The sequence below is a fragment of the Aquarana catesbeiana genome, linkage group LG03 (assembly GCF_042186555.1).
Source record: "Aquarana catesbeiana isolate 2022-GZ linkage group LG03, ASM4218655v1, whole genome shotgun sequence".
Taxonomy (NCBI): domain Eukaryota; kingdom Metazoa; phylum Chordata; class Amphibia; order Anura; family Ranidae; genus Aquarana; species Aquarana catesbeiana.
Genome location: NC_133326.1, coordinates 179,754,601 through 180,004,970, shown reverse-complemented (window position 1 = coordinate 180,004,970; position 250,370 = coordinate 179,754,601). Strand labels below are relative to the sequence as shown.

General features: G+C 40.3%; 1 protein-coding gene across 3 annotated transcripts; it reads right to left on the bottom strand.

The window, feature by feature from the left end:
• Positions 1 to 6,783: 6,783 nt before the first annotated feature.
• HGF (hepatocyte growth factor) lies at positions 6,784 to 198,978 on the bottom strand. 3 transcript variants are annotated; one of them, XM_073619566.1, is made up of 18 exons: positions 198,428 to 198,978; positions 155,471 to 155,636; positions 144,675 to 144,787; positions 142,809 to 142,923; positions 132,707 to 132,849; positions 127,742 to 127,862; positions 86,526 to 86,644; positions 83,382 to 83,547; positions 60,890 to 61,017; positions 51,987 to 52,089; positions 49,599 to 49,732; positions 43,636 to 43,674; positions 43,094 to 43,187; positions 41,424 to 41,498; positions 38,314 to 38,457; positions 28,662 to 28,768; positions 15,850 to 15,995; positions 6,784 to 14,545 (listed from the first exon to the last, which is right to left on the bottom strand). In XM_073619566.1, the coding sequence occupies exons 1-18, from the start codon at positions 198,612 to 198,614 to the stop codon at positions 14,378 to 14,380; spliced, it is 2,268 nt and encodes a 755-aa protein (XP_073475667.1). In that variant the 5' UTR covers positions 198,615 to 198,978; the 3' UTR covers positions 6,784 to 14,377. The 3 variants fall into 3 exon arrangements, with proteins under 3 accessions (XP_073475667.1, XP_073475666.1, XP_073475668.1); XM_073619565.1 differs by having other exon boundaries at positions 6,785 to 14,548; positions 198,428 to 198,976; XM_073619567.1 differs by having other exon boundaries at positions 6,785 to 14,548; positions 132,707 to 132,834; positions 198,428 to 198,976.
• Between the last annotated feature and the right edge of the window lie 51,392 nt (positions 198,979 to 250,370).

The following is a 250,370-nucleotide window of genomic DNA, read 5'->3' as shown; positions in this document are numbered from 1 at the left end:
CACTGCGTGAAACTTTGTTTATATATACAGGGTTTCCTTTAAGAGCCGCCAGAGGGTGCACGCTGCATGGCGAGGGACCCGATGCGTGTGGCCGGTGGTCACCGTCGGTCATGTGCGATCGTGTGCACGAGCGCCAGCACAGGGATTTGTGTGTGTGAACACACAAATCCCTGTGCTGTCAGAGGAGAGAAGTCATGTCATTTGTTCCTAGTAAATAGGAACAGCGAAATTTCTCCTCTCCTACTCAGTCATATCCCCATACAGTTAGAACACAGTGAGGGAACACACATTTAACCCCTTGATTGCCCCCTAGTGTTAACCCCTTCCCTACCAGTGTCATCTACAGAGTAATCAGTGCATTTTTATAGCACTGATCACTGTATAAATGTCGATGGTCCCAAAAATGTGTCAAAAGTGTCCGATCTGTCTGCTGCAATGTCAAAATACTGCTAAAAATCACAGATCACCGCCATTACTAGTAAAAACAAATTTCAAAAAACGTGATAAAAATGCCATAAATCTTTCCCATAGTTTGTAGATGCTATAACTTTTGCGCAAACCAATCAATATACGCTTATTGCGATTTTTTTTTTTTTTTTTTTTACTAAAAATATGTAGAAGAATATATATTGGCCTAAACTGATGAAGAAATTTGTTTTTTAGCAAAAAGTAAAAAATATTGTTTTTTTTTTCAAAATTGTTACTCTTTTTTTTTTTTTTTGCGTATATCACAAAAAATAAAAAACGCAAAGGTAATCAAATAGCACCAAAAAAAACTCTATTTGTGGGGGAAAAAAAGAACACAAATTTTGTTTGGGCATAACATTGCATGACCGCACAATTACCAGTTAAACAACGCAGTGCCAAATTGTTAAAAGTGCTCTGGTCAGGAAGGAGGTAAAACCTTTCCAGGGCTGAAGTGGTTAAGGCACTATAATCCAAGATGGCTGTGCTTCCACATCTGAAGTGACATCTGATATACTGGAAGTATCTCCAGGGTTTAGTGGCATAGGCATCTTGGTTGTAGGCTTAGATCCTGGCCCTGACAGACAGAGGTACAGGCATGGGTTCACAGAAAAAGAAACACAAGGAGCACAGAGGCAATACAATACATTTTCTATTGAAATGTCACAAAATAAAGTTTCAGTCAAGTCAATGCATTGCAATTCTTTGACATGTGGTGACATGGTGAAATGCGTCTTGCTGTATAAAAATGCAGACATGTGCACAGGACTAGAGTGAACAGGGCACAAAGAAAATAATTTGTTTTATTTTTTAACATTAAGGATTAGTATTATACTGTATAACAGGAATTTATAGTGTTTAGTAAAATCTGACCAAATTGTATTCAAATGAATTTACTAAAATTCTTTGAAAATAAATATACTGTCTTTTTTTTCTATGGGGACATAATTGGACATCTGGAGCTTTTTTCTTTTTTTTTAAGATAACCTTGAAATTCCTGTGAATAGTAAATATCTCAAACATCTATCTTCTGTAATTTACATGTTAGGACAAGGTTTAGGTTTTGCTATGGAAATTCAATTCTGTTGTAATATTAAAAGCATGCATACCAAAGAAATTAGCATTTAGGCAGTGTGACATGTTGGGACATCCTTGTTTATAAAAATATATTCTTTTTCATTTCAATATGAACATAAGTAAAAACAAATTCTTGCATAATAATACTTTATGTTGTATTCTTTTAGCCAACAGATGGACCTTGACTCATCTTTGCAATTGTCCTTCAGATACTACTTAAGCCCCATACACACGATCCGAATATCGGACGAATGATCGTCCGTTTTTGTTTGCCTGCTAATCTCACATCGAATCTGATGAGTTTACTAAAGTCCCGAAAATTCCCGTACGACAGAATAAAAATTCGGAAACTATGTCATGTGTTGCAATGCATTTGTATTGCATTTTCGAACGATAGCTGTAACGATTAAACGAAAATCGTACGATCGGGCATCGTACGGAAAAAATTTCCGTGCATGTCCGATAGAATAATATCGGATGAACTGTCCTGATCGGCTCTCGAAAGCTCTGTACTAACGATCCGATTATCGTACGATCGTTTCGAATGCGGCATTTTTCGTACGATTTTCGGATCGTGTGTACGGGGCATTAGCAGTCTGTTGTAAATAAACAGTACATCAAGCAGCAATAAGAAAATAGCATCCAAACTTTCTTCTTAAATTAACTTCATAATGTAAAACGTACCTGGCACAGTGCATACAGAGTAAGCTATATGATTAGCACAATAAATATAGACTGAAATAAAAGGCAGACTTTATCTCAAAATGTTTTAAGATACAGCTAAGTGAAGGAACAATAAAAATGTATGTATTTGATTTTAAAAAGCAGCAACACAATAGTAATTAAAGTGGTTGTAAAGGCTAAAGGTTGTTTACCTAATGAATTCTCAGCATTAAGGTAAAAAACCTTAAAAGTTGAGCTCCCTCTAGCCCCCCCTAAATACTTACCCGAGCCTCATCTCGATCCAGCACTGTGCCCGAGAGCAGCAGCGCTGCTCTCTCTCTCTCTTCATGGGACTCAGACAGCAGCAGGAGCCATTGACTCCTACTGCTGTCAATTAAATCCTGTGAGGTGGGGGCGGGGCCGCACTGTGCCATGTGTGTTAATAGACGCACACAGCCTGGCTAGGTATTGAGCCTGCATGAGTGCCCCCATAGCAAGTGGCTTGCTATGAGGGCACTCAGAAGGGAGGAAGAGCTGAGAGCACTGACAGGGGACCCCAGAAGAGGAGATTCAGGGCAAGTGGCTTGCTATGAGGGCACTCAGAAGGGAGGAAGAGCTGAGAGCACTGACAGGGGACCCCAGAAGAGGAGATTCAGGAGATTCCCCAGAAGAGGAGACCCCAGAAGAGGAGATTCAGGGCCTCTCTCTGCAAAACCACTGTACAGAGCAGGTAAATAAAACCTTTTCATTATTAAAAAAAAAAAAAGAACCTTTACAATCACTTTAGGTACCTTTATAAGAAGTAAGAACTTTTTTACAATAAGACTCTCATGTTTGCCTGAGACATGACAGTTAAAATCTACTACTGGGTAATACTTCTGAAGATGTCGCTGTTTGATGATAAAACGTGTTAATCGGTTCTTCCTGTGTGTTACTTCTGATCCACAGGTGGAATGCATGCCATGCTATGGGCTGCATGCATCTTTTTGATTATAATAGCGGACCGTTTTGGATGATATCTAATGGAAGTTGTATCAACTTTTAATCACTTTTAATAACTCTACCAAGAGATTTTATATTATGAGAGGCTCCCTCTCTGTTTTTATTTTTATCATACTGCCTGTCCATTAATCTCATTGGAACAATATTGGGACCATATTGAGAAGGAGAAAGGATCTGTGCCAGGAAGCCACCATGAAGATTGGGATAGGTCTCCCAAATGACCTACAAGCGTTAATGACTTTGCTTACTGTAAAGTAAGGAACTCACTGAAATCTGGTGTGTGTGGTTTGTGTTATGCCCCGTACACACGGTCGGACTTTGTTCGGACATTCCGACAACAAAATCCTAGGATTTTTTCCGACGGATGTTGGCTCAAACTTGTCTTGTATACACACGGTCACACAAAGTTGTCGGAAAATCCGATCGTTCTGAACGCAGTGGCGTAAAACACGTACGTCGGAACTATAAATGGGGCAGTGGCCAATAGCTTTCATCTCTTTATTTATTCTGAGCATGCGTGGCACTTTGTCCGTCGGGTTTGTGTACACACGATCGGAATTTCCGACAACGGATTTTGGTGTCGGAAAATTTTATATCCTGCTCTCAAACTTTGTGTGTCGGAAAATCTGATGGAAAATGTGTGATGGAGCCTACACACGGACGCAATTTCCGACAACAAGGTCCTATCACACATTTTCCGTCGGAAAATCCGACCGTGTGTACGGGGCATTACTCAGCATGAGGTGGAATATTGACTATAGGGGGCGCCCTGGGAACCTGGCACTCAAGCACTCAAGATTTCACATTTATAAAGACATTTGCACTAGTTTACTTTAATGGGGTTGTAAAGGAAGAAGGCTTTTTTAATCTTAATGCATTCTATGCATTAAGATAAAAAGCCTTCTGTGTTCAGCCCCCCTAACACTTGCCTGAGGTACCTCTCTGTCCAGAGATGTCCACAAGTGTCTCAGCCATCTGATATTCTCCTCCTGATTGGCTGAGACATAGCAGATTGGCTCCCACTGCTGTCAATCAAAGTCAGCTAGCCAACCAGGGGAGAGAGGGGACAGGCCCAGGCCGGGGCTCTGTGTCTGAATGGACACAGGGAGCTGTGACTTAGCTTGAGTGCCCCCATAGCAAGCTGCTTGCTGTGGGGGCACTGAACAGGAGGGAGGGGACAGGAGCACCGAAGAGGTACCCGAAAAGAGGAGGATTCAGACTGTTCTGTGTAAATCCATTGCAACAGAGCAGATAAGTATAACATGTTTGTTATTTTTATAGGAAAAAAACGAGACTTTACAATCACTTTAATGATTTTCTCATAATTATGTATATTCACTTTTTATATTTGCAATTTTTATATTAGCCTTTTAAAGTTTGGCATTTTTGATAACACATTATGGTACACTTTTGATTTACTGCACGTTTATGCAAGCACTGCCTAGGGATAACTCTATATGGGTAATACCTGCCATTTGCAATAGCCATTCTTATATATGATTTTCTGTGCTTTTAAAACATCTGTTTTCTTTGTTTGCTGCCAGTTCCAAGCTAAGAAACTCAGTTTTGGGCTGTAAAGAATTATATAATTAGAAGACTGCTAGGTAGAAAAGAATAAGCTTGCTGGTGAAAGTGTTTTTGTCATCATGGTACTGAAACAAATAGAACAAATTCATATAGATGTTTATGAACATTTCCTGCCCATAAGTTCATAATTCAATAGAAAACCATAATCACATGATATTGAGTCTCCAAATAGCCTTTGAGAGAATGCATGCTAAAGACCCATAATCAGGCTGACATGTTAATTCAAAACACTCTTCTAGAATACCAAAAGGGATCAGAGCATGAAAAAGAAGACCAGTGTTGCCAGAACTGGTTTAAGAGAATTAGAAGCTGTACAAAATGGATGTGCAGCAAAATGCAGAAGTGAAAAAAAAATCATGATTAAGTTCTCTATTACATTCTTCCATACTGCACATCAATGTAAGAATTTTTCAAGAATTTAATAGTATTGGCTATAAAGTCATGCTGACTAAATAAATTTAAATATACTACAATTATAATTTAAAAAAAAAATACAGATCATGAATCATTCTCTTCAAAGACCTCAGTGCTATGGTGTGAGACTGCATAAGCCTTGAACCTATGTATTAACATTATCAGAGTGTCAAGTCAAGAGAGCACAAAACACAATTAGTCTCCAGCATTGGGTAGAGCTGAAATTTTGATCCCTGTGTTCTGCTACTAATCTGTTGAGAACTCCATGTTTATGAAAAATTGTTTCAATATTAATTGTACACCCATAGATTGGATTATGGTAGCATTATGGTGTCCTCGTCTTAAAGCAGAGTCAATCATTTTTGTGTCTATTAAAAGTCAGCAGCTGCAAAAACTTTAGCTGCTGACTTTTAATAAACACACATTCACCTGTCCCATGATCCAATGATGTTCTCACCTGAGCCGTCCCTTCTCCCCCTCTTCTCTCCTTTGCACCGGTATGTCAATTGGGGGCACCCCGGCTGTGACAGCTTGCAGCTTTACAGACGAGTGCCCACTGCACATGTGCGAGCCTCCTCAATGGTCCAGCAGTCATCTGGGGAAAAGGTGCTTTTAGGTGGGGGGCAGCCAGGTATGGTTCGGGGGGGCACATGCTCACCCTCCCTTTCCTGACCTGTCAGGCTGCGTGCTTGGATAAGGGTCTGGTATGGATTTTTTGGGGGGGGGTGGGTTTTTTTCCTTCCTTTTTTTTTTTTTAATTAGCCGAGCTGGTAATTGCAACCACGAGTACATTTAAATGTGATTTGACTCAATTTTTTTCTTTAGAAATTTCATTTTTGCTGCAGCAGGTTCTTTACATGGTACAGATGCACCACTTTACAAGCAGATTAAAGGGAAACACCCCCCTAGGCACTATATTTGAAATAATTTTTCATGGATTGGGGTATGGATTGAGGGGACCCCACGCTGTTTTTTTTTTGTTTTGTTTTTTTTCTATTGCCGGCATTGTTTTGTTTACATTTCAACTCTCAGTAGGGAACAGATGATAAGTTTTCAATTGTTCCGAATTCTAATTGTTCTGAAAATTTGGAATTTTGTTAGAAAATGAATAAACAAAACTCATTTTAAAGAATTGCAACGAAATTCATTACTATTCATTCTTATTTCATTTGGAGATTCGAATACATCGGAATCTCAGAATAACCAAAAATTTGTCCGAATTTATATTTGGACGGAAACAAATTGCACATGTCTATTAGACAAAATTAGACTTTGCTTGAGTACTCAGCAACCTAGGTATCTCATACTTCAGCAGGTAGATAAGATAACTAACCATGTCATCTCTAATCGTGTGTCAACTCTGCCAAAAAAAATAACTTCAAGACAAATGTTCTAACTATAAAGTCAAGCAGGTTGTTTCAAGATCCACTCTTAAAAAAATGTGGAAACAGGAACTCCCGTTAATGTGCTTGGATTTAAGAAACTTGAAGTTTGGTTGGAAGTATCTGAAACACACATATTCAAAGATCAATGCATTCTAAACATAATAAACAGACTTTTATTTTTGTATTAAAGTAGTTTATTAGGATCAAGATTACAAAAATACAAATATAAAGAGTTTGTGCATCTTATTACATCATTTGTATTATATAAAACTCATAACATAAATTTTCATTCACAAAACCCCTTTATTTCATTTTCTAAGCCATTAATACGCCATCAACAATTTTTGTTTTTAAACATGAAAATATAACATCAATTTGCAAAATCATTGGTACTGTTGGTACTAGCTGGTTATATCCATTAAAAATATAATATGTTGTGTTGTCATCTCTTTTTAAGTTTGTTCTTAAGGAATAAGTAGGACATAAAATGTTCTACTAGTTTGTTATCAGGGAACTTCCTAAAAGTGTGTTCAAGAAAGAAGGTGTTGGAGCATTTGTGTGTATAAGGAATTCTTATGTTTGCAGGTTCAATGTAAACGCTGGGAAGTTCCCTATATTTTTTTCCTTTTTCTTACCCATTGCTGTCTGTCATTCAGCTTCTGGGGTTGATTTACTAAAGGAGAGAAGCCTTGCTTAGTAAAATCAATGTTAACTTAACTTAAAGTCCAGGTAACTTCAGTTAAAAAAAAAGGGAAGGCAAAGAGGACAACATCAATTTCTTGAATGTTGACAGCCTGGGTTGGGGATCTGAAGAGGAGTTTTACTATGCTGGCCTGGCCCTTCACGTTAGGACTATAAAAGAATGTATAATTGTACGTACAAGCTGCCTCATCACACACACATTATTAGTAGCATTGGACAAGGTACATTTACCATTACACTTAATAAAAACTTGTGTTTAAAGGCATCTTTTTTAAAATGAATGATGGAAATTAAATTACATTTAAGCTACTATAGGTTTATTTATACCATTCTAAATGATGCTAGATCTATTTTCTGTGTATGTATTGCAGTATAAGGAAGTGGATTGGGCTCTAAAAGTGTCTCTAAGATCCAGTAATGTAAATCTCAGTCACCTCTTGGAAAAAGGTCTTTTTTGAGTTTTATTTTTGCTGGATATATGATTTTTTTATGTTATTGATATGTGCTATAAATATTTTAGGAAAAAAGTTACCTTTTTTTAGACAGAAAATTGTCATGTATTAAAGGAAAAATTATGTATGTGTAGTTGGACAGTCCTGAAATCATACAAGAAAGTACAGAATTTTCAGAGGGCATTTTACATTTACATACAGCACATATAATACCAATAGATGGCCTTGTTTAAATTCATCTTTTTTTATATTTTGCCAGAAATATATACATTTTTACATATAGTATTTTACTACACATACAAAAGAGTACCAACTAGTAAATGACAAGCTCTTGCACAGCAAGAAGATTAAATATTTGTCTATATACATAATACTGTCATGAAACGTGAAAAGTAAATTTACTTTTAATGTAAAATAAGGTGAAAATATGTTGCATATGTTAAAAACAACTTATACATTACTGATGTTTACATTTCCTACGATGTGTATAGTACATTTATATGTCTGTGGCAGTTTAAAACATGTTTGTTTATATCTTAGTATCTTATGGTCTCAGTATTTTACCATGAGGTATATTTATTTGTTTCATTTTATGCTATATTTGGCTTGAATTATTGTGAACATAATTTAAAGAATTATGTTTTCTAGAAAGTGCCTAAAGGCTCAAACAATATTTATTAAAGTTCTGATTTAAAGAAATACTAATTTGTATCTGCATCTAAGAAAACTGGAACCTGCTGTGTTGAAGATTAATTTTTTGCAGAGCCATAAACTAAATTAACATACCATTTCCAAAACACAAAGCTATGCTCATTTTTTGGTGGGTACTTTGTGCATTTATGCTTTTAAGCTGAACTTCAGGCATATATATATATATATATATATATATATATATATATATATATATATATATATATATATAAATATGGGGTTGATTTACTAAAGGCAAATAGAGATGCTGAAGTGCGGTTGCTGCAAAGCTTAGTATATGAGGGGAAGTTTTGTTGACTCCCATCATCCAATCATAAGCAAGCAATCATGCTGTTTTTTTTGTTTTGTTTTTTTTCCTTGCAAGTGATTGGGTGTTATTTGCAAAGTGAAGCTTTTGCTAAGCTCTGGAGCAACTGTACGTTCAGAGTGCAACTGCACTTGCAATGCGCACAGTATATTTGCCTTTACTATATAACCCCAAAGTGTGCAGCTGAATGCATCTCTGTATTTATGAACATATCGGTAAATGTATTTAATTGCAAGCAGTGTAAGCACCTGAAGCAAAACAAATGGCTAATCAATTATAATGAATTTCTTATATGCTAGCAATGGACCTGCTGAGGAAAAAGCAGAGTGACAGAGGGATTAACTTATCAGTCTGCAGCTTCACCTTTCATTGTCAAGACTTGCAAGTGCTATTTAAAATGGAGCTAAACTTGCCACACAAAAATTGGCCAGGAGGTTTTTTTTTTTTTTTAATTGTAAAAGAGACAAAAGGCTTTTCTGTCAAAATCTCCTTTTACTTGTCTGCCACCAATTTTTATCTGTACCCTGATGCAGTGCATGTACAGTATTGCTTTCCCGGCCCATTCTCAGCATCTTTAAGATATCAAAAATGGAGACAGGCCTGGGTTAATGTCCCGCCTGCATGGTGCCTAATAGTCAAAACAAGAAGATGTTAGATCCAGAAGAAGAGGAGAAGGAGATGGCAATGACAGTGGGTAGCTTGCATCTCGCTGGAGGAAAACATACTCTGATATAAGTAGGTGTTCTATAATGTGAAAGACCGCTATGGCAAATGCATGCGCACATGCCTTCCAGAAAAGCTTCCAGAAAAGCGGCTGCCCTGGGTGCAGCAATGTACTGTACAGATGGGGACTCCATGTGGTGAGCTCATTCTGTTTACAAGGCTGATAGGAATAGTGACAATTGCATCAATACTCCTGTCAGCTCAGCACTGGGAGTGACAAAGAGAGCCGGGAGGAGGTGCAGGTTATGTTCCCCCTCCCCTTCCTCCTTAAGGCCAGTGCAGTAATCCTGTATTCAGAAGCTGGAGGTGGTGTCCACAGACATACAGGAACTGCACTGGAAGGAGGGAGGAGAGGGCCCACAACTCACACAGGTGAATGATAGAGGAGGCCAGGGGAGAAGGAGAGAGCTGGGAGGAGACAGGGCAGAGTTCTCCCAACCCCTTCAGCCCCTCCTTGCTAACAGTGCAGTGCTCCTGTATTGGTGTAAACACAGCTGCTGGCTACTGAATACAGGAGCACTGTCAGATTGTGACAGTGCTGGATTTTCTTATACACACCTCCACTCATATTTCTTCTGTCATCCACCCAAAACCCTGCAAAGTACCGATCTGACTGCAACCTTGCTGGTATGAACGACTTTGAATGCTGTCAGACACATTATATGAATGGGTTTGAAGGTAAACCAAGGAATTCAAATGAATGTGTAAATCTGAAGTAAGGAAAATGGTGACTCACCACTGTACTCATTTCACAGATCAGAACAATGAATGGATTTGCTACTAAACACAAGGAGACCAGCAGAGGCAAGAAACACAGCAGGAAGGTCCCAAAATATAACTGCGCACTTCCAGCTTTATGCAAAGCCTGACTGACAGATCTGGAGCTACACAATGATTTTGAAAAGTGGATGACTGTTGGGGGTAGAATCCCCTAAGCTTGCACATAAGGGAGTGGGGGAGGGCAGTTTGGCATCTTTGCCCTTGGTGCTGGATGACCTTGTCCTGGCGCTGCATCTAATATATATGTCTTTCATCTGTATATTTAGCAGTTTTACTGGAGCTCAGTATTAAATCTTTTAACGTGTTGCTCATTTAAATGATATACTGTATAATATATCTATTACCCCATTGTATATCAGAATTTTAATGGAATTGTAAGTTATTTCGAACCTCAAAGTTCATTGTTTTCTTATAAGTGTATGCACTCTTTACAAATACGACATATAAATAAATACATTTCTTAAAGCACATTAAAACAAGTTTCATTAGGTATATATGAACTGCAGACTAATAGCTGAAGTGTTTGAAATGATTTTATAATTGTGAAGTAATGAAATTTGATGAGAAGTAATTGAACCAAATCATTCATTTTGCACTGAAATAATTGAGGCCGATTACATTGATCACACATTATTGTGCACTAATGTATCTGCATAGGTGCACAGCTGTAACAATAATACTTAATGCACATATGTTCAGTATTAATTGTTCAATATATTTGATATATCATAATCATAATTAGGTAAGGTGGGAATGCAAATTACTTAATAGTATGCTTTTTAATATACTTGCCATTTCTAAAAAGAATAAAAAACAAGTGAACATTTCACACATATTACATATTAAAAATATAAAAGCCCTTTCACACCGGGCCGCCCATAGCATTGGCGGTAAAACACTGCTATCTTTAGCAGCGTTTTACCGTCAGATTCGCGGCGCATTTCGGCCGCTAGCGGGGCGCTTTTACCCCCTGCTAGCGGCCAAGAAAGGGTTAAAACCGCCCACAGTGAGCCGCAACAGCGGTGTTTTGCTAGCGGTATCCCAGCGCTGCCCCATTGATTTCAATGGACAGCAGCGGTGGAGGAGCGGTAAACACACCGCTCCTTTACTGCTCCAAAGAAGCTTCTGGCAGGACTTTTTTTCCCGTCCTGCCAGCGCAGCGCTCCGGTGTGAAAGCCCTCGGGCTTTCACACTGGAGACAATGCTGCAGCTGTTTGAGGGCGGATTTCAGGCACTATTTTTAACGCTATAGCGCCTGCAAAACGCACTCGGTGTGAAAGGAGTCTTACACTACTACTACTGAAACATAGTCCAGGGATAGGTAGATAATTGCTCATTTTACTTGATATGAATCCAACCTTGCTTTGTTTATTTATGTACCCAGTATCAATGAACTGACATGATCAGGTGTTTCCTGAGTTAACTGTGTGTAATCTGGTTAAGTTTCTAATCTCACCTATAAAAATCAGTTTGAGGGCTTTTTGCAATGAGGTGTGTGTGTGTGTGTGTGTGTGTGTGTGTTTTCATTTATTCCTTCATAGCATGCATGAAAAAATCAAAGATCCTTTGTAAGGGAATAATTGCTTAAGAAAACAAGAAACTAGTGTGGCACATTACACTCCTCCACCGGATGTGATAAAATACCACAAGGCACAATTGATGCATATTCCCAAATAGGATGAAATTAGGTCAAACAAGATTGAGATCTAGGATCCAAATGGATGAAAAAAATAACAATATATTTTATTAAACAAAACCAACTAAAAACAAGACATACACATACCTGTATCTAAATAACACTATGGGTAACTATATAAATCATGAACTGTATTAAAAAAATACTGCGCCGATATGAACAAGTGTACAAGTATACTGCACCAAGTGTGACACACATGACTTGTGTATTGTTGGTTTTTTCTAATAAAATATATTGTTATATTGGTTATACACTCATGTCCTATATCTCAGTCCTAGGTCCATGGTAAATGATTATTTGTAATTAATGTGTAATACGTCATGTAATATGTATGAAATGTAACATGTATGTAATAACATATACATATGTCTGACATTGCATTCGGACTGCAAAACAAAAACAGCTGTCAACTAATATACCAAAAAAATATATTTGTATATCTCCCCATAGCATTGGATCTGAACTGTACTATGGTTGCATGCTACAAGTATCTATATTTTGCTCAACCGCATTGTTCTTTGCTTTTGCAGGGATAAATGAGAACTGGTTGGCTGCTATGCACAGTACAAATTGTGGGCAGCACAGGCAATATCTTTCCTTTAGTTCTTAAATATGTGGCACTTATATATATGTATAACTTTGTTTGCACACATGCCTACATACGTTACACAAAAAAATCTACTGAGCAGAAAGAATGGCAGTTATTCCATTGATAACGTTTACTGTACAATGCAGTCTTTGCCATTATGAGTCTTTCACCAAATGAACATGTATTTGTATTACAACCAATTACCAAACAGAATATTAGTGATAGCATTAATGTATTAATTGCAAAAATACTGTCTTATTCAAACGCAAATGCAAAGAGTAATGGGGATGTTCAGAAGCAGCCAATGACAGCAACCAAAAAAGATTATCAACAAACCTGACATTTAATAATATTAAATCTGACTGGTTTCAAAAGGTTACTGCTAGTAATGAGCATACCACTGATTTGTTCCACCAGATAGACATTTTTTACCAGCCCAACTTGTGGTAAACTAGTAAAGGGGTTCTTTGGCCCTTTCATTTTCTCCAATCAGAATAATGAAGGACTTACTGATTATAATAATGATTTTAATTACAGATGGATGACATAGAGCAGGGGTAGGCAACCTCGGCCCTCCAGCTGTTTTGAAACTACAAGTCCCATGAGACATTGCAACAATACCCTAACACTCAAAGGCATGACTCCTAGTGGCAGAGACATGATGGGATTTGTAGTTTCACCACAGCTGGAGGGCCAATGTTGACTACCTCTGAGATAGAGGATTGCTGGATTGAATTCCCTGGCCCATGTTGCACCACTGTCTAATAAAATAATACAAATAAAAGTAATATCTAAAGCATATATAATGATATATATGATAGCACTTCCTTATCTGGGCAGGATACAGTATAGTGCTTCCTTATAAGGCTGTGATGTCAGTGATGTCACATGAACTGAAATTTGGCCATTCATTCTCTGTAGTAGTGAGGGGTTGGGAACTTTTATCCCATCAAAGTGCACACACATCCCATAAATGGTGCAGGAATGCAAACTTCTAATGGGTCTAAGAGATGTTTTTTTGCCAGTTCACTAACAAGTAGAATTATTTTCTGCCCAAAGTTGCCACGATTCAGTGGTAATTCTATTTTGTGAGCTCTGGTCCACTTATGCCATCCCTAGTTACTCTATTTTGCCTATAATTGCTACATTTTTTTACACATCTACTGATAAAAGCATGTGCATCCAGATCTGAATCAATAGTATATTCATTATTTGGAGGACTCTTATTAGTTGCCTTTGTAGGTTCTTGCTAAAAAGTGGCAAGTATAATCTCAAATTATGTAAACAAACAAAAGTTTTAAGCATTCATGTGCGATTTTCAAAATTGGCATATGCTGCATTTGTTCTGAAAGTGAACTTGGAGAATCATGTTGGATTGTGGTTCTGTTTGCATTTTCTTGATAAAATTAAAATAAAATAAAATAATAGCTAATATGTGATTTAAAGATATGTCTAACTTAACTTTAACTTGTAGTCATGTTTAGGGCGCTAGTTCAAGAGAATTAAATACAGGAATGGCAGCTACTGTAACAATTTGGCTCATTAAATAAAATGAACCCTTAGAGCAGCAAAAGTCTGTGTAAATACATGTTATCCCTATTGTTCATAGAAAAAGTTGTTCAAGTATACTCAGGAATTATGTCACCACATTTTCCACATATCACAGTTCATCCAACATCAACTCAACAACAAGAAATTTGACAATAAATTAAATGAAAAAAACAAACAAACAAAAAAAAAAACAAACAAAAAAAAAATAATTTGCAAACCTTGCTTATCAAGTCTAGGCAAAGAATTACTGTAATAGTTCTGATTCTGTTATAATTATGGAGTTCTATAGGTTAATATAATCTTGTGTATCCATTTTGCATAGTATGCCACTCTGACAAAAACAATCGGCCTGTTTTGAGAACCACATCCACGTCCAGGTATTATCACTCCTTGTACTAGATCTGTTCTGTTTTCCACACAAACAAGAGGGCCACCATAATCCTGCTAATTAAATACAGAGAAAAAATGGTTAGAAGTAGCAATGTAAACTTTGCTTTGCCAAATATATAGATGACTATGCAATATGATAACATAAACAGTGCAAAAAAGCACAGTGAACCTGACAGTTCTTCACTGTTCCAACTGGTCTAAATGAATGGATGGTAAAACAAAGTAATTAATTGGTGCTTTTTGCTGCATGTTATATATCATAATTGCTCTGCCAGACAGAATAATTGGTGTGTAATTTTATGTTCATGAAGTAGAACTTGGCTCCTTCAGTTGGCTGTTGGGCTGCCTATCCTAATAATATCCTAATAATAATAATAATAATAATCAGCAGACTTCAGCTACATAAGCATAAGGCTGGGTACACATGGGCCGAATATCAGCCAATTCAACAGAACCGACCCAACATTTGGACATTGTGTACAGCTGTCTTTTTGACAGAAGCCGATCTAAGGACCAGCTTTTATCAAAGGAACATGCTGGAAAACCAGCATCCGATCAGCGCTGGCAGCCAATCAGTGTGTTCTGGTGGGAGGGGGCAGGCCCCCTGTTAGAATACAAAAGGAACAGCAAGGAAGATCACTGCACTAACATTGTGTGTGTTAGTATAGTGATTGATCATTTGTTTTTGTTCAGCTTTGTGTGTATACTCATCAAGAAGCAGTACCTCTAATGTCGCGTACACACGATCGGAAATTCCACCAGCAAAAGTCTGATGTGAGCGTTTGGACGGAAATTCCGACCGTGTGAATTTCCGCCAGCAAAAGATTGAGAGCAGGTTCTCTTTTTTTCCGTCGGAAATTCCGATTGTCTGTGGCAATTCTGACGCGCAAAATTCCTACGCATGCTCGGAAACAATTCGACGCATGCTCGGAAGCATTGAACTTAATTTTCTTGGCTCGCCGTAGTGTTGTACATCACCGCATTCTTGATGGTCGAAAGTTCAGAGAACTTTTGTGTGACCGTGTGTATGCAAGCCAAGCTTGAGCGGGATTCCGTCGAAAAAAAACATCCAAGGTTTTTCCAATGAAAATTCCGGTTGTGTGTAGGCGGCATAAGACTAGCTAAACATCTAGTGTAAGAAATCCTAATAAGGACTAGGCTTGGAATTTAGGTGGAAATGTTCTGCTGTGAGATAGTTAACACACCATCTGTTCTTTGTGTATGAAAATACTACATTTATTTCCACTTTATAAAACAAAAACATCTGCCTATGGCAAATAACTGTTTTCTTTAGCATCTAAAAATGATCAAGTACATTTGATTATTCCAAGATAATAATAATTTCTTTGTCTTACCTCACAGGGTGCAACATTGGCAGTCTCGTTCATGGCACAAATTTCAGACTCATTGACAGTAATCCTCCCCTTGTGATACTCATTGCATTTCTCATTTCCTACAATAATCATTTTCCCATGCTGAAGATCACCGTCATAGTCGTTTGCTGGGAAATAAAATTTTATTAGTACATTCATTCTGAAAATAAAAATGTTTGCGATACAATTTCATAGTTCATTTTAATATTCGGTATTCATATTTAAATGTATACATTTTTCATCCAGAGAAAAGCAATTATTCACGCAAGTCAGTCTGTAATTAGTATGTTGTAAATAGATCATGTTGACTTGATTTCGAAGATTAATGTTAGATATCAGTTTAGCAAAATAATGCCATTACATCTATTATACATGGACAGACAAATTGCATTCCTGCTGAATTTACTATGTGCCTGTGATGCATGCAGAAGTAAGTAGCGGGCAACAAACTATATACAAGAAATATACTAACAAGTGTGGTTTACTATACAATATACTATATGTTTCAGCATCTCTAGTAAGCCATAGTATTGTCAAAAATGTGTTCATGGGTCTATTTAACCACTGTTTGCATTATTAAATGTGCATGCCATGGAATAAAAGAGCATGAAGTGCAAAAAATTCTTATTTGCAAAAGTCTCAGTGAACGCGGAGTGTGTGTGAAGAGGAAGAGTTACATAGTTACAAAGTAGGTGTGGTTGAAAAAAGACACAAGTCCATCAAGTCCAACCTATGTGTGTGATTTTATGTCAGTATTAGATTGTATATACCTGTATGTTGTGGTTGTTCAGATGTTTATCTAATAGTTTCTTGAAACTATCAATGCTCTCCGCTGAAATCACTACCCGTGGAAGAGAATTCTATATCCTTGCCGCTCTTACAGTAAAGAACCCTCTACACAGTTTAAGGTTAAGCCTCTTTTCTTCTAATTTGAGTGGCCACGTGTCTTATTAAACTCCCTTGCACAAAAAAGTTTCATCCCTATTGAGGGGTCACCAGTATGGTATTTGTAAATTGAAATCATATCCCCTCTCAAGCGTCTCTTCTCCAGAGAGAATAAGTTCAGTGCTCGTAACCTTTCTTCATAACTAATATCCTCCAGTTCCTTTATTAGTTTTGTTGCCCTTTTCTATACTCGCTCCATTTCCAGCACATCCTTCCTGAGGACTGGTGCCCAGAACTGGACAGCATACTCCAAGTGAGGCCGGAACAGAGTCCTGTAAAGTGGGAAAATTATTGCTTTATCTCTTGAGTTAATCCCCTGCATACCAATATTCTGTTTGCTTTGTTAGCAGCATGCCATTGCTGAACCTATCATCTACTATGACCCCCAGGACCTATTCCATGCTTGATTCCCCCAGTGGTTCTCCTCCCAGCAAGTAGATTGCATTAATATTTTTGCCACCCAAATGCATTATTTTAAATTTTTCCATATTAACCACTTAACAACCGGCCCATAGCCAAATGACGGCTACAGGGTGGTTGTTTAACTCTGGGAGGACGTCCAGGGACGTCCTCCCAGAATTCTGCTCTCGCGCGCCCCCTAGGGCGCGCACTCGAGAGCATCCGTGATCGCCGGGTCCACAGGACCCGGCGCATCACAGATCCCGGTAAATGGCCGCTGATCGCGGCCGTTTACCATGTGATCGCTCCGTCAAATGACGGAGCGATCACATGTAAACAAACCGGCGTCATCTGATGACGCCGGTTCCTCTCCTCCCCCTCTCCTCCCCTCCTGTGTACCGATCGGTACACAGTGACCGAAGAGGCGGATGGATGGATGGCTGCAGCGTTGTGGGCTGCATCTGTAGTGCCCACAGCGCTGCACAGAGACATCCAGCCATCCATCCATCCATGCTCAGCCATCCCTACTACTCTGCATGCCCTGCAATGCTGTGCAATACTCTGCAATTCCCTCTGCAATACCCCGCAATACTCTGCCATACCCTGGAATACCCCGCAATACTCTGCCATACCCTGCAATACCCCGCAATACTCTGCCATACCCTGCAATACCCCGCAATACTCTGCCATACCCCGCAATACTCTGCCATACCCTGCAATACCCCGCAATACTCTGCCATACCCCGCAATACTCTGCCATACCCCGCAATACCTCGCAATACTCTGCCATACCCTGCAATACCCCAAAATACTCTGCCATACCCCCCAATACTCTGCCATACCCTGGAATACCCCGCAATACTCTGCCATACCCCGCAATACTCTGCCATACCCTGGAATACCCCACAATACTCTGCCATACCCTGGAATACCCCACAATACTCTGCCATACCCTGGAATACCCCACAATACTCTGCCATACCCTGCAATACCCCGCAATACTCTGCCATACCCTGCAATACCCCGAAATACTCTGCCATACCCTGCAATACCCTGAAATACCCCGCAATACTCTGCCATACCCCGCAATACTCTGCCATACCCCGCAATACTCTGCCATACCCCGCAATACTTTGCCATACCCTGCGATACTCTGCCATACCCCGCAATACTCTGCCATACCCTGCAATACCCCGCAATACTCTGCCATACCCTGGAATACCCCGCAATACTCTGCCATACCCTGCAATACCCCGCAATACTCTGCCATACCCTGGAATACCCCGCAATACTCTGCCATACCCTGCAATACCCTGAAATATCCCGCAATACCCAGCCATACTCTGCAATACTCAGTGATACCCAGCCATACTCTGCCATACCCAGCCATGCTCTGCAATACCCCACAAAAATCTGCAATACTCTGCCATAACCCGCAATACTCTGCCATACCCAGCCATACTCTGCCATACCCAGCCATACTCTGCCATACCCAGCCATACTCTGCAATACTCGGTGATACCCAGCCATACTCTGCAATACCCAGCCATACTCTGCAATACTCGGTGATACCCAGCCATACTCTGCAATACTCGGTGATACCCAGCCATACTCTGCCATACCCAGTCATACTCGGCGATACTCTGCAATACCCAGCCATGCTCAGCCGTACCCAGCCTCTGTATGTGGCCAGGCTGTGGAAGTCTCACACATGTGGTATCGCCGTACTCAGGAATAGTAGGAGAATCTATTTTGGGGGGTCATTTTTGGTATATACATGCTATGTGTTGGAAATATTGTATAAATGGACAACTTTGTGTTAAAAAAAAAAAAAGCGTTTTAACCACTTCCCGCCTTCCGTCATACGACGTCCTTGACTTTGTGCGGGGATATCTGAATGATGGGTGCAGCTACAGGCATCATTCAGATATCATCTTTTTCAGCCGGCGATTCCCTACACCATAAGAATGATCGTAGCGGCTGTTACACTGCTTGATCGTTCTTACGGGAGGCGAGAGGGGACGCCCCCCCTCCTGCCGCCCTCCGGTGCTTCTACCGACTCACCGCTATGATCGAAGCCAGGATCTTTTTTTTTTTTTTTTTTTTATTTCAGGAACAGCCTAGAGGTGAGATGTGGGGTCTTATTGACCCCATATCTCACTGTAAAGAGGACCTGTCATGCCATATTCCTATTACAAGGGATGTTTACATTCCTTGTAATAGGAATAAAAGTGATCAAAACATTTTTTTTTTTTGGAAAAAAGTGTCAAACTAAAATAAATAAAGTAAAATGCACAAAAAAAAAAAATAAAAATTTTTTAAAGCGCCCCTGTCCCCGTGTGCTTGCATGCAGAAGCGAACGCATACGTAAGTCCCGCCCACATATGAAAACGGTGTTCAAATCACACATGTGAGGTATCGCTGCGATCGGTAGAGCGAGAGCAATAATTCTGGCCCTAGACCTCCTCTGTAACTCAAAATTTGTAACCAGTAAAAAATTTTAAAGCGTCGCCTATGGGGATTTTTAAGTGGTGAAGTTTGGCGCCCCTGTCCCCGTGTGCTTGCATGCAGAAGCGAACGCATACGTAAGTCCCGCCCACATATGAAAACGGTGTTCAAATCACACATGTGAGGTATCGCTGCGATCAGTAGAGCGAGAGCAATAATTTTGGCCCTAGACCTCCTCTGTAACTCAAAATTTGTAACCAGTAAAAAATTTTAAAGCGTCGCCTATGGGGATTTTTAAGTGGTGAAGTTTGGCGCCATTCCACAAGCGTGTGCAATTTTGAAAGGTGACATGTTAGGTATCTATTAACTCGGCGTAACTTCATCTTTCATATTATGCAAAAACATTGGGCTAACCTTACTGTTTTGTTTTTTTTTTAAAGCAAAAAACAGTTTTTTTTCCAAAAAAAACGCGTTCCAAAAATTGCTGCGCAAATATCGTGCGAGATAAAAAGTTGCAATGACCGCTATTGTATTCTCTAGGGTCTTTGCTAAAAAAACATATATAATGTTTTGGGGTTCTATGTAATTTTCTAGCAAATAAATGATGATTTTTACATGTAGGAGAGAAATGTCAGAATTGGCCTGGGTGCTCCAGAACGCCTGAAGGTGCTCCCCTGCATGTTGGGCCTCTGTATGTGGCCACGCTGTGTAAAAGTCTCACACATGTGGTATCGCCATACTCGGGAGTAATAGCAGAATGTGTTTTGGGGTGTAATTTGTGGTATGCATATGCTGTGTGTGAGAAATAACCTGCTAATATGACAATTTTGTGAAAAAAAAAAAGAAAAAAAAAAAACTTGATTTTGCAAAGAATTGTGGGAAAAAATGACAACTTCAAAAAACTCATCATGCATCTTTCTAAATACCTTGAAATGTCTTCTTTCCAAAAAGGGGTCATTTGGTGGGTATTTGTACTTTTCTGGCATGTTAGGGTCTCAAGAAATGAGATAGGCCGTCAGTACTTCAGGTGTGATCAATTTTCAGATATTGGTACCATAGCTTGTGGACGCTATAACTTTCACAAAGACCAAATAATATACACTAATTTGGGTTATTTTTACCAAAGATATGTAGCGGTATAAATTTTGGCCAAAATATATGAAGAAAAATTACTAACTTTCAAAATTTTATAACAGAAATGAAGAAAAATTTATTTTTTTACAGATTTTTCGGTCTTTTTTCTTTTATAGCGCAAAAAATAAAGAACCCAGCGGTGATTAAATACCACCAAAAGAAAGCTCTATTTGTGTGAAAAAAAGGACAAAAAATTCATATAGATACAGTATTGCATGACTGAGTAATTGTCATTCAAAATGTGAGAGCACCAAAAGCTGAAAATTGGTCTGGTTATTAAGGGGGTTTAAGTGCCCAGTGGTCAAGTGGTTAAACCTCATTTGCCATGTAGTTGCCCACCCCATTAATTTGTTCAGATCTACTTGCAAGGACCCCACTTTCCACCCCTGACCATACTCCCCATTTATCACTACCCTCTGAACTCGCCCTTGTAGCCAGTTTTCAATCCATGCACTTACCCAATGGTCCATGCCAACTGACCTTACTTTGTACAGTAAACGTTTATGGGGAACTGTGTCAAATGCTTTTGAAAAATCCAGATACATCACGTCTATGGGCCTTCCTTTATCTAGATGGCAGCTCACCTCCTCATAGAAGTTTAATAGATTGGTTTGGCAAGAACAATTCTTCATGAATCCATGCTGATTACTGCTAATGATACTGTTTTCATTACTAAAATCTTGTATATATTCCCTTATCATCCCCTCCAAGAGCTTGCATACTATTGATTTTAGGCTAACTGGTCTGTAATTCCCAGGGATGTATTTTGGCCCTTTTTTAAATATTGGTGCTACATTGGCTTTTTTCCAATCAGCTGGTACCATTCCAGTTAGTAGACTGTCAGTAAAAATTAGGAACGATAGTCTGGCAATTACGTGACTGAGTTCCCTAAGGGCCCTCAGGTGCAAGCCATTTGGTCCCAGTGACTTATTAATGTTAAGTTTTTCAAGTCTATTTCTCATTCTGTTCTCTGTTAGCCATGAGGGTGTTTCCTGTGATGTGTCATGAGGATAAACATTGCAGTTTTAGTTACTGAAGCCCCGCAATTCCCTCTTGATGACTGAGGAGAAGAATACATTCAATACCTTCACCATCTTACCATCCTTTGTAACCAGATTCCCTTCCTCATTCTTTATGGGGCCAATATGGTCTGTCCTCCCTCTTTTACTGTTTATATACCTAAATAATTTGTTGGGGTTTTTTTTGCTCTCCTCTGTTATGTGTCTTTCGTGTTCTATCTTAGCTGCTCTAATTGCACCCTTACATCTCTTGTTGCATTTTTTGTAAAGTCTGAATGCTGATGATGATCCCTCAGTCTTGTATTTTTTAAAGGCCTTCTCCTTTGCTTTTATATGCATTTTTACATTGGACTTAAGCCATCCAGGACTTCTGTTCGCTCTTTTAAATGTATTTCCCAATGGGATGCACTGGCTAATGCCCTTATTTAATATGCTCTTAAAGCAAACCCATCTCTCCTCTGTTTTCTTTGTTCCTAAGATTTTATCCCAATTAATATCTTCTAGCAAGGTTCGTAGTTTAGGGAAGTTGGCTCTTTTGAAATTCAGTCTTTATATAAGTCTTCATATTCCCCTTATGTTTCCTATTTGTATGATTTATGCTGAAGCTAATTGACATGTGATTACTGTTTCCTAAATTGCCCCTTATTTTCACATGCGTGATCAGGTCTGTTTTGTTGATAATCAGTAGGTCTAGTAATGCTTTGTTTTTAGATGGTGCGTCTGCCATCTGACCCATGAAATTGTCCTGCAAGACATTTAGGAACTGGTGAGCCTTATGCCCCGTACACATGGTCGGATTTTCCGATGGAAAATGTCCGATCGGAGTGTGTTGTCGGAAATTCCGACCGTGTGTGGGCTCCATCGGACATTTTCCATCGGATTTTCCGACACACAAAGTTTGATGCCCCGTACACACGGTCGGACTTTGTTCCGACATTTCGACAACAAAATCCTAGGATTTTTTCCGACGGATGTTGGCTCAAACTTGTCTTGCATACACACGGTCACACAAAGTTGTCGGAAAATCTGATCGTTCTAAACACGGTGACGTAAAACACGTACGTCGGGACTATAAATGGGGAAGTGGCCAATAGCTTTCATCTCTTTATTTATTCTGAGCATGAGTGGCACTTTGTCCGTCGGATTTGTGTACACACGATCGGAATTTCTGACAACGGATTTTGTTGTCGGAAAATTTTATAGCCTGCTCTCAAACTTTGTGTGTCGGAAAATCCAATGGAAAATGTCCGATGGAGCCAACACACTCCGATCGGACATTTTCCATCGGAAAATCCGACCGTGTGTACGGGGCATGAGAGCAGGCTATAAAATTTTCCGACAACAAAATCCGTTGTCGGAAAATCCGATCGTGTGTACACAAATCCGACGGACAAAGTGCCATGCATGCTCAGAATAAATAAAGAGATGAAAGCTATTGGCCACTGCCCCGTTTATAGTCCCGACGTACGTGTTTTATGTCACCGTGTTTAGAACGATCGGATTTTCCGACAACTTTGTGTGACTGAGTGTATGCAAGACAAGTTTGAGCCAACATCCGTCGGAAAAAATCCTAGGATTTTGTTGTCGGAATGTCCGAACAAAGTCCGACCGTGTGTACGGGGCATTAGACAAATGCGCAGTTCCTTCCGCCCAGTCTATGTCTGGATAATTAAAATGTGCCAAACCAGAGCAACCGGTAGACAGCATACAGTTAGGCGCTTCAGGTCTTTGTCACAGATTGCCCTCTCTGTCCTTCAAAGAACTGAGTCCCCTACCACCAGAATCTGTCTTTCCTTTTCCTTTGGCTCTCCTCCACTCTCACTGGACCCACCCGTCATAGTACCTACTAATTATTTAATGAGGATTGTGTATTATACCCTGTCCAAAATTAACTAACAACTAGCTTCCTGACACTAATACTCAACAATGCAGTCCGCATGAACTCGCAGCACCCGTGTACTCACAGTCTACGTGCACTCGCAGCACTCGTGTACTCACAGTCCACGTGCACTTGCAGCACTCGTGTACTCAGTCTACGTGCACTCGCAGCACTCGTGTACTCACAATCCAAGTGCACTCGCAGCACTTGTATACTCACAGAATAGGTTTGTGCATAAGCATATCTTTGTGTGCATGTGAAGAAGTTCAGCCACCATCTGTTGTATGAGATTCCATATGCTGGGGCTTCAAATGGAGATTGCATCAAATAAATACTTGCACTCTATTTTTTTTTTTTTGCTACAACTGTTTAGTGTACAAGGTTTGTTGACATGCCATTTAGCCTGGCAAGCATATTTGATTTCTTATTGATTCTGTTTGATTAGGTGTCTTTATTTTGATTTATTCATTTTAGGGCAGATGCTGATGTGGGTATGCAATTTAGACATACTATCCATATGTATATTTTATGACCATACACACTGAACATCAAAGTACAATGAGCTAGAGATTGGGGACTGCGATTACTATGTGTACTTACACATGCAAGACTTCAGTGTAGGTGTACTATACTTATTTATGTTCCTTTATTTTAGTAAATCAGGTTCAGTGTTTGGTTGAATAGATGAGATTATTATTATTATTATACAGGATTTATATAGTGCCAACAGTTTACGTAGCGCTTTACAACTTGAGGGTAGACAGTACAAATACAATACACTTTGATACAGTAGGAATTAGAGGGCCCTGCTCCTTAGAGCTTACAATCTAAGAATGTAATCTTAGACCCAACAGTCTACTATATTACAATATTTTTCCAATTTACTGTATATACACACAGAATATACATATGGTATGCTTAAGTATTTTTTTCTTTTTTCATAGTTGTTGTTTGTGGGCACTACTTACAAGAAAAGTAAGGCTTTTCCAAAAAACAAAAAACAAAAAAAAAACCAAAACAACATCCTCACCTAGGTAGATGCAGCATTGATCCAATGCTGCATCTGTCCCCACCACCTCTAAGACCATGAACTGAATGATCAAAGACCGCTGATCTTTCAGTTCTTGGTCTTCAGTGAGCAGAGAGATGATGACTGTGAGTCACTTGCTCTCTGCTCTGCCCCTCCAGCACTCACTGGAGCACCAGGTTTTGGAGGGGGTGGGAGGGACTGGTTCAGACTCTCAGCAGTGCACTAGGAGGATGAGTCAGCTGCTGCTTTGGCATCTGGGTGTATCCCAACAATACATTCTGGATCCCTCCAGGGCCTGGACCAGCTCAGAACTAAGTGCACTGCTGTGACCCACAGGAGAGGTAAGGCCAAAAGAGCATTGGTCCTACTTCTCCTTTAAGAAGAAATAAAACTGTGCTAATGAGGATTAAGCCCCACATAAACTGTCTGGGGAGCCTGAGGTTAGCCACAAACTAGAGATGATCATCAGTTTATCAAGGCAATAATGGTCAGATCAGGAAACAATATTACTGTATATCTGTGGGCTGCCCCTACTTGTGCATTCATGGATTTTCCAATTGATCATGATTGCTCCAAGATAAGGCTGGTGCTACAGTTGACAGCACAGTGTGAAAATATCCACTGCCAGCCATGTGCGGTTTATGTCATGATTGTTTAACAAATAAAATTGTGCATCGGTCACTCCTTCCAGCCACTGTCTCGTGTAAACGGTTTGCCTAAGTTTAGTATTACTGCAAGAAATTGCAATAAACCCCATAAGGCACTAGACATTTTTACATAGGTGTCTAAATTATGCTGAACAAAGAGCAGTCATTTTCAGTAGCCTAGCAAGAAGACCCAATAAAAAGTCCGCTTCACTTATGTTATTTATGTGGTGTCAAAAAAAGATTTTTGATTACCACACAGTTTTAGCTTTTGTGTTTTTTAGGTTCCACTATGGTATTCAAAGGTTGTGTAAACCCTATTAGTACAGAAATTCAGTGCTGTCCTTTGCCCTGTGCAGTCTGCAGTTTTATAGCTTATTAAATTAGAGGAAGCTCTGCTGACTTTCATCATCCGATCATGTGTAAGCAAACATGGTGTTTATATACACTGTATATATATATATATATATATACAGTATATATATATATATATATATATATATATATATATATATATATATATATATATATATATATGTTACTTGCATATGTTTGGGTATTCTTTCTTTTCAAAATTAAGCTTCACCTAATTTATTAAACTTTGAAGCAACTGAGATACAGTATTGCGTTGCAATATGCTCCCATGATAAATACACCTATTTTTATTTCTAGCAAGTGCTATAAACCCCCACAGAAAAAAAAACTCAAACTTCCTAATTACATTTAATATATAACTGTTCCCATTGTATTTCATAAAGATTCTTCCTCTAATAGAAAGAACCAGGTGATTCCTCCATTCCTAATGCTTCCCTTCTTCTGATGGCAATGATCTGCAGGCTCATAGAGCCACTGTAGTGATGTCATCATAGTTTGCATGCTCCCCATTTAACCTAATAAGTAAGTCATGTGTTGCTTGCTATACATGACTTACTTCCTAGGTCACGTGATAGATGTTAATTCAATCACTACAGCATGGCCAGAGAGGAGGTCAGAGCTAAACCACAGCGTGTTACATGTTATGTGAAGTCACCTTAGCTATTACATGCCCTCCCTTCCAGACCATTCAGAGCACAGTCAGCCAGGCATGTGCTCTGCTCCCTATAACAGATCAGATGCTTGAGTGACAGCACACTCCACTCTGGCCTGGAAGGGAGAGCATGTAATGGCTAAAGTGACGTCATGTGACATATTGGCTATAACATCTACATCATAGCAACACATATATGAGAATCATACATCGGATAGTGCAATTTCAAGTGTAACAATGTATCACCTTTGATGTATAACCTTTCCTAGCCTAATTTTTTCTCACTTTGTATATACCAGAGCTCATATTTTAATTATTTTTTTATATATGTTTTGTGTCTAACCATCCTTTGAAATAATAATAAAAAATCTGTGATTTTTTACAAAATATTTGACTCCTATTTGCTGCTAAAAAGCCCCGTGGGGAATTTTCCACTTTTTTCTTTTCAAAGATTGTGACATATTGACCAGTGGCGTTGTTAGGTGGGTGCGGGGAGTGCAGGCCGCACCCGGGTGACACCCTCCAGAGGGGTGACACCCGTAGGTAGCGGCACGCACCGCTAACACTGCCCGCTGCCCTGATCTGCTCCTCCGGACTTGCGCTGTGTCCCTCAGCGCAGCGGACTGAAGCCGCCTCCCCCTCCTCTCTGTTTATCCGCGCTGTTCTGAGGTCTGTAAACTTTATGTATGTGTGGGTGCAGGGGGTGTCTATGCTAATGGGGGCTCTGCACTGAGGGGGGGTGTCTATGCTAATGGGGGCTCTGCACTGAGGGGGGGTGTCTATGCTAATGGGGGCTCTGCACTGAGGGGGGGTGTCTATGCTAATGGGGGCTCTGCCCTGAGGGGGGATTCCATACTAATGGGGGCTCTGCACTGAGGGGGGGATTCTATACTGATGGGGGCTCTGCACTGAGGGGGGATTCTATACTAATGGGGGCTCTGCACTGAGGGGGGATTCTATACTAATGGGCAGGGGTCTACACTGAGAGGGGGATTCCATACTGATGGGGGTCAGCACTGAGGGGGGGAGTATGTACTGATGGGGGGGTCTGCACTGAGGTGGGAGGTTGATACTGATGGAGGGGGGTCTGCAGACTCTGCACTGAGGGAGGGTGTCTGAACTCATGGGGGGTCTGCAATAAGGGAGGGGAGTCTGTACTGAGGGAGGGGGTCAGTACTTAGTGGGGGGGTCTATACTGAGGAAAGGGGGTCTGCACTGAGCGGGGGTCTATATTAATGGAAGGGGGTCTGTACTGAGGGAGGGGGTCTATATTGATGGAGTAGGGTCTGTAGTTAGTGGGGGGGGGGGGTCTGTACTGAGGTAGTTGGTGGAGGAGGGGATGACACCAATTTTTTGGGCACCGGGTGACACCAACCCTAGTGACGCCACTGATATTGACTTAGCTCTGCCCCTGCCCTCGTTGTGCCACAGTGATAATGGAAACCTTAATCAAGTAACCCAAGGAGAATTATTTAAAAAAAGGTAGAAACACCATGATTTTTTAAACTATTTGCATATACTGTAGACCTGTGGCTGTGGCTGTGCCCTAGCTATGCAAGGGGGCAGATATCTGGGTTTAGGAACATTTCAATACAAAAATGAGCATATCCTATATCATGGGTGATCAACCTGTGGCCCTTTTCTTTTGTTATTTTTTTTCTTCATTTTTAATGTTGGTAATATATTCAGGTGATATGTGCAATGGCATTACAGCCAATAGATTTTACAGTTTTTTATATTTTCAAGTTGTACTTCTGTCTGTCAAAAAGCAATATATTTGTTATATTTGTTTGTTAAGAAACTTTGTTTTATTTATAAAGATGTTATATATCGCAAAAGCTAAATCTGTGTCTGCAGTGCATGTTCAAACCTTAATACCATAAATTATAACATGTTGTTAGATTTTTACTCCAGGAGTATATAAGTTTGGCAATTCTAAAGAAATGCTTAAATAATGAATTAAAACTAAATCCATTAGATTTTAGATGAAAAAAATGCACTGGAGATTTTAGTTTACTAAAATACGACTAAAACTAAAACAATTTAGATGAACAAAATAAAACTAAAATGGCATTTTAGTCAAAAGACTATAACTAAAACTAGATCAAAATTTGACATTGCTTGGTAGCGCATGAGCACTCATTGCAATTTCCCCATCTAGGGGTTAGGAAAACCTTATATATTTTATATGTGAATTCAACTTTAACTTGATTTTAAAGAACATTATATAATTGTTATTGTAATTCAGAACATAAATAAAGTATCATACTTCCTGTATGTCCCCATCCATACACAGCACATTCTGTTTTTTCTGGAATTGTGCATCCGTAATATGGCAGTTTGATCTGTGCTACATATTCATTAAGCACTGCAGATCTATTAAGGAAAAATATAAAGTGAATTACTCTTTTGTATATATGGATCAACAGTAAAATAACTGATCTGAGTAAATAGAAAAAAATACAATAGAAAAAATAATAATTTGACTTTATTAATTGCAAAAAACAAAGCATAGCATTACAGCTGTATCAATTCACGTATCAATCACACACCACAAAAAGGACATTAGGAATTAAAATAACCTAACATGTGTTCATATTCATTATTTATGCTTGAAAAAAGATGCTTGAAATACATTTTATAGGACAGTTCATTTCAACTGCTATTCACCTGCCTAGTCAGACTTCCTCAGACACCAATAGGGAAATTCTAATGGGGCAGAGATTGGCAGCTGGAGCTTAGCCATAAACACGACTGTAGATAGGGATGTCCAAAATCCACAAGTGTCCGCAGCACAGCAGCTAGCACCTAGCACCTAAAACACTTGCTTTGGATCTCTTAATGAACTGCACTGCAGCCACCACTTCTGACACCTGTTAGACCTCAGAAACATCATGGGGTTGATTTATTAAAACTGGAGAGTGCAAAATCTGGTGCAGCTTTGCAAAGAAACCAATCAGCTTCCAAGTTTTTTGTCAACGTTTACGTGAACAAGCTGAGGTTAGAAACTGATTGGTTACCATGCACAGCTGCATCAGAATTTGCATTCTCCAGTTTTAGTAAATGAACTGCAAAGTGTCAGTTCAGAGTTCATTCAGAATAGGGGAGGCTCGCCGTAGATCTTTCCTGACTCCAGACACATAACTGAGCTGCAGGAGTACTTCCCCTCACTCTGATTTGCCTGGTCAGATGAGTGGGTTTCATGGATGGAGGAGATCTGTATTTGGGGGAGATCTGTACTAGATGAGGCATATGTACTAGGAAGAGATATAAACTGGATAAGGAGATGTGTATCAAAAACAAACAAAATTTCCCTGCTCACTTACCAGCTACCCTGCAACAAAACAAAACTAGCCCAAACCAACAGTGCAACTAAACCCCTTGATTTTAACATGAAATATTAGAATGGGTTCATTTAGTTTTGTTGCAGGCTAGCTGGTAAGTGAGCTGGGAAATTGTGTTTGCTTTTGATGTGTGTTGCCCTTAGGCTTAACCACTTCAGCCCCTTGAGAATTTACCCCCTTCCTGACCAGAGCACTTTTTGCGATATGGCACTGGTCGCTTTAACTGACAATTGCGCGGTCGTGCGACGTTGCACCCAAACAAATTTAGACATCCTTTTTTTCCCCACAAATAGAGCTTTCTTTTGGTGGTATTTGATCACCTCTGCGGTTTTTAGTTTTCATAAACAAAAAAAGAGCGTCAACTTTGAAAAAAAAGCAATATTTTTTACTTTTTGCTATAATAAATATCCCCCAAAAATATATTAAAAAAAAATATTTCTCAGGCCGATATGTATTCTTCTACATATTTTTGGTAAAAAAAATTTGCAATAAGCGTATATTGATTGGTTTGCACAAAAGTTATAGCGTCTACAAAATAGGAGATAGATTTATGGCATTTTTATTATTTTTTTTTTATTAGTAATGGCGGCAATCTGCGATTTTTATTGTGACTGCGACATTGCGGCAAACACATTGGACACTTTTGACACTATTTTGGGACCAGTGACATTTATACAGCGATCAGTGCTATAAAAATGCACTGATTACTATGTAAATGACACTGGCAGGGAAGGGGTTAAACACTAGGGGTTAAGTGTATTTTGAAAAAAAAATGTTTTCAAAATAGCCAAAAATGAAAAACTCCTGTAAGCTAAATGCGAGTTACCAAGTTTAGCCATGTTTAGAAGTGTTTGGCACTTGAAATGCTTCTAAACTCAGCGTCTGAACTAATTTTTTTGCTTTCCAAAAAATGCCTCTAAACTCAACTGCCTAGAAACGACTATAAACAACCCTGTGTACATGTACTGATAAGATAACAGAGGAGAGTTCAGGAGCAGTTGAAAAAAATGCCCAACTGCTCCTAAACGTCCGTTTAGCAGCAGCAGTGTACATGAGGCCCATGTGTTCCTCGCTGCAAACGTTGGTTGTAGGTTTGGGTGGTTGACATTTGTTTGTAGTTTGTGAACTGGTGCGGGTAAACATAGGATACCTTCAGCTGCCATTGTGCCCTTATGTGTCCCGTGCATCCCTATACCTTTAAGGAGGGGTGGGCTCCCTCCAGGCACACCTGCCCTTAATCTATTAAACTGCTATATATATGCTCCAATTTGGGAGACTTTCAAAATTATAGTTAGGACTGCAATAAACTGGGGTGCCTTGAAATGGCCACTAAGGCTTACATATATGATTACAAATGTGTATGACTAAACTCCTTGTGTTTAACATAAATTGTTAGACAGGGCTAATTTTGTTTTGTTGCAGGCTAGCTGGTAGGTGAGCTGTGAAATTTAGTTTGTTTTTGATGTGTATTGCCCTTCCATGTGCCTCTTGCTGAAAAGGCTGGATGCCATTTGTTTGTAGTAGATTTGTACTAAAGGAGAGATCTGCACTAGGAAAATATATTTACTGGATCTTTACCTGTTGTATTCTGTTTTTCAACCTGTGCATTATGCTCCCCTGATTCTTGTGTGAGTGATTCAGACCCCTGTGCATTACCTACCCTACCCACTGCATCCTGTGTGTTATGTACTTCTATGCCCTGCGCTATATACACTATACTGTGAAGCTGATTTACTAAAACTGCAGAGTGCACAATCTGGTGCAGCTCTGCATAGAAATCAATCAGCTACTAGATTTTTTTTGTCAAAGCTTAATTGAACTAGCTGTTAGTTAGAAGCTACTTGGCTACCATGCACAACTGCACCAGACTTTGCATTGTTCAGTTTTAGTAAATCAACCACTGAGTATTTCATACTCCTGACCACTGCACTGTTTATGCTTGGCTGTATATGACATACCTCTGACCACTGCACTCTTTATATTTAGGTTGCACACACTGTTCCCTGCAAGCGTCGTGATGCATGGGGGGCAGAGCCCTGGGGCAAAATCAAAAAGTACAAAAAACAACACATACAGTACACTGTAATCTTACAGATTACATTACTGTATCAAATCATTTCACATCCCTTTTGTCCCTAGTGCTTTGTCCAGTGTCCTGCCTGCACTTTTGTATTATATATACTGTTCTTTCTGCCTGGAAACTTGAGATTGTCCATGGCAACCAAAAAGTGTCCCTTTACGTCAAAAGCGGTTTTAGACCAGTTAGAAAACAGCAATGGTAAATTAGAACACTTGCAGAATTGAGCGATAGAGAATTGTGGGGAAATTCTTTATTATTATTATATTATTATTATTTTTTTATCAATATTTATAGTTATTTATTATATTGGAATGTATGACTTTGTGTTTCAAACTTTATGATACCCGGAATGTCTACTAGACTCTTGTTTGGACAGATTTAAGTGTTTTATTACTAAGAATTACAGGCCTACAACATAAAACACCAAATTTCTATGCAAAACAACGTACCGCTTTGACATTCAAAAATCTGACATAATCATACCACCAGGGAGGCTACAGAGTGTACGATAAAGCAAGAGGGTGACCGTATTATTTGCAAGATTATGGTGTCTAGGGGGCAGGGAGTTAGATGCGCATCGGATAAAAGTTCAATGACCTTCTCTATAGTGGGAGAATTAACCTAGGTAAGCATTGAGTGTGCAGGTGGACATGGAATGTTGCAGATTTGCTGCAAATTGAAAAAGAGTCCTGCACATTTTTTGAGCACTGCGGTGCAGTTCAGATGCGACATCCAGGCTCATTGCCTTCTATGGTAATGCATCTTAATCGCACATCTGATCAGTTTTGAACATGAGTTTGATCCAGAAAAAAAAAACAGCATGGGAGTCCCTCCCAATCCATACCAGGCCCTTTAGGGACTATAAGGGAAACCCCATGCCGTCTTTTTTTAATTTTGGCATGGCGCTTTAAAATTCCCCTTAGTTCTGGTATGGATTTTGAGGTGAACCCCCACTTCAAAATTTTAAAAAATGGTGTGGATTTCCTCCAGAATCCATACCTGACCATTATCCGAGCATGAAGTCTGGTAGGCCAGGAGAGGGAGGATGAACAAGCACCCCCCAACCTGAATTATACCAGGCCAAATGCCGTCAACATGGGGGGGGTGCTTTAGGGCAGGAGGGCTCTCTTCCCTACAACCCTGGTCAGTGGTTGTGCAGGTTGTGGGCAGGGGGGGCTCCAGTTCCCAGTCCCCGCTTATGTGAATTAGTAGGGGTACATTGTACACTTACCTACTGGGCACTTACACCCCCTTCCTGCCCAAGCCATTTTTCAGCTTTCAGCACTGTCGCACTTTGAATGACAATTGAGCGGTCATGCTACACTGTACCCAAACAAATTTTTTATCATTTTCTTCACACAAATAGAGTTTTCTTTTGGTGGTATTTAATCACTGCTGGTTTTTTTATTTTTTACAAAAAGAAAAAGACCAAATATTTTTAAAAATGTTTTTTACTTTTTTCCTGTCAGTAAATTTTGTAATTTTTCACCTTCACTGATGTGCACTAATGAGGCGACACTGATGGGCAATGATAGGCTGAATTGGTGGACATTGATGAGGTGGCACTTATGGGCACTGATGAGGTGGCACTGATGAGGAAGCACTAATATATTGAACTTATGGGCACTGATAGGTGGCACTGATATGTGGCACTGATGAGTACTGATAGGTGGCACTGATGGGCACTGTTAGGTGGCACTGATGGGCACTAATAGGCGGCACTGATGGGCACTGATAGGCGGCATGGACAGGCGGTACTGATGGGCACTGATCAGCATTGATGAGTGGCACTGATAGGTGACACTGATGGACATTGATCGACAGCAGTGATGGGCATGAATGGGCAGCACTGATAGGCGGCACTGATTGCCAGCACTGATTGGCATCGCTAATGGGCACTGATTTGTGGCACTTGTAGGCACTGATTGCTGCCACTGGTGGGCACTGATTGCTGGCATTGGTGGGCAATGGTGGGCACTGTATGGTGATGCTGTATTGCTATACTGTAATCAGGGCACAGAAAGACCCACTCGTGCTGAAGGCTCCCGCTGTCTGCCTGATCCACTGCCTGGCAGTTCTTAAATAGCTAAGATATGGGGCTGCCTGGCGACATCACCTGGTGGCACTGCCCCTTGTGACATCATTGACTGGTGCATGCTGGGTCAGTGACAACACAAGGGGGCGGTGCCACCAGGTGACATCACCGGGTGGCCTCACCCCTTAACTATTTAACCACTTCCCGCCCGGCCGTCACTGAAGTGGTTCAGTTACCCTGCCTGACTGGGTGTCATATGACGTCCTACAGGATAACAGCCACCACGCACCCATGGGGGCGCGCATCGCGGTGATCGGTGGTGCGGTGTGGCAGTCTGACACACCGCCACACTAATCTTGGTAAAGAGCCTCCAACGGAGGCTCTTTACCACGTGATCAGCCGTGTCCAATCACGGCTGATCACGATGTCAACAGGAAAGGCCGTTGATTGGCTTTTCCTCACTCGCGTCTGACAGACATGAGTAGAGAAGAGCTGATCGGCGGCTCTCCTGATAGGGGGGGTCTGCGCTCATTGTTTATCAGTGCAGCCCCCCCTCGGATGCCCACACTAGACCACCAGGGAAGTCACCAGGACCACCAGGGAAGTGGGAAACATGTGGATGGCCAGGTATGTACCCCATGGCCATCCACATGTGCAAATTATGCCCAATCTGTGCCAATCAGTGCCCACAAATGGGCACTGACTGGCACCATTATATAACATGTAACATCAGTGATGCCCAGCAATGCCACCCATCAGTGTCATCAGTGCCACCAATCAGTGTCATCAGTGCCACCCATCAGTGCCCATCAGTGCCCATCATTGCCCATACATGTCACCTATCAGTGCCACTCATAAGTACCCATCAGTGCCACCCATAAGTACCCATCAGTGCCACCTACGAGTGCCCATCAGTGCCACCTATGAGTGCCCATCAGTGCCGCATACCAGTGCCCCCTTTCAGTGCCCATCAGTGCCACCTATCAGTGCCACCTATCAGTGCCCGTCAGTGCCACCTCATCAGTGCCACCTCATTAGTGCCTCTTCATCGGTGCCCATCAGTGCCGCCTTATCAGTGCCCATCAGTGCAGCCATATCAGTGCCCATTATTGAAGAAGAAAAATTTTTAACAGAAACAAAGAAAAACTTGTTTTTTTTTCAAAATTTTCGGTCTTTTTGTATTTGTTACGCAAAAAATAAAAACCGCAGAGGTGATCAAGTATCACCAAAAGAAAGCTCTATTTGTGGGAACAAAATGATAAAAATTTAGTTTGGGTACAGTGTTGTATGGCCACGCAATTGTCATTCAAATTGAGACAGCGCTGAAAGCTGAAAATTGGCTTGGGTAGGAAGGTGTCTAGGTGCCTGGTATTGAAGTGGTTAAGAACTGTCAGGTGGCAGAGGAGGCAGACAGTGGGAGCCTTCGGTGAGAATTGAATTTTTCTTTTTTTGGGTTGGTGGTGGCAGTGGGCGTCGTGTTTGATGATGGATCTACAATGTACCCCATAATTATTCACACCCTATGTGAATTATTATGGGGTGCATTGTACCCTGACTCTGATAGAAGAAGTTAGCTTATACGTTATATTTTTTTTCAAATAGCACAATGAATATGTGCTCTTTTTAAATACTGTATCTATTTGTGTGCAGCAGTATTTGAATAAAATTGAGTTTAACACAACAAGATGACTGAAGAAAGCACAGACTGACTTGTAAAGGTTCAAATAATAGCATCAGTAATAATCAAAGCACCTTGTCTCCATGTTGATGGGGACAAGAGCCTCTCCTCACAGCCTCTCCCCACAACCCTGGCCGGTGATTGTGGGGGTCTGTGGACAAGGGGCTTATCGGAATCTGGAAGCCCCCCTTAACAAGGGGGGCTCCAGATCCTGGCCCAACCGTATGTGAATTATTATGGGGTACATTGTACCCTGACTCATTCACCAAAAAAAGTGTCAAAAATAAATAAAAACTCTCAGAGACAGTTTTTGACAATTACCTTATTAAAAAAACAAAAACAATCTCTGAGAGTTTTTATTTATTTTTGACACTTTTTTTGGTGAATGAGTCAGGGTACAATGTACCCCATAATAATTCATATACGGTTGGGCCAGGATCTGGAGCCCCCCTTGTTAAGGGGAGCTTCCAGATTCCGATAAGCCCCTTGTCCACAGACCCCCACAATCACCGGCCAGGGTTGTGGGGAGAGGCTGTGAGGAGAGGCTCTTGTCCCCATCAACATGGAGACAAGGTGCTTTGATTATTACTGATGCTATTATTTGAACCTTTACAAGTCAGTCTGTGCTTTCTTCAGTCATCTCGTTGTGTTAAACTCAATTTTATTCAAATACTGCTGCACACAAATAGATACAGTATTTAAAAAGAGCACATATTCATTGTGCTATTTGAAAAAAAATATAACGTATAAGCTAACTTCTTCTATCTGAAGAACTATCATCATAATTGTTCTTGATCAATGTGTTATCAGTTTTCAGTTATCCTGTATAAAACAACATAATTAAAGAAATATATTTATCTTTGAAAACAGACACTCTTATGTTACTGTAGCTTGTAGGCTTTTTTTAAATCCATTGAGAATGTGCATTCATAATTATACATTGTTGTAAAGTATTCAATATATGATGTGAAATACCTAAAAATGTATAACACAAATACTTAAACAGACTCTAACAATTTGATTTTATAAAATTGCCTCTTCGTACATTTGTGTACTACTTTATAGCCTTTTTTAATGTTTGAGTAATATGCTTTCTATGGGTAAGTCACATTCTTAGCAGCCGATGAAACAGCATACAGTACTAATCATCACCATTAAGGTACATCGTGAGTGAGGTTACATTTGTACATTTAAGAACAGCAGCTCACTGGGATGTCTTTTATGAAAAACATATGTTCCCTACACCTAGACATAATATGGCTGCATTTTAATGATCTGTCTCCAAGCTGTAACACTTAAAGAAAATAAATTGACTCTGCAAATAGTCCAACGAGTTTCTAAGATCTGAGTTTATACAAAGTGGGAACTACCACTCACAAATGAGCAATGGATTTCACATTTAAAAACAACAATTTATATCTTTTAACAGGACTGTACAAGGTATAGCATTATTAATAACTTGCGGCGTCTGGCTAAATAGCTATAGTACCAACTTTAGCTTCCAAAGTAGTAGAAATAACTACAGACCACCTTTATCCTAGTGAGCATCTAATGATGAACTCTCTGCTATTGCTAGCTTAAAGCCCACATTAAGTAATTGTCCCCCTCAGTTGTTGTCCAGGTTGGTATGGTAATGCATGCATGAAAATGTGCATATGATGGTCTAAGCTCAGAGGAAGCCGGTTAAATGACACTGTAAATCATTCAGTGTAAAAGAGGACCAGATGCAAGAAAATGTCACAGAGAGAAGCACTGGAGTGTGAAGATGGTGAGTAGTATTTTTTTCTATTTACCAGGCACAGGATAAGCACACACAAACCTGGATTTTTTTTTTAAATATAAAATGAAAGATTACTACAGAAATGGCAGTTACATGAGGCCCACAAGGTCCACCAGAGGTGCACCATTGGGATGTCTTACACTGGGTGTAACAGGTGTGAGGCATGTAAGATATTTAATGAAGCTAGTTAGGTTATAGGTTAGCACTGCTGCAAAACAAACTAAGACAGCACAAATGTGAAAAACACTTTGAAAAACACTGACTCAACAAGTTTTTTACATATATATTTTTAAATTGTTACCATTTTATGCTTCTCCATTCTGTATACCAGGGGTGCCCAATCAGTGGCCCATGGAGCCCTCTGATATGGTCCGCAACCTCCTGCTCTGGGATGGTGGGTTGGCAAGCTCAGGTCGTGGGTTGCTGACCTGCCATCCCAGAGCATCAGTGTTGTAGATGGAGAAGGCGGTACAGGAAGCATGTGGCTGTGGAGGGAGCAGACCTGTATAAGTCAATGCTTCCCCCATACTGCCAGCTCCTGTCCCAGGTGGCTTGATACCAAATGCACTCCGCCTAGGACAGCAAAATTACTACAGCCAGCACACAGTGATTTTTACAGAAAGGGCAATTCCTGGAGATCAGAAAATGAAGGATCATTAAATGAAAGGTCAGTTTATGAAAATATTATATATATATATATATATATATCAAGGTTTCAAATTGATCTGCGGGCACAGCACAGTTTACCTGCAAGTTACCTGCACTGAGCCATAGACTGCTATTATTACCCGTGTGCACTGAATGTAGGAGTTTTGGTGCGCTTTCAGAAAGTGCATCACACCTGCAAGATATAATAGAAGTGTATGGCAAAGCGCAGCTAAAACGCAGGAAAGCCGCAGGTGCCCTGCTTTGTACCCACAATGCGGGTAAACCGCAGTACATCAGTGTGAAAGCAGTCTAGAAATAAAAGTGATAATTAATTATAAACATTTCCTATAACTCACCTGGAAAGTTTTAAAAGAACAAGGTTTGATCCCATTGGTCCATGAACTAGCTGTGAAATTCTGAAACTTTGTCTATGGTCCTGTGTTCTCCTGTAGATGTTTTGGACTCCCAGCCATGCTTCATATTCGTTGAGGTCAACATTTCTATAGAGAAATAAAATGTATTTATTTCTGTAATGATACTTTAGATCTGTGTTGCCCACTGGCAGCCAATAAGATTTCAGCTATTTTGTAATAATATAGACAACAATTGTAGAATATTTAGCTATATGAACATTACCTCATCATTATTTTCCTCCAGTAATAATGAAACTTATTTAATATAGTTATATAAAAAAGAAGAGGGTGCGAGGAATATATAGGCTTCATTTGGGAACTTCCTTATAGAACATTAGCTGGCTGCCTGTAATACTATTCAATTGGCTGCATTACCTTCACTGAGCTGGAGCAAGTACACAAATCTGGAGTTTTTATTTTAGAAGCTGCATACTTTTCTCAGTCTGTGACTTTGAAAGTATTGTAGCCAGAAAAAGCCAGGCAGCTAACATTTTCAGAAGTATCTCAAAATGTCAAAATCCACATTTCTTCAAGTAAAGGTTACAATACCACCCTGTAAATAATGCATTTCATAAATCCATTAAATGTAAACGATGCAGTTTAACTAGGACCTTACATTTAAACAAATTTGCCATTCTGAAGCTTTTATGATACTGCCCCATATGTAAAAAGTCCTCCATAAAAGCAAATGCATGTCTATATAGAGACAAACATCAAAAGGGGGCATTTAGCACACATTTGTACTTCTATGTTTGTCAAGGGTGGCCTCATGTCATGCTAATGAAAGTGTTACATGCAACATTCAAACCATTGTTAACATTGATCTATTCTACATGACTTCCTCTGCCCGCACCCATACTTCAAGAGAGAACTGTAGAAAACAGTAGTGTTGATTACCTACTTAAGGTAGAGACAATGGGAAGAGGGGAGACCAAAATGCACCACATGTCATATATAAGGTATACAAATTGAAAATATAGAACTGTGGGACTTTTCAGGTGCCAAAGAGAACATATACCTCACAATAAATTATAAAAAACAATTAGCTTTATTGTACAAAAATAACTGAAAAGTCCCACAGTTCTATTTAGAAGTTATTCACTTAATAAAGTAAATGTTCAAAAGTAAAGTGAATAATTGTTCATTGAGCTTAGTAAAAGCAGAGAAGCTGTGTTCGCTTCTATCAGCCAATCATGTCCTGTCAAAATTCTTGTTTTTTTAAAATATCTTCACACATAATTGGACATTCAAAGTAAACACACGTTTACCTTATTTACTGGTAATCACTTTGTGATGTAAAACATTTATGTTAATTCAGTAAATCAACTTCACTCTCCTAGTGAGGACAGTTTCTCTTTCCTGCATCTTGTATTCCTGCTTTGTTAAGCTCTGGATCATTTTCTGTTGCTGAATGTAATGCCTAAAGGGTAATTAGGATCCGGAAAACTGCCCATATGTATTGATATTGGCATCCATCACGCAGAACTTTTTCAGACGCTGTTTGGCTGATTTACTAAAGGATAATACAATTATCTAAATTACTACTAAATTACTAAAGGACAATAAAATGTGTGAACATTAACTTCAATTACCCAATCATGTGGAAAGAAAATCCTTGTTTACTTATTTTATCTGCACATGATTGGATAATTGAAGTAAAGTTAATATTCACACAATTTATTGTGTGAACATTCTCAATTCATTTAGTAAATCAGCCTTTGTGCTGAGAAATGCAGAAGCATTTAGATGTCCTTAAAGAGGAGTTCCAGTTTCCTGTAAAAAAAATTAAAAGTCAGCAGCTACAAATACTGTAGCTGCTAACTTTTAATATAAGGACACCTGCCCAGGGATCCAGCAATGTCAGCACCCCAGGCCGATGCGTCCATTGGCTTCAGGTGCAGGCGCTGGCATTGCAAAAAAGGGAAACCGGCAGTGAAGCCTTCAGGCTACACAGCTGGTTTCCTACTGTGCATGCATGAGTTGAGCTATGCTTTCTGAATGGTCCTGTCATCTTCTGCGACACACACAGGTCCCAGAAGGCAGCGGGGGGGGGCCTACATGACGCAGATCACTGTGCAGCGATCTTACCAGGAAGTGGGAGCAGGTACCTGTCAAAACCAGGTACCCGCTCCACCCCAAAAGGGCCAAATGTGGCAGTGGAGGGTGCAAACAAACGGAACTTCCCCTTTTGGGTGGAGCTCCACTTTAAGCACATTGTTGAATACAGGAGTGCAATTGAAAAGTAAACATACCACTCATCTTTCTAACACATTTGAAGTGTTTTGGGATTTTTTTGTGTAGTGGGGGCAATTACCTTTTTTTTTTTTTTTTTGACAGGTACCTTGCCTAGACAAGAATAATGTCCACTTGGGATGCCTCTTTCCCCCACCACCACGTGAGACATGTCATATGTCAAAGGAGGCTGCAGGAACAGTCTCACATTATTACTGTGGATGCAAAGTGGGGAGCTGGTTGTGAGACATCAGGAAGTCACAGGCAGCTCCCAAATCCAATATGGTGGCACAGTAGAACAGAAGCATAGACTGGACAGGAGATTGGTCTGCAGGGAGGACCGCGCTGGACTTCATAGGTTGGTAAGTGTTTGTTTCTTAAAAGCAGCTAAAGTAGTTGTAGCTACTGACTTTTAATTTTTAAACAAGGGTGAAGTTCCTCTTTAAAGCGGAGTTCCACCCAAAAGTGGAACTTCCGCTCATTTGTCTTTGACAGGTATCCTGTTCCCACTTCCGGGAGTCCGGGCCATGGCCCGTGACATCACCACAGCCCGTGACTCCCTCCTCCTCTCCCTATCGCCAGGCCAGTAGGAGAGAGGAGCGGGGCCTCACGTATGCACAGTAGTTTTCCCGGCATGAAGCCGCAATGGCGATGCCGTCATCACTGGACTCCAGGACAGGTAAGTGTCCTATTGTTAAAAGCCAGCAACTGCAGTATATGTAGCTGCTGGCTTTTAATTTTTTTTTTTTTTTTGGGCGGAACACTACTTTAATGGAAACAATATAATACAAGGATAAATAGTAATTTTGTAAAGCACTAACCTAGAAAGAAAACACTGACTTGCTGTTAAAACCCACTTCTCATTTAAAAGAGATCCTCCGCATTTATGTTGGTTCCTGCAAAACAAAATGAATGAGAAGATGAAAAAATAGAACGTTAAATATTAAACCATTTTTTTTACCAAAGAAGGGAGACGGCTTGCCTGCTCTAGAGTTTATATCTGACATGTAAAAATATGGGAGTGTAGGGGAGGTTATCATTTATGTGACATGTCATGGATGCTATCCAAGAATATAAATGTTATGTGAGCACAAAAGCATTTTGTTTCAATTCACCTCTGGCTAACATGAGATTTGTTACTCTTGCTCCAGTACTAGAATCCAAAAGGGCAGCAATTAAAGGAAAGGGGTTAGCTTTACACAGTTAATCCAAATCACACAGATGTTTAAAACTTCAGAGAGCCTGACTGGATAAATCCCAGACTAATTTACGGCTGATCTTTATTGCAAGGGAAAGACAGCAGGATAACATAAATGCTTGTTTGTTTTTTCTTGTTTTTTTTTTTTTCTTTTTTCTTTCTTTTTTTTTTTTGTTTCCTGTAGGTCTGTTTTTGACAGTGGATCAAACATCTGGTTAAACTAAGCAAATCTGATTCACTTATGCCCTGTTCTAATCTTTAATAGCTCAGAGCAAACTATGTATTAGTCAGTGGGCTCACTTGCCAAGATTCTGAAAACGCAGCCACTGCCTACAGATATAGCCAACGTTATTGCAACGACTGGTATATATTTGTTTAATATTCTCAGAGGAGGGCGAAGACTGCAAGAGCAGAAGCATGAGAAAGTGGGAGGCAAGCCTGCTATTTTACATGTCAGAACGTGCCACGAGTTGTTATAATAATGTTGGTTTATTCTAAAAAAGCAGTATGTACTTACATTGCTAAAAGTCACCAACAATGGATGTGTCGTATTTGAACAATGAGATTGCATACTGTGTGAAATTGTGTACACGTATTGTGATTAAAATATCACCTAGCAACACTTGTGCTTGAATAATTTAAATGCTCTTCATTCTTTATTCAAACTAATTTTGTTATTAAGAGTTATGCTTTTATTTAAAAAACATTTTAAAGGGGGTCATTCCATTCTAAAATAACATGGTTTTGTGTGGTCCCTGTGAGTGATCACTTAAAATCTCAGCCCTAACAATTCTCAGTTCACTTTGCCAGGAATATCATCCATGCAGAATGGATATCACAGCCCCATAGTTGCAGATTATCAGATCTAAGGGTCTATCTGAAACAAATTACATTTTCTTGCACTGCAGGGTGAATGCAAGAATAAGCCAGCTACATTGAGTTATATTACTCAAAAGCTGCAGATGTCTGAACTCTTTTTATGACATAGCAAAGATAATATGTTACCATCATCATGAAAAACTGAGCAGTATGTGTTTCTAAAGAATTAAAAAAAAAAACAAGAGGTATTTGTATGTCAATTAGTAGCTCCTTTGGATATACATTTTATATTGGAGATCATACGCCTCATAATGTCTGCATCAAAAAATATAACCCTCAGATACACGAGATGCTAAAAGCAGACATGCCCAAGACCATTGTTTGTTAATATAACTTATTTAATTTCTACAGCGAGTATCTATGCAAGTTAAAAGCTATTTTGAATGACCCTCCACTCTAAATATTGGAAATTACCTGTGTCTTAGACTAACTATCCATCCATCGTTGCCTTGTGCTGGACTTCCATTTACTACCCTTAGCTGTTTTGTTGAGGCACAAGATCCTGGATCTAAAATCAAAGAATATAACAAATAAAATGTGTTTTTTTTACAAAAAGATCCCCTAGTACGTATACATTTTAAATGCTATATACATATTAAAACACAATTATAGCCTTATTTTTTCAGATTAGGTGGAATCTATGTTGTTTAGGGAGATTATTCTATACGTTCAGTCCCTATGACTATAGGCAGACATTTCTAGTTGCTAGCACACAGACAGCAATGAAAACATTTCTAACCCTCTGATCATCTGAGCTTTGGAACTGTCTCCAATCCATCTAAATATGCAACTTCATCCCCAACAAAAGGTGAAGCCATTATTTTAAGTACATTACACATAGAAATATACAAATATGATTATAAAGTTCCAGCATATGCATGCATATTTTCTACAGGTTGTGCAGTTTTTGTGTGTGAAGAGAACAATGAAACCTATGGTAGATAAATAATACTTACTGTCCACATTTGTCATTGTTGGGGTGGTATCGCCTTCACCTAAAATAAAATTCACAGTTTTACATACTTCATAACAATTCTTTTAGACTTCATAAAACAAGTAAACTTCATGACACAATCAGTGGTGGCCCGTCCATAGGGGGCGCACGGGAAGTGTTTTGACATCCAGGCTATGTCAGTTAGTAAATCAGTGATGTGTGAGGAGATTGATGGGGTGAGCTGGGGGGGGCAGAGAAATAGATTTGGGTGTCATCAGTATATAAGTGGTAGTGGAAGCCATGGGAGGCTATCAGCTGACCCAAGGAGGACATGTAGATTGAAAATAGTAGAGGTCCAAGGACAGAACCTTGGGGGGACCCCAACGGTAAGAGGTGTTGAAGAGGAGGAAGTGGAGTTGTAAGTGACACTGAAGGTGCAATGAGATAGGTAAGATTCGAACCAACGGAGAGTGCAGCCATGGAGACCAAGCAAATTGAGTTTTTTGAGGAGGAGGGGGTGGTCAACTGTATCAAAGGCAGAGGAAAGGTCCAAGAGTAAGTGTACGGAACAATGACAATTGGTTTTGGCTGTTAGTAAGTCGTTTGTGAGTTTCAGGAGGGCAGTTTCTGTGGAGTGCTGTGGGCGAAATCCAGACTGAAGGGGATCAAGAAAGTTATTCTTAATGAGGTGGTTGCTCAGTCGGTTGTAGACTAAACGTTCAAGGAGTTTGGAGGCAAAAGGGAGTAAAGAGATGGGTCTTAGGTTGTTAAGATTGGTGGGGTCTAGTGAGGCCTTTTTTGGTATGGGAGTGACTAGTACATGTTTTAGAGGGTCGGGGAAGATGCCAAAAGAGAGTAAGAGGTTGAAGATATGAGTTAAGGAGTGTAGGATAGAGTCAGATGGTGACCGTAGTATTTGAGAAGGAACAGGGTCCTGGGGGCAGGAGGTTAGGTGGGCATTAGAATCTCATTTGTTTTTGAAAATAAAGAAAGACGAGAAAAAACATTTTTTTTTTTCTTTTTTCAATTTTCAAAACTTTGTGACAAAAAGTGAGGTCTGCAAAATACTCACTATACCTCTCATCAAATAGCTTGGGGTGTCTACTTTCCAAAATGGGGTCATTTGGGGGGTTTCTTGCGACCTGGGCATTCCATGGCCTCCGAAACTGTGATAGGCAGTGAAGAGTGAAATCAAAAATTTACGGCCTTAGAAAGCCTGAAGGCGGTGCTTGGTTTTCGGGGTCCCGTACGCGGCTAGGCTCCCAAAAAGTCTCACACATGTGGTATCCCCATACTCAGGAGAAGCAACAGAATGTATTTTGGGGCGTAATTTCACATATTCCCATGGCATGTTTGAGCAATATATCATTTAGTGACAACTTTGCGCAAAAAAAAATAAAAAAAATAAAAAATTGTCTCTTTCCCGCAACTTGTGTCACAATATAAAATATTCCATGGACTCGACATGCCTCTCAGCAAATAGCTTGGGGTGTCTACTTTCCAAAATGGGGTCATTTGGGGGGGTTTTGAACTGTCCTGGCATTTTATGCATAACATTTAGAAGCTTATGTCACACATCACCCACTCTTCTAACCACTTGAAGACAAAGCCCTTTCTGACACTTTTTGATTACATAAAAAAATAATTTTTTTTTGCAAGAAAATTACTTTGAACCCCCAAACATTATATTTTTTTTAAAGCAAATGCCCTACAGATTAAAATGGTGGGTGTTTCATTTTTTTTTTTCACACAGTATTTGCGCAGCGATTTTTCAAACGCATTTTTTGGGGAAAAAACACACTTTTTAAAATCTTAATGCACTAAAACACACTATATTGCCCGAATGTTTGATGAAATAAAAAAGATGATCTTAGGCCGAGTACATGGATACCAAACATGACATGCTTTAAAATTGCGCACAAACGTGCAGTGGCGACAAACTAAATACATTTTAAAAGCCTTTAAAAGCCTTTACAGGTTACCACTTTAGATTTACAGAGGAGGTCTACTGCTAAAATTACTGCCCTCGATCTGACATTCGCGGTGATACCTCACATGCATGGTGCAATTGCTGTTTACACTTGACGCCAGACCAACGCTTGCGTTCGCCTTAGCGCGAGAGCAGGGGGGACAGGGGTGCTTTTTTTTTTTTTTCTTTATTATTATTATTTTTTTTATCTTATTTTAAAACTGTTCCTTTCATTTTTTTTTTTTTAAATCATTTTTATTGTTATCTCAGGGAATGTAAATATCCCCTATCATAGCAATAGGTAGTGACAGGTACTCTTTTTTGAAAAAATTGGGGTCTATTAGACCCTAGATTTCTCCTCTGCCCTCAAAGCATCTGACCACACCAAGATCGGTGTGATAAAATGCTTTCCCAATTTCCCAATGGCGCTGTTTACATCCGGCGAAATCTAAGTCATAAAATGCTCATAGCTTCCGGTTTCTTAGGCCATAGAGATGATTGGAGCCACTCTGGTCTCTGATCAGCTCTATGGTCAGCTGGCTGAATCACTGGCTGCATTCTCAGGTTCCCTGTTGAGACAGGAGAGCCAGAGAAAAACACGGAAGACGTTGGGGGGGGCATTCCCTCCCACTACTTGTAAAAGCAGTCTAGAGGCTAATTAGCCGCTAGGATTGCTTTTACATGAAAGCCGACTGCTGGCTGAAAAGAATGATACCAAGATGATACCTAAACCTGCAGGCATCATTCTGGTATAACCACTCAAAGTCGTGAATGGCGTACCTGAAGACAAAAAAATGGTTAACAATAAAGCACAGTAAACGGTAAAGTATAAAAAATTGCAGACCTGAAAAGCAAACATGATAAAACATAATAACAATAAAACATTGCAGAATAGAATACAGTAAAAAAGAGCAGAACAATAGAGAGAATAGAGAGAGAGAGAACAATAAAACGACAACTATTATTTTTTATTTTATATTTTTGTGTTTTTTTTTTACACTTTTTTTTGTAACTAACTTTTATAACTGTAACCGTTTCCAGGTTCGGGTCTCTCAAAATGCGATGGCATCTTGGGAGACCCTGTGAAAGTGTGCCTAGTCTGTGCAATGCTGTACCCTACGCTAATACTCAACTAGTGAATGGTAGCGTTCAAAACATTCACCAATGCAAAGACCAGGATTGTCAGGACAGGAGAGACAATAATAGCGGGTGTCACGCCTATATCCGCGCTTGCTGCAGACACGACATCTTTTTTGGGGGGGTTCGTTGGGTAGGGGTACTCGGGAGGACATAAAGAAAATGCCTCTCATGCAGCCGACTGCATTTGGTTGGGGATGTGAATGGGGGAAGTACGGGCGCTGCAGAAGTGGTGGGTTCCCAATTAGGATTGGCGAATGCAGCAGGAAGGGCATTATGGGCACGACGGGCCTGTGTTTGTCTTTTTGGTGGCAGCGGGACACTACTTGTGCTTGCCACCTCACCAGCTTGAACTGCACTTATGGGACTCGCCACGTCACCAAGTGTTACTGCAGTGCAGGTTTGACTACGACCGGGGTGTACTAGGCCGCTGGTGCTTGCCAGTTCACCAAAACGCTACAAAAAAAACTGTTAGCGATCGCAGGGATCAGGTCTGACTCTGCGAACGCTGCAGTTATGTATCTGGGCTGATCCCGCTAACACTGCGTTTGTGGGAACCCTAAACTGCTGGGGACGCTAGTATAGATCTGATCGGATCAGATATTGATCCGTACAGATACTATACCACTAAGGGAGGCGTATGCTGCGTGCGTGGGTGTTAGCGGTACTGGCGCTAATCTGACGCTGCCTGGGGCGACGCATATCACCGCCGAGCGATCAGGGGGCTAAACCTTTATTCGGTAATAAACGGCGGGTGCCCTGACACTATAAAAAATAAACGAACTAACCAGCGTCACCCGTAAAGGTTATACGGTGATCAGTGGTGAAAGGGTTAACTAGGGGGCAATCAAGGTGTTAAAACATTTATTAGATAGTATATGGGGGTCCCTGACGCTATAAAACGCTGACGGCGAACCTGAATATTTACCTCCCTAACTAGCATCACCAGCGACACTAATACAGCGATCAGAAAAATGATCGCTTAGTGACACTGGTGACAGGGGGTGATCAAGGGGTTAAAACTTTATTAGGGGGGTTAGGGGGGTACCCTAGACCTAAAGGGGGCTACCACTCACTGCCCTAACACTGTAACTGTCACAAACTGACACCAATCAGTAATCAGAAAAAAAAAAAAATACTGCTTGGTGTCAGTTTGTGACAGGGGGGGTGGTTGGGGGGGGATCGGGGGGTGATCGGGGGGGTCGGGGGTGTTTTATGTGCCTGGCATGTTCTACTGTGTGTGTTTGTGTTTTGTGCACTTACATGTCTTCTCTCCTCGGCGCTGGAACGGAAACTGCCAAGCCGAGGAGAGATGACATCACATCCTCTGCCTGTGTGAAACTACACACAGGCAGGGGAGGATTCCGATTGGCTGGGAGCGATCGCGAGGGGGGGGGCCACGATCGGATGGTCTCCCCCTGGCCTCCCATGCTCCCAGTGAAATGCCGACCGCCGCTGGCACCGGGGGGGGGGTCCGATCGGACCCCCCGCCCGCGGGAGGCAGATCACGTACAGGTACGTGATTCTGCCTGCCCGTGCCATTCTGCCGACGTCTATCTGCGTTAGGCGGTCGGCAAGTGGTTAAACTTTTCAGTGTTTATACATGCTCATATTTATTTATTTTAGGTACTTATATAGCGCTGTCAATTTACACAGTGCTTTACATATACATTGAACATTCACATCAGTGCCCTCTAGGAGATTACAACCTAAGGTCCCTAACGCTCTTTCATACATACTAGGGCCAATTTAGACAGGATCCAATTAAGCTACCAGCATGTCTTTTAGAGTGTGGGAGGAAACTGGCATACCTGGAGGAAACCCACACAGGCACAGGGAGAACATGCAAACTCCAGGTAGATGGTGTTGTGGTTGGAATTTGAACCAGCGACCATTTTGCTGCTAGGTGAAAGTGCTAACCACTACACTACTGTGCTGCTCATATATGTTTTTCCAGTTGTAAAGTGTTGGCACATCATCTGTAAATACAGCAAAATGCTTTTTTGCTTTATGTGGAAACAATGTGATGCTTACATGGTGTTCTTTCACATAGCAACACCCTTTATCTGGAATTAATTTCATAAGCTTTTTAAACTCTCCTACCTCTTTTACTTTAATGTTTTATTCCACATTCTGTGAAACATACCAGTCTACTTCTACTGAGTGTTGTGAAAGCTTTTTTATTCAGAGTTTAGAGCTTATTGTGCCAAGTGAAACTATCTTCTACAGCCAACTAAGAGAGCCGCAGTTCCACCTTACTTTGTATTATATTGTTCCATTCATTCAGCATGTTCAGCTTGAGTATTACATTTATAGAAATGTTTTGCTGTAAAAAAAATACATTTTGTTGTATTTCTCTTATGAATTTATACTGTATTTATGGCTAAAGCCACCCAAATTTATAGGTCATTACTAGCTGTCCCCTGCCAGGTTTAAACCAATAGATAAGCATTTAAAGGTCAAAGACCACTGATTGCTCAGTTCTCAGTATTCAGTCTGCAGAGATCTCACTGGAGCACATGACTGTGGATGGCCAGGAGCAGCTGACTCAGTTTCCCAGAGGCTCGCTAAGAGGTTGTGCCAGCTGCCAGCGCAGGCATCTGAGTGGATCCTGATTGCAAAGAGCCTGGACTGGCTGAGTGACATCAGCAAACAGCAGACTTTAGCCCACTGTTGGCTGAAAATGGGTCACAGGAGTGCAAAACAAAGTGCACTCCTGTGATCCATAGAAGTAGGGCCAAAATTGTTTTAGCCATACTTTTTCTTTAAGGCATCTTTTGCCTGTTTATGCATCTCTGAAACTTTTAATCTCTAAAACACCCAATTGTTTTCCCTTAGCCAATGGATTGTTAGGAACAAAAGAATGAATAAAAGCTTACATCTAGAAATATGACAATAGTCCCAGGGTATTAGGGGATTATCTGTATAGCACCACGGTCCATGGGCATCGTTGTCTGGATTGCGACAGTAATTTTTTTCGAGCATGGATATATCTGGCTCCTTGAATGTATGCCTAAAATAAAAAGACATAAATCATTATTTTTTAATGTACTAGTCGTTTTTATTGTATAAGTCGTTCAGCATGATTATTACATAGTACATAGGTACATAGACACTAAAGCTTCGATCACATTATATTTTTTAAGTGAAAGCTTCTTTTCTGCAGAGTACCAATAGTATTGTGTGCTATATCATACATTTGTTGCCATGATTTTTTTTAAATTTCACCTTAGACTTAGCATGAGTGTTAGTGGTTGAGTTAGGGGCTAATTGTAGGGGTTTGAGGTTACAAGTTAGGTTTATGGGTTAGGTTGTGGTAAGGGTTTATTTTAGGGGTAAGTTAAAAAGGAGCTCCAGGCCCCCCCCCCAAAAAAAATTAAAAGTCAGCAGCTACAAAGATTGTATGTGATGGACCCCCGTACTCAAGAGGAGTATGTCCGCCATATAAGCTTCCCCTGTCCAGTACCAGCTTGATCCAAGATCCCTTAGCTCACCCATTCACTTGTCGAGACATCAGTGTAGGGTAGCACAAAACACAAGACTGTTTGTTCAAACACAGGCACAAAGAAATATACACTCAGGGGACAATTTCCCCTTCTTTGCATAATGACACAGGGTGAAGTAAACTACATTCAGTAACAAGAGACACACAGACAGCCTTTTAGAAAGGGTTGCATGAGAAATCTTGCCTCCCCTCTAGCAGCTAATCCACATGGACATATACATCCCATAATAGGTTTCTCCCAAGGCAGACAGAAACAATAGAACAACGAGATACAGCCACTTAACAATAAACACATAGCAACCCCTACCCCATCAATGGTCTATGAAACACTCCTACAATATTCTAGCAGTCTGAAAGGCGGAATTACTTACTTTCATATATTCTTTAAAGGATATTGTTCATGAATATTGTCCCAAGTGAAACAATCCCTTCATTCTTTCAACACAAACCACAAATATAGAACCCCGAATAACAGGGGTAAAAGGAAATGCTGAGTCTGGTGTGGTTGTACGGTGAGTCTGGTTAGGACAGACCCGACTGGGGTTCTCGGTCACCCTGTGCCCCTAATAGACACAGGATGACTTACACATAAGAGGGTCTGGGGGGCTGGAAAATGGGTCTCTAGAGCTCTCTAAGGTAAGCTGGGTTCCACGAGCCCCCCCCCCCATGCCCAAAGTGACTCCCATCACACTGTAGCTGCATACTTTTATTTTAGGGATCCAGCGATATCCTCACCCAAGCTTATTCTTCAATCGGTTTTGGTTGCAGGCACTGACACCGGTATCTTAAGTAAGGTAAACCGATAGTGAAACCTTTCAGCTTCACAGTCAGTTTTCTACTGCAGATGTGTGAGCCATGCTGTGCTCTGTGAATGGTCCTGCAGTCTTCTGGGACCTGTGATTTGTCCTAGAAGGCTTCAGGCTCAGATTTCTGTGGCACATCTGACCAGAAGTGGGATCAAGTACCTGGTTTTGACAGATATCCGCTCTCCTTCTACCCCCAAAAAGTGCCAAATGTGGCAGTGGAGGGGGAAGGATGCAAACAAGTGGAACTTCCCCTTTTGAGTGAAGTTCTGCTTTAAGGCATGGGGTTAAGTCTTTGTGAATACTAATTTTTGGGTGTGATTTTTTTTTTTTTTTTTAGTATGGTGCCTTTATAACACAAGTTGTATGTGCGAAAAATATTGTGAAATTTTAATACAAATTACACAATCTAACATAAATCCATATTGAAGCCCCAAAAAGATTACCTATCTCGCCATTTGAATTACTTTTTCTATGAGGATATTTCTGTGGCAATTCTTGAAGAAAGGGTTTAAACCCTATAGGACTGATTTACAAAAGGAGTAAAGACCGTTTCCTTAGGAAACTGATTACCTGCTTAGTTTATTAAATGAAATGAAGCTCTCCTGGCTTCAATCATCCCATCATTTGCAAGCATAAATGCAACTTTTTTTCATTTATTTTTATTGTCTTTGCATGTTATGGTATATTCTTTGCAAAGTGAATTTTCAACACATTCACTAAACTAAGTGAAAACTCCCATGCAAAATGAAAATTCACACTGTAAAGTGAACATACTCTACTCCTTTAGTAAATCAACCTGAATGCATAATAAAATAGGGCTATAGTGTACTTGACACTATAACTAAATGGATAGGTGGCCAAACCAAATTATGGCATTAGGTACTGCAGGTAATTTGTGGCTTCCAGAAAACATTAATATAATAGTGTTGTTTTAGTAATACGATCTCTGCACATACCTTCGTACATCGCCCATATTCTTCTCCCACATGGTACACTGCAGTCTGGATCGTGTTCTAGATATTGTGCCTCTATAGGTGATGCCATTGCCATAGTAACACTCTGAAAATGCCAAATACATTTATATTATAAGAAGGAAAAACAGAAGAAAGCTGGCTGACAAAACAAGTCATCCAAATGCAAACAGCAGAGAATGTGAGCAGCAGCTGCTCCAGTTGTTTTTTGCTTTACATAATAGAAGAGAAGAAAAGCTTTACAACTTAAACCAAACACGATTACGATTAGGAAAAAAAGACCAAAAAGCTGAATAAATATACAAGTGGATTAAAACTTTTTTTTTTTCATTAAAAGAAACCCAGCTGCATTATATGTATATATTTTTTCAGCATTGATCTTTTTTCTTGTATTCTTTATAATAAGTGGATAGAGTGCAAATATATTTTTAGCAAACTTCTTAGCAGTTACAGCAATGTATGCTAGAAAATATAGAAACACATAACAGTTTTAATCTATCTATCTAGTAAGTTGGTAACAATCAGTACTAAAGCTGCTCTCCGGGCAAACAACTAATTGCACAGATTAAAATAATATGGGAACTTTTCTATCTTGCAAATGATTTGGACCATGGCCAAACTTCATAGTAAATCCTCTATGTTTTCTGTACATTTGGAGTGTGTATACCAGGTTACACCCTGGGACACACCTGTGCAGGTGGCAGCTAAGCAGAGAAAAAACAGAACAGGGTATGAAGTCAACAGGCAATTTCACAAAAGGGGAACAGACCAAGGGTCAGGCTGGGCAGAGAACAAGCATAGTCAAAATACAAGCCAAAGTCAGTAACCAAAGAAACAGGAAGGAATTCAGAAGCATGGGAATTAACATGGACTGGAGCCTTGGGCTAGGAATGAAACTATTGCTCAGTAAACAGGTGTTGGTCTGAACAGAGCTAAATGGGGAGCTTTCTTGACACACTGGGGTTGATTTACTGAAGACAAATAGACTGTGCAGTTGTACTCTTCAAGTGCAGTTGCTCCAGAGCTTAGTAAATTAGATGGAGCTTCACTTTGCAAAGAATACCCAATTGTTTGCAAGGAAAAAAAAAAAAAAAAAAAACAGCATTATTGCTTGCACATGATTGGATGATCTTGTGTAAAAGGCTTTTTATGTATTTTTATGTAAGGAAATGTTGGGTATTGAAGCTTGGTGTTGTTTCATGAGTGTGCACAATTTTAAGCTTTGATATGTTTGGTATCTGTTTACTAGAAGCCACCTCATATTTTATTTTTACCAAAAAATTGGATACAATATTACATTTAAGTTCACTAAAATTAAATGTAATGTATTTTTTCTAAGAAAATAGGGGTTTGATAAGCCATTGCTCTAATATCATGTGACATAAAGAACTGCAACTATTCCCATTTTATTTTCTAGGGTCTCTACTTTCAGAAAATCAATAATGTTTGGGGTTTTAACTATTCTTTTTTAAAATGTGCATGTTAACACATGTGCAAAAAAAAAATTCTAAAACGGCTCTGGCAGCAAAATGGTTAAAGGGCCGACACCCTTCTTGTGATAACCAAATTGGCAATTTTTACCAGCAAGTGAATACAGTAAACATTAACACAGTAAATACAGGTTAGTGAATACAGAAGACAATTTATGGAATTCATAAAGTAGCATAGACACTCTTTAGAAGTGTTGGCGAATGCGACATACAGTATTCATGTATCTGTCAGAAACATGGGCATTCATCAGATAAAAATTATATGAATTTGTCACAATGATGTGCCAGAATAGCCAAAAATTATTACAACAACAATTTTCACAAATTATTTATCAACAGTTTCCTTAACTATGAAGTGGTGATATTTCTTAATGAATCTGGCATAGCCATAGCAATATATTTGAAATATGTCACAAAATAGGACTTTTTTTTATAATCTGCAGCACATGTCAGATTTTCTCTGAGTGTGTTGCACAGGTTACATGAAATCAGTGCTAAACTCCCTAACACAACAATACTACCAAAAATGTGTTGCAAAAGCTAAACTGAATCACCCTTAGAACTGATGTTGTGCCATTAAACAAATAACTACAGTGTGGGTAAAAGGAAGTGTTGTGATGACTCTGGTTATCATTACGGCTCTTTCCTGCAGGCTCTTAAGTCATGGATAATAACTGAAGTGAATGTACAAATACACATTGATGATTCCATCCCAGAAGATCACAAGAAGGATGGCTATAGTCTCACCTCTGCTTTCATCAACCTTCCTATTGACCATTAAGAACTCTTTGGTGCATGTTTAGATGAGTGCTGTCCATCCTTCTCTCAGTTGCTGATACTTTACCCTCTCTGCTCATTAATTCTGAACTTGTGTGCCATTGATCAATATTTCTTCACCTCTTCTGTCTTTTCATTCTACTAAACTGAGTTATGTTTTCATGTTGACACTTGTCTCTCAACAAAGAAATCCTCACATTCACTTGAAAAACACTTTTGTTAACCCAAACAACACACTCGTATATCTTGCTTTTCGGATTCACATTGACATGCTTCCAAGCATGGTCATTAATTTCTAGGATATGTGGATAGTACAATGGTCAAATTGTGCAACTAAGCTATTATTCATATCTACATGCTCTCCAACATTTATATAAAGAAATGTTACTGTGCCCTGAACTGATGCCCTGTACTGATGGGAGTAAGCAACACACTAAGTCGTATGTCAGTAAAACCTGAGTTATCCCAACTATTAGTATGTGCGGTATGCAGGGCTTTTTTCAGTGGGAACGCAGGGCAATGCAGTTCCGGCACCTCCAGCACTGAAGGTATGTGATTTCAAGGGGTGTGGGGTGTGCTGAAGGGTCTATTGATGCTGGCTGCTGGGGGAGCTATTGTTACTGGGGGGGGATCTGTTTTGTGTGAGGATTTATTGTTGCTGGTGGGGGATTTATAGTTGATGGAGGATATTATGTTGCTGGTAGGGCTCTACTGTTCAGAGAGAGGTCTATTGTTGCTGGCTGATGGAGGGTTTATTGATGCTGGCTGCTGGGAGATCTGTTGTTGCTGCTGGGGGTCTAATATTGCTGGGGTGGATCTTATGTTGTTGGGTGATCCATTGTTGCTGTGTTGGTGGTCTATTTTTGTGTGGGAGATCTATCGCTGCTGGGTTGGGGTCTATTGTTGTGTGGGGTCTATTGTTGCTGGGGTCGGATCTATTTTTGTTGTGAGGTTCTATTGTTGCTGTGGTGGGTTTCATTGTTGCTGGGGGAGTCTATTATTGTGCGGGGATCTATTGTCGCTGGGTTGTCTATTGTTGCTGGCTGCAGGGGATCTTTTTTACTGCTTTTCTAGTTATCATTAATAAGTTCCATACAAAATATTTAACATGACTAAATTATACTTGGTTCTGTATTTTCTAAAAGGTATGGTATTGGGAGGTGGGTAGGGGATGGAACCAAGGGATGGTGCTCAGAGGTGGGTAGGGTGGCGGAGACAAGGGGTGACCCAGAAGGGGGAATACCTGCACTTATTCTCTGTAAAAAAGCCCTGTTCATGGATCATTACTTTTTTACTATAAAGCGTATATGCAAGTTGGTATTCCCACTTACCATAGACATGAATTCCAGTTCCTTTTCTCCACATGTACAGTGTATCAGAGCAGTGCAAATCTAAAAAGACCACGTCCCTTTTTTCCATATAACATTACGGTATATATTAATTGTTTAGGGGCCTCCACATAATTGTTGTCATGATCTATGGCCCAAATGATCTCTCCTTTCATGTGCTTCAGAACACTGTGGAATTGTTGCTGGGTGCTGCCATCATGTTTATAACATCAGCGGCACCCAGTAGACAATAACCTTTGATCACCATAGGTGTGCGCAGCTTATTGCATTAGGGTGTGCACCCAAAAGCTCAAGCACACATACATGCATGTGTCTGTATATGTACTGACTACACTGTGCTTAGACCAGCTTAGCTTCTCCTGGTAGGCTGAAGTCCGTCCTACACTGCAGGTTGTGTTTACTCCTCCCACTCCCGCTCGCTCTAGCTGCCAGCACCTCCTGTTGTAAAGTCAAATAGGGCATGCTGGGGAAGGGGGCAGGTACAGTGTCATTCCTTTGAGTAAGGAGCTGCTTCCTTACTCAAAGGAATGACACTGTACCTGCCCCTGAAGAATGTCACTTGCCACGCTGCCTGCCACCAGATGAGGAGTGCCACTTGCCACGCTGCCTGCCACCAGATGAGGAATGCCACTTGCCACGCTGCCTGCCACAAGATGAGGAATGCCACTTGCCATGCTGCCTGCCACCAGATGAGGAATGCCACTTGCCATGCTGCCTGCCACCAGATGAGGAATGCCACCTGCCCCCTGCCTGCCACCAGATGAGGAATGCCACTTGCCATGCTGCCTGCCAACAGATGAGGAATGCCACTTGCCCCGTTGACTGCCACCAGATGAGGAATGCCACTTTTCACACTGCCTGCCACCAGATGAGGAATGCTACTTGCCATGTTGCCTGCCACCAGATGAGGAATGCCATTTGCCATGTCACTTGCCAGTGCCAGCAGATGTGGATTGTCACTGGTTCATTTAGCACAGCGGCAGGCCTCTGAGCAGTGGTCGTTCTTGAGTGAGGGCAGGAGAGCGGTGATGCAGGGCGGGCGGTGAGAGATGATGTCAAACTGACTCAATTATGTGGCCATGTTGGCAGAGCCCTGCATGGCCACATTGTTTTCAAATTGTGACAGTAGGTGCGGGAGAAGATCCCCTGCCCACTATCACAGAGCGGAGAGTGCTGGTGGCAGGAGGTGGGTCCCTAGAAGCATGTTATATTTTAAAGCCTAAATCTGGGTGCAATATGTAACATGCTCTTAAAGAACTGTGAACTTAGCCTTTAAACTAAAGATTAGGTTTTATATACCTGTGGCTTTGAATAGAGGAAGCACTGCCTTCCTTTTAAACACTCAGAATAGACCTTTGTATTAAAATTGTAAGTCATAAGACCTGACTACATGCAACCAATTGATAATGACATCCTCAAGATTAAAAACATTAACCTGCATTCAATACAGGATCAAAAAATGTTAAAGAAACCTATTATGAGATGAATACAGTGGCTTCTACTTCTTTCCTTCTTATAAAGCTAGTTACCTGGCTGTCCCTGGTTTCAGTACAATTAGACACTGACAGAATAATGCAGATCAGGAGTGTCAGAGTAAAGCCAGACCTTCCAAACCACGTACTTGTTTAGTGCCGTGACTTTGAAAGTGCTAAAGCCATTGGATCATCATGCCAGCCAGGGAAACCACATACAGTCGGGGCAAGAAAGTATTTAGTGAGCCACCAATTGTACAAGTTCTCCCACTTAAAAAGATGTGAGAGTCCTGTAATTGTCATCATAGGTATACCTCAACTATGAGAGACAAAATGTGGAAACAAATCCAGACAAAAACTAATGATCTACAATATACACGCGCATACCAAAAGTTCCCCACTGTATGCCCCCAGTGATTCGCTTTCAAAAAGCTAGATACACTAGCCACTGTGCCACCAGTAACAACAGCTTAGACATTCAGCACACAGCAAACATGCCTCCTAGATACACTGCTGGCATGCCAGCAAACATGCCTCCTAGATACACTAGCCACTGTGCCACCAGTAACAACAGCTTAGACATTCAGCACACAGCAAACATGCCTCCTACCTTACTGCAAACAAAGTTGCAATTAAAGTTGAAATCTAGAAAAACTGCTAAATGTACAGTTGAAATACATATGTTGAACAATTAAAGAAGAATTCCAGGTATGGAATTTTTTACCTGGTCCAGCTTGGATAAATATAAGTATGCATATACAATATACAGGTGCATCTCATAAAATTAGAATATCATCAAAAAGTTAATTTATTTCAGTAATTCAATTCAAAAAGTGAACCTCAGAATCTCCATAAAGCTGGTCAGCAGAGGGAAGCATAAAGTGCACTAGAATTTCCTGGTAGAGTGCTGTGCTGACTTTGGACTTGATAAAACAAAGTGGACCAACACCAGCAGATGACCTGGCTCCCCAAATCATCACTGACTGTGGAAACTTCACACTGGACCTCATGCAACTTGGATTCTGTGCCTCTCCACTCTTCCTCCAGATTCTGGGACCTTTATTTCCAAATTAAATGCAAAATTGTGTGTATAATGATCAGCTTTATGGAGATGCTGATTGCATTTTCAAAGTACCAATACCTGGTTTAATGATCATTGTATCTCTGTGCTTGATTGGCCAGCAAACTCGCCTGGTCTAAATCCCATAGAGAATCTGTGGGGTTTTGTCAAGAGGAAGATGAAAGACGCCAGACCCAACAATGCCGATGAGCTGAAGGCTGCTATCAAAGAAACCTGGCCTTCCATAACACCTCAGCAGTGCCACAGGCTGATCGCCTCCATGCCACGCTGCATTGATGCAGTAATTTATGCAAAAGGAGACCCGACCAAGTATTGAGTGCATACTATACTGTACATAGACATACTTTTCAATCATCCAACATTTCTGTATTAAAAATCCTTTTTTTATTGGTATTATGTAATATTCAAATTTTCTGAGACACTGAATTTTGGGTTTTCACTGGCTGTAAGCCATAATCATCACAATTAAAAGAAAGAAATGATTAAAATATATCACTCTGTCTGTAATGCATCTATATAAAAATTATGAGTTTCACTTTTTGAATTGAAGTACTGAAATATATTAACTTTTTGATAATATTCTAATTTTATGAGATGCACCTGTATATGGGATCTCTCTAGAAACTGGGAACCACTGTAGTAGACACTACTCCTCCAGTGAGCTCCACCTGTGCCGAGTGGCTTCCCTGCTACATTCTAAACACAGAAGGTCACCCAATCAGCATGGGGGCAATTCAGAGAATGCTTTGCATTTTCTCAAAGAATGCAAAGCATTCTCTGATTAAATGAATGATACCTTATCCAATCAGAGACCACTTTGCATTCATTGAGAAAATGTAAAGCATTCCCTAAATGGTCCCCATGCTGAGTAGCTAACCTCTCATGTTCAGATATAGCAAGGCAGTCACTCAGTTAGGAAGCTAGTGGAGATCATTTGAGTAGTTGTATCTACTACAATGATTTCTAACTTTAGGATCCCACAAGTTTGGTATACATAGTTACACTATGTAAAAAAAATACATACTTGGAATTATTCTTTAATCACATCTGTCCACTGGGCTAACCCAAGAAGTAGTACTACTAAACGAGGAAGCAGCAGAGTGACTTTCCTGATTATCAGGGTTTTATAGCATGTGGTAAAAGTAAATCATTTTGGTATGTAAAACAGTAAAAGTTTGTATTTTAACTATGATATTTGTGTTTAACCTGGATTTCCATGTTAACTCAGGAATGATCCACTATCATCATGAATTCAAAAACCTGCAAGCAACTCCAAAAAGCAGTTCAGGGCAGCATAGAAATAGGATTTCTTGAATTTGTGCAAACACAAATCACAGCAAACCCAGTAATAAACATAGGCAAACACAAACATTGCATTACAAATTCTTCCAAACTTCTTTGTAAACAGTTCAGCTGCAAAAACATACTGTATACCCAAAATACCCAAGCCTAATTGGTTTAAAAATATAAAATAGCATCTGGAGTTTTATGATTTGATACCAATTAGATAAAAATAATTATTTTCACTGGCTATCTGTGGGTGGAAAGTCTACCTTATCTTTTTAACACCACTTTTAAAAATATCTATTACTTGCAGTATATACAGTATCTGTACATGATATTCATTATTGTCACACAGCTCATTGTACCTGCAGATCTGTAGAAGCCCCAGATAGGGTTAATTTATATTACTTCTCTGCATTGTATGTTTACATTGTAAATGCCTTTACATAGTCAGACTCATCATAGCCACATAAATAACTCCTGCTATCACTTATACTACAATGACCCCTCTCACACTAATCACTTTTAGGCCTCCAGCTAGGATTAGTCATTGTGATCTTTACCAAAGGGTAGTTTTCTGCCTGTTTCATCCTTCTAAAATCTCTTTAATGTATGTATATATATATATATATATATATATATATATATATATATATATATATATCAGTCACTGTTACCAAGAATTCAATACCATTTTATTACACATGTTTAGTTAGTGAAAAGCCACTTTATTGTTACCTTGATCTACTTCCAGTATGAAAATGATTTACTATATATCATTCTGGCTGCTTGAATATTTCTTAACATACTTGTTTAAGGAGTGGCTGCTTTCACTTAACGTGACAGAGTCACTTAAAAAAGAAAATGCTGCTGATAGATGTAAAGTATCTATGTGCTTGCATACATCTGAGACAACCCGCTGTCCTACTAATGCTAGGCACAAATGTGGGGCCGTTCTGATCAGGCAAACCTTTGACACTTTCTGTTAGTATTGTAGCTTACCCATCCCTTCCTGCATCCTGTCTTTTTCTAATAGCCAGTTAGGTAGCACATCATAGAGATAGACCAAATAGAATACATAGGAGGATGGAGAAAGCCCATTTAGACACTACTAGAAAGTGTGAAACCTTTGCCAGATCAGAATGGCCTGGAATTTAGGCATTGTGGACAGACTGTAGACTGCTGGTTGTTCTTAATGTGTAGGTAGCTCTAGATGCATGCAATGTATACTTGTTAGGATATATTTATTCAGCATTTGAACAGTTGAAGATACACCTGATAGACTTAAGCCCCAACCAACTGAAATTCATATTTGACCACACATGCTTATGTTTACATTATACGGGGTACTATCATACATAAGATGGTGATATAAACCAATATGAACCATACATACAAGTAAAACATGTTAACAATGTATAATGTAATATGTTACCTTGATGAGTGGAAGTATCACATTTTGGTATCTGAGAGCAGTGACCAATTCTAATATTTGGATCTGTAGTGAAACACCACAGAGATTCAGACCCATCAGGATTTCTACAATAATTTTCCCTCAAGTCCCTGAAAAAAATTAAAGGCAAATACACTATTATATTTAAAATGTTTGAATAATTAAACAATAAACATGTATTATTTTAATATTGACATTTGGTTAAAACAGGCTATCAATAAAGATAAAGGTCTTGTTAAAGGTTTGAAATGGTAAATTTGACTTTAGGCCTGATTCACACCTATGCATTTTCAGTGCTTTTTGCATTTTGCTGATTTGCACTACAGAACGTGTTCCATAGGAAACCATGGTAAATGGACTGTGGTGCAAATCTGCAAAATGCAAAAAGCACTAAAAATGCATAAGTGTGAATCGGGCCTTAGAAGCAAAGAAGAGGATTCCACACTGAATTTTGGGATTTCAGGTAACATATAATAATTGTATCACAGAGCTCAAGTCAAGAATTGAATTCCCTGTGCATCAAGGTTGGAGGCTCCCTGGACACTCCCTGACTTGAACCTAACCATCATTAAACGGGGGACATGAGAGGGCCAGGAGGGTGCTAGAGAACACCAGGAAAAGTGGATGCAGCCCCTTTCAGATTTGCACATATAAAAAACAAACACCAGAGGGCGTCTCCATCTTGGTATAGCAATTTATTTTAAAAAGTATAAAAGACAATAAAAAAAGGAAATTGATAAAAGTTGATCAAGGCTTATTGTAGACCCATATAGACCTAGATTCTAGGGAGGTCTATATGGGTCTATGACAAGACTTGATCCCCTTTTATTTAGTAAGTGCATTTTTATTGTCTTTCATACTTTTTTTTAAATAAATAGCTACATCTAGATGGAGGCGCCCTCTTGTGTTTGTTTTTTGAAGTTAGAAGCTGATTGGTTACTATGCACAGCTGCACCTGATTCTGTGTGTACCAGTTTTAGTAAATCTCCCCCATATCGTCTGCAAAAGACATGTGTATTCATACTTGAATCTTGGTGTGCTTTCTGTATTTTTTAGATCTGTGTTGTAATCCAGTAAATTTTCCTCATTGCAGGAGCTGTAATAAAGACCAGTCATTGCTCCACATCACTATGTCAAACCACACCACTACGTGCTTGGCTCTGGTTAGAGTAGATAGCTCTTCAAGAAGGCTGCACCCACACTGTATTTGTTTTACACTCTAATAGTAATCCTGACACTAGTAGCTTTCTATATTTATATGAATTTGTCTACATTTGGTATTATAAGCATTCTTTTTTGACAGGCTAGTTGTCTATGTGAGATTTCAGAATGCAGGAAATAAAGCAATGAAACCTAAAAGGTTTATTATTAAGAATGGACATTTTCTTCTTCTTTTTTTATGAAAACAAAAAAAAAAAATGTTTTTTTTATTTTTTCCTATTTTTTATGATTCGGTGTTGTTTTTCCTGTTAGTGCAGAAATACCAGTATAATGCAACACACAATAATTCATTTTGTAACATGTGTTCCATATAGGAACAGTAGTGTAAAAAAACTCTTCGATCCTAATCTAAAAACACAAACGTCAGTGATCTAAATCTAAAAGTGGTTAATGATTTTTTATTTACTTTATTTTATAGTAGGGTTATTATTATTATTATTATACAAGATTTATATAGCGCCAACAGTTTAAGCAGCGCTTTACAATGTATAAGGGGGACAACACAATTACAGTACAATACAAAAGGTACAGGAGGGCCCTGCTCGTAGAGCTTACATTCTAAAGGGAGGGGGTGGTGGTACAAGAGGTAATAGCTGCAAAGAATGATTTGATGAGGATTAAATTTTTAGTTTTAATAAATGTAAGCCACACAAGATTGTATTGAGTGTGTGGTTTCATGGTGTCATTTGTTGCCTTGTATGCACAACCTATACAGTAGCAGAGTAAATCTTCACATTCTAATGTCAGAAGTTCCTCTTTGTACTTAAATATGATGCATGCCACATGGTACTGCACAGGTTAATGTATGACCTCTGTCTGTAGTCTAATAACTGACACTTCTTGTGAAGAAACTACATATTCCACAGTCCTGGATCTCTCAGTCTGATGCTCTGCAGGTGAAAGCTGCACAGCAATTAGATCTGACACAAGCAGGCAGATCAATGGAGGAAAGAGATGTGCTTTCCCCACATTAGCATTATTTGTGATGCAACACAGAGGTAATGGTTAGGCATGAATTGGATGCTGTTTGACCTGCAGAGAATAGGGACAAGCTAGGTGAATGAATACATGGACATAGGGGTATCGATCAGAAATGACACTGCAGCGCAACATTTAAGCCTATCACTGCAAGGATAGATAGAAAAACAACACAGGGAATATAACTACACTAATACCTCTTTAAAGTCAACAAAAATAGTAATAGTTTAAAAGGTACATGTCAGCTTGAACTAGGTAGTAAGCATTACATTCATACAATGAGCAGAATCAATCTGTTTGTGAATACATTATCTGTTTAGGAATAGCCATTGTTCACCAGACCTTTTTCAGCAATAATCTTGGAATGTCTTTGCTTGTATCATTGAAAATTACCATATATACTAGAGTATAAGCCAACTCGAATATAAGCCGAGGCACCTAATCTTACCACAAAAAACTGGGAAAACTTATTGACTCGAGTATAAGCCTAGGGTGGGAAATACAGCAGCTACTGGTAAACAATGCCCATCTGCAGCCTCACTGTGCCCATATGCAGCCCTCACTGTGCCCATTTGCAGCCTCACTGTGCCCATCTGCAACCTCACTGTGCCCATTTGCAGCCTCACTTTGCCCATCTGCAGCCTCACTGTGCCCATCTGTAGCCTCACTGTGCCCATCTGCAGCCTCACTGTGCCCACCTGTACCTTTGATTACAAACAGCGGGTTTCTCCCGCTGTGTTTTGTAACTGCAGTCTTCGGCGGCCATTCACTGTAACAAACCCCGCCTCCTCCTTGTCTGTGATAGACGGAACACTGATTCAGTTTCCCAGCATTGTATCAGTGTTCAGTGTTCCGTCTATCACAGACAAGGAGGAGGCGGGACTTTGTTACAGTGGACGGCCACCGAATAGTTAAGACTGCATGACACAGCGGGAGACCCTCACTCGAGTATAAGCCGAAGGGGGCTTTTTCAGCATAAAAAATATGCTGAAAAAGTCAGTTTATACTTGAGTATATACGGTAGATAGCTGTACTAAACCCATCAGCCACCAAAAAAATTCCAACTAGCCATGTAATCTGACTACAATACTTTACATAGTACTCAAATCCAAAGGTAAATTAGGGGTTAATCTTGATTTCACCAAAGGTGAAGTTTTGGATAGCAGTAGACAGCACTAGCAGCTCATTTATTGCCTGAAAATGTTCTTTAAGACACACATGGATCTTATTTAGAAATATTGTTATGAATGTGCCGTAATTAAGACTACAACTGATATAAAAGAACACATTAATATTATCGGGAACAGTGTTACATTTCATGTATGACTAACTGTTTTTTTGTTCCAAAGGCATATACTTTTTGCAAGATAAAGTTTATGCCGCAATTAAGTGCACATTATGTATTCAAAACTACTTATCCAAAACCACAATATCACACTATTCTACAACTGATGGGGAGATAAGGGATGTGTGAGATAAAACATAATTATGTCTGCATGTCAGTACCTATTCATCATTTTAATGATTACAAATATTCCAACAACTAGTTTTATTCTGAAATTAAGATTTCTAAAATAATTGCAGATTTTCGCTATGACAATTAAATAAACTATAGTAAAAATACTAAACATCATAAATATTTATGGAAATTTATATGCCAAAGTCTTAAAAGGATTATTTGAATTCTTTGTTTTATACACTAAGAATAAAAGACAAGTGAACCTTAAAGAGATTGTAAGGGTTCGTTTTTTTTTTTGTTTTTTGTTTTTTAATAACAAACATATCATACTTACCTCCACTGTGCAGCACGTTTTGCACAGAGTGGCCCCGAACCTCATCTTCTGGGGTCCCCAGGCAGGTCTTGCAGCTCCTCCCCACATCAGATAACCCCCTAGGAGAAGCGCTCTCCCACTGAATGTATGACTCGGCCCCGCCCCCCACATCATTGGATTTGATTGACAGTAGCGGGAGCCAATGGCTGCGCTGATATCAATCTATCCAATCAAGAGCCGAGAACCCCGGGCAGAGAGACAGCCCGTCCTCGCCAGGTCAAGTTCCAGGGCTCAGGTAAGTAAAACAAGGGGGCTGGGGGACCGGTCACTGCCTGGTGTTTTTTCACCTTAATGCATAGGATGCATTAAGGTGAAAAAAACGAAGGTTTATAACCCCTTTAAAGTGTATCTATACCCCAAAGTTTGTTTTTGTTTTGGACAGAATGGGGAAGAGTCAGAATCCCTGTCAGATTTTATTGCAAAAAATTACAACACTGAAACCCAGATAGATATACTGTAAAATACACAAATTGGTGTAGCTAGTATTCAATATATCATGAAGGTATTTTTTCCTGATTTTATATGGTTATCAGTCTCTTGTAATTCCCTATACAGTAGCACTCTGAGATGGAGGGGCAGGACTAGCAGTCAATCAGTTGTGCCATATGCAATTGTTCTTACAAGGAACATTCTGATAGGAGGAGAGAGCAGATTGAGATATTACCTCATCAGTCTGCTGCTACTCCTTCACTGTCCAATAAGTAGAGTGGAGGTGGAAGAGGACAACATTGTATCCCTTATACAGTCTACAAGCGTAATGCAGAAATTGGTGTCATCTGCCTGGATGTGCTGCAAATCTCAAAACTTGATAGACAGAAAATGAAATACATTGATAAGAAAAACAGATTCTTATATGCATCACATCTGTGTATACAGCTAGTAATAAATAGCCCCAATTTTTTTTAAAAAAAGATAATTTTTTCCTCAGTTTAGGCTAATATGTATTCTTCAACATACTTTTGGTAATAAAAATCACAAAAAGGGTATATTGATTGGTTTGCCAAAAGTTATAGCGTCTACAAAATAGGGGATAGATTTATGGCATTTTTATTATTATTATTATTTTTTACTAGTAATGGCAGCGATCTGCAATTTTTATCAAGATTGCGACATTATGGTGGACACATCGGACACTTTTGACACATTTTTGGGTCGATTGACAATTATACAGCGATCAGTGCTATAAAAATGCACTGATTACTGTGTAAATGTCACTGGCAGGGAAGGTGTTAACACTAGGGGGCGATCAAGGGGTTAACTGTGTTCCCTGGGTGTGTGTTCTAACTGTGGGGGATGGGACTGACTATAAGAGATGAGAGATCGTGGTTCCCAACTTGTAGGAACTCACAATCTCTCTCACCTCTCCTCACAGAACTGGGATGTGTGTGTTTACACACACACATTCCTGTTCTGCCTCTCGTGCCCGTGATCGCTCGTGGCCTGTGGTCATCGCGACCGCCGGTCATGAGCATCGGCACCCCCCGCTGTGCAGCGGGGACACGCGTGCCACCGGAGGCTGCCTGCTATCCCGCTTAAAGGGACCGATGTATAGCTACGACGGTTCACAGATCATGCCTACCTGCCGCAGTATAATGATGGCAGCAGGTCGGCAAGTGGTTAATGAGTAAATATTAGCCAAAAATGCTTTTCTTACCTTTTGTTCCTTGTACATCAATGTTTATAGCTCATGTGTGAAGGTAAAACTGCTGTCAGGAGACCATTAACTGGCTGAACTTAAAGCGGATCTCCACCCAAAAGGGGAAGCTCCACTTGTTTGCCTCCTCCTCCTCACTTCTGCCACATATGGCAGCCTTTGGGGGGGGGGGAGCAGGTACCTGGTTTTGACAGGTACCTGCTCCCACTTCTGGCTGATCTCGCCGTGGCAGAGTCACCCAGAAGTTCAGCCCCCCCTCCTCCTTCCCCCGCTGCCAGACCATTTGCAAAGCGCAGCGTGCATGCGCAGTAGGGAACCTGCTGTGAAGCCTCAAGGCTTCACTGCTGGTTTCCCACACAAGAAATGGCAGTGGCAGCACCCGAGAGATGATTGAAAAATCAGCTGGGGTGAAGACACCACTGGATTTGTGGACAGGTAAGTGTCATAATATGAAAAGTCAGCAGCTACAGTATTTGTAGCTGCTGACTTTTTTTTTTTTTTAAGGAGCCTGAAGCTCCTCTTTAAGTACCAATAAACAGTGGGCATCGCTGTATGATACCTGCAATTTCTACTTTTTATTTCAATTGTCTGTTCAGGGATGGACAGCAAGCATTTTCACAGCACATTCATGTTGTCAGGTTTAATAAGTTATAGACCGAAATCCTACCAGTGGGAAGTTTATTATCACTTGCTTTGTGGCTGTTACATCTGTATGAGCTGTGTAGAGCTAAAGAGAACTTATACTGTACTTTATTTATTGGGATATCTCTAAAGTTCAGAAATCATCTGAAGTGAGATTGTCTTCCAGAGGAACAGAAGGTTAAATCAAAGAAGTTATTATGTACTATTACAGAATTAGCTCATACCTATATATGTAATATATACTATGACTATAAACATGGGGATGCAGATATATCAAGAAACTATTTTTCATCTTGTAAATATTGCATTGCATATTTTTTCTTAATTTATATAATACTGCCACTAAAGCTGAAGTTTAAACTGGTTATTTTTCACCTTCCAGCTACCCCTGCCTTTCCCCATAAACATGCTAATGGCATTTCTAAATAAAATCTTTCTGTTTTCATTATATACATTCTTTTAGATGAAGTATTATCACCACTGGATTTCTGTTCTTCTCTATACAATACAGGTAGATCACGACTGGTGGGGGGAACCAGCAGAGTGCTATATGTATATATAGCTTCCTATATAGCTTCCTAAAAACTGGCTCTTGGCAGGAATTATAAAGATATTAAATGCCATCAAGGGTGGGAGTTGGTGTTCCCAGGCAGGCTACAATGGCATGCAGAATACCCTAGTTAATGTCCGCATGTTATGCTGAGCCCCCATGATTGATAGATCTGAAAAATGGGTGGTCCAGAGATAATCAGGCTGTGGGGGAAAGGGCTTGATGCTGGATGCTCAGCCAGGAAATAAGACAGACTCCATCTGACTTGCTGCAGCTTCCAATGTACACTGGGAGTAACTCAGTGTGTAGTAAAATCAGACTTTTTCAGTACAGGAGAAAAGCCTGTACAAGCATTCAGGACTGCAGGTAAGGCTGGAGTTCAGCTTTAAGGAATGTGTAGTGTGGTCCTACAGTCTGCAGATCTGACCTAAAGGGTAGGCTGTCCAGTTGTAATATGTAGTGAATGGCAAACATAAACATTGTTGATTTGCTAAGTTTATACATACGGTATATTATATTGTGAAAATATGCATCACATCATAACCCATGTTCACAGTCCTGTCTGTGGTTAACAAAGCAGTTGCAAAATAGATTACTAAATCACATACACATATTCTTTACAAAGGGATACATATTCTCATGCTTGATACCATACAAAGTGTTCAAACTGAGATTACAAGGTAAGTGTGCATCTGGGGAGGGAGCACATTGTGTGTGTTGTGGAGGGTTAAAAATGTTGTTTGAAAGTACACAAATCATGTAGGTTATTTTAGCTAACAGGTTACAAAATTAACAAAGAACCCTTCTTTGGAAAACTACTCAGAGAGTAAAAAAAAAAAAACACCACTGACTATTTTTTTATTTTACTTCTAGCCATAAAATTACCATGTACGTAATATGTGGTTTTGTTCCCCATGCAGTATTACTTAATATTGCACAATAAATGTAGCACTGGAAAAGGCATATTAAGCCCTGAAACTTTAGCTTAATAATAGAAACATCATAGGCTTTAATTCATAAAAAGAACTCAATGGTTAGTTCATTTGCCTTGAAGCACTGTGGTCCTTGGTTAGCATCCTAAGACAAAAATAGAATGGTGCACGAGAGGGTACCGAAACACACTTATAACACAACTAAAAGTCTATAAAGTCCAGGAAGTATACATATGCAGCATTAGTGGCAGCTCCCTTGAGAGTGAAGTAGTCTCTGGAAGAACAATGGGGAAAAAACAAGGTGCGTCAAAAACTAAGTGCAGCAGAAGATGCAATGCATGGTATATTTAATTAAAATCAGCCAAATGGCTACTCACACTAATATAAAGATTAATAGCCATATAACAGTATAATACTGTGGTCACTCAGCAGGTCCCCGGTGGATGTTGGTGTGTAGATGTTAACACGAGAGGAGAGGAACAACCGGCCGGACACCCGTCTTGTCGTCTCAGAACCAGCATGGAACACACTCGGAGTCGCATCAAAGGTGACGTCAGAACATGGAGATAATGTTTTAAAGCATCAACTTCTTTGTCAGATCTAAAGGGATTTTTAGATCTAAAGAAGAAGCGGATACTTTAAAGCATTATTTCCATGTTCTGACGTCACTTCCAATGCAACTCCAAGTGTGTTTCATGCTGGTTCCGAGACGACAAGACGGATGTCCGGCCGGTTGTTCCTCTCCTCTCGTGTTAACATCTACACACCACCATCCACCGGGGACCAGCTGATTGACCTCAGTATTATACTATTATATGCCTATTGATCTTTATATTACTGTGAATAGCCATTTGGCTGATTTTAATTAAATATACCATTCGTTGCATCTTCTGCCGCAGTTTGTGGCGCATCTTGTTTTTCTCCCCTTGTTTAGAATCCTTACCAAGACACTATCTGCATGGAGCTTGCATGTTCTCCTTGAGCTCTGGTTTCCTCCCCACACACTAAAGACAAGCTGGTAGGTTGGCTCCTGTCTAAACTGGTCATAGTTTGTTTGTGCATGTGAGGGCAGAGGTAAGTCGGTTATGATTGGGCATATAGTTGTGCCATATCCAGTGTTTACAAGAAATAAAACAAAATCCCCTGGTGGTGAACTTTTAAGGCACGGAGATAATAGAGAATATTCTAATATGAAAAAATATTTATTAGAGTATGAAAAATACAAAACATTTAATAAAAAACACATTTAAAGTGAACATTCCAGTGTTGTCATAGAATACATATAGCAAGCTAGTATTTTTTGTATCCAACGCATTTCGGAGTAAAATTGTGGTTCTCCTTCTTCAGGGGTAAAGTTTAGAGAAGAAAACCAGTATTATAGACTGGAATGACAGTTGTTGCCAATTAAAAACATGAAGGTACCAAGGATGGTTGTTTCCAAATTGCTTGAGCCAGAGAGTTCAACACAGAGGCATACTTCAAAAACAGAAGAATGCCTAGCCCATAAATGCTGGCCCAGCTCAGTCTTGGGCTGGATGCTGGTGCGAGTGGTCACAGGATTTCACCAGTTGTGGCGTCTGCAAACAGCCTCTTCTTTTTTACTATACAAATAACAACACTCCTCCGTGTATAGCCGAGCAACCTCCACGCACCATCTTGCAGGGTCTTTTCCTGTTTCTTGGCCCCAGTGGGTCCTCTGGTGTCCCCCTTTTGGGTCGGTGTTGTGTGGGCGTGGGGGAGCTGGACCAGCATTTATGGGCTAGGCATTCTTCTGTTTTTGAAGTATGTCTCTGTGTTGAAGGAGAACCACATGTTTACTCTGAAATGCATTGGATACAAGAAATACTAGCTTGCTATATGTATTCTATGAAAACACTGGAATGTTCACTTTAAATGTGTTTTTTATTAAATGTTTTGTATTTTTCATACTCTAATAAATATTTTTTCATATTAGAATATTCTCTATTATCTCTGTGCCTTAAAAGTCCACCACCAGGGGATTTTGTTTTATTACTCCTTGAGGGCAGGGACTGATGTGAATAAATAGTATATTCCAGTGTTTCTCAACTCCAGTCCTCAAGTCGTCCCAACAGGTCATGTTTTCAGGATTTCATTCACATGAAACGGCTGTGGTAATTACTAAGGCAGTGAAACTGATCAAATCACCTGTGCAAAATAATGGGAAGCCTGAAAACATGACCTGTTGGGGCGCATTGAGGACTGGAGTTGGGAAACACTGGTATATACACCACTGCACAAATTGATGGGACTATATTAATGCATACAGTAAATTAAATAGTTACATGGTTTTTCTTTCAAAGTGCTATTTTTTGGGAATCTATTTTTCACCTAATATTTACACAACTTTAACCTCAGATTTACATGCTTTTCTGATTAAATCTTATGTGAATATCTGTGAAACTTGGAAAAAATAGACCCCTTAAAGTACACCCACCATAAGGGAAGCAGGGTTTGTTTATATATGTATTCCAGGCTGCAGAAAATATCTTCAGATTTATCTCCAGTATTACATGGCTCTATTACTAAAGACTGTGTATTCCTATTCATACAATATGCACCACACAAAGCACAAGTGTTTTGGCACAGAATGATGAACTACGAATGCACATATTGGTGCACATTAGGCAAGAACAGCTGGTGCCCAACTTATTTTATCTGCTTCACTGCATTTGCCCTAGACAGAAATAAATATTCTCTGTAACAAAATGTTTCATATGAAATGTCTAATGTATGTGATCTACTGGCAATAAATACACAACATTATTTAGTTAAAATAATTAATACAATTCATAACACATTTATACAAAGCCATAAAAAATAACATTTATCATCCAGAGACATAGTAACAGTTTCTTTCTTTTAAACTATTGAAAGTGAATGCCCAGAGTGAGTAATTGCACAACACTTGCATGTTTTTTCTATACAAAACAACTGGTTGATAAAAAACAACTGCTAAATATAGGAAACTGTAAAGAATGTAAGGGAAATAAATAAAAAACGCCAATTGAAATCCACGGTAAATGGTTGTGCTTGCTCTGCTTATATACAGTAGAATTAAAGTGATATTTTTACATTTAAAATAAAAACAGATGTTATACAGTACTTACCTATTCTGTGGTCTCTTAACACTTCTTGTATTGCACATGGCAATGGTGTTGCACAGAGTGGTCTCTTGCCACCTCTTCTGGAGTCCATCTGCCAGCACTATCCACCCCTTCTTCTTACAATTGCCCCCTTAGCAAGCCATGTGCTGAGGGGCATCCATGTGGTCACACCTGGTCACACCCTGAAGCTGAGCTGTGTGTGCCTATAGATGCTGAGCCTAACCTCCTGCTCCCTCCTCACAGAATGTGACTGACAGCAGTGAGAGCCTATGGCTCTCACTGCTGCCTGTGTGTCCTGTGAGAAGAGGAAGAGAGGAGAGTTTGTTTTTTTTTTTACTCAAGGCCTAACTAAGCAAAAAGAAAACATCATAAAAAATGTCACTGTAAAAATATGAATGTAGCCTACCTTAAAAGTGGACAGTGTCAGTCAGTAAAGCAGTAGACAATGTCAGTAGGGCAATGGACAGTGTCAGTAGGGCAGTGGATGGTGTCAGTAAAGCAGTGGACATGTCAGTAGGGCAAAGGTTGGTGTCAATAGGGCAGTGGATGGTGTCAATTGTTTTTTATTTTTATTATTTTATTTTTTATTTTTACAATTTAATTTTGTATTATTTTTTACATTTTTTTAGCAACCCTGTTGAGGGACTTTGGTAAAATATCAAGAGTTTAAACTCACTTTTGGGAAAGGAGATTGAGGACACATTCCATAATCTCTATCTCTGCAGCAATGTTTACTATGTTTCAGTTACGAATGAACACAGTAAAGCCTAGTACACACGGGCCAAATGTTAGGCAATATTGTCCGGTTCAATAGAAACCGTCCGACATTCGTCCTGTGTGTATGGCAGCCAGTCCGACAGAAGGGTTATGTCTGCAAATGGTCTGTCGACCAGCTCCCGATCAGTACTCTCAGCCAATGGCTGAGAGCGGTGACCGGAGTGTTTTGGCAGGGGCCGTCACCCTGTCAGAACACAATAGCACAGCAGGGGAGATCGCTGTACCAACATCGTATTTTTAGTATAGTAGCTCTGACCTGAGAAAAAAAAAAAACTAGTAGTGTGTACTAGGCTTAAGTAACCGGTACTGATCACTCATTGTGTTCATTTAGAAAAGGAAGGGGCCAGTAAATTACATATTTACTGGCCTCTTTCTCTGCTCTTTATCCTGAAAAGATCACTCTGCAGAGGAGGGGTGGGGATCTTGCAACCCTGCAGGGAGAACAGGGGAGCACACAGGGTTGATCAGGCAGCAGAAGGAAGAGCAACTTGGACAGGAGGGGCAGCAGGGTGGCATTTACTGGAACTGTTCCCCTTTCTTCCTACAGCTAATGAAAGACAGTGGGAGGGAGAGGAGGAGGGGCAGCTTTCAGTGGCTGCAGGAGTAATAGGGACAGGTTCTGGACAGGAGCAAGAAAGGGACACGATCTACCCGTCACCTTCCCTGGATTGACGGGGAATTCGCGATCCACACGTTGCTGACCCCGCAGTTCAGGATACATAAATAAAACAAGTTTCTAAAGTTATACTTAGAATGGGAATCTGAGGGACATATAATAATACATATAAATATACAATATGTTTAGTTACAGTATAATATGTTTATGCATACAGATATACAGTGGGTGGAAGGCCAAGCAACCTCTGTAAAGTGTGGCCTTATTCTAATCTAGTAATATCAACGTTGGGACATGTGTAGCCAGAGATAAATAGAGAGTAAGCTTAGATGTGGAATAACCTAGCCTCCATAAAGGTTTAGCAACCTCTTAGAGATCCAGACACACATGAAACAGCTGGTGATATCTTGTTTATGATCTCACACTTTATAGTCTGATTCACACGTATGTGTTCCATTGAAGTAGGTTAATGAATGTTATGGTACTGAGCAGTACATTAACTCACATTTATTTTTAACTGATTGCCCATGCAACACAACAAATAAATAAACATGGTGGTATGTACATTGTGTTGCACTGTGGTATGCTGTGCTCTACTGTGCAATTCATTTACCAATGAATGGCAATACACTTATGCCTCGTACACACGATCGGATTGCTGGCCATCAAAACCGTGGAATTTTGTCTGAAGGGCGTTGGCTCAAACTCGTACATCGTTGCATACACACGGTCACACAAATGTTGGCCAACAATTATGAACGTAGTGACGTACAACGCGGTTTTTCAGCTCTTTAGCACCACCTTTTGGGCTTCTTCTAATTTCTTGTTAGTAGAAGTTTGGTGAGTGTTGATTCACGCTTTTCTTTTCGCGTTTTTCATTTATCGCTTTTCAGTTCGCGCTTTTCATTTCGTGCTTTTCAGTTTGTTTCTGAACAGCTGTTCATCAACCAGACATGTTGCGGAATTGGAGCAGATAATGTGTTATTTATTATTGGCCTTGGAGTTATTGATTTGACATTATTTCTTTGGTTGAATAATCATTTGATTTGGTATATTTTCTGTATTTTTGGATGCATAGAATGCACTTTTTGGTTAAATTCTATTGGCAGATATCATGTCTAATTTTATTTGTTTTCTTTTTTTAATGCACAATAAATAAATTGTGTAGAATAATACTTGGCTATATGTTTTACTGAAAATGACAGTTTGGGAGAAGGCAGTTACATTTAAAAAAATACAATGTAAAATTGACAAGGGACACCAACATAGTTATATCTTTGATCTTAAAAACTAGGGGATAATGGTGTTGTGGTAACTTGCCCAAATAAAAAAATAATAATAATAATATTATTCTTGATATCACTAGAAAAAAAAGCCTTTGAAAATGTGTTTGCAATAACTCCATCAGTATCACCAGCAAAGCAGCTTCATTATTATCCCATGAAAGAAGAAGAGAATGTGCGCTGCATTTGGAGATTTCATAATTTGCCACGTCACAAATGTTAATTCTCAATTTTAAACACTAGTTTACAAGACCGACCGCTTCTGCTTCCGAGCATGTGTGTTTGTACTTTGGACTTTTGTCCGACGGACTTGTTTACACACGCTTGGAAAATCCGACAACACACATTTGTCCGCGGAAAATTTGAGAACCTGCTAGCCAACATTTGTTGGCGGAAAGTTCGACAACAGTTGTCCGATGGAGCATACACACGGTCAGATTTACTGACAACAGCCTGTCTTTGAACATTTCCCATCGGAAAGTCTAATCGTGTACGGGCTATACACTTTGGCAGGTGCATTGGCACGCATTGTTGAAACATGCAGTTTGGTGTGATTTGCCTCATAGAACGGGAATGGGTCCTTTAACAATATCAAATGGGCCCTTTTATACCACTGCGATGTGGTAACACACACACAGTAGCCTCCCTGGTGGTATGATGTCAGATTTTTTAATCTCAAAGTGGTACATTGTTTTGCATAGAAATTTGGCATTTTATATTGTAGGCCTGTAATTCTTAGTAAAACCCCCCTAAATCTGTCCAAACAAGAGTCTAGTAGACACCCCGAGTATGATAAAGTTTGAAACACGAAATTATAATATAATATATAACTATAAATAATTATAAAAAATAATAATATAATAATAAAAAAATAATAATTTCCCCACGATTCACTATCACTCAATTCTGCAAGTGTTCTAATTTACTATCGCTGTTTTCTAGCTGGTCTACATAGTTACATAGTTACATAATAGGTGAGGTTGAAAAAAGACACAAGTCCATCAAGTTCAACCTATGTGTGTGATTATATGTCAGTATTACATTGTATATCCCTGTATGTGCTTACCTGAGACCACCGCCTGTGGAAGGGAATTCCACATCCTTGCTGCTCTTACAGTAAAGAACCCTCTAGGTAGTTTAAGGTTAAACCTCTTTTCTTTTAATTTCAATGAGTGGCCATGAGTCTTGTTAAACTCTCTTGTGCAAAAAAGTTTTATTCCTATTGTGGGGTCACCAGTACGGTATTTGTATATTGAAATCATATCCCCTCTCAAGCGTCTCTTCTCCAGAGAGAATAAGTTCAGTGCTCGCAACCTTTCCTCATACCTAATATCCTCCAGACCCTTTATTAGCTTTGTTGCCCTTCTTTGTACTTGCTCCATTTCCAGTACATCCTTCCTGAGGACTGGTGCCCAGAACTGGACAGCATACTCTAGGTGTGGCCGGACCAGAGTCTTGTAGAGTGGGAGAATTATCTTTTTATCTCTGGAGTTGATCCCCTTTTTAATGCATGCCAATATTCTGTTTGCTATGTTAGCAGCAGCTTGGCATTGCATGCCATTGCTGAGCCTATCATCCACTAGGACCCCAGGCCCTTTTCAATCCTAAATTCCCCCAGAGGTTCTTCCCCCAGTGTATAGATTGCATTCATATTTTCACCGCCCAAATGCAATATTTTAAATTTTTCTACATTGAACCTCATTTGCCATGTAGTTGCCCACCCCATTAATTTGTTCAGATCTTTTTGCAAGGTTTCCACATCCCGTGGAGAAGTTATTGCCCTGCTTAGCTTAGTAACGTCCACAAATACAGAGATTGAACTGTTTACCCCACCCTCCAGGTCATTTATGAACAAATTACACAGGATTGGTCCCAGCACAGAACCCAGGGGGACCCCACTACCCACCTCTGACCATTCTAATCACTCCCCATTTATCACCACCCTCTGAACTCGCCCTTGTAGCCAGTTTTCAATCCATGTACTCACACTTACTGTACAGTAAACGTTTATGGGGAACTGTGTCAAATGCTTTTGCAAAATCCAGATATACCACGTCTACGGCCTTCCTTTATCTAGCTGGCAACTCACCTCCTAATAGAAAGTCAGTAGATTGGTTTGGCAAGAACGATTCTTCATGAATCCATGCTGATTACTGCTAATGATACCATTCTCATTACTGAAATATTGTATATAGTCCCTTATCATCCTCTCCGAGATTTTATATACTATTGATGTTAGGCTAACTGGTCTGTAATTCCCAGGAATGTATTTTGGGCCCTTTTTAAATATTGGGCTTTTCTCCAATCAGCTGGTACCATTCCAGTCAGTAGACTGCCAGTAAAAATTAGGAACAATGGTCTGGCAATTACTTTACTGAGTTCCCTAAGTACCCTCAGGTGCAAGCCATCTGGTCCCAGTGATTTATTAATGTTAAGTTTCTCAAGTCTAATTTTAATTCTGTCCTCTATTAACCATGGAGGTGCTTCATGTGATGTGTCCTGAGGATAAACACTGCAGTTTTAGTTACTGAAGCCCCCAGATTTCCTTGTGAAGACTCAGGAGAAGAATACATTCAATACCTTCGATATCTCCCCATCCTTTGTAACCGGATGTCCTTCCTCATTCTTTATGGTCTGCCCTCCCTTTTTTACTGTTTACATACTTAAAGAATTTCTTGGGATTTTTTTTGCTCTCCTCCGCTATGTATTTTTCATGTTCTATCTTAGCCGTCCTTATTGCACCCTTACATTTCTTGTTTCATTCCTTATAAAGTCTGAATGCTGATGATGATCCCTCAACCTTGTATTTTTTGAAGGCCTTCTCCTTTGCTTTTATATGCATCTTTACATTGAAGTTAAGCCATCCCGGACTTTTGTTTGCTCTTTTACATTTATTATCCAATGGGATGCATTGGCTAATGCCCTTATTTAATATGCTCTTAAAGCAAACCCATCTCTCCTCCGTGTTCTTTGTTCCTAAAATTTTATCCCAAGTTATGCCTTCTATCGAGGTTCGTAGTTTAGGGAAGTTGGCTCTTTTGAAATTCAGTGTCTTTGTATTCCCCTTATGTTTCCTATTTGTGTGATTTATACTGAAGCCAATTGACCTGTGATTGCTGTTGCCTAAATTGCCCCGTATTTCCACATCCGTGATCAGGTCTGTATTGTTGGTAATCAGTAGATCCAGTAATGCTTTATTTCTAGTTGGTACGTCCACCATCTGACCCATAAAATTGTCCTGCAAGACATTTGGGAACTGGTGAGCTTTAGATGAATGTGCGGTTCCCTGCACCCAGTCTATGTCTGGATAATTAACCCTTTCGTGACTAAGCCCATTTCTGACATTTGGTGTTTACAAGTTAAAATCTGTATTTTTTGCCAGAAAATTACTTAGAACCACCAAACATTATGTATATTCTTTTAGCAGAGAATCTAGAGAATAAAATGGTGATTGTTGCAATATTTTATGTCACACGGTATTTGTGCAGCAGTCTTTTAAACGCAACTTTTTGGGGAAAAAGACACTTTCGTGAATTTAAAAGAAACGAAACAGTAAAGTTAGCCCAATTCTTTTGTATAATGTGAAAGATGATGTTACGCTGAGTACATAGATACCAAACATGTCACACTTTAAAATTGTGCACACTCGTGGAATGGCGACAAACTACGGTACCTAAAAATCTGCATAGGCGACCTTTAAAAAAAAATAACGGTTACCAGGTTAGAGTTACAGAGGAGGTCTAGTGCTAGAATTATTTCTCTCATTCTGATGATCACGGCGATACCTCACATGTGGGATTTGAACACCATTTACATATGCGGGCGCGACTTCTGTATGCATTTTCTTTGCTGCGCGGGGGCGGGGGGCGCTTTAAAAATTTTTTTTTTTTTTTATTTCATTTATTTTTATTTTTTTACATTGTTTTACATTGTGTTTTTTTTTTTTTTTTTTTTAATTTGATCACTTTTATTGCTGTCACAAGAAATATAAACATCCCTTGTGATAGTAATAGGTGGTGACAGGTACTCTTTATGGAGGGATCGGGGGTCTAAAAGACCCCCGATCCCTCCTTTGCACTTCAAAGCATTCAGATCACTGAAAACAGCAATTCTGAATACTGTATATTTTTTTAAAACTGGCGCCATTGGCAGCCGAGTAAACAGGAAGTGACGTAACATCACTTCCGTGTTTACAGAGAGGAGACTTGAACAAAGCCATTTCCAGCTTCGTGCCAGTCTGTCTCTAGCTGCTAGAAGTGGCGGATCGAAGATCGGGTCTCCCGGTGGGACGGGAGGCCCGGTAAGAGCGGCAGAAGGTGGTGGGAAGGGGGATGTCCCCTCCTGCTCCTCCGGGAAAACAACTGATCAGCTTTTAGCTGCATCGGTTGTTATCCCTGAATAGCCGATCGCCCACTCTAAAAAATGGTGCCAGGATGATACCTGCAGCTGTGAGCATCATCCTGGTATAACCCCCTAAAGCTAATACTGCATATCTGCGTACGCTCGGTGGGAACTGATTAAAATCCCCCATTATGATAACACTTCCCATCCTTGCTGCTAATCCAAATTGTGATAGGAGATCTGTCTCCACTTCCTCCCTCAGGTTAGGGGGCCTGTAGCATACTCCCAGTATTATTTTCCCCTTAGCTTGATCTCTTTGGAGCTCTACCCATAAGGATTCCACCTCCTCCCTATCTCCCTTAGTGATGTCATCTCTTACATTCACTTGTACATTATTCTTGATATATAGGCATACCCCTCCCCTTTTTTTACCCTCTCTATCCTTGCGATAAATGGTATACCCTTGAATGTTTGCCAGCCAATCATGAGAGCTGTTAAACCAGATCTCTGAAATTCCCACAAAATCCAAATCCTCCTCGTACAACAGTATCTGTAGTTCACCCATCTTGTCTGCCAGGCTCCTGGCATTGGTGAACATGCCACGTAGTTTAGACCGGTCGCATATTATCCTCTTATTGGGTGTTCCGAGATTGCAACTAGGACTTGCTACTATACTTACCTTGGGTTTATGTGCTTTGGTCAACCTACCACTAATGCCCCCAATACTACCCTCTGGAATATGTTCCGCGCTGACTATCTCTACCTCTGGACCCTCCCCCATCACCTAGTTTAAAACCCCCTCTAACTTTTTGGCCATCTTCATTCCCAGCAGATCTGTACCCTGCTCATTTAGGTGCAGTCCGTCCCTTCTATAGTACTGGTTATCGACTGAGAACCCAAACCCCTCCTTACTACACCAGCTCTTCAGCTACTTGTTTACTTCCCTAATCTCCCTCTGCCTTTCTGGTGTGGCTCGATGTACCGGTAGTATTCCTGAGAATACTACCTTGGAGGTCCTTTTTCTCAATTTAGCTCCTAAGTCCCTAAAATCATTCTTTAGGACACTCCATCTGCCTCTGACTTTGTCATTGGTGCCAACATGCACCATGACAGCTGGGTCTTCCCCAGCACCTCCCAATAATCTGTCCACCAGATCCGTGATGTGCTGAACCTAAGCGCCCGGTAGACAACATACTGTTCGGTGCTTCAGGTCTTTGTTACAGATTGGCCTCTCTGTCCTTCTAAGAATTGAGTCCCCTACCACCAAAATCTGTCTTTCCTTTCCCTTCGCTTCCCCCCACTCTCACTGGAGGAGTTCTTCCCCTGGCAGCTAGGAGAGTCCCTCAGCTCCAACAGTGCTGGTCCCCGACTGGTTTCACCAATGTCACTCAATGGAGCATACTTATTGGGATGCTCCAGCCCTGGATCAGCCTCCCTAGCACTTCCCCCTCTACCCTTCCTGACTGTCACCCATCTACTCTTTGCTAGTGCCTGCACCTCTTTGTCTCCACCCGCCTCTGTGCTGGCCCCTGCCGGCATCTGCCGTGTACGTTCCTGGCTCTCCTTTAGTATAGAGGGACTTCTCAGTGCTGACAGTTGCTTCCCCAGATTCAGAACCTGGGCTTCCAGGGAAACAGTGCGCTTACATTTTGCACAGCAGTATTCACCCTCGATCGGATGATCAAGGAACGCATACATGCTGCAAGATGTACAAAGAGTCACCTCTCCACACCCGCCGGGCATCGTACCTATTAAATTTAATGAGGATTGGGGATTATACTCTGTCCAAATTACCTAACAACTAGCTTCCTGACACTAATACGCAAGACAATACACAGGTACTCGCAGAACTACGTGCACTCGCAGAACTACGTGCACTCGCAGACCACTCGCAGAACTACGTGCACTTGCAGAACTACATGCACTTGCAGACTACTAGCAGAACTACGTGCCCTCGCAGACCACTCAGAGAACTACATGCACTCACAGAACTACGTGCACTCGCAGACCACTCGCAGAACTACGTGCACTCACAGAGCTACATGCACTCGCAGACCACTCGCAGAATTATGTGCACTCGCAGAACTATGTGCACTCGCAGACCACTCGCAGAACTACGTGCACTCACAGAACACTTGCAGAACTACGTGCACTCACAGACCACTCGCAGAACTACATGCACTCGCAGAACTACGTGCACTCGCAGACCACTCGCAGAACTACGTGCACTCGCAGAACTACGTGCATTCGCAGACCACTCGCAGAACTACGTGCACTCGCAGACCACTCGCAGAACTATGTGCACTTGCAGAACTACGTGCAGTCGCAGACCACTCGCAGAACTATGTGCACTAGCCGACCATTCGCAGAACTACGTGCACTCGCAGACCACTCGCAGAACTACGTGCACTCGCAGACCACTCACAGAACTACGTGCACTCGTAGAACTACGTGCACTCACAGAACACTCGCAGAACTACGTGCACTCGCAGAACTATGTGCACTCGCAGACCACTCGCAGAACTATGTGCACTCGCAGAACTACGTGTACTCGCAGACCACTCGCAGAACTACGTGCACTCGCAGAACTATGTGCACTCGCAGAAATACGTGCACTCGCAGACCACTCGCAGAACTACGTGCACTCACAGAACACTCGCAGAACTACGTGCACTCGCAGACCATTCGCAGAACTACGTGCACTCGCAGACCACCCGCAGAACTACGTGCACTCGCAGACCACTCGCAGAACTACGTGCACGCATAGAACTACGTGCACTCGCAGAACACTCGCAGAACTACATGCACTCACAGAACTACGTGCATTCGCAGACCACTCGCAGAACTACGTGTACCCGCAGAACTACGTGCAGTCGCAGAACACTTGCAGAACTACGTGCACTCGCAGACCATTCGCAGAACTACGTGCACTCGCAGACCACTCGCAGAACTACGTGCACTCGCAGACCACTCGCAGAACTACGTGCACTCATAGAACTACGTGCACTCGCAGAACACTCGCAGAACTACGTGCACTCTCAGAACTATGTGCACTCGCAGACCACTCACAGAACTACGTGCACTCGCAGACCTACGCTTTTGACGTAAAGGGACACTTTTTGGCTGCCATGGACAATCTCAAGTTTCCAGGCAGAAAGAACAGTATATATAATATAAAACTACATGCAGGGCACTGGAAAAGCACTAAGGACAAAGGGAGGTGAAATGATTTGATACAGTAATGTAATCTGTAAGATTACAGTGTACTGTATGTGTTTTTTGTACTTTTCAAATTTGCTGCGGGGCTCTGCCCCATGCGTTGTGGAGGGAACGGAGCCCGGCACACAGAGCATCGAGCGGAGGACACAGCCCGCAGACACAGCGGGAGGACATCACAGGATCCTGGTGACAAGGTAAGTAATCTGGACCAGGATCCTGAGATGCAATCCCAAGTGTGGCTTGGGGTTCCTGCTAATGGTAACCAAATGTAACCCCGAGCCACACTTGGGATTACTGCCAGGGAGGATAATATGATGCAATCTACTGCAATGCAATGCCATTCATTCTGAGGTGAACACAGCAACGTGCATCAATGCACTAATGTGCATTGTGATGTGCTATTCTGCCAAAAATAATGTGTGAATGATTTTGGTCCATTGTGGTGGGTAGGGCAGCCTGTTTAAATGAGAAGTGTCTACACATAGGCCTTAATAATTATCCTATGTTGTCTGTCCTTGCATTATTTTAAGGGAGAGGTTGTTTATACAGACAATGGCTATTGTTTTTTCTAACATTATATTGGGGCTATGTCATGTGGTAATGCTGGACACATATAGTGCTTTCTAGAATTCATATTTTTAGAAATCTTAAAGCTGAACTTCAAGCATATACAAAACACACAATTAATGCAGTTCTGTATAGACTAATAATTTCTTATATTTTATTATATCTAAAAGATTCAGTGACAGGACTGTGTGACAGGACTGTATAAATCTCAGAAATGGTTTGCCTGAGTTCAGTTCACTAACAGTTTTGCAAATCTTGCTCAAAAATCAAAGCTGAATTGAAGCCTATGGGGGGGGGGGGGGGTAATAAATTCTGACCATTTCTAGGGCTAATATAGGGATAAATAAAAACCACATTTTCTCATTGAAATGGGGGCTGGGTTATGCATTCCTATAAAGTATTGCCTCTTGCATCTCAATGTCAATCTCAACTTTGCAAATCCCTGGGGTTTGCCACAAACCCATGGTAGTGATGGCTTTGGGATACCAAAACCTCATTGCTGATGGACAGAAGTACAAATCCTTTGGCAGGTAAAACAACTCAAAAATATTTAGTATTTAGCTGTTTGCCTGGGGTTCAGTCATAGCTTGACAGAGATTCTTATTACACAGGAATACCTGTTGAAAATAATTTGTGCCCAGAAATGTTGAAATGTTTTATTGAAAATTCAAAAAAAGAAAACATATGATTCCACATACTGTATAGTACTTAATAATGACATAAAAAAGTTTTCTTACTTGCACTTGTAGTTTTCTGGAGTGACGTTATGCTGATGTGGAAACTGAGAATCCCATCTCTGACATTGGATTCCATTGTATGTTGTTGTGACAGTTCCACGATATCCATCTCCTTGGCCCTTAATGCAGTCTGTTGTAATATCAGTATTGTTGACAATGCTGTGTGCTAAGAACAACCAAAACATCAATAACAGAAAGATTACTACCTTTGTAAAATGTTAATATGAAGAGTAAGATAAATGCTTTCCCTTTATATTTTGTAATGTGATAATATGGCAGCAGAGTTATTAATATTTCCTGACCTCAGGGGTGGCAAAATCTGCATCAACAACTGCTGTAAGCCTAGGTTACACACAGGTCCCATGTATTTTTCAGAAATGAATCAATGGTGCCACTTATGTTAATGAACAGCAGTTCCCTTATCTAAGTTAGAAACATCTGGAGCATGAGCTCTCACTGTAATCAACGTTATGTTCTGATGTATTCAAATATTTTTTTTGGCATTCTCATTCCTTGAGATGCCAGACCACTGTATTTTACAACACGTAAGTGTATAATCAAAGATAGGCCAAATCTAATTTATTGAAAAGCACGTAAAGTGCTATTGTGTTTTGTAAAGGCCTAAAAAAGTAGATGATAATAAATATTTTGGATTTTGCTTTAGCGAACAAAATAATGAACGCTGGCTTGGCAAATTGAATTTTATTATAATGAACCTAGACTGCATTTTAATTTGTCTGCTTTGTTAATGACCAAATCTGAATAATTCGCATGTCTAGACAGGTTTTTGGAAACCTTAAAAGGCACAGTCATTATTTCTTTCAGACATTAGCAATTGGTTTTGACTCACCTTGCAATGTTGCTTATTGTTTGAACACTACATACTTCAAGAACATGAATGTGCCAAACTGGCTAGTATTATCAGATCTTCTTTCTATAGCCTACCCAATCAATAAAACAATGCATAATCACTGTACTTAGCATCTATTTTATTATTTGTTTGGGAACACAAACTATATCAACAATTGTTTATATGGTTTCTCTGTACTTACTCAAGACAATAACATGACTATGCTATAGAACATTTTTTCTTTGCTCCTTCTCAATATTACATTCCCAATATCTTGTATCAGGCACAATAAACCCTCTTTATACCTAAGAATTCAATATAATTTTGTTACTCCCAAACACAACAAATATTTGCAAATCAGAATCAATGCAGGATATATAAACATGCATAATAATTGAATATGTCAATGTAAGTAATTATTTTCTTAAAACTAAAATGGTGGTTTCCTAGTTTATGTCAAAAATGCCCAATCACAATAGCAATAGTTTTGGGAAAACTTATCTCCAGTGACTGCAAAGAATCAGGTAGTTAAGACTGGAAAATGCTATGCAAAATTTTACAGAGTCCAAAGGATGTCATTTGCTTTAATCTTGATGCTAACTATGCAACTACATGTAAATCAGACTTATGATGGCTAGTAAATTAAACATTAATAAACATTACAGCATTATGTCTTAAGTTTTTAAGAACAAAGATAAGCAAAAGCACATCTAAAGTGAGGGTAACCATTGATATCACATGATTGGTCCCCAGTTTAGACAATTTAACTAGATTGAGAGCAAGAGACAGTCTCATATCTATGGACAACAATAGAAGCTGAAGTGATATGTATATAATAAAACAATTGTTTCAGGCTGAGCCATACATAGCCAGTTCATATCTCGAATTGAGCCTGATTTACTAAAGAAGATGACAATATTCATTAAATAAATTGTGTGAATGTTCACCTCATTTAACCAATCCAATGTGTACATGAAATGAAAAAGCAGTTTGATTTTCATATATGATTGGATAATCATAATCTTAAACTGGATAATCGGAGTCTTCACATTTGTAGAGTGAAGATTCCCAACACCTTTAGTAACTGAACCTTAGTGTGTCCATAAAATAACTTCTCTCCTTCATTCCAAATTAAAACAGTATATAATTTACATTTCTAGAGTTTTTATCTTGTATACTGTAATAATTCTGAATCAAGGAAGAGTTTTTAGCACACACTGTGTGATCTGACCTTTGTTTCCTCAATAGAACAGAAACTGCTAGTTGCTAAATACTAAGCAAAAAAGATGGATTTGACAGACTTAAAGCTGAGCTCTGGGAATACTAAAAGCCCTCCTTGCTTTGGAACTATAACCACTCTGATAGGGTTGATTTCTCATTTGCTGCTAGAACAGTCCCTAAAGTCTCTTTTCCCCTGCACCCTTGTGGTCTAAGGTCCTCTGATGTCAGCATGACTGATGCAGAGCGAATAGCCCTGCACCAAAGCATGGGAAAGCACCATCTTCCTTGGGAGCAGAGGATCAGGTAAGTGAAGCAGCTTTTTCTTTCCCAATACAGAAACGAGTAGTCAAACCTTGCAGTGTGTGTGTGCAGGCCCATTTCAATAAAGGACTCTTAGTTTTCCTGTAGTTGAACTTTAAAAGTCTCTTGTTTAATCAAAGGTTTGTCAATGTTAAAAGTGTCTGATTGTACTACTTCCTACCTTAAACTTTCATGCACACTGGACCCAAACATACACGTCTATTACTGAATCTGCAGAAGGCTTCTCCTAAAGGTTAAATATACACAATGAACTCGAAAAACCATCTAGAACTCGTAATTCAATTTACTATGGACACTTGTGAAGGATTAAAATTCTTAAAACATACATGGACCCTAGCAGCCCTGAAATTCTCATCACATCCTCACTCAGACCACATAACAACAAGTGGTTAGTTGTCTCCCCACTGGATTGTTCATAAAAAATAGAATTTGTCTGAATCAGAAGACCACTCTTCCAATCATATGGCAGAGTGGTCAGAGCTGTGATCTTCAGGATTTACCCTGCCAATATTTCCAAGCATTATGAAAAGCTGCAAGATGATTGAAACCATTTGCACCCAGTCCCTGTTGCACATACTGTAAATGACAGCTATTATGCATTAGCAAGAAGGTTGTATCTAGAAAATTAATTAGCTGGTATGCTTGAAATGTAATAGTCAAAGCAAATGTTTTCAGCATTTAATTTATTTGCAGTTTGGCATGCTAATAAAGATAAAGTGAACATAGAAGGCATATATTTGGTTACCACTCACCACAGGGCTTAATTGCACAGAACTCCCAGGGGGTGAGAGGGTCAAGTGTGTGACACCATGGTCTGGCCTTGCCATCAGGGTTGCGGCAGTAATTATCATTTAGTCCCTTGTTAGGATATCTGGAAAATGCAGTTAGAGAAAAAAGAAAACATCATGTGTCATCCAAGCAGACTGACAGAGCAAGATCACCTTTCATTTTTAAAGCACCCAATTAGGTGTGGATTTCATGAGCACAGCATGGTATTTCAACTCATTAGGGAAGCTGATGATAACAGGAGGAAACCCCATCCTTTTAACTGGTAATGAGGTTTGTGATATTCTGCTTGTTTCTTGAGCATTTAAAGGCCTAAGGTTATTCATTTTTTCCATCATCTTGTTTCTTGTTAAAACAGGGTAGTCAAACTTATAGTATAAGTATCGACTTATAGCGCAAAGTTGCAAATTGTGCAACACAATAGAAGAAAGTTATTTTATAGTAATTATTTAATTTAGTAATGAAAGTATACACCACAGGTGCATTCACTAAAAAAATCATATGTTAATATTAATATTTTAAATAATATATTTCTGTAACTATTAAAGATCAAATTACAATAAGTGTTCATTTGCACCCAGTGCATTGCATACAGTTATAAAGGTTTAATTTGTGTTTAGTCAAAGTGTTTACTTGGTCATAGCAGGTTTATTTCTGCCCTGTCGAATGTGAATAAGGTGACAAGTGGAAAAATGAATTGCCTTTTATCACATTTTGACTTCTCAACATTGTCTGGTGTTATTGATCCCAAACATTTTTCAGTGTCCAAAATTTTTGGGCTGTAGACAACTTCATCTTCTAAGAATCCAAAATATATACTTACCAAATTTAAATGTTTTATTTTCTTTCTGTTCCACCCTTCTCTCCTCCCAGCTACATTAATCATTAGCAAAGCTTGCATACAATTTCAACTCAAACTTCTCAGTTATATATATGTATATAATTAATATATAATCATATATACACTGTATACACATACAGTAAAAGCAAAGCAAGTCTGTAGAAACACACAATCCAAAATAAATGTCTTGGTGCTCCTCACAAAATAAATAATGTAGCAACATGTATTGTGGGCACTCAAAGGCCTGTCACAGGTGAACAAGACGTATGATATAGCTATGTTGTACCAACATATCAGCAAGTCAGAGCCCACCTTTAACAAGCAGAATACACAATGGTCTAAAAATGGTCACCATGGGCCCAACCCCTAACCAAAAGTCCCCACTCAAAACAAATGATTCGACAGAGGTTGCAACACTCAATAAGTATTTATTTTAATTCAGAAAATACTCCTACAAAGAACAAGAGTTTTGGGGAAAGCCAGAGGAAGGACCAGAAGTGTTGCCATTTCATTATGTCCGGATTTATATATATATTGCACACTGGTTTGGTTTGTATAATTCCCATAAAGTACACTCATTGAGTTAGTGTGTTGTTTCCAAGTTTAATTCTCCTGGTGTTTTAGCCCACTCCTAGAACACATTCCCTAGAATTCATAAAGACTGGGGCAGACAGATTTTGAAACAAAAAATGTGTCTCACATATGTTCTAGAAGTGGTGCAGCATAGACCAAATTGATGTACCTGTCTAGGACTTGTACTTAAATTTTGCGCACACTTCCCCTGCTTTTGTAAAATCTGTCACGTTATGCCAAAAGAAAGTTGGTCCTAATTAGCTCCACTTTTGTAGGATATGAACTGTCTGTATTTTATTTTGAATTTTGCTCAGGTGTTGCACCACAATGCAGAAGTGGAGCAAATTAGAACTCCCTGAATTTGGCACACAAATTGCTGTCAGAACCAAAACTGTTGCAGATGTTTTTTGAATTAGGCACAACACATTAAGAAGAGAAATTCATGCCAGAAAATTTGTGAAGCAGCTTTATTGAATTCCCCCACACTGGCTTCATGCTTAACTCTCTCCAAAACTTTATTATAGGGGGACAAAGGAAATTACTGCAAGCGACTTCATCGAGAGGAATTTATTTTATTGGGTCAGTGCTTTCTGAGAAGCTCTGAATAATATTGCTGTTTTGTAAATATGGAAAAAGTATTGTTGGTACAAGCTGCTATTTGCACCCACTGCTAATTTTGTAAATGTTAACCAAAGCTTTAAACAAAACTCAAGATATGTACTACAAAACTCTTAAACATTCCCTCTTATTAACTCACTTATACTTTATTAAACTTTTTGCAATTAGAAAATGGAAAGATACTAGAGAGATAGATGTGCAGTTCTTGGAACCGGATTAATGAAAAGGTTTTATTAGGTCATTGTGTATATGTAAATTCCTGTATAATTAAAACCACCTGAAGCTCAGAGGCTGTTGTACTTTTCTTAACTCATAAATACCCAAAATGATTTAATAGATCCATAAACCAGCATAACTTCTAAAAACTTCAATTGTTCTGATGAGTTTGGGGAAGGAAGCAATTCGCTGGTTGCTATTTGCCATACATCAAAAAGTATATGTATAGACATGCTTTCATTAAATCACAATGTCCTAGAAGCAATGCAGACAGAAAGAGATTCCTAAACCTCATCTATGAGCTCTAATAATAAAATATGTATGGCTTAAAAGGTATTTGAAATAAAAGAAAATTATTACTATTATTTTTATATCAGCATTACTATCATATATTTATATTATTTATCAGACCAAAATACCAAATTACAACTATTTATAAAAGCACAATTAGCATGTGACCAATCCAACACACGTGACTTTCCCCTTACTAAATAATACATAATACAAGCAGCTGTGGTAAGATTAAAATACCTGGTAATGTAACCCATCATGAATCTAGTTTCCATAGCAAATATAAATGCAGTAAAAGCCTAAGTTTAGTTTTAAAAAAATAATAAGCACACGGGACATTATTTACCTTCAGTGAGATGTGCCCTTGTGCTGATATGTCTTTGTTTAGCAGAAATCTTACTCATCCAATATCTCCCACCCCACAACTGTAAGCTAGTGATGCAGCGGGGTTAATAAAACTGTCATAGGCACTCATAAAGAGCGCCCAAATACACCTACCCTTTTCAATTAGCTCCTCCAATCTTAGAAGCTGGCACTACAGCAAATGAAACATGATCTATGAATGGAGAGGGCAGACTTTTCAATCTATCAACCCGTCTTTCATTTATAGATCAATTTATATTCATAGTAGCTGTAGTATGGTTTTAAAAAATGGAGGAGCTGGGTGGAAAGGCTTGATACCTGTGTCTGGTAATGCAACCCATCATGAATCTAGTTTCCACAGGAAATGTAAATGGAGTAAAAGCCTAAATTTATTATAAAAAAAATAAGCACATGGGACATTATTTACCTTCAGTGAGATGTGCCCTTGTGTTGATATGTCCTTGTTTAGCAGAAATCGTACTTATCCAATATCTCCCACCCCCCCCGCAACTGTAAGCTAGTGATGCAGCGGGGGTTAATAGAACTCTCACAGGCACCCATCATAAGTGCCCGACTGCACCCACCCTTTCATCCCAGCTCCTCTACTCTTAGAAGCCAGTGCTACGGCAAATTAAACTTGATCTAAGATTGGAGGGGGCAGACTTTTAAATCTGTCAACCTGTCCTTTGTTTATAGATGAATTTTCATTCATAGTAGCTGTAGTATGGCTTCAATGAATGGAGGAGTTGGGCAGAAAGGCTTGATGAGTACCTATGTCTGTGGGGGGGCACCTGAAGAAGAAAATTTCTGCTAAATGAGGACAAAGCAACACCAGGGACACATCTCACTAAAGGTAAGTAATATCTCTTATGCCCAGTCTTTATTTTTTTAAACTTAGGGTCGATTCACACTGAGGCAGCACGACTTGCAGCGCGACTGCCTCAGATAACTTGAACACGACTGCAGCGGCGACTTGCAAAACGACTTCTATATAGAAGTCGATCCAAGTCGCCTCAAGTCACCCCCAAAGTAGTACAGGAACCCTTTTCTAAGTCAGAGTGACTTGCGTCGCTCTGATTAGAACGGTTCCATTGTACAGAACGGAACTCTACTTGTCAGGTGGCAAAGTCGCCTGACAAGTCATCCCAGTGTGAACCGGCTCTTAGGCTTTCAGTACCTCATATTATTATTATTATTAGTTTTATACAGAATTTATATAGCACCAACAGTTTGCACAGTGCTTTACAACATGAGGGCAGACAGTACACTTACAATACAAATCAATACAGGAGGGATCAGGGCCCTGCTCGTTAGAGCTTACAATCTAGAAATATTATTCATAAATTGTGAATCTTTTACAAGGAATGTAGAAATTACAGGGCCCCGTAGTGAACTTTTGAGAGTTCCACCATCAGTTGCAGGTAGCATATAATGCAATCCTCTTTATATCTCTTTACATTAGAGGTCAGAGGTGAGTGGTACATTATGTACCCCATATTGGGATTCTACTGATACTCCTTAAGGTGTATCTAAAGCCAAAACTTTTGTTTTTGTTTTGGATAGCTTTTCAAAGGTCAAATTTGTGTCAGTTTTGTTTCCTGTCTTTGCTCCAACTGAAAATATTCACTCTTTTTGCTTATTTTAGTGACCTTTGGTACTGAGAAAGTAAAAGATGGGAAACCAACAAGTTGTCAGTGGAACAAGAATAGTGGTTTAAATAATCTATTTACATAAACAAGATGTTAAAGTGGAACTACACTGTATCTGAGCACCACAAACCAAGAATGCTGTTTAACCACTTGCCGACCGCCTAACGACGATATATGTCGGCAGAATGGCACGGGCAGGCAAAATCACATACCTGGTACGTGATTGCCTGCCCGTGGGCGGGGGGTCCAATCGGACCCCCCCGGTGCCTGAGGCAGCCGGCTTTGGTCTGGCAGCGATCAGAGATGGGAGGGAGGCCATCCATTCGTGGCCCCCCCTCGCAATTGCTCCCAGCCAATGAGAATCGTCCCCTGCCTCTGTGTAGTACACAGAGGCAGGGGATGTGATGTCATCTCTCCTCGGCTCGGCAGTTTCCGTTCCGGCACCGAGGAGAGAAGACTGAAATGTGAGTTGCACAACACAACACACACAGTAGAACATGCCAGACATACTTTACACCCCCGACCCCCCCCGATCGCCCCCCGATCACCCCCCAATCACCCCTCCCCCTGTCACACTGACACCAAGCAGTTTTTTTTCTGATTACTGCATGGTGTCAGTTTGTGACAGTTAGTGTGTTAGGGCAGTGAGTATTAGCCCCCTTTAGGTCTAGGATACCCCCCTAACCCCCCCTAATAAAGTTTTAACCCCTTGATCACCCCCTGTCACCAGTGTCACTAAGCAATCATTTTTCTGATCGCTGTATTAGTGTCGCTGGTGACGCTAGTTAGGGAGGTAAATATTTAGGTTCAGCGTTTTATAGCGACAGGGACCCCCATATACTATCTAATAAATGTTTTAACCCCTTGATTGCCCCCTAGTTAACCCTTTCACCACTGATCACCGTATTATCGTTACGTGTGACACTTGTTAGTTCGTTTATTTTTTATAGTGTCAGGGCACCCGCCGTTTATTACCGAATAAAGGTTTAGCCCCGGCGGTGATATGCGTCGCCCCAGGCAGTGTCAGATTAGCGCCAGTACCGCTAACACCCACGCACGCAGCATACACCTCTCTTAGTGGTATAGTATCTGAACGGATCAATATCTGATCCGATCAGATCTATACTAGCGTCCCCAGCAGTTTAGGGTTCCCAAAAACGCAGTGTTAGCGGGATTAGCCCAGATACCTGCTAGCACCTGCGTTTTGCCCCTCCGCCCGGCCTAGCCCAGCCCACCCAAGTGCAGTATCAATCAATCACTGTCACTTACAAAACACTAAACGCATAACTGCAGCGTTCACAGAGTCAGGCCTGATCCCTGCGATCGCTAACAGTTTTTTTGGCAGCATTTTGGTGAACTGGCAAGCACCAGCCCCAGGCAGCGTCAGGTTAGTGCCAGTAGCGCTAACACCCACGCACGCACCGTACACCTCCCTTAGTGGTATAGTATCTGAACGGATTAATATCTGATCCGATCAGATCTATACTGGCGTCCCCAGCAGTTTAGGGTTCCCAAAAACGCAGTGTTAGCGGAATCAGCCCAGATACCTGCTAGCACCTGCGTTTTGCCCCTCCGCCCGGCCCAGCCCACCCAAGTGCAGTATCAATCGATCACTGTCACTTACAAAACACTAAATGCATAACTGCAGCGTTCGCAGAGTCACGCCTGATCCCTGCGATCGCTAACAGTTTTTTTGGTAGCGTTTTGGTGAACTGGCAAGCACCAGTGGCCTAGTACACCCCGGTCGTAGTCAAACCAGCACTGCAGTAACACTTGGTGACGTGGTGAGTCCCATAAGTGCAGTTCAAGCTGGTGAGGTGGCAAGCACAAGTAGTGGCCCGCTGCCACCAAGAAGAAGACAAACACAGGCCCGTCATGCCCATAATGCCCTTCCTGCTGCATTCGCCAATCCTAATTGGAAACCCACCGCTTCTGCAGCACCCGTACTTCCCCCATTCACATCCCCAACTAAATGCAGTCGGCTGCATGAGAGGCATTTTCTTTATGTCCTCCCGAGTACCCCTACCCAACGAACCCCCCCAAAAAAGATGTTGTGTCTGCAGCAAGCGCGGATATAGGCGTGACACCCGCTATTATTCTCCCTTCTGTCCTGACAATCCTGGTCTTTGCATTGGTGACATGTTTTGAACGCTACCATACACTAGTTGAGTATTAGCGTAGGGTACAGCATTGCACAGACTAGGCATACTTTCACAGGGTCTCCCAAGATGCCATCTCATTTTGAGAGACCCAAACCTGGAACTGGTTACAGTTATAAAAGTTACAGTTACAAAAAAAAGTGTAAAAAAATAATAAAAACACAAACAAAAATATAAAATAAAAAAAAATAGTTGTCGTTTTATTGTTCTCTCTCTCTCTATTCTCTCTCTATTGTTCTGCTCTTTTTTACTGTATTCTATTCTGCAATGTTTTATTGTTATTATGTTTTATCATGTTTGCTTTTCAGGTATGCAATTTTTTTATACTTTAGCGTTTACTGTGCTTTATTGTTAACCATTTTTTTGTCTTCAGGTACGCCATTCACGAATTTGAGTGGTTATACCAGAATGATGCCTGCAGGTTTAGGTATCATCTTGGTATCATTCTTTTCAGCCAGCGGTCGGCTTTCATGTAAAAGCAATCCTAGCAGCTAATTAGCCTCTAGACTGCTTTTGCAAGCCAAGCAGTGGGAGGGAATGCCCCCCCACCATCTTCCGTGTTTTTCTCTGGCTCTCCTGTCTCAACAGGGAACCTGAGAATGCAGCCGGTGATTCAGCCAGCTGACCATAGAGTTGATCAGAGACCAGAGTGGCTCCAAACATCTCTATGGCCTAAGAAACCGGAAGCTATGAGCATTTTATGACTTAGATTTTACCGGATGTAAACAGCGTCATTGAGAAATTGGGGAAGCATTTTATCACAACGATCTTGGTGTGGTCAGATGCTTTGAGGGCAGAGGAGAAATCTAGGGTCTAATAGACCCCAAAAAAGAGTACCTGTCACTACCTATTGATATCATAGGGGATATTTACATTCCCTGAGATAACAATAAAAATGATTTTAAAAAAATGAAAGGAACAGTTTAAAAATAAGATAAAAAAGCAAAAAAAAAAATTAAAAAAATAAAAAAAAAGCACCCCTGTCCCCCCTGCTCTCGCGCTAAGGCGAATGCAAGCGTCGGTCTGGCGTCAAATGTAAACAGCAATTGCACCATGCATGTGAGGTATCACCGCGAAGGTCAGATCGAGGGCAGTAATTTTAGCAGTAGACCTCCTCTGCAAATCTAAAGTGGTAACCTGTAAAGGCTTTTAAAGGCTTTTAAAAATGTATTTATTTTGTTGCCACTGCACGTTTGTGCGTAATTTTAAAGCATGTCATGTTTGGTATCCATGTACTCGGCCTAAGATCATCTTTTTTATTTCATCAAACATTTGGGCAATATATTGTGTTTTAGTGCATTAAAATTTTAAAAAGTGTGCGCAAATACTGTGTGAAAAAAAAAAATGAAACACCCACCATTTTAATCTGTAGGGCATTTGCTTTAAAAAAATATAAAATGTTTGGGGGTTCAAAGTAATTTTCTTGCAAAAAAAAATTATTTTTTCATGTAATAAAAAAGTGTCAGAAAGGGCTTTGTCTTTAAGTGGTTAGAAGAGTGAGTGATGTGTGACATAAGCTTCTAAATGTTGTGCATAAGATGCCAGGACAGTTCAAACCCCCCACCAAATGACCCCATTTTGGAAAGTAGACACCCCAAGCTATTTGCTGAGAGGCATGTCGAGTCCATGGAATATTTTATATTGTGACACAAGTTGCGGGAAAGAGACAATTTTTTTTTTTTTTTTGCACAAAGTTGTCACTAAATGATATATTGCTCAAACATGCCATGGGAATATGTGAAATTACACCCCAAAATAGATTCTGTTGCTTCTCCTGAGTATGGGGATACCACATGTGTGGGACTTTTTGGATGTCTACTTTCCAAAATGGGGTCATTTGGGGGGGTTTGTCACCTGGGCATTCAATGGCCTCCGAAACTGTGATAGGCAGTGAAGAATGAAATCAAAAATTTACGCCCTTAGAAAGACTGAAGGCGGTGCTTGGTTTTCGGGGTCCCGTGCACGGCTAGGCTCCCAAAAAGTCCCACACATGTGGTATCCCCATACTCAGGAGAAGCAGCTAAATGTATTTTGGGGTGCAATTCCACATATGCCCATGGCCTGTGTGAGCAATATATCATTTAGTGACAACTTTATGCAAAAAAAAAAAAAAAGTGTCACTTTCCCACAACTTGTGTCACAATATAAAATATTCCATGGACTCATCATGCCTCAAATCAAATAGCTTGGGGTGTCTACTTTCCAAAATGGGTCATTTGGGGGGGTTTATGCCATCTGGGCATTTTATGGCCTTCAAAACTGTGATAGGTAGTGAGGAGTAAAATCAAAAATTTACGCCCTTAGAAATCCTGAAGGCAGTGATTGGTTTTCGGGGCCCCGTACACGGCTAGGCTCCCAAAAAGTCCCACACATGTGGTATCCCTGTACTCAGGAGAAGCAGCTGAATATATTTTGGGGTGCAATTCCACATATGCCCATGGCCTGTGTGAGCAATATATAATTTAGTGACAACTTTTTGTAATTTTTTTTTTTTTTGTCATTATTCAATCACTTGGGACAAAAAAAATGAATATTCAATGGGCTCAACATGCCTCTCAGCAATTTCCTTGGGGTGTCTACTTTCCAAAATGGGGTCATTTGTGGGGGTTTTGTACTGCCCTACCATTTTAGCACCTCAAGAAATGACATAGGCAGTCATAAATTAAAGGCTGTGTAAATTCCAGAAAATGTACCCTAGTTTGTAGGCGCTATAACTTTTGCGCAAACCAATAAATATACACTTATTGACATTTTTTTTCACCAAAGACATGTGGCTGAATACATTTTGGCCTAAATGTATGACTAAAATTGAGTTTATTGGATTTTTTTTATAACAAAAACTAGAAAATATCATTTTTTTCAAAATTTTCGGTCTTTTTCCGTGTATAGTGCAAAAAATAAAAACGGCAGAGGTGATCAAACACCATCAAAAGAAAGCTCTATTTCTTGGAAGAAAAGGACGCAAATTTCGTTTGGGTACAGCATTGCATGACCGCGCAATTAGCAGTTAAAGCGACGCAGTGCCAAATTGTAAAAAGTGCTCTGGTCAGGAAGGGGGTAAATCCTTCCGGGGCTGAAGTGGTTAATTAATTTTTAATATTCAAAGCAAACCCACCCATCCATGCATGTCTCAATGCTTTATTTTGCTGAGAAATCACTTTGAAAAATTCCCCCTATCATTTCTGGCTATGGCCATCTTGAGTAAGGGCAGATGATTCATGTAGCATTTACTTCCTGGAATCCATCTGCCCTTAGCTCAGGTATGCAGGCAGAAGGGTGTGCTTAACTGAGAAAACCCTTTCACCCCTTCCTGAGGACTGCTGGAATGTATGATTTTTTTTCCTTAGGTCTGGAAAACAGAAAGTAAGTAAATGTGACATTGTTTTCTATTTATTTACTAATGTAAATATGACATACGTTCCTATCTATTAACTAAAGCTTAACTGAGAAAACCCCTTTACCCCTTCCTGAGGACTCCTGGAATGTGTGATTTTTTTTTGCCTAGGTCTGGAAAACAGAAAGTAAGTAAATATGACATTGTTTCCTTTTTATTCACTAATGTAAATATGACATATGTTCCTATCTATTAACTAAAAATAGTCAATACATTTAAGGGATCTGTCACAGACTCTCATTAAGAGAACCCAACTAGGCCTGCCCTTCCTGATAAGTTGCTTCTTTAATAGCAGCCATACTACAGTGTATGTGGGAGTGTGGGTGGGGGAGGGGGGCATGGACAGAAGAGAATTTCAACTAAAGGAAGAGACATCAGTACAAGGGACACATCCTACTGACCTTAAATTATGTCCCTTGTGTTGTTTTTTTTTCTGTTTTTTTAATTTTAGCTGCATTTAAGCTTTAAAATTATATTGCAGATAAACGTGGAGAGGTAGAATTCCACATGGAACTTCAGTGCCAGGATGTATATAGCTAGATACTGTAGCTAATAAAATGAATGTGCATTATTTTAAGCAGATAAAACAAGAAATACTTTTGCATCACAAACAACCACTACAGATCATGACAGAAACACAGTCTTTAGGGCATGCAGCTGCACAGATTTTATGGTAGAAGTTAATATTTTGTAATTTCTTTATGAAAACAACCATGTTATTATGAGATGATTGTAGAGGCTTAGGTTCTATATTATTTTATTGTATGATTTTTTTAAATGAGTTAGGATGTCATAAAAAAAACTATGCAGCTGTAGATTAGCCTAAAGGTGTATCTAGCACAGTGCCTGTAAAGCACAGACACATTACGTAGTTTTGAGAGCAAGGAAACTCAGGATTAAACCTGAGGGAATAGATGAAAATAATAATGTTGTCTTGAGATAATGTAAAACTTAAAAAGATAATAATGAATTTATGCGGTTCATGTAACTGCCAACTAACGCATATATATTTTTTTTACTAAAAGGCCTAAAGTGGTTATCCTCATAAAATACTGTTAACATGACGACTTTGAAAAAGTGGATCTGTAGCTAAAAATAGATTTTGCAAACATAGCTTTCAGTTTGATTTTTGTTGAGCATGCAGCCGTTGGCCATGAATTCTGTTGTGAAGACATACTCATATGGGAGAATTTCAGGAAGCTAGTACATAGACAGACTGTGGAATTGTCTATCAGCCAATCAGATCTTTCTTTAATTTTCTACAAAGCAACAGTAGGACGATGCCAATAGTTAAATTATAATTGTCTGTTATTGTTTACTGAGAAAGGTAAGATATATATCCATAGGCCGTAGCTAGCGTGGAAGCCACTTAGCCTTTTTCTACCTCCACCTTATCTCCATGGGTGCCACCTGGGAAATCTGGCTAATCTTGCCTCATATAAAAACACCCTTGTCCATATGAATGAGAGTTGAAATGGAAAGAAATGTTACTGTTAAGTTAATGTTATTGTTAAGTATTGCTAAAATCAATAACAAATGTTGAAATGTTCACTGCTAGCATGAATGGGTATGGCGAAACAAAACTGAGGTAAGTTCTTACAGGGTTTACATAGACTTCATTTTGAGGAACGTTTACTATTTCATCAAATTGTGGGGTACTGCTACACTGTAGGTAATTTTTCTGCAATACTTTGTTGGACAAGTGGTTGTTGCCAGGGCATTGAGAGAATAGTGCTCTTGAACACAAGCTCACCAATGTATTCTTATAGCTGACAGGTCACTTAACATGCAGGAGAATTTATCAAGTGCTGCAGGCTTTGACAATTAGGCAATCAATAGGCAGATGTTGAAAATGCAGAATAAGGGAAAATAGAGAACATAAAAACAGAACAAAGATATTGAAATTACTTTTTAAATTGTCAAAGAAAGTAACCAGGAGTACAAAAGTGCCAACACAGTTAGCAAAGAAATGAGGTAACAGTCATCCAGCTAGGTAATCAGAAGAGGAACCAAACAGTACGATAAAAATTGTATTCAACCGCTTGCTGCCTGCCCACCATCATATGACGGCTGGGCGGTGCGGCCCTCGTTCAGGGCGGGCGTCATATGACATCCGTCCATTTAAACAGGGCATGCACGCGATCGTGTGCGCACAGCCCTGTACTGTCGGTGGCTGCGTGTCACCAAGACACCGCTCGTCACCGACGGGGGTGAACAGCCATTGGGCATGGCTGTTTACCACATGATTGGCCATGATGAAGTCACGGACGATCATAGAGGGTACCTCCCCACTTTAAGAGGCACATGCTCACAGTCACGAGCACGCTGCGTGTGCACGTCGGTGGCAGCGTGTTCCCGGGAACATTGCTTATCACCGATGCTGGTAAACAGCCATTGGCCAGCGGCTGTTTACCATGTGATCGGCTTTGATCCTTTCACAGCTGATCACTAAATGTAAACACAGAGCGGTAACTACCTGTTACTGGCTCTTCCCTCCTCACATACCGTTTCCAGTGTGAGGAGAGAAGAGCCAGGAGCAGTGAGTTACAGATCTGTGTTCTGTAGTGTCTGCAACAACACCACACTTGTCCCATCGCCCCCCGAACTTCATCTGTCACTCAACAGTCACCACAGTTACCCCATAAAGTGCACCTGTCACATAAGAGACTGCCATCAGTGACTGACAGCGGTGCACCTGTCACCGGTCAGTGACTGTGCCCTGTCAACCATCACCCATCAGTGACTGTCAGCATTGCACCCATCACCCATCAGTGACCGTGGCCTGTCACCCATCACCCGTCACCCATCAATGACCATCAGCAGTGCACCCGTCACCCATCATTGACCGTGCCCTGTCACCCATCACCCGTCACCCATCAGTGACCGTCAGCGTTGCACTCGTCACCCATCAATGACCATGGCCTGTCACCCATCAGTGACTGTCAGCAGTGCACCCATGACCCATCATTGACCGTGCCCTGTCACCCATCACCTGTCACCCATCAGTGACTGTCAGCATTGCACCCGTCACCCATCAGTGACCGTGACCTGTCACTCATCATCTGTCACCCATCAGTGATCGCCAGCAGTGCAACTGTCACCCATCAGTGACCTTGGCCTGTCATCCATCACCCATCATCCATCAGTGACCGTGGCCTGTCACCCATCAGTGACCGTCACCGTCCGTGGCCTGTCATTCATCAGTGACCGTCGCCTGGCACCCATCAGTGACCATCGCCCGTCACACCGTCATCACCTATCAGTGAACATCACCTGCCACCCATCGCACAGCCCATCAGTCACCTGCCACCTGTCACACAGCCATCAGCATCATGTCCAAAAGATTATATACCAGTGAGGAGGCATTCCAGCTCCTCTCCATGACAGATGAGAGCAGCAGGGAGTTCTCATATTCTCAGATTCCAATTCTGATTCCACATCAAATTCGGCATTTGAACTGATTGAGAGTAGTGAATTGGCAAATGATTTGGAGGAAGAATGGGTCCCTCCTAAAAGGGCACGCGCTCTGGAAACCAGGCAGCTGCCAGCAACCAGGAACAAATGCCCAGTACCAGTGCTGCCGCCAGTGATAGGCCCCGGGAACAAATGCCCAGGCCCAGTACCAGTGCTGACACATCATGCCTGAGTACCAGCACAGGAAATTCAAATCCCCCAAATACTGGAGTGTAACGTCCCCCAAGAGCCAGGGCCTCTACATACATGCCAGATGTTCTTGCCAACCCAAAATGGTTGCCTTCCGACTCAGGATCACCAATTATTCCCCCTTTCACAGCACAGCCAGGTGTGCAGGTCAACACCCAAAATGTCACAGAGATTGCTTGTTTTTATCTGTTTTCGCCCAACACTTTGCTGCAATTCATTGTGGACCCAACCAATTTATATGCCCAGCAGCATATTGCCAACAACCCCCAATCATCATATGCCCGTCCGTTTGAGTGGCGAGATCTGAATTTGGAAGAGTTCAAATTGTTTATGGGCCTCACCATAAACATGAACTTCCATAAACTGGAAAAATTGTATGGGACCTGGCATACCCACTTCTGAACAAAGAATATTATATATACCTTGACAACTTCTACAACAGCCTGCCCCTTTTCAAACACTTATACATCGCAAAAACCCTGGCCTGCGGAACCTCCAAAAAGAATAGGAAGGGCTTCCCACAATCTCTAGTGAACAAAAAGGTGCGAAGGGGGAAATAGCAACATTGAGATGCAACAAAGTGCTGGCCTTGAGGTGGAAGGATAAAAGGGACCTGCCCATGATGTCCACCATCCATGACGGCACTACAACTGAGGTTCAAAGAAGGTCCCATTAACCACTTGACGACCGCCTCACGCTGATATACATCAGCAGAATGGCACGGCAGGCAAAATCACGTACCTGGTACGTGATTGCCTTCCCGCGTGCGTGGGGTCCGATCGGACCCCCCCGGTGCCTGAGGCTGTCGCCTTTGGTCTGGCAGTGATCAGAGATGAGGGGGAGGCCATCCGATCGTGGCCCCCCCTCGCGATCGCTCCCAGCCAATGAGATGCTTCCCTTGCCTCTGTGTAGTACACAGAGGCAGAGGACGTGATGTCATCTCTCCTCGGCTCGGCAGTTTCCATTCCAGCGCCGAGGAGAGAAGACTGAAATGTGAGTGCACAACACACGCACATCCCAGTAGAACATGCCAGGCACACATAACACCCCCCTTTACCCCCGATCCCCCCCGATCACCCCCTAATCACCCCTCAACCCCCCCCCCCTGTCACACTGACACCAAGCAGTTTTTTTTTTTTCTGATTACTGCATGGTGTCAGTTTGTGACAGTTACTGTGTTAGGGCAGTTAGTATTAGCCCCCTGTAGGTCTAGGGTACCCCCCTAACCCCCCTAATAAAGTTTTAACCCCTCAATCACCCACTGTCGCCAGTGTCACTAAGCGATCATTTTTCTGATCGCTGTATTAGTGTCACTGGTGACGCTAGTTAGGGACGTAAATATTTAGGTTCGCCGTCAGCGTTTTATAGCAACAGGGACCCCCATATACTATCTTATAAATGTTTTAACCCCTTGATTGCCCCCTAGTTAACCCTTTCACCACTGATCACCGTATAACTGTTACGGGTGACGCTGGTTAGTTTGTTTATTTTTTATAGTGTCAGGGCACCCGTCGTTTATTACCGAATAAAGGTTTAGCCCCCTGATCGCCCGGCGGTGATATGCGTCGACCCAGGCAGCGTCAGATTAGCGCCAGTACCGGTAACACCCACGCACGCAGCATACGCCTCCCTTAGTGGTATAGTATCTGAACGCTTCTGATCCGATCAGATCTATACTAGCGTCCCCAGCAGTTTAGGGTTCCCAAAAACGCAGTGTTAGCGGGATCAGCCCAGATACCTGCTAACTCCTGTGTTTTACCCCTCCACCCGGCCCAGCCCAACCCACCCAAGTGCAGTATCGATCGATCACTGTCACTTACAAAACACTAAACGCATAACTGCAGCATTCGCAGAGTCAGGCCTGATCCCTGCGATCGCTAACAGTTTTTTTGGTAGCATTTTGGTGAACTGGTAAGCACCAGCCCCAAGCAGCGTCAGATTAGCGCCAGTAGCGCTAACACCCACGCACGCACCGTACACCTCCCTTAGTGGTATAGTATCTGAACGGATCAATATCTGATCCGATCAGATCTATACTAGTGTCCCCAGCAGTTTAGGGTTCCCAAAAACGCAGTGTTAGCGGGATCAGCCCAGATACCTGCTAGCACCTGCGTTTTGCCCCTCCGCCCGGCCCAGCCCAGCCCACCCAAGTGCAGTATCGATCGATCACTGTCACTTACAAAACACTAAACGCATAACTGCAGCGTTCGCAGAGTCAGGCCTGATCCCTGCGATCGCTAACAGTTTTTTTGGTAACGTTTTGGTGAACTGGCAAGCACCAGTGGCCTAGTACACCCCGGTCGTAGTCAAACCAGCACTGCAGTAACACTTGGTGACGTGGTGAGTCCCATAAGTGCAGTTCAAGCTGGTGAGGTGGCAAGCACAAGTAGTGGCCCGCTGCCACCAAGAAGAAGACAAACACAGGCCCGTCGTGCCCATAATGCCCTTCCTGCTGCATTCGCCAATCCTAATTGGGAACCCACCGCTTCTGCAGCGCCCGTACTTCCCCCATTCACATCCCCAACCAAATGCAGTCGGCTGCATGAGAGGCATTTTCTTTATGTCCTCCCGAGTACCCCTACCCAACGAACCCCCCCCCAATAAAGATGTCGTATCTGCAGCAAGCGCGGATATAGGTGTGACACCCACTATTATTGTCCCTCCTGTCCTGACAATCCTGGTCTTTGCATTGGTGAATGTTTGAACGCTACCATTCACTAGTTGAGTATTAGCGTAGGGTACAGCATTGCACAGACTAGGCACACTTTCACAGGGTCTCCCAAGATGCCATCGCATTTTGAGAGACCCGAACCTGGAACCAGTTACAGTTATAAAAGTTAGTTACAAAAAAAAGTGTAAAAAAAAAAAAAAATTATAAAATAAAAAAAAATAGTTGTCGTTTTATTGTTCTCTCTCTCTCTATTCTCTGTCTATTGTTCTGCTCTTTTTTACTGTATTCTATTCTGTTTTATTGTTATTATGTTTTATCATGTTTGCTTTTCAGGTATGCAATTTTTTATACTTTACCGTTTACTGTGTTTTATTGTTAACCATTTTTTTGTCTTCAGGTACGCATTCACGACTTTGAGTGGTTATACCAGAATGATGCCTACAGGTTTAGGTATCATCTTGGTATCATTCTTTTCAGCCAGCGGTCGGCTTTCATGTAAAAGCAATCCTAGCGGCTAATTAGCCTCTAGACTGCTTTTAAAAGCAGTGGGAGGGAATGCCCCCCCACCGTCTTCCGTGTTTTTCTCTGGCTCTCCTGTCTCAACAGGGAACCTGAGAATGCAGCCGGTGATTCAGCCAGCTGACCATAGAACTGATCAGAGACCAGAGTGGCTCCAAACATCTCTATGGCCTAAGAAACCGGAAGCTACGTGCATTTCATGACTTAGATTTTGCCGGATGTAAACAGTGCCATTGGGAAATTGGGAAAGCATTTTATCACACCGATCTTGGTGTGGTCAGATGCTTTGAGGGCAGAGGAGAGATCTAGGGTCTAATAGACCCCAATTTTTTCAAAAAAGATTACCTGTCACTACCTATTGCTATCATAGGGGATATTTACATTCCCTGAGATAACAATAAAAATGATAAAAAAAAAAATGAAAGGAACAGTTTAAAAATAAGATAAAAAAGCAAAAAAATAATAAAGAAAAAAAAAAAAAAAAGCACCCCTGTCCCCCCCTGCTCTCGCGCAAAGGCGAACGCAAGCGTCGGTCTGGCGTCAAATGTAAACAGCAATTTCACCATGCATGTGAGGTGTCACCGTGAACGTCAGATCGAGGGCAGTAATTTTAGCAGTAGACCTCCCCTGTAAATATAAAGTGGTAACCTGTAAAGGCTTTTAAAGGCTTTTAAAAATGTATTTAGTTTGTCGCCACTGCACGTTTGTGCGCAATTTTAAAGCATGTCATGTTTGGTATTCATGTACTCGGCCTAAGATCATCTTTTTTATTTCATTAAACATTTGGGCAATATAGTGTGTTTTAGTGCATTAAAATTTAAAAAAGTGTGTTTTTTCCCAAAAAAATGCGTTTGAAAAATCGCTGCGCAAATACTGTGTGAAAAAAAAATGCTTTAAAAAATATATAATACAGCCATGTAGATTTTGATGCACAGGCTGGAATCCTTACTGAGAGATTTCTGGAAAAGGGTTATTCAAAGGATTCTCTTGTTAAGACTCTTGAGAATGTACAACTTGTCAATAGAGATGATTTGCTTGTCGAGAGGAGTTCTGTTGATAGGGGCCAGTTCAATTTAGGGGTCCCTTTTGTCACGTCCTTTTCTTTACAGCATCATAATATAAAAAATTTAATATACAAGCATTGGCATGTAATCAAGAGTGACATAACCCTCAATGACATCTTGCCAGATAGGCCTCGTGTCGTCTTTAGGGGAGCACCCTCGGTACGCCATCAGTTGGCCCCCAATATTTTAAATCCTCCAATCACCAAACCAACATTTTTTGATCAACTGATCGGTTTTTATCAGTGCAGAAAGTGCAGGGTTTGTAGGCTAAATGCATGTTCTCATAGAAGGACTACCTTCTTTACCTCCACTAGCACAGGAGAAACGTATAACATTAAGCAGTTCGTTACTTGCACCACCGAGAGGGTCGTTTATTTGTTGCAGTGCCCGTGTGGCCTTCAATATGTGGGCAGGACTAAGCGCCCTCTCCAGGTGCGACTTAACGAACACATCACTAATATTATCACGGGATTCAGGTATCATTCAGTGTCTAAGCACTACTTATTGGTGCACGACAGGGACCCCTCAGGTACCCTTTTTTTAGGGATAGATAAGTTTAGACCTCATTGGAGGGGTAGTGCACTAATTAGGGGTATATCCCAGCTTGAGATGAGCTGGATCCATAGGTTAAGGACGTATACACCCTATGGGTTAAACATTGACATGGATGTGAACGCATTTATTGATAACTCATGAGGTGATTTTATTGTATTTTTTATCTATATTTTTTATATGTCTATATGTGTGAAATTACCCGTTCTGAGATGTTCGCTAGAGGACGCCATGTTCATTATTTGATGCATTCTACTTATAGATATTTTTCTTCTTTTTTCCTCTTTATTCACTTTTTATTTTTTTATATTTATTTATATTGTTTGGAGGTTTGAATATACTCCTACAATACCTATTTCCTCTCACTATGAGTCTTATTACAAGGGGTTTCGGTCACTTTTTCACATTTAGGTATGTGGTAATATATTTTTTATTCTTTATTTTAGTTTAATATTTCACGATATTAAACTTCCACATTTTGGTAGAATTGTTAGTTAATATATTTTTTTGGGCACGTTGTTTGTTTTTTTTCGTGCCCTAATTTAGGGTGCGTTTTTTTGCCCGTTTTTTAATGGTTAGGGCACTTGCCCATACCCATTATGGTGTTTTAACGTGTTCCTGTAGATATTGTGTGCATATCAGCCAACTACACGCTTCAGGGATAATTAGGGCTTTTTGCCCACATTTAAAATGGCGTTCTCGCCATCTTGAATGGTACTTGCCCATACTCATTATGGTGTTTTAACCTGTTCCTGTTGACATTGTGTGTATATCAGCTAACCACACGCTTCAGGGAGAATTAAGGCTTTTGCCCATATTTAAGATGGCGTCCTCGCGCTCGCAACTCAGAACGAGGCTTGGATGTCTATTTATTAGTGGTGGCTCACTGCGTTGCTCGTCCCCATTGAGAACGTCCTTTTGATGACGAAACGCGTCTGGGTACGCACGCAGCGACGCTACCACGAGACCAGGAAGTAGGACGAGCTTCGCTTCCATGCCTGTATGCCGGCCGGCGACATATACTTATGCGATATAAGTGCTTTTATTCTGTGAGTGCAATATTTTATTTATTAAATTCGTTTTTAAACGTACTTCACCATGGAGAGTTTACTTTTTATATTCTGGGTGGTTTACTGACGATGTGAACTTCGGGTTAATGAGGACGTATCAAGGTGCTTTATGTCAGCTCCTAACCTACTAAGAATCTGTTTATCATCGTGATTTGGTAAGCACAATCTACAGCCACGGTGGTGGGGTTTTTTTCACTTCCCTCCCCCCCTTTTTTTTGGTTGTTTTTATGTGCACACCAGGGTGATTGGTATGTTCGTATGTCCATGTTTAACATTTAACATACTACACTATGGCCAGTTTTTTCTTGTGTTTGCTTTTCTCCTGCATTTATTGAGGGGATTTTGATCTGACCACGGACGGTGCTGATTGGTCCAATACCTCAGAGGCCCTGGCAAGGGTTTTTTGCCATCCGCTTATATCTTTGGATTTCTGGTAAGAGCAATCATAGCTCATTTGGAACAGCATCCACACTTATACTGAATACTTACTACCTTGGGAATTTGGACTTTTATTTTCTGGACTTGTTTTTTATATTTTGTTGGGGTTTGGTCACACTATTAACTCACCCAACACATATAACTTTTGTTTTAGCGCAGTTTATTTATTTTTATTTAAAAAATATATAATGTTTGGGGGTTCAAAGTAATTTTCTTGCAAAAAAAAAAAAATTTTTTCATGTAAACAAAAAGTGTCAGAAAGGGCTTTGTCTTCAAGTGGTTAGAAGAGTGGGTGATGTGTGACATAAGCTTCTAAATGTTGTGCATAAAATGCCAGGACAGTTCAAAACCCCCCCAAATGACCCCATTTTGGAAAGTAGACACCCCAAGCTATTTGCTGAGAGTCATGTCGAGTCCATGGAATATTTTATATTGTGACACAAGTTGCGGGAAAGAGACAATTTTTTTTTTTTTTTTGCACAAAGTTGTCACTAAATGATATATTGCTCAAACATGCCATGGGAATATGTGAAATTACACCCCAAAATACATTCTGTTGCTTCTCTTGAGTATGGGGATACCACATGTGTGAGGCTTTTTTTGGGAGCCTAGCCGCGTACGGGACCCCGAAAACCAAGCACCGCCTTCAGGCTTTCTAAGTGCGTAAATTTTTGATTTCACTCTTCACTGCCTATCACAGTTTCGGAGGCCATGGAATGCCCAGGTGGCACAAAACCCCCCAAAATGACCCCATTTTGGAAAGTAGACACCCCAAGCTATTTGCTGAGAGGTATAGTGAGTATTTTACAGACCTCACTTTTTGTCACAAAGTTTTGAAAATTGAAAAAAGAAAAAAAAAATGTTTTTTCTTGTCTTTCTTCATTTTCAAAAACAAATGAGAGCTGCAAAATACTCACCATGCCTCTCAGCAAATAGCTTGGGGTGTCTACTTTCCAAAATGGGGTCATTTGGGGGGGTTTGTGCCATCTGGGCATTTTATGGCCTTCAAAACTGTGATAGGTAGTGAGGAGTGAAATCAAAAATTTACTCCCTTAGAAATCCTGAAGGCGGTGATTGGTTTTCGGGGCCCCGTACGCGGCTAGGCTCCCAAAAAGTCCCACACATGTGGTATCCCCATCTTCAGGAGAAGCAGCTGAATGTATTTTGGGGTGCAATTCCACATAGGCCCATGGCCTGTGTGAGCAATATATCATTTAGTGACAACTTTTTGTAAATATTTTTTTTTTTTTGTCATTATTCAATCACTTGGGACAAAAAAAATAAATATTCAATGGGTTCAACATGCCTCTCAGCAATTTCCTTGGGGTGTCTACTTTCCAAAATTGGGTCATTTGGGGGGTTTTGTACTGCCCTGCCATTTTAGCACCTCAAGAAATGACATAGGCAGTCATAAACTAAAAGCTGTGTAAATTCCAGAAAATGTACCCTAGATTGTAGACGCTATAACTTTTGCACAAACCAATAAATATACGCTTATTGCCATTTTTTTACCAAAGACATGTGGCCGAATACATTTTGGCCTAAATGTATTGCTAAAATTGAGTTTATTGGATTATTTTTTTATGACAAACAGTAGAAAATATAATTTTTTTTCAAAGTTTTCGGTCTTTTTCCGTTTATAGCGCAAAAAATAAAAATGGCAGAGGTGATCAAATACCATCAAAAGAAAGCTCTATTTGTGGGAACAAAAGGACGCAAATTTCGTTTGGGTACAGCATTGCATGACCGCGCAATTAGCAGTTAAAGCAACACAGTGCCAAATTGGAAAAAGTCCTCTGGTCCTTAAGCAGCATAATGGTCCGGTCCTTAAGTGCTTAAAAAGCCAACACGTGTCCAATATTAGAATCTCTACATGGGAGGGGTATTTCAATGATCAAATTATTCAGCCCTATTTGTCAATAAGGAGGTCCTGATTCTGGTACAAGAAGGTAGCAAATTACTTATCCATTTGGCCATTTACAATTCCTACGTAGTCTACCCCAAATCCAAGGAAAGCCCTGCCCCCTTCCTAAAATTCATAGAAGAAGTTCACATCTGTCATCTATCAACAAAGACCCCCCCAGAAGACCTTCGCTCTGATGCTGTTAGCCGACTTCATGAGCGCCGCTTCCTGTACAACATTCCACCATCAGAAGCAGGCCTAAGAAGCCAAAAAAAATGGTGCATGTGCAGCAAAAAAGGATTTAGATTTAGATTTGTCCCAAGTTTCCTTCCCAACCTGGCCTTTGCATTGGTGAAAGTTTCCAACTTTATCATACATCCCTAAAATATTAGCCCATATTTTTACCAATTCCCCATTTTCATCATCTGTGCTGACCATTTTCCATGCTTTCCCAAATAACCATGCCACTGCTTCCACGTGAACTGACCCTGGCCTGTTTTGTGACTATGCCTCTGCCTACTGTTTGGACTGCTTCCACGTGAACTGACCCTGGCCCGTTTTATCAACTATGCTTCTGCCTAACGCTTGGACTACTTGCACGTAAACTGACCCTGGCCTGTTTTATGGACTAAGCTTTTGCCTACCGCTTGGCTGATCTGTTGCCCTGCTACTGTAGTACACAGAGGTCTCACATATGTGAGGGGCTCCAGAATTGTTTTTCCAGATGAAGAAAACATTTTTTTGTTTTCTCCAGGTTTCAGAATTTCCGGATTAGGGTCTGGAGTCTGGAGGCTTCATAAAGATTTGGGTGGGCGAAGCCTCTACCCCTGTGCCCCTGTGCACAGGTCTTACCTGATTGCGGTCCTCAGCCTGCTGTGAACTTACTGCCATCATGCCTCTGACTGCTGCATGAATGGACCACACCTCTGCCTGCTACCTGGACTATGCAAATAATTAGCTGTAGCAAGAGGCAGTATGTTTATGAAGGGCTGGAGAGCGGTACAATAATGACTGTCTGTGGGTAACAGTGTACCAGGACCAATATTATGGCTGTGCTGACTGTCTCTGCCTGGACAATTTCTATGGACTGTGCTGTGCTGACAATATCCTTGTGCTGACTATAGACAATATTCCTGCCTTCTGCCTGGATAATTACTATTGCTGGACCAGTGCTTTCATCTGTGGACACTACTAAAAGCACAGATAATGTTTTTTTTTTACCCTTTCCACAATAGAATTTATTTTGCATTGTAATTCTTGGTATGTACATGCTATGTGTTAGAAATATGAAGGGCCTTCAAAAATGATAGGTTGTGAGGAAATTATATATGTAATTTATGCTCCTAGAATGCCTGATGGTGCTACTTGGATGCTGGGCTTCTGTACGTGGCCAGGCTGTGTAAAAGCCTCATACATGTGGTATCGCCATACTCAGGAGGAATAGTAGAATGTATTTTGGGGTGTTATTTTTGCTATGTATTTGCTATGTGTTGGAAATATCTTTTAAATGGACAACTTTGTGTAAAAAAAGTGTTTTCATTTTTTTCCAAAAACGTCTGGAAAAAAACGAACAGTTCAAAAGACTCATTATGCCTCATAGATTATACATTTGGATGTTTGCTTTCCAAAATGGGGTAATTTTGTGGGCAATTCCATTGTCCTGGTGTTCAAGGGCCTTCAAAAGTGTAATAGGTGGTTGAGAAATGAGATGTATAATTTATGCTTTTAGAACGCCTGAAGGTGCTACTTCAATTTTGGGCCTTTGTATGTGGCCAGGCTGTGTAAAAGTCTCCCACATGTGGTTTTGCCATACTCAGGAGGAGTAGCAGAATGTATTTTGGGGTGTCATCTTTGCTATGTACATACTATATGTTGGAAATATCTGATAAATGGACAACTTTGTGTAAAAAAAATGCGTTTTCATTTTCCAAAAACTTCTGGAAAAAAATGAACCATTCAAAAGACTCATTATGCCTCATATATTATACATTGGGGTGTTTGCTTTCCAAAATGGGGCCCCTGGAAGACGTTACGTATGACAAAACATGCCGGGCAGCTACGCGCTGACGTCATCACACCTCACTTGACCCTGGAAATGCGCGTGTTAGTTCGAATTTAAATTTTTATTGCCGGCAAGTGTTTTTATTATGTTTTTGTACATACAACTGGAAATTTTTATACAATAAATGAGCTGTGTTTGAAAAACGATAACGCACTATTAGAGCCTTTTTTCGATTTGCTCTGTGCTCATTTTTGGAGTTTGAACTTTTGAGGAAGGTGGATGGATGGTGGCTATTGAGTGAGGAGGATGCCCAGGGCTTGTCTATACATCTTGGAACCGGGATCCATCTCAGACCCTGCAGAGGGCTATATCTGCTGGTGCGTGTGATCTCGCTACAATAGGAGGTCCACTCCTTCCGGTAAGAGTTTTTATTTCTTTCGGCGTTTGCCTCATGGAGGGATTCATCATTTTCCAGATCCGTATCGCCGTAGAACATGATCTACTTACCACTTCTCAGAGACATTGTTTCACAATTTACTTTATTCACTTTTTCACTTTTCAGAGACATTGCTTTATGAGTCACTTTTTATTATATTTTCAATGAATTATAACGTGTTTGGTTTTTTAGATTCATAGTTGGGTCACTTTTAATTAGCGCGACTACTTCCATTTACTAGTTCTTTACATGATTATATCGTATGTTTGTGACGCTGCTTTTTTCTTTCACAGGTTTGTTTTTCTTCACATATTCATATTAATAATATTAGCGTGGTATACACACTTTGAATACGTTTTGACACTTCAATGTTGGGCCTTTGTATGTGGCCAGGCTGTGTAAAAGTCTCACACATGTGGTATCGCCATACTCGCGAAGAGTAGCAGAATGTATTTTGGGGTGTAATTTGTTGTATACATATGCTCTGTGAGAGAAATAACCTGTTAATATGACAATTTTGTAAAAAAAAATCTTCATTTTGCAAAGAATTGTGGGAAAAAAATTAACTATGGCACCATAGTTTGTAGATTCTATAACTTTCACAAAGACCATATAATATACACTAACTTGGATTATTTTTAACAAAGATATGTAGCAGTATAAATTTTGGCCAAAATTTATGAAGAAAAATTACTAATTTGCAAAATTTTATGACAGAAATAAAGAAAAAGGCATTATTTTTAACAAAATTTACAGTCTTTTTATTTCTTATTTATAGTACAAAAAAAAAAACCCACTAGTGATTAAATACCACCAAAAGAAAGCTCTATTTGTGTGAAAAAAGGACACAAATTTCATATGGGTACAGTGTTGCATGACTGAGTAATTCAAAGTGTGAGAGCGCTGAAAGCTGAAAATTGGTCTGGGCAGGTAGGGGGTGTAAGTGCCCTATATTGAAGTAGTTAAGGATCTCTCAGAATCCCACAACCCAGCTTCAGGTACTGGTGTTCATTTACTAAAACTGGAGCATGTAAAATCGGGTGCAGCTGTGCATGGTAGCCAATCAGCTTCTAACTTCAGCTTGTTCAGTTAAGCTTTGACAAAAAATTCTGGAAGCTGATTGTTTTTTATGCAGAGCTGCACCAGATTTTGCACCCTCCAATTTTAGTAAATCAACCCCACTGAGATTCAGAATCAGTCAGGTTGTGCCTGGAAACCTTTGTGTAAAAATATTAAGCATTTTGTTTGGATTCTTACTTTTGGTTGGGATTTTAACAAAAGAGAACTGGACAAGGATGTATAAAAACAGAAAACTACATTTTTACTTTACATTTTTTTTTTTTCAAAAATATTTGTTGGGAGGTAAGTATTTCTTAGCTACATATGATCCTTAACTATTTAGAGAGCTGTAAACTGATACTGATATAATTATGGTCCCTGCATATTGGGTAAATTAAATTAGTTAGCGTCATAGACACTACCAAGGGTATCAGAATGTATGTCATTATTAGAGTATCAAAACTGGCATCTTTTGAGAGGCGGGGTTTATTTTATATTAGAATTAATTATCAGGTGAAATATTTGGTATGGGTTGAGTGAATCGCCAACATAGTGGATTTTCTATTATTCATTTAACTCTGTAAGCATTATCTAAAAAAGTCTGCCATTTATTTATTTTCAACACTGTGCTCAAGAACTACATAACTAGATGGGCCACAGAAAGATAGAGAATTTGGTGTATAGAATCATTTAAAGAATACTTATTTACCTCACAATATGGAGTTTTCTGAAAGAGGTGACTAGCATTGTGCAATACTTCAGCATATACCACACATGAACACATCACCCAATAGATAATGGCACACTTGCAAGACTTAAAAATTCAAAATAAACTAAAAGTACATTATGGTACAAACTATGGTAAAGTGTGTCCTATAATCCTGTAAGAGATTTTTTACCAGTCGTGTTTAAAAGTGTATTTTAAGGCCAAAACTTTTTGTTTTCATTTTGGATATACTAGGGCATGATTAAGACTTCTGTCGACTTTTCCCCATCTGTGTATTAAAGGGGAAGTCACCCCTTACTTCTGTTCTGTAAAAGCAGTAGGAAATGATAGGAAATGTTTTCAAAATCAGGAAAATGCCCTCTTAGATAATTGTGACTGGATCAAGTGTGTCATTTGGAAGCTTTGTACTCTTTTCTGGTGAAAGCTCAAATCTTTTGGATTTGTCATACCTTTCAGTCCTGGTGTCAATGATCACAAGACAAATAGAGAAGTAAATTTCCCCAGTGGGGACACAGACATATATAGTTACAGTTCCTTGAAAAAGTATTCATACGCCTTGAAATTTTACACATTTTGTCATGTTACAACCACAAATGTAAATGTATTTTATTGGGATTTTATGTCATAGACCAACCCAAAGTGGCACATAATTGTGAAGTAGACAGAAAATGATAACTGGCTTTCAAAATTTTTTATCAATAAATATGTGAAAAGTGTGGCATGTATTTGTATTCAGCCCCCCCTGAGTCAATACTTTGTAGAACCACCTTTCGCTGCCATTACAGCTGCAAGTCTTTTTGGGGATGTCTCTACCAGCTTTGCACATCTAGAGAGTGACATTTTTGCCCATTCTTCTTTGTAAAATAGCTCAAGCTCTGTCAGATTTGATGGGGAGCATCTGTCATTATTTCACTCTTATGCCCCATACACACGGTCGGACTTTGTTTGGACATTCCGACAACAAAATCCTAGGATTTTTTCCGACGGATGTTGGCTCAAACTTGTCTTGCATACACATGGTCACACGATCGTTCTCAACGCGGTGACGTAAAACACGTACATCGGGACTATAAACGGGGCAGTGGCCAATAGCTTTCATCTTTTTATTTATTCTGAGCATGTGTGGCACTTTGTCCGTCGGACTTGTGTACACATGAGCGGAATTTCCGACAACGGATTTTGTTGTCGGAAAATTTTATAGCCTGCTCTCAAACTTTGTGTGTCGGAAAATCCGATGGAAAATGTGTGATGGAGCCTACACACGGTAGGAATTTCCGACAACAAGGTCCTATCACACATTTTCCGTCGGAAAATCCGACCGTGTGTACGGGGCATAACAAGTTTTCTTCTAAAATTGCCCTGTATTTGGCTCCATCCACCTTCTCATCAGCTCTGACCATCTTCCCTGTCCCTTCTGAAAAAAAGCATCCCCACAACATGATGCTGCAACCAACAAGTTTCATATTGGGAATGGTGTGTTCAGGGCGATGTGCAGTTTTCTTTTGCAGCCACACATAGCATTTTGCCTTTAGGCCAAAAAGTTCAATTTTGGTCTCATCTGACCAGAGCACCTTCTTCCACATGTTTGCTGTGTCCCCCACATGGCTTCTCACAAACTGCAAGTGGGATTTCTTATAGCTTTTTTGCAACAATAGCTTTCTTCTTGCCACTCTTCCATAAAGGCCAGATTTGTGGAGTACACAACTAATGGTTGTCCTGTGGACAGATTCTCTCACCTGAGCTGTGGATCTCTGCAGCTCCTCCAGAGTTATCATGGGCCTCCTGCCTGATTTTCTGATTAATGCTCTCCTTGCCTAGCCTTTCAGTTTATGTGGACAGTCATGTCTTGGTAGGTTTGCAGTTGTGTCATACTCTTTCCATTTTCGGATGATGGATTAAACAGTGCTCTGTGAGATGTTCAAAGCTTGGGATATTTTTTTAATAACCTAACCCTGCTTTAAACTTCTCCACAACTTTATCCTTGACCTGTCTGGTGTGTTTCTTAGGCTTCATGATGCTGTTTGTTCACTAGGGTTCTCTAATAAACCTCTGAGGGCTTCACAGAACAGGTGTATTTTTACTGAAATTAAATTACACACAGGTGGACTCTATTTACTAATTAGATGACTTCTGAAGACAATTGGTTCCACTAGATTTTAGTTAGGGGTATCAGAGTAAAGGGGGCTGAATACAAATGCACGCCACACTTTTCAGATATTTATTTGTAAAAAATGTTGAAAACCATTTATTATTTTAGTTACACTTCACAACTATGTGCCACTTTGTGTTGGTCTACCTCATAAAATCCCAATAAAATACACTTATGCCGCGTACACACGGCCGGACTTCCCGACAGAAAAAGTCCGATGGGAGAATTCGGTCGGACATTCCAACCGTGTGTATGCACCATCAGACTTTTTCTGTCAGCATTTCTGATGGACTCAGATATAGAACATGTTCTAAATCTCCGATGAAGACCGTTCGCAAGTCCGGCCGTGTGTACGCGGCATTACATTTTTGGTTGTAACATGACAAAATGTGTAAAATTTCAAGGGGTATGAATACTTTTTCAAGGCACTGTACATAGTTAGTTTGGTTGAAAAAAGGCACAAGTCTAGCTAGTAGCTATATACACACAATTATACAGTCCTATATACACAATCCTATATCCACAGTTGATCCAGAGGAAGGCAAACAAAAACAGCAAAGCAATTCAATTTGCTCCAGCCACGGAAAAAATCTGATCTTCCCTGGATCAACTTTAACTATACATGATAGTATACAGTTATATTATGCACATTTAGGAAAGAATCCAGGCCTTTTTAAAATCTACTGAGCTGGACAGAACCAGCTCTAGAGGGATTCTATTCCACATTTTCACAGCTCTTTTCGTATTTGGATATTAAATCTTTTTTCCTCCAGACCTAAAGTGTGCCCCCTTGTCCTCTGTGATGGCCCTAAAGTGAATAACTCAACACCAAGTTCACTATATGGACCACTTATGTATTTATACATGTTGATTATATCCCCCTTTAACCCCCCTGGTGGTATTCCCGAGTGTGGCTCGGGGTGAGATTTCAGTACCATTAGCAGTAACCCCAAGCCACACTCGGGATCGCATCGCTGGATCCTGGAAGAGGTTACTTACCTTGTCCCCGGGATCCCGCGATGTACTCCTGCTGTGCACGGCGGCTAGTCCTTCCACCGGATACACTGTGTGCCCTGGCTTCATTTCCCTGCGAGCGTCGCGATGCAGGGGGTGGAACCGGTGGCAAATTCAAATAGTATAAAGCACAAACACACTGATACATTGTAATCCTATTGGATTACATTACTAAATAAAATAAAATTGACCTTAGTTTGCTTCCCAGTGCTTTATCGGGTGCCCTTGCCTGAAGTTTTACTGTACTTTCTGTCTGGAAACTGCAGAACGACCATGGCATAAAAAAAGCACGCCTCTACCTCAAAAGCGGCATATGACCTGCTGGAAAACAGCGACAGCGATACAGAATAACTTGCAGAATTGAGTGATAGTGATTCATGGGGAAGTTCATTATCAGGCACGGAAAGCGATTTCAGCGATGATCCTGTGACTGTGCCCAGTGATGTGTGGATTTGGTGATCAATTGACTGTTGTACGGAGCACGTAGCGCCCCCAAGATTCCTGTTTACTGGAGCACCTATCAAAGTAGAGGTTGAAGATAACAACCCCTTGGCATACCTTCAACTCTTTTTTTTTTTTTTTTTTAAATTCCTTTATTTTGTTATACAGAAGGCATGGATACATTGTCTAGTATAAGACAGGTCATACATTTTCATACATTAACATGTTTGGGGTACAGTAGATTGAAACCATAGACCTAAATCAGATTAACCACCCAACAAGTGGGGTAATACATGTGTGTTCCAGCCAACTATGTATCATTTCTGAGTGTAATAAAGCAAGGTAGCCTAGATAAGGGCCTCCTTGCACGAACTGCGAACATATCTTTAACAGTATTGGTATATAATATAATACTTAAAATATTTTACGACAGATATGTCTAGTGCTAAACGAACAAATGTTTCCAGCTCACCGTGAATAATATGTTTTCAATAATTCGTTAACGCCGTCACCACGGCTACTTGGTGAGCTTATCAGAACAAAGTAACAGAAAAAGAGGGGAACAGTAGGGAATCAGAGGGAAAGCGGGGAAGGAGAGACAGGAGGACTAGGGAGAAGGGGGAGATGAGGTCAAGGAAAGGGAGATAGACGGGTATGGCTGCGACACCGCCCCCCCACCGGATCCACCCGCCGGGCCCCAGAGGGGCATATACAGGTGCCTGTTTTAGCAGTAACCACGGGGACGCCCCCTCAAGTAGATTGGGTTTGTGCTTGTACCAACTCCTGTAGATATGCGTCAGTACCAACAAAATATCTCCAGGGTCTCCACTTGTCCATAAATTGTTCCTCCTTGTTTTGTAGAGTTGCAGTCAGTTCCTCCATCTGTAGAATACAGTTTACTTTCGAATACCACAGGATCCTAGTAGGTGGGAGGGGATCTCGCCATAATACAGGGATACAGGCTCTCGCTGCGTTCAGGAGTTGCATTGTCAAAGTTTTCTTGTATTTACTAATGGGTCTAGTGGTTAGGTGTAGGAGGCATGCAGCTGGGTTGTCTTTAAGTTCGACCGAGGTCAAGCTTTGAATGGTCGAAGTCACCTCCTCCCAAAAGGGTCTCAGGACCGGACACGACCAAAAGACATGGAGCATATTTCCCACTTCTGTGCCACACCTCCAACACCTATCCGAGAGCGTAGGGTTCATTTTGTGTAACATATATGGGACTCTATACCACCTGGTCAGGATTTTGTATCCCGATTCTTGATAGTGACTCGCAATCGAGGACTTGTGAGTCAAAGCCAAGATCTTCTCTTGTTGTTGTGTAGTAAACTGTGTCTCTAGATCTCTTTCCCACTTCAATAGAAACTCTGGTGCCTTGTCCTCTCCCTGAGTAGTGAGGAGGTTATATAAAAATGAGAGTGCGTGCCTTATCGGTTCCCCTGATTTACACAGAGATTCCAGGGGAGTGTGACCCCGCGGGACATAGGGAGCTTTCTGAAGAGTCTGCAGAAAATGTCTAAGCTGGATGGTACTGAGACTGTCTAACGGAGGTTCTGTGAGTCTAGAGATCGTGGAAGAAGATGGGAGTTCCCCCTGGGGCCAAACCTCCCCCAGGGACCGTTTCTCAGAGGTGATTAGTTGTCTCAGTCTACGACTTGTAAGTCCGGGGGAAAAGTCTGGGTTACCGATGATAGGGGTCAGGGGGGAAGGTAACGGTGATATATCCGTATTACGGAATATTTTCCTCGCCACCCGAAGGGTAGCTCCTATTAGCGGGTGGTTTTTCTGGTCTTCTGGAAGTGGGGACAAGAGCCACGGGGATGGGAGTAAGGGGATCGAGGAATCCTCAATTTCCATTCCCACCCATTGTTTGGACTCTTTGTTGCAATGCCAATCAACAATCCTGGCAAGGTGTACCGCTCGGTAATACCGAGAGATATCTGGTAAACCGATGCCCCCCCTCTCCTTGGGTCTGGAGAGTGTTTGCATGTTTATTCTGGGGGCTTTATGAGCCCAGATGAACTCCCTCACAATGGACTGTATTTGCTTAAAGAAGGTCATGGGTAAATTTATCGGTAATGTTTGGAGTATATATAGAACACGGGGCAGGGCCGTCATTTTCAGGGCATTGCATCGCCCAAACCAGGTCAAAGTGAGTTTGTGCCAGGTCTGGAGGTCAATTTTAAGTCTTTGGAGTAAGGGTTGAAAATTACATGTGTACAGGTGTGCCAAGTCCGGAGTGATGTCCACCCCCAGGTAACGGATAGATTTCTTCGCCCAACGAAACGGGAAGGATTTGCTAATATTTACTGCTTCCGTGACTGGTAGTGTGACATTTAGCACTGCGGACTTGGCATAGTTGACCTTGAAATTTGAGACTTCGCCATACAACCGTAGAGCTTCCAAGATGTTAGGTAGTGAGATACGTGGGTTGGAGACGAAGAAAATCAGATCGTCAGCGAGGGCCGCAATTTTGTGATGCCCCGAGGGCTTCGTGATCCCGGTTATATTGGGATTCCTGCGGACGCTACACAGGAACGGCTCAAGAGTCAAAATAAAAACTAATGGGGACAGGGGGCACCCCTGTCTCGTCCCGTTAGAGATATCAAAGAAATCCGATCGCCACTCATTGACCCTTACCGCCGCCGAGGGAGCCGAGTAGAGAGACGATATCCAGCCTCTCATGTTTGGGCCAACACCAATATGTTCCAGAGTGGCCCGCATAAAATGCCAGGCCACCCTGTCAAAAGCCTTCTCTGCGTCAGTAGAAAGTAGCAGAAAAGGCTTCTTGACGGTCTGCGCTTCGTGAATAAGGTTGAGGACTCTTATGGTGTTGTCTCTCGACTCCCTCAGCGGCACGAATCCCGCCTGGTCAAAGTGTATTAATTGTGGGACATGTGGGAGTAATCTGTTAGCCAGAATTTTGGAAAACAATTTAAGGTCCACATTTAGTAGAGCAATCGGGCGGTAATTACTGCAGTGGCTAGAATCCTTCCCCTCTTTTGGGATCAAAGAAATAAATGCCCGTAAGGAGTCTACCATGTTAATGCCTCCTTCTTTTAGTGCGTTGTAGGCTTTCAGGAAGTGTGTCGATAAGTGAGACCCGAAGGTCTGGTAATAGGTCAGGGTGAAGCCATCCGGCCCGGGCGCCTTCCTTGGCTTCGTTTGGGCCAAGGCTAGAGAGAGTTCTTCAGGGGTGATGTCCGACTCAAATGAGTCTCCCACATCAGCTGGTAAAGTAGGCATACCCGAAGACCTGATGTATTCCCCCGCTGACACCTCTCTTTCTGTTAAAAGATCAGTAGGTTCCCCCTTGTGCAAATTATATAGTTGTTGGTAATATGCAGCAAATTCATTGGCTATATCTCTAGAGGTGTGGACCGTAGTTCCCTGTGAGGTCACTATAGAGGGGATGTAGGTACGTTGTCTCGGGCCACGAAGTAGTCTGGCTAGCATGGTCCCCGGCTTGTTAGAGAATTCAACTTCAACTCTTTTTGACCGATGAGGTTATAGAAAAAATTGTTACGGAGACAAATCGGTACAAGGAGCAACAAGCTGCTACGCATCAGAGGTTGCAAGGAGCAGAAAGTGGGAACCAGTGACCAAAGAGGACATCTGGAAGTTTCTGGGCCTAATAATTCTTCAGGGAGTGGTGAGGAAACCCCTGCAGAAGTGGTATTGGACAACCAACAAATTACTAGTCACTCCTTTCTTTGGCACGGTCATGTCGGAGTATAAATTTTCTCCGATAATAAAGTATTTGCACTTTCAAAATAATGAAGAATTTGATGAGACTTCTCATCCAGCACCAAAACTGAAAAAGATTTGGGAGGTATATCAAATTATTCAGAAAAATTTCCAGCAGGCCTATGTACCAGATAAAGACATCAGTATTGACGAAAGTCTAATGGCCTACAAAGGAAGACTCTGCTGGATACAGTATATCGCGTCTAAAAGAGCATGATTTGGCATAAAACCATTCATGCTCTGTGAATCCAGCAATTGTTACATATGGAATTCGGTCCTTTACACCAGGAAAGGAACCAAATTCAACAAAAGATTCAGTAATTATGGAATGGCTTCAGTTCTTACTTTGATTGAGCCATTGCTGAATCAGGGGTATTGTGTAACCACAGATAATTTTTACACTTCTACAGAACTCTATGAGTTCCTTCTACAGCACAAGACGGATGCATAAGGGACCGTTAGAGCTAACCGGCATGACATGCCGCCAACCATTAGCAATAAAAAGCTCAAGGCAGGAGAAATAGTTACCTGGCAGAAAGGCAAAATGATGGAACTGAGATGGCACGACAAAAAAGATGTGTGCCTAATGAGTACTATTCACAACACCTCTACTGTCATGGTACACACAAAAGGTGGAAAAAACATAATGAAACCATAAGTCATGATGGACTACAACAACACCATGGGAGGTGTTGACAGAGCTGACCAGGCCATGACATTTTATCCAGCCATGAGAAAGCAACAAAAAAAATTACAAAAAAATCTTCAGGCATCTTCTTGAACAGTGCATGTGGCATGCCTTCATTCTGATAAAAAAAGGAGTGACAAGCCTGTGGTTCATGCAGACTTTGTTTGGAAAGTTGCCGAACTTATATTTCTCAAGCACCAAACACCAACGACTGTAAATAGATCTGGACGTCGTGCTGCTGGCGTTGTGAACCCGGAACACCTGACTGGTCATCACTTTATGGACCACATTCCACCAACGGAAAAGAAGTCAGCACCCACAAGGATGTGTGTGGTTTGCTGCTCTAAGCGTGACGACACTGGAAGGAAAATCAGAAAAGAAACCAGGTTATATTGTCCTGATTGTGACATCGGACTTTGTGCTGTACCATGTTTTAAAATTTTCCATACCCAGGACGTTTACTGAAGCAATATGACTACTAATATTACACCCTTGTTTGGCCCAAAAAAAGTCAGTGTTTTTGATTATATTATTTACTAAAATTTGTTGAATAAAAAGTATTATTATTATTATATTATTATTTGTTATTATTTATAGTTATTTATTATATTATAATTTATGATTTTGTGTTTCAAACTTTATCCTACCTGGGATCTCTACTAGACTCTGGTTTGGACAGATTTAAGTGAGTTATCCCTAAGAATTACAGGCCTACAATATAAAACGCCAAATTTCCATGCAAATTAATGGTACCACTTTCCGAAGCAAAAATCTGAAATAATCATACCTCCAGGGAAGTTAATTCCCTCTTCTCAAGAGAGCATAAATTCAGCTCCTCTAATCTTTCCTTATAGCTGAGCTCCTCCATGCCCCTTATCAGTTTGTTTGCCTTTCTCTGCACTTTCTCCAGTTCCCCAATAGTCTTTTTGTGAACTGGTGCCCAAAACTGAACTGCATATTCCAAATGTGCTCTTACTTGTGATTTGTACAATGGCAAAATTATATCTCTCTCTGGAGTCTATACCTCTACTAATACAATAAAGGATTTTACTCACTTTGGAAACTGCTGCTTGGCAGTGCATGCCATTATTAAGGTTATAATTTACCAGAAGACCCAGACCCTTCTATCCCATTGATTCCCCCAGTTTTATTAACCCTAGTACGTATGAGGCATACATATTCTTAGCCCCCAAGTCCATAACTTTACATTTATCAACATTAAACCTCATTTGCCACATAGTTGCCTTGTAAGTTGGAGACATCCTGTAAGGACATTATTCCACTGCATAGCTCAGTGTCATCTGTAAAGACTGAAATTGTACTTTTAATCCCAGACTCTATATCATTTATAAAGATGTTAAAAAGTAAGAGTCCCAACACTGAACCTCGGGGTACACCACTAACAACCCCGGACCATTCAGAGTATGAATCATTGACCATTACTCTCTGAATATGATCTTTTAGTCAGTTTTCTATTGATTTACAAACTGTTAAAAACCAGACAGCATTTCTAACTGTACTGTATCAAAAAAAAGTTTGGGCTTTACATACACTTTAAGCCTCATTCACACAGATGTACTTATGCGTGTGCCCATTTGAGAGCTGTGTTTGCCTACATAGGGATGCACAGATATTCTGTGCATCCCCATGCATGCAATCCCATTCATGCCATTTGGAGTGCAGAAGCTACACAGACACAGCCACTGCTCCCAATTTGACAGCAGTGCAAGTGCAGGTGAGCTGCCCCGTACACAGGTAGTGTGCGTTTTGGACCAAGCACCAACACTCACATGGGTGGCAAAGTGGAAGCAGTGGCTGTGTCCATGCAGCTGCTGCACCCCAATAATCAAGAATGTGACTGTCTGTACAGGGATGCATGGAACACCTGAGCATACCTGTGCAGACAAACACAGACCTCACATAAGTGTAAGTATCAGTACGCCAAAAAAGGACTTTAAGAAGGACAAATATTTCTTATTTTTATTGTTGAAATCATGTGTTAAGCACTTGAGCTCTTCTTTAAAAACACAGTAGGAAATAGATAGACCACCTATTCACTTATGTTGTCAGTTTAGCAACACCTTGGAGAACATTTACTAAAGCTGGTGCACACAGAATTTGGTGCAGCTGTGCATAGTAACCAATCAGCTTCTAGCTCAGTTGGTTCAGTTACGTTTTGACAATACAACCTATAAGCTGACTGGTTACTATGCACAGCTGCACCAGATTCTGTGTGCAATAGTTTTAGTATATCTCCCCCACCGGTACAGACGTGCTGTTCTGGAAAATCGAATTGGGTGCAGTTTCTGGGAAATAAAGTACTAAGGTGAAATACAGAAAATACTAATCCACTGATCTCAATTAAAAGGCACCAAGTAAAAAAATATTTCCCCTACTTAACCTGTCAAATATTTTCTACATTCTAAGTCAGTTTTACACAAAGCAGCAGTCAAGTTTACTTTATTCTCAATCTGCATTTGTATATTCATCAATATGTCAGCATAATGAAGTGCAGCATTGGCTTCTGAAACATATTTTTTCAATTAGGCAGGATACAAAATTGTGTTCCATATAAATCTATGTTCACTGCAAAAAGTATAACAGGTCCATCTTTGTACCATGATCCACGTCTTTGGTGTAATACACCACTGTTTTATATCAGATGTCAGTTTTATGTAGAGAAATCCAACTTAAGATTCCTGAGCTTTTAATCTGCTAGCAGATAAAAGTATATTGCTAAATTCTTTGTTGAAAGGGAGTCTAGAGAAGAGAATTATGAGTTCTCCCAGATTATAAAAATGTATCTGTCCCACTGAATAAAGATCCTAAATTAAAGGTAACCATGAACCAAGAATGATTCATCAGGGAAACCCCCAAGTTTTTAATAGCACAAGAATAAATAACCTAACTTGTTTACAGTGATGTTTTATACAGTTCTGATGGATAAGGCCAGACTTTCTAGGCATTCCAGGTTTACCTTGTATCTGTTATTCCCTCCACTGGGAGTGTCAGAAAAAAATAAAAAAGGTTACTTTTTATGTGAGATTATCCTTCATTCATTATGTATTGAGGTGTTACCTAATCATGTTTTCTGTCATTAAAAATTGGAAAATGGGGTTTGTTTAATTGTACAAAAAGGAATATATTGTCCAAAATATATGAAATAAGGAGCAGATGAGAATCTTGCATTACTAACATATGTCCTGTACCTGATCCTCATTTAACCGAGCCCTGGGTTTGGTTGGACAGGAGTTTGCAGATCTTCAAAGGAGTTCCGATGCTGAACTCTAACCCCATTAAAAAAATCAATAGATGTTGAACCCATTTTCTGGACAAATATGGAAGAGATTGTATGGCGGGCAGTCTGACACTAATACAGTAATCAGTGCTAAAAATATGCATTGTCACTGTACTAATAACACTAGCTAGGAAAGGTTTAACATCTAGAGTGATCAAAGTGTTAAATGTGTGCCTAATAGTGCTTGGTGGGTTTAGTATGAGGTGCTTTTACTAAGGGATGTGCCATTTTTTATTCCCTGCTTTGTAGGGAAACAAAAACAGTCACATCCCCACTGAAAGGACAGAGCTCTGTATTGTTTACATTGACAGAGTTCTGTCCCATCTTTCTCCTCTCCGATCAGCTGATACCGATGGTTGTCCATGGGACGGCACGCACTGATCGGCTTGTGCTGTGACTAATCACAGCACAGCTGGCACGCTGGCGTCATGTGCACACCCTCTACCCAGAAGTGTTGGATCACATACTGGGTACTCCTACGTGAGTCAGTCAGCAAGCGGCTACAAAGGAGAAAAAAGTCCCCCTAATAATAGTATCTTAATCTAAGCATGCAGGAAAGAGGAGGATGAGTGTGTTCCCCCAGAACCATACCAGACCTTATGCCCTTAACATGAGAGGGGTGCTAGGCCAGGAAGGACCCTTTGTTCTCCATTTGTAATGCAACATGGTGTGACCAAAGCAACATGAAAATGTATTACACTGAGTATAGTTTATAATGATTGTATGAATACATATTTGTTTACATAATTTGTTATGCATATATAAAATTTAGATTTAGCATATTCTCTGAACAGTGTACCTAATTTGATAACACTATGAAACAAGAACACTACATCAATTTTCCTGCCATTTTAAATGTGACTTTATTGATGTTTATTTGCCTGATACATTTCCTGGTCAGTTTAAATGAAAGCTTTAAAGTCAATATTGAATTCAGCATTGATATGAAATTCAATCCCCTGGGTGGTGTGATGGACGTTAGGAAGAAGAGAAAATGACATTTGTGTATGCTTAGTGTCATAGCAGATTATATTCTCAAGTAAAGGATTAATCTATGACTGGAAATCACTATGTTGTTTACCAAAAGCTTTCCATTTTTTCTTGACTAAAAGAAAACAATATTGTTTTCCTCATTAGCAAAACAAATGTCAAGTACAGTATGAAAAAATGTTGCATTACTATCACAAATTCTTAAATTTTGCAGCTCCCGGTATACACGATTCCAATTTTTGAAAAATATGTCTGAACACCAGTAGTATAGACAATACAAAGGCAATGCAAATGACCACTCTAGACAGAAATTTCCTGGAAGTTTGTAAAATCTTTGAGTCTGAGTGTTCAGTCATTCCCTCTTCCCCAAGAAAAAAGAATGCTGTTTTCACTCTGTCTGCAGCAAATGAATCCTAGAAGTGCAACGTAAAGATGCAGCAGCTATGGGTATTTGCCAGTTGTTTTGCAAATGGCCATATTTCATAATTATCATGTAGATATTTCCATTTTTAAAGTGTTTCCAAAGTCTCTGTGTTTTTTACCTTAATGCATTCTCTGCTTTAAGGTAAAAAATACCCCACTAATTACTATGCTCCTCCTCCCCCTCAGACACTTACCCCAGTCCTCTTTCGAACCAGCACTCCACCTGTCTGCAGCGCCACTCTCCCCTCTTTCTCTTCACAGGACACAGCCCCATTTGCTCCTGCTGCTCAATCAAATCCTGTAAGGAGTATATGGGGGGGCAAGCTTTGGCTATGGATGCACACAGCCCAGCTTGGGAGCAAACTCACACAAGTGCCCCTACAGCAGCCAGCTTGCTATGGGGGCACTTGGAAGAGAGGAGGAGCAGAAAGCATCAGGAGGAGCTAAGTGACCTGCACAGAGCAGGTAAGTATAGCCTCTTTTTTTTATTTTAGGAATAGCCTTTAAAACCACCTGAAATCTAAATTTGAAACACTGCTGTAATCAAATAAAATCAGCTCAACTCTGTTCTATATAAAGATGACTAGTAACTTTCTTTCTGATAGAAGAAGCTAATACCAAATATTTGCAGTTCAGTCATGCTATTTTAATAGGTGGCCATCCATATTGCCAGTTATCAGAAGCTAGTATGATTATTCAACTAGATATACAATCAATTGTACGACTTTCAGGTACAAGCAAGACCTATTTGAAAGGGAAGCAACAGGTTTCCAGTACAAGGGCTGGGACTCAATAAAGGATGAGCAATGCTGGCCTGCAGCCTAGTGCATGCCATACTTAGCTATGTTCTTTCAATTTTAAATTATTTCATCTGGATTTTTATTGCAAAAACAACTGAGCAGATCACATCAACTTACCATAAACAATTTCAATTTAGAAGAGATGGTGGTAGGTTGAGTAATCGATTTAAATGTTTTTTAATGGAAATCTTTTTGAAAGAACTCATAGTTACCAGAGCAAGAGAGATGAGAGAAACTACGTTTATGGGTCACCAAAATGTTGCCGCAGATCATTGGACTAAATTTGTAAGGCCTCATTAGAGATGTGTTTAAGCGTGCAATGTGATTTAAATTGCTTCAGATGGTTACAGAAGTTCCTTTCAACTATGCTGATTTTGTGTCAGAAAATTGGACCTTATTGGCTCAGATTATTTTTTAAGCTTATGCTGTCTGAGCTGTTCAGTGAGCAAACTTGAGAGTTTTCATTTCATAAAACTCATAATTTTATGGCAAAATTAACGTTGCCAAAATTACGCTGCTCATCCCTAATGGACGATATTAGAGCTGTTGTTTTCACAGCCTCAAAAAAATCCCACCTGACATATGAGCAGGGTGAACCCATTTATTTATAGACTACAAAAGAGGAAAGTCTGTAGTCTATGAATACCCATTATTCTGAGGAGAGCTGCAAGACGGCAATTACCACTGAGGCATTCGGTCATACCACATATTGAGGAACCCATTACCTGAGCACAGGAGAGATTTCTGGTTTTGAACCCATTTATTTAGCATCAAGGCTTTAAACACTACAACAGTTTTCAAACTTTTCAGACTTCATGATCACTGCTGCTGGTAAATGGACATTTAGAAGCAGTTGGGATTTTTTTCAGCTGCCCCTGAACTCTCATCTATGTTATTTTATCTGTACATGTACACAGGGTGGTTTATAGTAGTTTCTAGGCAGTTGAGTTTAGAAGCATTTTTTGGAAAGCAAAAAAATGTGTTCAGGACGGACATTCAGAGGCATTAGAAGCACCAAATGCCTGTAACAGCTTGTAAACGCATGTAAACGTGGCAACTCGCAATTCGTTTATAGGCGGCATGTAAAAACGGCAAAATGGATGTTTTTAAACATTGTTTACTATCTGTCAAGTTAAATTGTTCAGGAGAGGTTGTAAAACGTCCCATGTACATTAAGTCTAATCCTTCAAACTTCTCTGAACACAAGCATATTAACCCAGTGGTGGATCAACAGTCTTTTCTACAAACTATCCAATTAACAAAAACATTCCAGGAAGTTTACATAAGCAGGTTAATTAACTTCTGTTTTAACACTATAATTACTAGTTCATTATGAATAATATAAATAATGTGGCGTTAACATCCATAAATTCCTCATACATCATGGCATAGACTATTTTGCAAAGTGTTTTAAAAGTACTTACCGCTCAGGACGAAACTTGTGCTTATGTGGCCTCTGCAAATCCCATCGCTGACATTCTTTTCCTGTTTCTGTGTAATCCATCACCCCTCTGTAATGTTCACCGTTGCATGTTACACATTCCACTAAAAAGTAAATTGTAGTGTTTATTTAGCAAAAAAACGAACGTATGGTTACATTCATATAAAATGTCACTTGGATGCATGTCTGGGCCCTGAACTACAAACTGGCATGATTAACACATGTATACATAGCTAGATAGTATCCTGGTTGATGTCTGCAAGGTGATTTTCACTGTGAGAAAAAAAATACCTAAGTACTTTTGTCAGAGTAAAAAATTAATACAATTGAATATATGTCCCACATGCCTTCAGACAACCCCAGGAGCATCTAGTATGCAATTTCCAACACTCTGTAGCAATATAAAGTGCTGACCTGATCCCTCCTGCCTTCCTTACCTTCCTATAGTTTATAACCTTGATGGCTAAATTTAATGAGTTTCAGAAGGGTGCAGGAACCAGCAGCTATCAATATTGCTAAGAAATTATGGAATTTCCTTACTAGAGCACATATGTTTTTTGGGTTCTTGGGGCTCTGCTGAAGATTTGAAAAAGACAGTACATTAGCTTGGTGCTTTAAAACCAGTACCAGACATTTATAAATGGGTTGATATACTAATGGCAAATAGTCTGTTTACTTTGCAAGGAGAGATTCAATCTGCAAGGGAATTTTCCCCAGAGCTTAGTGAATGTGGTGAAATTTCACTTTTGGATAGAATATTCAATCACATGCATGGAAAATAAAATAGAGTAAAAAAAAGCATGTTTGCTTGCACATGATTGGGTGATGGAAGTCAGTAGAGCTTCAATTATTTCACCTTCACCTGGGACAAACTTCCTTTCGAAGTTTAACTTCCCCTATAAAGTGAACAGTCAGTTTGCCATTAGTAAATCAACTCCATAGAGTCTGATCACAAACATGACATGCAAACCTCACCTAAACCCCTCCCCATCTATACTTTAATCCAATTGTATCACAAAAAAATTCATAAAGATTTAAATTTAATTGGACAGCTATTGGACAACATTTGGGCTGAATTGTAGAGTAAGGAATGAAGTAAACTGAATTATGCTGTGGGCTACAATTATCAGTAAATTGACAAGTGCATTGTTAAAACAAATAACCATTGAAACAACACTGGCTGTGATAAGTTAAGTAGAACAAAATACATCAAACAGTGGCTTAAGGATATGAGCTACTACTATTATTAACATTTATCAATTTTTGTAAAGTCATCCTGAAATCTTGCTAAGAGCCTGAGATATCTTTTGTAATTTCAAACATCCCCCAAAGGAGACGTGCTTTTGTTATTTCAGTCCTGCTCCCTATGTTCCCATAGGAGTTGTTCTTACATCATACCTTGTTATGTTTTGCATTTAAGATCTTAAATTAGTTTATTTAATTTCCACACTGAATTAGATACAGCAAGCTGACAAAAGATTGCAGTGACTTTCTGGGAAATCCATTACGCATTGATTAGTATGGAGCCTTTTACATTGTAGTATGGGGCCCTTTTTTGTTACTTTCTCTCTAATAACTAGCAACACATGGTAAAAGATTGGAGTCTTCTTAATACTTAACAGTAGAGAACCACTGTTGAGCACAACCCACAGATATTCAATGTTCTATATGCCACATTTGATTGCAGGGCCTTTGAATCAAGCAATCCTTTAATAAAAATGTAGCCTGTTTATTAAGGAAAATTTAAATCTGTGCAAAAGGGAAAACATTCATTTAAATTACCCATGCCCAAACCATGCACACAAATGTGTTCATTTATGTTGAACAAGCAGTAAATATATCTAAAACAAGCCATCATTCACCTCTGTAGCTGCAAACATTGCAGAGAAATCATCTTCAGATTTTACGACAGAATTACTGAAATCTTAGCTCTTATGATATTTTCTATTATAACACAACCTTGGAACCCTGTCTGTCCTCTCTACCAGTGTTTCTAAGCTGTTAGACATCCACTGAAGCTTGAAGTTAATGTATTTGTTATGATTTTTGAGTATCTTGTTAAAAACTCTTTTACTACTTGTTAAGAATATGTATTACATTTCTGTCAATAGTCTGGGCACAGGTGAACTTTAAATCATTAAAATGGAATGGGTTTGGGTTTTCCATTACCAGATGAATCCTGGTAATGGAAAATCCAGGCTTAAAATTTATAAGAACCGGCCCGGGTGAGGATGGAGCTGGATCCCTGGACAGGTGAGTGTCCTATTATTAAAAGTCAATTAAAGTAATTGTAGCTACTGACTTTTTTTTTAACAGGGTGAAGAACCCCTTTAATTTTATTTTATTTTATGGCTTCCCTTTAAAAGACCTAAAAAGGCTTTATGTGGGTGGTGTTTTGAGGGTTTCTCATTTATTTTGGTGGGTATGTTGGCCTTTATTTTAGATTAAACTGTAAGTTTTTGTTTTCTTTGGTTAATCAAAATGCATTATTGATTTGAAATCTCCTTAAAGCAAAACAAAAGGCAAACCTTTTGAAAAAAGGCAAAATGCTGGGAGATCTTTCAAGATTTTCCACTAGGATCTGGGGATAAGTATAGAGTAACAGCGAGAAAAAATTCTTCAGATAAACATACCGTATTTATCGGCGTATAACACACATTTTTTTCCCCTGAAAATAGAGTGCAAACAGTGCGTGTGTGATAAACACCGATATTTTCTTTACCAACGAGGGCAGGGATAGGGTGGTCCACCCCGGGTGCCACATATTGGGGGGGTGTCAGGCCAGCCACCCCTCCTCTCCTGGCACTGCCAGCATATTCTAAAGTTAAGAAAAAATCACTGCCATGCCTTTTCTTATACATTGCTCCTCCTGTGTCACTGTCATTGTAAAACAAAGCCTCTAAATACCTCATTAGCTCCGTTCTTTGCATTCTCTCCTCCTCCTCCTGCTCCTCCTCCAAGTGTAGCTTTGGATTTGAGGAGAAGAGCGGTCACGTGACTGTCCATGAAACATCAGAGGAGAGCAGTCATGTGACTGGGTCCATGAAAGAACAGGTCGAATTAAGTATTTAGAGGCTTTGATTTACAATGACAGTGACACAGGAGGAGCAGTGTATGAGAAGGGGCTGGCAGTGAATTTTTTCTTAACCTTAGAGTACGCTGGCAGTGCTATCCCAGGAGGTTGGGGGGGTCTCCTGGGAGTTCAGGGGGGCTGTATAATTAAAGGGGCTGTGTACTGTGCAGGGGGAGGGGGCTATGTAATGTAAATGGGCTGCATATTCTGCAGGGGGGTCTTTGTAATGTAAAGGGAGCTTCATATTCTGCAGGGGGTCTTTGTAATGTGCAGGGTGCAGTGGAAAGTTTTTTTCTCCTGAAACTTCCCTCTTAACACTAGGGTGTGTGTTATACCCCAGTGCGTGTTATACACTGATAAATATGGTAATTTGTTGCTCTATACAGAAAATATTTATGTTAAAGGCTATTAAAGTGATTTCTACCACACATTTGTATGGATTTGGTAAGACATTCAACAGCGTGTGTCTGCAGCTATTGTGTTTCCTCAGAACCACCTGGTTTTAATTTAGAAAGTAAAACTGCCAAACCATAGAATACAATGGTTATAAAATAAAAATGATGTTGCTAGAATGTGGTGAAGCCAGTCTTCCTTTTGTTTTCTTTATGCAGTTCCATAACTTAGTGCTGAATGATTTCTGAGGAATTGAGTACGTTAAAAAAAAAGAATATGTTTTATGTGTCAGAATGTAAATTCCATTAAAACAAGTTTAAGACTGTGTATTTTACAGTAAAAGCTTTATATTTAGCATTTCTAAAACATGTTTTAAACACACCAGAGGTGCATTGATTAAAACAAATTACCAATCGTAAACTTTTATATAATTTTGAACAACACAGTATAGCAAGCTGCTAAAGTATACATTTTTTGGATGGAGTGTGGAAGGATTGTGCAGGCTGCGACTGTTATCCCCATCTTCTGAAGATGCTGGTTGCTTGTCTTTCATGCTATTCCTCTACTTAAAGTTGTTGACCAAAAAAAGAGTATACAGGTATACAGATCAGGAATTCTGACTTCAACCTGAATTTGATTGTTGCAAATTTGTCCTAGACCACAAACATCTGAATCTACAGGGTGGGCATCACAACCAATTAGATTTCAGGTGATTGCTAATGCCTTTATGTACATTTAATATAACAAATGATTCATCTTTTTAACTCAACTTCCAGAGATAAGAGGACGGCAGAACAGGTGACAAGTACATTACTCTAGAAAAGCATTTAGTAAAGGATTCAATTAAGATTTGCATATTAAAGCAGAAACCGTTGTCAATGTTGTAGTTTTTTTTTCTTTTTTTTTTTTTGTACAATAGTTTTTGTAAATTTGATCACATATGTTACAGTCTGATTGTTCAGTTACGGTAACACAAAATGCATGTATCTTATAGTCAACACAGAAAATTGAATTGGTTGAATTTTGGTCTATCTATGGCTGTTCCCAGTTGACAGAAGTTGTTCTAACAATTGACTTCTGTACAATGGGACTGATGGAAAGTATTGTTGATCAGCTGGCTGTGGCCACCGATGGGGGGACTCCATTAATCTTTTTATTCGATCAGCCCCTCAGCTGATTGAAAAAAATGCAACATCTGTGGCCAGTCTTACATATGTTCAACTATGATTTTCAACAGGATGCAAAAAGCAATTGTGTGCCACTAAGGTAGCTAATCCTATTTCAGATTTCCACAGTTAGTTTTCTCTGCTTAGGCTGTTGCACATTGCTTTTTGCCTCATGAAATAAAAACTTGTATTAGTTTCAACCACATAGAAATGTTGACAAAACCAATTTTTTTGTGGTCAGAATAAGTCTTTGACAATGCCCTACACTATTTCATAACATGTGTTTAATGTAATAAGAAAATGAAATAAATTCTACCTTGTGAGCACAAAGGAATGTCACACACTTCATGGCGAATCTGTGGGTTTTGAGTAAAGCACCAAGGCCCTCCTTCTTCTCCTTTTGGATTCCGACAATAGTTTTCCGTGAGATCTTTACCACGATAGCTCGAATGCAAAAAGCTAGTTTTAAAATGACATTACAGCAAACGTTGTAGTAAATCTTAGTACTACTACTATAGCATATCATTCATGTGTTTTGTGACTGTAACTTTACTCTAGTATGTCTTGCTAAAACTATACTATTCATTTTTCACCTATTATATGAACTATGTCTCTTATGTGTCAGATACGTCAGTGGTAATTTAAGCCATTGCTGGAGTCCCATAATTAGCAATATCAATTAGCAGATGATACTGTAAATATTATTAATTAACAGTCTCATGCTTGTAACAGCTGAAAGTATTCTTAGGTAATATGCTTCTACTGAAATTATGTGTAAGACAACGGCATACATTAAAGTAAGGTTACATAATAAGTCACTACACAAGCTACTAAAATATAGAAAATAAAATGATAGAAAATACACAGTAAATTATGTAACAAGCATAAACACAAGACTACGACAAAAAAAAAAGGTTTTATTCCATTTGATAAACAGTGTATAAAATGTAAAATAAATAAATAAATATAATGAATACATGAAACTAATATTAGATTACAGGTTGAAAAAAAAATATATCATGTAATGACCTTAATTATACGATGAAAAGTTCAGTTTGCAGTAACCCTTAGCAACCAGCCAAATGGAATATTTAATCCTGTGACTGTAATAAATGACTGATTTCTATTAAATTGCATTAGGTTAAGATAAACGTATATGCCCACCACACACACAAAAATGTTCTACCAATTTTAACTTCTTTTACCAGCTTTTGATTACAAAAAAGTGAACAAAATAACTCCGCTAACCAACATTCCTACCATATAGATTTAATTGATGCCCTTTGATAAAGTCGTGATGACCAAATGTGGCGTCAGGGTGTGACCTCACGGTGACCGGAAATTATGTCACAGCGCTATGCGTTCCAAGACCAAGGGAAGCAAACAGGAAGGAGGAAGTGCTGGATGCTGAGAACAATACGATCTACACCGGACTATACCCCGTCCTCTCAATCCCAGGGAAAGTGGACAATGTAAGCTTTTTCAGTAACCGACCTTGAGCTACATGACCACTGTTGGATTGTCACTGCGTTTTGCTTTATTGGATTTTATATACCTGATTTTGCAAATACATTTTTAAACGGAATTAGACTATGTGGAGTCTCTCTTACATGCATATGGATTTCGGAGATGGTTTTTGAGCTACCCTATGAGGATATCCAGAATATACAGACCATAGGATGTTGATTGGGGCTTGATAATCTTTGGGTTCTGGTGAGTGTGAACCCCTTGCGGGTGTGTGGAGCACGCGGTGGAAAAGTGTTTGGTGAACGGTGCACTCATCAACTATCTGCTGTTTACATCCTATATATCCACTTGATTTATTCCTAGTTTGTTTTGTTTGCTTTAAAATCTTTAAAAATATGTACATAGTAGTGACTTTGTACTAGCCTGTCAGTTTTATATCAATTGACTGATGGGAGCTCCACTTTTATGTTTTAATTGTTACTCTATTAGAGTTTTAATTTTTACATCTAGTCTATAGATTTAATTATGTAAACTGTAGGTGGTAAGTTGTCTTAGTCCATTCAATATTTTTTTAGATCAAAGCTGGTCAGCAATAAAGTTATATTTTGTATTGTCAGATTATTCAGTTTTGTCAACAGCTATAAAATAGGAGTGGCATCTTACTAAGTGTCAATAAAACAAAGTCTGTAAGATTAAAGCAATTGTAAAGGTAAATGTTTTTTTAAATAACAAACATGTCTATACTTACCTGCTCTGTGCAATGGAATTTCACAGAGCACCCGCAAACCTCCTCTTCTCGGGTCTCCCACCAGCGATCCTGCCCCTCCTCTCTGTCCAGTGCCCCTATGGGAAGCTGCTTCCCATAGGGACACTTGTGAGTGCAACTCCCAAGCCCTGCTGCTGCGCCCATTGACACAGACAGCGGGAATCGCCCCTGTCCCCACTCTCTCCTCACTGACTTTGATTGACAGCAAAAGCAAAGCCAGTGAGACCTGGATGTGAGGGGAGAGAAGAGTTGCAGATGTGAACAGCGCTGGATCAAATAAGGGCTCAGGTAAGTAAAAGGGGTGACTTAATACAATTTTAAAAAGGGGGGGCTGAGGGGGATGCTGATACCTAAACATTTACTTTAATGCAAGGAATGCATTAAGGTAAAACATGTTTAGGCTTTAGAACTATTTTAAATCACCAACTGCATAAATGTTGGGATTTAATGAAATTGTTAAAATTTAATAACTGTTAGCTTACAACTTTATTATATGTCATATACTTTTTATACCATATGTTACATCATTCACTCTTTTATATCATATGTTGTTTGCTTTAGACAAAGGCAAATGTGTTGTGGTGCAGTGGTTTACATGTAATAGTGCCATGCTACTCAATAAGGTCAAGTCCTAGACAGGACACATGGCTCTCCATGTGTATTAGCAATTTCACATAGTATTACACTATACAATAGTAGCAACATCACTTACATATTATATATTGAAAACAGGCATTGAAATGTTGACAAATACAGATCACAGTACAAAAAGGAAAAAGTCTCATGTACACAGTGAGCTTGACCTTTCTCTAAATGTCGCACTTGTGAGTACACACACAAGAACAGGAAATAAGTCATTAACAAGAAAGGGGCTGGCTCAATTTTTAGTTCTGTTTTTTTTCCACAAATTACATAAAACAGATCATTGTTGCAAACCAGCCTTGTAAAATAAATGCAGAAAATAGTCCCAAATTATAATTTCAACAGAGGACATTCCTTTACATAAACATGGAAACCACCTTCTCAAAAGCAGATGTTGTAATGATGTCGTTATGTGAATTCCAGCCCACACATTAACAAGCAACAAATGTTCATATATTTAATTATTTCCCATAATTGATTTGCACATCAGTTTGTACTAATGACATCATCATCTTTTTTTAGGGTAAATAAACAAAATTGTGTGAGGATACTTTATTTGTCAGGTGACCTTTGTAAAACATCACTGTGTAGTATGCTGTGAAAGCAATAGTAATAAAAGTAGTGTTTCATAGTTCTAAGAGCATATACTCATATTCTGGTTCCACGTTGAATTTGCAAAGTCACATTGAGTGACAACTGTTGACTTAGTGTGCTTGGTATAGGAAATTTAAGGTTTTCGGATGATGGACTTTTTAGGCATAACACAGTTTTATAAAAAAATAATATTTATTACAAATTTAAAATCAAAACAATCACATAGGTTTCTCATATAATTCAATCACAAAAAATAGCCTATGAGCATGAATAGCACAACACCTATATGCAATATAGTCAAACCCCGGAGGACCAGACTGATCACTCTTGAAAATTATAGAGCTTGACGAGGTAGCGTGTCATAAAGTGCTCAATTCTGCTCTATATGTTGCACGTAAGGAAACGCTTCTTCAGAAGCTATGGCGAGTTATTCAATCATAGGTAAAAAAGGGAGAGAAGGGGTGAGGCAGAGAGTAGTATCCTCAATGATGGTAAAGATTCATAGTGATTCAGAGGAGCTTAGGAAGGTAGCACTTCAGGAACCATATAAATTTAATCTAGAGGGTAATTCTATGCCACTATCAACAATTAGAAAGTGGTCTTTGAGATAAAAAATGGTGCACAGGACCGCTATTAAAATGCTGGCTTGTTCAGTGTAGGGAATCCTCCCATTGTGTACATGCCTAATAGCCTATAAGTACCGGTCCCTTATACACTGAGTTCCTGGCAGAGTCTCCTCTTACGATCGCACCGCACAAGTAGCAAAGGCTCTGAAACACTGTGAATCTTTACCATCATTGAGGATACTACTCTCTGCCTCACCCCTTCTCTCCCTTTTTTTACCTATGATTGAATAACTCGCCATAGCTCCTGAAGAAGCATTTCCTTACGCGCAACATGTAGAGCAGAATTGAGCACTTTATGACACGCTACCTCGTCAAGCTCTATAATTTTCAAGAGTGATCAGTCTGGTCTTCCGGGGTTTGACTATATTGCATATAGGTGGTGTGCTATTCATGCTCATAGGCTATTTTTTGTGAATTAATTATATGAGAAGCCTATGTAATTGTTTTGATTTTAAATTTGTAATAAATATTATTTTTTTATAAGACTGTGTTATGCCTAAAAAGTCTATCATCCGAAAACCTTAAATTTCCTATACTCAAAATATCAGGACGTGGCAAAATTTAACTTAGTGTCGTATCCACAGCACCACTCTGTGGAGATACGAAATTTCTAGTTTTAGTGTGCTTGGTGGTTGAGCAAAGCCATAAGTAATGCAGGTTTGTGCACAAATGTGATGAAGGTGTGCAACATAAAATACATAGGTTTAAAATATATTTTTCCCAAATAGCTTCGCAAGAGCTGTTTATGTTAGAAAGGCCAAGGCCACAGATTTATTGGAATAAACCAAATTTACAATAAAAGGTCTAAACCAATAACCATAAAGGGGCATGGCAAAGTAAATTTACTTATGGGCTCCTCTATGCTGCTGAGCCCGTCCCTGCTGCATCTTCTCCCCCATGCTCTAGAACTGTAAAGTTCTGATGTCATCAAGGCCCATGCAGGATTCATAACCCTGCATTAGATGTGAGGATGCCAATGGACACTGCACTGCCAGAGCATGAGGGAACAATGTTTGAAGAGGGAGTGATCAGTAAAGTAAAAATAGAAAGAACTTCCATTTTTTTCCAGAGTTTGGGCTTTGAAAATAACCTTTGTTTCAACCACAGATAAACTGTAAGCACTTAACAAGCATTAATAGCCAAAATTCCTGCCATCAGTTCCAGACAGGTATCCAACAAACCAAGGGCCTCAGGGGATCATTTCAATGCTGGCAAAAAGTTCACCAGAAAAGTTGTGACAGTAAACAAAAACAAAGAGGGAGAATGGGGAATTTAAAGATTGCTACATGTCCTATGGTCTGTAGGTCTGTAGTTCCACCAATCAATTTGACCTTTATTGGGCAATCAACCAACCCTATATTTAGCCACAGCTAATGGTGGCCTATATTACTGCACCATTAAACAGAAAGGGTGCTAAGGACCACCTAGAATTCCTGCCATGCTTCCAGAAGTCAAGACCTCAGTGGACAGCTCTTTTATCTATATATAGCACAATTAATAATTTCCCTTCCAGTAGACAAGTAGACAGTAGACAGTAGTCAAGCACCTGTAAGGATCGTGATTTGGCTCTTCAAAGTAATTTGTTTTCACAGTGGAACACCTGCTTAGTGATGGATGGATCCTTCTTTTTTCTTGAATGTTTTTTTTGTGCAAATCCAAACATTCACATAACAAGTATTTTCCAGCATTACTGAAACACTTGGGATGAAGTTATGGGCATTTTTAACTTCCAGGAACATTGTTATTTTTATAATTTTTTATGACTGCTGAGTAAAGTAACACTACTTACATAACAAAAATACATTTAATTATTATATATCATTTTTGCTAAAATGTTAATGTTACTCTACTGTTCCTCTACAACTGACTATGGGGTTATCTACATAGAAAGGAATGTCATTACATCTGTACTCTGCTCAGTCCAGTCAATCACTGTTTACTTCAAGCAGGTGATCACCGTAGGGCAGAGGCACTGACTAATATGTTGAAAAATGATGTTCTCAGGTTATCACTCATATAGACTAATGGGAACAATGCGCTTTATAGACACCTAATAATCACAATTTACAAGCCTCCCAGCAATTTCAATTAGTTCATTATCTACCATCTCTCTTGGTCAATAGGTAAACAATAAAAACTAAATGGCCAGGACAGTGAATGTTATTTCCCTACATGTTCTAATTAGCACTGTTTCCAGGTGTGAAGGAATTTTGATTTTATCTGTCAAGGAATGAACATGGTACTTTGTAACTTTCACCACAAACAGACACTGAAAACATAACAGCAGAGCACTGGAAGCCGGAAGGTTAATCAAACTAACTACTTAAAGGGAAACTATTGTTATAAAGACCATCCCTCTTTTTTTACTGTTTTTGTGTATCTTTATATATATATTAGATAATCACCTGAATGACCGCAACATACAGGGATATGTAATGAAATACTGACACATAATCACACACATAGGTTGGACTTGATGGACTTGTGTCTTTTTTCAACCTCCTAGTTGTTGTATACCTACTATGTAACTATGTAACTATATTATTATTATTATTATTATACAATATTTATATAGCGCCAACAGTTTACGTAGCGCTTTACAACTTGAGGGTAGACAGTACAAATACAATACAATTTGATACAGTAGGAATCAGAGGGCCCTGCTCCTTGGAGCTTACAATCTAAGAGGGACATATATATATATATATATATATATATATATATATATATATATGCAGTATATTTCCAAGAGTAGCCTCCACACCCTAATGCCCTGTACACACGATAGGATTTTCCGATGGAAAATGTGTGATAGGACCTTGTTGTCGGAAATTCCGACCATGTGTAGGCTCCATCACACATTTTCCATAGGAATTTCCGACACACAAAGTTTGAGAGCTTGCTATAAAATAAAATTCCGATCGTGTGTACACAAATCCGATGCACAAAGTGCCACGCATGCTCAGAATAAATTAAGAGACTAAAGCTATTGGCTACTGCTCCGTTTATAGTCCCGACATACGTGTTTTACGTCACCACGTTCAGAACGATCAGATTTTCCGACAACTTTGTGTGACCGCGTGTATGCAAGTCAAGTTTGAGCCAACATCCGTCGGAAAAAATCCATGGATTTTGTTGTCGGAATGTCCGATCAATGTCTGACCGTGTGTACAGGGCATTAGGGGTTGATTTACTAAAACTGGAGAGTACAAAATCTGGTGCAGCTGTGCATGGTGACCAATCAGCTTCTAACTTCAGCTTGTTCAATTAAGCTTTGACAAAGAAAACCTGGAAGCTGATCAGATTCTATTCAGTTTTAGTAAATTAACCCCTATGTGTGAGGTAAATGACCCGGTGCTCAGCCAGAAAGAAATACATTCAAATCCAAAACAGGCAGAGAGGCACTCACGGGTCTTGCAGCTGAGATAAAACAAAGCGTCAGTATTTTATTGTGAATGTTTTGATGGAACTCAGTCCATCTTTCTCTTGAGAAAGATGGACTAAGATCCATTGAAAAATGAACAAAAAAAAAACTGTTGCATTGATTTATCTGTGAGTGCCTCTATGCCTGCTTTGGGGATAGATAGATAGATAGATAGATAGATAGATAGATAGATAGATAGATAGATAGATAGATAGATAGATAGATAGATAGATAGATAGGAGAAATGAATGCTCGGGTCCAAATAGATTCTTATGTACAACACAAAGAGTAGGTGTAGTAGTAGAAACTGAGTAGGTGTGCCACTTTTTAACCCTTTCCTATAGCAAAATATTGCTTAGGAATCTGAATTCTTAGTTACAGTATATAGTATATATTGCAATACATGTTCAAACTGGGCAACTGAGGCAAAGCGATCCTTCTCTGGCTAGTCCCTACTCTTGCAGGCTTGCCTACTGTTATTCACTAAAATAGCTACTCTTTTGTATTGAGAGTGTAGACATATAGTGCAGACATATAGTGTAGACATATAGTGAATATGGGGCAGACACAGCTAGAGGTGAAAACAGCTCTGGACCAAATCAAGACATGCGCATCCACAATGGGAAAAAATACAAAGTTTAAGGGGGTGGACAGCACCAACAGGTAACAATAGTTATCAATGCAAATAACCAGGTAACCACCAAGCTAATCTATATAAAACAAAGGGGTTACAGCACAGTAAGTTTACACTTACAGCCAGTAATATTGCAACTTTAGGCATCCCTGCTTCCTAAAATGGGAAGTCTGCTGTTTCCCCTTTGTATTATATATTGATTAGCTTGGCTAATATTCATATTCATTACGTATATATGGTGGTGCTACTTTTATTTTTTTATGCCACACGATATTAGCGATTAGTATTACACTAAAGTTAAAATAAATGAAATTAAAATTACTAAAAAATGCAATATATTAGATAATTTTGTGTGTGTGGTAATAGTAACATAATATAATAACATAATAACACGCGTGGTGCAATTGATGTTTTCATACATAAGCATTAATGACACGTTTTTACGCATATGTATGTATGTGGTGGCGGGAAGGAGGGTTCAAATGTTTGTGTTTCAAGTGCTTGAGAGTACCTTTCATTTTTTACAGCTTTTTTTTTCAGTTAGCTTTATTGCTATCACATAGGGGTCCCTTATGTGATAGCATATAAACTGTGTCATATTCCCTTTAATGAGACATCAGGGGTGTATTAGACCCCTAATCTCTCCTCTTCCCTCCATTGAAGCTAATGGAGTGCAGATTGAGCTCCCGTAGCTTCTTCCCTGGACAAAAAAACCTGTAGAAAGTGATAGCAGAAGCTGGAAGTGAGGAAATCTTCATTGCGTCTGGCTTCTTCATAGCCAGCGGAGATCAGTAAATGGATGTTCACTGGTCTTCCTCCCCTCTGCCCATTGACACCTGTCATGTGGGTCGTGGACCTGCAGGTGAGATAGTGCAGCCCAGAAAACATGAAGGAGGGTCATGTGGGAGGATGGGGGTTGTTGGGGCCTTACTTCCAGGGGTCTGAGAATATCCTGAGAGAGGAGAATCATCTCAGCATGCTGCTGCTCATACATACAATGATGCATAAAAAGTAGCACTGAGGTCATCATGTCAGCACTGCTAGGAGACTAGAGCTCCCTCTGCTGACTGAATAGAAGGATACACCATATTAATATGCTAAACAAGGCTAGCTACCCTAGCCACCCATAATCCTATACTGAATATGGACTGCAGGTCTTTTCTTGCTACACGATCGGTGTGCTAATTAAAAATTACAGCTTGACTTGCTTCAATGAGCTCATTTATCCAGCGGTCCATAGTCTCCCTGTTTTTCTCTCCCCCAGCTCCAATGTTCCATCTGCCTATATGCAGGATACCGCATGGTCTCTCAAAGATCTCTGATCAGGACTATTGCTGTATACCACCTCAGGAGTATAAGAGCTTATCATTAGTGAAAGTGCACATTCCATCTGTTGATGAACATTATCCTTTTATACAGGCTGTACATCCACATTTCTACTCCTTGGAGACTATCATTTTCATCAACAGCCATTATACATCTAGCACTTTTCTCCCCATTCCTCCTATACCATCACTTATCCATCCCTCAGTGGCTCGAGCCCCCAGGGACCTCTGCACAGGCGGTAAAACCATATATTTCATTTTTTATTGTCACATATGGTGATGTGCCATGGCATGACCACCTGGGCATAGATTATCTGGCTTCCGGGCAATTGTATACATGTTTTATGTGTAATTGCTTTATGCCTTTTGTTTATTTCGATTGTGGTGTGTGTTGCCCTATTCAATGACTAATTAGCACAGTAGCCACTGGATTTACATCTTGTTTTTGTGCTTCAATTTACCTCCAATGGAGGATGCCATATGAATTTTAATTATTCAATAAATAACTCCTTCTATAATCCCTACACTGTATGCTGTGTTGCTCATTTGGTCATTCCGTTTTCCCACTACTATAGTGGGAACTATTTTTTTGTTTATATGCAGTATATTGAATAGAGTGACACTACCTATATAAGGTAAACAGTGATTATGGAATATTAGTTTGAGTTGTCACACGTAATTTCTAGGCCTTTAAATCCCCTCTTTCGTGTTTCAAACTGATATTTACCTTACTAAAAAAAAACTTGTTTAAGTTTTTAATCCTAACCATCATAATTAAGGGAAGAAAACAAAACCACTATGCATTCCCTTTTGATTCCAGTAACCATGCCAAATAAAGAAAAACATGTAAGATTGATTATTTCTTTCCTACAATTTTTTTCATAATTTTAAGATCTCACTATCCTTTATAGGAAAGGTTTTGTTTATAATCTAATCTTACCTATGTTCATGTGGAAACATTGAACTCCATGGTTGGCATGATAGTCCGCTTTTAGTTACATTTCTTGATCCCTTGTAGGTACTGCCTTTTCCATGAATACAATTTCTGACATAGTCTGGTGTAAAAAAAATAAACAAATACATTAATTAAATTATTAGGTAATTAAATGCTTAATTACATTCTATTTTATTTTGGCTACCTGTACCATAATGATGCCAGAAATAGAGGTGCACTTTAAATAATGCTTCTACAGTACAGCACAATCGCAGACAGGGGAATGCAGCAGATTTAAATCAAGTAGTCACAGAGTACTAATAGTAATAGGAGCAAAAGTCAGATAGCTCTCCAAACTGTTATGATTTTCAATAGAAAACATAATAAAATGACATTTTAAGCTCACCTTAAATTCAACCAATCTTCACATACATTGACAAATAAACTACCCTCTTACTAAGATTTAGCAGTAATTCACGTGCAAAGGCTGAGTGATTCTTTATCTATAATAACATCAATAATACTGTGACTTTTTATCTTTTGACAGATACCATTATAGTAGACTGGTCGGCACTAACAGTGTTGTATTTCTACAATTTAGGTACATGCTACAGAAATGAGTGATCGTTTCAGGAGGTATATCCTGTACAGCTTCATACCCAATATCAAACTCATAAAACAATGTTTTTAGAAATTTTAAATCTGGGTGCCCCCCTCTAAAAATGTAGCCAGACATCCCAAAGCATACAGGTTGGTATAGTTATTGTAGAAGACTTTGCATGCATGGACCTATTCTTATGTCAGTATTAGTCATTATGCATTTTGACACTCTTCACAGGCTTGTGTCAGTACTAGTCATTGTGATCTTTGGCATGGAGGGCACTGTTCAGGGGCTTATGTCTGTACTAGTCATTATGCTCTTTGACATAGAGGGTACTCTTTAGGTGCTCATATCAGTAGTTTATAATTATGCTCCTTGGCATAGAGGGCACTCTTCAGAGGGGTATATCATTATCAGTCATTATGCTCTTTGTCATTGAGGGCACTCTTCAGAGGCTCATGTCTGTACTAGTCATTATGCTCTTTGGCTTAGAGGGCACTCTTCAGAGGCTCATGTCTGTACTAGTCATTATGCTCTTTGGCTTAGAGGGCACTCTTCACAGGTTCATGTCTGTACTAGTCATTATGCTCTTTGGTATAGAGGGCACTCTTCACAGGTTCATGTCTGTACTAGTCATTATGCTCTTTGGCATAGAGGGCACTCTTCAGAGGGGTATGTCATTATCAGTCATTATACTCTTTAACATAGAGGGCACTCTTCAGAGGTTCTTATCAGTACTAGGCATTATTGCTGTTTGGCAGAGAGGGTCCCCTTCAAAAGCTCTAGCCCAAACAAAATGGGGTCCCTGCTCAAGACAGCAGACTGACACTGACTGGAATAGGGCTCTTGTATACTTGTTTGCTTTATGAAGGAGATGTAGGTGAGTGAGGGTTTACATTAATCTTACCTGCCCCTGCTTGCTTATTTCATCTTCTACTCACTATAATGCAACTGTAGTTAAAAATACGCAGCACTAGCATATGCCTAATGATAAACATAATGTATGAATACTGAAATGAACAAATATATGAATTAGTAATTATAAATTGTGTAACACATTATGTATTATATTATATGTAACAAATGTCTTTTTGACAAGCATGCATGCAAGAAACATCAAAAACATGAAAGGACAGTTCCCTGTATGAAAAAAAAAAATCTTAAAATACTAACCTTGTCAAAGAACATGATGACTATGACTACATATGTAGATAAACATTGAACATGAGGCACAAGTACAGAGAAGGAAAAAAAAGACAAAATAATGTTACCTTTCTTTTCAAAAAGATCAAATGCACGATCAAATTTCTTCTTGACTCCTTTTGACAAGCTATTGAAAGAAAACCAGTGGCATCTCTTTGTGCTTTTATCGAAAGCAAACGCCCTGAAGAGAATAATATGCTTATTAACATGAAACGTACATATCTCTTTAATGGTAGTTCAACAAATCCCTCTCTTTTTATGATTCACACAGGTTGGCAGAATCAAAAGCATGTAGGCTGACTCATTAAGCTGCTGATTGTATAAGGGCAGGATGATTAAAGGATAAAATCAATACAAATGTGTAGACTTTATCTAACAACAAAAAAATAGGAGGGTTAATTGGTGCAAAATTCTGATAAATATAAGCAGTGTCAATGGAACTAGCACACTTTTTTTTCCACCAATATGCCCAAGGAGAGCAAAAATTCATGAGAAGTCTCCAGTAATTGAGTAATGTACGGTGAATGATTGAATGATTACAGGAAAGTGGGTATGTGGGGAGTTTTGGGACTTTAAATGAGGCCTATGATATTCTATAGCCATACGCCTCCATCCCTGAATCTGAAATTTAAAAGGAAAAGGTTTGGGACTTTAACCACTTGCCAACTGTGTCACGCAGATATATTGCGGCACAATGGCATTCCTGAGCGAAATCCCATACAGGTACGTCCTACCCGTTTTTTGCCACCAGAAGTCACATGCTAGCCTGCTGCATGGCGGGGGATCCGATGCACGTGGATGGCGGGCACGATCACTGCCGGCCACGCACGATTGCGTGCATGAGTGCCAGCATGGGGATTTGTGTGTGTAAACACACAAATCCCTGTGCTGTCAGAGGAAAGGAGCCATATAGTTTCTTCCTTCTAAGTAGGAAAAATGATATGACTCCTCTCCTAGTCACTCCCATCCCCACACAGTTAGAACATGCTGAGGGAACACACATTTAACCTCTTGATTGCCCCCTAGTGTTAACCCCTTCCCTGCCAGTGACATTTACACAGTAATCAGTGCATTTTTATACCACGGATCGCTGTATAAATGCCAATGGTCCCAAAAAAGTGTTAAAAGTCTCCGATCTATTCGTCACAATGTTGCAGTACCTCTAAAAATCGCAGATCACCGCCATTACTAGTAAAAAAATAATAATAAAAATGCCATAAAAATGCCATAAATCTTTCCCATAGTTTGTAGACGCTATAACATTTGCACAAACCAATCAATATACTGTATGTTTATTGCGATCTTTTTTACCAAAAATATGTAGAATAATATATATTGGCCTAAACTGATGAAGAAATTCGTTTTTTAAAAAAACTTTTGGGGGGGTGTGGCTAGCTGCCGAGCTGAATGGAAGCCTGACCTCACAGCTCCTGCACTGAACGGAGAACCGCACCTCAAATCACTGCCTCAGACCCCATAAAATGCAATCCTCAGACCCCCACAACCTGGGGAACCAGACCGGAACCTCTAGAAAGAGGAAAGAATACAGGATTCCCACAAAAATCACAGATTTCCTCATCATCCCTCAAGGAGATAAAATCCAAGATGGCATCCGCGGCACTGCACAGCACACAGAGGATTCCTACACTGACCTGCCTGTTGATGAAGAATCCTCCATTTCAGCCCAGCACAACTCCTTGGACTCCCAGCTATCCTCAGGCCCCACATCCACCTCCAACAGCCCTGCAAAAGCAAGGGTGCGACTGGATACAGCGGAACAGTCACAGGAGGTAAGGCCTGCATTAGAAAATCTCCTCACACAGCCTTCTGCAGCTTCCCCCATAGCAGCCTTCCCTACTACAAATCAGCCTGTCATAGACACTATGCTGAAAGAAATGCTGATGTCACTTCACAGCTCCCTCCAGTCTGACATTTCTTCAATGTTTACAGCATTTAAAACAGAAATGCTGCACACAGGGCAGAAAGTGGGGATTATTGAAAAGCAGATGAGCGTCATGACAGAAACAGTTAATGACCTGGTAGATGCACATGACCACACCAGAGAAGAACACCGCTGGGTGTGTGCCAAAATGGCGGATCTTGAAGATCGCTCACGGCGCCAAAATATCAAGATAAGAGGAATCCCTGAAACTATCCTACCAGCAGATCTCAATTCCTACGCTAGGAAGTTGATCTCAACTGATCGAGACGATCATCGATCGCATCCATCGTCTCCCAAAACCTCCTCACCTACCCGCAGAAGTACCTCAGGATACTCTGATGCGCATCCATTTCTACCACACCAAGGACATGCTCCTTACACAATCCAGATGCCTGGGACAGCTCCCACATCCATACACAAAGCTGCAACTTTTTGCTGACATCTCTCAATACACCCGTCAACAGAGACGTCAACTGCAAACAATCACAAAACCCCTCAATAATCATAAGATCCCATTTCAATGGGGGTTCCCAACCAAGCTGATGGTTACCAGAAATGGAACACGCCACAATATCCATACCGTCGAAGAGGGCATACAATTGCTCAAAACATGGGGTATCATTCCTGATGGTGACCCTCCAACCCCAGTGACCCACAAACCAAACGCGCAATCCTTCAACTCCGATCATTCTCACCTCTACAACAAAGGACTTCCAAATCAGTGATGCTGTGAATCCAATCTCAGATAAGCACTCCGATTCAGTGCCTGCTCTTTGCAGTTAGTTTACGAACTTTACCCTCAGCCACATTCAGCAGTCCCTAACACACTGCTGACACCTGCTTTCCCTTACCCTCTTGTTTATCACTAACTACCTTGCTGTTTTTCTCCCTTCCTTCCTTATCCACGAGAGCTCAAGTCCATCGGATCCAGGAATTCTACCAACAACCAACCTCCTCGAGCAATTTACCCATCTGAGTAACTGTAAGTAGTACCTTACTCTATTACCTATACGCACCACTTTCAAAATGCCCAAATTTCTGTCAACGTAAAAGGCCTCAATCACCCTGCCAAAAGGCCATCTCTGTGGCAAACTGCACAGGATTCCCACTGCAATGTCCTGTGCGTCCAAGAAACGCACTTTAAAACCAACGCCGAACCTCAGTGCTCCAATAAGAATTTTTCAAACATCTTTAAAGCCTCGGGTCCTGACAAAAAATGATAGCCATTAAATCTACATGCTCATTCACCCTACATGACAGCCTTCATGATGTTGATGGGAGATATCTGGCATTGAATTGTACATTAAACAACGATAATTACACCATTGTATCAGTATATGCCCCCAACAAGAAACAGATTCACTTTCTGTCCAAATTGATTAAAAAAATCAATCACTTTAAACAAGGACACCTTGTCATGTGTGGGGACTTTAACATAGTACCTGACAACTCCGTCGACTCCTCTTCCCACTCAACCAGAGTTACATCCCCTATGGGACTGTTCATTCGTTCTCATGACCTATTTGATGTGTGGAGATGCCATCACACCACCGAAAGGGACAACTCCTATTTCTCCCCTAGACACAATTCCTACGCTCAGATTGACTACTTCCTGGTGGATAAATGGACTTTGCCCAAAATCTCCTCCCCGGAGATGTTGACCATTACGTGGTCTGACCACGCTCCGGTTACAATGACCATAGAAGACTCGCTGAAGATTTCCCGTACAGGGATATGTAGAGCGAATGCTGCGATTCTCCACTCACGATCCATTCTTCTTATATTAGAGAGCATTTAACAGATTACTTTAATACTAATGTATGATCTGTTAGCAATGATACCGTTCTTTGGAATGCCCATAAGGCATTCATAAGGGGGATCCTTATTCAACTTACTGCTAGAGAGAGGAGGAGGAGATCACAGCGTCTAAACACACTTACTGCCGATATTAAAACGCTAGAGCACCAAAACCAAACTAATCCAGATCCATTAACCAAGACTAAATTAGACTCCCTTAGACAGGAATTAAAATCTCTCCTTCTAGAATCCTTTGAAAGAGCACATAAGCATTTTAGAGCTCAACACTACTCTACTGGTAACAAAGCCGGAAAGGCAATGGCCAATAGAATCAAAGGTTACTATTCCAAAACCAAAATTACCCATCTATTCCACCCAGCTACTAAACAGAAACTGATAGATCCACAATCTATTGCAGACACATTTAGTTACTACTACAATACACTTTATAATTTAAAAGATGACACACAGCCATCTCTACCTGATATAGAGGCATTTCTCAATGAGATCAACTTCCCTAAACTGACCACAGAACAACTAGACTCCCTGAACACCCCATTTACAGATCTAGAAATCAAAAATATAATTTCATCACTTCCCTCTAACAAATCTCCTGGCCCAGATGGTCTTACAGGAGAGTATTACAAACAATTTGGAACTGTGCTAACACCATATCTGACCAAAGTGTACAATGACGCTGCCTCCTCCTCCTCTCTCCCCCCAGAAATGCTAAGTGCCTTAATTGTTACACTACTGAAGCCAGGGAAAGAGCCTACCTCTGCACAAAACTTCCGACCCATATCTCTTCTCAATGTGGACACAAAAATCTATGCCAAACTAATAGCCCACAGATTACTCAATCTAATGCCCCTTCTAATACATAAGGACTAATCAGGCTTCACAAAAGGGAGGCAGACGACTGATGCCACTCGCAGAATTATCAACATAATCCATCACACTGAGATATCTAGAACGCCTTATCTGCTCCTATCCTTGGATGCAGAGAAGGCGTTCGATAGGGTCCATTGGAATTATCTTGAAGCAACCCTTGGCAAATTTGGTTTTCAGGGCCCCATTCTGACAGCCATAATGGCTCTGTATTCCTCCCCATCAGCACAGGTCTATATGTCGGAGATGCTGTCTAAGCCACTCTCCATCACTAATGGCACCCGACAAGGTTGTCTGCTCTCACCAATCATTTTTAACCTAATTATGGAACCCTTAGCAGAACATGTCAGATCCCACTCTACAATACCAGGCTTCACCATTGGTACCACAGAACACAAGATAAATTTATTTTCAGACGACGTGATAATCATGATCAAAAAACCCTCACTCTTCCCTGGCTTCGGTCCAATCGCTACTGAAAAGGTTTAGTACTTTATCTTACTACAAAGTTAATGAACATAAATCCTACATTCTAGACCTGGGCATTGATGCAACCACTAGTAATCTACTCCAGACCCAATATCCTTGCCCATGGGTGGAGGATAGTATTCATTACCTCGGCATTAATCTCACCAAATCCACTAGAGGTCTTTTCGCACACAACTACACAGACGCCAAACAGATGATACTTACTGAAACCACAATACTCTCTAAACATGAATTCTCGTGGTCAGGCCGCCTGGCAGCCTTTAAAATGATGGTATTGCCACGGTTGCTCTACATATTTCGCACACTTCCTATACCACTTTCATCTACCTACCTGAAATCTCTCCAATCCATCCTAAGCCAATTTGTTTGGCAAGGGAAAAAATCTAGATGTAGTCACACAAAACTTATTAAACACAGATCCGCGGGGGGGGGGGGTGGGATACATAGACATCTAGGACTACTACAATGCCACCATTCTATCACAAATGAAAGAATAGATGAATACCTCACCCAAAACTCTCTGGAGCGATATAGAAAATCACAAGACACCGGGCACAAACCTCGCCAGTTTGTTATTTAGTACCTCTACACATAATCCTCACATTTTCCACTACTCACCCACTGTCCAAGCCTCAGTTAAAGTGTGGCGTACACTACACAACACCAAATGGTCACATGTACTGACAAAACCAATACACATTCCTTAAACACCTTAAAGCTTCTTACTCCTGACTTAACACTCCCATCCTGGATTACTGCCGGGTAACATACACACAAGAACTTCGCGATCTAACAACCTGCAAATCCTTCTCACAAATCGGCAAAGACCTCAATGCACCCTCCAAAGACTTCCTCACCTACTTCAGATTACAAAACTTCTTGAAGGCACACACATCTCTAGAAGGAAGACTACCCTTGAAACTATGGAACTACTTCTTTACAGAACACTCTAACACTGAAGGGACTTCCCTCATATACTCATTCCTACAGGAAAAAAACATGTTCAGCAAAACTAAACCTCTCCTTGACTGGGAATCTGACCTACAGACACAATTCACAGATGCCCAATGGCAACAGGCAATTGCATCTATTTACAAAGCAACAACTTGCACCTCCCTTTGGAAAATCACCCAAAAAAAGCTAATGAGATGGTACCTAACTCCGTCCAGACTGGCCAAATTCCACAAACACGCCTCACATGACTGCTGGAGAAACTGTGGCCATACGGGCACCCTCCTCCACATTCTTTGGTATTGCCCAAATGTAACCCAGCTTTGGAAAAATGGGGAATCCATACTCCAAGACATACTCCATAGCTCGGTTACAATTACTCTACACTTAGCCATTCTTAATCTGACAATAGAAGATTTTCTCATACACCAAAGAACAGTGATTACACACGTCCTAATAGCTACCAAACTCTTGATCACTAGAAACTGGAAATCTGACAACATTCCCTCCCTTACGGAAGTTACTAACTTAGTACAAACCCATTTCACTTATGAAACCCTTTTGTCATGCAGCAAACAATCCCATACAAAGACACTAACTCGCTGAAACCCATGGGTCCTTTGGTACTCAAAAAAGAATTAACGATTGAATTAAGGTTTAACAATTGAATGCCCTGTCTCTCTACTCGCCTTCCACTTGAAGCTCTCCTTCCCCTCCCTTCCCTTATCCCTCCTTGCCCCTCCTTCCTCTTGCACCCCTCCTTACCCCACCCCTCCTCCTATTATTCCAGGTTAACTGTTCTACCCTACGTTTATAATCACTTTGTTAACGTTTTTTTCTTTCTCATAGAACGTTATTCATAAAATTGCTATTCAGACTATATTTACAATATCTAGTCTGTAAACTTACATTTACATGTTCATGTTCCTGTTCCTTACTATGACTTCATAACCTGTAATATGTAAAACTCAATAAAAATTTATTGGAAAAAAAAAAAAAAAAAAAAACTTTTGGGGATATTTATTATAGCAAAAAGTAAAAAATATTGTTTTTTTTCAAAATTTTTGTTACTTTTTTGTTTATAGCACAAAAAATAAAAACCGCAGAGGTGACCAAATACCACCAAGAGAAAGCTCTATTTGTGGGGGAACATAGACGCAAATTTGGTTTGGGTACATTGTCGAATGGCCGCGCAATTGTCAGTTAAAGCGACGCAGTGCCAAATTGTAAAAAGTGCTCTGGTCAGGAAGGGGGTAAAATCTTCTGGGGCTGAAGCAGTTAAATGAAGCACGTGAAACATAGCTGGTAAAGTGGTCAAATGCATGATGGCACATTTATTCTTTCATATACATACAGATATCATGATGGCATATTGTTATTGTAATTCACATATATACATATAAAATACTGCATCAGTCCCATGTTAAAACAGCACTACTGTTAGTCTATTCCTGTTTCTGACCAACATCGATAACCCAATAGATAATCTGTATGTGATGACAATATAAATTTCTCTTTAAACACAGTGGGTGATCCTAGAAATTGGTCTGTGTGTGCACCTTCCACCAAACACAAAATCTTCACCATGTGAGGCACGCTCCCCCAAGGGGTTAAACTCACCAGAACCTAGATAAACTAAAGCCTTTAAAAGGAGATCCTTATATTGCTTAGAGAAGGCAGTCATCAACACTGGAGGCAGTTTTGGTAACTATAATTCACTTCGATCAAGTGTATTCATAAAACATAAAGAAAATTGTAGACATAGCGTAATCCTGTTTCGTGAATTTATTAATAGAAAACCCATAAACCCGTCCCTCATACAGAATACGTACAAAATTCAAACATTAATGAAGCATAAAAATCACAAAGTGAGTGTAGCCACCAGCCTGATGTCCAGGGAGACATCTGTGTTGAATACAGCGATACTGTGTGTTTCCCAATAACTGACCAGCTGACGGTGGAACGCACACATCACCTCTGGTTGATGTGGTGATCACGCCCTGAGGTTTTGTTACTTCCTACTTCAACTGAGGGCATGCCCTCATACAGAATACATACAAAATTCAAACATCATTGAAGCATAAAAATCACAAGGTGAATGTAGTCACCGGCCTGCTGTCCAGGGAGATGTCTGTGTTGAATACACAGCGATACTGTGTGTTTCCCAATAACTGACCAGCTGACAGTGGAATGCACACGTCACTTCCGGTTGCCGTGGTGATCACGCCCTGACATGCCCTCAGTTGGAGTCGGAAGTGACGAAACGTCAGGGCGTGATCACCACGGCAACTGGAAGTGACGTGTGATTTTGTGATTTTGCATGCCCTCAGTTGACTTTGTGATTTTGCATGCCCTCAGTTGAAGTTGGAAGTGACGAAACATCAGGCCATGATCACCACGGCAACCGGAAGTGAAGTGTGCATTCCACCGTCAGCTGGTCAGTTATTGGGAAACACACAGTATCGTTGTGTATTCAACACAGACGTCTCCCTGGACAGCAAGCCGGTGACTACACTCAATTTGTGATTTTTATGCTTCATTGATGTTTGAGTTTTGTACGTATTCTGTATGAGGGACGGGTGTATGGGTTTTCTATAAATTCATGAAACGGGATTATGCTAAATCCACAATTTTATGTTTTATGAATACACTTGATCGGAGTGAATTATAGTTACCAAAACTGCCTCCAGTGTTGATGACTGTCTTCTCTAAGCAATCTAAGGATCTCCTTTTAAAGGCTTGAGTTTATCTAGGCTCTGGCGAGTTTAACCCCTTGGGGGAGCGTGCCTCACATTTGTGAAGTGAAGATTTTGTGTTTGGTGGAAGGTGCACACACAGACCAATTTCTAGGATCACCCACTGTGTTTAAAGAGCAATTTATATTGTCATCACATACAAATTATCTATTAGGTTATTGATGTTGGTCAGAAACAGAAATGCAGTATTTTATCTGAACTTTCTTTTGTTAACCCTTTATACTCTTGAATACTTTAAACAGCAGCTTTTACAGGGTATACCCTTATCCGTTTGACCGCTGAAAAGCGATCAAGCAGGTTTTTGCTTTTTAGTCTATGTTTGAATATTAAAGTTTTATTTCACCTTGACAACTGTGAAGTAACTTTGGCGCTGAGTAGTGTACATAGGCCCAGGTTTACACTTAGTTTCTATACATACATTTCATTTAAAGTCCCAAACCTTTTCCTTTTAAAGAAAGATTACAGGAATTTACAGAAATATTTATCTTCTGTTTCTGATATCAGAAACCTTTCGGCATGCTCAATAATTTCTGTTTTTAATATCAGAAATCTTTCTGCATGTTGGATAGCATCTGTTGTTTGTGGGCAATAATCAGGTATTACATAAGTAATTACAAACTTTACAAAGCAGCCAACATCCAGTGGATATCTTTGTGGACTTCAGAAATTTTCCAGTGTGCTGGTTAACTTAAAGTGGAGTTCCACCCACTTTTACAACTCTTCAGCATCCCTCACTAAACTGTGCACTGTAAACAAATTGAATATTTAAAAAAAAATTTTCTCAGCACCTACTGTATATCTGCTGTATTCATTTTTCACTTCCTCCTCCCTGGCCGCGGCCCATGGCATCATTTCCTGTTTGCAATGCCTTCTGGGAAGGGGTGGAAACTTCCTCTGAAACTGCCATTGCTATGGAAACCTGACCTGAAACCTATTACACTGCTTGTGCTGCACTGAGCATGTGCGAGATCTGCAAGGATGAGATCCAGGAAGAAATACAGTCTGGCTTCAGATGCCCAAACTTAAGATGGCCATGGCCTGCTGTAAGTTTATAAAATAACAAACTACTGCTATAAACTAACAAAACAGACCTTAGTTTACAGACTAACTTTACTAGAATACATTAAGCTTGTGTATTATAGGGGTATTTTTATTTAAAAGTATAATTTCGGCCGGAACACCACTTTAATTTGTTTGTTTGTAAACCTGTTTGGAACAATACTTATGATTGAAAAATGCACAGGTTCCTTTTTCTGCTTATCAGGCTTGCTGTTCGAACAAAAAAAAATTGCTTTTGTGATTGTGTCAAATGTATGAACTTGGTAATTCTGAAAACTGATAATTATTAATTATGTTCAATTTACTAAAGAAATATGTGACTGTGTATATATCTACTTATGAGGAACCATTTTTGTTACCAATAAAAATATATATATTTTTAGAAGATAACGCCTTTTGGCTTGACCTATGTTTTTCAGCCACTTAAGTAAATGCATGAAAAAGCTGAACAGTTTGCTGAATGTATTGCTAACTACAGATTGAAATGCCGTTTAAGATGTATTACGGTATCACATCTCAGGGAAACAACATCAGAAGAATGGTTTAGCCCTAGAAGGATTTTGTGATGGGTAAATTTTACAGGCCATGCTTAAATCGTTTGATGTACTAATCCTTTTTGCAGGATTAATAAGAGCAATACGTGCATGAATAAAAAAGTTTATATGTAAAGAATGAGTTTTACCAGGTCTCCCTGAAGCAGTAACAGTGCTCTGTTGATATATTATTTATAAATTACTAATTAGATGTTGCTGAAAACAACAGCTATGTTCACATTTAGCAGAGACATTATAAAAGCTTTTGTATTTAGAAGCATGGCATACTAAGCCAACTTTTACATCTGCCTAGCAGATGAAGGCCACAACTCATAACATTAGTACCAATTGGCATGTACCACACACAGAGCCACCAAAAGAATGTCTTCCTCACAAGTTAAGTCGTGTAACTATATAATACCATTTGCACTGTCTATCTGGCTACTTACTTGCAAGTAAAAGAGAGTCCTTTGTTACGACTGCATCTTTTGGCACAGTTCTCTGTGGTGTTGAAAAACTTTGTTTTCACCTCAAGTGCCTTGTTAATCCTAGTTAAAGTGGTGTCTGATGTTTTGGTGTAATCATGCAGAGTGTTTCGTTTCCTTATTTTGCTTTCTGTGGAAAAAAAAAAATAAAAAGCCATGTATAGTAAAAGTTATATTACCATCATTTTATTTATATAAAAGATGAACATATTTTACAAGACTTTACAACAGGGAGTGCACCAGTCAGGGATTTGTGCATTTATAACAAATAATCATTTTTGTTCATTCAAATTCTTGTTAGCCTAAAAAAGAAAAAAAAAAGCTGAAATGTGTTTGCATGCCACATGTAAGCATACATTGTAGTTTTTACTTCCACTTCTAAATAAGCCAAGACACTTACAATGAGAGAGCTGAGCATATCTCATCTACACCATATGGCAGCATATGCCAAAACCTGAAGAGGACTCTGACCACACTGAAATGATTGACATTACAGGAAGTATTTAGATGAAGCAGAAATTCTACCACAGTTGACTTTCTTTCCTTTTTCATATTACTTATATCCTTATCATAAGTTCTAAATTTGGCCTATATTCAAAAATTAACGGGGTAAATTCACTAAGAGATTAAAGTGTTACTAAACCCGGTAATATGAAAATAGTTCATCTGCCCAGCCCCCCCCCCCCAGTGCCCACAGCGCCCACAGCGCCCACAGCTTATAAATCTTCTTTGTACATTAAAATATTGCCACTATATACCTTTTTGGCTGATCTGTATACCACGGTTAGTGATAAACTGCACAGTTTCATGTGACCTGGCTATCTCTGATCAACAAGTAATTATTCTCTCCAGCATAAAAGACAAAACTGAGCATGTGCAGGTTGGCTACACTGCCTGTGTTAGCTGGCCTTCCCCAGATAGACAGTGCAGGAGGGGAGGATCTGTGCATACAGGATAAAAACAGCCTTTTTACACAATGCAGATGATTAACCCCTTAAGCTCCACAGTGAGTATAACAAGCGTGCTATTCTGCATATACAGACTGATTTTACTGTTGTGGGTTTAGTAACACTTTAATATCACATACATTTTTGCCTTAAAGAGGAGTTATGTTTAAAAAAATAAAATACTGCAGCTGCTGACTTTTAATAATCTGATACTTACCTGTCCCAGGGTCGAGCAATGTGGGGGAACAAAGCCCCACTCATCTCCCCCTCCTCTCTGTGGCGCCAGCATTGTAACTGTGGGCGCCCAGCTGTGGCATCACAGCCGGGCACCCACTGCGCATACGTGAGCTGCGCCATGCACGGCGACTGGCCGGGCAATCATCTGGGACCTGCAACATGTCCTAGATGATTGCCGAGAGGGAGGGGGGAGATGTGATCTCCCTTCCGGTGTCGCGGTGTGCTGGGAGGAAGTGGGGCTGGGACCCTCTAAAAAGAGGCTATCCCCCTCAAAAAAATGACATGCCAAATGTGGCATGTCAGGGGCCACCTCCCTTAAAGTGTAAGTTCCATTTTTTGTGGAACTCTGCTTTAAAGTGGATGTAAACCTGATTTTTTTTAAATTAAGGTTTGCACCTTGTACAGTATAGGATTTCATGTCATCTGTGCCCAGTCTTGCCACAAAGAGTTAATCCAGCTCTGAGCAGTCCTCTTATCTTTTTTGAGTGAGATAAAAATGGACAGACAGAAATAAGAGTTCATTTCTCCCCCTTGCTGTGAGTGACAGGTGATTTACATATCTTCTGCATGAACCTGAGAGAGACATTCTGTGTACTTCAGATCCCCTCCTCCTTTCTTCTCCAGCTCTGCAAGGATTGGCTGCTCCACACCTCAGCATGATTGGGCATGCTGAAGTCATGTGGTGACCTTTCTTGGTTTTGACTGGATGTTAGTGATCATAGCAGAAGTTCCGTGTAAGAAATACACAGGAGAAAATGCATATTGACAAGGGGAGTGTAGAGGTGGGCGGGGAGTCTACGGACATCACGACTCCACCTACCGAGCTCCAGACAACAGACCCACCCACAGAATCTGCAGTTTTTTGGGTCTCATAACAGACAGAGGGGAGACATTTGACAGGTAAGGATACACGCAGGAGGCATGTATATCCTTATGGATAATATACAATAATATAGTGATTCCACGCTACAGCAATAAAATGCAAAAAAAATACTCAATAAACAAAATAAATAAACACTGTATAAATAATGTTCGATCGGAATATTAAAGTGCAAAAGTGATTAGTCCATACGTTGGTAAATTAATCTTGGGGCATAAGATTCAATATGATGATGATCTCTTAATTACACATTCTTTCAATGAAGGTCCAAAAATTAATAATGCAAGAATACGTTTGAATAAATTACACAGCAGGCTGGGAGGAGGTTTATAATCCCATAAATGAGCTCACAGAACCCTCACCTTCATATCTTTATATGTCAGCATAAGGTAATCAACAGGGATCCATTCCGTTATTCAAACTTCAACCACTAGGGGGTCCTCCTTTTCATCAAATCTAAAACCTTAATATCTTGAAATAACGGCATAAACCATAAACAGGAATCAACTCCGCTGTTTTAACACCAACCACCAGGGGGTCTTGCGTTCCACTAAGTGTATACCCTGAATGGGTGCTCCACATCCACGTTCTCATAAAAATTTTAAAAAACAAGCATAAACAGCTAATATGGCGGCTGGACGCCGTTCTCACAACACTTCCGGTATACTTCAACCTCCGGCCAATCCCTACGCGTTACGTCATCACGTGACTTCATCAGGGGATCTGAACACGTCTAGGCTTTTTATACCTATCCTTATGGATAACCACTATGGCAGTGGTTTAGAAAGGATTAGAGTGGGTTTACATCCACTTTAAATAACTACTGTTTGCAATATTTATCTCAGAAGTAGTCAATTCACTAAAAAAAATTTGCTAAAGTGTTACTAAACCCAGGACCCTGCATTCACTATGTCCGGTCTCCCACAGTACACAGAACATGGAAATGCAATAGTTTTAGTAAATACAAACAGATAAATACCTTTTTCTCATCAGCAGTTAGAGCAGTCCTGTATCAGTGTCTGCTTAAAGCTTGTAGGATGAGTTTTTATTTTCCCCTGACCCTCTGTCTGGACAGTGCTGATTGGCCCTGTGCTGATCACATGCACTCTCCCAAGAAAAAAAAAAACCTCTCTATCAATACAAACTGATGTGCAGTCTTTCCCCTAATGCTCTGTGCTATCAGGAAATGGTCTGGAGTCAGTGGAAGAAGAGGAGAATCAGAGTGACAGGATCACACAGCCTTTTTATACAATGCAGAGGATTAACCCCTTAAGTTCCACAGTGAGTATAACAAGCATGCTATCCTGCATATACAGACTGATTTTACTGTTGTGGGTGTAGTAACACATTAATTATGCATGAGTTGATTTTTTAATTTTACAATATTTATCACTTTATTTTGTATTAAAGACCAGCTACAGCAGGAAGTGAAAAATGTAGCAGCTGTAATACTACCACTGCTAAATGTGACAGCTCCTACTCAGGGCTACTAGTTGTCAGGTAGCTGGCACCCACCGATGTCCTAATGACTATGGACTCATCCCTGCCTGGCCTATTTAGCTGTCAGCCGGAATTCCCAGCGGTCATGTACACAAAGGGACATGATAGTGTTAAAAAAAAAAAAAACGGTGTGGGCGTTCCCTCCAAATTCATACCAGGCCCTTCAGGTCTGATATGAATTATAGACTTGAAAAAAAAAGTCATGAGGATATGATCTGATATGGAGTTTAAGGGGAAATCAATGCAAAAATCAAGACAAAGACCATAGGGTGCCCCCCCCCCCCAATAAACTCCATAACAGTGTGTAGCACCCTTCTAAACCATACTAGGCCACATGCCCCAAAAATGACCCTGCATGTTGATGAGGACAAGGGCCTCTTCCCCACAACCCTGTGCCACCTTGTGAATGAGTAAGGGGTACATAGAACCCCTAATCATTTACAAAACAAATGTACACAGTAAAAAAAAACTCAAACACAAACACAGTTATAACAAGTCATTTTTTTAAAAAAAGTCCCTTAATCTACATCCACCGGTGATCACATTGTCCATCAATGCAGATCCACATCAATCATGATGAACAACATTTGCTGACCCCCCCAAAAAAAAGAAAAAACACATCCAAACCCATCACTTCCTGGGGACTGAATGAAATCTCTGGAACCCTTCTGCTCAAGTAAACAAAGGGGCAAATTCTCCTACATGAAATCATTGGCCAAATATAGACTTTTGCATATCCAATAAAGGTGTTGACAAGCACCCACATATCAAGCTGATTGTTGACAACACATTCCATGTATGCTAAACTGCAGGCAAAGTTCTGTCCTGCCTGCCAAGACCATCCAGTTGGGTCCTTATTGTGATATCCATCTACAGTTTGTGCATTTTGTTGGAATACTGCATTGTGTACATACTTACTTATTCATATATATATATATAAAATAAAGAGTATGCAGCATGTCTTTTCAGCCTCACTGTTCCCAGCCTTTTAGTTCCTTTTAATGACTATCATGTCTGATCTTGTTAATTAGATAGTAAGGCTAGCCAATAGGCTGGAAATGTAGGGTGGGACAATACACTTGGCCTAGAGGGGAAGGAATTAAGAATCCAGCTCTTCCCATGGTTATTTCGTAAAAAAAATATACCTATCCTTTTTTGTTACATTGATAGCATAGTCCCTATTCAGCCACTTTTTGCCATTTTTTATATTATTATTATTTGTTGCTTAAAGGGAAAAAGCTGACTAAACACCCATGCACGTTTGGGACTGATGCCACCCACCCCCGGCAAATGAAAGCAGCTGGTGATTGAGACCCAGAAGAATGCGCGAAGATGTCAAAGGCTAGCAAAGAGCTCCGGGATGCTGCGTCGGCGAGTACAGTTCAGTTTTAAAACATTTCCTTTATACTTATGCATAGTTCCCCCCAAGAAATTGTGAAATATGCTATAGATGTATATGATAATAATATATGTATATATGTATTATAGATAGCTTGAGATTGTAGTATAGTCCTGCAGACTTCACACCACCAGTGGTTTATTGTTTCCGCTTGTCATAGTTCTTGTTATTTGTTATAACCACCCTGTCCGGTACAGATTTCAGCTGGAATTGCTTATGGAGAAAGAAGCATCCTTAGTAATAAGTAAATTGTTTTATAAGAGGGAACACTCAGAACACTAGCAGATTCCTTCCATAAGAAAGGTTAAAAGGACAAAACCATCAACACCAGCATAAACACAGCCTTGAAAACCTGAAGAGAACATTTACTCCAATACAAAGAGGAAAAAACTAATAACCTAGGTAGTGTATTAATGACATACAATCCAGCACTAGAAGGGATAAGACAGATAATCAAAGTTTTACAACCCATCATAACAGGATGAAACTCTGAAAGTAACAACCCCCAATACTGGCTTTCAGACAATCACCTAACCTCAGACATAAAGTAATCAGCAGAAAAATAAATTCTGATTATGCAGTCACAAAAAATGGAAGCAAACCCTGCAATAAAAAAAAGCTGCAACCTGTGCAACCAAATCAATCTATTAAAAAATCACACACACAAAAGGGACCTTCGATATCCCAGGATCTTACAGCTGCACCTCCAGTAATGTTGTGTTCCTCATCCAATGCAAGAAATGTAACAAAGGATCGTACATTGGGGAAACAGGACAGAAGTTTGTGAACAAGGATGAATTTTCACAGACACACCATCAAGGAACATAAAAGAGATGAGTTCTGCACACCTGTGGGACATCATTTCTCACAACCAGGCCACACTAAAGAAAACCTCAGTACAAAATCTGGTGCAGCTCTACATAGAAACCAATCAGCTTCCAGGATTTTTTTGTCAAAGCTTAGTTGAACAAGCTGAAGTTAGAAGCTGATTGGCTACCATGCACATCTGCACCAGGCTTTGCACTTTCCAGTTTTAGTAAATCAACCCCTCAATGTCTTAATGTTCTTAACCTCCCTGGCGGTTTTCCCGAGTGTGGCTCGGGGTTAAAATTCAGTACCATTAGCGGTAACCCCGAGCCACACTCGGGATCGCATTGCAGGATCCTGGGGCGGCGTTACTTACCTTGTCCCCGGGATCCTGCAATGTCACCCGCAGTGTCCGAGGGCTCCGTCCTCCTCCGAAGCCTCTCCGTGCCAGGCTCCGTTCCCTGTGAGCGGCGCGACGCACGGGGGCGGAGCCTGGCGGCAAATTCAAAAAAATGTCAAAAGCATAACACATACAGTACTGTAATCTTACAGATTACAGTACTGTATGAAATGATTTCACATCCCTTTTGTCCCCAGTGCTTTGTCCCATGCCCTGCATGCAATTTTACATGATATACACTGTTCTTTCTGCCTGGAAACTGGAGATTGTCCATAGCAACCAAAAAGTGTCCCTTTACGTCAAAAGTGGCTTTAGACCAGCTAGAAAACAGCGATAGTAAATTAGAACACTTGCAGAATTGAGCGATAGTGAATTGTGGGGAAATTTATTTTATTACTATTTTTTTTTTTTTTGTAATTATTTATTTTTATTTATTATATTATAATTTATGTTTTTGTGTTTCAAACTTTATCATACCCGGGATATCTACTAGACTCTGGTTTGGACAGATTTAAGTGTGTTATTGTTAAGATTTACAGACCTACAATATAAAACGCCAAATTTCCATGCAAAATAATGGTACCGCTTTCAGCACCTAAAATCCGAAATAATCATACCGCCAGGGAGGTTAAAGGAAATTTCAAAATTATTCAGGAAAGAAAAACTTTTGAACTAAGAATGATAGTTCTATTTGACACAAAAGATAATAATGACCTGAATTTGGACTTGGGCTTTCTCACTCATTATCCAATGGTTTTAACCCCCCAATCTATAGCTTTCTCTCTCTCTCTCTCCAGCCTAGTTTAATGACCATTGATATATATATATATATATATATATATATATATATATAATATATATATATATATGTATTATATTTTCAAAAGTATTGGGGCTCCTGCCATGCACATGAATTTTAATGGCATCCCAGTCTTAGTCCGTAGGGTTCAATATTGATTGTTACAGCTCTAACAGCTTCAACTCTTCTGGAAGGCTGAAAAAATTATTAGACCCCCGCGCTTATGGTGAAAATGAAAAATGAGGAGCTGCAGCCTCTATCAATAAATTCACCCTAAGGTGAATTTAGAAGAATGTGAAAAAGAGGGGATAGGTATGGCACTGCTCTTATTAAGAGGTGACCTACAACCTCTAAATACTTGAGGGGTGTTTGTCACGGGTGCATTTAGTGCAAAATTGACAATAAAAGTGCAGAAAATAAATATTTGTATATTCACAAAAATCCACAAAAAAATCCTACTGTGTAAATTTACAAAGTGACAATATATAAGCGGTTAGGTAGTTTACACAGTAGGATTTTTTTGTGGATTTTTGTGAATATACAAATATTTATTTTCTGCACTTTTATTGTCACTTTTTGCACTAAATGCACCCGTGACACACACCCCTCAAGTATTTAGAGGTTGTAGGTCACCTCTTAATAAGAGCAGCGCCATACCTATCCCCTCTTTTTCACATTTCTTCTGGGAAGGCTGTCCACAAGGTTTAGGAGTGTGTCTATGGGAATGTTTGACCATATTTCCAGAAGTGCATTTGTGAGGTCAGGAACTGATGTTGGATGAGAAGGCTTAGCTCACAGTCTCCACTCTAATTCATCATAAGGGGGGTTCCATTGGGTTGAGGTCAGGACTCTGTGCAGGCCAGTCAAGGGCCTCCACCCCAAATTTGCTCAATCATGTCTTTATGGACCTTGCTTTGTGCACTGGTGCACAGTCATGTTGGAACAGGAAGGGGCCATCTCCAAACTGTTTCCACAAAGTTGGGAGCATGAAATTGTCCAAAATGTTTTGGTATGCTGGCACCCTAAGAGTTCCCTTCACTGGAACTAAGGGGCCAAGGCCAACCCCTGAAATTCAACCCCACACCATAATCCCCCCTCTACCAATGATTTGGACCAGTGCAAACAGCAAGGTCCATAAAGACATGGGTGAGCGAGTTTGGGGTGACAAAACTTAACTGGCCTGAACTGTAATCCAATAGAACACCTTTTGGTTGAATTAAAGCAGAGACTGCAAGCTAGGCCTTTTCGTCCAACATCAGTGCCTGACCTCACAAATGCGCTTCAGGAAGAATGGTCAAACATTCCCATAGACACACTCCTAGACCTTGTGGACAGCCTTAACAGAAGAGTTGAAGCTGTTATAGCTGCAAAGGGTGGGCCAATTCAAGATCGAACTCTACAGACTAAGACCCCATACACACTATTAGATTTTCTGCCGATTTGTTTTCAGATTTACCAAAACCATGTAGTGCAAGGGGCTGTCTGATTGCATAAAATTGAAACTCTTAAGCAGAGGTCTCAAACTGGCGGCCCTCCAGCTGTTGCAAAACTACAAGTCCCATGAGGCATTGCAAGGCTCACAGTTACAAGCATGATTCCCACAGGCAGAGGCATTATGGGACTTGTAGTTTTGCAACAGCTGGAGGGCCACCAGTTTGAGACCCTGCTCTTAAGGTTTGACTTCATATTATATGGTTTTGGTAAATCTGAAGACAAAAATCTGCAGAAAATCTAATGCCATGTACACAGGATAGGATTTTCCGATGGAAAATGTTCGATGGGAGCTTGTTGTCAGAAATTCCGACCGTGTGTAGGCTCCATTGAACATTTTCCTTCGGAATTTCCGTCACACAAAATTTGAGAGCTGGTTCTTAAATTTTCCAACAACAAAATCCGTTGTCAGAAATTCTGATCATGTGCACAGAATTCTGAAGCACAAAGTTCCACACATGCTGGGAATCAAGCAGAAGAGCAGCACTGGCTATTGAGCTTCATTTTTCTCGGCTCGTTGTACGTGTTGTACGTTCTTGACGTTTGGAATTTCCGACCAAATTTGTGTGACAGTGTGTATGCAAGACAAGATGGAAAAAACATCCGTCGGAAAGAAACATGGATTTTGTTGTCGCAAAATCCTATCATGTGTACAAGGCATTATAGTGCATATGGGGCTTTAGACTGGGATGCCAATAAAGTTCATGAGTATGTAAAGGCAGGTGTCCCAATACTTTTGACAGTATAGTAGATAGATAGATAGATAGATAGATAGATAGATAGATAGATAGATAGATAGATAGATAGATAGATAGATAGATAGATAGATAGATTTATATATAGCTATACCTATATATAGATATATTTATATATATAGATATAGCTATACAGTTGGGCAAAAAAGTATTTAGTCAGCCACCAATTGTGCAAGTTCTCCCACTTAAAAAGATGAGAGAGGCCTGTAATTGTCATCATAGATATACCTCAACTATGACAGACAAAATGTGGAAACAAATCCAGACAATCACATTGTCTGATTTTTGAAAGAATTTATTTGCAAATTATGGTGGAAAATAAGTATTTTGTTAATATCAAAAGTTCATCTCAATACTTTGTTAAATATCCTTTGTTGGCAATGACAGAGGTCAAACGTTTTCTGTAAGTCTTTACAAGGTTGCCACACATTGTTGCTGGTATGTTGGCCCATTCTTCCATGCAGATCTCCTCTAGAGCAGTGATGTTTTGGGGCTGACGCAACACGGACTTTCAACTCCCTCCAAAGGTTTTCTATGGGGTTGAGATCTGGAGACTGGCTAGGCTACTCCATGATCTTGAAATGCTTCTTACGAAGCCACTCCTTCGTTGCCCGGGCGGTGTATTTGGGATCATTGTCATGCTGAAAGACCCAGCCAAGTTTCATCTTCAATGCCCTTGCTGATGGGAGGAGGTTTGCACTCAAAATCTCATGATACATGGCCCCATTCTTTCATGTACACGGATCAGTCGTCCTGTTCCCTTTGCAGAGAAACAGCCCCAAAGCATGATGTTGCCACCCCCATGCTTCACAGTAGGTATGGTTTTCTTTTGTTGCAACTCAGCATTCTCTCTCCTCCAAACACGACGAGTTGTGTTTCTACCAAACAGTTCTACTTTGGTTTCATCTGACCATATGACATTCTCCCAATCCTCTTCTGGATCATCCAAATGCTCTCTAGCAAACCTCAGAGGGGCCCGGACATGTACTGGCTTAAGCAGGGGGACAGGTCTGGCACTGCAGGATCTGAGTCCCTGGCGGCGTAGTGTGTTACTGATGGTAGCCTTTGTTACATTGGTCCCAGCTCTCTGCATGTCATTCACTAGGTCCCCCTGTGTGGTTCTGGGATTTTTGCTCACCGTTCTTGTGATCATTTTGACCCCAGGGGGTGAGATCTTGTGTGACGCCCCCGATCGCTGGAGATTATCAGTGGTCTTGTATGTCTTCCATTTTCTAATTGCGCCCACAGTTGATTTCTTCACACTAAGCTGCTTGCCTATTGTAGATTCAGTCTTCCCAGCCTGGTGCAGGTCTACAATTTTCTGCTAAAACTTTGGGAATTAGTACTGCTTGGACCTTGAAAAAGGGGACATGCTCTGAAAGCTTGTCGTGAAAAATTGTATGTTAGTGCAAATACAAAAAGTATCACAAAATTATCACAGACAGTACTTGATCGTTTTAGTATAAGAGGGGAAAAGAAACACTTTTTCAATGCGACCATTCAAAGTGCAATGTTTGACACTTATGTGGCACATTCTTAACAGGTTGGATGTAATGTTAGAAATCACTAATGGTATGGATAAGAACAATAAAGTCAATGTACTGAGAAAAATATATAGGCTGCAATTGCTTCCTTCTAAAAATGTTGTTTGCTTGGTTGTCATTGATTTCAGTAGGTCACTAATCCAGAACAAGCATGTACCATGTAAAGTCAAGTTCAAGTCAGTGCTGCTGATACTGTATGTATACTGTTCTAGATGCTTAAAGTACTGACAGACAGGCAAATAGGAGGAGAAACATACATATCTGTGTTAGCACAGGTTTCCTTAAACTAGTTGTAAATGTCCAAGGTTTCTTACCTTCATGCATTCTATGCATGAAGGTAAAAAACGTATGTGTGCAGCAGCTCTCTCCCCTCCCTAATACTTGCCTAAGCCCCATCTCGGTCCAGCGATTTCCACAACAGCCTTGCCTCTCCGTAGACACGCATTCCTGATTGGCTTTTGGCAGCAGCGGGAGCCAACGTCAATCAGAGCCAGTCAGCCAATAAGGAGATGGAGTGGGTGTGGCTTCATGTGTGAATGGACATGCTGCTTGCTGTGGGGGCACCCAGCAGGAGGTAGGAGCCAGGAGCACTGGCGTGGGACCCAAGAAGAGGCGGATGCAGGCTGCTATTTGCAAAACCACTGCACAGAGCAGGTAAGTACATGTTTGTTATTTATGCATATTAGCTCATTATGCCTTTGTCTTGCAGGTTTTTTTTTTTTTATGGGTTTACAACCACATTAAGTAAACTAGCATCACCATGGTCAGGCAAAGTTAGCAATCCTTCAGTGTATGGGCAAATACAAGTATGACCTCACCATCATTTACCATACATCCAGTTTTGTTACACAAAAGATGGGATACTAATCAATCCCAATGTTTCTACTTTGTAGACACTTCCTGTAAAATTGGCATTCTGACCCACAGTGGTCCACTAAATTATGTTTACTGTTGTTTTTATAGGTTACTATTTTTTGTTTATGCTCTTTCCATTACCAACAAAAATAACATTATTGTTTATCGCTTGCTTAATTGCTACATTCATAAAACACACATGCAAAGAATTAAATGTTTTGTCCTTGGTTATATTTTAACAAGAGGGACAATTGGCAGCTATAATTGTTTAACAGTACAGAGACATGCAAATTAGACTCTGATTGTCTTTATATTTGTTATATGCAATTAATATAATTTACATTTAAACCAGTGTGTTGTGGTAATGCATGTTACACGGAGTTACAATTTACAGTGGCACCCCAATGCACAGCTACAGTATTGGATAAAATAACTGTCTTGCATTGCACCACAGCACACATATTAACATTAAAGAAAAGGGGTCAAGTTTATTTTTTTCATGCGTTCATTTTTGTAAACTCTAATAATGCCTCAATAATAATGATAATAATAATGATAATGTCTTATTTTCTCCCTTTTGCCCTTATAGATAAACCATTGAAAGTATTTTGTTATATTTGTTTGGCAAGTACAAATAATACCTGTTAATTTTACCAATCTAGTCGGCTCATAACTTTCTGTGCCTGTGCACAAGGAAGATTTACAGAAATAGGAAGCAGTAGAGAGATAAAAAAGGGTTATGTTCTACTTTAATTCATCAGATAAGTAGGCAGGGCTGACACCATGTATTTAAAAGTTTAGGGCTTCAGCATGCTGTATTGCCAGCTAAAACAGGAAGGATGCACATTATATATATTTGTTTTAATGGACAAAGCGCCCTGTGTTTCTGTCAAATCAGGAATTATTTTTTTGCAGTGTGTTTAAAGCCTAAGAGCAGCCAAAATCACAAACAGACAAATCAGAACAAGGAACATTGGCTAAGGCTACATGACGAAATGCGTAAGCCCTGTGATATTCTGTACCACACCTGGATTAATAAATGTATTCATTGCGGAAAGATCGAGCTGCCAGCTTTCTTTTATCTACAGAACAAGGGACATAACTTGCAGTCAGTAGGATGTGTCCCTTGTGCTGATTCCTCTTCTGTTAGTGAAAATCTTCCTCTATCTTGCCCCCCCACCCCCGCTGTGATCTTCTAGAGACAGTTACTAAAACCTAAGGGATTTTACAGGCTCTCGTCAAGAGAGCCTGACGAAGGCTGCCCTTTCTGCCTAATTCCACCATTCACTGAAGCTGTACTACTGCTTCTATGAATAAAACACGATCTATGAATGGAGGGGGCACTGGAAAATTACAGTGGGGAAGTCAGGATGGAGGAAACATTTCAATAACAGAAGGGAAATCAGCACAAGGGACACATCCTACTGACTGTAAGTTATGTCCCTTATGCTGATTTTGGATGCATTTAGGCTGTAATCTGTAATTTAGGTGGAAATCTGCTGGGCCTGCATCCCTTTAGATGTGTCCTTTTTAAAGTATCTCTCCAAAAATGACATTTTTATTGCAAGGGATGCCTGAAATCTGACTTGTATCTTAGGCAGACTTCTGGGAAACTGGTGAGCCAATCACACAAGCAGGAAATTATGTTTTTGGGGTGTGGTCAGTACACATTCTGTGTACAGAAAATTCCCAGTAGCCATTATGCAATGTATTCTCAGAAAATTACATTGGCTGCAGATTGAAAAGTAAAGGTAATGTTTAATAACATTAAATTACAAAATGATTAGTGTCGCAATTATATGCGTTATATTATTTTTTCTTTATTTGCTATTTTTTTCCCCACAAAAGTGGAGTTATCCTTTAATGCGTTGCATAGTGTGAATAGCCTTATTATATTTAGTTTTGTTTATTTCAAACTATTTTATTGGCTAAGACTCTCTTGCAATCTTAAGTAACTAAGGTGATAGTAAAACCTTTGCTAGAGAAGCATATAAAAGCTTTTACTGTGTTGTACCATTTTGTAAAAATCAAACAGAAAATCAAAATATTACTAATGTATTTTTCAATATTTACCGTAAAGCAGATATGTTTTTTATAAGTCAGCAGATACAGCAGATCCAGGAACTGGGAAGAACTGAAAAAATTGCCTAAAGCCCAATAGATTCTGCCTTTCCACAGTAAAAAAAAAATGCTCAGCACACACACACTATGAAAGAAGCCATATGTTACCAAACCATTCAGGATCACCACAAGCATCACTGGATAATATTATTTTTTCCACTATGAGATGACCGCACTGGCAAATGCTACACTTTATAATCCTCTGACCACAGGTCCCATTTGGCCTTTGATATTCTGATTAATGTAAGTGGGATGCTTATCCAACATGAAATGCTGTAGGGCCCAGTGTGTATAGCAACAACAACAAAAATTGTTTTAGTTGGAATTAACCTTTTATGTGCTTTGGCTATTGCACCAATTCCTGCAACCAACAAGCCAAAAGTAAAGCTAGTAGTATTAGTGAGCATAAAGGAAAAGCATGCTTTGCAATATTCTGACAACTATACTGAAGCAATAAAATTTTTGACCCTGGCATGTTGTTCCAACCTAGTTGAAGTTCTAATGCTGCCTTTCAAATTGTATGTACCAGCTCCATGAACACAGGAGGTATCATTTCATAACCATACAGATACTGATATTTTTATACTCAGAGCCACAACAGATTCTATGGGGGTTGATTTATTAAAGCTCTACGGAAAATTTCCCAACAAAGTGCAACTTCCCTTGCAAAGTAAACAGCCTATTTGCCTTTATTAAATCAACTCTTGTTTTGCAGACTAGTACCTGCAGAGAAGGAAAATGAAATGTCTTTGTGCATGAAAATTTAATGCAGAAACAGGCACAGTAGAGCATGCTGTCTGGATTCCAACTGAACAGACCATCCCCCTATATTGAAAGTTGTAAGTGCTGTGTCCCTTATTCCTATAAGGGTCCATGCAATTGCTGGCAGGAAAAAAGCTGCATAAAAAAAGCTCCTATGGAGCATACTGTACACACGTTTAGGCGCATTTGGGTTTATAGGTGGTTTTCCCCAAAACATTAGAAAAATGTACACTTAAAAACACTTGACATGCCTAAATTCTGTGTTTAGGTGTGTTAAACATTTTTTTATGCCTGAAAGCTCCTGACAAAAATGCACATGTGATGTCCAAATGTGTATGGACACAATGGGGTTGATTTACCAAAACTGGAGAGTGCAAAATCTGGTGCAACTCTGTGTATGGTAGCCAATCAGCTTCTAACTTCAGCTTGTTCAATTAAGCTTTGACAAAATAGAAGCTGATTGTTTTCTGTGCAGAGCTGCACCGGATTTTGCTCTCTCCAAGTTTAGTAAATCAACCCCATAGGCGAAAATAGTGTTGCTTCTGCAGGCTGAAAGAAAAAACTCCAAAAACCTGCATAAGCAGAATTTTTTAAGCTCAGCTTGTTCTAATATTAATTTAAAATAGAGTTTTAACCCATGTACTGCTTTCAAGGAATACAAAAATGCTGAAACCACAAGTTTTTAATGCATTTGATGTTAAAGCTGACGTTTACCCCAAAAAAAAATCCTACAGCTTTAGTCACATCACTTACCTGTAATGAAATATTTCTCCATTGTGCAGTTAGCAGGATCCTATAGAAACTTTCACTTTAGGGCAGGGGTCGTCAAGCCCCGGGCCACGGCCCGCTACCAGGCTGCAGTCTTTCTGCAGCTGGGCCATGGGTGTGGGCGGCCAGCATGAGACACCTAGGCAGGCGGGCATGAAAGAGCCAGGCGGCTGGCATAAGAGAGCCGGGCAGGCAGCTTGACATAGCCGAGCGGCCGGCATATGAGAGTGGTGGATGGAAGAAACGAGTGGGCATGCAGAGATGACATCATCTCTCTCCGCCCCCCCGCATCACAGCTCTTCCCCCTCACAGCTGGTGTCCTGTCAGCCTCAGTGTCGGAGGTGCGGCAGGGAGCAGAGAGATGGCATCATCTCTCACTGCCCACCCTGCATCACCACTCTCCTGCCTTCATTCGGAACCCACCACTGCACAGAGTCCTGTCTTTTTGCTAAATGGACCAGTGCTGTCACCAATGCAGTGGTGGCAGGCAGTGTGGCAAGTGAAATTCCACATCTGGTGACAGGCAACATGGCAGGTGGTGTGGCAAGTGACATTACACATCTGGTGACAGGTAACGTGGCAGGTGGCGAGGCAGGTGACATTCCGCATCTGGTGACAGGCAACATGGCAGGTTATGTGGCAAGTGACATTCCGGATCTGATGACAGGCAACGTGGCAGGTGGCGTGGCAAGTGGCATTCCACATCTGGTGACAGGCAACATGGCAGGTGGTGTGGCAAGTTACATTCCACATCTGGTGACAAGCAACGTGGCAAGTGACAATCCACATCTTGTGGCAGGTGACGTGGCAAGTGCCATTCCGCATCTGGTGACAGGCAACATGGCAGGTGTTGTGGCAAGTGACAATCCACATTTGGTGTCAGGCGACAGTGGCAAGTAACACACTCAGGGCTCCCACTGATTCTGCATTATAGTGATAGTGAGCTGAACTATTTTATTTATCACTACAATGTAATAATAGAAAGAATGCGCTTTAATCACCCTGACACCATATCAAGCATGTGCCGTGATGATTGAAGCACTAACACCAGCCATTGCCCGCGAAAAATCGTTTACCCCCCCGAGTGACACAATTTTCTTCCACGCAGCTGATTCCCGGTGCCAAAAAGGTTTGGGACCACTACTGTAGGTACTGTAGGGGATGTCGGTCCTATCCCTCTCTCTGAACTTTGGCATTGTAATGGTTAACAGCTTTGGGCCTTCAAGCAGAACAGCAGTACAAATGGTCTGGCTAGAACATGCCCCCCTCTCTTCCTCCTCCTCCATTAAGAAAAGTTATTAAATTGATTGCACTGTTTGTAACCTAATCTGTAAATGTGGGAGAAAATCACGACTCTCCTCCATTCACAGATCTTATTACATGCAGTGTAATCAATGTAATAACTTTTTTCATTGAAAGAGGAGGAAGAAGGGTGTGTGCCCTCATCAGATCAATCATACTGTTCTGCAAGAAGACCATTTTGGATAAATATGTAAATGGGTGGTGCTGCGCTAATCCTGAATGTAAGAGCCAATGTGGCTTAGGTGGTAGACGTCACTTATGTCATTAAGATAATAAATAGTGCATGGAAATCTCCTACATTGGTACTAGCAGAAACAATTCACAGAATGAATAATACAATGTCCCATGCTAAGATGGTAGCCATCGATCAAAATCAAATTCCAAAATTTGAAAAACTTTGGCATCCTTGGATAAAACAACAGTTCCTGTCAAACTTCAATGACTCTGTCCTGTTGCCATGGTAACAGATTAAATGACTTACAGAGACACCCATTCTAAGGCTTCAAAGAGAACTAAAAAGAATAATAAACTGACGAGCGGGACAACCTTGTGGACCATACCTCTACCTTTCAACCCTTTTTCTTCTTTCTCTTTCCTTTTCTCCACCTTACGATTAAAGCTCATTATCAGAATTTATTTGACCTATATACACTCTACTTGTAAACAATATGTATAGTAGGTATAAATCATTTAAATACCTACAAAAGTAACTAAGGAAATGATATATATATCTTTAATTTAGGTTTACGTGAACCCAATGTTTAATATTTGAAATTTCATGATATTTACCTATATAAACCCTACTGTAAAACAATGAGCTTACTTTATAGATCCTTGTAAACTTACTTTATGTATCTTTATAACATTGTATACTCAATAAACTTCTTTTGACAAGGAAGATAATAAATAGTGAAAATAAATTACAACAGTGGTATTAGTATTAAAACTAATACAGTAACTAAAAAAAGTGCGTGAAATATTCTGAATATAGATAATAACAGCATAAATCGTGACAGAGATTAATAAATCAATAATACAGCAAAAAAAAAAAAAAAATTACAAAGATTGATAGGGTGAAACCCATATACTGGAGGGTAAATAACAGTGATAGTAAAACTGGCTAAACATCAATAACTGACAATAATCCTAAATAAAGTGCATAATAGTTGAAGCTGTGTGCATCCACAGCTCAAAAGTGACAATGTGTATAGTGCAAACATAAAGTGCAATGTGAAAACCTTTTAAACAGTGGGGGAGTGGTTCGCTGCTTTTTGCATAAAGTGCATAATGTGCAAAACTTCATCAAAAGATGATAAGGTTACACTATCATACACTATCAGAGGCATACGAGCTCGCCGCTTGTCGGACCAAAACTGCTGTTTTTTAAACTTTAATGTGAGTACCTATAATTTTAAATAAAAAGAGGTTTTATTTATCAAACAGGATTAAACTATTGGCTTTCTTCCTGCCTATTATCTTGTACATCCCCCCCGCACTACATCTGAGGGAACCCCATCCCAGGACCTAGGCTGGTGAGGGACGCGCTGGAGCCCATAGGCGGATGCTACGAAAAGCTCTCCTGGTTACATGCTTTTGCCCTATTACCTTAAGGTAAGGGGCCATTACGCACCAGAGTGTCTGCACACGAAGAAGCACTTGATGTGACTCACCCTAGCACTCTAACTGCAACGTGTGCATGCCAGGACGTTGCTGTCACATATTTAAATTCAAAGGACTTTTTTTCTTGTGAAAGTTTTTTTTATTTAATATTTTTTTTTTTTTTTTCATTTGTTTTTTCCTTTTTTCATTTTTCAAGATTTGGGACACTAACCTTATCATCTTTTGATGAAGTTTTGCACATTATGCACTTTATGCAAAAAGCAGCGAACCACTCCCCCACTGTTTAAAAGGTTTTCACATTGCACTTTATGTTTGCACTATACACATTGTCACTTTTGAGCTGTGGATGCACACAGCTTCAACTATTATGCACTTTATTTAGGATTATTGTCAGTTATTGATGTTTAGCCAGTTTTACTATCACTGTTATTTACCCTCCAGTATATGGGTTTCACCCTATCAATCTTTGTCATTTTTTTTTTTTTTTGCTGTATTATTGATTTATTAATCTCTGTCACGATTTATGCTGTTATTATCTATATTCAGAATATTTCACGCACTTTTTTTAGTTACTGTATTAGTTTTAATACTAATACCACTATTGTAATTTATTTTCACTATTTATTATCTTAATGACATAAGTGACGTCTACCACCTAAGCCACATTGGCTCTTACATTCAGGATTAGCGCAGCACCACCCATTTACATATTTATCCAAAAGGTCAGGTGTTTACCTTAATCAGCGCATGCAGCTTTTCCACCCTCAGCCGCTTCCATATTTGATAGCGCGGGAATAACCCACTCCAATATAAGAAGACCATTTTGTTTACCATTGCAGTGCAGAAGTTCGGAGAAAGAAAGAGACAGAGATAGTCTTCATTACAGGTAAATGATGTGACTAAAGCTTCCACCTGCTATCCATGTGCCCCTGTGTGCTCTTTATCCCCACAGTGCTACAGGCTTCCCTCCTCTGCTCACCCGCCAGCAGCTGCTGAGGGCACACTGGGGAGGTGATTTCAGGATGGTGAGTGGGGGAATGGGATAGTAAAAAGGTCCTATTTACCAGCCTCTTCCTTTCCTGAATGAACACAGTGAGTGATCAGTACCAATCACTCCTGTGTCCATTCATCGCTGAAGCATAGTAAACAGTGTTTACTATGCTTCGGTTTGTAAATGAACAGGAAGCCTTTAGAGCCCTTCCTACTCATCCATCTGTGTGCAGTTGAGGCCACAGAGAAAAGAACTGATAACTCTCCATCCTCTTATCCATTCTCTGTCTCAAATGTGGGACATTAGGGGTTTACTGAGACCCCTGATATTTCACCAATGCCAAAAAAATATGTAAAACAAATTCTAAAAAATAATTAAAGAAAACTCAAGGGTTTGCTCACATGTGCTTTGCTCTCTGAAGAGTGGTCAGTATTTGGATCACTATTCAGAGAGCATTTGACTGGCGGTGGGGAAGTATATCGCCTCAACACTGCCTGCCTTAACCCTGCACTAGCGCGCCGCAACCACGTGGTTGCGGGACACTTGCAGAGCAGCACTTCTCACTTGAATGGGTCTTGTTTAAGGGGATATAATTTCTGCCATGGCTGCGAAGCATAGCATCATGGCCATGACATGTGTACACCTCTAGTCTCTCTGCCTCTGTTGCTGGGTAGCGATTGGTGGGTATTAAAATCACAGCTCAACCACGGGGTCTACCACCCCCGAACATCCTGTGTGAAAGCACTAAGAACTCATTCACATAGGTACTCTGGCCGTGCGAATGAATGGATTGTTCATATGGGTGGAGCCGTCTGTTACTCTTAGACCCCTTTCACACTGGAGGCAATTTTCAAGCGCCAAAGGGCTAAAAATAGCACTTTTAAAGCGTCTGAAAAATGCCTCCCCTGGAGCCCCAGTGTGAAAGTCCGAGTGCTTTTACACTGGAGCGGTGTGCTTGCAGGACATTAGAAAAAGTCCTGCAAGCAGCATCTTTGGAGTGGTGGAGGAGCGGTGTGTACACCGCTCCTCCACTGCCCCTGCCCACTGAAATGAATGGGCACCGCTGCCAAAGCGCCCCTGCAAAGCGATTCGGCAGCTGCACTTTTCGGACGCATTTAACCCTTTCTTCGGCCGCTAGCAGAGGTTAAAAGCACCCAGCTAGCAGCTGAAAAGCACTGCTAAAACTATGGTAAAGTGTCGCTAAAACTGGGTGAGTGGCCCCAAATACACACTGTCTGTGTTCAGGGCTGCACACCTGTGCCCACATGCCTGTCAAGATATGACATGTCTCTGTGTTCATACAGCTGCTGCATCCACATAATAACATAGGCTGGCTGTACACAGCTTCAGGTGGCTCCAGCCACTTAAACAAATTATTGATTCACACTGTACAGGCCACAGCACCCAAGTGAATGAGTCCCAAGACCACATTCACACACGGAGCTTTATTTATTAAGTCAATACAGTTTTATTTTTTTAGATTTAGCAGGAATTTTGTTGTGTCCACTAATAATGATTTTAGTGTATTTTTAGTGAAAATATAACTTAATATTTTCGGGGAGTGCTGTCAGGTAGGCTGTATGGGGGGGTCCCATGATTTCTAACAGCAAGGTACGATGGAGAATTCCTTCTGTTGGCTGTCTATTCACATGCCAGAAGTGTGTAAACACTGGAGGGGATTGTCAAGGTATTACAGCATAAGCTGTAAGCTGCAAAATGGTAAACTATTATCTTTTGATTAACAAGAATTCCTAGAGATGATTGGTTATTTCTACAAGCAAATGATACATTTTTACGCTATAAAAATATATGATAACTATTCTTTTCTAGGAACCTTTATCATACCTCCCAACATTTTGAGATGGGAATGAGGGACACCTACTAACAAATGTATGTAAGCATAGGACATGCCCCCTGCCACACCCCCTTAAAGGAGAATTAACCAAAAGAAAGGTTAATTAAATCCACAAGGACTTTTTTTTTACCACTACTATTCCTTTATCTTGGCTTTTAAAATGTACAAATGCAGCAATTTTGAAAATGGATGAAAGGTTTAGCACTGGGAAACACTTTTTGAAAGATAAAAAGTGCATTTTATATACAACTATATGGATCAGACCAAAATGAGGGACAAATGAGGAGGAATGATGGACAGAGGGACATTGCTCCAAATCAGGGACAGTTGGTAGCTATGACCTTTATCATTCAGCCCATTAATTAGTGCATTTCTTTTCTCCAGTAACAGTTATAATGGGTATCTTTTTCTTCCAGGGTTTACAGTCATTTTTCAAAGCACACAGGAACTTTCAGCTATACTGTAATGCTTCATATATCAGGAAAGATATGGCAAACATTAAGATATGCAGCAATATCAGTCATATTTACAAGAAAACCGCTACATTTTTTTTTCTACTTCTGGGATCACCTATCAAAACAATTTCTGAATGTCAATGCTGTCTTTTCAGCTTCCTTGAAATGTTTAAAATTACCAAAATGAAAACATTCTGAACTCAGAGAAGTCAGTCAAGTTCCTTCCAGTCTAAGGGTAACTGTCTATATTGATTACACAGATTTTGATTGCTAAGGACATTTGAGATGTAACAATGTATTTTATCATGTAAATAAAGTAAATATGACAAACTCTTGCACATGGTGAAACAGCCCAGATGCTTGCCCGAAGAGACCTTTTTGTTTTTATTTTCCTTGTTTGTATTTCATATTTTACTATAGCAATAATACATATCTAACATCCAAATACAGCAAAAAATCATAAAAAATCAGGAAATAAAAAAACTGAAAAATTATTATTAATACCTACCTCCTCTCCAATGCTATAGGACCCCACTCCCATAAATTTGAGCTCACCACTAGAGACTGCGTTCCGTTACTAGCCAACTCTTTGACCAATGGGTGGGAACTCCATCTGCCATGGAGTTCATCAGGAAAGGAAAATTACGGTAAGTATTGATAATAAATTTTCAGTTTTTCTGACAGACTCCATGGCAGACTACGTGGAAATAACTAGCCAGTCTACACGCGGGGGTATGCTGATCAAAACAAATGTAATTTAACACGTCAACTGACAGGACTCTTAAAGCAAAGTTCACAGAAGATAGAGACGAAGGCTCTATGCAATAATGTGACATAAAGCTATTAATGGAGGCCCACGAGACAACTTTACAGATGACGTCTGGAGCAACATGCCGGGCTGCTGGCCATGATGCTGCCATACCCCTGGTGGAATGTGCTGTCACCTCGTCTGGAGGAGCCAAGCCCTTGGTCCTATAGGCTTGCTGGATGGACTGGACGATCCAGGCCGCAATCGCTCTGGACGAAGCTCTCTTCTCTCTGTTACTGCTTGAGAGCAAGATAAACAGATAGACGGAGCGTTTAAAGGAGGAAGAAACTTGCAGGTTCTCCTTCAGTATTTCGCCTACATCCAGAGGATGAACTTCAGAGGACCCCGGGGTCCTGAATGTAAGTAGAACAATTTCTTGGTTCTCATGGAACACTGAAGTAACTTTCGGGTTTGAGCCGAGCATAGGGATGAGGACCACCCAGTCCGGAGAGAGAGTCAGGAAAGGTTCTTCATGACCCAAGGACCCGATCGCCGAAACCCTTTTGGCCGAAGTGATGGCAACTAGGAAGGCAACTTTTGCAGAAAAATCTTTGATAGAGAGCGGAGCGGATCCTGCGGTACTGAGACCAGTCAGCGAGTCAAGAACAAGAGGAAGATCCTATTTGGGGAATCTTGGTCTTCTTTGGAGTCTGAGTCTTGTTTCCCCACAGAAGAACTGCTGGATTAAAGGGTGAACCATCCATGATGTTCCAGAGAAGGCTGACAGAGCTGAGACTTGGACTCTGAGAGAGCTGACAGATAGAAACAGATTTAGGCCGGATTTGAGGAAGCCAAGGATATCCTGGACTCCTGGATCCCTGAACGATCTGCCCATAAAGGATGAGGATTCAACAAACTTCACCCATATCCACTAATAGACTTTATTCGTGCTTGCTTTTTTCAAGCTCATGAGGGTTGAAATCACTCTTGAAGCTAGAACCAGACCATCAGTCTTAGTGACGCCGAACACGGGTGCAGGACTGCCCCTGATAAAGAAGATCCGGCCTGGTAGGAAGAGGCACCGGGTCCCGGAAGCTGAGCTGGGTCAGGAGGGGCAACCATAGCCTGTTCAGCCAGTAAGGTGCAATCACTACCACCTTGACTGCTTCCGCTTGGAGTCTCCGTAAGAACCTGAGGATGAACGGAAGCAGGAGAGAGGCGTATGCCCTGTTGAAGCTCCACTTATCTGTCAGTGCGTCTACTCCGAAGGCCTGGCTGCAACAGCCCCGAGTGTAATACTTCTTTATTTTGAAGTTGCAGGGGAATGCAAATAGGTCTACTTCGGGATTGACTTCCAAGGACAGGATCCATTTGAACGTCTGCACATGAAGAGACCACTCATTGTTGTCTAACTGTGTGCGAGACAGGAAGTCCGCTTGGATGTTCTGGACTCCGGGGACAAAGACTGCTGAAATATTGGTCAGGTTTTTCTGAGCCCAGGAAATGATGGGCTTGACTTCTTGGAGCAGTGTGGAGCTCCGAGTGCCCCCTTGCTTCTTCACATAAGAGGCCGCTGTGGTGTTGTCCATTTTCAGTAAAACTGACTCCCCATTTAGGATATAAGTGAAAAATGTAAGGGCACACAAGGCTGCCCATAGTTCCAGGACGTTTGAGCCCGGGTTGTGAAGATGTGCATCCCACTTGCCTTGAGCAACTTCTGACCTGCAAAGGACTCCCCAACCAGCACCTCTGGCATCGGTTGTGACTGTGACCCCTGAGAAGGGGGCAATGGAGAGACAGGTGAGCAGATTTCTGCGCTGAGGCCACCAGAAGAGACTGTTCCTCATCATTGAGGTTATGTGAATGGGCTAATTGCCGACCCTTGAGCTCCACTGATGGAGAAACCCTGTCGGGAAAGGGCATGACCTCCACAGGGACCATTTGAGCATGGGGGTCATAGAGACCATTGTGCCAATAATTTTTAGGCACTGTGAGGCCTTTAGGCGTGAGGAGCTCAGAGCCCATGAGATTCTCCCTCGGATGACTGGGCTCTTCTCCACTGGGAGAGAAATGCCGCTTCCCACAGTGTCAAACTGTGCCCCTAGGTATACCAGGCGCCAACCAAACTCGAGCAGTGTGGTGATAACCTGATTTCTGTGGATCAATAGCTGCTTCTTGTCTTAGGACAGTAGCAGGATGTCATCGAGATAGTGGTACAAGCGTATCCCATTTGTTCTGATGAGGGCCACTACGGTCAGAAGAACTTTTGAAAAGACTCGGGTGAGATTGTCAACCCAAAAGAGAGGCAAGTGAACTGTAGATGTTCTTGTCCGACTCTGAACTGGAGGTATTTGTGGAATTCTTCTGCCACATGCACATGAAAATAGGCATCTTTTAAGTCGATTGAGATTAGCCAATCGCCTGGCTGCACAGGTTGTTGGATGGTAGATAAAGTCTCCATTTTGAATCTTTCATATTTCATAAGGTAAGTTAGGTCTATCACGGGGCGCCATGAACCCTTTTTCTTCTGCACAAGAAAGAGCGGGAGTATACCCCCGAAACTCTTCGCCTATCGGGACAGACACTGCGGCTGCTTTTACTATAAGTGAATCCACGTAGGACAGTAACACCTGCTTCTTTTCTTCCGACCATAGAAGCAGGGCGGAGATAAATCTGGGGGAGGAGTACTGGTGAAGGACCATGTGTGGCCTATGGAGACTGTCTTGATGGTCCAGTAGTCCAAGACCGAGGCCACCAAGATGACCCATCATTGGTCTCTACCTCAAACTAATCACAGTCTAAAAGTGTGGAAGACATCTGTAAATGCAAAAGAATAAATTATCTGGAAGTGCATACCTACCATCTTCCCACTCCTCCTCTATTTGTAATAATTGGGATACATTTTGTGGGGATATGTTGCTGGGTTTGTTCCTACATGGATATGAATACTCATCATGACCACATATGTTCATACTATGAGATGGATGTAGCTTTCTAGACATTATTGAGTAATGAACTAAGGCTTTTTATCAGGTTTTGCAGTTAGGCAGTTTCCCTGAGAATAACACATCATTAGAACTGAACACTTTATCATTAAAAGGTAAGACCATTTAAAAGTGTATTTTTTATGCTGGATTCCACCAGTTTAACCCATGGATTGGCATCATGTATCTATTGGAAACATCAGTGCCAGAATCTCACCACTGGAATTTTCAGTTCTCAATCATTCCTGACATCTGGTGCTCCATTATTTACATGGTGTAAAAAAAAAAAAAAAAAAATTCTGAAAGTTATTTGACTATTTAATGACCCTTTTTATCAGCATTATTACTACACAGCATTTCTACTGCACAGCTTTGATAATTGGCATTCATGGTATGAGTAACATAAACCAACTTTTATACTTATAATTTATGGTAGGGAGCTCTTTTAAACATAATCTGTCACTTTGCTTATTCAGAGCAGGCATGTGAACTCCCAGGATGCAGTGCTTTCTCTTGAGCAGCTAATTTTCAGCCCATAACATTGTCATATGTGGAAGACGTTGAACACGTTAACCTAATGTAAGTTCCAATACCATCTAAAATGTTTTCCCAGGATTAAATATTCCAATGTAGGAAAGGTGAGGGATATGAGGGAGCCAGTGAAGGTGCATATCAGTAGGTGTGGGGGTTCTCTTCTTACAAGAGTCTCTTTACAGTCTGCCTGAAGTGTTGACTTATGAGTTGAGTTATAGAAACCTTTGAGTTTAAAAATACATGTGCAATTTGGTGTGGATATGATATTAATGTGAAAGCAAAATTGAAGTATAAGGCAATATATATGTTTTTATTTATAGTTTTCTACATTATAAATGGTAAGGAAAAAGAGGTGACATGATGATCCTTGTATTTTTTTATCTTACTGTGCACTGACATGAGGGAGGAGTTAGAAGGAGCCAGCGCATCACTCTAATAAAACCCACTCAACTGGGATTCACTTTTAGCAGATATCATGCATCTCCAAACTAATACACACAATCTTATCTAAATAAGACAGTAAACCAGATGCTCTATGGTACGAGTCTTTGCAGTCCAAATCACAGCTAACAAACATTAGTCTGAGCTCCCTTTCCATACTTCTTACTACTGCTGTATAATGCCGCGTATACACGAGCGGACTTTTCGACTGGACTGGTCCGACGGTCTATCCGATGAACTTTCGGTGGACTTTCAGACAGACTTTCTGAACAAACGGACTTTCCTACACACGATCACACCAAAGTCCGACAGATTCGTACGTGATGACGTACGACCGGACTAGAATAAAGAAGTTGATAGCCAATAGCTGCCCTAGCTTTGGTTTCTGTCTGTCGGACTAGCTTACAGACGAGCGGACTTTTCAGTAGAAGCTGGGTCCAACGGAGTTCCAACGTAAAGATTTGAAACATGTTCCAAATCTAAAGACTGTCAGATTTTTGAATGAAAAAGTCCGCTGCAGGTCCGATGAAGCCCACACACAGTCGAATTGTCAGCCGGACTCGGTCCGTCGGACCAGTGCAGTCGAAAAGTTTGCTCACGTGTACGCGGTATAAGAGGATGATACAGCACACATTATTACCTTCTGTGTGTGCAGGGGACAGGTTCTGCAGTAACTCCATCTTAACCAGATGAAACTGGCTCTATGGAGGTTAGTGCACCACATTGAACACAACTGAAGTTCAGGAGGCATGTTAAAGGCAGTGGGTCTTTTGAGTGCGCCTACAGCCGTTAATTGACACATAGTAAGGAGGGAAAGTGGAGACAATTTTCCATACTTGATCACTGACATCACACAGGATCTCTCATCCAGTTTGCTTACTATGTAAAACAATCCGGTGGGTGGGCTGAGAAGTCCTTCATTAGTGGTATTAATACAGCTTATAAATTAATCACTTCCAGCTGCAGTAGATGTAGTGGAGGTTTGGGCAGGTGAACAAGCCAAATCTAGCCATTTCATTTTGCTTGCTCAGTGAATCTGACACGTACCTTGGAGGTGAGCCTGACATGCAGAGGGAGACCTCTCGTACGGCTCTGGTTCCAGGATCACTGTAGTGGGACCAGTGACCCTCGGAGCACAGCGGGGTAGGAGAGCCTGCAGGGTCCGCTTAACTGGAGATGATGTCCGCTTGGCATAGACAGGAACAGGCTTGATTGCTGCAGATGCAGGAATGCTGAGAAGTAGCAGGCAGGTGCGCACAGATGCAGGACTGTAAGCAGGTGCACACAGATGCAGGACTTGTAGGCAGATGCACACAGATGCAGGACTTGTAGGCAGATGTACACGAATGCAGGACTTGTAGAGAGATGCACATAGATGCAGAACTTGTAGGCAGATGCACACGGATGCAGGACAGCAGGCAGGAGCAGGGTCAGACAAGCCAGGTCACAGCAGCGGATCAATCAGACAGAAGCAGCAGGCAGAGAATGGTCAAAGTCCAGGCAGAATCGGCAACAGGAGATCAAACAAACAGGAACACAGAGCAGGTCAAAGGCAAGCCAAGGGGTCAGGACTGGAGACAGCAGCGAGGTCAGGAGAAGCTGGGTAACACTTGAGCAGATACAGGTTCAGGATTAGGTACAGGATGAGCTGCAGATCAGACAGCAAGGATGCATTCTGAAGAGGCCCCTTTTAAGGATCACTGGGCGCCAAAGCTGTGTTACTGTGCGTGAGTCCGCGATCTGCGCACACGCATGCGCATTGGCGTACGTCTATTCACTGCTGAATGCCTATGGACTGGAACACATCCCAATGGACCCGTGCGCCTGTGGCCAGTTGCAGAGCCATGCACAGTACGTCCATGACAGAACCTCAAAAAGCTAGAATTCTGGTCGAACTCTCTGTTCACTCAAACTCAGTTTGTTCATCTGTTACCACCACCATTAGCACAACCAAGAGAAGATTTTTTAAAGCACCACAGTATGTGTTTGGAGCCAAGAGGCTGAAGTTAAAATTGCTAGACATAGCAGCTCTCTTTAGTAAAGGTAAGCCATCATATACACATTTTTCACAGAAGCTGCTGGGGTACGTTTAAATATTTAATTCCTAATAAAAAAAACACAGTAATGCTTTAACATACCTATGGTCCACCATATATTATTATTATTATACAGGATTTATATAGTGCCAACAGTTTGTACAGCACTTTACAACATGAGGGCAGACAATACACTTACAATACAAATCAATACAGTAGGGAGGGAAGGGAGGGTCAAGTGGAAACAAAAGTTAATAACTGTGGGGGGTGAGCTAATGGAGAAAATTAAAAAAAACAGTTGTTAGGTGTAGGTAGGGTAGACTTCTCTGAAGAGAAGGGTTTTCAGGGATTGTCTAAAAGCTAATAGTGTAGGTGATAAGCAGACAGATTGGGGTAAGGCATTCCATAGGATAGGAGAGGCTTTGGAAAAGTCCTGGAGGCGAGCATGGGAGGAGGTGACGAGGGAGCTAGAGAGCAGAAGGTCTTAAGAGGAACGAAGAGAACAAGTAGGTTGGTGTTTAGAGACTAGGCTGGTGATGTATCTGGGGGCTAAATTGTGGATGGCTTTGTAAGTAGTTAGTATTTTGAATTTAATTTGTTGGGTGAGCAGAAGCCAGTGGAGGGATTGACAGAGAGGGGTAGCAGACACAGAGTGATTGGTAAGGTGGATGAGTCTGGCAGCAGCATTCATGATGGATGTAGAAAAAAGCTACTGCCACTAGCGACAATGGATCATGTTCACCACAACCTATTTCCAAAGACTCCAAGCTTTTGGTCAGTTACATACAACACAGAAACAGAAGACATAATCCATGTAGAGAAATGCAATGATGAGTAAGAAGTATAAAAATCTGATACAAATATGGCTGTATTTGGTGTCTGATTTTAATAAGTAATCTTGATCACTGTACTTCTCTCCATGGACTGTGTTCCACTAAACAACTAAAAACGTAGCTTAGTGATTGTAAAGTAACGGTAAATTAAAAAAAAAAAACAATAACTTGCTGACAAGAAAACATTACATTACACGCTGACACAAAGCATTTGATGGAGTAATACTGACCAAAAAACCACAGAGACATGCCAATAAACTGTCCTAGTATAGCCACATGATTCATTTAATATTATCATCCTTTTTCCAGTGATCTAACATATACAACCACAATGACTTGACATTTTTTCCTCCTGAAACTTATTACAAATCAATTGTCATCATATGTTCCTTGCTGGCAAAACCCAGATGTTTTCCTCTCTCATTGGCAAATACAATTATTTATTTAAAAGCAGCTCAAAGTTCACTGTTACATGACCTTTATATCCTTACTGTAAAGTACTTTCCTCAGATAACTACTGCTTTTGGAGATTTCCTGTAATTATTTTGTAGCAATGATAACTGTATACAAATCATTAGTCTTTATGAGACTTCCACTTGCAACTTATGTATTTTCTTTTCATGTGCTACATCTATGCAAATGTTTTCAAGACAAAAGGTACCTACTTTAATTTCTCAAAGAATATGGATTTTAATAAGTTTGCATGACTTATAGCTTAGTAATTATATAATACATTCTCTTAGTTCTACTGCAAAGAACAAGACATGCTTCTCATAAAGGACAAATACTGCATACTCTTGAAGTAGTGGATATCCAACAGCAGTATAATAAAGAGAAAAACATATTTTGATAAATATAAGATAAAAAAATAACTCTTAGAAATTATCAAGAAGTGTAATCAGTGACAAAAATTGGTTGTTTTGGCAAGGGTATCTCGTACTGAATAGCTTAATAGATCAGCCTACTAACTGCTAAAACCAATGATCATTACTCCACACTCAAAATCTTAGACCTTTCTGCTGCCTTTGACATAGTTGATGACCTGCTCCTTCTCAATAAACTCCATTCCCTTGGCTTCTGTGACTCTGCTCATTCCTGGTTCTCCTCTTATCTATGTCAGCGTACTTTCAGCGTCACATAAAACACCACCTCCTCCGCTCCTCTTCCTCTTTCTTTTGGGGTACCCCAAGGCTCCATTCTTGGGCCCCTCCCATTCTATCTCTACACCACTTCCCTGTTTCCAGAACCTCTCCCATCATCTGGAACTCCCTACCCCAGTATATCCAATCAGCTCCTACCCTGTCCATCTTTAGACAATCCTTGAAAACTCCTTTATTTAGGGAAGCCTACCCCATCTCCACTTAAAAAACTGTACTTGAGTCACCTCATCAGATCATCCCCTGCAGTATACCTTTTGTACCACCTCCCCTCCTTTTCCCTCCTATTCCTTCTGAATTGAGCTTTGATGTAATTGTATTGGCCTGCGTTGTAAAGTGCTGCACAAACTGTTGGTGCTATATACATCCTGTATAATAATAATAATAATAATCAACACCTCACAAAGTAAATATGGATCTGTATGGCTAGCATTAGTGTTGGTTGTTAGGTTAGGGGTCAGTTTAGAGTTACTGTAGGCTTAATACTTAGGGGTTAAATAGGATTTTTGTTGTAGCTGCTGACTCTTAAAAATCAGGTACTCTCACAAACTTCTCCACAAGCCTCCTCAGCATCCCCAGTAATATTATTACAATTTGAAAAGATGCTTCATAAGGCTTTAAAACAAACCTCAGACCAAATAACAAAAAGCCTAACCAAAGAAATAAGAGAGCTGGGAAACCGCACCGCAGCCCTAGAAATAAAAATGGATGAAATTGAAATTACAACCCAAGAAAATATAACAGAATTGGAACAATTAAAAAAAGAGAATTTAATACTTCAAACTAAGCTCGAAGATTACGAAAATAGAGCCAGGCGTTCAAACTTGCACATAAGGGGAATACCTGAAACTGTGACAGACCTGCAATCTACTATTACTGCTCTATTACAAGAACTAAAGCCAGATATCCCTATTGAACGTTTAGAACTGGACAGAGTACACAGAGCCCTCACAGCCAAAAAGAAAGATGGACCCCCACGTGATATAATCACAAAATTTCATTATTACAGAACGAAAGAACAAATACTAATTGCTGCAAGAGAAAAAAAGGAACTTAATTTTCAAGGACACAATTATCAAATTTTTGCTGACCTATCCCAACTTACTATTACTAAAAGACGATCCATGAAACCCCAACTAATGGAACTGCAACGCCACAACATTATGTATCAATGGGGCTTCCCCTTTTCAGTCAGATTTAACTACCAAGGTACAATTTACAGAAGCAGATCAGCAGATGAACTACAACAAACCCTTTTAAAATTAAATCTGACAGAACCCACAAGCAGCAACACTCCCACACGCAGAAGAATGGCATCATCTTCACCTTCAGGCAGCACCCAGAAAATTTCAGAACAAAATGGGAATCATCATTCTCACAAAAGAGGCCGTTATGCCACATCATCCATGGACCAAGAAGATTCAATGGACTGACATCCTAATTCCTGATATCTCTTCATTTATTATACTAAGAGATGGTTCTCTATAAAAAACCTATATTTATAACTGAATGTAACTGCATTCTGATAGTCACACACTGTGTGGGATCATGTTACATTCCAGTTATATTTCTTATTACTTCTGATTCATATAGCCTTAGAATATATAAGTGAAATAAGGAAATTCTTGTTCAGTTATATATTATCAAGTAATAACAATAGATTTATTACTTTTTAGGACAAATATGTTCAATAATCCAGAAGTAATGGAAGCGTTTTCTTTCTTTTCTTAAAACAAATATATTATTACCTAACTAGTTCCTAGAATTATGTTTTTGTTTATTCTAATCTGAAGCAATACAACCTCAATTTTATGAGTTAACATATCTAAACAGTTGCATATGAATAAAATATGTAATTGTTTACTCTAAAAGGGTTAAAATCCCAAAATAATTCAAACTATCTTCATCAATACCAAAGTTATTAACAGTACCTTTCTAACTGAATTATTTAGCCTAGGGCAAGACTAACCATATACAACCACCCTGGAATAAATAATTTCAACAAAAACTATATTCTGCACTCCAATTAATGAAACATCATTTTGATGTCTTTTGACATAGCACTTCTCTCCTGTAAGCGGAAGATCCGTGTACCCCCATTAGCCCTCCTCATTCTCCCAACCATATTATGTGGGAGTGTGACGAAGGCACTTATTCCCCTGAGAGAGATATTTATTCTCTTTCACGGGTAAATTGTGATTACTTGCAAAAAATAATTTATACAATGTATCATCTAATCTCATATGTTTTTTGTTTACTCTTTACTCCAGAATTCACTGGTTTCTTTTCTATCTTTTCATCTCTTCAGTCCACACATGTTGATCTGCGCAGTCAGCTCTGCATAACAAAAAGTAAGTCAAAACTATTTGATCTATTGCCATGGCACCACTGAATATACTTTCTATATAAATGTCCCTCAAAAAAGGACCAAAGCCTTCCATGCTTTCCATAACAAGAAGGCTCACATAGTATGCCTCCAAGAAACACACTTCACCAAAGATTCTACTCCAAAATATATTTCTCCTTTTTATCAACAAATTTACACGGCTTCTGCCTGTACCAAGCAAAGGGGAACTCTAATTGCATTTCACCGATCCACACCATTCACCTTATCATCAGAAATTAAAGACCCAGAAGGTAGATACCTGATACTCATGGGTTATATAATGGATACAGCAATCACGGTGATTTCCTACTACGCTCCTAACAAACAACCTACATCATTCCTCTCACATATATTACAAGTGATTAATACACACAAAATAGGAACAGTGATAATGTGTGGGGATTCGAACCAGGTCCTCCTCCCATTTCTAGATAAATCACCTTTTACACCATCCAAAATAACCTCTAGATTACCTTTTTCTCAACTTCTTTCCAAATACAATCTGGTAGATTCGTGGAGAGAAAGTAACCCAATGAAAAAGAAATTCACTTATTTCTCGCACCCTCATCAAACCTTCACCAGAATAGATCATATTTTTCTAACAATAGGAATGATACCAGAAATTATTGCATCAGATATAATTCCGATTCCGTGGTCTGACCATAATGCAGTATACACTACTATAGCCTCAGCCATACCAAAAGCGCATGACCCAACGTGGTACTTACCGGACATAATGCTCAAACACCCACTACATCAGATGGCCATTGAACAAGCTTTAAAGGAATACATATCAATTAATAATACAACAGACATCTCCCCAATAACACTGTGGGAAGCTCATAAGCCTGTCTTGCGTGGTACAATACAAAGACAAATGGCACTATTTAAACGGGAACGCAAAAATCTAGCAAAAAAACTAGAACTCAATTTTAATGCAGCCTACATATCATTTCAAGATAATCCATCTCAGAGTACAAAATCTCATCTGGAAAAATCTAGATTGGAATACGATCTATTTCTCACTGAGTCAGTTGATAAATCCCTCAAACGCTCCAAACACAATTTCTACATGAATACAAACAAACCAGGTACATATTTGGCTCGGGCATTAAATTCAACTAACAAATCTTTCAAACCAATACGTTTGAAATTATCAAAAAATGTTTACACTTGTAATCCAGTTAAAATAGTCCATAAATTTCACTCACATCTCGCAACTTTATATAAGACAAACAATGAATTTAATCCTACAGAGGCTGAATCCTTCTTCTCAAAAATAACCTTACCTGAGTTATCTCAGAATCAAAAAAGCAGTTTGGATGAGCCTATAACTATAGATGAAGTTGCTAACGCCATAAAAGACCTAAAACTTAACAAAAGACCAGGCCCAGACGGCTACTCGGCTTTATACTATAAAACATTCTCAGAAATACTCTCTCCCATTCTCACTGAAACGTTCAACAAACTTCTAGATGGACATTCTTTTCGGCAAGAAACACTAATGGCAATTGTTTGTATGATCCCAAAACCCCTTTCTGATGATACTTCCTGTGTGAATTATCAGCCTATCTCTCTGTTAAACCTCGATATTAAATTATTAGCAAAAATAATAGCAAAACGCCTTAATAGCATTATAGGAAAATTAATACATAGAGATCAAGTAGGCTTCATGCCAAATAGACAGGCAGGCGATAATATATGCAGGGCAGTGTTATTGGCACATATTACTAAAAAACGGAAAATCCCTTTATGTTTTCTATCTCTCGATATTAAGAGGGCATTTGACACAGTATCCTGGCAATATATGCAATATTCATTACAAAAATGGGGTTTTGGACCCCATTTTTTAACATGGATCAAAGCATTATATAATAAACCCAAAGCCTATATAAAATATGCTGGATACAAATCTGAAGCCTTTAATATCGAAAGAGGTACCCGACAGGGTTGCCCATTATCTCCCTTATTATTTGCCCTTATACTCGAACCCATGGCCCAATACATCAGAACAAACCAAACTATAACTGGCATTGAAGTAGGAGGTATTACACACAAATTATGTATATTTGCAGACGATATATTACTTTTTCTATCATCACCACAGGTCTCTGGTCCTAACTTAATACCAGCTCTTGATGGATTTGCAGCCCTATCCGGCCTTATGATTAATCCTAAGAAATGCCTAATGCTTAATATTTCACTCACAAACATGGAATTGGTCCCGGCTAGGGCTGCACTCCCATTCACATGGGCAGAAATATCAATCCCATATCTTGGAATTCAATTAACAGCATCTCATTCTGACTTATTCTCAACCAATTATCCTCCTGTATTAAGACAGATCACAAATCTAATAAAACAATGGTCGCAACTTCCTTTATCCTGGATAGGGAAGATTAATGCAATCAAAATGACTATTCTACCCAAATTGCTTTATCTATTCAGAGTCCTCCCTATTCCAATTCCTTCCTATTTTTTGAGAATAGTACAAAAAAGAGCAACTTCGTTTATATGGGGCTCTTCTAAACCACGTATACCTATACACACACTACATCTTCCCAAAAATAAAGGAGGCCTGGGATACCCTAATTTTACTAACTACTACAGAGCAGCACATTTGGCCAGTCTGTCCAAATACCATGCAAAACAGCAAATCCCATTATGGGTATTTATAGAGGCTTCAGAAAATGACCCTCTATTAATATCAAATTTATTATGGCTTGATCCTAAAGACCGCTTTAAAATTCATAATCCCATAACTAAACACTTCTTATCTCTCTGGGATAAACTAAAAACCAAATATCAGTTACAATCTCCACACAATCCTCTCCTTTCTTTTATCAGAAATCCGGCCTTTTATCCGGCATGGATCTACCCAAATTCTTTTAAAGCTTGGACAACATCAGGCATTCAGACACTAAATGACTTCATAGCATCTAAATCATTCCTTTCATTCCCATCGCTTAGAGAAAAATATGATCTACCAAACTCTGAGATATTTAGATATCTCCAAATCAAAAATTTCTATACACCATTCCTAAAGGGGGATACACCATTATCCCAATTATCCATTTTTGAATCAATCTGTACAAAAGATCCATTTGCTAAAGGTACAATTTCATCACTTTATAATCAATTATATGGAGTAGCAAATCTTAATAGACCCTCTTACGTTCAGAGGTGGGAGGAGGACATGGGACGAACTTTAGAAGACACGGACTGGTCTAACATATGGCTCACATCTAAGTCATCTTCACCCAACATCTTAGCACTGGAGACAAATTATAAAGTCCTAACTCGCTGGTACCTTGTACCCGCTAGAGTGGCAAAATATTCACCTAATACCTCAGCTCTTTGTTTTCGAGGATGCCCAGAAATAGGCACATATTTACACATATGGTGGACGTGCCCAGTAATCCAAACCTTCTGGAAGGAAGTCTTCGTGATTGCATCTAAAATATTTAAAAAAATAATACAACCAGATCCATATTTAACTTTACTTAATCTAAAACCGGAATGGTTAACACTCTCTCAATTCAAACTTATGATCCAACTAATAACGGCTGCAAAACAAACAGTGGCCAAGGCATGGAAATCTCCTACATTGGTACTAGCAGAAACAATTCACAGAATGAATAATACAATGTCCCATGCTAAGATGGTAGCCATCGATCAAAATCAAATTCCAAAATTTGAAAAACTTTGGCATCCTTGGATAAAACAACAGTTCCTGTCAAACTTCAATGACTCTGTCCTGTTGCCATGGTAACAGATTAAATGACTTACAGAGACACCCATTCTAAGGCTTCAAAGAGAACTAAAAAGAATAATAAACTGACGAGCGGGACAACCTTGTGGACCATACCTCTACCTTTCAACCCTTTTTCTTCTTTTTCTTTCCTTTTCTCCACCTTACGATTAAAGCTCATTATCAGAATTTATTTGACCTATATACACTCTACTTGTAAACAATATGTATAGTAGGTATAAATCATTTAAATACCTACAAAAGTAACTAAGGAAATGATATATATCTTTAATTTAGGTTTACGTAAACCCAGTGTTTAATATTTGAAATTTCATTATATTTACCTATAGAAACCCTACTGTAAAACAATGAGCTTACTTTATAGATCCTTGTAAACTTACTTTATGTATCTTTATAACATTGTATACTCAATAAACTTCTTTTGACAAGGAAAAATCAGGTACTTAGCAGAGTCTGGAGTCCAGTGCTGCCTTTCTAATGCCAGTTCTTCTTACTGCTGTGGGTCCCTGTGCCATCATCTTGGATATAGGAGCTGGCTGTGGATTCCTGACTAAAAAGTTTTGGCTTCCCACTGTGCATACGCAGCGCAAAAGCTTGGTTTGTGTTGGAACAGGAAGGTTATTACATGCTCATCCACATGCTCTTAATTCTGAGCAAAGGCTCATTGCACAATGGTATTGGCACACATGCACAAACATATAAGCGTGTACAGAAAGATGATGTTCCTGTACTTCGCTGCCCAGCTGTTGATGACCTTCTAGACCTTGTGTCCTGGTTATGCTCCTGTCTGCTGATCAAGTGTCACCGTGTTTCAGTTCCTGGTTCCTGCCTGCTGATCTATGGTCATCTGCTCCCTGCAAACACCAGCTGGCACTGCTTGCTACACCAGCCCCCGTGCCACTCTTTGTCCTTACACCTCCTGCCATCACTAAGCAAGCATTCTGGAAGTGGGAGCTGGTACCAATAAAAGCTAAGGTACTCGCTCCTCCCAAAATAAACTGTAATTCAGTTAGAGACTGGGGGAGGGAGTGAACCAGTGATACTTCACTTTTTAAGTGAAGTTTTACTTTAAGGATTAGGCTTTGTAAGGGCTTAAAAATTAACTCTCATTTTTTTTCAATGCCCCCAAGGTGTTCAGCTCAATCTGCAATACTTACTTTCAGTCTGGAGCTGACCCCACAGCACACAAAGACATAAACAGATTGTTCAGCCAAGACCATAAATGTACAATATGGCAGAACAGTTACAATGATATTGCCAGTATCACAGAAATATGATTGTGGGTCTAACAAAATTCCTGGGCCAGGTAAATGGAGGAGTGCAAGACAAGGAAAGTGTGTTTTTGTCAGAGGTGTTGTGCCCTGCTCAGACATCTCAGGAGAATAGAATAAACATAAGTAACAAGGACCCATCTCGGTTTGCTTTGGATTCAAACAGGACTTTTACAATACATCTGGGTAAAACTATAGCCTTTCACTCTCACAATCAATCTTTGCTATGCATACACTCTCTCTCTGCATTTTGTAATTCCTAAATATTAAGACTAGAAATATAGGCACAGTCAGGAATATCTGACCCACAGAAACGAAAGCCTGGGATTACAAACTCTGAGGCCATAATATGTTAACTGGCTACAGGTGGATTTTACATAGAAGTAGAGCATGTTATTTGCCAAGCACTGCCAGGCTGAAATACAAAAGCTTTGAACAAGTTCCCTAAAAGTATTTTAAAAAGCTATTTTCCAGGACCATATACTGCTTTGTCTGGGTTTGGTATGACGGAAATATTATTGGGTGTTTCAGCTATGCTCAGTAGAAGTCTCTTTACTTTGGTTTTCAGAAATCAAAGTGGACTGCAGAAATCATTGCAGACCTCTAAAAGCATAGAGGTAAAGTGTAGAGGCCCCACAGTTTCACCAGTGGTGGACAGAGGGTTGTAGTTCAGCAGCACGTTATGCAGTCTCTGCTTTTGTACACCCTGCAGATGCAGTACTCCCACAAGACACAAGCATCTGCGTTTAAGCTGAAGTTTCAATTTTCTAATTCTGTGGAGCTTATCATTGCAAAATAATCAGTTAGTATGATTCTCAAAACTTTATATATTTAACTATGGATCTTCATGGAGGTTATATATATGCAAATTACATTATAACCAAAACCTACATTTAAAGATCCACAATCCAAAATCATTATAAAGCATTTAAGTCGGTTGCTATTCTATGTTAATACAAAGTAACACTTCTGTTAACTAATTATAAAGACATTCAGTCTTATATAATCCTACATTTCTGTACTGTTCTGTGCACAAAATGTGCTTGGCTTTATTCTTTCAAATACATAAATAAGCTCTCTCATTATTTAATTGAGTTACAAAGTGATCTAATTCTTTGGGGAATGTTCTTTTCCTAAAGCTTCAAGCCATATTTCTGTAACCTCAACGTTTTAAATAGCAAGGCTGGCTTTCATATGTTTCACAGATAACAACATACAACAGCATTAAAGCCAGGCCACTGGCAATGCTCAAAATACAGCTGTACCCATTGAACTACACATGCTGCTGATGCTTACATGTCCATTCATGGAATTCACACAGATAAATATGTCCCAGATTACTGCTAAATGCTCTTGGCATATTCCTTAACAAATAAATGACACATAACTCATAATTTAACAAGACACTTCCACATTGTGATGTTTACAACAGAACAAACCAATTTGTATGTTACAGACCATTACACATAGCCATGGTTAATCTGTCTGCTTAAATACAGTCTTATTTTAATGATCCTTCAATGTCATTTCAGAGAAGATAACAGCACAGTTACATTGTGTTTCGAGTAGCCAACAAGGCTACATGATGATGCCACAAACCATAGGTTGGTACACAATTTGTGCTGTCAAGTCATAATAATAACAACTGCTCAGCAACATATAAGAACATCTCGTTTGACTTTTGACTTGTGGTCCCTTTGTATTTTATATTGTGCACATGGACTCATTATTTTACCATTGTGCTGCACTTATTTTGTTTTGTATATAAGAACATGGCAAAACTATGAGGATAATCTCACATATGCAAACATTTATAATCCTGTTTTCTCTGGATATTTAAATTCAGCTTGCTAAAACATTTATCTACAAAGATAAACTGATTGGTGAACATCTTATTCTAGCTATGCAAACCATAAATATGCAGTGGAAAACATTCTATCATTAGATCAGATATACAAACTAAACAAGAGCAACTGAACATGCACTTTTTTAATGCATAACCCCTTTCTGCTTCTTTTATATTACAGTCCTGTTACTAAAAAAAAAATAAAATAAAAGCACGCCCATAACAAAAAAGAAATAAAACATTTAAATTTGTAATGCCAAGTACCCATAAGCCAAGAAGCTAATAGAAAAAAGGTTAAAAAGTTAGCAAATTCTGTACATCTCAGTTATCTCAATGCACCCTGCATCCTGTCACATGACTTATACTGAGCCAAATATGCCAGAACTAGACTGTACAGATGCAGACCCCTGAAATTACCAATTTTCTCAGAGAGTAATTTGCAGATATCTTGTTATTTGTCATTTGACAGAGGTTAATTTAAGAATGGTTGCAAAGAAGCTCAACCTCTGTTAGGAGTTCTACTATTAATACCCGTGTACATCTGCTAATTACCAGATTATCATCAGATAATTCATGAATGCATCAAACATGCATTTTAAAACCCACATATTTTTTTTAAAAGTAATCCCTTACAATTGTAACAACCTTTTTATGCTGCATTGTATTTCCCACTAAATGCACCCCAAATAAATATGCAAAATAAAGTAACATTGGGTCCAGGTGTTTTTCTTTTTGCACCCTAAAAATGTTTTACCCTTTATTTCACAAATATCACAATAGATTTACTGCGACTTAATATAGTTAACTAATCCTAAATATATATATCTCTATATATAGAGATATATCTCTCTAGATATATATCTCTCTAGATATATATCTATAAATATATCTAGATATATATATCTAGATATATATATATATATATATATAGATCTATATATATATAGATCTATATATATATATAGATCTATATATATATATATATAGATATATATATATATATAGATATATATATACATATATACATATATCTATATATATATATATATTGCAACTTACAAGCTCTTAAGTGTGTTGGCTGCATTAGTTTCCTTTTATCAGACTTTTTTCCCTCATTGTCACCTAGTGATCCTGCCAGTGGCATACTTCCTGTCCAAGGGTTAACACTCACTCACTGAACTGCATCATATATATATATATGTAGTTCCTAACTTCTTATAGAATTAGAAACCCTCTTTAATCAAGGCACTCCTGGGCATACGAAGGTGAGAAGATCTAAGCAGCAAACAAAACAGTGGATGATCCTGGCAATCGTGGATTGCATATGCAATCCTGGATTGTCTGAACATGCACGTTAGTGCACTTAGCACTAACCCAGCAAATTTAGTTTGTCTTGGGGGGGTAAGTAATGAAAAAATATAAGACTATTTTTTTTTTTTTTTTATTCCAGAGATTAGTTGGTCAGAGGGAGTCCTTAGAGAGCTTTTGCGACCTGACATATTTGTAGGCAATTTTAAAACCCAATTTCTTTGCTTACTTTTCTTTTGGAGTTGCCATTTGTTCAGCTTTATAAATGCAATTACTAGTGTAGGTTCTGTTCTCTTACAGTTCTTATTCTGTACAGTAATATAGGAATGTGTCTGTCACTCTGTCACGTCATCTAACCTGTGCATTTATAACTATATTCACTCATTTGTTTCCATCAACGTATTTTTATTTTACGGTAAAAAATTTAGTAAAACTCATTTCTAACTAACAGAAGGCCTTTCCATGAGTGCCTGAAGTGATAAAAGTGCCAAATATAATCCAACAATCTGTGCTATAGCCATTTGTAATATTGCAAATTCTGTGGCAGCAATTTAAAACTGCACACGGACTCCACGTATTCCATAATGCAAATTGGTAGTTAAATGTAAGACCGAAAACCCCGGCAACCATTCACAGCAGATTTTCTTTTAAACACAATAGAAGGGAAATGACAGGACTTTGCTTTAGCTATTTGCAATGCATTATTTTATTAAAGTATCCTTACATATGAACTCTGCACAATCTAAAATAGGGGAAATATTCACATTAAAGCACTAACAGCAGGGTTACAATTAACTGGTTAAACTGCCCAGTAAATGTTTAAAGAATAATAAAAAATAAAAAAAACGCTTCTTTCAATTTTTGTTATCCCAGAATGCTTCACTGTACAATTTTTGTTTGAACTCCAAAGCTAATCCATCAAAATTGTATTTGTAAATTCCACCTTTGAAGTTCTATTAACATTAGTGATAAATTATAGCTGGTATTATATACAGTAAGTATTGCTGTGTTGATAATAGCACCTATACAGACACTAGTGATTTGAAAATAGCCTGAAGATAGGTATTCCAAACATGCATGTGACTTAGACAGTAAAAGTAACCTGACACATTTTATTCTTTTAGGTGGAAAACCAGATCAGTCTAAAGCCAAAAGTGCCGTATTTATCAGTTCTGTGCAGTTCATTTTACTAACTTGCTGCAATGAATTCTGTACAGATCATTTGCACCAATTCACCCAGTTAGTAAGTGACCTTTTTGTTTCAGGTCAACAATTTATTAGTCTTTCCACCGCACATACACACATGATAAAATGTACATCAGATGTAGATGAAAAGAAAGCCAGAGGGGAATTGTCTGATTAATTCAGACAAACTTGGACAAAGTTTAGATTTGCCCTATAGAATGAAACTATGCAATTGATAAACTCAGACCCCAACTGTTAATTGAACAATCCAGGCTAATTATACATGAATAAATAATATAAACGTATCAGTCTAGAGTTTGATTATTACATTGTGCATGTGAATACACTTTTAAACAGATCAACGAACAAAACATATACAATTAGAATAAATGAATGCCTGGTGGGTAAAAAAACTATGAAAAAATAATATCTAGATCTATACCATTTTATTTCTGTGTCAGTCCAATGGAATTCTCGGTGTATAACATACTCACTTTAGTCATACCATGTATAAATCTAAAAATGTTATACAAAATCTAAGAATTTAAAAATATAGATTTTATTCTGCTGTTTTAAAAATAGGGATAACATTAGATGTTGAAAACGAAAATTTATTGTTTCAATTACTTTCAATTACTTTTTACAGCTTTGTTTCTCTTTATTTCTATGCTCTGTTACAGAAGATCGATAATGTGCATGTACAAATAAGGGGATTTTAATAAGCACAATCAAATATAAATCCTCTGTAATCATCAGATATAAATCTGAAAATGATGCAATGTGCAAAACAGCTTTTAAAAACATTTTTTCTTTCATTTTGAATAATAATCCACATAACTAATAAATAAATTGCAAAAAAAAATGTAGAGATCATCATTCCTTTCATCCTAGAGCAAGACATTTAAAGGTCATCACTGATGTAAAGAACTCACCTGCACACAGGATAAGCAGAAAGGCAAGCAGGAGTTTTGCTACCCACATGTTGACCCTGGCAGATGTGATAGGGATGTTGACTGACTGCAGAGCACCATTCAGTAAAGAGACGTGCTTCTCAGCTGCTCCTCTTAGTACTCTGGCTAAGGCTGAGTGACTCCTCCTCCCCTTTCCCATTGCAAACATAAGAATGGTTTCTTAGCTGAGAGCAGTGGTAAAAGTTCTCAGTTGCTTGTAGGTTACAATGTCAGTTGTTCCAGGGATTTGCATGTAACAGATACATTAGAGATTCGCTTAGTAGCAGCAGCCCCTAAAGGCTGCTCTGCTGGTACTGCAGGGCTTTAAGTATCCCTGAGGAAGAAGCTGTGAAATCTTATCTGAAATCTGATCATTAGATTTTAGATGGAGAAGTATTTGATCCTGATAACACTCTGCAGCTCTTCCACTCCCACTTTGAAAATCAGCAAGCTCTCATACCACAGAGTACCTAATGACAGCAAGTTTACACCATAGTGCACGGAAGGCAAATGTTCTTTCTCCAGCAGAGTGACTGCAACTGGAGTGCTGCTGACAGTGCCTAAGAAATGTAAGCACAAGAAAGTGTAGACTGCAGCCTGCAATTGCATAATAACACATTTCAGGAGAAGTAGAGTATGTTGTTTAACACAAACAGTCATTCATTAGTATGGTAAGCTTGTTTCAGTAAAGCATTGTATGATTATAAAAAATAATCTGCCCTTTTTACATTCATAATTATGTTAACGCCTACGTTTATTAATAAAACAAATAAATATATGATCTCTTGTGCAGCTGGTTCCCACCGTAAAATCTTTCTTTTCACTGTCATAATCTGCTGTGGGGGTTAATAGGCCTAAGGAACCTGCCATATGTACTCTTTAAGAGTGCTGACTATGCCAGCCCTTTCTGCCCTCCTTCCCTTCACCATTTATAGGAGCTGTACTTTCGCTTCCATGAATGAAAAACTATTTATGAATGGAGGAAAGTACAGCTTCTGTGAATGGAGGAGGCGGACAGAAAGAATAGGTATAGTCAGCACACTAGCTGAGTACATACGACAGGTCCCTCAGCTCTAATAACCCCTGCTACACTGGAAGATCATGATGGTGGGGGTAGGGGGTGGATCCGAGGAGGAATATAGTGCTGTTCAAAAGTTTTAGACAGGTGTGAAGAAACGCTGTAAAGTAAGAATGCTTTCCAAAATATAAATTTTAACAGTTTATTTTTTATTTTTTTATTCTTTTTATTGACAGATATTTATAAAAGACATATTGGTTCAACAACCAACATGCTCAACATGAGCGTAAAGAGTCATAAGGTTTGGTACACAGATACATGAGAAGTACAAAATCGCTAATTTCTCAGCATTATTCTAGTAAATTTTGGCCATTGTTCCTCATCTAGTATACCCAGTAGACAGATGTGTGGATCATATGGCACAGGGGCCACTCGTTTCCAGTATACATCAATAACAGGGCATAGCCACATAATGTGAATAAAGTCTGCATGCTGGTTAGTACATCTAGTACACACTGGTGTTGGGATACAATGCAGTGCATGCAACCTTACAGGGGTCAGGTAAGACTGATGTACCACGTACTGTATAGTTGAATAAGCTTGCTATTAATAACCGGTGAAACGGTTAAATGCAAGTTACATGCTTTCTCCCGGTCCTCATCTGACAGATCGGGTATAAGTGTTTGCCATTTATTGCAAATCACCAGATGATTTGTGTTAAGTGAGGTAGCCAATAAATGGGAGAAACCTGTAGAAATGTAACCTTTAGGGCCCTGTGACATCAACACCCCAATCAATGGATAGTCAGAGAACTTAGTGCTAGTAACTCCGAAATTAGTCTGTAAATCATGGCGTAACTGGAGATACCTGTAAAAAGCCATAGGGGAAGTTCATATTTTCTCTGTAAATCCATGAAGGAAGCCATAACATTCCCTGTGTATATGTCCTCTAGTGCAACAAGTCCCCTACTTTCCCAAAAGGAATGGTCTGTGAAGTTCAGGCTATGAGGAAACATAGGGTTGTGCCAGAGGGGTAAATCTAGATTTGTATCATCAAATTTGCCCAGCTATTTAGCCTCCCTCCACACCATACGTGCCAGAGTCAAAATAGGTATGTGTTCCCTTCCCAAAGCTAACAATGGAGCCTCTAATGCTATCAGCAAGTGTTTAAGATTTAACTCTCAGGCCAGATGTGTTTCCACCACCTCTGGAGTGACAAGTGACAACCAGTTACCCAAATGACATAATTGCCCTGCCAGATAATAGTAGCACATATTGGGAAGCGCCATGCCAGCTTCAGCTTTAGGCCGCTGTAGAACAGAGAGTTTCCATCTATTGTTTGCCCAGATGAATGATGTAAATAGTGTATCTAACATTTTAAAAAACGATTTAGGCATCAACATGGATATATGAAAGGTCATATACAAGCATTTTGGAAGAAGAATAAACTTTATCAGATTAATTTTGCCTACCACTGACAGAGGTAGCCTGGCCCAAATGCCAAGTTTAAGTTTAATCATCTGGAGTAAGGGGTCTAGATTAAGACTCAAAGCCTCCAATTGTGATAAGGTAATGAGCACTCCAAAATAGGACACTACTTTAAGAGGGCAAACCGCTACATCTCGGGAATATGTTTTCGAATGAAGAGGCATCAGAGCTGACTTCTGCCAATTGATTTTAAGGCCAGAATAAGCCCCATAGTCATATATCATCTGCATGGCCGCCTTAAATGATGCTGATGCATCCTACAAGTATAGAATAAGGTTATCTGCATATAAACCTAAGGTATCAGACCTATCACCCAGTGTAATACCTGTAATGAGGGCAGAATGTTGGAATCTCAGCACCAGCATCTCAATGGCCACTGCGATCAATAATGGGGACAGAGGACACCCCTGTTGGGTACCTCTGTAGAATGGTATTGAAGCTGACAGCAGACCATTAACCAATAATTGGGACATGGAGTTTGCATATAGAATAGTGAATTGTTTATTTTTATCAAATTACAAAATGCAATGTGAGCAGACATAAGAAAAATCTAAATCAAATCAATATTTAGTGTGACTACCCTGTGGCTATAAACCAACATTAAGTCTTCCTAGTACACGTGCACACAGTTTTTGAAGGAACTTGACAGGTAGGTTGTTCCAAACATCTTGGAGAACTAACCACAGATCAGGGGTATTTCTCAGCCTTGAGGACATCGTTGATTGAGCAACGTTGAGGACTATAGATGCAGTGGTTGGCTAAGGAAACATAATGCAGCATAGGAAAGACACATCATGCTTACAGAAGATGTCCAGCATTGCCATCACAACAAAATTGGTGAAATTCAGGTGGGTGATCCAGGTACACCCATCTAGTGTCCAGAGAAGCCTGGCCAGAAGTGGTCTTCATGGAAGAATTGCTGCCAAAAAGCCATACCTCCGACATAAGAAATAAGTCTAAGTGACTCAACTATATGAAAATATAGGAACTGGGGTGCACAAAAAAGGCAGCAGGTGCTCTGGACTGATGAGCCAAAATTTGAAATATTTGGCTGTAGAAAGAGGCAGTTTCTTCTGGAAGGGCTGGAGTGCGATATAATAATGAGGCAGGCAATAGTGAAGCATGGTGGCAGTTCCCTGCTAGTGTGGGGCTGCATTTCTGCAAATGAAGTTGGAGATTTGGTCAGGATCAGCGGTGTCCTTGATGCTTAGAAATACAGGCAGATACTTATCAATCATGCTATACCATCAGGTAGGCATATGGTTGGCCCCAAATTTATTCTGCAGCTTGACAATGACCCCAAACATACAGCCAATGAAATTAAGAACTATCTTCAGCTTAAAAAACTAGGAGTCCTGGAAGTGATGGTTTGGCCCCCACAGAGCCATGATCTCAACATCACGAAGTCTGTCTGGGATTACTTGAAGAGGCAGAAGGATTAGAGGCAGTGTTCATCCACAGAAGATCTGTGGTTAGTTAGATCTCCTAGATGTTAGAAACAACCTACCTGCTGAGTTACTTAAAAACTGTGTGCAAGTGTACCTAGAAGAATTGATGCTGTTTTGGAGGCAAAGGTTGGTTTGGATTTTTTTCTGTTCATTTACTTTCAATTTCGTTAACTTAAAAAAATAAGCTATTAACACTTCTGAAAGCATTCTTACATTCTTTACAGCATATTTTCGCACCTGCCTAAAACTTTTGCACAGTACTGTATTTCAATCAAAGCATGAGCCAGCAAGTACAAGGGAACAGATCAGATTAATTGTAAGTTATGTCCCTTGTTCCCTGACTTTTTTTTTTACTAAACATACTTAAACAGCCCTGACAAAAAGCGGTTCTAAAGGCTGAAGGTTTTTTACCTTAATGCAATCTCTTCATTAAGGTAAAAAACATTTTAGCTGCTGCTGCCCCTCCCATGAATACTTACATGAGCCCAATCTCACTCCAGGGCTGTGCAAAAGAGCAGCACTGCTGTTCTCTCCCTCTCTCCTCACTGGACTGTGTGAAAGCAGTAAGAACCATTGGCTCCCACTGCTGTCAATCAAATCCAGTGACAAGGGAGTGGGGGGTGGGGCCAAGCCACACAATGTGTGTTAATAGATGCACACGGTGCAGCTCGGGGTTGAGCCTGCACGAATAATAGCCCTAGCAAGCAGCTTGCTGGGGGGTACTCAAAGGGGAAGGAGCCAAAAGTGCCAGCAGGGGATCGGAGAAGAGGAGGATTGGGGCTGCTCTGTGCAAAACCATTACACTATGTAGGAAAGTATAACATGTTTGTTATTTAAAAAAAATGTGTTTAATATAATTTAATAAAACGTTTAATATCACTTTAAATGGTACAGTTTTCTTTCCCCTGCTTGTGACTAGAGAAGGAAGAAGCAGCAGACTGATAAGGTTGTCCCTTTGCTCACTCTGCTCTCCTCTCCTGTCAAATTATTACTTATCAGGTTATGTAAACTAAGTTCAACTGACTGCTCCTATTGCTGGCCAAGAGGAAATGTGTCCTTCACCCTGTTTAAATGCTGATGTCCAGGGAATCACAGGAGCCTGACAGCAAAATGAATTCAGAAACTTGCATATATATATATATATATATATATATATATATATATATATATATATATGAATGAATATTTTTTTAATGATGTTTTTATAATGCTTGGAGTCTGTCTTTATATGTGTTTTAAATGCTATTAGCTACAGTTTTATGTAAATAAGGAGTAGATGGTGTTGCAGAAATCAGTTAGTACTGTCAATATAACCCTGGCAAGTTACTAACGTGGGCAGAGTATAGTGAACAAAGTGATGATCTTATCAGAATGATGATGCTTCCTTAACATTCTGCAGGCTGGAGTGGGTCAGGTTAACAGGTGAACAGGTTATTACAATTTTCTTACTTGTGCATCTATTTTTAAAAAAATACCTCAAAATGATATTTGCAGATTCTACTATAAATCTTGTGTCTGAACCAGCTTCGAATAAACCATGGAAATCAATAAACAGTTGTCAGATGCAGACTAAGCACCCTAATACTACCCTGACATACTTTATTCCAGGCTGTGTTAGCTCTGCTCTCTTCTTCAGACATGCATATACAGTGCATGGAAGATAACTATGCAGCGTCTAGGTTGGCACTCATCCTCAGGGTACCTATTTTTCTCTGGGGTTGATTTACTAAGTAATTAGAGTACTCTAATTACTCTAAGTAATTAGTGTACTCATTTTCCCCAGAGTTTAGTGAATGTGGTAAAGCTTCACTTTTTTGCTTACACATGATTGCATAATGGAAATCAGCAGGGCTTCACCACATTTACTAAGCTCTGGGGAAAATTAGTGCAACCGCATTTGCAAAGTGCACAGTCCATTTGGTTTAGTAAATCAACCCCGATTTTCCATGCTCTGATATGTTCACTTCACAGGCAGTTGCAGCTGGAGAGGTGGTAGGCACACATACAATGGGGACGGAAAGTATTCAGACCCCCTAAAATTTTCCACTCTTTGTTATTTTTGCAGCCATTTGCTTAAATCATTTAAGTTCATTTTTTTCCTCATTAATGTACACACAGCACCCCATATTGACAGAAAAACACAGAATTGTTAACATTTTTGCAGATTTATTAAAAAAGAAAAACTGAAATATCACATGGTCCTAAGTATTTAGACCCTTTGCTCAGTATTTAGTAAAAGCACCCTTTTGATCTAATACAGCCATGAGTCTTTTTGGGAAAGATGCAACAAGTTTTTCACACCTGGATTTGGGGATCCTCTACCATCCAACCTGACAGAATTGGAGAGGATCTGTAAGGAGGAATGGCAAACGTTGGTGGACAGCCATTTTTAGGTCTCTCCAGAGATGCTCAATTGGGTTTACATCAGGGCTCTGGCTGGGCCATTCAAGAACAGTCACAGAGTTCTTGTGAAGCCACTCCTTCATTATTTTAGCTGTGTGCTTAGGGTCATTGTCTTGTTGGAAGGTAAACCTTCAGCCCAGACTGAGGTCCTGAGCACTCTGGAGAAGGTTTTCGTCCAGGATATCCCTGTACTTGGACGCATTCATCTTTCCCTTGATTGCAACCAGTCGTCCTGTCCCTGCAGCTGAAAAACACCCCCACACCACCATGCATCACTGTTAGGACTGTATTGGACAGGTGATGAGCAGTGCCTGGTTTTCTCCACACATACCATTTAGAATTAAGGCCAAAAAGTTCTATCTTGGTCTCATCAGACCAGAGAATTTTATTTCTCACCATCTTGGAGTCCTTCAGGTGTTTTTTTTAGCAAACTCCATGCGGGCTTTCATGTGTCTTGCACTGAGGCGAGGCTTCCGTCGGGCCACTCTGCTATAAAGCCCCGACTGGTGGAGGGCTGCAGTGAAGGTTGACTTTCTACAACTTACTCCCATCTCCCGACTGCATCTCTGGAGCTCAGCCACATTGATCTTTGGGTTCTTCTTTACCTCTCTTACCAAGGCTCTTCTCCCCCGATAGCTCAGTTTGGCCAGACGGCCAGCTCTAGGAAGGGTTCTGGTCATCCCAAATGTCTTCCATTTAAGGATTATGGAGGCCACTGTGCTCTTAGGAAACTTAAGTGCAACAGAAATTTTTTGTAACCTTGGCCAGATCTGTGCCTTGCCACAAGGCAGTTCCTTTGACCTCATGATTCTCATTTGCTCTGACATGCACTGTTAGCTGTAAGGTCTTATATAGACAGGTGTGTGGCTTTCCTAATCAAGTCCAATCAGTATAATCAAACACAGCTAGACTCAAATGAAGGTGTAGAACCATCTCAAGGATGATCAGAAGAAATGGACAGCACCTGAGTTAAATATATGAATGTCACAGCAAAGGGTCTGAATACTTAGGACCATGTGATATTTCAGTTTTTCTTTTTTAATAAATCTGCAAACAATTTCAACAATTCTGTGTTTTTCTGTCAATATGGGGTGCTGTGTGTACATTAATTAGGAAAAAAAATGAACTTAAATGATTTTAGCAAATGGCTGCAATATAACAAAGAGTGAAAAATTTAAGGGGATCTGAATACTTTCTGTCCCCACTGTATAACAAAGATTGTAATATACATTTTGTGTCAGATAATAAATACATTTTTATCCTACTGTACTGTATCAAAAATAATCTCACATACATTTAGTAAAACTAATGCCCCCCAAAAGAATACCTTTTTTGTAGAGTACTGTAAGCAAAGCAGAATAATAATTTTTGTTTTTCAAAAGACTACAGTTTGTTAATGTAAGTTTCTTGAATAGGACCAAGTTTAAAAGAGAAATATGGAATTAAAAAAAAATAACAAACATTAACACTCACCTAAGTGGATGAAAAATCGGTCTGATGCTGCATCTGCCCCCCCCGCTGCTTCTAAGACTGAGAACTGAGCAATCAAATACCACTGATTTCTGAGTTCTTGGTCAGTGCAGAGGGCCGGTGACTGTCAGTCACTGGCTCTCTGTTCTGCCCCTCCAGCACTCATTGGAGCACTGGGCTGTGGAAGAGGCAGGAGCGGCTGGCTCAGGCTCTTACCAATACACTGAGAGGCCAAGCCAGCTGCAGATCAGACATCTGGGTGGATCCTGATATTAAAGCTAGGATCCATCCAGAGTGATGTTAGCATACTTTGGCAATGGCTGAATATGGGCCACAGGAGTGCAGAATGAAATGCACCCCTCTGACCCACAGGATCCACAGGAGAAGTAGGGCCAAAAGAGCTTTGGTCCTTCTTCTCTGTCTCTTTCACAGGAAAATAATACACTAAGTTATCTTCTCAGAAACAAAAATGATCAGGCCAATGCAGTAATAATTAGAAATTTAGGTGGATTGAAGCACAGGCAGTTTTTTTCTGTGAACAGGACACACAGCTGAAAAAATAGTCTTTACTAGCAGGTATGGCGTGTTAGGGTCTGTACTGCAAATAGTTTGTGATAAAATCTAGAGTAGCATATTCAGATAACTTTCTAATTGTAGTTGTAAGATCCCTGTCCACTGCACTTGCTTGCATTTCAATCCCAAGAAAACTATAAGTAAAGCCAATTCAAGCTAAGAGGAACAAAGTTCAGTGGTCTACTGATCCACAGAGAGTATGCATTGAAAATAGCATAATGTTTTATGAGTGCTCTTCATCAGAGGTGTTACATGTTTCAAGGGTTAGCACTTTTCAAACATTATTTTATTTTTTATTGTATAATCACTTTGGAAAAATAAATTAATGAGACTTTTCTCTCTTAGTTGTAAGCTGTAGCAGCTTTTTCTTTCAGTTACCAATGGAGTATGTAAGGGCCAAGCTTTTACTGTTGTCTCTATCCCCATTGCAGTGATTTATGTTCACTTCATGTTCCTATGATCATACAAAAAGTAAGAGGAAATCTCAACAATAGGGACAACATTAAAACAGATTGTCAGATGTTCTCTAAATAACTAGACGTTAAAGGGGAAATCTCAACAATGGGGACAGCATTAAAACAAATTGTCAGATGTTCTCTAAATAGCTAGACATTAAAGTTTAACTAAAGGCAAAACTTTTTTTTTGTTTTGGATAGAGTGAAGAGGGATTAGAACACCTGTCAGGTTTGGTTGCTGTCATTAGGGAGATTCAACCTCTCTGTTTGTCCTCTTTGCTGGTATCATTGAAAGTGAAAGCAAAAGAAAATCCCAAGTTTTGGGTTGACACCAAAACAGTAATAGAGGAGAAATCCTACAATGGGGACACTAGTTCTGGTGGCCCTGGTGACACCCCAGGATTCCTTCACTTTGGAGGGATTTCTTCTCACTTCCTGTTTTGGCTATGGGACAGAAAGTGAAGGGAAAGCTCCCCTATAGGATACAGAAGGAGAGCATTATAACCCTTTCCTACTCTACTCAAATTAATTTGAATTCAAAATGTGTTTTGCATTTATTTATACTTGAAATAAAAAATTCAGCTGGATCTGAGCCTTAATTCCGATCACTGATTTAGTTGGCTAAAACAATGCAGAGCAGTATTTTATTTTACACACTAAAGTCTGCTGAATTAATTAGCTATGTTGCAGTGCAATTTATTGTAAATCCATGCATCAAATGTTCTGCATTACTTGTAGTGTGGAACCCTTAAACACATATGATTCACCTCCCTGCCCTTCTTATTGCTAAGAATTTCTAGATAGATTGATACAGTACCATCACTGCCATAGGAAGCAAGCTTGTTTTCATTTGCTAAAAAATTAGGTTGATTTACTACAGGAGTACAATCTTTCACTCAGTGAGTATTCAATTCAAGCATCTAATCATGTGCTAAGGGAATTCTTTTTTTTAATACCTCTGTCTGTACATATTGGGTGTTTAAAGAATATATTGGTCCACTTGTCTAAATGAAAAAGTGCTCCTTTAATAAATCAACCCCACATTCTCAGCTCTGCTTGCTAATTCAGTCTCTGGTAGATCCTCTGTAGCATGAAAATAAAGACCAACATAATTTTAACAGTTTTAACTTTCAAACCTTTTTTTATTTATTGCCATACTTTTAGGAGAAACTTTGGTCATCTGATGTAATTTTATTTGTCAAACCTGGCAACCATTTTTGCTGAATAAAAAAAAACATTAAAGTATCCCCCTTCAAAAAGGGGACATTACCAAATCAGTTACACATGCATATTTTACTTTAACTATGCTAGTGATTTTTACCCATGTCTACTTTCCTGCTTTGGGTCTGCTCTCTTTAGGGCCAAGCCTCCAATGTTTTTTTAAGAATACTGAACACGATTAGATGGCTGATATCACCAGACACTATGGGGTTGATTTATAATGAATTTCCATATCAATTCACCCAATAAAAGTGCATGTACATTTGCTCTGTGTGAGTGGGGCAAAAACAATTGTAAATAGCAATGTCCTTTGCTGTTCAAGCATAAATCATTGGTTTTAAAAGGAATATACTGCATTTGACCACTAGATGGAGGAAAGTATTCCTGAAAACTCTTTTACATTTGAGCAGCACATTTAGCCTATGTACATTATTTTGCCTCATTTGCACATAAGGAATGTGCATGCACTTTCATAGGCAAATGGATGCAAGTTAATAAATAAAAAAAAATAAAAAAATACTTCCTCCCCAGAGGGGGATAGAAGAAAGGCTGTAGGATGATAAAGGAGTCCGGACTGCTGAGTCAAAAATTATATGTAATTTTATTAATCGCAATTAAACCATCTAAAATCATGGTGCTGCATGCAGCCACCCAGTGGGGAATACTTAAAATCTATCAAGCAAAGCCAAATGGCATGCTATTGTGGCAAAGATGAAGCTACGCATACGCACAGTGAAACGCATTGACGTCATCACCGCCCGGATGCCACAACTTCATTCCCAATAGTGCTGGCGAGCATAGAGGAGGATCTTTACTGCTCTGGATGGGAATCCCTATTGAATGGTAATACCTATTCATCTATACTCACAAGTCTGCTTGTTCTCCACTTGGAGTAGCGGGACATTAGTGGAAGAGTGATAACGCTTGGCGGCACACGTGTAGCCACACATTAAGCTGGAGTGCCCTGATTGCAATATCCCTGTTGGGACATTCATGGGAGTAAGATCCACTACAATCTGGATCCAATCCAGCAAGATGGATATGGACTAAGATCTGAGGACCGAGGATCCTACGGGACATGTAAAGTACCAGTAGACGTGGATGATAATCACAGTGATCTATCAGCAGCAAACTTTCCTTGGCAGTCCCTGTACCCAGCCTTATAGATTCTGCATACCCAATTCCCTAGCATCTCCACTAATTGCTTGACAGACTGAGTAACCACAATAATCAGGGTGTTACCCTGTGAAGAGCAGCAAACAGCCATGCACAAGAGTGAAGTATCTTGCATCAGTCCTTTACTTCCCTAAGTCATCTCTCATGGGATATTTCAAACCTGGTATCTATTCTTAGTCAAGGACTATTTTTAGGTGCTACCTCTTGAAATGGGACTTTTGATTTTGCATTCACTGGATCTGAATGCAACAGGTCCTCAAGGACCCCATAGATTTCTGTTGCTTTTTCCCACATGCTTCCCAACCCACAGCTTGAGCCTCCAAGGGATTGATGCATTGGTGCACCTCTTAGACTCCACCTTGTTAGTTCTACATGGTAATTACCATTAGAGGTACCCCCTGCATCAATTGACTTGGCGTCCGGACGTTTGTTTTGTGTTATTTTGTTTTGTTATATGTTTTTGGGTCGGTGTGTCTTTGACACAATAGCATGCCATTTGGCTTTGCTTGATAGATTTTAAGTATTCCTCACTGGGTGGTTGCATGCAGCACCATGATTTTAGATGGTTTAATTGCAATTAATAAAATTACATATAATTTTTGACTCAGCAGTCTGCACTCCTTTATCATCCTAGAAACAGCAAAACAGGAACCCTCTAGTGGGACTTTAAAAGGTAATGACTCCAAGAACTGTGTGTATAGACAATGAATGTAAAAATTAATATACGTTTAATAATACAAATTCTAAAAACATAGATACATAGGAAATTTGTATAACAAGTTTACAAGGTCAATAGTATGTATCCACATGAGACCATAGAAAACCACCTAATTTACATCACTCTTGTGCAAATGTGCAGAGTGAAACTCTACGCGTTTCAAGATTATGCGTCATTCCTCTTCATCAGGAGCAAGACCCCAATGGTAACCCAGAGGGCGGAAGCAAGAATGGCCAGACAACAATGGAGGTCAAAAGGGGGAGCCAAATGAGAGGGGAGACACCTGACCCACAACCAGACCATCCGTGGCAGGGGTGTAGATGGCCCAAATCTAAATAATCATATGAAGAACATGAATAAAGTAAAACTCAGCCTTTACAGAGAGAGACATGCACATAAAGGTCAGGGCGTGTGAGTTTAGTTAGGAAAGACATTATATATTTAAAAGATGCTAATAGCTAGACCTACCTCACTTTAGAGTAGTTATTGTGCTGGACTGAAGGGGTTCAAGGTGGGAGAGAAAGGGGGGCTCCCGATAGGGGGCCCTAGGCAGGTAAATGGTAGGAAGACAGGTTTGGTAATCTATAATTAAAAATATATATACCATATGAATAAGATATTTTATAGCTGCTACCCAAATTGGGGTGTATTTACACCAATATCAGTCCACTATGAATATATAGAAGATGTGCTTACTTATAACTTGATGTCGCCGAAGTGCGACATCCAATGGGATGAATGCCAATGGAGGGGATCACCCAAATGGATCAGTATGTGATCTTTAAGTTGGAAAGCATAAGCCTAAAATCAAGATAAAGATAGTAGATATCAGTGTATGGGCTATAATGACTAAAGGCAGTGGATGAGTACATTGCTGATCCAACAGCCTATATGAGTACATAAGGGACACGGACTTACCAGATATCTTGCTTAAAAAGATGACTGTAATCAGTATATGGCAGATATCCCCACTTGTTATGCCACAGCATGAACAAATATTCCAAAGACTGACCATATATACCCACCATGAGGAGGGAGGGGTCAGAGAGGTGGGAGGGAGGATGAGGTTGGAGGTGGGGAGCAAGCATATCCACATCACTAGGCCAGAAGGGGAAATTACAATCGAGTGCCACCCACAGTGAGAGAGGGGGCGGGCATCCCCAGGTTGCTCCCCCCTGGGCGGGCGGTGCAAAACCGCCACAGAGTGACAGGTGTCCACTCACGGTGAACCCGGCGTGAAACGTAGAGACCCTGAGGTGGCGGCAACAGAGGCCCGCATCATCCGCCCACCAGCGCACATGGAGGCCAGCGCTATGGGAAGGAGATCCCGTCGCCTGGCAACCAAAAATCAAGGCCAGCATAATGATGTCATCCAACGGCCTTTGTGCGCTGGATGAAGTCCATCGAAGGGCCGACCGAGCTGTCCCATCTAGTGGGCAGAGCGCAGAGTGCAAGCACAGTCAAATATGCACAAAGTATATAAGAGCAGGCGTGTCAGGATAGTATATACTGAAAAATACCATTGTATCATGTATGTACAGTATATGAGATATGAACAAGGAGAATGATCTCCTGATGGCAAACAACCAGTTAGTCATTCAGTTCCATCCAGAAATAACAGTAAAGGAGAGACATAGCAAACAAAAACATGAAGACAAGCAGATTAATACCACCATAAGCATAAAAATAATCATTTAAAAAAATATATAGTATTGAGGGTGGTCAATATAATCTAATTGCAGTGAAATAAATAAAACAAGATAAACATAATTGACAGATGCAATCAAAAAACTGTATGGTAATGACCAAAATAGTAATAATAGGGCAGGGATAATACCAGATACATCAAATATTCCTTTCTGAGACCCCTGACTTAAAACCCTCCAAAAAGGGTCTAAACGAGATGAAATCATGTAATCCTGGGGGGGGGGGGGTGGCATTGAGACAGAATATCCACTTTTGCTCGTGCTGGAGCAGAATCTTGTTCTTGGGAAATCAGCCCCCATGCACTGTCGTGACATGTCACCCTAGAGGGAGATCAGGATCACAAGTTTTCATGGCATGAATGTGCCTATAAGCCCGTTGCCTATAAGCCCCTTGCCAAAACTCCATCAATGGTCTTACCCACATAAAAACAGGAACAATCACAGAGAAGAAAATATACCATGCCTTCTGTTTTACAGTTGGCGTAGTGTTTTGGGTGGTATTTTTCACCATTAGGCAAGAGGGTGTGGGATTTAGAATGCATATACCTACAATAATTGCAACCTCCACATGTGAAGGTGCCCCATCTCTTACAAGGATCTTTGCCTGAAGAGCCTTTAAACTCACTTGACACTAAATTGTCTTTGATGAACAAGCTTTCCTAAAAGTAAATGCTGGGGTAGGGGTGACGAAAGCAGATCTATGCCATTACTAATAAAAAAATAAAAAATAAAAATGCCATAAAATAATAAAAATGCCATAAATTTATCCCCTATTTTGAAGACGCTATCATTTTTGCGCAAACCAATCAATATATGCTTATTGCAATTTTTCTTTACCAAAAATATGTAGAAGAATACATATCGGCCTAAACTGAGGAAAAATGTCTTTGATTTTTGGGGATATTTATTATAGCAAAAAGTAAAAAAAATTGTTTTTTTTTCAAAATTGTCACTCTTTTTTTTGTTTATAGCGCAAAAAATAAAAACCGCAGAGGTGATCAAATATCACCAAAAGAAAGCTTTATTTGTGGGAAAAAAAGAACATCAATTTTGTTTGGGTAATTGTCAGTTAAAGTGATGCAGTGCCTTATCGCAAAAAGTGCTCTGGTCAGGAAGAGGGTAAATTCTTCCGAGGCTGAAGTGGTTAAACTTATTTTAATTTTTACATTCATTGTCTATACACACAATTCTTGGAGTCATTGCCTTTTAAAGTCCCGCCAGAGGGTTCCTGTTTTGCTGTTTCTATGCTTTATTAGGGATGTGGGCAATGTCTCCAATTCCCCACCAGAATTGAGCTATTCCATATATCCTTTATCATCCTACAGCCTTTCTTCTTCTATCCCCCTCTGGGGAGGAAGTAATTTTGTTTTTCCATGTATGCCCTGAGGCTGAATGTTTAGCCGCATAACGGTGTGAGTTAGATAGGACATTTTGCTAGAATAACTGCCTTGCTTTCATTCTGTTTTTTACCTTCTTTTTCTAAATAAACATCCTTGTGTAGGTGCCTTCTTATTTCTGTTAAAGCCAAATTCAAGATTTAATACACATTGTTCAAATGTCATTAGAGCGCAGCTAATAATTAGAGAGCTAAAGCATACATTTTGTTTTCTTTGTAAACTACACACACCTGCCAAAACTTTAGGGTCATTGTAAAAGGCCCCTTTCACACATGCAGACCGTTTGTCCGTTCTTCATCCATCTGTTGACGGATGAAAAATGGACACCAATGCATCTCTATGGAAAAATGGATGTAAATGGATTATCATCCATTTACATCTGTTTACATCTGATTCCATCAACATCTGTTTTTTGAAAAAGATCAAAGCCCTATTTTTTTCTTTAAAAAACGGATTAGATAAAAAATGGATGTAAACGGACAAACAGCTTTTGCTACAGCAGAAAATGAGCAGCGGTATTACTGCCGCTGTAAAATGTGACAACTTCATGCTCAGGGCTCCTGGTGTTTAGGGAGCTGGTGGTCGCCAGTCTCCTTGCAACCAATGATGCACCTCCACTAAGCCTACACGCCTAAGGTAGAAATGAACCTGTCCAAATATGGGCATGTCAATATTTGTCAATAATTTTACCTGAGAGTCCCCACTCTGTTTGTTTACATTTTGTTTTAGGGACTGGGAGCTGTCATTTGCAGTATATAGTCATCCGAAGTGGATTGTTTCTTTCAGTGGGCTGCGTTGATCATGATGTGGATCTACATTGTTGTACCTAGTTGATAATGGATTTAAATCAGAGGGCATTTTTATTTTTGATTATTTTTTAATAAAGGACTAGTCAGAAGGTGTGTATCTTTATTTTTGTATTTGTTTGTGAATAAGTAGGGGTGCTTTTTCTTTATTTTTTTTTAAGTGGGCTTCCACGTTCCAATAAGCATCCTGCCTGCAGACCCTCACAACAGGAGGCCATGGTTGTGTGGAAGAGGCCCTTATCTCTAATATGGGATCAAGGTTTTCCAGGCAGTCCCCCCTGGCACATTACCCTCCCATTTGTTTCCTACCCCCATTTACTGGCCAGCCAGTCCTAATGCTTGTAAAAGGGCCTGGTATGGATTTTGGGGGACCCTTGCTTTTTCCCTTGCTTTTATACATGTGGTCCCCCCTTAAATCCATATCACACCTTTTTTTGTGGGATCCCTATTAACATCTATAGAGACCATAATCTAGAACAAGGGTCTGATATTGATGAAGGGCATTATGTTTACAAAGAAAATGAAGCAACCAGGAGCATTTACTGACATTTACTGTCATTTACCAACAGTTTGAACTGCATTTTTTTCTTTGTATATGTCAGTTTTTCTGTAATAAGTTATATACATTGTGTAGATATGTCACTTCAAGGGTATCCAACAGGCATGTTATTTAACCACTTCAGCTCCGGAAGGTTTTACCCACTTTCTGACCAGGCCATTTTTTGCGATACGGCGCTGCGTCGCTTTGACTGACAATTGCGCGGTCGTGTGACACTTTACCCAAACAAAATTGATGTCCTTTTTTCCCCACAAATAGAGGTTTCTTTTGGTGGTATTTGATTGCCTCTGCGCTTTTTTATTTTTTGCACTACAAACAAAAAAAACGACAATTTTAAATAAAAAACAATATTTTTTATTCTCTACTATAAAACATTCCCAATAAAAAATTTTAAAAAATCTAATTTCTTTCTTAAGGCCAATATGTACTCTGCTACATATTTTTTGTAAAAAAAAATCCCAAAAAGCGTATATTGATTGGTTTTGCGCAAAAGTTATTGTGTCTACAAAATAGGGGCTAGATTTAGGGACTTTTTATTTTTGTAATTATTTTAATTAGTAATGGCAGTGATCAGCTATTTATAGCAGGACTGCGACATTGCTGCAGACAAATCTGACACTGAATGACACTTTTTTAGGACCAGTGACACCAATACAGTGATCAGTGATCAATGACACTGGCAGGGAAGGGGTTAACACCAGGGGCGATCAAAGGGTCATATGTTCCCTAAGAGCCCATTCACACAGGGGCAACTTTGGATCCGACTTCAAGTCGCCCCAAGTCGCCCCTAGTCGCCTCAAGTCGCGCTACATGAATAAATCAATGTAAGTGAATGGATCTGTCTTAATGCACACTACTGCAGTCGCTCCGACTTCAGAAAAGGTTCCTGTACTACTTCAATCCGACTTGAAGGCAACTTGTACCCATTGATTTCAATGGAAGTTGCCTCCAAGTCTGATCACTGTTCATACTGAGGCAACTTTACAGGAAGCAGAAGGGAAACAGAAAGTAATTTCCTCCACTAAACAGCCAGCCCCTCCTTCTCACACACAGCTGATAAGCTCTGATTGGCCACTTGTAAAGTTCCCTGTCCTGGAGGCGACTTCAAGTTGTGTTGTAAGTTGCCACAAGTCGTGCTGTGATTCATACTCAAGTCGTGTCCAAGTTGCCTCCCAAAGTCGTGCTGGAAGTCGTGTTGCCCCTGTGTGAATGGGCTCTTAGGAGGGTGCTTACTAACTGTGTGGGGCAGTGTCACTTAGCTTAGCTGAAACACAAGATCTCTCTTTCCCTTGCTAACAGATCCGCCATTTGCCTTGTTTACACAGGCAGACAGCTGCGAACGATTGGCCATCCGAAGACTGGCTCCAGCAGCACACGTGCACGTCCAAAACCGTGTGCATGAAATCACATACCTGTTCGTGATTTTGCAGAGCCAGGCCGCTCTGCCGCAGTATATATATGCGATGGTCGGTCCGGAACTGGTTAAAGAAATTTCGCATTTTTAAAGTGCAATGCATTTTTATTGAAATTTTCAAGATGTATAAACAAAGAAAAGAGCCACTTGTGTAGTTTGTATATAAAATAAAGGTAGGCCCCTTAGATATAGTGTTATACAACAAAGATTCAAAAGTTAAACTTTTGTGGGCACCCCGGTATTTTATAAAGCAGATAAGTAACTCCAATATGGGGAATTGAAGGGGGAGGTAGGAAGAGGAAACAGAAAGGGAAGGGAAAAAAAAACAAATAAAGAAAATAACAACTAACAAGTACCAGTCAATGCAGACATCAAGCAAAGTATTAGCCATCAAGATGATACTGTACATTTGGGGTGTTTCAGTGAATTTAGCATTTTTTAATATTGCTCTTAAACATTAATAAAATCACTGTTTAACATGAAATACATTTTTTTTAATTGTTAGTTTGGTACAAGTTCCCCATGACAGTGCCCCCCCCCCCCCCTCCATGCTATTTGTTTGACAATCTCTTGCCTATTAGCCTAGAAAAAGTTCCTTACTGTTTTTTTTTTTTTAACTTTTAACCCCTATTGCCTTTAATGGGGTTTTGCACCAGTAGAAAACTAGCAAACTTACCCTAAATTCTGAACCTGGGTGCTTGACTCCTTACTTGGTGTGAACCCATCCTGATTCTTCACCATCTATTCTCCTGTGTTTGTGTTTGAGCACTACAACTTTACTTGAATTATGCCTGCTCTGACCTTAGTCTAAATTTATTTTCATTTTTTGCATGTGTGTTTGAGGATATACCTCTTCAGGGTTGTGGAGTTGTTATATTCTTGTGTCCTGTCTATGGGTCACTCAAGAGTCGTAGAGCACTCCAGCCTGGTAATATCCTTTACCCTCGCTAGTGAGTGGCACGCATTTCATTTATGACTTTTATTTGCTGCCTATGAATTTATATGAACCAATTTATTGATATATTACTCTTCCTTTCACTTTCAACATATAAAGGTATGTATGCTTGAGGATATATTTTTTCAGGGTGGAGAAGTCTTCTTATTTTTGTGCCTCTTCTCCCTGGGCAGTGGAGCCCTGTAGTGTACTCCAGCTTGGTAATATTGTTTGTGATTGTAAGTGCCATGTGTTTCATTAATAGCCTATGTTTGTCATTTATGGACTGATTGACGGATTGACCCACTTATTCACCATCCTTTCATTCCCTGTTTTTGTTTCTATATGTTCTTATTCATTTAGATTTGGAGATGCATTTTTTATATACTGCTTTCTTCCCCTGGTACCATCTATCCTCCCACAGGCTGCATTGGAGGCCAGACTTTAGCACCTGTTCCCACATGTTTTTGTGACATTGTGTTGAATGGCAGATGAGAAATTTTGACACACCTTTATCCTACATAGCGTGGGATTGTTCAACTTAATATACCATTTTTTTCTTCTGTTCTTGTGTCTATCCACCTTATTGGATGTTTTTAGTGGACAGTTTTTCGTTTGTATGTTTTATTTTGAACTTATATTTTTTTTTTGATTTACACTTTTCCAGATGGATCTTTGTCTTTTTGCCTATCTGTGTAGGAAAGTTAAATCTACATTCCTGATAAAGCGAAAGTCCCGCATAACAGGTAAACTGAATAATTTACAATTGTACAACTTACAATCCTATTTTCCTATTTTTGATGGAAATTTGTAAATGTGTGTTTAAATTTTGTATGTAATAAAATATTTTTTTGTTTTCATTAAAAACATAAGTGTTTCACTATTAATTATTTACAGTATGTTTCACTGGTAGGACAAATTTAAAGTCCCTTATAAGTTTGGATTTTTTTGCTTTGTTTAGTTTCATTGGGATGATGTTCTCTAGTGTTATATTCATACCATTACCTACATTGATATCCCCTTTTTCTATAGCTTTTTAAAAATCTACTAAGCTGGCCAGGACTCTTTCTTGAAGGAGTATATTCCACATTTTCACAGCTCTTGCTGTATAGTGGCCCCTGTAATGACCTGAAAGTGAATAACTCTATACAAAGTTTACTATAAGGACCACGTATGTATTTATACATATTGGTTATATCTCCCCTTAATCTCCTCTTCTCAAGACATAAATAAATTCAGTTCAGCTAATCTTTCCTCATCTATGAGCTCTTTCATGCCTTTTGTCATTTTGTTGCCCTTCTCTTTTTGTGAACTAGTGCCCAAAACTGCACTGCATATTTTAGATGAGGTCTTACTAATAATTTGTACAGGAGCAAATTATGTATCGCTCCCTCTCTTTCTGGCATCTATGCCTCTTTTAAGGAACTATTTTTCTAGCTTTGGAAACCACAACTTGCCATTGCATGCCATTATTAAGTCTATGATCTACCAGAACACCAAGGAACTTCTCTACCAATGACTACCCCCATTGTTCTTCACCTAGAATGTATGATGCATGCATGTTTTTAGCCCCAAGTGCATAACTTTACATTTATCAACATTAAACCTCATTTTGCACATAGCTGCCCAATTAAATAGTGCATTGAGGTTGGCTTGTAAGTTGGAGATCCTGTAAGGATATTATTCCACTACATAGTTTGGTGTCATCTGCAAACACTGAAATAACACTTTTAATCACAAACTCTATATCATTTATAAATATGTTAAAAAGTAAGGTTCATTACTACTCTCTGCATACATCGTTTAGCCAGTTTACTATCTATTTACAAACTGATTTTTCAAAGCCTGTAGATTTTAACTTGCACATTAACTGTGTGTGGGAAACTGCGTCAAATTTTGTAAATGTACTGGATGCGATTCTAAAGTGTTTAATTCAAAATGTAGTAACTGTCCACACTACTTCATATTTTAAAAATACAGTATTAGTAGGGTTTTACATTGTCTGTCCGAACTAATCACAAAATCAAGAATCTGAACTGCATGCGCAATTATGGAGCCAAAAACGGCCACTTGTAAATAGGCAGAAAGCTGCATCTGATATATTCTTTTTTTCCATAAAAGATTTTTGCGAACAAAGTGTTGATACATAGTTTTTATACAAACAGAAGGTGACTGAACAACATGAACATATATATACTTGGTATTTCCTTACTCATGAGAACATAGCAGAGCAAATAAGCTAGAGGTCCCCACTGTCATCTAAGATCTGTAACTGGATACAAGGATGATGGCCACTCTGGTCATAGCTCCTTGAATATGGAGCTAATTGTAGAAGTGGCACGTAGCTTATATGTATATATCTGTCTGTTTGTACTTGAGGAGGTATGGAGGTGTTGGAATTTAAAATGGAATGAAGCTGTGTGGGGGGGTGGTCTTGGCCATCTTGTTGGTGTGGGGAGTAAGGGGAGTGGTCAGTTACCTGGGCTAAAGTAATCATAGGGATAATTAAGTGGGTTGTCATAGTCTGGGCAGGTGGGATGGAAGCAAGAAGGGGGGGATATCAGGGGGAGGGGACAGAGGTGAAGAGCAAGAAAAGAGAGAGGGGAGAGGGGGGTCCGAGTGTGTCATCTCCTCGGTCTCCACCGAGCGTAAAGGATACCAAGGGTCTCGTGAAAGGATCCCTGTCTAGAGGGGTCTCCTCCTGGGATCTGCTTTAGGGTCAGAGTAAAATATTCTGTGTGTCATATTGGCAGGGTATTCTTCTAAAGAAAGCCAGTTGGGGTACCTCAGTCAGCTGTTGGAGGGTTCGGGACGGTTTAGACCCATGATGGAGATATATCTCTCTATGGTACAGAAGTGGGTCCAGCAGGCCCAGATTTGGGAGATTTTCAATGGGGAATCTCATGCGATATGGATTAGTTCCTCCATTTCAGCTATTCTTCCCACGTGGGTTAGCCATTCGGATATAGTTGGGGCGTTGGGTGAGCCCCAGTGAGCTGGGATGCATAGTTTAGCTGCATTGATCATATGTACCCCCAAAGATTTCCTGTATGAATGGGCTGATGTGGAGGAGTGGTGAAGAATAAGCCGAGCTGGAGTGTAATCCAGAGGGTATGTGGTCACTTGAGAGGTGATGTCATGTACCTGTGTCCAGAAAGTCTGAAGTAATGGGCAGGACCACCAAACGTGTAAGAGTGTACCTGTTTCAGTTGAGCATCTCCAACATTTGTCTGATATATCTGGGTTTAATTTGTTAAGCAATTCAGGTGTTCGGTACCACCGCAATAGTGTTTTGTAGTTATTCTCTTGTGTCGTGACATTGAGAGAGCCTTTATGTGCTATTGTGCAAATGCGTTCCCAGTTCTCCTCAGATAGGTCTATTTGTAATTCTCTTTCCCATGCCTGGCAAGCTTTCCCGTCTTTAAGGGAGACTGATGCAAAGAGCATGAAATGGATATTAGAAATCATGTGTTGCTGCGGTGTAGATTGGGAGCAGAGGTTTTCAAATGGGGTTAGGTCTCAAGATACGGATGATCCTCGGGTTCATTGTTTTAAGGAAGTGGCAGATCTGGAAATAAGTCCAGTAGAGGAAGGGGTCGTTATCTGAATTTGTTGGGAGTGAATTTTGGTCTAGAAAATTACCATCTTGAAAGAAGTGATGAACTAATATGTCCTTTTTGGCCATATACCCGTCAGGAAATGGTTGGACATCCCACGAGCAAAGGCCGGATTAAGTCGAATAGGTGTGAGAGGCCCCGGATTAGAGGAAAGTTGGAACTTCTTACATACCTCTCTAAAGCTACTCAGGGTGGCTTCTATAAGGGGATGATCTTTTAATATTCTAGGGATGTGGCAAGGGAGGATCCAAGGGGTAGGTTTGATTGACAAGTGCGAAAAAGAGTTCTCTAGACTCACCCAGTCTTTAACCCACTCGTGTACTGTCCAGTCGACTATTCTTCCCAGGTGGCAAGCTCGGGAGTAATTTTGAAGGTCTGGGAGACCAATTCCCCCTTTAAGTTTCATAGTATCATAGTAGGTGAGGTTGAAAAAAACACAAGTCCATCAAGTCCAACCTATGTGTGTGATTATATGTCAGTATTACATTGTATATCCCTGTATGTTGTGGTCATTCAGGTGCTTATCTAATAGTTTCTTGAAACTATCGATGCCCCCTGCTGAGACCACAGCCAGTGGAAGGGAATTCCACATTCTTGCCGCTCTTACAGTAAAGAACCCTCTACGTAGTTTAAGGTTAAACCTCTTTTCTTCTAATTTTAATGAGTGGTCACGAGTCTTGTTAAACTCTCTTCTGCAAAAAAGTTTTATTCCTATTGTGGGGTCACCAGTACGGTATTTGTATATTGAAATCATATCCCCTCTCAAGCGTCTCTTCTCCAGAGAGAATAAGTTCAGTGCTCGCAACCTTTCCTCATAACTAATATCCTCCAGACCCTTTATTAGCTTTGTTGCCCTTCTTTGTACTCGCTCCAATTCCAGTACATCCTTCCTGAGGACTGGTACCCAGAACTGGACAGCATACTCTAGGTGGGGTCGGACCAGAGTCTTGTAGAGTGGGAGAATTATCGTTTTATCTCTGGAGTTGATCACCTTTTTAATGTATGCCAATATTCTGTTTTCTTTGTTAGCAGCAGCTTGGCATTGCATGCCATTGCTGAGCCTATCATCTACTAGGACCCCCTGGTTATTTTCCATCCTAGATTCCCCCAGAGGTTCTCCCCCTGTGTATAGATTGCATTCATATTTTTGCCACCCAAATGCATTATTTTACATTTTTCTACATTGAACCTTATTTGCCATGTAGTTGCCCACCCCATTAATTTGTTCAGATCTTTTTGCAAGGTTTCCACATCCTGCGGAGAAGTTATTGCCTTGCTTAGCTTAGTATCGTCCGCAAATACAGAGATTGAACTGTTTACCCCATCCTCCAGGTCATTTATGAACAAATTAAACCAGCACAGAACCCTGGGGGACCCCACTACCCACCCCTGACCATTCCGAGTACTCCCCATTTATCACCACCCTCTGAACTTGCCCTTGTAGCCAGTTTACAATCCATGTACTCACCCTATGGTCCATGCCAATGGACCTTATTTTGCCGATCTAAAGGCTCCCCGCCTTTAGATCGGCAATTGCTACTGCGCGCCTACTTGATACTCTCTAGAGTTTTACTAACTATTGAAGATATATTTTTTTTCCCCACTTCAAAACTACGTATACTTTACTTTATATATTTTTTATAAATAAGAGGCAAAATGACCAATTTTACAGGTGATGAATGGGAAACACTCATGGAAGGGTATTTAAAAGATTTCGGAGATAAAGAATCTGTTGATTCCGAAATATCCTCACTTTTCTCCAGACTTTCTAGGACCCTGGAGAAAAAATCACTATTTTACTGGCATGTCAGGTCCTTTCAGGATTATATCAAAGAGGATATTAATCCTGCAGGATTGCGAGTCCAGATCTTCCCGACAATAGAAGGTCTGGACTCGGAATTTAAAACCAAATGGGAGCAAGCCCTGCGGGCATGTTCACAAAGTTTGATGGAAACATTGATTGAAGAATACAGAAAGAGATCCAGTACTCTAGACACAGATATTGTAGCTCTCTGCAACAAACGACAACAGCTGAAAACCCAGAGACCCCTCACTAACAAAGAAGACAGACTCAAATTACACTTAGAAACATTCAATAAGGACATACTTATAAAAAAACGACAGAAACTCACTCGGGACAGAAATGCCTTCAGAGATGGGAAGGCATACAAATGGGCCCAAAATAGACCAAACCAGAATAAAAACTACCAACACCAGGGACACCAAAGCACCCCTTCACAATCCACCTCCAACCTACCTCAAACCCATACCCAAATCTCTCAAAAACCAAATATAGGACAGAGCACTAAACGCACTTTTCGTGGAGATCCTAAGGAGGGACAACAGGCAAAGAAACCAACTCTTGATATCCCTATTAAACCTAATTCCCTTATATCTACACACGAGTTAATCAAGAAAACACCTAATACACAAATCAGCACACATAGTGTGAACCCACTCTCCAGTCAAACCCCTCAACTGTCACATCACTAGACACTATTTCCAATGACCCATCTTTTTTAGAAAAAATCTTGATGGGTGTACAACCTACACAATCCAACCCCAATACCTACACCCAAATAGCACTGTAACTGTTCCAACTGTTGGTCAAGAACAGGAGCTGAATGATTTAAATATAATTAACCTTTCATCTTACAAACTTTCTCACGATGAAACTGCTGTCCTCAGAAAAGGCCTAAACTTCTGTCCCAATCAAGATTTGGATAAATTTGAGATCTACAAGGAACTCCAACTCTTTATACGCAAACTGATTCTAAAAAAACTCTACCATAAACAGGAAGGACCAAAGGATTTTACTCCACAAGAACACCAAGCACTAAAGCAATTGGTGTCCCTCCTTGATGAGAATGATCCAACTGATCTCATAGATGAGATCAACCTCTCTCAAATTCTAGAATCCATCGAAACTCCTAATGAACTTTGTAGGGGAAACAAATCCACACTAAAAAAGAAATCGGACTTTTGTCCGGCACCCAGTACCCATCCGAACGCAGTAGCCTTCCTAAAATTAGTCGATAAAGAACTAGACAAGATAAAAACTCATACCAAACTTCCTAGGAACTTAACTAGAAGTGAAACAGCAACACTTAAAACACTGTCAAATAACGACCAAATCATAATAAAAAATGCGGATAAGGGTGGTAATATTGTGGTGCAAAATAAGGAGGACTACATCAAGATGTGCAATAGAATACTAAACAACCCAGAGTGGTATCACCAAATACCGGCTAGTTTGGTCCAAAAATACAACCAGGACTTCTACACATTAACCACTTGACGACCGCCTCACGCCGATTTACGTCGGCAAGGTGGCACGGACAGGCAAAATCACGTACATATACGTGATTTGCCTTCCGCGGGTGGGGGGTCCGATCTGACCCCCCCCGGTGCCCGAGGCGGTCGTCTTTTGTCCCACAGCGATCGGAGATGAGGGGGAGGCCATCCGTTCGTGGCCCCCCCCTCGCGATCGCCGCCAGCCAATCACATCATTCCTTTGCTGCTGTATGCTAAACAGCAGCAAAGGAAATGATGTCATCTCTCCTCGGCTCGGTAATTTCCGTTCCGGCCCGAGGAGAGAAGACAGGTATGTGAGTGCACCAACATTACACAACACAGTAGAACATGGCAGGCACACTAAACACCCCGATCCCCCCCCCGATCGCCCCCCGATCCCCCCCCCCCTTGTCACAAACTGACACCAGCAGTTTTTTTTTTTACTGATTACTGCATTGGTGTCAGTTTGTGACAGTTACAGTGTTGGGACAGTTAGTATTACCCCCCTGTAGGTCTAGGATACCCCCCTAACCCCCCCTAATAAAGTTTTAACCCCTTGATCACCCCCTGTCACCAGTGTCGCTAAGCGATAATTTTTCTGATCGCTGTATTAGTGTCGCTGGTGACGCTAGTTAGGGACCTAAATATTTAGGTTCGCCGTCAGCGTTTTATAGTGACAGGGACCCCCATATACTACCGAATAAATGTTTTAACCCCTTGATGGCCCCCTAGTTAACCCTTTCACCACTGATCACCGTATAACTGTTACGGGTGACGCTGGTTAGTTTGTTTATTTTTTATAGTGTCAGGGCACCCGCCGTTTATTACCGAATAAAGGTTTAGCCCCCTGATCGCCCGGCGGTGATATGCGTCGCCCCAGGCAGCGTCAGATTAGCGCCAGTACCGCTAACACCCACGCACGCAGCATACGCTGCCCTTAGTGGTATAGTATTTGAACGGATAAATATCTGATCCGATCAGATCTATACTAGCGTCCCCAGCAGTTTAGGGTTCCCAAAAACACAGTGTTAGCGGGATCAGCCCAGATACCTGCTAGCACCTGCGTTTTGCCCCTCCGCCCAGCCCACCCAAGTGCAGTATCGATCGATCACTGTCACTTACAAAACACTAAACGCATAACTGCAGCGTTCGCAGAGTCAGGCCTGATCCCTGCGATCGCTAACAGTTTTTTTGGTAGCATTTTGGTGAACTGGCAAGCACCAGCCCCAGGCAGCGTCGGGTTAGCGCCAGTAGCGCTAACACCCACGCACGCACCGTACAGCTCCCTTAGTGGTATAGTATCTGAACGGATCAATATCTGATCCGATCAGATCTATACTAGCGTCCCCAGCAGTTTAGGGTTCCCAAAAACGCAGTGTTAGCGGGATCAGCCCAGATACCTGCTAGCACCTGCGTTTTGCCCCTCCGCCCGGCCCAGCCCAGCCCACCCAAGTGCAGTATCGATCGATCACTGACACTTACAAAACACTAAATGCATAACTGCAGCGTTCGCAGAGTCAGGCCTGATCCCTGCGATCGCTAACAGTTTTTTTGGTAGTATTTTGGTGAACTGGCAAGCACCAGCCCCAAGCAGCGTCAGATTAGCGCCAGTACCGCTAACACCCACGCACGCACCGTACACCTCCCTTAGTGGTATAGTATCTGAACGGATCAATATCTGATCCGATCAGATCTATACTAGCGTCCCCAGCAGTTTAGGGTTCCCAAAAACGCAGTGTTAGCGGGATCAGCCCAGATACCTGCTAGCACCTGCGTTTTGCCCCTCCGCCCGGCCCAGCCCAGCCCACCCAAGTGCAGTATCGATCGATCACTGTCACTTACAAAACACTTAACGCATAACTGCAGCATTCGCAGAGTCAGGCCTGATCCCTGCGATCGCTAACAGTTTTTTTGGTAGCTTTTTATTGAACTGGCAAGCGCCAGCAGCCTAGTACACCCCGGTCGTAGTCAAACCAGCACTGCAGTAACACTTGGTGACGTGGCGAGTCCCATAAGTGCAGTTCAAGCTGGTGAGGTGGCAAGCACAAGTAGTGTCCCGCTGCCACCAAGAAGACAAACACAGGCCCGTCGTGCCCATAGTGCCCTTCCTGCTGCATTCGTCAATCCTAATTGGGAACCCACCGCTTCTGCAGCGCCCGTACTTCCCCCATTCACATCCCCAACCAAATGCAGTCAGCTGCATGAGAGGCATTTTCTTTATGTCCTCCCGAGTACCCCTACCCGACGAACCCCCAAAAAAGATGTCGTGTCTGCAGCAAGCGCAAATATAGGCGTGACACCCTCTATTATTGTCCCTCCTGTCCTGACAATCCTGGTCTTTGCATTGGTGAATGTTTTGAACGCTACCATTCATTAGTTGAGTATTAGCGTAGGGTACAGCATTGCACAGACTAGGCACACTTTCACAGGGTCTCCCAAGATGCCATCGCATTTTGAGAGACCCGAACCTGGAACCGGTTACCGTTATCAAAGTTAGTTACAAAAAAAGTGTAAAAAAAAAATATATATATATAAATTAAAAAAAATAGTTGTCGTTTTATTGTTCTCTCTCTCTCTCTATTCTCTCTCTCTTGTTCTGCTCTTTTTTACTGTATTCTATTCTGCAGTGTTTTATTGTTATTATGTTTTATCATGTTTGCTTTTCAGGTATGCAATTTTTTATACTTTACCGTTTACTGTGCTTTATTGTTAACCATTTTTTTGTCTTCAGGTACGCCATTCACGACTTTAAATGGTTATACCAGAATGATGCCTGCAGGTTTAGGTATCATCTTGGTATCATTCTTTTCAGCCAGCGGTCGGCTTTCATGTAAAAGCCCCCACCGTCTTCTGTGTTTTTCTCTGGCTCTCCTGTCTCAACAGGGAACCTGAGAATGCAGCCGGTGATTCAGCCAGCTGACCATAGAGCTGATCAGAGACCAGAGTGGCTCCAAACATCTCTATGGCCTAAGAAACCGGAAGCTACGAGCATTTTATGACTTAGATTTCGCTGGATGTAAATAGCGCCATTGGGAAATTGGGGAAGCATTTTATCACACCGATCTTGGTGTCATCAGATGCTTTGAGGGCAGAGGAGAGATCTAGGGTCTAATAGACCCCAATTTTTTCAAAAAAGAGTACCTGTCACTACCTATTGCTATCATAGGGGATATTTACATTCCCTGAGATAACAATAAAAATGATTAAAAAAAAAATGAAAGGAACAGTTTAAAAATAAGATAAAAAAGCAAAAAAATAATAAAGAAAAAAAAAAAAAAAAAAGCACCCCTGTCGCCCCCTGCTCTCGCGCTAAGGCGAACGCAAGCGGCGATCTGTCGTCAAATGTAAACAGCAATTGCACCATGCATGTGAGGTATTGCCGTGAAGGTCAGATCGAGGGCAGTAATTTTTGCAGTAGACCTCCTCTGTAAATCTAAAGTGGTAACCTGTAAAGGCTTTTAAAGGCTTTTAAAAATGTATTTATTTTGTTGCCACTGCACGTTTGTGCGCAATTTTAAAGCATGTCATGTTTGGTATCCATGTACTCGGCCTAAGATCATCTTTTTTATTTCATCAAACATTTGGGCAATATAGTGTGTTTTAGTGCATTAAAATTTAAAAAAGTGGGTTTTTTCCCCAAAAAATGCGTTTGAAAAATCGCTGCGCAAATACTGTGTGAAAAAAAAAAAATGAAACACCCCCCATTTTAATCTGTAGGGCATTTGCTTTAAAAAAATATATAATGTTTGGGGGTTCAAAGTAATTTTTTTGCAAAAAAAAAATAACTTTTTCATGTAAACAATGAGTGTCAGAAAGGGCTTTGTCTTCAAGTGGTTAGAAGAGTTGGTGATGTGTGACATAAGCTTCTAAATGTTGTGCATAAAATGCCAGGACAGTTCAAACCCCCCCCAAATGACCCCATTTTGGAAAGTAGACACCCCAAGCTATTTGCTGAGAGGCATGTCGAGTCCATGGAATATTTTATATTGCGACACAAGTTGCGGGAAAGAGACAAATTTTTTTTTTTTTTTTTTGCACAAAGTTGTCACTAAATGATATATTGCTCAAACATGCCATGGGGATATGTGAAATTGCACCCCAAAATACATTCTGCTGCTTCTCCTGAGTACGGGGATACCACATGCGTGAGACTTTTTGGGAGCCTAGCCGCGTACGGGACCCCGAAAACCAAGCACCGCCTTCAGGCTTTCTAAGGGCGTGAATTTTTGATTTCACTCTTCACTGCCTATCACAGTTTCGGAGGCCATGGAAAGCCCAGGTGGCACAAAACCCCCCCAAATGACCCCATTTTGGAAAGTAGACACCCAAAGCTATTTGCTGAGAGGTATAGTGAGTATTTTGCAGACCTCACTTTTTGTCACAAAGTTTTGAAAATTGAAAAAAGAAAAAAAAAAAAGTTTTTTCTTGTCTTTCTTCATTTTCAAAAACAAATGAGAGCTGCAAAATACTCACCATGCCTCTCAGCAAATAGCTTGGGGTGTCTACTTTCCAAAATAGGGTCATTTGGGGGGGTTTTGTGCCACCTGGGCATTCCATGGCCTCCGAAACTGTGATAGGCAGTGAAGAGTGAAATCAAAAATTTTCACCCTTAGAAATCCTGAAGGCGGTGCTTGGTTTTCGTGGCACCGTACGCGGCTAGGCTCCCAAAAAGTTCCACACATGTGGTATCCCCATACTCAGGAGAAGCAGCTAAATGTATTTTGGGGTGCAATTCCACATATGCCCATGGCCTGTGTGAGCAATATATCATTTAGTGACAACTTTGTGCAAAAAAAAAAAAAAAAAAAAAAAAAAAGTGTCACTTTCCCGCAACTTGTGTCAAAATATAAAATATTCCATGGACTCAATATGCCTCTCAGCAAATAGCTTGGGGTGTCTACTTTCCAAAATGGGGTCATTTGGGGGGGGGTTTGTGCCACCTGGGCATTCCATGGCCTCCGAAACTGTGATAGGCAGTGAAGAGTGAAATCAAAAATTTACACCCTTAGAAATCCTGAAGGCGGTGCTTGGTTTTCGGGGCCCCGTACGCGGCTAAGCTCCCAAAAAGTCCCACACATGTGGTATCCCCATACTCAGGAGAAGCAGCTGAATGTATTTTGGGGTGCAATTCCACATAGGCCCATGGCCTGTGTGAGCAATATATCATTTAGTGACAACTTTTTGTAAATATATATTTTTTTTTTTTTTTGTCATTATTCAATCACTTGGGACAAAAAAAATAAATATTCAATGGGTTCAACATGCCTCTCAGCAATTTCCTTGGGGTGTCTACTTTCCAAAATGGGGTCATTTGGGGGGGTTTTGTACTGCCCTGCCATTTTAGCACCTCAAGAAATGACATAGGCAGTCATAAACTAAAAGCTGTGTAAATTACAGAAAATGTACCCTAGTTTGTAGACGCTATAACTTTTGCGCAAACCAATAAATATATGCTTATTGACATTTTTTTTACCAAAGACATGTGGCCGAATACATTTTGGCCTAAATGTATGACTAAAATTTAGTTTATTGGATTTTTTTTATAACAAAAAGTAGAAAATATCATTTTTTTTCAAAATTTTCGATCTTTTTCCGTTTATAGCGCAAAAAATAAAAACTGCAGAGGTGATCAAATACCATCAAAAGAAAGCTCTATTTGTGGGAAGAAAAGGAAGCAAATTTCGTTTGGGTACAGCATTGCATGACCGCGCAATTAGCAGTTAAAGCGATGCAGTGCCAAATTGGAAAAAGACCTCTGGTCCTTAGGCAGCATAATGGTCCGGGGCTCAAGTGGTTAAGAGACACGGCCTACTCCAATTCGACAATCACAAAGTCTCTATGGGAATTCATTAGGAACAATTTTCCCCGTACACCGTTCTTCTATTCATTACCAAAGGTCCATAAAGACATAAAGAACCCCCCTGGCAGACCTATCATTTCCGGGATAGGGGCGATTAGCGAGAATGCTAGCAGACTGATAGACGAAGTTCTGAAACCATTTGTTTACTCCTTACCTTCTTTTGTCAAAGATACGGTGCACTTTCTGCAAATTATTGACAAATTGGAAATTCCTGAATATGCAATTTTTGTGACAATTGACGTCGAGTCTCTATATAGCTCTATCCCCCATGAGAAGGGTGTAGCAGCTATTAAACATGTCCTTCGCACAGCTAGAGACATAGATCCCACATATGGAGAGTTCGTCATCTCATTACTAGAATTTATTCTGAGTCATAATGTTTTTACCTTTAACGGCTCCCACTACCTCCAGGTGCAGGGGGTTGCGATGGGGACATGTTGTGCCCCATCGTATGCCAGCCTGTACCTGGGGGAGTGGGAGGCCATGTTTTTGAGTGACGAAAGTCTATCGATGTATACGGACCACATACGTGGATGGTACCGATACATCGATGACCTGTTCATTATATGGGATGGATCGATTGATCTCCTCCAACATTGCCTACTGAGAATGAATCGGAATGAATTTAACCTTAATTTTACAATGTCATTTGACAAGCAATGTGTCACGTTTTTGGATGTGGAGATTTCTAGAGGAGAGGGAGGTAACATTATGAGTAAACTATACAGGAAACCCACTGCAAGTAACGCAATTTTACATGCTACTAGTTTCCACCCAAAACCCCTCCTTGATTCAATTCCATATAGCCAGTACCTTAGAGTGAGACGCAACTGCTCTAATGATGACACCTTTAAGATGGAAGCAAACAAGTTACGTGAAAGACTATTAATACGGGGCTACTCTCATGCGTTACTCAAACGCTCTTTCAAAAAAGCCTTTATGCAACCAAGAAATGAGCTACTGCACTCTGAAAAAATAAACAAAACTGGCAAAAAAGATACAGACACTATTAGGATCATCACAAAATACAGTAACCAACATAGACAAGTCCGGAATATTGTGGAAAGATATTGGCATATGCTACAATATGACCCGACTTTGGGGCCCTTTGTTCCACAGAAACCCCTTTTCACCTTTAAACGAACTTCCTCTCTAAGAGACAAAGTCACTACGAGCGAATTTAAGGGGGAAGTAGATAAACACTGCAAATACAGGGGAACCTTTAGATGCGGAGATTGCAACTATTGCAAGTATATGCTCACAGACAGAAACCCAAACCTCCAGAATGGCCAGATTTTCCATCCCAAACACTTTGCTAATTGTAAAACATACGGTGTGATCTATATGCTCCTGTGCGAATGTACATGCTTCTACATAGGAAAAACCAAAACAGAATTTCGGAAGAGAGCATATAGACACATCTTGAGTATGCAAACTTGTGACCCTGATCTCCCACTTGGGAGACATACTACAATAGTGCATGGGGGCAAATTTCCAAGAATCAAATTTCTTATTCTAGACCGGATACATCCGGGGCCTAGGGGAGGTGACTGGAACAAGGCACTGTTACATTTAGAATCCCGCTGGATATACAATTTAAAAGCTACCCAACCCCAAGGCTTGAACGAAACCATCTGGTTCAAGCCTTTCCTTGAAGGCTTTTCGTCAGGTGGTAGGGAGCAATGAGGAAAATGACGACCCTCAAAAACATCTCTCTAGCATCCATGCCCTCTCCCTACAACTGCCACTACAAAAATATATATAACATCTCTCTAAGTTATGTAATTTCTATATGCATTTATTTCGATCACTGTTTAAAAAATTTGGAGTTTCCAATGTACACAAAACTTCAGTCTGTAACTTGCTTCTCTATATGCCATATATAAGGGATATGTTTCTAAGACTGTGACATATTCACAGGATCTGTACTGTATATGTATATGGTTAAAATACACGATGAATGGTGTACGCTGCGGCCACTCTAATCTATATATTTTCCTTGGATTAATGTAATTTATGGATGTAATTGTATCGATTATGTTCCATAACTTGTTTTTCATTACATGATTAATTTCAGCTTGTAGAATAGTTTTTATTGTATAGTGCAATTTATGTATGTATTTACATCATTTACTTCCTGTAACCTGCTTCTCACTACATGAGAAATCCCAGCCTGTAATACTGTCAGTCAGCGATGTTTTTCCCAAAATTGTGATTTACATGCCTTCTATCTATGTATGGCAACTTGTGCCTTCAATATTCCTACTATTGATCTGCGGTTTACCCGGCACACAAAGCCGCCTGCACGTTTTTTGGCTCTTGGCGGCGTTGTGTGAGGACACAGTGTTGCTGACACTGTCCTCTATCTTGCGACCCCGGCGGGCATGCGCAGTCCGCCGGGGAAGCCAGACGTGCCGGCGGGTGTAGTGGGCGTGGCCACGCCTCATCGCGGGTGCCTGCGCATTCGCGATGGGGGCCTGGCTGCGTTCGCTCCACCCGGGGGGCCACTCTGAGCGCGTCTGTCCCTCCCCTACCACAATCAGCTGTTGGTAATCACATCAGCAGCTAATTGATAGGGAGGGCTTTATATACTCTCACACAGCCCAGACCGAGCGTCCGCTCTTGTGTGCAGGACGCTGACGGTCTGAGCTGATGCCAAACAAGTGTATACTAAAAGTGAGTATTCTCATTATATTCTCTATCACTTTCATTGAACCCACATGTTGCCTTTGTTATTTCAAATAAACACACTATTTATGCCTCTATTTTTATCTTTATTTTTATGCTGCTCTATTTACACTAGTGTATCGCTGCAGCTGTGAGAGACTTTCTATAGCTGCAACCGAGATCCTCTGCTCCCTTCCTCCTCTGTTCCCCTCTGGTTCTTTTTCTTGTTCTATGTCTTTGTTTCTCCTTCTTTTTTCTTTTCCTTTTCCTTCCCCCCCCTCCCCACTCTCCCCTCTCTCTCTACCCCTCCCCCCCCCCCGTTTCTCATCCTTCTTTTTTCTTTTTTCTTTTTTCTTTTCTTTTCTTTTTTCTTTTTTTCTCTTTTCTTTTTCCTCCCCCCCCCCTTTTTTTCACCAATCCGATTAACATCTAATCAACCACTACCATCCTACCTAGGACAATCCAGACATATCTGGATTACATTAACCCCCTAGATGAATATATATCCTTTATTGTCAACAACCCCTAATTGGATGAATTATTTATTTATCTAATTATATCCTTATATTTTTTCCCCCTTCCCCCCTTTGTACCATTTTCTTTCAGCCACCCAGGATACATAACGTATACCAGTTACTCTCATCACCTTTTCCTAAATCCCTTACACTAGCCGGATCAGGTATGTTGCACCCCCATTACTATAAAACTCCTTTTTTCTTACAAATAAGCTACACTCGAAATCATTGATTGGTTACTACATACTTCTATATTTCTACACTTTACAGGACCCGCACCTGGCCCCAGTGGAACCTCAGATCCAACACTTTTCTCTATGTCCCACATATGTGGGCTACTTCCTCTAGTCTATGAGGAATCAAACCTATCCACATACCTTTTACCTAGTCATCTGTACTTGCTACACATGAAATACTAAGACTTTGGGTATGATAGTCAACCCGTATTGATCGCAATTGGGAAACACACCGGATGGGCAGACAGTGTCAGCGCCTCTGTTTTTAACTCCTTGTTTGGAATGCGAAACCAACCTACATATTACCAATGTGAGTGTAATGTAATGTAAACATGATATGTACCTTTATCTGTAAAGCCTGATATGTACACATACTCATGATCTCCTTGTTAAACACATTATCTCCAATTTAGAAACCCTTGCTATAACTCACATCCACCCCTGAAGAAGGAGGCTCAATTTCTCCGAAACGCGTCGGTTGCAAATATATTGGTATCAATATCCAACATATGTATAAATGCATAAATCGCATTCCTTTTACTGTTTGCTATAGTCATATTGTTGTTGATGTTTTTAAGATGTTTCTGAAATGAATAAATGATTTTTCTATACATTACAAATTTCCTCCTATATCCATATATACGTGTCTTTAAAGTCCACCACTAGGGGAACTTCCTTCTTGCTTGATGAGTAAACGTTTATGGGGAACTGTGTCAAATGCCTTTGCAAAATCCAGAGACACCACGTCTACGGGCCTTCCTTTATCTAGCTGGCAACTCACCTCCTCATAGAAGGTTAGTAGATTGGTTTGGCAAGAACGATTCTTCATGAATCCATGCTGATTACTGCTAATGATACCGTTCTCATTACTAAAATCTTGTATATAGTCCCTTATCATCCCCTCCAAGAGTTTATATACTATTGATGTTAGGCTAACGTGTCTGTAATTCCTAGGGATGTATTTTGGGCCCTTTTTAAATATTGGTGCTACATTGGCTTTTCTCCAATCAGCTGGTACCATTCCAGTCAGTAGACTGTCTGTAAAAATTAGGAACAACAGTCTGGCAATCACTTGGCTGAGTTCCCTAAGTACCCTCGGGTGCAAGCCATCTGGTCCCGGTGATTTATTAATGTTAAGTTTCTCAAGTCTAATTTTAATTCTGTCCTCTGTTAACCATGGAGGTGCTTCCTGTGATGTGTCCTGAGGATAAACACTGCAGTTTTGGTTACTGAAGCCCCCCGATTCCCTCAATTCTCCCCTGAGGAGAAGAATAAATTTAATACCTTCGCCATCTCCCCATCCTTTGTAACCAGATATCCTTCCTCATTCTTTATGGGGCCAATATAGTCTGTCCTCCCTTTTTAACTGTTTACATACTTAAAGAATTTCTTGGGATTTTTTTTGCTCTCCTCCGCTATGTGTTTTTCATGTTCTATCTTAGCTGTCCTTATTGCACCCTTACATTTCTTGTTGCATTCTTTATAAAATCTGAATGCTGATGATGATCCCTCAACTTTGTATTTTTTGAAGGCCTTCCCCTTTGTTTTTATATGCATTTTTACATTGGAGTTAAGCCATCCAGGATGTTTGTTCGCTATTTTAAATGTATTACCCAATGGGATGCATTGGCTAATGCCCTTATTTAATATGCTCTTAAAGCAAACACATCTGTCCCCCGTGTTCTTTGTTCCTAAGATTTTATCCCAATTTATGCCTTCTAGCAAGTTTGGGTTTCGAGAGTTGGGCAAAACCTATCCTTGGGCATTTGTGTTTCCATAAAAAGTTTAGAGACAGCCATTTAACTGTCTGGAAAAAACACTGAGGGGAGCTTGATAGGAATTGTTTGTAGTAAATACAGGATACGGGGGAGGATATTCATCTTCAAAATGGCCACGCGACCAAACCAAGAGAAATGGGGTTTATCCCATTTGCGCAGGTCATCTGAAATAGTGTGAATCAGTGGCATGAAGTTTCTTGTGTAGAGGTCCGATAGATGTGTGGTCAATTGGATTCCCAAATACGTGATGGCATCTTGTTTCCAAAAGAAGGGGAAACTACTTTGGTATTGCATGACTAGGTCTTTCGGGAGGGATATGTTGAGAGCATGGGATTTAGAAAAATTAATCTTTAGGTTAGATATGCGCCGGAATAAGTTAAAATCTCTAAGCAGGTTGAGAATCGAGGTTAGTGGGTCACTTAAGAATAGCAGGATGTCATTGGTGAAAGCCGCTAGCTTGTAAGTGTGTTATGGGTCTGCCCTTTATGTTTTCATTTGATCGTAAGCAATGGAGGAGGGGTTCTAAAGTTAAAATAAAAAGGATTGGGGATAATTGTCTCGTTCCATTCTGGATGGAGAAGGCATTTGACAGGTGGCCATTGACTCTGACCTGTGCCGTTGGTGTAGTGTAGTGTTGGTGTAGTGTATAAAGACATAATAAAGTTGAACATTCAATTTTGTAGTCCTAGGTGGTGCAAGACAGCCCCCAGGTAATCCCAGGCCAACCTGTCAAATGCCTTCTCTGCATCCAGTGACAGAAGGAAGCCTTTTTGTTTCTGGGTGGATAGCCAATGGTGTAGATTGATTGCTTTAATGGTGTTGTCCCTGGCTTCTCTACCTGGGACAAATCCTACTTGGTCTTTCCCTATTATTGAAAGTAGGAGGGGTAGGAGGCGGTTCGCTAAAATTTGTGCAAATAATTTAAGATCTACATTAAGTAGGGAAATTGGTCTGTAACTGGCGTCTGACGTGGCGTCTTTCCCCTCTTTTGGTATGACCGTAATATGCGCCTCTAGTAATCTGTGGAAAGGTATGATCGTTGAGGTGAGGGAGTTGAATGCTTTTAGGAACGGGGCTGAAAGGGTGCCTACGAATGTTCTGAAATAGGGTGCCGAAAAGCCATCTGGGCCAGGGCTCTTACCCGTTTTTAGTTGTTTAATCGCTCTCTTGAGTTCATCCTCGGATATGGGGTTGTCTAGCTCGTGGGCATCTTCCCGGGGTATGGATTTGGGGCTGAACTTCTTTAGAAAATCCGTAAAAAGGGCTTTTCTTGGATTTTGGCCTATAGGAGCTTCGGGTTGGTGGTGTAGATTGTAGAGTTCCGTATAAAATCGCTCAAACTGAGACACTATGTCAGCAGAAGCCGAATACATTTTGCCTAGGGAATCTTTAATAATGTGAACATTAATGCTAGCTCTCTTAGTTTGGATAGCTCTGGCGAGTAATCTCCCGCACTTGTTCCCCTGTTTAAAAAAGAGTTTTTGATTTAGTGTAAATTTGCGTCAAGTTTTGCGGTCGAGTATTTCTAGAAGTAGCTTCCTAGTTTAAGTAAGTTTGAAGTAGGTGTTTGTGACTGTTTATGGGCTAGTTCTAGTCTCCTTATTTTGTTGGTTAGTTGGGACTTGACGGGGACTTCCCTGTGGCATTCTCCGTGACATCAGAGGGGGCAGACAGGAACGTCACCGTGTGTCAGAGGGGGCGGGGTCACCGGGTGGCCCCACCCCCCGTTATTTAAGAACCGTCAGAAGAGAAGAAGCGTCACACAGCGGGAGCCTCCCATCATGGTGGATGCGGAGCGGCCCGAGAAGACGAAGGAAAGAAGACGTCGGCGCCGCGGAGGAAGATGCCGGACGAGAACATCAGAGGAAGAACCAGAAGAACCAGAAGAAGAAGAAGATGGAGGAAGAAACTGAAGGAAGATGGAAGATAGAAGAAAGAAGATATAGAAAAAGAAGAAAGAAGATAGAAGAAAGAAGAAGCATTTAAATAAAGGAATTGTCAAAAACTGTCTCTTGTCATTTTTAAAATTTTTGACACTTTTTTTGTGAAATGGTAGGAAGTACCCCCTTACCATTTCACACAGGGGGGAGGGTCGGGATCTGGGGGTCCCCTTGTTAAAGGGGGCTTCCAGATTCCAATAAGCCCCCTGCCCGCAGACCCCCACAACCACTGGGCAAGCGTTGTGGGGATGAGGCCCTTGTCCCCATCAACATGGGGACAAGGTGTTTTGGGGGGCTACCCCAAATCACCCTCCCAATGTTGAGGGCATGTGGCCTGGTACGGTTCAGGAGGGGGCCGCTCTCTCATCCCCCCTATTTTTCTGCGGCCTGCCAGGTTGCGTGCTCGGATAAGGGTCTGGTATGGATTTTTGGGGGGACCCCACGCCATTTTTTTAAAAATTTTGTCCGGGGTTCCCCTTAATATCCACACCAGACCTGAAGGGCCTGGTATGGAATTTAGGGGGACCCTCCACGTCATTATTTTTTTTTTTATTTTGGTTTGGGGATCCCCTGTGGGGAATTCCCATGCCATTTTTATCAATGAACTTTTATGTGTATTGTCGGACCGGCAATTCATTAATAGCCGCGTGTAGTTTTAAATGACTTTTTTTCCTTTGAAATGTCATTTTGCTGTCAGACTGTTCTAAACACGGGAAACATACGCCCCTTTACAGGCATACTATAGACACCCCCAGGTACTAAATTTAAAGGAATATTACACTTTTATTGTTTCACTTTACGAATGATTAAAATCACTACTCCTGAAAAAACGTCAGTTTTTAAAACTTTTTTTGCATTGATCCATGTCCCCTGGGACAGGACCCAGGTCCACAAACATTTTTTATGACAATAACTTGAATATAAGCCTTTAAAATTAGCACTTTTGATTTCTCCCATAGACTTTTAAAGGGTGTTCCGCGGCTTTCGAATTTGCCGCGAACACCCCAAATTGTTCGCTGTTCGGCGAACTGGCGAACAGCCGATGTTCGAGTTGAACATGAGTTCGACTCAAACTCGAAGCTCATCCCTAGTAGTTAATATCACTTTCTGATGTGAGGAGTGAAGAATCTAGTCGCCAGATTTTCGTGACCATATTTCTTTCCGGGAATGTTAGGGAGAGGGTGATCAGGTGGTGATCTGAGAAGAGTAAAGCTTCAATGGTGGCAGATTTTAAGAAGGGGAGATCTTTTTGGGAGAGAAAGAGGTAATCTAACCTCGTGTATTTATTATGGGGTGCAGAGAAGAAGGTGTAGTCTTTCTCGTTCGGGTGTAAGGTGTGCCATGTATTGTGTATGAGGAGTTCTTGTATCCGTGTTTTAATTTGTCTTAGTGCTCTATAAGGCAGGGTTGTGGATCCGGATGATGAGTCTAGGAGGGGTTGTAATGTCACATTAAAATCGCCCCCAAGGATTGTAATCCCTAATTGGAAGCCAGCAAGGATGGTTGCGATAGATCTAAAGAAGCTGACCTGAGCAGTGTTGGGGCTATATATATTGGCTAAAGTGACCGTCCGATTGTGTATTTTGCCCTTTAAGAATAGGTAGCAACCCTCTGGGTCTATGAGGGAGTCTGTCAGTTGCCAGTGAAGGTTTTTAGGGAGCAAAATTGGGACTCCCTTCCTTTTTAGCTAATGAATCGGTAGCATGGAAGGATGTTGGGTGCATACGGTTCGTGAGCTTAGGGATGTCGTTCGTGCGAAAGTGGGTCTCTTGTAGAAACACCACGTCCGCCTTTAATTTAGACCTCATGTTTAAGATTTGACTTCGCTTCTCAGGGATGTTCAGTCCTTTAACATTTTGAGAAACCACTTTGAGTGTGGTATGTTGCAAATTAGAGTTTGGGGTGGCCATGGTGTTTGGGCTTTAAAGGGTTATTGGATTAGGCACATAGTGGGTCAGCCTTTTAAAAACCTGGCTGGTGTGTGAGGGTGGAACCTGTGTGGGATTGGGAGCCCTTAAGGATTTCTCAGACGTTAGGGTAAGGAATGTTGCGGTGGAGACCAGAGGAGGCGAGACCCGGAGAGAAAGAAAAAGGGGGAGGGCGACAGGGAAAGGAGTAGGAAAAGAGGATGGGACTGAGAGAGAGAAAGAAGGGGGTTAATAGTGTGGGGGTTGTTGGTGAGGAAGAAGGTGTAGTAACTGGAGGTATGTGTAGTCTAGCTACCTTACCCTGGTGGAGGTTGTGAAGTCCGGTATGGATCAACGGTGCTAGTCACAATCCTGTTTTGTGAGGGAGTGGAAAGTGTCCGAGTATAGGTCTATAGAACGTCTAGTCCATAGGAGGTCATCAAAGGTCACTTTAATTGTGGAGTGGGAGCCTGCTTTTTGGCAAAAGAGGGAAAGATTAGGCAGAGTTCATTAAGGATCTTAAACCAGTGCTGTGTTATAACAAACAATCAACCTTGTAAACAGTATAAACAGTACACTTTAGGCTATGTACGGAGAAAATAATGCTCTTTGATGGAGATCTTGGGGAGATTACAGTCAAGAGAGCAAGCAGTTTGGAATAGGAAGACCTTTATAACTATGTACCAGGTAAACATATCTTAATAAGTCAGACTCATTGCAGTAGTATACCTTGTCTTTGATAGGTGAGGCTAGTACTTTGCCTTAAGGATTTATAAAGGCACTAGGAACATGAGGGGAGCATGTTCGTAAAGGCATGCTCGCAATGATCTGGAGAGGTAGGTCGGTTTTGGGGGTTATGACAGTATCTCCCCTCATATATTCATGCTTTCCAATAGTGGCCATAAGCTTAATAGACTATAGCTCATCAGTAATTTATTAACTTAGTAACGACCTGCAAGTATACAATGGTTAGGATATACCTCGTTAGAATTAGCCCAAGGATTATTAGATTAATAGTATATATCCACATTTTGGAGGGCTGTCCCACATGGAGATCTTTAATGTGGGCATATTGTGTGTTAGGGTGGTGTCCAGGGAGAGGGGTAGTCTTCATGGAGGACGGGCCCCCCTTTATAGGTATACATAGCAGGTAAGAATTTCTTGAGAAAAAGGAGTAAATATAAAAAAGAACAACAGATGCAGATAGAAACAAAGTGGAATGCAGCTGGTTGTAAACCTTGTGTGTACCCATATCATGCACTCATTCCATAATGGTGATACAATTCTTTTAGACCTAGACCAGTAGAAAACCTGGCTGTGGGGGGGAGGTTAAGGAGGGGGGGTGGGTCAGGATTGGGGAGGAGGGGGGAGAGGATAAAAAGGGGGGATGGGGAGTAAGGGGTACCAGGAGGTGTTGATTGCAACAGAGGAGAGTCAAGCTTGGGTTGGAGGAAATCTGTCCCAGGTTGTCATCCATAAGCCAATTTCAGGTTAAGGGTGGGAAAAGGGCATAACTGGATTGTAGGGTAGCCAGTTACTCATTCAGTTACTGTTTCATTTGTGTTTTTTTCAGCTTGTTATCGCATATTAGGGGTAGGATACGTTAGATTCTGTGGGAGTCTGTGGAAGAGGATCATCTCTCCAGAAGGGTGATTTTGTTGGTGAGCCTTTATGTTGGGAGAGTGTACGTGATCCTCAGAAAGTTCAACAGTTTTAGAAAAGCAGCATTGTCTATCTATGTATGGGTGGGTAGGTCTGAGCAGCCCGCTGGGTAGGCCATTTCATGTCGGGCTTGAGATGAGGGTAAACTTGTTAACCGGCCTTGGAAGAATGGAGCATGCCTGGAAAGGACAGCGGCTCTGAGTAGGAATTATGCCATTGTCGTGGGTTTATAGGGATGTCATTGAGACCTGTCTGGCCTGGCCCGCCTGTGAGCGGGGGAAGCCATTGGGCTGTGGTGATCTCTATCCCTCTGATCCCTTTGAGGAAGTAGTCTTGGGGAGGATGATCTGCGCCTTCTGATGTGAAAGTCATCTCTTACCGGTATGGCATCCATAGAGCTGGTTCTCTGGAGATGGGGGGTACAGAAGGCTCTGTACCAATCTGGAAGATCGATGAGTGGTATTTGTATTGTGTTGTAGAACCCCCTGAGATCTTCCAGGACTTTCAGATTGGCAGTGCGTCCAGCCGCTAATGCAGATAGGCAAAAGGGGAATTTACAGCGGTACTGGATCCCTTTATGGCGAAGTAGATCAAGTAGCGGGCGCAGGTCTTGTCACTTTTGTAAGGTAATGGGAGACAGGTCCTGGAATATTTTGATCTCTGCTCCCTGGAAAAGCAAATTGCGGCGCTCCCTGGCTCTTCTCAGGATGTCTTCCTTTAATCTGAAAATCACTAGGCAGCATATCAAATCCCTGTGAGGATCTGTGTCTCTGCCTCTGGGTTTGAGAGCTCTGTGTAAATGCTTGCATTCGATGGGAGTCTCAGTGGGGTCTCAGGGGGTCTGCCTAACAGATCATTGAAAATCTGGATTGTGGCTTGCACAAGGTGATTCTGTTCTATGGATTCGGGAGCTCTCTTAACCATAAGTTACGGCGGAGGCCACGGTTATTCAGATCCTCCATATGCCTATGCAAGTCTCTGAGTTGACTGTTGTAGGCCTGTGATGAATGCTGCAGCTGTTGTATGGTGGTATCATGGCGGGCTGTTGTATCTTCCAGGTCGTCGATCCGCATATTCATCGATTGAATATCTCTCCTGAGATCTGTAATTGCAGCCTCAAAAGGTTTCTCCAGGTTTCCCCATATTTGCTGCGGTGAGAGGCTCCCATAAACAGCTAGCAGGACCTCCGTGGGACAGAGTGCTGAGATCAAGCAGCCATCTCGTGCACCAAGCCACGCCCCCAATATATTCTTTCTATTTTTTTGTGTTCAGTAATTATCCCTTTTTGGGATCTGTAATTGTTACTGTAAAAGTAAATTGGCAAACAGTGACTGAAAGCATATTATTTTATTGCATTTTTTATTTTATATGTAAATTTCAAATACTGCACATATTTTTGAAGTGGTAACTAAACACTGTCTAAGATTTATGTAACATGGATCATGGCCCAGGAGAAGATGGTTAGTGATATGACTGATTTCTGATTGGGACTCTAAAACAAAGTTAATACTGCAGCTGCAGGAACAGATTCACAGGACTCAATCACTGTGTTTAAAATGTCCGTTCAGTGAAAAATTTATTATTACATGTTATTTTATACATAGATAAGAAAGGGGTGGTGTGAAATGTTATTAAAAACTAACAAATAGCAATATGTTATTAAAAGCTAACAAATAGAAATATATTATTAAAAACTAGCGAATAGAACAATTGCGAAAGGTAAACCTTGAAAAGGGAGGGGGGAGTAGAGAGCGTTTAGTAGGAGAAGTGTCTGTGTGTTAGGTGAAGGTTACAGAACACATTTCAACAGTGAGAACAAAATGGATTCTCTTGTGCTTAAATGAACAGTACAATGAATGTCCATGTCATTTCCCCCCTTTTGTTTATTTGACACCATTCTTCTCCGCGTTACGTTCAGCCGATTGCTGGTAACTCCTGTTACATTGGCGCAGAGAGACGGCGTCCTGTTCAGCTCTCTCCTAGCTTTCTCACAATAATGGGTTCATCAGGGCTGGTGGTACATTTGTTGGTACAGCGGGTAGTCACACAGAGGCATAGCCTGATGAGGAAGTAAATAACAAACATGAGAAATAGGAACATCACAATGTAAGCGCCTAGTTTCTGTAACCATGTTGCTATGCCATATAAAAAATCACCAAAACCACCTAAACCCTGAAAGGGGTTCCATCCATCTTTAGCAATATCTCTGGCCTTATTCTGTAGTTCTCTTATCTTAGCAAGATGTCCTTTAATAATGTCCTCATTATCAGAAATGTATATACAACAGTCAGTGCGAAATACCTTACACATCCCACCTTGAGCTGCAGTGAGATAATTTAGCGTTAATCTGTGCTCTAATACTACTTTTTTAACCACTTCAGCCCCGGAAGGTTTTACCCCCTTCCTGACCAGAGCACTTTTTACAATTCGGCACTGCGTCGCTTTAACTGCTAATTGCGCGGTCATGCAATGCTGTACCCAAACAAAATTTGCGTCCTTTTCTTCCCACAAATAGAGCTTTCTTTTGATGGTATTTGATCACCTCTGCCGTTTTTATTTTTTGCGCTATAAACAGAAAAAGACTGAAAATTTTGAAAAAAAATGATATTTTCTACTTTTTGTTATAAAAAAAATCCAATAAACTCAATTTTAGTCATACATTTAGGCCAAAATGTATTCAGCCACATGTCTTTGGTAAAAAAAATGTCAATAAGTGTATATTTATTGGTTTGCGCAAAAGTTATAGCGTCTACAAACTAGGGTACATTTTCTGGAATTTACACAGCTTTTATTTTATGACTGCCTATGTCATTTCATGAGGTGCTAAAATGGCAGGGCAGTACAAAACCCCCCCAAATGACCCCATTTTGGAAAGTAGACACCCCAAGGAAATTGCTGAGAGGCATGTTGAACCCATTGAATATTTATTTTTTTTGTCCCAAGTAATTGAATAATGACAAAAAAAAAAAAAAAATTACAAAAAGCTGTCACTAAATAATATATTGCTCACACAGGCCATGCGCATATGTGGAATTGCAACCCAAAATACATTTAGCTGCTTCTCCTGAGTACGGGGATACCACATGTGTGGGACTTTTTGGGAGCCTAGCCGCGTACGGGGCCCCGAAAACCAAGCACCGCCTTCAGGATTTCAAAGGGCATAAATTTTTGATTTCACTCCTCACTACCTATCACAGTTTTGAAGGCCATAAAATGCCAAGATGGCACAAAACCCCCCCAAATGACCCCATTTTGGAAAGTAGACACCCCAAGCTATTTGCTGAGAGGCATGTTGAGTCCATGGAATATTTTATTTTTTGACACAAGTTGCGGGAATGTGACAATTTTTTTTTTTTTGCACAAAGTTGTCACTAAATGATATATTGCTCACACAGGCCATGGGCATATGTGGAATTGCACCCCAAAATACATTTAGCTGCTTCTCCTGAGTACGGGGATACCACATATGTGGGACTTTTTGGGAGCCTATCCGCGTACGGGACCCCGAAAACCAAGCACCGCCTTCAGGATTTCTAAGGGCATAAATTTTTGATTTCACTCCTTACTACCTATCACAGTTTTGAAGGCCATAAAATGTCAAGATGGCACAAAACCCCCCAAATGACCCCATTTTGGAAAGTAGACACCCCAAGATATTTGCTGAGAGGCATGTTGAGTCCATGGAATATTTTATATTTTGACACAAGTTGCGGGAAAGTGACAATTTTTTTTTTTTATTTTTTTTTGCACAAAGTTGTCACTAAATGATATATTGCTCAAACATGCCATGGGCATATGTGGAATTACACCCCAAAATACATTCTGCTGCTTCTTCTGAGTACGGGGATACCACATGTGTGGGACTTTTTGGGAGCCTAGCCACATACGGGGCCCCAAAAACCAAGCACCGCCTTCAGGATTTCTAAGGGCATAAATTTTTGATTTCACTCCTCACTACCTATCACAGTTTTGAAGGCCATAAAATGCCAAGATGGCACAAAACCCCCCCAAATGACCCCATTTTGGAAAGTAGACACCCCAAGCTATTTGCTGAGAGGCATGTTGAGTCCATGGAATATTTTATTTTTTGACACAAGTTGCGGGAAAGTGACAATTTTTTTTTTTTTTTCACAAAGTTGTCACTAAATGATATATTGCTCACACAGGCCATAGGCATATGTGGAATTGCACCCCAAAATACATTCTGCTGATTCTCCTGAGTACGGGGATACCACATGTGTGGGACTTTTTGGGAGCCTAGCCGCGTACGGGGCCCCGAAAACCCAGCACCGCCTTCAGGATTTCTAAGGGCGTAAAGTTGTGATTTCACTCCTCACTACCTATCACATTTTTGAAGGCCATAAAATGCCCAGATGGCACAAAACCCCCCCCCAAATGACCCCATTTTGGAAAGTAGACACCCCAAGCTATTTGCTGAGAGGCATGTTGAGTCCATGGAATATTGTATATTTTGACACAAGTTGCGGGAAAGTGACAATTTTTTTTTTTTTTTTTGCACAAAGTTGTCACTAAATTATATATTGCTCAAACATGCCATGGGCATATGTGGAATTACACCCCAAAATACATTCTGCTGCTTCTCCTGAGTACGGGGATACCACATGAGTGGCACTTTTTGGGAGGCTAGCTTCATACGGGGCCCCAAAATCCAATCACCGCCTTCAGGATTTCTAAGAGCGTTAATTTTTGATTTCACTTCACTACCCATCACAGTTTTGAAGGCCATAAAATGCCAAGATAGCACAAAACCCCCCAAAATGACCCCATTTTGGAAAGTAGACACCCCAAGCTATTTGCTGAGAGGCATGGTGAGTATTTTGCAGCTCTCATTTGTTTTTGAAAATGAAGAAAGACAAGAAAAACATTTTTTTTTTTTCTTTTTTCAATTTTCAAAAGTTTGTGACAAAAAGTGAGGTCTGCAAAATACTCACTATACCTCTCAGCAAATAGCTTTGGGTGTCTATTTTCCAAAATGGGGTCATTTGGGGGGGTTTGTGCCATCTGGGCATTCCATGGCCTCCGAAACTGTGATAGGCAGTGAAGAGTAAAATCAAAAATTTACGCCCTTAGAAAGCCTGAAGGCGGTGCTTGGTTTTCGGGGTCCCGTACGCGGCTAGGCTCCCAAAAAGTCTCACACATGTGGTATCCCCGTACTCAGGAGAAGCAACAGAATGCATTTTGGGGTGTAATTTCCATATTCCCATGGCATGTTTGAGCAATATATCATTTAGTGACAACTTTGTGCAAAAAAAAAAAAAAAAATTGTCTTTTTCCCGCAACTTGTGTCACAATATAAAATATTCCATGGACTCGACATGCCTCTCAGCAAATAGCTTGGGGTGTCTACTTTCCAAAATGGGGTCATTTGGGGGGTTTTGAACTGTCCTGGCATTTTATGCACAACATTTAGAAGCTTATGTCACACATCACCAGCTCTTCTAACCACTTGAAGACAAAGCCCTTTCTGACACTTTTTGTTTACATGAAAAAATTATTTTTTTTTGCAAGAAAATTACTTTGAACCCCCAAACATTATATATTTTTTTAAAGCAAATGCCCTACAGATTAAAATGGTGGGTGTTTCATTTTTTTTTTCACACAGTATTTGCGCAGCGATTTTTCAAACGCATTTTTTTGGGAAAAAACACACTTTTTAAAATTTTAATGCACTAAAACACACTATATTGCCCAAATGTTTGATGAAATAAAAAAGATGATCTTAGGCCGAGTACATGGATACCAAACATGACATGCTTTAAAATTGCGCACAAACGTGCAGTGGCGACAAACTAAATACATTTTTAAAAGCCTTTAAAAGCCTTTACAGGTTACCACTTTAGATTTACAGAGGAGGTCTACTGCTAAAATTACTGCCCTCAATCTGACCTTCGTGGTGATACCTCACATGCATGGGGCAATTGCTGTTTACATTTGACGCCAGACCGACGCTTGCGTTCGCCTTTGCGCAAGAGCAGAGGGGGACAGGGGTGCTTTTTTTTTTTTTTTTTTCTTTATTAATTTTTTGATTTTTTATCTTATTTTTAAACTGTTCCTTTCATTTTTATTTTTTTGAAAAAATTGGGGTCTATTAGACCCTAGATCTCTCCTCTGACCTCAAAGCATCTGACCACACCAAGATCGGTGTGATAAAATGCTTTCCCAATTTCCCAATGGCGCTGTTTACATCCGGGGAAATCTAAGTCATGAAATGCTCGTAGCTTCCGGTTTCTTAGGCCATAGAGATGATTGGAGCCATTCTGGTTTCTGATCAGCTCTATGGTCAGCTGGCTGAATCACCGGCTGCATTCTCAGGTTCCCTGTTGGGACAGGAGAGCCAGAGAAAAACATGGAAGACGGTGGGGGGTAATCCCTCCCACTGCTTGTAAAAGCAGTCTAGAGGCTAATTAGCCGCTAGGATTGCTTTTACATGAAAGCCGACCACTGGCTGAAAAGAATGATACCAAGATGATACCTAAACCTGCAGGCATCATTCTGGTATAACCACTCAAAGTCCAGCAACATACCAGTACGTTGCTGGTCCTTGTATTGTAAACTTTTTTTTCAGCCTGTGGGCTGAACGAAAAAAAGATATTGATCGGTGGCTATGCCCACCATTAGAATACCTTCCTTCATCCGCCCACTTCTAATGATGGGCATACATGCACCATTTATATATTCCGAAGCATGGGGGCATCCTCCCGCAAAAGGCAGGAGCAAATTGCTCCTCCACCCACTGCTGCCCCCACGCTTCGGCATATATGCTGAAGTATGTAACTGTGGTGGTGAAATCACCTCCGACAGCGCTGGAGTCACGGCTTTATATATCGTGGGAGCAAACGCTGTTGCTGTCAAGATAAATAAATCCGCGCTGCAACTGAATGGCGTACCTGCTAAGCAAATGATGGTTAACAAAAAAACAAAGTAACATTACAGTATAACAGTAATACTTACCATACCTGCAAAGCAAATACAAAAAAAAAATAGTAAAAAATAAAACATTTAACGCAACCTGTGCCTACCTAAAATATATATATGCCGAAGCATGGGGGCATCCTCCCGCAAAAGGCAGGAGCAAATTGCTCCTCCACCCACTGCTGCCCCCACGCTTCCGCATATATGCTGAAGTATGTAACTGTGGTGGTGAAATCACCTCCGACAGCGCCGGAGTCACAGCTTTATATATCGTGGGAGCAAACGCTGTTGCTGTCAAGATAAATAAATCCGCTCTGCAGCTGAATGGCGTACCTGAAAACAAAAAAGTGGTTAACAATAAAAAAACAAAGTATAAAAAAATTGCATACCTATAAAGCAAACATGATAAAAACATAACAATAAAACATTGCAGTATAGAATACAATAAAAAAGAGCAGAACAATAGAGAGAGAATAGAGAGAGAGAACAATAAAACGACAACTATTTTTGTTTTTTTTATTTTATATTTTTTTTGTATTTTTATTTTTTTATTTTTGTTTTATTTTTTTATTTTTTTAACACTTTTTTTAGTAACTTTAACTTTTAACTGTAACTGTACCAGGTTTGGGTCTCTCAAAATGCGATGGCATCTTGGGAGACCCTGTGTTAGTGTGCCTAGTCTGTGCCGTGCTGAACCCTACGCTAATACTCCACTAGTGTATGGTAGCGTTCAAAACATTCACCAATGCATAGACCAGGATTGTCAGGACAGGAGGGACAACAATACCGGGTGTCACGCCTAAATCCGCGCTTGCTGCAGACACAACATCTTTTTTGGGGGGCTCGTTGGGTAGGGGTACTCTGGAGGACATAAGGAAAATGCCTCCCATGCAGCCGGCTTACTGCATTTGGATTGGGAAGGTGAGGTGGAGCACCATCTGGAAACAGAAGGGCTCTGACGATCTCTTCCTGGAATTTAAGGAAGGATCCAGTCCGTCCTGAAGCTCTGTATAGCACATGAGCATTCAGCAAAGCCAATTGAAATAAATAAACAGACACTTTTTTGTACCAGTGTCTGGCCTTACGGGCAACTAGGTACGGCGCCAACAACTGGTCGTTGAGGTCCACCCCTCCCATATTAAGGTTGTATTCGTGGACACAGAGGGGTTTCTCCACAACACCAGTCGCCGTAGTAATTTGGGTCGTCGTGTCTGCATGAAGGTAGGTAAGAACGAAAACATTCTTATTGTCCCTCCACTTCATAGCGAGCAAATTATTATACTTCAAGCAGGCTTTCTCCCCCAGCCTAAGACGGGACTCTACAAGCCGCTGGGGAAAGCCCCGGCAATTAGGTCGCATGGTGCCACATGCTCCAATCTGATGATCAAACAAGTGACTAAAAAGTGGCACGCTCATATAATAATTGTCCACGTACAAGTGGTACCCCTTTCCAAATAAGGGTGACACCAAGTCCCACACTATCTTGCCAGCGCTTCCTATGTAGTCAGGGCAGTTTATCGGCTCTACGTGACTATCTTTTCCCTCGTAAACCATAAATCTACATGTATAGCCTGTGGCCCTGTCACAGAGCTTATACATCTTTTTTTTTTTGAAAAATATTTATTGATTTTTTCAAATTATTTCCATAGACAACTTTTTACAATGCAAGTATAGGGCAGAGATATACAGCTATTCTTGATACATATTGGCTATTATATCTAAAGACAATTATAGGGAAGACGGGGGAGAGGGAAGGGGGAAGGGAGGGGGAAGGGGAAAAGCAAGTCACTATTACCGGTCTATCATTAAAATTAGGCTGGAATTGCCAAATCTGGTCTATCTTAACTTTTGTACCTTTAGGGAATGGAGGCAACTTTTAAACTACTAACTGACTAACTAAATAACCTACATTATGGTTTGGTCAGGACAATTTGTTCGGGTGAAGAAAGTCCCATGGCTGAATATATGAAGTTGGTGGATGTTAAGGAGCTGTAGGCGGATGTAGTTAGCTTAAACAGCTTAAGGTGGTTTAAATGAAGAAGGGTCTGACACTGGAGGTAGTTTAAGATTTTCAAGGGAGTTTGAAATATCTCTTGTCAGGTACCACTCTGTGTAACGAAATGGATGCATTATGTCTTGGATAGTCCGTTGAGGAAATGTGGCTTCTAGAAACCTTCTCCATCGTTTGAAAAATCGTGGGGTAAATCGGAGGTTTGATGTGGTGAGATCCAATCTTTCCAAATAAAATAATGATGTCAGAGCTTTTATAACCGCAGGTAGACTAGGCGGTGATGTCGTAATCCAGTGGGACATGATCGTCCTGCGGGCTACAAGAAGACAAATATGAGCCCAGTGTGGTATGTTAGGAGAGTCCAGTGAGGACGAGGAGGAGGCTGAAGGCTTAATGCTGAATAGGCATAGTAGGCAGTCTCTGTGAAGGTTGATATGACTGATTTTGTTGATGTAGGCAATCACATCATTCCAATATTTGGTAAAACAGGACACTCCAAGAGCCTGTGTAGCAGTGTGGGTTTTGGCAGCGAGCACCATGGGCAAAGCGCTTGAGACGGGTCTTCTTTGTTAAAACGGAAAGGGAAGTATGCTCTGTGGATGATCTTAAATTGGGTCTCACGCCAGGTTTCAGAAATTGTAAGCTTACGTATGAGCCTATATCCGTCAAGGATTTTGTCGGGTAGGTCTTCATCCCCCAGGAGGTGAGACCATTTTTGGA

Coding starts and splice junctions, on each gene's coding strand:
- HGF (XM_073619565.1), bottom strand. CDS start 198,614: ATGTTTGCAATGGGAAAGGGGAGGAGGAGTCACTCAGCCTTAGCCAGA. Junction 127,863..132,706: donor CATTCCTTTGTGCTCACAAG/GTAGAATTTATT, acceptor TTTACTTTTTAG/TGGAATGTGTAACATGCAAC. Junction 83,548..86,525: donor CTGTGCAATTAAGCCCTGTG/GTGAGTGGTAAC, acceptor GGTTGTTCTTAG/CACACAGCATTGTCAACAAT.